This window comes from Pristiophorus japonicus, chromosome 10 (genome assembly GCF_044704955.1).
Source record: "Pristiophorus japonicus isolate sPriJap1 chromosome 10, sPriJap1.hap1, whole genome shotgun sequence".
NCBI classification, from domain to species: domain Eukaryota; kingdom Metazoa; phylum Chordata; class Chondrichthyes; family Pristiophoridae; genus Pristiophorus; species Pristiophorus japonicus.
In genome coordinates, this window is record NC_091986.1 from 93,105,674 (window position 1) to 93,394,031 (window position 288,358).

General features: G+C 46.7%; 1 protein-coding gene across 1 annotated transcript; it reads left to right on the plus strand.

Annotated features, from left to right (window-relative positions):
- Nucleotides 1–86,637: 86,637 nt before the first annotated feature.
- LOC139274608 (uncharacterized) lies at nt 86,638–214,704 on the plus strand. The gene is given in 26 exon segments (XM_070891285.1): nt 86,638–86,652; nt 88,261–88,409; nt 92,577–92,722; nt 93,086–93,211; nt 126,417–126,578; nt 127,388–127,634; nt 128,773–128,888; nt 130,671–130,827; nt 130,942–131,036; nt 136,622–136,672; nt 148,138–148,283; nt 150,030–150,324; nt 158,922–158,984; nt 180,477–180,522; nt 180,614–180,762; nt 180,851–180,976; nt 182,556–182,718; nt 190,638–190,873; nt 191,727–191,857; nt 191,859–191,887; nt 192,123–192,230; nt 192,389–192,546; nt 193,045–193,128; nt 198,031–198,139; nt 198,839–198,987; nt 214,676–214,704. Coding segments are annotated over 26 exon segments (3,285 nt in total).
- Nucleotides 214,705–288,358: the final 73,654 nt, after the last annotated feature.

A 288,358-nucleotide genomic window follows, 5' to 3' on the forward strand; every position in this document is an offset into this window, starting at 1 on the left:
TGCTTAAACAAAGGGGACTACAGTGGGATGAGGGCAGAGTTGGCTAAAGTAGACTGGAAACAAGGACTAAATGGTGACACAATTGAGGAACAGTGGAGGACTTTTAAGGAGCTCTTTCAAAATGCGCAACAAAAATATATTCCAGTGAAAAAGAAGGGCGGTAAGAGAAGAGATAACCAGCCGTGGATAACCAAGGAAATAAAGGAAAGTATCAAATCAAAGACCAATGCGTATAAGGTGGCCAAGGTTAGTGGGAAACTAGAGGATTGGGAAGATTTTAAGCAACAGCAAAGAATGACTAATAAAGCAATAAAGAAAGGGAAGATAGATTACGAAGGTAAACTTGCGCAAAACATAAAAACAGATAGTAAAAGCTTTTACAGATATATAAAACGGAAAAGAGTGACTAAAGTAAATGTTGGTCCCTTAGAAGATGAAAAAGGGGATTTAATAATGGGAAATGTGGAAATGGCTGAGACCTTAAACAATTATTTTGCTTCCGTCTTCACAGTGGAAGACACAAAAACCATGCCAAAAATTGCTGGTCATAGGAATGTGGGAAGGGAGGTCCTTGAGATGATCTCTATCACTAGGGAGGTAGTGCTGGACAGACTAATGGGATTGAAGGTAGACAAGTCCCCTGGTCCTGATGAAATGCATCCCAGGGTATTAAAAGAGATGGCGGAAGTTATAGCAGATGCATTTGTTATAATCTACCAAAATTCTCTGGACTCTGGGGAGGTACCAGCGGATTGGAGAGCAGCTAATGTAACACCTCTGTTTAAAAAAGGGGGCAGGCAAAAGGCAGGTAACTATAGGCCGGTTAGTTTAACATCTGTAGTGGGGAAAATGCTTGAAACTATCATTAAGGAAGAAATAGCAGGACATCTGGATAGGAATAGTGCAATCAAGCAGACGCAGCATGGATTCATGAAAGGGAAATCATGTTTAACTAATTTACTGGAATTCTTTGAGGATATAACGAGCATGGTGGATAGAGATGTACCGATGGATGTGGTGTATTTAGATTTCCAAAAGGCATTCGATAAGGTGCCACACAAAAGGTTACTGCAGAAGATAAAGGTACGCGGAGTCAGAGGAAATGTATTAGCATGGATAGAGAATTAGCTGGCGAACAGAAAGCAGAGAGTCGTGATAAATGGGTCCTTTTCCGGTTGGAAATCAGTGTTTAGTGGTGTGCCACAGGAATCAGTGCTGGGACCACAACTGTTTACAATATACATAGATGACCTAGAGGAGGGGACAGAGTGTAGTGCAACAAAATTTGCAGATGACACTAAGATTAGTGGGAAAGCGGGTTGTGTAGAGGACTCAGAGAGGCTACAAGGAGATTTGGATAGGTTAAGCGAATGGGCTAAGGTTTGGCAGATGGAATATAATGTCGGAAAGTGTGAGGTCATCCACCTTGGGAAAAAAAACAGTAAAAGGGAATATTATTTGAATGGGGAGAAATTACAACATGCTGTGGTGCAGAGGGACCTGGGGGTCCTTGTGCATGAATCCCAAAAGGTTAGTTAGCAGGTGCAGCAGATAATCAGGAAGGCAAATGGAATGTTGGTCTTCATTGCGAAAGGGATGGAGTACAAAAGCAGGGAGGTGTTGCTGCAACTGTATAAGGTATTGGTAAGGCCGCACCTGGAGTACTGCGTGCAGTTTTGGTCACCTTACTTAAGGAAGGATATACTAGCTTTGGAAGGGGTACAGAGACGATTCACTCGGCTGATTCGAGAAATTAGGGGGTTACCTTATGATGATAGATTGAGTAGACTGGGTCTTTACTCCTTGGAGTTCAGAAGGATGAGGGGTGATCTTATAGAAACATTTAAAATTATGAAAGGGATAGACAAGATAGAGGCAGAGAGGTTGTTTCCATTGGTGGGGGAGACTAGAACTAGGGGGCACAGCCTCAAAATATGGAGGAGCCAATTTAAAACCGAGTTGAGAAAGAATTTCTTCCCCCAGAGGGTTGTGAATCTGTGGAATTCTCTGCCCAAGGAAGCAGTTGAGGCTAGCTCATTGAATGTTTTCAAGTCAAAGATAGATAGATTTTTAAGTAATAAGGGAATTAAGGGTTATGGGGAGAGGGCGGGTAAGTGGAGCTGAGTTCACGACCAGATCAGCCATGATCTTATTGAATGGCGGAGCAGGCTCGAGGGGATAGATGGCCTACTCCTGTTCCTAATTCTTATGTTCCTATGTTCCTATATTTTTTGATTCAATTCACACAGAAAGTTTTTCTGAGTGTTCAAGTTTGTTATGATTATTTTGCTTTTGTAGACATGGATTTCACACTCCTTTATACCTGGGTGTTTGCACTGTGGAGTTCACAGAAACATAGAAACATAGAAATCTACAGCACAGAAGGAGGGCATTTCGGCCCATCGTGTCCGCACCGGACGACAAAGAGCCATACGGTCCTCGGTCAGCAGCCCTGACGGTTACATATAAACCTATGAACAATAAACAATGGCGGGAAGGCAAAGAGCACCCAACCCAACCAGTCCATCCCACACAACCTCAACACCCCTTATACTTAAACATTCTACACTCAACCCCAACCGGAGCCATGTGATCTCCTGTGAGAGGCAAAAAACAGATAAAAACCAAGGTCAATTGGGGAAAAAAAATCTGGGAAAATTCCTCTCCGACCCATCCAGGCGCTCAAAACTAGTCCAGGAGATCACCCTGGCCATATTCAATTCCCTGCAGTACTTACCATCATATCTGCGCCAGCCAACAAGAGGTTATCCAGTCTAATCCCAATTACCAACTCGGGGTCCATAACCCTGCAGGTTACGGCACTTTAAGTGCCCATCCAAGCACCTTTTAAATGTGGTGAGGCTTTCTGCATCCACCACCCTTCCAGGCAGTGAGTTCCAGACCCCCACAACCCTCTGCATGAAGAAGCCCCCCCCCCTCAAAACCCCTCTGAACCTTCCATCAACAACCTTAAAACTATGTCCCCTTGTAATAGACCCCTTCACTAATGGAAATATGCCCTTGCTATCCACAATATCCAGGCCCCTCAAAATTTTGTGCACCTCAATGAGGTCTCCTCTCAAACTCCTCTGTTCCAATGAGAACAAACCCAGCCTATCTAATCTGTCCTCATAACTAAGATTCTCCATTCCAGGCAGCATCCTAGTAAATCTGCTCTGCACTCTCTCTTGTGCAATTACATCCTTCCGTTAATACAGTGACCAGACCTGCACGCAGTACTCCAGCTGTGGCCTAACCAGAATATTATACAATTTAAGCATAATCTCCCTGCTCTTGTATTCCATGCCTCGGCCAATAAAGGCAAGCAACCTCCCTGCTCTTGTATTCTATGCCTCGGCCAATAAAGGCAAGCATTCCGTATGCCTTCTTAACACCTGGCCTGCTACTTTCAGGGATCTGTGGGCAAGCACTCCAAGGTCCCTTTGTTCATCTATACTATTCAGTGGCCTACCGCTTAATGTGTATACCCTTTCCTTATTAGCCCTCCCAAAGTGCATTACCTCACACTTCTCCGAATTAAATTCCATTTGCTACTGCTCTGCCCACCTGACCAGTAGATTGATATCCTCCTGTATTCCATGACTTTCCTCTTCATTATCAACCACACAGCCAATTTTAGTTTCATCTGCAAACTTCTTAATCATACTCACTATATTCAAATCTAAATCATTGATATATACCACAAAAAGCAAGGGACCCAGTACTGAGCCCTGCGGAACCTCACTGGAAACATCCTTCCAGTCACAAAAACATCCATCAACCATTACCCTTTGCTTCCTACCTCTAAGATTTCATGTACATATTTCTATCTGTGGTTCGAAAATTCTCAACATTTTTGAAATTCTGTTACTAGGATTTCAGTCAGCTGGGGCTGTGTTCTGCTTAAGGTTTGGGTCTGTCCTTGTTGCCTCGCTTTTGCCAGTATGGGTTATTTATGGATTGGGTGGTGCCAGGCGGCCTGGAAATGTGTGCATGCAACAGAGTCCTTGGAGTGTTTCCATATATGAGGATTGAAAGTTCTGTACTGGTCCTTTATGGCACTGCCTCATGGTGGAGGAAGTTCATAGGGCCCGAGCTCATGGTCTTCAGGGGTAGGGGTGCAGTCAAAGGGTCTTGAAATTTGACAAGTTCATCCAAGAGGGAAAGTTGGTGCTAAGAATGGACTCTGAAGCTCCTTTAAATCCTCCACTGGGTTCAACTTGAAAAAAAGGGAATGGCTGCAGCCACTGGGCCTCGAGCCTTCCCCGACTGCCAATTGCTGAGTCTATCCGCAGGACTTTGATACCTGAGTGCTTTCTGCTTAATACATTCCGTCGGCGATCTGATTTTGAAGCAGAAGGCAGCAATGCATCCAACACTGGGTGCCTCTTCCTCTTCAACTGATAGATCAGCTATGTGGTTTAACACTGAACCTACCAGTTATGATTATAAAGGTTGAACACTTCTTGTTTAAAATGCTGTCCCAAGAGTGGGAGGCAGTGTGGCAGTGTTCCTGTGAAGTTTTTGTCTGGGGGGGGGCAGGGGTGGAGGGATAGTTCTGAGGCAGAGACACATGGGGATGCCTGTAGGTGTGCAATTTAGCCACAGACACAAATCGTGCAAACACTCTTTCCTCTTTCGAGCAGAGCTGAGTAGGGGAGCTCATACAGATATTTCACGAGATCCTGAGTTGTTGCCAAAAGACAATCATTTTTAATTATCTGTAATTCACAATGTGTTATTTTTCTTTTGGAGGAAGGGAAGAACATTCATGGGCAATTTGCAATTTAGCGTTCAGTCTATAATTTAGGAAACAATGTATGACTTATCCACAAACTTATACTTAGTGTTATAACATTAACTCAACCTCCCGTCGTTAGACATATACAGTCAAGTAAGTATTGTTAACCACAAGCAATGTTATGAATTTAATCGCATTCTTTTGCAGTGAGTAAAACCATTGCTGTAATCTGTCCTTGTGTAATGTGAATGAGCTCTATCATGCCTTCAGTTTTGATTCCGGTGTCAGTTCCACTGGGCTCCAATGTGTAGTTTTCTGTCTCCGGCCCGGTTGCATCACTCCCACCGCTGCAGAGAGTGGGCCCAGCGATGTGTCAGGAACACTCGAGGGCCGAGAGTCAGGGGGTGCTCAGGAATCGGTGCGTCTCCAGCATCAGCGGGGCCTCGGGAGTCCCTTGGGTGTCAGGGGCTCCCAGGTATCGGGGAGAAGGGAGACAAGAAATGGGTGCTTGCAGGTACATGAAGACAGGTGAATGGGGACTCAGGGAGAGATGGAAAGTGGTGATTGAGGGCTCAGGGAGAAATGGACTCTGGGGAATAGGGGCTTGGGGGAGAGTGAAGGAGGTGCAAAATTCACAAGAAACCCTCCCTGTGTTTGGGCTCATTCGAAAGGAAATTTAATTTGGGACTATCTACCAAAAAGTTTGGAACTCTAAAGTGCTTATGGAAGAAACTACGAACTTTAATAGAATTTTGGATTTTAAAAGCCAAATTCAAGGCTGTGGGCGGGTCTAAGGAACTAACAGGAGACAACCTGATTAAGTGAGGCTACCTGGGTATGAGGACTAAGTTAACCTGTCTGGAGGAATGAGTATTCAAGAATCCTTCTCCACAAGAGACATTAACATCACAAAATCACCCAGAGATAGCTACCCATCAACATGGGTCTGGAAAACCATTTCAGCATATACATCACAAAGAGGTCCAATCCAGCCTGTATGCAAAAAACTAAGCACAAAAGAACATTGCAATTACCAAACTAATATTTCCATCAGGAAACAGTTTTTGAACATCAACTCACCCAAAACATATTAACTTTTAACGAGCCTGCCAAAATATTCCAAAGAAGAACCAAGCCCGCCAAATTTAAACAAAGAATTTTGAACAGATTTGGCAACAAGATTAGAATACTGAAATCATATAACTGGCCCCTGTTTTCAACAGAGGGTATGACATACTTGGCTATAAAATCGAGACCACACTTGTGTCATCAAGACAAGGAGAGAAACCAACGGGACAGTTGTAAACTAACTTCTCCAGCCTCGAAGTCCTGAAGTCCTGAAGCGTCGAGAGAGGCGGGAGTCGGCGAGAGGCAGCGGCCTATAAAGGCTCAGCAGTCGGGCAGTCCGGGGAGCGTCGAGAGAGGCGGGAGTCAGCGAGAGGCAGCGGCCTATAAAGGCTCAGCAGTCGGGCAGTCCGGGGAGCGTCGAGAGAGGTGGGGCTTGTACAGCTCCAGCTGGGAGAGAAGGCATAAAAGAAGTAGAAAGAAATCAAAAGGTGACGTCACAACCAAGGGGGTAAGTGATTGGCTGGTGATTGGTGAGTAGCTTTTCTTTTTCTTTTTTATATCAGTCAGTAACTTTTAACATTGTTGTTGCCAATTTAAGTGTATCTAAGGATTAAGTCATGGCAGGGGAGCTCGGTCATGTGATATGCTCCTCCTGTACCATGTGGGAACTCAGGGACACTTCCGGTGTCCCTGAAGACTACATCTGCGGGAAGTGTATCCGCCTCCAGCTCCTGACGGACCGCGTTGCAGAGTTGGAGCTGAGGGTGGATTCACGATGCTGAGAATGACGTGAGTAGCACGTGTAGCGAGTTGGTCTTATCGCAGGTGAAGGGTCCACAGCCAGATAGGGAATGGAAGATCAGCCGGAGCAGCAGTGCAAGGAAGGTAGTGCAGGGGTCCCCTGTGGTCATCCCCCTGCAAAACAGATACACCGTTTTGAGTACTGTTGAAGGGGATGACTGTGTACAGCACTGTTCATGGCACTGTGGCTGGCTCTGCTGCACAGGAGGGCAGGAAAAAGAGTGGGAGAGCAATAGTGATAGGGGATTCAATTGTGAGAGGACTAGATAGGCGTTTCTGCGGAAGCAATAGAGACTCCAGGATGGTATGTTGCCTCCCTGGTGCAAGGGTCAAGGATGTCTCGGAGCGGGTGCAGCACATTCTAAAAAGGGAGGGAGAACAGCCAGTTGTCGTGGTGCACATTGGTACCAACGACATAGGTAAAAAAAGGGATGAGGTCCTACAAAACGAATTTAAGGAGCAAGGAGCTAAATTAAAAAGTAGGACCTCAAAAGTAGTAATCTCAGGATTGCTACCAGTGCCACGTGCTAGTCAGAGTAGGAATCGCAGGATAGCGCAGATGAATACATGGCTTGAGCAGTGGTTCAGCAGGGAGGGATTCAAATTCCTGGAGCATTGGAACCGGTTCTGGGGGAGGTGGGACCAGTACAAACCGGACGGTCTGCACCTGGGCAGGACCGGAACCAATGTCCTAGGGGGAGTGTTTGCTAGTGCTGTTGGGGAGGAGTTAAACTAATATGGCAGGGGGATGGGAACCAATGCAGGGAGACACAGGGAAATAAAAAGGAGACAAAAGCAAAAGACAAAAAGGAGATGAGGAAAAGTGGAGGGCAGAGAAACCCAAGGCAAAGAACAAAAAGGGCCACTGTACAGCAAAATTATAAAAGGACAAAGGGTGTTAAAAAAAACAAGCCTGAAGGCTTTGTGTCTTAATGCAAGGGGTATCCGTAAAAAGGTGGATGAATTAACTGTAAATAGATGTTAACAAATATGATGTGATCAGGATTACGGAGACGTGGCTCCTGGATGATCAGGGCTGGGAACTCAACATCCAGGGGTAGTCAACATTCAGGAAGGATAGAATAAAAGGAAAAGGAGGTGGGGTAGCATTGCTGGTTCAAGAGGAGATTAATGCAATAGTTAGGAAGGACATTAGCTTGGATGATGTGGAATCTAAATGGGTAGAGCTGCAGAACACCAAAGGGCAGAAAGCGTCAGTGGGAGTTGTGTACAGACCTCCAAACAGTAGTAGTGATGTTGGGGAGGATATCAAACAGGAAATTAGGGGTGCATGCAATAAAGGTACAGCAGTTATAATGGGTGACTTTAATATGCACATAGATTGGGCTAGCCAAACTGGAAGCAATACGGTAGAGGAGGATTTCCTGGAGTGCATAAGGGATGGTTTTCTAGACCAATATGTAGAGGAACCAACTAGGGGGGAGGCCATCTTAGACTGGGTGTTGTGTAATGAGAGAGGATTAATTAGCAATCTCATTGTGCGAGGCCCCTTGGGGAAGAGTGACCATAATGTGGTGGAATTCTGCATTAGGATGGAGAATGAAACAGTTAATTCAGAGACCATGGTCCAGAACTTAAAGAAGGGTAACTTTGAAGGTATGAGGCGTGAATTGGCTAGGATAGATTGGCAAATGATACTTAAGGGGTTGACTGTGGATGGGCAATGGCAGACATTTAGAGACCGCATGGATGAAATACAACAATTGTACATTCCTGTCTGGCGTAAAAATAAAAAAGGGAAGGTGGCTCAACCGTGGCTATCAAGGGAAATCAGGGATAGTATTAAAGCCAAGGAAGTGGCATACAAATTGGCCAGAAATAGCAGCGAACACAGGGACTGGGAGAAATTTAGAACTCAGCAGAGGAGGACAAAGGATTTGATTAGGGCAGGGAAAATGGAGTACGAGAAGAAGCTTGCAGGGAACATTAAGACGGATTGCAAAAGTTTCTATAGATATGTAAAGAGAAAAAGGTTATTAAGACAAACGTAGGTCCCCTGCAGTCAGAACCAGGGGAAGTCATAATGGGGAACAAAGAAATGGCAGACCAATTGAACAAGTACTTTGGTTCAGTATTCACTAAGGAGGACACAAACAACCTTTAGGATATAAAAGGGGTCTGAGGGTCTAGTAAGGAGGAGGAACTGAGGGAAATCCTTATTAGTCGGGAAATTGTGTTGGGGAAATTGATGGGATTGAAGGCCGATAAATCCCCAGGGCCTGATGGACTGCATCCCAGCGTACTTAAGGAGGTGGCCTTGGAAATAGCAGATGCATTGACAGTCATTTTCCAACATACCATTGACTCTGGATCAGTTCCTATCGAGTGGAGGGTAGCCAATGTAACCCCACTTTTTAAAAAAGGAGGGAGAGAGAAAACAGGGAATTATAGACCAGTCAGCCTGACCTCAGTAGTGGGTAAAATGATGGAATCAATTATTAAGGATTTCATAGCAGTGCATTTGGAAAGAGGTGACATGATAGGTCCAAGTCAGCATGGATTTGTGAAAGGGAAATCATGCTTGACAAATCTTCTGGAATTTTTTGAGGATGTTTCCAGTAGAGTGGACAAGGGAGAACCAGTTGATGTGGTATATTTGGACTTTCAGAAGGCTTTCGACAAGGTCCCACACAAGAGATTAATGTGCAAAGTTAAAGCACATGGGATTGGGGGTAGTGTGCTGACATGGATTGAGAACTGGTTGTCAGACAGGAAGCAAAGAGTAGGAGTAAATGGGGACTTTTCAGAATGGCAGGCAGTGACTAGTGGGGTACCGCAAGGTTCTGTGCTGGGGCCTCAGCTGTTTACACTGTACATTAATGATTTAGACAAGGGGATTAAATGTAGTATCTCCAAATTTGCGGATGACACTAAGTTGGGTGGCAGTGTGAGCTGCGAGGAGGATGCTATGAGGCTGCAGAGTGACTTGGATAGGTTAGGTGAGTGGGCAAATGCATGGCAGATGAAGTATAATGTGGATAAATGTGAGGTTATCCACTTTGGTGGTAAAAACAGAGAGACAGACTATTATCTGAATGGTGACAGATTAGGAAAAGGAGAGGTGCAACGAGACCTGGGTGTCATGGTACATCAGTCATTGAAGGTTGGCAGGCAGGTACAGCAGGCGGTTAAGAAAGCAAATGGCATGTTGGCCTTCATAGCGAGGGGTTTTGAGTACAGGGGCAGGGAGGTGTTGCTACAGTTGTACAGGGCCTTGGTGAGGCCACACCTGGAGTATTGTGTACAGTTTTGGTCTCATAACTTGAGGAAGGACATTCTTGCTATTGAGGGAGTGCAGCGAAGGTTCACCAGACTGATTCCCGGGATGGTGGGACTGACCTATCAAGAAAGACTGGATCAACTGGGCTTGTATTCACTGGAGTTCAGAAGAATGAGAGGGGACCTCATAGAAACGTTTAAAATTCTGATGGGTTTAGACAGGTTAGATGCAGGAAGAATGTTCCCAATGTTGGGGAAGTCCAGAACCAGGGGTCACAGTCTAAGGATAAGGGGTAAGCCATTTAGGACCGAGATGAGGAGAAACTTCTTCACCTGGAGAGTGGTGAACCTGTGGAATTCTCTACCACAGAAAGTAGTTGAGGCCAATTCACTAAATATATTCAAACGTGAGTTAGATGAAGTCCTTACTACTCGGGGGATCAAGGGGTATGGTGAGAAAGCAGGAATGGGGTACTGAATTTGCATGTTCAGCCATGAACTCATTGAATGGCGGTGCAGGTTAGAAGGGCCGAAAGGCCTACTCCTGCACCTATTTTCTATGTTTCTATGAAGGAAGAACATCACCATCATGGCAGCAACCGACCACAACCAACGTGGTATCAACGGAAAACCACCGCGATCGACCAAACTCGAACAAAAACTCCAACAGGAAAAAACCAAAGAATCGAAAAGTTTCCACTCTACAATCTAATCCTAACCTACCAATGGGTAAAATATTATTTCTATCCCCAAAAAATGGGTACTTATCCCACAGATCCAAAACGCAACTTACTGCATCAGCGGATTCAACCCAACTGAAGATTGCACAGCAAGAAGTCTTCTCCGACATTCGGGGTACAGCAAGCAGACCCTACTGCATCCAGCGAACACCAAAACCGCGATCTACCATTAACTGTCAAAAGGATTGGTAAGCATAGTCCCCACCTGCCCTGGAGTCTAACCTAGCTAGAATTAGGTATTGGGAGGTGGTAGGTATAATTTTACTGTAACCCCCTTTGAATGTGTAGTGTATGGTTCTTTATTAAAGTGATTATAAGTTTGACCTTGTACCTTTCCTTGTATTGTCCCTTATTAGAACGATTGTAAGTTTGGCCTTGTATTCTCTTACTCGAGCAATAAGCTTGTATTTCCTTGACTGTAATAAAAACAAAGTTCTTTTGCATCAAATCAGTGTCCTTTGCACTTTGTCACACCCCCAAAAAAGTGGGAGCGATTCGAACCGCTCAAGTTGGTCAGAAGAGAAGCTGACCCCCTCATAGAGACCACCCCCTTACAAAATGGCATCGGCAGCAGGACTCTGGTACAAGGACTGTGATGTGGAGAGTGCTGGTGTAAGGGTCGAAAATCCAGTGCTACACTATAAAAAAAAAAGGTAACAAGGAAACAGAGCATGGGGTTATCCACTAATCGAACTTTGGCCAAGGCAAGCCACAGGAAGAAAAGCAGGCTGGGAAGGATGTCTGTGGCCAGACACTTTGTGAATTCGAGGGCCACAGGCAGGCTGAGAATCCAGCCAATCCCGGGAAAGTGCATCCTGGGCCGGCCAATCAGTGAATCGAGCCAGGCCAGAAGCAGGGAAATCGTCGAGCAATGGGGAATACCCGGCCCATTTTGTAAAGAACAGCTTACCTGGATCTAATCAAGGAGATGGTCCTATTACCAGCCCATTACCCATGTACATAAAGACAATAGGAAAGCCTCACACCTCAGTACATCCCGACCCAGCCAGACGATTAGGCACCGAGGTGCACAAGAAACAATGCTTTACATTTAACACCTTATCCCCACCTCGACTCAAACAATGAGACATTGATTCAGTTTGGGCGCAAAAGGTGCCGGAACCGAACCGGATATAAAGGCAAGAGCAAGAAGAACACACAGGCGGAGAAGGAGACACACACAAGAAGGACACACACTCGGAAGGAGACACACTCAGACAGAGACAGAGACCTGACGACACCTCGAAGGAAAAGAGAGGGACTCAGCCTCGCAGCAGATAAAACCTCCGAGGACGACTGGAGAAGCCCGATTTAAGGTGGGACCCACTATACCTGTCAAAAGGGAAACTGTGAGTATCACCCTGGAGTCTTTTCCCAACTGTCAGCTTCGGCTAGTTAGGTGTAAAGGAGGGGGTGGGTGATAGTGGGTGTAAGGATTTTAAACTTGTGTAAAACTTTCGATGTGTCCGTTCCTCCCATAGACCTTTTCTTAGTTCAAGGTGGTTCAACAAGCCAGTGCGTCGACCTTGTATTTCACTTGGTCCACACTTGGGGGCTCGTACCAAATATACATGTGTGTATTAGCCTTTGTGTTGTTTTAGCAATGTAACCTTGTTTAAACGCTCACCTGGGTTTTAATAAAGTAGGACTTACCTGAATTTTCCAAGAACATTTCTTGTCTTTTGCATCTCTGAGTATTTTATTGTGGGAAGCTCACTATCCACCTAAATTCTGAGGTCAGAACCAGATAGGGGTACAGGACGCCTCAAAAACATCAAGGTTGCGATTAGATATAAGAGGCCGCAGACATATAGGTGGTATCAAACATCAAACATCAAACATATCACTAAGCTGTAATTGGGTATAAGCAGCCTCAGGCATATTGGTGGTATCAAACATATCACTAAGCTGCAATTGGGTATAAGCAGCCTCAGGCATATTTGTGGTATCAAACATATCACTAAGCTGTAATTGGGTATAAGCAGGAAGAAAAAGGTCCACTGGTGATAGAAACTCAAATCACCATAGTCTGAAGGTTGCGCCCAGTCACCAGCAACCATTGAAGGAAAAACCCTTACACTGGTTTGGGTCAAAGAACCAAGATGGAAGAGAGGATTTCCTCCTATGTGTATAAGAAGGTCAATGTAACTAAAGAATGGATGCTTAGTCTATTGCGTGCTGAGCGTCCAGCTGACGCTGCAGTCCAGTGGACAGCAAGCAAAGATCACAAGGAATCAGTAGAGAAGGCAATTTGGTTGGTCTGCCTACAGCGACAGGTCCAACTCCAAGACAGAACGAATGAGACACTACAGGCAGAGTTATGGGAATGCGCAGAGAACTATCAGGAAAGAGTTATGTCAGAAGAAAGATTATCAGGAGAACTCTGTAAGCTAAAACAGGAAAGGACCCAAATAATGGAAAGGTTTATAAACAGTCAGGACTATTTTCAATGTCAGGTTACCGAGGCCAAAAGTAATGAAAAGTCACTGAGGGAGGAAAGCACTCACCTCACCCTACAAGTAAAAGAGCTCCAGGAAAGATTAAAGATGTGCAAGCAGCGTATAAAGTAGCCAGCACTAATGGGTTTGAATCGGGAGACCACGGTCCCTGCCAGCAACAAATTAAAAATTTGAACCTTGCTCTGTCCAAGACAAAAGGCATGGTATGCTTAGTAAGCCCGGGTACGCCCCAGGTAAACCTGGAAGAGAAGGAAGAAACTACCCGGCCACCACCTGTGCCACCGGTGGCTACACCAGTTCAGCAGCAGGAGGGGAAAATCAGTTGTGGGGCGGACAGGGATAGTGAACCTGTGTACAAAAGCCACAGAACAGGGAGTGCTTAGGCAACTGACCCTAGCTTACAGAAACGGCAGAGGGACAGAAGAGCACCCACAAAAGGGAAGGCTCCACGAAATCCGACCGAACCAAGATAAGAGGGAATGGCGCCACGATAGGTGCAACCCCTCCGATACAAAATGTACTTGCTTCGGGTGCGGAAAGAGTGGGTATTGGAGAAAGAATTGTAGAAATCCTTGGAAGTATAGCGAAGGAAAGAATTCTCCAGCCCCGGCCAAAAAGGCCAAGACCGAGAAGCCAGTCTCTCCTCACTCGTTCGATACTTTTTTAACTGCGCTCTGAGCCGTGTTAGATGGCCCTGGGAAAGTCGCCACCGCCACCGGTACCGAGATCCCATCTGCCCCCTCCCAACCAAAACCGTGACTAGGACAGGTGCAGCCTGTCCACCTGTGTTCCCTCGAGTATGATGCGTGGGGGAAACCGACCTTACAGATGGAGGTGGAAAAGGTGAAAGGGACTTACCTGCTGGACACCGGTGCCTCAAGCACCCTTGTCTATGCAGCTAACCCCGCCGCCTCACCTCTGTCCAACGGGGTCCCCTACAGTTTGGTGGGTTTCACAGGCACTGAACAGACTGGCTCATTCTCCGTTTGCTCTCCATTCATTTAGGTACACTCCACACTAAGAGTTCTTGTGTCCTGATGAAGTGGGAGCAGGAAGGGAGAGGGATCCTGGGTGCCTAGGCCACGGGATCCTAGTGGATTTAAGAAACCACTGTCTTTGGGGGTCAGTCTGTATGGGACAGGAGAGTGAGGTTGTTGTTTATCCCATGAAAACAGGGAAAAGGGACGGTGTGCACTATGAAACCAAAGGAGGGTTACGATCTTGAATCACTGGTCAGTAACACTCCGATGGAGTACAAAGAGTATGTGAGGGCAAATCTTGCAGCTTTTGCCACTCACAAACACGACTGTGGAAGGATACACGGGGTTGAGGTTAGCATAGATGGGGATCCCATGACCCGACCGCAGAAACAGTATAACTTCCCAGGATGGCGGAGGCAGACATGGAAACAGCCTTGGGTTCGCTGGTTAAACAGGGGGTATTGAGACCAATAGCTACCCATGTGAACTCTCCATTGTGGCCGGTTAAGAAACCGGACAACTCCTGGAGAGCCACAGTGGACTATCGAGTACTCAACCGTAACATCCCCGCCTGTGCACCCACTGTTGCTGCTGTCACCGACCTCATTGGAAGTATCCCAGCCTCCGCGACCACCTTCACGGTGCTGGATATTTCCAACGGGTTCTGGTCCATACCTTTAAGAAGGGAAGATCAGTACAAATTTGCTTTTACCGTTAAAGGACAGCAATACACTTGGAACTGTCTCCCTCAGGGCTTCCACAACAGCCCCAGTATTTTCCACCAGTGTATAGCCAACTGTTTAAAGAGTTTCAGCAGACCCCAGCAGCTGGTACAGTATGTGGATGACCTGCTCCTGTTCACCGATGAGGGGGAGGAGCATGGCCTACTGCTGGCTGAACTGCTGGAACTGCTGAAAGAAGAGGAATTTAAAGTAAACTCCAAGAAAGCACAGATCAGACTGAAGGAAGTAAAATTCGTGGGACTGACTGTGCGGACTGGGGAAAGGGCCATTGACAAAGCTAGAAGGGAAGCAGTGCAGAAGTTACCCACCCCCAACACAGTAACAGGAGTAAGATCTTTTCTAGGGCTAACCAGGTACTGCAGAGATTTCATTGAGGATTATGCAGCCGCCGCAGCCCCTCTGCTCCGACTCCTACACAAGGGAGTGGAGTGGGATTGGGACGAAGTTTGCGAGGATAGCATTTATCCAACTGAAGAAAGACCTGCAGACCGCGCCAGCTCTAGGGGCCATAGATGGGGGAAAAGAGTTTTTCCTGGAGGTAGCAGCCAGTGGGGACAGCCTGAGCGCAGTAATGTTCCAAGAGTGGCACGGCCGGCTGAGACCAGTGGTCTACTCCTCCGGGACACTCACGGACGTGGAGAAAGGATACTCCAATTGTGAGAGGCATCTCCTAGCTACTCACTGGGCTGTGAAAAGATCACTGATCTTCACAGGGGGGTACCCTATCACACTCCTTACCCATCATACGCCCACCCAAATGCTCCTGGACGAGAGAATCAAGGACCCTGCTGCTTTCCCAAATGGACCTGAGGGTAAAGGGTCTCTGCGAGTCAAGACTGGCATCCAACATGATTTATCCAGGGACAGTCCACCAGTGTTCCGTAGAAGGCGTATGGGAAATTGATATAGGCTTTCAGGCTGGGTTACACCCCACAGGCCGAGAGATCTATGTGGACGGTTCAAGCACGATATCTTTGGGTGAACGACTCACAGGTTGCGGAGTTTATGACCCAGAAGCAGGCCTTGCCCTGGCGATTATACTCCCCAGTACTATGAGCGCCCAGCATGCTGAACTGTCAGCGGTGGTGTACATGATCACACAACCCGAAGAATTCCCTACCCCATACACAGTTTGCTTGGACAGTATGTTCACATGCAATTCAGGTACAGAGTACTTGGCTATCTGGTCCTGCCACGGATAGACATCCGCAGACGGGAGACCCCTGGCAATTAAGCTTCTAATGGAAAAGATCATGAAAGCCGTAGGGGAGGAAGGGAATATTTACATACATAAAGTGAAGGCACATTCCACCACTGAACCCCGTAGCGAGGGAAACCAGCAGGCTAACATGTTGGCCAAGCAGGGGGCTTGCACGGGCAAGCTCTAGGATCCGTACAATCCAGGACCCATAGCAGCAGTCAGGGGCAGGATTGGAACGGCAGGGAAGGCAGGGATAGCTTTGCCCCAGGACCTAAAAACGGTTCAGACCGTCCTAAAACTGTCCTGACTATGCTAGAAAAATAGACGGCCCATACGACACCGCAGCAATTGCAATTAACGAAGGCATGCTGTTCAGGGGGGATCAATGGGTGGTACCGCAACAACACCGGAGAAAATTCCTCCAGCTGACCCACGAGGGTCCAGGAACAGGACACCCCGGACCTGAGACCACTTGGCAACGAGTGGAACAGGCAGGGTGGTGGCCAGGACTCAGGGAAGATGTCCGCGAGTTCTGTGCTAGCTGTCTGGTGTGCGCGGCCAACAACCCCAACCCCCAGAAAAGAAAGGTGTCTATGGGACATATCAGGAGCATAGAGGGACCCTAGCAGTCAATCCAGATCGAGTACATCGGGCCCCTACCCACTGCCCAGGGAAGTTACAAGTACTGCCTAGTATTGGTGGATGTATTCACCAAATGGGTGGAAGCCTTCCCATGCTGAACAGCCACTGCCCTGGGAACAGCTAGGATCCTGGTCAGAGAAGTGTTCTCCCAATGGGGACTACCACAATACGTGGAGTCTGACCAGGGGAGTCACTTCATCGGGCAGGTGATGCAGGAGACCCTTAAGGTGCTCGGCATAAAAGGAAAATGCATGTCACCCACAACCCGCAGTCATCCGGGCCTGTGGAGCCTTTAAACCGTACCATCAAAGAAAGGCTGCGCAAAGAGACAGGGGACTCACCCAAATGGTGGATAGAAGCCCTACCACTGGTCCTCATGGGGATTCTGGCCAGCCAGTCAAAGAGCACGGGGTACATGCCGTACAAGCTCATGACCGGCAGAGCCATGCAAACCCCCACCCATGTGTTAGCCCCGATACTCACGGAAGGGCAGCTCAGGGAAGCGAACCGGGACAGCTTTGTCAGGAATTTGTTTGAACACCTTAAACAGATTCACTGGCAGACTGTTAACAACATGGGAAAACAGCATCGGAGCAACCGGCTGCTGCTAGAACCCCGCAAGCACCATGAATGGGAGATAGGGGACCAGGTTATGGTGAGGAACTACGCTAGAGTAGGGGTCTTTGAGGCACTGTACATGGGACCGTACCACATTGTCGACAAGGCAAGCCCCATGGTCTATGCCATAAAATTGCCCCGCCAAACATAAACCAGTGCAAACTTTTCAACCCAGGGGCAGCAGCTAAACGTAAGGGACAGCCAAAAACTGTAAAACGTGCTAAAGACAGGGACCCCCAGCCAACAGCCCCCGACTGTGGAATTCCCACAGGGGACGTGGCAGACCCACAGACTGTACCTTGAGGGGCTGTGAACTGTGTTACTGGAGGAGCTGTCCCCCCAATCATTTGGGACTCGGACGCACCCCCAGCAGCTGGAGCCTTAAGAAGGACTCCCCGCACACCACGGCCAAAGACATCGTGGTCACCAGTGCCCCAATTTAAATGGTTCAGCCCCGGGAAAGGAATCAGCCGCAAAAGGGCACCTAAGGTTTGAGACCAGCCCATGAGCAGGGACACCCAGCCTTAGCCTCGGGGCAACAAGGGACCTCCAGAAGAGATAGCGGTGGACAAGCCACCAAGTGAGAGTCCCCAGCCCGTAGCCCTCAACCAGGCAGAATCCCCAGGGGAAGAAACAAACCAGGCAGCCACCCCCAAAGGAGCGGTGTGCTGTAACACTGGAGGGGACATTCTCCCGATAGTGTGGGACTCAAACCCACCTCCGGTCAGGACACTCCAGGTCCGCCGGTGCAGGCCGGCCTATTACCGACCTCGCTGGACACCCAGCGGAAGAAGAAGAAAGAAAGAAAGCAGGAATTAACCTGGCCACCCGGAGACAGGTGGCAGATGTACATATATAGTACAATAAGGATTTAAGAATGTTTAATAATTTAGAGTAGTGTAAGATTCACCTGTGTAATGATAAGTATATATGTATTAGTAATTGGGTTAAGGAAAATAATCTACCTATGCAGCTATTAAAAGAGGCACAGGCCGGGTAATACCCGGGAGTAAGAAGAATCTACCGGTATAGCTATTAAGGAAGCACCAGTAAGATAAGAACAAAATGACTGTGAGATAAGTTAAAAGCAGACATCAGTTCACAAGGAACTGAATAAAACAGCCAGTCAATTAAAGACTATGAACCCAAATTGGAACTCGGTCACCTTTGTCAAGCCAGAGAGCTTTCTCAGGGCTAGACAATCTGTTTTCAGTGCCCCTACAGGAAAGAGAACAGTATGGAAATGATCCTGTTCCTGCTCACCCTGATAAGGATGAGCAGCAGCGAACGAGGAGATGTGGAAGAATTCCTCATTTACGGGTGTTCATTAGGAAGAGCACTGATTGTAACCGCCGAGGGTGGCCCCCGAGACGTGGAAGAACTCGCCGTTTACGCCCACGAGGGAAGATGGCCAGGGTGGCTGGGATCTAATTCTACCCGCTACTCCAGCCAGGGAGGTTTTACCTACGGGGAGGCCTCACTTCCATGCCCCCGGATATGGATCATCGCTGCCCAAGACAGTGTTACAGAGAGAAAACGAGTATGTTTGACTTGCAAAGGAAGCATTCCCCTGGGAAGATGGTGGTGGCTCAGAAAACTCAGTAAGGACGCATGGGACCAGGAAACGGACTGGGAAAGACTCGGTAATGACACGGGGACACGGGAGGAGTAAAAGTGTGTTGGGACAAATGGTGGGAATCCGAACAAGGAATTTATGTTTGCATGTGGGGATCAGAGAGTATTTGTCCCGCGGGCATATCAATCGCCTTCGCCAGGCAATGGCAAGATGAAGGGGATGGGATGGGCTGGGACTCTAGCCTACACGGGTGTGCGGTCCCACACTCCCCATTCCCAATTAATGCCACCGAACTAAGAGCACACATTAAGAAACCCCTGCCCACAACCCCGCCAATACGTACAGTAATAGAAAGGTTTCCTGCAAGCACCAAGGGACCTGGGAACGGATTAGTATTGGTACCGACCGAAAAGGTGTTATACCAGGGGGTACATTATGCAGTAGCTTCAGTAATTTTAAATCTTACCGAGGTACACCTACCTGCATGATGTCCGAAGGAAACAGAGCTGCTATACCAGGCCCTACTCAGAGACATGTTTAAGAAATGTTATGAGTTAGACTTTGGAAATGTAGACAAAGCAGACCTATACACCCTAAATGCTAGGGACACCATGAGCTCGGGGAGACCTAGAAGGGGAATCATAAACGACGTTTTCACCACCTACAGTACAGCATCCTCTGTAATAAATAGCCTAGATGACATAGAACTGTAAACACAGATAAACAGTTTAAAGACTCAATTCTCCTGAACAGGAGAATGCAGTAGTAGGATCAGAACTACATGAGGACCAGGCTATGACAGTCCATTTGAAAGAAATTGTGGCTGAGCTGGAAAAACATGCACAGACAGTGAATGCACTCATATGGGAGGATAGAAACGCTTCTGACCAGGCTGCACAGAACGAGGTGTGTGTATTGTATGGGGCATGGTTGTTGGGCGAGGGCCGCAACAACCTGGAGGATTTAAAACAAAGTGTAGTCCCCTCTTGGATCAGTAACAAGCAACTCGCAACCCTCCACCCGTACAGCAATTCACTGAGCCCTTGCCAACTCCGCCTAGCCTCTGAAGCCTACCCTGTCCCAGTAGACTGTGGGAAATCTAATCACACTATTATGGGGATAATATTAAGGATGCCGGACATGGGTGGGACAGCCCGACCCGCACCGGTATAGCGGGTGGAAAACATTGGAGTTATTCAGGGAGGTGCACACATTCGTTTCGCAGCGGTCCCACCCTATATCATAAAGTGGGAGCACGATGTAATGGGTACTGACCTCTCCGGGTGCTGGAGCCGGGGTGTACACATAATACTGTGTCCCCAGTACTTGAGTGCCCATTCTAAGTCACAGTGTGGGTTTAAAGCTGCTGGCGCCCAGCCTATTAACTGTACCATGGTAACATACATAGGGGGTGGGACATATTGTGTCACCATCAGTGCACCCCACTACCAGCATGGACACTTCTGGTGTCCGGGCAGTGACAGCAGTTTTTGCTTCAAACCTGAGGCATCAGTTCAAGTGGCCCAGGAACGGATTGTCCCCATTCCTGAACCCTCCACTGTCCACCTCACTGTGAAAGAAAACAATACAAACCTGCAGGATTATGTTGTACATTTTGGCTATGCAATTCCACCCGAACATCTTACCGCTCTGCTAAAAGCTGTAATTATCTCACAAAAACATTTCTACACTCTCGAACAGAAAACAATTGAGAAAGGGAATAAGATTCTCGAGATCACAATTCCGCCCTGGTGGGACCTTTTCAGAAATATAGAAGTCCCAGTCTGGATCCGAATCGCTTCCCACACTTTAGTTATCTGTCAACTTGCAATTATACTTTACTTATGGTGTCTCGCTTGCCGAGTGAAACGCAGAGGCCGTCAGGTCAGGCATCAAAGGGTGCTGTATACTCCCTGGCTGAACTTGGGAATTGTGCAGGGATACCATATTTAGTTTGTGTTGATTTTACCTGCTGTAAACCGCAGAATATCAAGCGTTGTAAGAGTATTACTTAAACTGTGTTTGACTGTGGACTTTTATGTTACTTGAGAATGTGTTTGACTATGTGCTTTTACTTACTTTACTTAAACTATGTTTGACTGTATATCGTTATTTTACTGTGAAAATTGAGCAAAAGAGGGACATGATACCCCCTCTATACTGCAACCGAATTGTAACGACTGTATTCATCTGTAAATTGCATTGCATTTCAACAGGGGATGCAGGGTAATGTTTAACTGGTGTAAAGCAGGGAAGGTTGACTCTCGGGAGCAGGAATTTTACTTACCTTGATTGACATTCAAGAGTGTGGAGTGTCAACATGGGGGACTGAAGGAGGTGTTTGGGCTCATTCGAAAGGAAATTTAATTTGGGACTATCTACCGAAAAGTTTGGAACTCTAAAGTGCTTATGGAAGAAACTACAAACTTAAATAGATTTTTGGATTTTAAAAGACAAATTCAAGGCCGTGGGCAGGCCTAAGGAACTAGCAGGAGACAACCTGATTAAGTGAGGCTGCCTGGGTGTGAGGACTAAGTTAACCTGTCTGGAGGAATGAGTATTCGAGAATCCTTCTCCACAAGAGACATTAACATCACAAAATCACCCAGAGATAGCTACCCATCAACAAGGGTCTGGAAAACCATTTCAGCATATACATCACAAAGAGGCCCAATCCAGCCTGTATGCGAAAAACTAAGCACAAAAGGACATTGCAATTACCAAACTAATATTTCCATCAGGAAATAGTTTGCGAACATCAACTCATCCAAAACATATCAACTTTTAACGAGCCCGCCAAAATATTACAAAGAAGAACCAAACCCGCCAAATATAAACAAAGCATTTTGAACAGATTTGGTGCCAAGATTAGAACACTGAAATCGTATAACTGGCCCCTGTTTTCAACAGAGGGTATGACATACTTGGCTATAAAACCGAGACCACACTTGTGTCATCAAGACAAGGAGAGAAACCAACGCGACAGTTGTAAACTAACTTCTCCAGCCTCGAAGTCCTGAAGTCCTGAAGGAAGGAAGAACATCACCATCACAACAGCAACCGACCACAGCCAACTTGGTATCAACGGAAAACCACCGCAATCGGCCAAACTCGAACAAAACTCCAACAGGAAAAAAACAAAAAATCGAAAAGTTTCCATTCTACAATCTAATCCTGACCTACCAACGGGTAAAATATTATTTTTATCCAAAGAAAACGGGTACTTACCCCACAGATCCAAAACACAACTTACCGCATCAGCGAACTCAACCCAACTGAAGATTGTGCAGCAAGAAGTCTTCTCCGACATTCTGGGTGCGGCAAGCAGACCCTACCGTAGCCAGCGAACCCCAAAACCGTGATCTATCATTAACTGTCAAAAGGATTGGTAAGCATAGTCCCTGCCTGCCCTGGAGTCCAACCTAGCTAGAATTAGGTATTGGGAGGTGGGAGGAATAATTTTACTGTAACCCCCTTTGAATTTGTAGTGTATGGTTCTTTATTAAAGTGATTATAAGTTTGACCTTGTACCTTTCCTTGTACTGTCCCATATTAGAACGATTGTAAGTTTGGCCTTGTATTCTCTTACTAGAGTAATAAGCTTGAATTACTTTGACTGTAATAAAAACAAAGTTCTTTTGCATCAAACCAGTGTCCTTTGCACTTTTGTCATACCCCCCCCAAATAAATCCAGAGTCTAGAACCTAAGGGAGTGGGAGTGATTCGAACCGCTCAAGTTGGGCCGAAGGGACCACCCCCTTACAGGAGAGGGAAACTGGAGGAATGAGCGCTTGTGATCACATGTCACGTTATCAGGTGTCATGTCATCATACATCGCATGGCTACATGTCATGTGGTCGGTGTTATATATGTAAACTCCCGGGATGGCGGGACTGACCTATCAAGAAAGACTGGATCAACTGGGCTTGTATTCACTGGAGTTCAGAAGAATGAGAGGGGACCTCATAGAAACGTTTAAAATTCTGACGGGGTTAGACAGGTTAGATGCAGGAAGAATGTTCCCAATGTTGGGGAAGTCCAGAACCAGGGGACACAGTCTAAGGATAAGGGGGAAGCCATTTAGGACCGAGATGAGGAGGAATTTCTTCACCCAGAGAGTGGTGAACCTGTGGAATTCTCTACCACAGAAAGTTGTTGAGGCCAATTCACTAAATATATTCAAAAAGGAGTTAGATGAAGTCCTTACTACTAGGGGAATCAAGGGGTATGGTGAGAAAGCAGGAATGGGGTACTGAAGTTGCATGTTCAGCCATGAACTCATTGAATGGCGGTGCAGGCTAGAAGGGCCGAATGGCCTACTCCTGCACCTATTTTCTATGTTTCTATGTTTCTATGTTTACTCTGTACAGCCACCAGCGGGCTTATCCCCTGAAGTCCCAAGGAATACCATAATCCCTTGGGAGCACAGGTATTTAAGGAGGCTTCACAGTTTGGAGAGGCACTCTGGAGACCTGCATTAAAAGACTGAGGTCACCCTTTACTTTGAGCTCACAGTGTTCAGTCTGACTCTTTCTCTATACATAACAACTGGCGACGCGGTACAGAGAGCAAACCCAAAGATGCAGAGAACAGTGGGCATCCTGGAGAAATTCTTGGAGGGAGATGATTGGGAAACATTTGTGGATCAACTCGACCAATACTTCGTGGCCAACGAACTAGATGGGGAAGAGAGCGCTGCCAAATGAAGGGTGATCCTCTTCACCGTCTGTGGGGCACCAACGTATGGGCTCATGAAGAATCTGCTCACTCCAGCGAAACCCACGGAGAAATCATATGATGATTTGTGCACACTGGTCTGAGAGCATTTGAACCCGAAGGAAAGCTTTCTGATGGCGAGGTATCGGTTCTACACCTACAAAAGGTCCGAAGGCCAGGAAGTGGCGAGTTATGTCGCCGAGCTAAGACGCCTTGCAGGACATTGCGAATTTGAAGGACATTTGAAGCACATGCTCAGAGACTTTTTCATACTTGGCTTTGACCATAAAACCATTCTTCGCAAACTTTTGACTGTAGAGTCTCCAACCTTGAGTAAGGCCATAGCGATAGCTCAGGCGTTCATTGCACCAGTGATAATACGAAGCAAATCTCTCAGCACACAAGTGCTGCTACAAGTACTGTGAACAAAGTGATATTGTTTACAAATCATAACATACAGGGCAGGTCACACATACCTGCAGCTACAAGCCCGCAGATGTCTCAGAGTCCACCATCAAGGGTGATGAATGCAAGGCTATTAACACCTTTTGGTGCTGCGGGGGTGATCATTATTTCCATTCATGCCGCTTCAAAGATTAGGTTTGCAAGGGTTTTGGAACAATGGGACACCTCCAACGAGTGTGTAGGCACAAGCTACAAAGCCTGTTAAACTTGTAAACCACCATGTTGCAGAGGAGGACAGATCCACGGAGGATCACGACGAACCAGAGCCTCAGATCGAGGAGGCAGAGATACATGGGGTGCACACATTCACCACGAATTGTCCCCCGATAATAGTGAATGTTGAACTAAATGGACTCCCGATGTCAATGGAACTGGACACGGGTGTGAGCCAGTCTATCATGGGCAAAAAGACTTTCGAAAGTTTGTGGTGCAACAAGGCCTCAAGGCCAGTCTTAACTCCAGTTCGCACGAGACTAAGAACTGACACGACGAACTGATTCCTGTAATCGGCAGTGCTATCATAAAGGTCTCCTATAATGGAGTGATGCACAAGCTACCACTCTGGGTGGTACCAGATGATGGTCCCACGCTGCTCGGCAGGAACTGGCTGGGAAAGATATGCTGGAAGTGGGATGATGTCCGAGCACTATCGCCCGCTGACGACACTTCCTGTGCCCAGGTCTTAAACAAATTTCCTTCGCTGTTCGAACCAGGCAACGGGAAATTCCAAGGAGCAAAAGTGCAGATCCACCTAATTCCAGGGGCGCGACCCATCCATCACAAGGCGAGAGCAGTACCATACATGATGAGAGAAAGGGTAGAGATCGAGCTAGACCGTCTGCAAAGAGAGGGCATCATTTCCCCGATCGGGTTCAGTGAGTGGGCCAGTCCTATCATCCCAGTCCTCAAGGGAGATGGCACCGTCAGAATCTGTGGCGATTACAAAGTAACTATTAATCATTTCTCCCTGCAGGACCAATACCCATTACCAAAGGGCGACAACCTCTTTGCAATTCTGGCAGGAGGAAAGACATTCACGAAACTGGATCTGACTTCAGCCTACATGATGCAGGAACTGGAGGAATCATCAAAGGCCCTCACCTGCATCAACACGCACAAAGGTTTTTTGTTTATAACAGGTGCCCGTTTGGAATCCGATCAGCGGCGGCGATATTCCAGAGAAACATGAAAAGCTTACTGAAGTCAGCCCTATACACCGAGGTCTTCCAGGACGACATCTTGGTCACAGGTCAGAACACAGTCGAGCATCTGCAGAACCTGGAGGAGGTTCTTAGTCGACTCAACCGCGTGAGGCTCAGGTTAAAACGCTCGAAGTGCGTTTTCCTGGCACCTGAAGTGGAGTTCCTGGGAAGGAGGATTGCGGCGGATGGCATCAGGCCCACCAACGCGAAGACGGAGGCAATCGAGAACGCACCGAGGACACAGAACGTGACGGAGCTGCGATCGTTTCTGGCACTCCTGAATTACTTTGGTAACTTCTTACCGGGTCTCAGCACACTGTTAGAACCATTGCATGTCTTACTATGAAAAGGGGATGAATGGGTTTGGGGCAAAAGCCTTTGTAAAAGCGAGAAAATTGTTATGCTCAAACAAATTGCTTGTGTTGTATAATCCATGTAAGCGTTTGGTACTCGCATGTGATGCATCGTCATATGGCGTTGGGTGTGTATTGCAACAAGCTAATGATTTCTGGAAACTGCAACCGGTTGCTTATGCATCCAGGAGTCTGTCTAAGGCTGAGAGAGCCTACAGCATGATTGAGAAAGAAACATTAACGTGTGTCTATGGGGTAAAGAAAATGCATCAATACCTGTTTGGGCTAAAATTTGAATTGAAAATTGACCATAAGCCACTTATATCCCTGTTCTCCGAAAGTAAAGGGATGAATACCAACGCATCGGCCCGCAACCAGAGATGGGTGCTCACGTTATCCGCATACAACTACTCCATCCACCACAGGCCAGGCACAGAAAACTGCGCCGATGCTCTCAGTCGGCTGTCATTGCCCACCACGGGGGTGGAAATGGTGCAGCCGCAGATCTAGCCATGGTTATGGAAGCATTTGAGAGTGAGCAATCACCCGTCACTGCCTGGCAGATCAAAACCTGCACAAGCCAGGACCCCTTATTATCTCTAGTCAAAAGCTGTGTGCTTCACGGGAGCTGGTCCAGTGTCACAGTGGAAATGCAGGAAGAGATAAAGCCGTTCCAGTGGCGCAAAAATTAAATGTTTATACAGGCAGACTCCGTCTGTGGGGCAATCGAGTAGTGGTCCCCAAGAAAGGCAGAGACACCTTCATCAATGACCTCCAAAGTACCCACCCAGGCATCGTAATGATGAAAGCGATAGCCAGATCCCACGTGTGGCGGCCCGGTATCGATGCGGACTTCGAGTCCTGCGTTCACAGATGTAACACATGCTCGCAGTTAAGCAATGTACCCAGGGAGGCGCCGCTAACTTTATGGTCTTGGCCCTCCAAACCGTAGTCGAGGGTACACATCGATGAGATGATATAAGATGATCCCTGGATAAGTCAGTGGATAAGTGGAACTACAGGGCATAAGAGAAGTCCCAACAAACTCAAGTAGCAGGAATGATATTAGAATTATCAAGACAAACTATGGAAAAGGTACCAAGATTGGAGCCCTCGTTGCTCCTCACAAGGACTAGTTTTTAAAGAAAGTGTGTTTATGTTGGTGGAGATTCAAGATAGTAAGTGTGATACACAGTACAAAACAAGAATTTTTGGGACTCTTTGCTATACTTGATAATGTTGGTTAGTTTAGGGGTAGCAGTGATGCCTCTGAGCGATGGGGTTGTAGATTTCAACCCAGCCTAGAAAATGTACTTGCTATCTAATAGATAGGCAGTTGGCGGAGGTGATTCAATCTGAGTCATTCTCATGTTCCACTTGGAACTAGCTCAGAATGATATTAACAATAGGTCACAAACTTATTTTTTTTAAAGGAACTGGTTGGGGACTGGTGTGTGCCACAGAGGCTTCCTATGAAACCAAGAAAAATATATATCAAAGTATGTGCAGATGTATAATGTGTGTACATTTAACTAAGTTATTTTCTTGACATAACGCCTTCAAAATCAAATCTCTCATTAGAAAAAAACTTCTAAAAAATACATTTATGCAGGTTACATTCATAACAAGAACAATTAATATTGATAGCAATTTTCGGAACTGGACACTAAATATATTCAAAAAGGAGTTAGATGTAGTCCTTACTACTCGGGGGATCAAGCGGTATAGCGAGAAAACAGGAATGGGGTACTGAAGTTGCATGTTCAGCCATGAACTCATTGAATGGCGGTGCAGGCTCGAAAGGCCGAATGGCCTACTCCTGCACCTATTTTCTATGTTTCTATGTTTCTATGCAGGCCCGTTCTTGGGTAAAATGTTCCTTGTGGTTGTAGACACGTACTCCAAGTGGATTGAATGTGAAATAATGTCGGCTAGCACGTCCGCTGCCACTACTGAAAGCCTGCAGGCTATGTTTGCCACACACGGCCTATCTGATGTCCTGGTGAGTGACAACGGGCCATGTTTTACCAGTGCTGAGTTCAAAGAATTCATGACCCATAACGGGATCAAACATGTCACATCTGCCCCATTTAAATCAGCGTCCGATGATCAGGCAGAGAGAGCAGTGCAAACCATCAAGCAAGACTTGAAGAGGGTAACTGAAGGTTCACTGTAGACTCGCCTATCCCGAGTCCTGCTTAGCTACCACATGAGACCCCACTCGCTCACTGGGATCCCACCTGCTGAACTGCTCATGAAAAGAGCACTTAAGACAAGGTTCTTGTTAGTTCACCCTGATCTGCATGAACAGGTAGAGAGCAGGCGACTTCAACAAAGTGCATACCATGATAGCGCAAATGTGTTACGCGAGATTGAAATCAATGATTCTGTATTTATATTAAATTATGGACAAAGTCACAAGTGGCTTCCCGGCACTGTCGGGGCCAACGAGGGGAGCAGGGTGTTTCGGGTCAAACTTTCAAATAGTCTCATTCACCGGAAACACTTGGACCAAATCAAACTCAGATTCACGGACTATCCTGAGCAACCCACCTTGGACCCTACCTTTTTTGATCCTCCAACATACACACCAGTGGCAACTATCATCCACAGCAGCCCCGCAGGGCCCAACACACTAGGCAGCCCAGCAAGGCCAGTTGCACAGCAGCCCAGCAAGGGCCCAACAAATGATTCAACAACACCAGTTTTCACACCGAGACGATCAACCAGGGCAAGAAGGGCCCCAGACCGACTCACATTGTAACTAGTTACACTATTGACTTTGGGGGGGGGGAGTATTGTTATATATGTAAATGTATTTACTCTGTACAGCCACCAGAGAGCTCATCCCCTGGAGTCCCAAGGGATCCCATAAACCCTTGGGAGCACAGGTATTTAAGGAGGCTTCACAGGTTGGAGAGGCACTCTGGAGACCTGCAATAAAAGACTAAGGTCACTCTTTACTTTGAGCTCACAGTGTTCAGTCTGATTCTTTCTCCATATACAAGTCAGAACATCATGTGATCAAATTTCCAGGAATGCCGACAACCAAAGTTGGCAACCCTAGCATTACACTTCTGACTCATAATGAGCGTGTGCTTCCTTGCGGCCATAGTGGAGGCTTAGGGGCCCTTTAGATTTTTGGGGATGTAGCTACTAGGATTGATAAAGGGGAATCAGTGGACGTTTTGTATTTGGATTTTCAAAAGGCATTCAATAAATGCAACACAAAAGATTGTTGCACAAGATAAGGACTCGTGGAGTTGGGGGTAATATATTAGCATGGATAGAGGATTATTTAAAGGACTGAAAACAGAGAGTAGGAATAACCAGGTCATTTTCAGGTTGGCAGCCTATAACTAGAAGGGTACCGCAAGAACTATTGCTGGGACCCCAGCTCTGTACAATCTATATTATTGACTTAGATGAGGGAACTGAGTGTAATGTATTCAAGTTCGCTGACGATACAAAGTAAAGTGGGAAAGTAAGCTGTGAGGAGGACACAAAGAGGCTGCAAAGGGATATAGACAGGTTAAGTGAGTAGGCCATAAGGTAGCAAGATGGAGTATAATGTGGGGACATGTGAGGTTATTCACTTTGGTAGGAAGAACAGAAAAACAGAATATTTTTAAATGGTGAGAAACTATTAAATGTTGGTGTTCAGAGGGATTTGGGTGTCCTTGTACATTAAACACAGAAAGTTAGCATGCAAGTTACAGCAAGCAATTAGGAAGGCAAATAGTACGTTGGCCTTTATTGCAAGGAGATTGGAGTACAAGAGTAGGGAAGTCTTGCTGCAATTGTACGGGGTTTTGGTGAGACCACATCTGGACTACTGTTTGCAGTTTTTTTTCTCCGTCCCTAAGGAAGGATATACTTGCCTTAGAGGTGGTGAAAAGAAGGTTCACTAGATTAAATCCTGGGATGAGAAAGTTGTCCTATGAGGGGAGACTGAGTAGAATGGGTCTATATTCTCTGGAGGTAAGAAGAATGAGAGGTGATCTCATTGAAACATATAAGATTCTGAGAGGGCTTGATAGGGTAGATGCTGAGAGGCTGTTTCCCCTGGTTGGAGAGTGTAGACAAAGAGGTCATAGTCTCAAAGTAAGGGGTCGGCTATTTAGGCATGAGATGAGGACACCTTTCTGCACTCAGAGGGTTGTGAATCTTTGGAATTGTCTACTCCAAAGGCCTGTGGATGCTTAGTCACTGAATATATTCAAGGCTGAGATCGATAGATTTTTGGATTCTAAGGGAATCAACAGATATAGGAGCTGAGGTTGAAAATCTGCCATGATCTTATTGTATGGCGGAGCAGGATCAAGAGGCTGTATGGCCTACTTCTGTTCCTATTTCTTATGTTCTTATGTTAGCAGAAGATTTAGGTATCTACTGTATATTATTAGCACTTGATAGCCACAACAACATAGTATCCGAATGGGGTTGAATTCCTGCAGTGGGTAGCAATGGAGTGGGAATACCACCCACCAAAGTTAATCAGCTATTAACACACCGCAATTTCATCCCAGGTTCCTCATTCTCTAAGCTGAGCACCTTTGAATGGTAATGCTACTCCTGATAGATTTACCAATGCTGGAAAAAATGGATTTAAGGTTGTGATGTAGTTTTTAAAAGGTTGCTGCCAGTTAAAGGACAGCATAACTTTCAGAGTAGCAGGAAGTAAAAGAATGCCAGTAATTGAAAAGATTGCAAAGTCTCTGTTTAAAGAATGGACTCAGTCGAGAATATTTTGTGGACTTTATGGGTTTTTTTCTCTGAGGGTACTTTCCCCGTGATAGGGTCACCCTGTGCAAATACGTGAAAAGGCTGGTTTGTTAAAACTGCAGAGACCGCATGGCAGTTGGCTGTGACAAAGAACTGTCAGTCATCCAGAATGTACAGGTTCGCCCGAGCAAAAGGAAAGGGGCTCAGATATCTGAGGATTGGAAAATGACTCTAATATGCAAAGGCATTTCTCACCTCCATCTCAGAAGAGAAGCAGAACAATGGACCCACTACCTGACCAGACCAAGAGGGGCCAGTTCTTCCCTACACAAAAGCCGAGCGATGTCCCAGACACAACACAACACACATGCGTCGGATGGCCCATCACCGACTAAGCACCGGAGTACTTAGAAGCAAAATGATTTCAAAGATTGGCGGACGAGATAAGGGCAACAGGACTCCTTTAAAGATAGACTCTTTTCCACCATACTCCAGCATTCTGGAGCGTTCTCCGCGTTCGAGTGTTCCCCCTCTCTCTCTCACTCCACTAAGATCGATGTGACAAGAAGAAGGACCAGTTGAGTGATCGAGACCAACTGGTGAGCATGGTCGCGAGTGTCCCAAGCCGGTAACCAGCCAGGTGAGCTGTGTGGGGTGAAAAGGGCTCAGAGTTTTCTTGGAAGTGAAGCTATTTCGGGCTATTCTGGGGAGGGAGCTTCATGTGACGGGGTAATTCGCTGGCAGGGGGGAGTTAGACTCCACCATAGCAACAAGGAAATTACTGCATGTCACCGGTCCTCAGTGTTGTACTGTATGTTGTTTTAACCTGGATCTTGTTCTCCACAGAGACAGTGATTTTGTTTAGTAGTGCATGTTTTAGCCAGTGTATGTTAGACCAAATAAATAAGGGCGATTTTTTTACCGAAGCATTCCTGTCCGTGACATATTCCATTTACACTCTGAATAATAATCCCCGGGTATAGAATTCTTGTAAGACGGGGGCAATTCGAACCGTCCATCTAGCCATTGGGCCAGAATCTAAATCGCTTACATCTCATGGCAACCACAAAGGGACCTGGGTTAAAAGAATGTAAATCAGTTATGGACAGCGCTTCTGGCAAAAAATCCCAAATGGAGGAAGGGATTTCTTCAAATGTATTTAAGAAGTTTAACATCGCTAAGAAGTGGGTGCGAGGTTTGTTGCGTGCTGAGCGTCCAGCGGACGCAGCGGCAGAATGGACGGAGGGCAAGGAGCATAGGTGCAGCGTTGAAAAGGCGATATGGTTCATCTGTCTACAAAGACAAGTCCAACTGCTAGATGAGCAGGTTGGTAAGTTAGAGGCAGAGCTCAGGGAGACCGAGGCACAGTCAGACGCAAGGGCTGTAGTAGGGAGCAGGTTATGCATGCAGCTAAGGGATGAGAAGAGGGGAAGAATAAGCCAGGAGGAAACCTTCTGTAACCATAAGGAGTTCCTGCAATGCCAGGTAACTGAGGCAAAGGGGAACGAGAGGGCAGTTAGGGAGGAGAACGCTCGCTTGTCGAGTGAGGTAAAGGCGCTGGAAGAGCAGTTGAAGGATATTCAGATGGCATACAGAGTCACCAGCACTAGAGGGTTTGATACGGGTAATTATGTTCCTTGCCAGGAGCAAATCCGGAATTTAACCGATGCTTCATCCAAGGCCAAAGGGATGGTCTGCTTGGTAGCTCCAGGAATAGCCCGGCTAGATGAGGGAGTTGGCTGGGATTAGGATGAGGACTGCATGGCAGCTTTTAGTTGTCTAGATCTGCAGACCGCACCGGCTTTAGGGGCAATTGATGGGGGAGAGGAATCCTTTTTGGAGGTAGCTGCCACAGGAGACAGTTTAAGCACAGTGCTGCTCCAGGAGCGGCATGGTAAGCCTCTGAGGCCTGTGGTATACTCATCAAGAATCCTCACTGATGTAGAGAGGGCGTACTCTAATTGTGAGAGGCATCTACTTGCCACACATTGGGCCGTGAAGAGATCACAAATCTTTATGGGGGTGTCCCCGATAACTCTCTTAACCCAACATACGCCCACTCAGATGCTTCTAGATGGGAGGATAAAGGATGGCACGGTGAGTAGTGCACACGTTGCTCGCTGGACTTTACTGTTCTCGCAGATGAATTTGAGCGTGAAAGGCCTCTGTGAGCCCAAGCTCGCTGCAAATTTGATCTACCCAGGGGTGGCTCACATATGTTCTGTTGAAGGAGTATGGGATGTAGACATAGGGTTTCGGGCTGGGATCCATCCCACGGGCCGTGAGATCTATGTAGATGGGTCCAGTACAGTGGTGGCAGGAGAGCGACACACTGGATGCGGGATTTTTGACCCAAAGGTAGGCATTGCCAAGGCCATTAAACTCCCGAGCACCATGAGCATCCAGCACATTGAACTGTTAGTAGTGGTGTATGTTGTTACCCACTCTGAAGAGTTCCCGACACCCTACACGATTTGCTCAGACAGCATGTTCACTTGCAATTCATGTACAGAATATTTGGCCATTTGGTCTCATCGCAGATTCACAGCTGCAGACGGGAAACCCCTAGCAACCAAGCCATTGTCGCAACAGATCATAACATCGATAGGAACAGAGGGGGATTTCTATATCCACAAAGTCAAGGCCCATTCTAAGACAGAACTCCATGCGAAAGGCAATCAGGAGGCAGATGTACTGGCCAAGGAAGGTGCCCAAACGGGCAAGTTTTGGGATCCTTATGGGTCAAATCTGGTAACCGCGATCAGAGACAGAGGTGGGACACAAGGGAATGCAGAGGTAGCATTGGCCCCAGACCTAAAGATGGTCCAGATATAGGATCCTGTCCTAAAGACTGTTCTGGAGACGCTGGCAAAGGGAGATAAGGTACAGGATCCATACAGAGTGGCAGGCATTACGGTAAAGGAAGGGATGGTTTTCAAAGGGGAACAGTGGGTAGTCCCACAGCAGCACCAGAGAGAATTCCTTCAGTTGGCCCACGAGGGTCCAGGAGCGGGGCACCCCGGGTCAGAGACCACTTGGCATCGAGTGGAACAGGCAGGGTGGTGGCCACAACTGAGGGAGGACGTCTGCAACTTCTGTGCAGATTGCTTGGTGTGTGCTGCAAACAACCCTGACCCCCAGAAAAGGAAGGTATCCATGGGACAGACTAGGAGAGTGGGGGGACCATGGCAGTCCATACAGGTCGATTATATCGGACCATTGCTCACCCCGCAGGGGGGTTATAATACTGCCTGGTCCTGGTAGATGTGTTCCCTAAATGGGTAGAAACATTCACTTGCCGAACAGCATTGGGGACCACAAGGATTCTAGTGAGACAAGTGTTCTCTCGGTGGGAGCTATCACAGTATGAGGAGTCTGATCAGGGGAGTCACTTTACAGGGGCAGTCATGCAGGCGACTCTGAAGATGCGAGGTGTAGAGGGTAAATGGCACGTCGCCCACAACCCGCAGTCATCGAGAATGTTGTGTATCTGTAAAGCATGCACTCCCATGTTCCGCCACCAGGGAGCGCATCCCCTGAAGTCCCAAGGGATCCCAGCATCCCTTGGGAGCACTGTATATAAGCCGGCCCCTAAAGCCTGTTCCTCACTCTGGAGTGTCTTATTAGAGACTGAGGTCACTGTTACTTTATCCTTCCTGCGTGCAGTCTCATCTGTGTTAGGAACACAATAGGGGATTGTGGAGCGAATGAATAGGACCACCAAGGAAAGATTACGAAAGGAAACGGGAGATTCGCTTAGAAAATGGGTGGAGGTCTTGCCATTAGTTCTGATGGGGGTCCGAGCCAGCCCATCTAGAAGCACAGGGTATTCCCCGCATGAGCTCATGACTGGCAGGGTCATGAGAACGCCCAGCCATGTACTGGCACCGCTTCTCATCCATTGGCAGGCTGCCAGTAACATGGGGAAGCAACATCGTAGAAATCGTTTATTGCTTGAGCCTCAGAGGCATCACAAGTGAATCAGAGATCAAATAATGGTCAGAAACTGTGCCAGGGTAGGGACTTTTGAACCGCTATACATGGGACCATACAGTATCGTGGATAAGGCAAGTCCGATGGTATATGTGGTCAAAATGTCTCGATGCACTAAGTGGTCCCATATCAATCAGTGCAAGCTTTTCAACCCTGGGGAAAGAGCTGATAAGAGGAGGAAACAGCAGGGAGTGGTGAGCTGTGCTACAGGTGTGTGTCTCCAGCCCATAATCTGGGACTGTGAGGAGCCCTCAGAGGGACCAGCCATTCACCTGTGGGGGCAGGAGGAGTGCCAGGATCCCATGGCCAAGGGCGCCATGGATGCCTCCTTACACACCAGTGAACGAAAGATGCCGGGGTCGTAAGAGGCCCAGGGTCAAGAGACCTAGTGTGGCCACCTGGAGACTGCTGGCACTGTACATAACTTTTTTCTTTCCTGCATGTTGCCTTAGCTTGTCTGTATATTCTGGTTACCAAAGGTAATCATGTGTAGCAGCGTCTGGCAAGGTGAGGCATCACTCCAAGGACAACGTTGCATTCTGTGAATTTTCAGGGAACGCCTAAGCACAAGATGAAGTCAGTCATAGTAATCCTGACCGTCATTATTGAAGCCAGCACGAGTCGCAGGGGCGACACCGAGGAATCGATTGTTTTCGGCTGCACCGGCGGAGACGGACCGACCGTGACTACTGGAGGTAACTCGAAGGATGGGGCGAGCGTCTATCTCCACAAGGAGAGATGGCCGGGATTGCTGGGGTCGAATTCCACCCAGTATGCCAGCCATGACAAGTTCACTTATGGTGAAGCGTCCATCCCATGCCCGAGAACAGGGGTCACCACCTCCCGGGTTAGGGTAACGGAGGATAAACGGGTGAGCCTCAGCTGTAGGGACACATTCCACTGGGCAGGTGGTGGTGGCTCAGGAAACTGAGCATGGACACAGGGGACCAGACAGCTGACTGAGAAAGACTAAGTAACGACACGTACCAGACGATCACGGGTTCTCAGGGAGGAGTGAATGTGTGTTGGGATAAGTGGTGGGAATCCGAGGAAGGATTTTATATGTTTGTACGAGGGGGTCGGAAAAGATCTGCCCAACTGGTGTGTCGATTGCGTTTAGCAGGTGATGGCAGGACGCCGGGGGTGGGATTGGTTGGGATTGGAGTGTGGACTCCTGTGTGATCCCAAATCCCCCGAACACCATCAACGCCACAGAGCTCATCTCATACACCAGGAAGCCCCCGCCCAGAGCCCCGACAGTACAGACGACTGTAGATAGGTGTCCCACCACCACCAGGGGTCCAGGGAATGGGTTGGTGTTAATCCCCACTGACAAAATTTTGTTTCAGAACGTGCACTACTCCGTGGCATCCATGATCCTGAACCTGACTGAAGTCCACCTGCCTGTGTGATGCCCGAAGAAGATGGAGAAGCTTTATGAAGCTCTGTTAAAAGTGATGTCTCAGGAATTTTATGAACTGGACTATGGAAATGTAGATAAAGAATGGCTTTATAATCTGAATGTTGGGAATAGTGTAGGGTCGGGGAGGCAGAGAAGAGGGACCTGGAACGATGTAGCCACAGCGTTCAGTACAGGAACAGGTATTGTTAATAGAATGGATGATGTACAACTCCAGATGCAGATCACTGGGTTAAAGAACCAACTGCGTAAGTTTCTAGGGGGCGAGAGCACAGTGATGGGTTCAGAGCTTCATGAGGACCAGGCAATGACCGTTCATTTAAAGGAGGTCATTACGGACCTGTAGAGGCACGCTAAAACTGTAAATGATTTGATACGGGAGGACAGGAACGCCTCGGAGCAGGCTGCACGGAATGAGGTGTGTGTGTTGTATGGAGCATGGTTGCTTGCCTGGAGGACCTGAGGCAAGGTCACGTCCCTTCATGGATAAGCAACAAGCATCTCGCTGCACTGCACACGGATAGAAATTCATTGAACCCGTGCCAACTTTGTTTAGCCTCTGAAGCCTATCCTGTCCTTGTAGATTGCGGGCGGTCCAACCATACAGTAATGGGAAATGTAGTGAGGATGCTGGCCATGGATAGGTCATCCCAACCAGCACCGGTATACAGGGATGAGAATATCAGGGTCATTCGTGGAGGAGTGCATGTTCGTTTTAAAGCTGTCCCACCATATGTTATAAAGTGGGAGCATGCTATGACAGGCACTGACCTCTCCGATTGCCAGAGCCGGGGTGCACACGTAATACTGTGTCACCAGCACTGAATGCTTTTGCTCGATCAGAATGTGGGTTTGCTTCTGCAGGCACGGAACCTATCAATGGCACCATGGAAATGAAGGCACCAGATCACGTACCTCCACAGGTAGCATACATGGGGAGTGGGACATACTGTGTCACCACAAGTGCGCTCCGTTACCGGTACAGCCAGGACATGTGGTGTCCGGCAAGTGATAGCAGTATTTGTTTCAAATCCAAGGCGGAGGTTCAAGTGGCACAAGAGCGAATTACTCCCATCCCTGAACCCTCGACCCTCACTGTAAATAGCACCTTCACGCATCTCCAGGACTATGTGAGACATTTTGCATACCCGATTCCTTTTCTGCTGGAACCCCTCACTGAGTTAATAAAGGCCGTTGAGCTCTCCCAGAAACATTTTTACACTTTAGAGCAAAAGACAGTGGAAGTGGGGGAGGGGTCAAGGGGATTGTCTTGCCACTGTGGTGGGACACCAGTCTGAATGCAGAGATTCCCCCCTGGATCTGCGTCTGTTCCCGTGCATTAGTCATCATACAATTGTTGCTTGTAAGCTATTTGTTGTACACCAGCTGCAGGCGACGGAGACAGATGCTCCGAACACAGTGGCAAGGGATGTTAGATCAATTCGGAGAGGTGTAATTGTTGATGATGGTTTCTCCCTGCCAAAACTTGTAATGTACCAAAGTTCTGTAAGCAAGTGTATTATATTCTGGTTATAGTTTCACACTCTGTATTGCACGATGTGCGCTGTTGTAGTTTTTATAATGTGTCACCACCTGTCAATGCTGCACTGTGTGATGTGCGCAGTGATTATATTTTTTTTGGTCACGTCTTGTGGATCTTATGTGTGAAGAAGCCATTTTCTTATGTTTTAAATTTGTAGAAGGGAACTGTGACACGCCACGAGAGATACAGTTCTGGGATTTTTAAAACATAAAATCAGGGGAACAACTTCACTTGTGGGAGATTTTGGCCTTTGCTCTCTAATCGAGTGGTGTTTTCTGGAAAGCAAAAGCATCAAACGGGGGACTGAAGAGATCGCAAAGTCTCTATTTAAAGAATGGACTCAGTCGAGAATATTTTGTGGATTTTATGGGTTTTTTCTCTGAGGTTACTTTTCCTGTGATGAGGTCACCCTGTGCAGATATATGAAAAGGCTGGTTTGTTAAAACTGCAGAGATCGCATGGCAGTTGGTGTGACGAAGAATTGTCAGTCATCCAGAACGTATGGGTTCGCCCTAGCAAAAGGAAAGGGGCTCAGATATCTGGGGCATGCATAAACTATTGGAAAACCACTCTAATATGCAAAGGCACTTGTCACCTCCATCTCAAAAGAGAAGCAGAACAATGGACCCACTAGCCTGGCCCGACCAAGAGGGGCCAGTTCTTCCCTACACAAAAGCTGAGAAATGTCCCAGACCCAGTGCATTACACATCGGTCTGTTGGCCCATCACTGACTAAGCACTGGAGTACTTAGAAGCAAAATGATTTCAAAGATTGGCGGGAGAGATAAGGGCAGCAGGACTCCTTTAAAGATAGACTCTTTTCCACCATTCTCCAGCATTCTGGAGCGTTCTCCAACGTTCGAACGTTCCCCTCTCTTTCTCGCTCCACCAAGACCAACGTGACAAGAAGGAGGACCAGCTGAGCGATCGAGACCAACTGGTGAGCATGGTCGCGAGTGTCCCAAGCCAGTAACCAGAGCGCCAGGCGAGCTGTGTGGGGTGTAAAGGGCTCAGAGTTTTCGGGCTATTCGGGCTATTTCGGGCTATTCTGGGGAGGGAGCTTCATGTGACTGGGTAATTCGCTGGCAGGGGGGAGTTAGACTCCACCATAGCAACAAGGAAATTACTGCATGTCACCGGTCCTCAGTGTTGCACTGTATGTTGTTTTAACCTGGATCTTATTCTTCATGGAGACAGTGATTTTGTTTAGTAGTGCATGTTTTAGCCAGTGTATGTTCTTTTGGGTTGATGATGTGGTGTACATGAACTTCCAAAAAGCTTTTGATAACGTGCCTCATAATATGCTAGCCACCAAAATTGTTACCCATGGAATAAAAGGGCTCGTGGCAGCGTGGATACGAAATTGTCCAAGTGACAGGAAACAGAGAGTAGTGGTGAACGGTTGTTTTTCAGACTGGAGGAAAGTAAACAGTGGTGTTCCCCAAGGGTCAGTACTAAGACCATTGCTTTTCTTTATATATATTAATGACTTGGACTTGAGTGTACAGGACATCATTTCAAAATTTTCAGATGACACAAAATTTGGATGTATAGTAAACAGTGAGGAGGATAGTGTTAGACTTCAAAAGGAGATAGACAGGCTGGTGGAATGGGCGAACACGTGGCAGATGAAATTTAACACAGGAAAATGAGAAGTGATACATTTTGGTAGGAAGAACGAGGAGAGGCAATATAACCTGAAGGATCTGAAGGAAAAAAATTCACAGGGCTATGGGGTAGGAGTGGGGGAGTGACATTAGCTGAAGTGCTCTTGCAGAGAGCCGGCACGGGTTCGCTGGGCTGAATGGTATTCTTCTGTGCTGTAAACACTCTATGATTCTATGAACTAACACCATGAGGGAGCATCTTCAACACAAGGGTTGCAGTGATTCAAGGAGTAGGTTCAACATCACCTTCTCAAGGCCAACCAGGTATGGTCAATAAATGTAGCTTTTCTAGTGTTTCCCACATCCTGAGAACAAATATTTGAAAAATCTCACAAAGACCAATGTGGTCTTCAGTTATTTCCTGGCTTCTAACACAATTGAAAAAAACCTTGCCATCACGACTACAACTGTCCACTATTCTTTTATTGTAATGTCTTTTTAGTATTCCTGATACTGGCTTTAGCTATTCTTAGATTTTATTTATATTTGTGATTATGCGCCTGGTGATTGCACCTGTTATACAAAGTAAAATATTTCTCTTTAGACTAATTTCCCAACAAAGCTCACCATTTAGCCATTGAAGGTTTACCTTCAACATTTCTTTGATGCCAGGGACAGACAAACAGTCTTTATCCGTCAGCATAGATTTAAGTACATTCCTTTTATCTTTGGTTTCACAGTTCTCCTTACCTAACCGTATACCTCAATGTACTTTCCCCAAATCTTTCTTCATAAATGAAAATGTAGCCCTCCTGAAATCGATATCTAACATTAAATTATTAGCAGCCTTGAGTTGCCTCATCAACTGAAATCTAGCAGTACAATAATCACTGCTCATCATCATCGTAGGCCGTCCCTCAGAGTCGAGGATGACTTGCTTCCCCTCTGAAAGTGAGTTCTCAGGTGACTGAAGAGTCTAATGCGGGAATTATAGTCTCTGTCACAGGTGAGGCAGACAGTGGTTGAAGGAAAGGGCGGGTCGGGAGCCTGGGTTGACATGCTTGGTTTCTGCATGCTTTCGGCGATGGGACTCGAGGTGCTCAGCATTCTCCTGGATGCTCATCCTCCACTTTGGGCGGTCGTGGGCCAGGGATTCCCAGGTGTCAGTGGGAATATTGCACTTTATCAAAGAGGCTTTGAGGGAGCCCTTGAAGCGTTTCCTCTTCCCACCTGGGGCTAACTTGCCGTGTCGAAGCTTCACATAGAGTGCATGTTTTGGGAGTCTCGTATCAGGCATGCGGACGATGTGGCCCTCCCAACGGAGCTGATCGAACGTGGTCAGTGCTTCGATGCTGGGGATGTTGGCCTGAGCGAAAACACTGACATTGGTGCATCTTTCCTGCCAATGAATTTGCAGGATCTTGCGGAGACAGCGCTGGTGGCACGTCTCCAGCGTTTTGAGGTATCTGCTGTATATAGTCCATATCTCTGAACCATATAGGAGCCATATCTATAATCACTACTACTCCTCGTATGCTCCTCATATAGAGATTGGATATTATCTCAGGATCATTACAAGGTACTAAATCTAATAAGTTGTCCTCTCTAATATTTTTGCTGACATTTTGAATCAGGAAGCAATCACTGGCAGCATTGACAAATAATTCAACTTTGGACCAGTTCCATGATCCGGCTGCACTCAAACCAGTTCAACTCCCTTCTTCTCTCTCACAGTGTGCAACTAAAGTTACATTTATCTCTTGTGCAACTAAAGTTACATTTCCTCCTTTGTGAGTCAGTCTATTTTTTCAGAATCCCTTGTACCTTATAAACTGCACTTTACATCCATCACTTTTCTCCAACCAATTTTTAGAGATGCCTATTATATCAATTGTGACTGGAAGCATATGCCTGCAATTCTTACATTTAATTTATTTTTAATCTAGATTTAACATAAAAATATTTCAAGTAATTCTGTGTATACTTTACATGGTTCATCCCATGTAAACTATTTTAGTACTGTAATTCAAAGTTACTGTATTAATATTACTACCATCAGCTACCCCATGGTTCCCCAGCCCTAGTGAAACTACATACAATTTGAGTTGCGGTATCCTCTATCCAAACCAATTTCGGTGTTTCTCATTGGCATTTTATACATTTTTGAGCTCGCCTTCTGGCCCTCAGCCGAATCAGATAAACTCCATATTTCATGAAAAATTTATCCTCCCCAAAAAATGTCCTCCAATTACCAACAAGCAAAATTGCGGTCAGAAGGCCTTTGACCAAAGTTTTTTTTTACAAAAGTGCCTAGTGGTCCTGGAGGAACGAACATTTCCACTCTGAGGCCTAGACGTGCAGCTCAGCGCAAAGGTCTACGCATCCCAGGAGCGTTAGCGCTTCCTGCGATCACGTGGGCCTGGACCACCAATCACAATGTAGTATTCTCATTCTTAGTAATCAGAGCTCTGATAGAGAGCTGCCTCTGATTGGGCAGAGATGCTCGGTGAGGTGGAACTTATTTTGTGCAGAAATATTTAAAGCCTGTTGCTTCAACTGGGAATCTGATCATCTGTGGAGGAGTTTGATGGTTTGTGGTTGCCGTTGGAGGAAGCGGAATAAGAATAACGAGGCTGTGTTCCGACTGCTTAGTAGGAGTTTGTTGAGACATTTGGAGGGAAGGAGCAGAGCGTGCAGCTTGTTGGAAGAAAGTGTCACATGGCTTTAAATGCCACTTCCATGACTCCTTGGTCAGCAATTCAGTACCACAAACAATTATATGAGAGGGAGGCAAGCTATTTCTGGGCACATGATCACAGCATAAACATTTGTGCCAATATGGGAGAGAAATTGGGCTCATTCGTGCCTCCTGTTAACACCCAGGCTTTGCGCTAACACGACTCCCGCCATATTCGACAGGAACTTTGCGGCGGCACTATGGCGATGCATCCCGATCTGCTGCGCCTGGAATCGGGACATCATGGCTGTGCACGGCTCCCTGGTAGTGCCACGGAAGACAAATTTGCTCTCGCCCCCTGCTTGTGTGCCTGCCTTTAACAACAACAAGTTGAGGAGGCGGCTTTCAGTCTGATGTCGGCTGGAGGGGTGCTTTTTAAAGGCATTGAAATCGATTCAGTTTTAGTTGGCCAACAAGGCAGCGTTCGTTCTTTGAGATTGGCACAGAAATATTTTGACCGATTTGAGCGTTTTGCATTTCTATCAGTGTTGTGGCTCAAAAAGATTCTTCAGTTTAATTGAGGGCAGTTTTGAGACTGTGATATCTGAATCGTTTCATGGGGCCTGTGCTGGCACTGGACCTCGTGTCCAGCGTCAATATTGGAGGCAACTGGGGCATAGAGAAAAAGAGCAAAATGTCGCCAGAGGTAGGATGGCCAAGTGCACTTTCAACAGAAAGCCTTACCCATCCAAGGTATTGTTATGTATTTAACCCTTTGTAACCTACATCACACCTGACCACCAGAGGGCCTACCTGTTTGAGTCCCAAGGGATCACAGCATCCCTTGGGAGCACAGTATATAAGCAGGCCACCCATGAGGTACCTGCACTCTGGAACTTTAATAAAGGAGCTAAGGTCACACTTGCTCATTACACATAGTACTCAGTCTGACCATTTATAATAAGTGCAACAAATGGCGACGAGGTAATGAACAATTGTGCGAAAATGCAAAGAACAATCGGTATCCTGGAGAAGTTGTCAGAGGGGGACGATTGGGAGGCCTTCGTAGAGAGACTCGACCAATACTTTGTGGCCAATGAGCTGGAAGGGGACAAAACTGCTGCCAAACGAAGGCCGATCCTCCTAACTGTCTATGGGGCAACAACCTATGGCCTCATGAAGAATCTCTTGGCCCCGGCAAAACCAACAGAGAAATCCTACGAAGAACTGTGTCAGCTGGTCTGGGAGCACCTAAATCTTAAGGAAAGCATTTTGATGGCAAGATATCGGTTCTACACGTGTCAACGATCGGAGGGCCAGGAAGTGGCGAGCTACGTCGCTGAACTAAGGCACCTTGCAGGACATTGTGAGTTTGAGGGATTCCTAGAACAAATGCTCAGAGACTTTTTTGTACTGGGCATCGGACATGAGACAATCCTTCGCAAACTGTTGACTTTAGAAACTCCGAATCTGAGTAAAGCCATAATGATAGCCCAGGCATTAAAGTCTACCAGTGACAACACCAAGCAGATATTGCAGAACAAAGAAGTTTCGGCCAGTACAGTGCATAAAGTAACATCGGTCTTGAGCAGAAATGTACAGGGCAGAACGTACACGCTGGCTGCTGTGGCCCGACCTCAGTTGACCCAGAATCTGCCATCATCAGTTAATGCAAGGTAGTTAACACCCTGTTGGCATTGCGGAGGTGATCATCGGCCCCATCAATGCCACTTCAAGCACTATGCGTGCAATGGTTGCAGAACAATGGGACACCTCCAATGAATGTGCAGACGAGCTGCATACCCTGCAAACCACCACGTTGCAGAGGAAGATCAATCCACAGTGGATCAGACAGAATTGGAAACTCGTACGGAGGAGGCAGAAGTGTACGGTGTATACACGTTCACGACGAAATGCCCACCAATAATGTCGAAAGTTGAACCGAACGGCATTCCAGTGTCTATGGAGCTGGACACGGGGGCAAGTCAGTCCATAATGAGTAAAACTGCCTTCAACAGGCTGTGGGGAAAAAAGGCACACAGCCCAAGATCAGCTCCATTCACACCAAACTAAGGACTTACACGAAGGAACTAATCCCCGTAATTGGCAGTGCTGAAGTCGAAGTCTTCGATGATGGAGCAGTACACGAACTCCCACTGTGGATTGTGCCAGGGGATTGCCCCACATTGTTTGGCAGAAGCTGGCGGGGGAAATCCGCTGGAACTAGGACGACATCCAAGCGCTTTCGTCCGTCGACGACACCGCATGTACCCAGGTTCTAAGCAACTTCCCTTCGTTATTCGAGCCAGGCATTGGAAGCTTTTCGGGAGCGAAAGTGCAGATCCATTTGGTTCCCAGTATGCGACCCATCCACCACAAGGCTCGGGCGGTACCGTACATGATGCATGAAAAAATGGAAATCGAGCTGGACAGCTACAACATGAAGGCATCATCGCGCCAGTGGAATTCAACAACTGGGCCAGTCCGATTGTTCCGGTACTCAAGGAGGATGGTACAGTTAGAATTTACGGGGACTATAAAGTAATGATTAACCGGTTTTCGCTGCAGGACCAGTACCCGCTACCCAAAGCAGACGACCTATTCGTGACACTGGCTGGAGGAAAGACGTTCACCAAGGTGGACCTGACCTCGGCCTACATGACGCAGGAGCTGGAGGAGTCTTCAAAAGACCTCACCTGCATCAACACGTGCAAAGGTCTGTTTATCTACAACCGGTGTCCATTTGGGATTCGGTCGGCCGCAGCGATCTTCCAGCCAAACATGAAGAGCCTGCGAAAGTCGATTCCTTACACAGTGGTCTTCCAGGATGACATATTGGTTACAGGACAGGACACAATGGAGCACTTGAAGAATCTGGAGAAGGTTCTTAGTCAGTTGAAACGCTCGAAGTGTGTTTTCCTGGCACAGGGCGTCGAATTCTTAGGAAGGAGAATCGCAGCAGACAGCATCAGACCCACCGACGCCAAGACGGAAGCGATCAAGAATGCACGTGACCACAGAACGTGACAGAGTTGCAGTTGTTCCTGGGACTCCTTAACTATTTCAGTAATTTCCTACCTGGGTTAAGCATCCTGCTAGAACCCCTACATGTGTTACTGCGCAAGGGAGTATGGGGGAATTCACAAGAGACTGCCTTTAAGAAAGCCAGAAATTTATTATGTTCTAAAAAACTGCTTGGCCTGTATAACCCATGCAAACGATTGGTGTTAGCTTGCGATGCGTAGTCATAGGGGTCGGGTGTGTGTTACAACAGGCTAATGAATCGGGAATTTTTCAACCAGTTGCGTATGCATCCAGGACTTTGTCCAAGGCTGAAAGGGCCTACAACATGTTTGAAAAAGAGACTCTGGCATGCGTTTATGGGGTAAAAAAAAATGCACCAGTACTTATTTGGCCTCAAGTTCGAACTTGAAACTGACCACAAGCCGCTCATATCGCTATTCTCGGAGAGCAAAGGGATTAACACCAATGCCTCTGCCCGCATCCAAAGATGGGCGCTCACGTTGCCGGCATACAACTATGTAATCCGCCACAGACCGGGCACAGAGAACTGCGCAGATACTCTCAGTCGGTTATCATTGCCATCGGTGTGGAAATGGCACAGCCAGTGAACTTGCTCATGGTCATGGAGGCATTTGAGAATGAGAAATCCCCCGTTACGACCTGCCAGATCAGGACCTGGACCAGCCAGGATCCATTACCGTCCTTGGTAAAAAAAACTGTGTCCTCCATGCGAGCTGGTCCCAGTGGAGATGCAGGAAGAGATTAAGCCGTTACACAGATGCAAAGATGAGCTGTCCCTGCAGGCAGACTGTCTGTTGTGGGGCAAAAGACCACAAAAGACTTTTTGTCCTTTTGTGGACATGCCCAAGAAAGGCAGAGACATATTTATTTGCGAACTGCACAACACACACCCAGGCATTGTAATGATAAAAGCCATAGCCAGATCCCGCGTGTGGTGACCTGGCATCGACTCAGATTTAGAGTTATATGTGCGCCAATACAACACTTGCTCTCAGTTGAGCAATGCACCCAGAGAGGCACCGCTAAGTTTGTGGCCCTGGCCATCCAAACCGTGGTCGAGGTTCCACGTAGACTCTGTGAGCCCATTCCTAGGCAAAATGTTTTTGGTTGTCGTGGATTGAATGTGCAATAATGTAATCACATCCACGGCTACCATTGAAAGTCTACGTGCTATGTTTGCCACGCACGGCTTGCCCGATGTCCTCGTCAGCGACAATGGGCCATGTTTCACCAGTGCTGAATTCAAAGAACTCATGACCCGCAATGGGATCAAACATGTCACATCTGCCCCGTTCAAGCCTGCATCCAACGGCCAGGTAGAATGGGCAGTTCAGACCATCAAGCAAAGCTTGAAACGCGTGTCGGAAGGCTCCCTGCAGACCCGGTTGTCCCGAATACTGCTCAGCTACCGCACCAGACCCCACTCACTCATCGGGATTCCCCCAGCTGAGCTGTTCATGAAAAGAGCACCCAAAACAAGGCTCTCTCTGGTCCACCCTGATCTACATGATCACGTGGAGGACAAGCGGCATCAACAAAGTGTGTACTATGACTGTTCAAATTTGTCACGCAATATTGAGGTCAATAATCCTGTGTTTGTGCTCAATTATGGACATGGTGCCAAATGGCTCGCTGGCACGGTCACAGCCAAAGAGGGGAGTAGGGTATTTCAGGTCAAACTGACAATGGACAAACGCACAGAAAACACTTGGACCAAATCAAATTCCGGCTCACCAACAGCTACGAACAACTTGAAGAGGACACCACCATCTTTGACCTTCCAACACACACACAAGTGGCAACTGACATCACAGTTGACCACAAAACCAAACTCATCATCCCCAGCAGCCCAGCAAGGCCGGCTGCCCAATAGCCCAATGAAGAACTGACCAACCCACCTACACCAGCATTTGTACCGAGACGATCGACAAGGGAGCGCAAAGCCCCAGATCATCTCACCTTGTAAATAAGTGTACTGTTGACTTCACGAGGGAGTGATGTTATGTATTTAACCCCTTGTAACCTATATCACACCTGACCACCAGAGGGCCTACCTGTTGGAGTCCCAAGGGATCCCAGCATCCCTTGGGAGTACAGTATATAAGCAGGCCACCCATGAGTTACCTGCACTCTGGAACCTTAATAAAGGAGCTAAGGTCACACTTGCTCTTTACACACAGTACTCAGTCTGACCATTTATAATAAGTGTAACAGGTATTATGGCAGCAGTTCTCATAAATCAATTTAACTGAGCAACAGTGTGTTCGAATATAAGAACATAATAATTAGAAGCAGGAGTAGGCCATTCAACCCTTCGAGCCTGCTCCGCCATTCAATAAGATCATGGCTCTGCTTCAATAAGGACATGGTCACAGAGCCCTGCCACCTCCTACAGCCAGACCTGGAGCTTCAGACTCGGGTTACTACGGTTCTCTCCGTGGCAATCACGGTCACCATCACGCTCAATTTCTATGCCACCGGATCCTTCCAGTGCCCAACAGGTGGCATGCAAAACAAATCCCAGCTTGTCGTCCATCGCTCCATCTGACAGATGACAAATGCTCTTTATTGAAGGAGCAGCGAGAAACAGCACAAGCGTGCATATGACTTTGCCAGGATAGTGGGTTTCCCCATGGTGCAGGGTGCCATTGGCTGCACCCACATCACTTTGCAAGCACCTCATAACAATCCTGAACTATTCCATAACCGCAAAGGCTACCACTCACTTAAAGTGCAGTTGATGTGCGACCACACACAGCGAATCCTCATCGTCAATGCCCGCTATCCTGGCAGCAGCCACAATGCCTTCATCCTGCACCAGACCGGTGCGCCAGCTCTCTTCCAGCCACCATTTGATACTCGCAGCTGCCTGCTGGGAGACAAGGGCTATCTGCTCTCCACCTGGCTCATAACTCCCCTCTGCAACCCCAACACTCCTGCCCAGCACTCATATAATGACAGCCATGCTGCCACCAGGAACATCATTGAACAGACCATCGGAGTGCTGAAGCAATATTCCATTGCCTTGACCGCTTGGGAGGTGCCCTCCAGTACACAGCTGAGCGGGTGCCACTTTTCTTCGTCATCTGATGCATGCTTCACAACTTGGTCCTAGCCATTGCCACCAAGCATAGATGCACCACCTCAGGAGGAGGAGGAGGACAAGGATGAGGAGGAAGAAGAGGAGCAGGAGGAACAGGAGGGTGTTTTGCAGTGACGGTGAAGACAGCAACTCAAGTGGATTTCTGGAAGGTCAGTCAATGACCGCTTCATCAGACTGCATTTCCACTGACTTCCAGTGCTCTTTCCATTTGCTGAGCACCTCGCCATCATTCCATCATAGTCATTCCATGTCAGACCCCAAAACTCAAATGAAATACATCTGCCAATCTTCAACACTCCAGTAATAAAATTATGGAAAACCATTCACCACATATAAACATCATCAATATTGAATAATAACCCTTGTGCAAACCCTTATCTCCCCACTTTACAGTCCCTTTCCCTACTCTACTGCTCTTATGTAATGTCTCCCCAGTGGCTGCTTCAGGACTGGTGGAAGACTGCTGAGTGTTGATGCCAGAGACTACGGATGGCCTTGCACTCAACCAGCTCTGGGCCTAGAAGGACCGGCTGTAGACTGCACAGTGGCAGCAGTGTGGGCTGGCTGGAAGACAGGCAGTAATGCAGAGTGGCAGTGGTGGGATCAGGAATTCCCTCATTCTGAGAGAGGACAGCAGGTTCCTGCTCCACTGACCCACTGCCATTCCCCGGGGCAGTACCTCAGCATCCCTCCCAATCTGCTGGAGCACAGATTGGTGGCCTGCTGTGATACCGTGAGATCCCCGGTGGATTGTGGTGGACCCAGTGATGATGACAGCAGTCAGAGCTTGCAGGATATCCTGCTGAGACTGCATGAGAGCAGTCTGGGATTCGATACCACCAACTATTGTCTGCATTACAGCACTAAGACATTACGTGACTTCCGCCTGTGCTGCAATGGAAGCTGCCACATCACCCATGACATGTGTCATGAGGTCTGGTTCCACACGGTCTCTCTGAGAGTCCACCAGTCTCTGCATATTGGAAATGATGGGCTCCATGGTGTGCGTAGAGCTCTGTGCAATGTTGGAGGCTCTCGGGCACCCTAGCCATTGCACCTATTATCTTGGAGTGCATGGCCATCATCCTTCTTCTGAACGCCTCCCCATCGGGGTCCTCATCTGAATCCTGTGTGGCAGAACTTGCCCTCTGGGGAGTTTGCTCCCGAGGCATCCTTTCCCCTTGGCCTTACTGCTGTCAGCTCATCCCCGGTGCATCACCCAGTACAGACTCCTCTACTAAACTAGCCTTTAAAGATGCATAGTGCTAGTAACTGAGGTGGTGCCTGTGGGTGAGAGATGCACCCACCTCATCCTCTTCTCCTTCCTCACTCTTGTGGGCGAGGGGGGGGGAGGCACTCAGGGATAGGCTGGTCATCTAGTTCTTGATTATCTGAAAGCATAAATGTACAAGACTCTCATTGAGGTGAGGGCAGGGGCAGGAATGGAGCAAGGAATGCAGACGGTGCATCAAGAGGTGCAAAGTGATAAAAGCCTGTGGTGTGGGACAGGCCAGTTAAATTGCCCTGAATACCTGGGGCAATGACTTCCTTCCAGTGTCCAGGAACAGCACTGCCTTTTTTTGCTCCCCTCCAGCCATCAATGCCTCCAATGCCATGTCTGTGAACCGATAAGCTCTCTCCCTGGGTGTGAGATCAGCCATTGCCATCATGGGATTCAGTTGTTCACAGGTCACTTTGAAAGCCAGCAATGCTGAAAGTAAGGATCTGCACAATGATAAAACCTCCTCTTTGAGAGCTGGAAGGAACCAGTATGAAGGATACTTGCTGAAGCCATTGACCTGAAATCCATTCGTGTTCTGGTGGAAGCGCCCCAGTAGCACCTGACTGAGGTCATTAGCGCTTGATTTAGTGCGCCACTTCCTTTCTGGGACAGGGAAACACAATTTAGTAGCAGTTCCAATTCATTGGCGCCTGCCGCTAAATTTTCAAAATTTCAAAAGTTGACGCCCCAAATGGAGCTCTCCTGAATTTCTCCCCCTATGTTTATTGACTTCCCATTATTCAGCCACTGGAGAATACAGACCCAATGAAAATCCTGAATACTTACTTCCCAAGCTTCCCCTCTCTCAGCTTTCTGCACATACCAATATCAACATACGAACAATGACAGACAGGAAAGACGTTCTGGTCCATTGAGCCTGTCCCACACTATTACGATACCGTGCGTATCACAACATATACACTCCACCCCACCTGAAACCATGTGATCTCCTGAGAGGGACAAAAAAAAAAAAAGATTTTAAAAACCACGCCAATTTGGGGAAACAAGATCTGGGAAATTCCTCTCCGACCCATCTAGGCGATCAAAACTAGTCCAGGTGATCAGTCGAGCCTTGAATTCCCTGTAGTATCTACCTGCTGTAAGAGGTGATCTCTGCCGCAGCCAGAAACAAATCCAATGATCTTGCACATGTCCATTAAAAAAAAAAAAACACTGGGGTTCATTTCAAGAGAGAGAGCATTGCAAAGCAAAGAAGTTAAGTTAAACTTGTATAGAACCTTGGTTACACGACACAGAGAACTGTGAACAGTTCTGGTTTCAATATTATAAAAAGGAAATGGAAGCACTGGAGAAGGTGCACCAAAGATTTACCAGAATAATACCAGAACTGAGAGGTTATACCCATCAGGAAATATTGAACAGAATGGGTTTTTTTTCTCTAGAAAACTGAAGACTGAGGGGTGACCTGAAAAAGGCCTTTAAGATTATGAAAGGGATTGATAGGGTAGACATAGAGAAAATATTACCACTTGTAGAGGAGACCAGGTGTAGGGTCAATATATATGAGATAGTCACTAATAAATCCAAAAGGAAATTCAGGAGAAACCTCTTTATCCAGAGAATGGTTGGAATATGGAATTTGCTACCACAAGGAGTAATTGAGGCAAATAGCATAGATACATTTATAGGTGTAATGTATGCGCTTGTGAGTATGCTCGCAGGTTTAGAGAGTTGTTGAGTTGTGAATGGCTTAGCCAGTCACATGATGTTCACAAGACTCAATAAAACCCCAGCCAGTTGGGTTCAGGGGATCCATGATGTGGCAGGTGATTGTGAGCCTGGTGGATGAACTGGTAAAGTATGGCATGACTGTTTAAACTTTGCTAATAAAAAAACTAGTTCGGCTGCTTCCCATGGGCGATTGACGGAAATAGGGAAAAAGGATGTGCGCTTACCTGAACCTGCTGCGCCCACGAGAGGCCTTCACTCACTGTGCGTCAGAGCACATGCATGTCAGGACATCCGTAGAGCTGGAGCTGCAGTCACATGGCTCTGGGCAGCCAATCAAGTGAAAGTATTTTCTCATTCAGAATAATGGGAACTCCGTAAATAGGAGTGCCCATTATTATAATTGAGAAACAGCCCCCAAACACCCAAAACACCAATAAAAAATAGAAAAAATACATCACATATTTACCATTAATTTAAATTAAATGCGATGTATTTTTTCTATTTTTTATTTATGTCATAAAAAAAATTATTTTTCTGATTTTTTTAAAAGTTTATTAATTATGGTTTAAAATAAACTTACCATAGTGAGGTGGGTTTTTAACAATAAAATGTGTTTTTTTTAATTTTATTTTATTATGTTTGTGTATGTTTTAAAACTCTTACGCCTGTAACAGTAGGCTATGTGCCTGCTTTTATCAGACGCAAGAGTTTTCAGGACATTTGCTGAGCAAGATATGGGTAAATCCCACAATCTTGCCCTTGCAAATGTCCTCGCTCCCAAGATATGGAGGATCTGTCAAGCTGGAGCTTGACAGATCGGAAAAGCCGGTTTTCAGCACATGCGCATTGTACGCTGCAAATCGGCTTTTGCGATGCCTTCCCGGGTCCGTACACACTCCATGTGGACCCAGGGAGGCCGGGATTTCCAGGCATATGTGTTGCTATGAATTCTTAAGCAAAGAACCTAGGAAGCAAAAACTTTACAATGGAGAAACTAGAAAAACATGAGGATATGTTGATGGGGCTAGATGAAGGAGGCTCATGTGGAGCATTAGCACCGGCATGGACCTGTGGGGCCGAATGGCCAGTTTCTCTGTGGGGCCGAATGGCCAGACACTATGTAATATGTCTGCATGCCCCTCCTTGAAAGTGTCCAGTCACTGACTATAAGGATCCTTATTCACTCGCCTGAATGTTCATCACACCCTGCACTGCAATACCCAGTCGAGTGAAGCATCATTATGTCTCTCATACTTCTTGTATTATACTTTGAGAAGCAAGATGGCCTCAAATCTCAGAGAGAGTAAAGCAACTGTGAGTGGACAAGCAAATCTCTGGGCTCTAATCCCCCTTGACAAGAAGTCCGTGGAGATTATGGAACGGCCTGTGCCTTAAGAAGTAGGAGATGATGATAATATTTATCAGGTCATTTTTAGCAGGGAATAGCACTGGATAATGCATTGAGCACTAGTTTTTTCCCAAGTAGAGAGAGTGCATGAACAGGACACTACAATTCCTGATGAAAGGTTCTGGTTCAGGAGCCATTGGACCAAATGTACAGGCTCTATATTAGAGAGAGAGAGACTGATGCCCAAAGAATATCAAACCTTTTATGGCCAGTCTCCCACCATATTCAGCATTTACCATAATCAACACGTGTCAGGCAATGAGGGAGGGAATTGGAGCACAGCAGGCATTCGTGGTGAGTGGCTGTTCCCAGGAGGCCTGCAGAGGACAGTCCCATTCAAAGGACTCATGAGACAGAGGCAGGAATATGATGCTGTGCAGTAACATTTACTGCTGCCATACAAACCTTGTGTGATTGTGTGAAAAGAGTGGCTGCCTCAACTGGTCTGTTGGAAGTTGGCCATAGAAAGCCATTAACTGTGGGTTTACTGAACTCTCAAGGACAATTGTGACTACACTTTGTCAGCCTATTTGCATTGCCAAGAGCCAATGGACTGACAAAGGGCTTGTAGGTCGACCATGATATCTCACAGGACAGTATTGATTGAAAGCAAGATATCTGCTCAGTCACCGTAGAGTCACTCACCGGAGACATTGAAGCCAAATGGCCAGGCTGCCCAGGGGAAAGATCTGAAGATACATCCAGTAGATAATCCATCCCAGGACATAGGCAATTTGAGAGCAAGGTTGCAGATCAGGATGAACTTTACAGTGCAATCACTCAGGGTGTGCAAGGTCATTATCGCCTGCTGCGAATTTCAAATCGTTACTCTGCACAGAAGCCTAATGAACAGAATCCAGAAGGCCGACCAAAGCATAATGGAGACACTGTCAATGAGGAAGTAATCTATTGATTTACTCTTTTGTGTCTGTGACATATCTCCAGCTTTGCAAACACATGATAGTCAGAAAATGGAATGTGGCTGCAATTAACTAGATCCACCCAGGTCACTGATAGACAGCTATTAAAATCATTATACAACTCACGTCAGATAATGAGAGCCAGCATTGACAGTACATACAACGTTATGATTTTTGTATATCAGTAAATACCATCACCTGGCAAATTGCTTTCAAAAAATTTCTGAGGCTGATCAGCCTGGGGATTGTATTCCAGAAATACCTGAATGGGAGGTGTAGCCAACCAGAAATATGTGCAGGTACCCATACACCAAGGTGGGGATATATTGGGCCGTGTCCACCAGAAGAGGCCGGCCCAAGGATTACCCAAAATTGGTCCTTGGGCTTCATAATATTTCAGCTGAGCCGGCGGCACCTGTCACACCTCCAGAGTCAGCTGGCCCTTGTGGAGGGATCTAATTTTGGCCCATCTATCCTCAAGTAAGTGTAGAGCAGATATTGGAAAACAGGTGTGGGGTGATCACAGGCCGGCTGCGGCCCTCATCTTGTGGAACTGAGAGCTTGAAGCCTGCTCTGCTCAGGACAGCCCAATTTCCGGGAACCGGGGAGGGGAGGGGGGGGTTCCAAAACAGGTGATACACCCTCGTTAGCGTATATGAGAGAGATTTAAGCAGCCCAAAGTAAAATTTGTTTAGATGTATTTCAGGCGTCCTTGGGGCATTGGATGTTGGTCCCTGAAAGTGAGCATTGCTGTGCCCATTTTGCACCTGTCAAGTTGTTTTGAATGTAAGAGGAATAAGGAACAATCAGAGAAGGAGAGCAACCAGCTGAGTGGTTTCAGTGACCCTGTTGGATATTCCTGGATCTTCGTTGGGAGAAATGTGCCCACAGGCACCTGTTTATTCATCTGCTAAGGGAGGCCCTGAAATCACGGCCTCAATAGTCCAGCAACCGTACTGTGAGTGGCAGCGAAGACCATCACTGCTCTCGCGCTCGATGCCACTGGAGTGTTTCAGGGGGCCATCAGTGACATTGCCTGCATAAAATAATGAGCAGTGCATTGGGACCAGGTCACGAGTGTCTTGTTTACGAGGGAAAATTAATACATCATGTTCTCCATGGATAACAGGAAACAGCCAGCACACACCCTTGGCTTCTACCGATTTATGGAGTTGCCCAGGATGCAGGGCATGATTGACAAGAACCATGAGGATCAGCAGGCTCCTGTAAAAAGGAGTACCCCTAACATAAATTGAAAGTTGTACTACTCCAGTATCCAACAGTGATAAAAACAGAAAATGTTGGAAATCTCAGCAGCTCAGGCAGAGGAAGCAGAGTTAACTTTTCAGGTCGGGTCAGGAACTTGCAGTACTCCGCTCACTCAGATCTAACCCCAACCTTGTCTTCAAACCTGCTGACAAGGGTGGCACTGTTGTTGTTTGGGTGAACTGACCTCTACCTTGCAGAGGCTGATGGCCAACTCTCCGACACCTCCCCCTACCTCCCCCGGACCATGGACTCCACTACTGAACATCAAGCTTTAATTTCCCAGGCCATCACTGACCTCATCTCCTCTGGAGATCTTCCCTCCACAGCCACCAACCTCATAGTTCCCCAACCCCGCACAGCCCGCTTCTACCTCCTTCCCAAGATCCACAAACAGGACTGTCCCAGTACACCCATTGTTTCAGCCTGTTCTTGCCCTACAGAACTTATTTCTTCCTAGCTCGACCCTATTTTTTCTCCCCTTGCCCACTCTCTTCCCACCTACATCCACGACTCCTCCGATGCCCTCCGTCACTTTAACAGTTTCCAGTTTCCCAGCCCCAACTGTCTCCTTTTCACCATGGACGTCCAATCCCTCTACACTTCCATCCCCCACCAGGATGGCCGGAGGGCGCTCTGCTTCTTCCTCGAGCAGAGGCCTAACCAGTCTCCATCCACCACCACCATCCTTTACCTGGCTGAACTTGTTCTCACATTGAACAACTTCTCCTTCAACTCCACTCACTTCCTTCTAGTGTTACTATGGGAACCCGCATGGGTCCTAGCTATGCCTGCCTTTTTGTGGGATATGTGGAACATTCTTTGTTCCAGTCCTACTCGGGTCCCCACACTCACTTCTTTTTCCAATATTTTGATGACTGTATTGGTGCCGTTTCCTGCTTTTGCCCTGAAATTGAAAATTTCATTCACTTTGCATCCAATTTCCACCCTTCCCTCACCTTCACATGGTCCATCTCCGACTCTTCCCTTCCCTTCCTCGACTTCTCCGTCTCCATCTCTGGGGATAGGCTTTCGACAGTATTCATTCTAAGCCCACTGACTCCCACAGCTACCTGAACTACATTTTCTCCCGCCCCGCATCCTGTACGGACTCCATTCCATTCTCCCAGTCTCTCCATCTCCGTCGCATCTGCTCTGATGATGGCACCTTTCACACTAGTGCCTCTGTCATGTCTTCCTTTTTCTTCAACAGAGGATTACCCTCTGCCGTGGTTAACATGGCCCTCAACTGTGTCCGTTCTATTTCCCGCACCTCGACTCTCACCCCCTCCCCTCCCTCTCAGAACCATGATAGAGTTCCCCTTGTCCTCACCTTTCACCCCACCAGCCTCCACGTTCAACTGATCATCCTCCACCATTTTTGCCACCTCTAGTGTGATCCCACCACCAATAGCATGTACCCCTCCCCTCCCCTCTCAGCATTCCGAAGGGACCACTCCCTCTGCAACACCCTGGTCCATTCTGCAGTCACCCCCAACACCCCCTCCCCTTCTCACGGCACCGTTCCGTGAAAGTACAGGAGATGCAACACCTGCCCTTTTACCTCCTCCTTTCCAACTATCCAGGGCCCCAAATATTCCTTCCAGGTGAAACAACGATTTACTTGTACTTCTTTCAATTTAGTATACTGTATTTGCTGCTCACGATGTGGTCTCCTCTACATTGTGGAGACCAAGCGTAGGTTGCGTGACCGTTCAGTCCGCAAGTGTGACCCTGAGCTTCCACTTTAATTCTCCACTGCATTCCTACTCTGACCCCCTGTTTTCGGTCTCCTGCACTGTTCCAACGAAGCTCATCACAAGTTCAAGGAACAGCACCTCATCTTTCGTTTAGGCACTGTACAGCCTTCTGGACTCAACATCGAATTCAAAAATTTCAGAGCATAACCGGCCCCCCTCAGAGCCAGTTTCTTTTTTTCTCCTTGTCTCCAATGGCAGTTGGTCATAATCCCACCATTCACACCCTATCTTGACTAATGTTTTTCTAACTCCTGGCATTAGCATTTTAATTCTAGGGGAAGAGAACACAGTGGTGGGGTCAGAGCTTGATGAGGACCAGGCAATGACCGTTCATTTAAAGGAGGTCATTACGGAACTGGAGAGGCACGCTAAAACTGTTCATGATTTGATACGGGAGGACAGGAATGCCTCGGAGCAGGCTGCACGGAATGAGGTGTGTGTGTTATATGGAGCATGGTTGCTGGGCGAGGGCCGCAACAACCTGGAGGACCTGAGGCAAGGTCACGTCCCTTCATGGATAAGCAACAAGCATCTCACCGCGCTGCACCCGTATAGCAATTCATTGAACCCGTGCCAACTTTGTTTAGCCTCTGAAGCCTACCCTGTCCCTGTAGGTCCAACCATACAGTAATGGGAATTGTAGTGATGATGCTGGTCATGGATGGGTCATCCCAGCCAGCACCGGTATACAGGGTTGAGAATATCGGGGTCATTCGTGGAGGAGTGCATGTTCGTTTTAAAGCTGTCCCACCGTATGTCATAAAGTGAAAGCATGCTATGACAGGCACTGACCTCTCTGGATGCCAGAGCCGGGGTGCACACGTAATACTGTGTCACCAGCACTTGACTGCTTTTGCTCGATCAGAATGCACGGAACCTATCAATGGCACCATGGAAATGAAGGCACCAGATCACGTACCTCCACAGGTAGCATACATGGGTTGTGGGACATACTGTGTCACCACAAGTGCGTCCGTTACCGGTACAGCCAGGACATGTGGTGTCTGGCGAGTGATAACAGTATTTGTTTCAAACCCAAGGCAGAGGTTCAAGTGGCACAAGAGCGAATTACTCCCATCCCTGAACCCTCGACCCTCACTGTAAATAGCACCTTCACGCATCTCCAGGACTATGTGGGACATTTTGCATACCCGATTCCTTTTCTGCTGGAACCCCTCACTGAGTTAATAAAGGCCGTTGAGCTCTCCCAGAAACATTTTTGCACTTTAGAGCAAAAGACAGTGGAAGTGGGGGAGGGGTCAAGGGGATTGTCTTGCCACTGTGGTGGAACACCAGTCTGAATGCAGAGATTCCCCCCTGGATCTGCGTCTGTTCCCGTGCATTAGTCATCATACAATTGTTGCTTGTAAGCTATTTGTTGTACACCAGCTGCAGGCGACGGAGCCAGATGCTCCGAACACAGTGGCAAGGGATGTTAGATCGATTCGGAGAGGTGTAATTGTTGATGATGGTTTCTCCCTGCCAAAACTTGTGATGTACCAAACTTCTGTAAGCAAGTGTATTATATTCTGGTTATAGTTTCACACTCTGTATTGCGCGATGTGCGCTGTTGTAGTTTTTATAATGTGTCACCACCTGTCAATGCTGTACTGTGTGATGTGCGCAGTGATTATATTTTTTTTGTTAACGTCTTGCGGATCTTATGTGTGAAGAAGCCATTTTCTTATGTTTTGAATCTGTAGAAGGGAACTGTGACACGCCGCAAGAGTTACAGTTTTGAGGTTTTTAAAACGTAAAATCATGGGAACAGCTTCACTTGTGGGAGATTTTGGCCTTTGCTCTCTCATCGAGTGATGTTTTCTGGAAAGAAAAAGCTTCAAACAGAGGACTGAAGAGATCGCAAAGTCTCTATTTAAAGAATGGACTCAGTCGAGAATATTTTGTGGATTTTATGTTTTTTTTTTTCTGAGGGTACTTTCGCTGTGATGGGGTCACCCTGTGCAGCTACGTGAAAAGGCTGGTTTGTTAAAACTGCAGAGATCGCATGGCATTTGGCTGTGACAAAGAATTGTCAGTCATCCAGAACGTATGGGTTCGCCCTAGCAAAAGGAAAGGGGCTCAGATATCTGGGACATGCATAAACTATTGGAAAATCACTCTAATATGCAAAGGCACTTGTCACCTCCATCTCAAAAGAGAAGCAGAACAATGGACCCACTAGCCTGGCCCGACCAAGAGGGGCCAGTTCTTCCCTACACAAAAGCTGAGAGATGTCCCAGACCCAGTGCATTACACATGAGTCTGATGGCCCATCACTGACTAAGCACTGGAGTACTTAGAAGCAAAATGATTTCAAAGATTGGCGGGAGAGATAAGGGCAGCAGGACTCCTTTAAAGATAGACTCTTTTCCACCATTCTCCAGCATTCTGGAGCGTTCTCCAACGTTCGAGCGTTCCCCTCTCTTTCTCGCTCCACCAAGACCGATGTGGCAAGAAGGACCAGCTGAGCGATCGAGACCAACTGGTGAGCATGGTCACGAGTGTCCCAAGCCAGTAACCAGAGCGCCAGGCGAGCTGTGTGGGGTGTAAAGGGCTCAGAGTTTTCGGGCTTTTCGGGCTATTTCGGGCTATTCTGGGGAGGGAGCTTCATGTGACGGGGTAATTCGCTGGCAGGGGGGAGTTAGACTCCACCATAGCAACAAGGAAATTACTGCATGTCACCGGTCCTCAGTGTTGTACTGTATGTTGTTTCAACCTGGATCTTGTTCTCCACAGAGACAGTGATTTTGTTTAGTAGTGTATGTTTTAGCCAGTGTATGTTTTTTTGGGTTGATGATGTGGTGTACATGAACTTCCAAAAAGCTTTTGATAATGTGCCTCATAATATGCTAGCCACCAAAATTGTTACCCATGGAATAAAAGGGCTCGTGGCAGCGTGGATACGAAATTGTCCAAGTGACAGGAAACAGAGAGTAGTGGTGAACGGTTGTTTTTCAGACTGGAGGAAAGTAAACAGTGGTGTTCCCCAAGGGTCAGTACTAAGACCATTGCTTTTCTTTATATATATTAATGACTTGGACTTGAGTGTACAGGACATCATTTCAAAATTTTCAGATGACACAAAATTTGGAAGTATAGTAAACAGTGAGGAGGATAGTGTTAGACTTCAAAAGGAGATAGACAGGCTGGTGGAATGGGCGAACACGTGGCAGATGAAACTTAACACAGGAAAGTGAGAAGTGATACATTTTGGTAGGAAGAACGAGGAGAGGCAATATAACCTGAAGGACCTGAAGGAAAAAAATTCACAGGGCTATGGGGTAGGAGTGGGGGAGTGACATTAGCTGAAGTGCTCTTGCAGAGAGCCGGCATGGGTTCACTGGGCTGAATGGTATTCTTCTGTGCTGTAAACACTCTATGATTCTATGAACTAACACCATGAGGGAGCATCTTCAACACAAGGATTGCAGTGATTCAAGGAGCAGGTTCAACATCACCTTCTCAAGGCCAACCAGGTATGGTCAATAAATGTAGCTTTTCTAGTGTTTCCCACATCCTGAGAACAAATATTTGAAAAATCTCACAAAGACCATAGTGGTCTTCAGTTATTTCCTGGCTTCTAACACAATTGAAAAAAACCTTGCCATCACGACTACAACTGTCCACTATTCTTTTATTGTAATGTCTTTTTAGTATTCCTGATACTGGCTTTAGCTATTCTTAGATTTTATTTATATTTGTGATTATGCGCCTGGTGATTGCACCTGTTATACAAAGTAAAATATTTCTCTTTAGACTAATTTCCCAACAAAGCTCACCATTTAGCCATTGAAGGTTTACCTTCAACATTTCTTTGATGCCAGGGACGGACAAACAGTCTTTATCCGTCAGCATAGATTTAAGTACATTCCTTTTATCTTTGGTTTCACAGTTCTCCTTAACTAACCGTATACCTCAATGTACTTTCCCCAAATCGTTCCTCATAAATGAAAATGTAGCCCTCCTGAAATCGATATCTAACATTAAATTATTAGCAGCCTTGAGTTGCCTCATCAACTGAAATCTAGCAGTACAATAATCACTGCTCATCATCATCGTAGGCCGTCCCTCAGAGTCGAGGATGACTTGCTTCCCCTCTGAAAGTGAGTTCTCAGGTGACTGAAGAGTCTAATGCGGGAATTATAGTCTCTGTCACAGGTGAGGCAGACAGTGGTTGAAGGAAAGGGCGGGTCGGGAGCCTGGGTTGACATGCTTGGTTTCTGCATGCTTTCGGCGATGGGACTCGAGGTGCTCAGCATTCTCCTGGATGCTCATCCTCCACTTTGGGTGGTCGTGGGCCAGGGATTCCCAGGTGTCAGTGGGAATATTGCACTTTATCAAAGAGGCTTTGAGGGAGTCCTTGAAGCGTTTCCTCTTCCCACCTGGGGCTAACTTGCCGTGTCGAAGCTTCACATAGAGTGCATGTTTTGGGAGTCTCGTATCAGGCATGCGGATGATGTGGCCCTCCCAACGGAGCTGATCGAACGTGGTCAGTGCTTCGATGCTGGGGATGTTGGCCTGAGCGAAAACACTGACATTGGTGCGTCTTTCCTGCCAATGAATTTGCAGGATCTTGCGGAGACAGCGCTGGTGGCACGTCTCCAGCGTTTTGAGGTATCTGCTGTATATAGTCCATATCTCTGAACCATATAGGAGCCATATCTATAATCACTACTACTCCTCGTATGCTCCTCATATAGAGATTGGATATTATCTCAGGATCATTACAAGGTACTAAATCTAATAAGTTGTCCTCTCTAATATTTTTGCTGACATTTTGAATCAGGAAGCAATCACTGGCAGCATTGACAAATAATTCAACTTTGGACCAGTTCCATGATCCGGCTGCACTCAAACTAGTTCAACTCCCTTCTTCTCTATCACAGTTATATCCTCTTGTGCAACTAAAGCTACTTTTCCTCCTTTGTGAGTCAGTCTATTTTTTCCGAATCCCTTGTACCTTATAAACTGCACTTTAGATCCATCGTTTTTCTCCAACCAATTTTTAGAGATGCCTATTATATCAATTGTGACTGGAAGCATATGCCTGCAATTCTTACATTTAATTTATTTTTAATCTAGATTTAACATAAAAATATTTCAAGTAATTCTGTGTATACTTTACATGGTTCATCCCATGTAAACTATTTTAGTACTGTAATTCAAAGTTACTGTATTAATATTACTACCATCAGCTACCCCATGGTTCCCCAGCCCTAGTGAAACTACATACAATTTGAGTTGCGGTATCCTCTATCCAAACCAATTTCGGTGTTTCTCATTGGCATTTTATCCACTTTGAGCTCGCCTTCTGGCCATCAGCCGAATCAGATAAACTCCATCCTTCATGAAAAATTTATCCTCCCCAAAAAATGTCCTCTAATTACCAACAAGCAAAATTGCGGTCAGAAGGCCTTTGACCAAAGTTTTTTTTTACAAAAGTGCCTATTGGTCCTGGAGGAACGAACATTTCCACTCTGAGGCCTAGACGTGCAGCTCAGCGCAAAGGTCTACGCATCCCAGGAGCGTTAGCGCTTCCTGCGATCATGTGGGCCTGGACCACCAATCACAATGTAGTATTCTCATTCTTAGTAATCAGAGCTCTGATAGAGAGCTGCCTCTGATTGGGCAGAGATGCTCGGTGAGGTGGAACTTATTTTGTGCAGAAATATTTAAAGCCTGTTGCTTCAACTGGGAATCTGATCATCTGTGGAGGAGTTTGATAGTTTGTGGTTGCCGTTGGAGGAAGCGGAATAAGAATAACGAGGCTGTGTTCCGACTGCTTAGTAGGAGTTTGTTGAGACATTTGGAGGGAAGGAGCAGAGGGTGCAGCTTGTAGGAAGGAAGTGTCACATGGCTTTAAATGCCACTTCCATGACTCCTTGGTCAGCAATTCAGTACCACAAACAATTATATGAGAGGGAGGCAAGGTATTTCTGGGCACATGATCACAGTATAAACATTTGTGCCAATATGGGAGAGAAATTGGGCTCATTCATGCCTCCTGTTAACACCCAGGCTTTGCGCCCGGACGTGCCGCTGACACGACTCCCGCCATATTCGACAGGAACTTTGCGGCGGCACTACGGCGATGCACCCCGATCTCCTGCGCCTGGAATCAGGACATCATGGCTGTGCACGGCTCCCTGGTAGTGACACGGAAGAAAAATTTGCTCTCGCCCCCTGCTTGTGTGCCTGCCTTTAACAACAACAAGTTGAGGAGGCGGCTTTCAGTCTGATGTCGGCTGGAGGGGTGCTATTTAAAGGCGTTGAAATTGGTTCAGTTTTAGTTGGCCAACAAGGCAGCGTTCGTTCTTTGAGATGGAAATATTTTGACCGATTTGAGCGTTTTGCATTTCTATCAGTGTTGTGGCTCAAAAAGATTCTTCAGTTTAATTGAGGGCAGTTTTGAGACTGCAATATCGGAATCATTTCATGGGGCCTGTGCTGGCACTGGACTTCGTGTCCAGCATCAATATTGGAGGCAACTGAGGAAGAGAAAAAGAGCAAAATGTCGCCAGAGGTAGGACGGCCAAGTGCACTTTCAACCGAAAGCCTTGCTAAAGTCCATATATACTGCATCATATGCACTACCCTCATCAACCCTCTTAGTTACCTCCTCAAAAAATTCAATCAGGTTATCAAACACGATCTTCCCTTCACAAATCCATGTTGACTGTCCCTAATTTATCGCAATTGATAACATTTTGTGATGCTAGCCTAGAATTTACAGATTCATAACCTTACCATGGTGGATATGAACTCACAACCTCTGAATTACTAGTCACAGGATTTTCTATCTGGAAAAAGCATGGAATCATGAGCATGTATTTCTGATATTTGATTCACCTCCTGACTCCCCAAAGTCTTTCCACCACCTACAAGGCACAAGTCAGGAGTGTGATGCAATATTCTTCACTTGCCTGGATGAGTACAGCTCTAACAACACTCAAGAAGCCTGATTCCATCCAGGGCAAAGCAGCCTACTTGATTGGCACCCCATCCACTACCTTAAACATTCACTCCCTCTACCACTGGCGCACCATGGCTGCAGTGTGTACCATCTACAAGATGAACTGCAGCAACTCAACAAGGCTTCTTCAACAGCACCTCCCAAATCCGTGACCACTTCTTGGTAGTCTGTCGTATCCAACAAAGATGTTGATGTGCTAATCATCAATGGCATGTGTCTTCAAGTGGCTGTATAGGCCAATTCTGGATGCACATAGTCTCTTGCGCGTCGGACAAGGGAAGTTCGATGTGCTTGATGCTGGCAGTACTGCCACCTGATGTCGTCTATCTCTAGTGTCCCACAGGCATTGATATCGGTTTTCTTTGAAGGTCTGGCAGGCAGTCCTCGTGAGGGTTCGCCACTGGATTTTATTAGCTGCTGTATTCTCGAGGTCCTTTGATTGGATGCCACAGTACTGGAGGTTAGCCTTGATGCAATCTTTGTAGCGCTTGCGGGGCCGCCCCTAGTGTCTTTGGCCTTCACAGAGCTCGCCGTGGAGAAGCTGACGAGGGATCGTTGACTCATCCATGCGGATGACATGTCCAGCCCACTGGAACTGGACTCGCATGGTCATCACCTCAATGCTAGTTGATTGTGCTATCTCCAGAACCTCAAAGTTTGATACCCGGTCTTGCCAGTGTATGTGGAGTATAGATCTGAGACTGCGCATATGGAAAGCTTCCAACTTTTTGATGTGACGCCTGTAGGGTGTCCATAAAGGAGAGATGAGAGAACGACTGCTCTATACACCAACAGTTTAGTTGACAGTCGGATGTGGTGGTGACTCAACACCTTAGTGCGCAAGCGACCAAGTGCCTGGCTGGCTTTGCAGATCCTTGCTTCAATCTCCTTGTCCAAGGACCCATCGCTTGATATGGTGCTGCCAAGGTACTTGAAGTTGTCCACTGACTTTAGTTGTATACTGCCGATGAAGACTGTGGGAGCAGGTGCTGCGGTGCCAGTGGCAAGCTGATAGAGAACCTCAGGCTGATGGTTAGGCCAAACAATTCTGTTGCCTCAGCAAATTTGCTGAGTATGAATTGTAGGTCATTCTCCTTGTGTACCATAAGGGCGCAGTCGTCAGCAAAGAGTGCCTCTAGGATGAGTCGTTTCCGTACTTTGGTCTTTGCAGCAAGGCGGCGGAGGTCGAACAGTGAACCATCTAATCGATATTTCAGGTAGACCCCAAACTCCAAGTCTTTTATGGCATAGTTCAAGACGCAGGTACAGAATAGGTTGAACAGAACTGGAGCAAGTACACAACCTTGTTTCACTCCATTTGACCATGGCAAATGGGGCCGTGGTTGTGCCGTCTGAGAGCACTTCACCTGTCATGTTGTCATGAAACAGCTCGATGATGTGGACAAACTTCCTTGGGCACCCAAGTTTCATCAAGATTGACCACAGCGCTGCTCTGTTGACAGTATCAAAGGCATTGGTGAGGTCAATAAATACAGCGTACAGGTCCATGTTCTGCTCAATGCACTTCTCCTGCACTTGTCTGAGTGCAAAGATCATGTCCGCTGTGCTCCGACCAGGTCGAAAGCCACATTGTGTTTCTGTAAGATTTACTTCTGAGACACTAACTATGAGTTGGTTCAATACTATGCGGGCGATGATCTTCCCAGCAATGGACAGAAGCAATATTCCCCTGTAGTTGCCACAGTCTGCTTTGTTGCCCTTGTTCTTGTAGAGGGAAATTATCATAGCGTCACAGAAGTCCTGTGGCATGTCTTCATCTTCCCAGATGCTACTTATTATGTCATGAAAAGCCTCGAGAGTTGCTGAGCCTACTGCCTTATAGATTTCGGCAGGGATTTCATCCTTTCCTGGAGCCTTTCCAGTACTCATCTGGTTGATGGCTTTCTTTACTTCGTCCATGCTGGGAGGAAGATCAAGATCTTCTTTGATAGGTTGCTGGGGTATGGAGTCAAGTGCTTCTTCGCTCACTGTTGAAGGTCGATTAAGAAGATTACTGAAGTGTTCTCTCCACCTCTCATTTATGCCAGTCCTGTCTTTGATCAAAGTGCTGCCATCTGCTGAAAGGAGTGGAGCAGTGCTGGGTTTTGATGGTCCATAGACTGACTTGATGGCACTGAAGAACATCTTTGTATTTTGAGTTTCAGCATAATGTTCCTCTTCCTCTGCTTTCGTCTGCCACCATTTATCTTGCATCTGGCGAAGGTCTCTTTGTGCTTTGGTCCCTCTTGGAAATTGAGGAAAGGTCATTTTGCCATTCTAGGTATGCTTTTTTCTTTTCATCCAGCATCTTGCAGATCTCAACATTGTTTTCATTGAACCAGTCTTGGTGTACCTTCTTTTTAAGTCCAAGAGTTGTCTTTGCTGAGCCTGTCACCGTCTGTTTGAGCTTTGTCCACTTCTGTGTGGTGTTGCGGGTGAGCGGTCCGTGAGACATCAGCCTGTTATCGAGGTCATCCTGGAACTGCTCACGGTAGCACTGATGTTTCAGCCTAGCTGTGTTAAAAGCACTTCTGTTCGGTTTTGGACGCTTGCGCTGAAGTGGACCAATGTACAGCTGGAGAGTAGATCTGACTAGACGGTGATCTGTCCAGCATTCTGCTCCCCGCATGGCTCTTGTGATTTTTATATCCTTGATGTCTCGCCTTCTTACAATGACATGGTCTATCATGTGCCATTGCTTCGACCTGGGGTGCATCCAAGTTGTTTTGTACTTGTCAGCCTGCCTGAATAGAGTATTTGTGATAGTCAAGTCATTCGCCGCGCACATACTCAAGAGGAGGAGGCCATTATTGTTTAATTTTCCTGTGCCGTGCTGTCCAATGACTCCCTTCCAGTGCTTGCTGTCTTTTCTAACTCATGTGTTGAAATCACCCAGGATGATCAACTTATCCCCAGCAGGTGCGGACCTGACCAGTCTGTCTAGATCTTCATAGAACCTCTCTTTCATCTCATCGGGGCTTGGAAGGATGGGTGCATAAGCACTTATAATGGTGATGTGACGCTTGGCATTCAGGGGGAAACGCAGTTTCACAAGTCTTTCATTAATCCCTTCAGGCAGATTCAGAACCTGAAGAGAAGTCTTCACTGCTATGCCAACTCCATGGATCGTATTCTCATTCTCTGCCTTGCATTTCCAATAGAAGGTATAGCCGCTACCTAGTTCACTCAGGCAGCCCTCCTATGCAAATTTTGTCTCACTCAGAGCCGCTATATCGATGTTATAACGCTGCAGCTCTCTTGCAATAAGGGCAGTCCTTCTTTACGGTCTTGTAGTGTCAGCTCTGTCTAAGAGTATGCGAACGTTCCATTGTCCGAGAAGAAGTTTTCTTGTGTTATGAAGTTTTCGACTGTTGCTGTTTTCGACCACAGAATGGGTTGAACTGCCAGCCGCGGTATACTGGCCGTGACCACTACCATGTGGGAATACCACCAGTTCCCCTCCGAGTCACATCCCATCCTGTCTTGGATATCACCATTCCTTCATCATCATTGGTACAAAATCTTGGAATTCCCTCCCTAACAGCACTGTGGGGGGTTCAATAAGACGGCTCACCACTACCTTCTCAAGGGCAATTAGGGATGGGCAATAAATGCTGGTGATGTCATTGACGCCCACGTCCCATGAATGAATAAAAATATGTGCTCCTTGTGGGCAAAATACACAATTAGAGCACAAATTCATACATTTACCCCAATGGTTTTAATATAGGAACACAAAGGGACTGTGCAGCTGTAGCAGACAGTGTCTCATATTTTTATGTCTTTATCATACCAGGTGTTGCAGGTAAGAAAGGGACAATTGCTCACGATTCTTTTCTTTCTCGTACTTTCCAGTTGTTAATGTGTTGATTTTAATACCCTGCATTTCAGAGATGTGTATATGAATAGTATTAATAAGAACTTTTATTTATATAGCGCCTTTAACGTAGTAAAACATCCCAAGGTGCTTCACAACAGTGTTACAGTCAAACGGATAAATTTGACACCGAGCCACAGAAAAAATTAAGACAGATGACCAAAAGCTTGTTTAAAGAGGTAGGTTTTAACAAGCGTTTTAAAGGAGGAAAGAGAGGTAGAGAAGCATAGAAGTTAGGGCCCAGGCAGCTGAAGGCACGTCCACCGATGGTTGAGCAGTTATAATGAGGGATGTTTCAGTATCTAGTGGTCTCACTATGGAACATGGACAGAAAGTGCTCGAAAACAGGGAACTATAGATTGGTTAGCCTGACATCGGTAGTGGGGAAAATGCTGAAATCAATTATTAAAGCTGTAATAGCAGCGCATCTGGAAAGCAGTGACAGGATCGGTCCAAGTCAGCATGGATTTATGAAAGGGAAATCATGCTTGACAAATCTTCTAGAGTTTTTTGAGGATGTAACTAGAAGAGTGGATAAGGGAGAACCAGTGGATGTGGTGTATTTGGACTTTCAAAAGGCTTTTGACAAGGTCCCACACAAGAGATTAGTGTGCAAAATTAAGGCACATGGTATTGGGAGTAATGTATTGACGTGGATAGAGAACTGGTTGGCAGACAGGAAGCAAAGAGTGGGAATAAACGGGTCCTTTTTGGAATGGCAGGCAGTGACTAGTAGGGTGCCGCAGGGTTCAGTGCTGGGACCCCAGCTATTTACAATATACATTAATGATTTAGATGAAGGAATTGTAGGTAATGTCACCAAGTTTGCAGATGACAATAAGCTGGGTGGCAGTGCGAACTGCGAGGAGGATGCTAAGAGGCTGCAGGGGGACTTGGACAGGTTAGGTGAATGGGCAAATGCATGGCAGATGCAGTATAATGTGAATAAATGTGAGGCTATCCACTTTGGTGGCAAAAAGAGGAAGGCAGAATATTATCTGAATGGTGACAGATTGGTAAAAGGGGAGGTGCAAAGAGACCTGGGTGTCATGGTACATCAGTCATTGAAGGTAGGCATGCAGGCACAGCAGGCAGTAAAAAAAGCAAATGGCATGCTGGCCTTCATAGCGAGAGGATTTGAGTATAGGAGCAGGGAGGTCTTACTGCAGTTGTACAGGGCCTTGGTGAGACTACACCTTGAGTATTGTGTGCAGTTTTGTTCTCCTAATCGGAGAAAGGACGTGCTTGCTATTGGCGGAGTGCAGCGAAGGTTCACCAGACTGATTCCCGATTGGCAGGACTGAGATATGAGGAAAGACTGGATTGGCTAGGCTTATACTCACTGAACTTTAGAAGAACGAGAGGGGATCTCATAGAAACGTATAAAATTCTGACGGGACTGGACAGGTTAGATGCAGTTAGAATGTTCCCGATGTTGGGGAAGTCCAGAACCAGGGGTCACAGTCTAAAGATAAGGGGTAAGCCACATAGGACCGAGATGAGGAGAAATGTTTTTAGCCAGAGAGTTGTGAACCTGTGGAATTCCCTGCCACAGAAAGTTGTTAAGTCTAGTTCGTTGGACATATTTAAAAGGGAGTTAGATGTGGCCCTTACGGCTAAAGGGATCAGGGGTGTGGAGAGAAGGCAGGGATGAGGTACTGAGGTTGCATGATCAACCATGATCATATTAAATGACGGTGCAGGCTCGAAGGGCCGAATGGCCTGCTCCTGCGCCTATTTTCTATGTTTCTATGTTTTTAACATTCAGCAGGTCTGGCAGCAGACCAGAGGATTGATATTTTCAGGATGGATATTTTTTCAGAACTCAGTCCCTGGTGGTTTATTGCTGGGTATGTATCTAAGGCATTGGTGACATATTGGTGGTTATGGAGCGTGGGGGCAGTTAAATTGTAAAAAATGTGATTTCCGACTTGATCCTGCCTCCAATTTGTCCACCTCTGGTTTTAGCGGAGGTGGGAAAGGGGGATGGGACAGGGGCGGGTGACAAACCCACTCCCAGGGTGCGGAATGTCAATGTAAATATTATGATGAGGCCTGAAACCTCATTTTTAAACTGCATTTTCTTTTGAACTGTATGTGGACGAGTTTTGCACAATTCATGAAACCCGGCAGTTACAGCAAGCCGTGACTGCTGGATCCAGGAGGTATCTTTATACCTACTTTACGGATTCGGGGTCCAAGCCTAACCCACCCCCCCACAATTGGAGAACCCCTCCCAGGCCCCCGATCACTCCGCGTGGCCTTGCCCCCACCCCTGTGCCACTGCAGCTGCTTCCAGGCCCATGTTAATCCAGGCACCCGCTCTTGCTGTCCCGGCTGATCACAGCCCCCGATCGTCCTCGCACCCCCTGCCCCTCGCCCCCATCCTTTGACGGCCATCACCAGCCTCCACTCTTCCTTGCGGCCGCCACCCGATCCTTCACCGGCTACCACACAATTTTAGCAACCCCCAACCACAACTGTGGCTCCCAGCCCACCCATGCTCTTTCTGCCGAACCCAGCCACCCCCATGATCATTTCCTCCCTCCTCTGTGCAACCTTATACCACAGGCCTACCCGCCCCGAGCCAGCCAGCCCCACAATCTGGCTGGCTGCAGGCAGTAAACCGAGGCCTGACATACAAATTAGGCCCTGCCGCTAAAGTCGGCCTCCCTGATTTCCCAACCACCTCAGAGCCCACCCGCCCCCACACCCACCCTTCTTCTTAAACTCCAGCCCTAATTTATTTAACTCCCGTTATTTGGGTTTTGTACCCGAGTCTCTATCGCTCTCCTTGGCCACTGTCTGGGGTTAAACTAGACTGATCACAACCTTGGCGTCCTACTTGACCCTGAGCGGAGCTGTGACCTTATATTAACTCCATCACCAAGACTGCCTACTTCCAGTTTTGTAACATTGCTCGTCTCTGTCCCTGCCTCAACTCATCTGCTGCTGAAACCTTCATCCACGCCTTTGTTACCTCCAGACTCGACTATTCCAATATTCTCCTGAGCAGCCTCTCACCTTGTACCTTCCAGAAACTGGAGCTCATCCAAAACCCTGCTGCCTGTATCCTAACTTGCAATAAGTCCTGTTCGCCCATCATCACTGTGCTCACTGCCATACATTGGCTCCCAGTCTGACAAGGTCTCGATTTTAAAATTGACATCCTTGTTTTCAAATCCCTGCTTGGCTTCGTCCCTCCCTATCTCTGTAACCTTCTCCAACACAACAATCCTTCAAGGTTCTGGCCTCTTGCTCATCCCGATTTTCAGTGTTTCACCTCTGGCAGGTCATGCCCTCAGCCACCTAGGCCCTAATCTCTGGAATTTCTTCCCTAACCCTCTTCGCCTTTCTACCTCTCTTTCCTCCTTTAAGATGCTCCTCAAAACCTACCTTTGATCAAGTTTTTGATCACTTATGTAGCTCGTTGTCAAATTTTGTTTGATAATGCTCCAATAAAATGCTTTACTATGCTAAAGGCACAATATAAATCCATGTTCTTGTTGTTGCCCTGGTGGTTTACTGGTAAGTGTGTAACTGAGTCCCTGGCTGTCTATTGTTGGGTATAAATCTCTTTGATGTCAGAGATGGTGAACTCTGGCAACCCTCATCCAATTTACCTGAGAATGTGTTTGTACTGAATCAAGTGTAAGAGTACAGGACTGAAAAATGCCATCACCACATGGGTTTATAGAACATTCCAGGTAAAATATCTGTCCATACATAACTATTCTCTAAATCAGCCTATTGTTTCTCTGAAGCTTTGTGATATAAAATATTACTTACTTTCTGCATCTAGACACGATGGTAAGTACTGCAGGGAATCGAATACGGCCAGAGTGATCTCCTGGACTAGTTTCGATCGCCTGGATAAGTCGGAGAGGCATTTTCCCAGATTTTTTCCCCCAATTGGCCTTGGTTTTTATCTGTTTTTTTGCCTCTTCCAGGAGATCGCATGGCTCCGGTTGGGGTGGAGTGTAAAATGTGGCAGTGCATGGTGTATCGTAGTTATGTGGGGCTGACTGGTTGGGCCAGATGCTATTTACCTTTCCGCCATTGTTCATTGCTCATAGGTTTATATGTAAACTTCAGGGCTGCTGACTGAGGGCCATGTGTTTTTTTGTCGGCCGGCACGGACATGATGGGCTGAAATAGCCTCCTTCTGTGCTGTAGATTTCTATGTTTCTATATTTCTATGATTCTATTTTTATACTTTTCTGCTTCCGCGATTTTTGTTTAAACAAGAAACGATTTACTAAAATTATGTTTGTCACCACGCAAGGAAATACTCTTCCAATGTCTCATCAATAATTGCTCTGGGATATGAATTTCAGGTCTGAGTCATTGGGTTAATTAATACTCCAGTTCTATATAAAGTTAGGCATCGGGCATTATCTTTTATCCAAGGCTGTTTACCACACAGTAAACAACCAAAATGAAGACAATGTACTTGTATCTTACCGTTGCACTCAAACTAGGCTTTCTAGCCTTATCTTCAGCTGCACCTCTACCCCAACCAGAAGAGACAGTTACAAGACATGCTGAGGTATGTGAAGAACTCAAACTAAGTAATTTAATATTAAAGAAAGAATCTCTAATAACGTACTTTCTTTTAGATGTGTAAGAGTAACAAAGGATTATGATTAACCTGAAAACATGCATGTTTTGTTCTATTTCTGTTTCCTTTTTATGTTTTTGATTAAACATTGGCAATAATAACATTAAAGAATGTGAAGTACTAAGCCTGATAAAGCTAGAGGTAAGTCAGTCATTAAACCAGACTTTGCTGCTGTGCTACACTATAGGACGAAAGGTCTGCTTCACAAAGGGTACCAACACTCTCTGTGCCTCCTCTTAAAGTCCAGCTTTGCAACTTTGTCTCTCGGTCTTAGCTCTTGCCCATTACACATGCTGCGTCCATATTACAACCCACGGGACACTTACACCTTTAAGTGTTTGTGAGCTGCTTGAAAAGTGTTACATTCTTATTACTGCAGATGCGATATTATTGGCTGATGACTGTTCTCATTCATTGAAACTTTTTGCAGGAATTGCACAGCTAAATATTATAGATTCCCATCTTCCATGAGGTTGATCACCATTAAAGAAGAAAAGCAGCTCTTCTTGTGACTATTTTTGTGAAAAGATAAATTTTGGTCCCTTTGCCTTAATATTGTAAAGCTAGAAATTACTGCTGGTGTCTGCTATTTCAATGGAGGCATTAGCCAGTTTATTTTGTGGGTAAGCTCTTCCATTTAAATTGTGGAGAGGGAAATATCAGCTGAAAGCAATAATTCTTTGTTCATATTGTCACCAAAAGTAATTTTAGTCTTTAGTGATACTGGCAGTGCATTTGAAATTCTTCATTCATTAAAAATATTCAATGGTTTAAATGCAGGTACAAACACAATTTAGTAATTTTAGAAACTATAAATTGTATTGGATTAATATTAATTTAGCTTTTCATCTGCAAAGTAGAGATGCACGGTAAATTGAATAGACTTAGGGGATGAATTGCTCTGATTGGTGTATGTTGCTAATTATAAATACATTCATTTGTAAATCAACCCATTTGTAAACTGCCGGTCTGGGTAACAGCCCGGAGGAATTGGCGAGGGATATGTCCTGATTTCCAGGACTCTGCTAATCAGCATGAGTGAATAGAGCAGGCTTGCGCCAGGGGACTGTCTGGCCTACTGACTTGAACCCAGAAATATAGGTGGATTCAGGTCACATCAGGAGTGACCCTAACACAGTGCCCAATAAAGGGGGTGAAACAGCATTGGCCTTAAGATTTTTGTTGCCGTTTTAAGGGCTTGGAGTAGATGAAGAAGTAGTGATTTAACCACTGCGCCGTGAAAGGACCTGAGGTTGTGAGCTCTGTGGGTTGTGCAATCTAAAGGAAGCTGATGAATATGGAGTGAAATTATCCAAAGAACAGTGCCTCGAGGATGAGTAGAAGTCAATAATGATATGAGAAAACAGAAAGGGAGAGAGCTGTGGCATGCCTTGGAGTTCATTGAAAAAGGGTCAAAGAATAAATCATCAATTGCAGCACCAGTCAGAGCAGTGATATAAAGCAATCCTGTAAGTCTTTTAATGAGTTATTAGTTTCCCTGTATAAAAAGGTTTAAAAATTAATTGCAACTAAGAAGATTCTAAAATGTTTAACTTTTCAGAAATCACATCAAACTAGCAAAAGTATTTATCTAAATAACCCCATGAAAAGTGAGAGAATGCCTGTTTTCCCATAAATAACATTCCACAAACAAAATTACAGTTTAAAAAAATCCCACTTTTTAAAGTTGTGTTTTTGTGATTTTGTCATCGGGTTGCTAATTATGGATAAAAACAGTCATAATTTGTTTTTCATTAAAATGAGATTTCAACCCCTAATGACAAGAGCAGAATGAAATAGTTTCACATGAAAATAAAGCATTTGCAACACCTAAAGCCCTGATTGGGTCCCCTTGATCACAAGACCTGATTGCTGATTGGTCCTCTTGGCGGGTAAGGCACACCCAGCAGTTTCTCTGGAATCTGTAATTAGAACCGCCCTGACTATGTAATCAGTGTCTTTGCAAAACTTCAAGACAGACAGAGCTCATTTAGAACAGACAGGGCACCCTCTCACGGGTTAAGACCTTCTCCCACCACCCAAGCAAGTTCCTTCCCCCATCCGCAAATGCCTGACCTCGCCGCTCCCCCCCCCCCGCCCCCCCTCAAGCCAGCCCAAGCTTCCCACCTTCAGGTTTTTGGCATTCTCCCCTGCCCAAGTGCCTGACCTTTACCCCCGCCCTGCCCCGCCACTCGGCCCAAGTTCTTGACCTTCTCCCTCCCACTCCGGCTGCCTGACCTTCTTCTCCCAACCTCCCATCCCCCCCCAGGTTCCTGACCATATCTTCCTGGCCAGGTTCCTCCCCCACATATTCATGACCTTCTACCCCCCCAACAAGTTCCTGACCTTATCACCGCTGCCACACCCCTCGCCATATATAGGGCATTGTGTGTGGGTCATGGATTGTTAACAGGTTCATTGAAGTGAACAGTGATAGGGTCGTGACTTCCGGATTTCGTCCATTCCAACAGTATCATTTGCCGCACACACACTGGACTTTCCAAGATATTAACCAGGTGTAGGGGGACGAGAGAGAAAACATGGTGATGGTCTAAAGGGGGTGGGGTTGGAAGAAAGTGATCCGTCTTCCCATCTGGATCAGGTTCTTGCTCTCAAACCCTTACCCTTTAGCCTGGATCTCATTATTCCCCCATCCCCACTGTGCTCTCCATGCTCTTTAACACCCCATCACCCACCCCTGCTCCAACCACCACCACCGACTTCCTGACCACTCACTGAGTTCGCTCTCTCTCTCTTCCCCCCTCCCTCTCCCTGTCTCTCCCTCCAGTCCTCTCTCTCCCATTCTCCCCCTCTCTCGCCCCGAGTCTCACTCTCTCTCCCATTCTCACCTTCACTCGCCCCCAGTCTCTCTCTCTTACACCCACTCTCCCCTTCATTCTCTCCAGTCTCTCTCTTTCTCTGTCTCTTCCCCCAGTCTCTCTCTCTCCCCCAGACTCTCGCTCCCGCCCTCAGTCTCTATCTCATTCCCCAGTCTCAATCTCTACCCCGCCGTTCATCTTCTCTTTCCCAAGGCTCTCTCTCCCCAATCATGATCTCTCTCCCCAATCATGATCTTTCTCACCGCCGCACCCCACACCCCCCCCCCCCCGCCCCAGTAAACCCCTCTCCCTCAGTCTTTCGGTCTCTCTCCCTGTCTCTCTCTCTCTCCTTCTCTCTCTCCCTGTCTCTCTCTTTCTCCTTCTCTCTCTCCCTCTCTCCCCACAGTCTCGCTCTCTCCCAGTCTCTCTCTCTCTCTCTCTCTCTCTCTCTCCCTCTCCCTCTCCCTCTCCCAGTATCGCTCTCTCCTTCACTGACACTGTCTCCTCCCAGTCTCTCTCTCTCTCTCCCTCGCCCCCTTGTCTCTCTCACTCTCTCTCTCCCACAGTCTCTCACTTTCTGCCCAGTCCCTCTCTCTCCCGCAGGCTCTCTCTCTGTCCCATTCTCTTTTCCCAAGTCTCCCTCAAAAACCCCTCCACCCTGGTCTCTCTCTCTCCCAGTTTCTATTTCTCCCCCAGTCTTTCTCTTCCCGCAGTCTCTCTCTCTCTCTCAACCCCAATATCTTTCTCTTCCTCAGTCCCTCGCTCTCTCCCTGTCTCTCTTCCCCAATATCTCACTCTCCCCCAGTCCCTCTCCCTCTCTCCCAGTCTCTCACTCTCTCTCTCTCTCCCAGTCTCTCGCTCTCTCCCCCAGTCTCTCTCCTCCAGTTTCTCTCTACCCCAGCTCCTCTCTCTCCCAGTCCCTCTCTGACTCCCCGCAGTCTCTCTCTCTTTCTCCCCCACCCCCCAGCCTCTCACTCCCTATCCCCACACAAGTCTCTCTCTCTGACCCAGTCTCTCTCATCCCCAGTCACTCTATCTCTATCCCCCAGTCTCTCTCACTCTCCACCAGTCTCTCGCTTTCCCTCAGTCTCTCTCTGTCTCTCCCCCAACTTCCCCCCATCCACCCCCCATGGCTCTCTCTCTCTTTCTCTATCTGTCCCTCTCACTCCCCATTACTCTCTTTCCCTCAGACTCTCTATCTCTCACCCCAAGTCAATCACTCTATCTCCCCAATCTCTCTTTCTCTCTCTCCCCTGTCCCTCTCTCTCTCCCAGTCTCTCACTTTCTTACCCCCATTCTCTCTCTCTCTCTCTCTCTCTCTCTCCCAGTCTGTCTTTCTCTCTAACTTCAAGTCACTCTCTCGCACTCTCCCAGTCTCTCTCCCCCACTCCTTCTCTCACCTCAAGCTTCTCACCTTCTTCCCAGTCGCTCCCTCTCTCCCCCAGTCTCTCTCTCTCTCTCTCTCTCTCTCTCTCTCGCCCAGCCTCTGGAGGGTCTCCCTCTCTCATCCAGGCTCTCTCTCTCTCTCTCTCCCAGTCTCTCCCTATTCCCAGTCTCCCTCACTCCCGAGAGCACTCTCTCTCTCCCATTCTCTCTCTCTCTCCCCACGTCTCTCTCAAAAAGTCCACCATCCCAGTTTCTCTTTTCCAGGCTCTCTTTCTCCCCAGTCTCTCTCTTTCCGCACAGTCTCCCTCTCCCCCAGTCACTCTCTCTCACACCTAGTCTTTCTCTCCCCACCCCTCTCCCCCAGCCTCTCACTCCCTATCCCCCCACAAGTCCCTCTCTCTCCCCCAGACTCTCTCTCAATATCCCCCCATCTCTCTCTCTCTCCACCATCTCTCTTTCCCTCAGTCTCTCTCTGTCTCTCTGCCAAACACCCCCCCCCCCGACCCAGTTCTCTCTCTCTCTCTCTCTCTGTCCCTCTCACTCCCCAGTTACTCTCTCTCCCTCAGACTCTCTATCTCTCACCCCAAGTCTCTCTCTCCCCCAATCTCTCTTTCTCTCTCTCCCCTGTCCCTCTCTCTCTCTCTCTCTCAGTCTCTCACTTTCTTACCCCCATTCTCTCTCTCTCTCATTCCCAGTCTGTCTTTCACTCTAACTTCAAGTCACTCTCTCGCACTCTCCCAGTCTCTCTCTCCCACTCCTTCTCTCACCTCAAGCCTCTCTCCTTCTACCCAGTCACTCCCTCTCTACCCCAGTCTCTCTCTCTCTCTCTCTTTCTCTCTCTCTCGCCCAGCCTCTGGAGGGTCTCTCTCTCTCTTCCAGGCTCTCTCGTTCTCTCTCTCCCCCACTCTCTCCCTAATCCTAGTCTCCCTCTCTCCCCCAAAGCTCTCTCTCTCTCTCCCATTCTCTCACTCTCCCCAAGTTTCTCTCTAAAACGTCCACCACCCCAGTCTCTCTCTTGCAGTCAGTCTTTCTCCCCAGTCTCTCTCTTCCTGCACAGTCCCTCTCTCTTCCCCAGTCACTCTCTCTCACACCTAGTCATTCTCTCTCTCTATCTATTTATCTGCCCAGTCTCTCTCTCCCTCAACCCCAACATCTCTCTCTTCCCCAGTCCCTCTCTCTCTCCCCCAGTCTCTCTCCCCCAATATCTCCCCCAGTCCCTCTCTCTCCCAATCTCTCTCTCTCTCTCTCCCAGTCTCTCTCCTCCAGTCTCTCTCTATCTCAGTCCCTCTCTCTCCCAGTACCTCTGACTCCCCCCAGTCTCTCTCTCTTTCTCCCCCCATTACCCCCCAGCCTCTCTCTCCCTATCCCCCCACAAGTCTCTTTCTCTTACCAAGTCTCTCTCTTCCCCAGTCACTCTATCTCTATCCCCCAGTCTCTCTCACTCTCCACCAGTCTTTCGCTTTCGCTCAGTCTCTCTCTGTCTCTCCCCCAACTTCCCCCCATCCACCCCCCACGGCTCTCTCTCTCTCTCTCTCTGTCTGTCCCTCTCACTCCCCACTACTCTCTCTCCCTCAGACTCTATCTCTCACCCCAAGTCTCTCTCTCTCTCTCCCCAATCTCTCTTTCTCTCTCTCCCTTGTCCCTCTCTCTCTCTCTCCCAGTCTCTCACTTTCTTACCCCCATTCTCTCTCTCTCTCTCTCATTCCCAGTCTGTCTTTCACTCTAACTTCAAGTCACTCTCTCGCACTCTCCCAGTCTCTCTCTCCCACTCCTTCTCTCACCTCAAGCCTCTCTCCTTCTACCCAGTCACTCCCTCTCTACCCCAGTCTCTCTCTCTCTCTCTCTCTCTCGCCCAGCCTCTGGAGGGTCTCTCTCTCTCTTCCAGGCTCTCTCGTTCTCTCTCTCCCCCACTCTCTCCCTAATCCTAGTCTCCCTCTCTCCCCCAAAGCTCTCTCTCTCTCTCCCATTCTCTCACTCTCCCCAAGTTTCTCTCTAAAAAGTCCACCACGCTAGTCTCTCTCTTGCAGTCACTCTTTCTCCCCAGTCTCTCTCTTCCTGCACAGTCCCTCTCTCTTCCCCAGTCACTCTCTCTCACACCTAGTCATTCTCTCTCTCTATCTATCTATCTGCCCAGTCTCTCTCTCCCTCAACCCCAACATCTCTCTCTTCCCCAGTCCCTCTCTCTCTCCCCAGTCTCTCTCCCCCAATATCTCCCCCAGTCCCTCTCTCTCCCAGTCTCTCTCTCTCTCTCTCCCAGTCTCTCTCCTCCAGTCTCTCTCTATCTCAGTCCCTCTCTCTCCCAGTACCTCTGACTCCCCCCAGTCTCTCTCTCTTTCTCCCCCCATTACCCCCCAGCCTCTCTCTCCCTATCCCCCCACAAGTCTCTTTCTCTTACCAAGTCTCTCTCTTCCCCAGTCACTCTATCTCTATCCCCCAGTCTCTCTCACTCTCCACCAGTCTTTCGCTTTCGCTCAGTCTCTCTCTGTCTCTCCCCCAACTTCCCCCCATCCACCCCCCACGGCTCTCTCTCTCTCTCTCTCTGTCTGTCCCTCTCACTCCCCACTACTCTCTCTCCCTCAGACTCTATCTCTCACCCCAAGTCTCTCTCTCTCTCTCCCCAATCTCTCTTTCTCTCTCTCCCCTGTCCCTCTCTCTCTCTCTCCCAGTCTCTCACTTTCTTACCCCCATTCTCTCTCTCTCTCTCTCTCTCCCAGTCTGTCTTTCTCTCTAACTTCAAGTCACTCTCTCGCACTCTCCCAGTCTCTCTCTCCCACTCCTTCTCTCACCTCAAGCCTCTCTCCTTCTTCCCAGTCGTTCCCTCTCTCCCCTTCTTCCCAGTCGCTCCCTCTCTCCCCCAGGCTCTCTCTCTCTCCCAGGCTCTCTCTCTCTCCCATTCTCTCTCTCCCCCCAAGTTTCTCTCAAAAAGTCCACCACTCCAGTCTTCTTCCAGTCTCTCTTTCTCCCCACTCTCTCTCCTCCCGCACAGTCTCTCTCCCCCAATCACTCTCTCTCACACCCAGTCTTTTTCTCTCTCTCTCTCTCTCTCTATCTATCTCCGCAGTCTCTCTTTCCCCAAATCTCAATATCTCTCTCTTCGCCAGACCCGCCATCTCTCCCCCAATATCTTACTCTCCCCCAGTCCCCCTCTCTCTCTCCCAGTCTCTCTTTCCCTCTCATCCAGTCTCTCGCTCTCTCCCCCTCTCTCTCCTCCAGTCTCTCTCTACCCCAGTCCCTCTTTTTCCCAGTCCCTCTCTGACTCCCCCCAGTCTCTCTCTCTATCTCCCCCCACCCCCAGCCTCTTACTCCCTATCCCCCCCACAAGCCCCTCTCTTTTCCCCAGTCTCTCTCTCCCCCAGACTCTCTCCCAATATCCCCCTGTCTCTCTCTCTCTCCACCAGTCTCTCTCTTTCCCTCAGTCTCTCTCTCCATCAGTCTCTCTCTTTCTCCCCAGTCTCTCTCTTCCTGCAGTCTCTCTCTCCCCCAGTCACTCTCTCTCTCACCTAGTCCTTCTCTCTCTCTCTATCTATCTCCCCAGTCTCTCTCTCCTTCAACCCCAACATCTCTCTCTTCCCCAGTCCCTCTCTCTCTCCCCCCCCAGTCTCTCTCCCTCAATATCTCCCCCAGTCCCTCTCTCTCTCTCTCCCAGTCTCTCTCTCACTCTCTCCCAGTCTCTCTCTCACTCTCTCTCTCCCAGTATATCTCCTCCAATCTCTCCCTATCCCAGTCCCTCTCTCTCCCAGTACCTCTCTGACTCCCCCCAGTCTCGCTCTCTTTCTACTCCCATTCCCCCCAGCCTCTCTCTCCCTATCCTCTACAAGCCCCTCTCTCTTACCCAGTCTCTCTCTTCCCCAGTCACTCTCTCTCTATCTCCCAGTCTCTCTCACTCTCCACCAGTCTCTCACTTTCCCTCAGTCTCTCTCTGTCTCTCCCCCGAACACCCTCCCCACCGGCTCTCTCTCTCTCAGTCCCTCTCACTCCCCATTACTCTCTCTCCCTCAGGCCATCTATCTCTCACACCAAGTCTCTCTCTCTCTCTCTCCCCAATCTCTCTTTCTCTCTCTCCCCAGTCACTCTCTCTCTCCCCCAATCTCTCACTTTCTTACCCCCATTCTCTCTCTCTCTCCCAGTCTGTCTTTCTCTCTAACTTCAAGTCACTCTCTCGCACTCTCCAAGTCTCTCTCTCTCCCACTCCTTCTCTCACCTCAAGCCTCTCTACTTCTTCCCAGTCATTCCCTCTCTATCCCAGTCTCTCTCTCTCTCTCTCGCCCAGTCTCTGGAGGATCTCCCTCTCTCCACCAGGCTCTCTCTCTCTCTCTCTCTCTCTCTCTCTCTCCCACTCTCTCTTTATTCCCAGTCTCACTTTCTCCCCCAGGCTCTCTCTCTCTCCCATTCTCTCTCTCCCCAAGTCTCTCTCAAAAACTCCACCATCCCAGTCTCTCTCTTCCAGTCTCTCTTTCTCCCCAGTTAACTCTTCCCGCACAGTCTCTCTCTCCCCCAGTCACTCTCTCTCACATCCAGTCTTTCTCTCTCTCTCTCTCTATCTATCTCCCAAGTCTCTCTCTCTCCCTTACCCCGCAATACCTCTCTCTTCCCCAGTCCCTCTCTCTCTCACCTCCAGTCTCTCTCCCCCAATATCTCTCACTTCCCCAGTGTTGTGTATGCAATAACTCAATACTGTACTGTCGTGTGACACAGTAGCATGACTGAATACTGTAAACTCCGAACAGGTGCAAACCTGGCTCTACTTTATTAATGCCCAAAGTGATTATATTACAAGATGGCTGGCCTTTTATACTTGGGCCGCACACACGTGCGCACAGCCCAATGACCTCCGACAGTGGCGCCACCTGGTGGCTAGTAAAACCAAGCTTACATACATGACAATATCCCCCCTCTAAGATATTAGTAACGGTCTTTTTACAAATTGAGACAGTCCAGGGCTTTCCGCTCCCGAGTTGAATGTCTCAGTTCAATTCCAATCTTGTGCGAGCGTTCTGAGTCTGTTTTGACTGGGGGCTGGGTAGCCAATCTGATGGGAGTGGCAATGAACACATCAGGAATTGAAAATCCAGATTCATTGAACATGTCAGTGATTGAAAGTCCAGATTCATTGATGACAGTGGAGTCCTTTGATGAATGAGGGTAGATTGGTTGGTCACTGATTGTGTCTTCCTCAGGCTGTTCCGGTTCATCCATGTGCCGCAGCTTTATCTGATCAATATGTTTCCTGCATGTCTGCCCATTCTTGAGCTTAACGATAAACACTCTGTTATCCTCTTTGGCCGTAACAGTACCACCGATCCATTTGGGACCTTGACCATAATTCAGTACATACACAGGATCATAGATCGAAATGTCGTGTGACACAGTAGCACGATCATGATACTCTTGCTGACTTTGATGTTTGTATTTGACACAATTATTCAAGTCAGAGTGGCAAGAGAGAGCCTGGTCTTGTGACCTCTCTTCATCAATAGTTCAGCAGGGGAGACCCCGGTAAGCGTATAGGGTCTTGTCCTATAACTAAGCAATATGCGTGACAAGCGAGTTTACAGTGAACCTTGAGTTACATGTTTCATACTCTGCAGACCATGTGTAACAAACATGACACGAAGGCTCTCAATGGTAGCTGTGAATGTGCTAGATGACATGATTGTACACTCTATCCACTTGGAATAAGCATCATCACAACTATTAGAACATCTTTCCCAGGAAGGGACCTGCAAAGTCGATGTGGATCCTGACCACGGTTTAGATGGCCATGACCACAGACTCAGCGGTGATTCCGCTGGTGCTTTACTAAGCTGCATGCAAGTGTTGTACTGATGCACACATGGTTTCAGATCAGAGTCAATTCCAGGCCACCATACATGAGACCTGGCTTTCATCATGACAATACCGGGATACGTTCTATGTAAATCATGTACAAATTTCTCTCTGCCTTTCTTGGGCATAACAACACGATTACCCCACAGTATACAATCTGATTGAATGGATAGTTCATCTTTGCGACGGATGTAAGGTTTAGTCTCCTCACACATTTACTTGGGTATGGCAGACCAATCACCACTAAGGATACAACGTTTCATAACCGATAATATCGGGTCCTAGCTGATTCAGGTCTTAAGTTGTTGGGCCGTGACAGGGGTTCCTTCACTTTCAAAAGCATCCATGACTAACAGTAGGTCTGCCGGTTGTGGCAGTTCCACCTCCAGTGTGGGCAATGACGCAATTCTCAGTGCCAGGTCTATGGTGAATGACATAATCATATCAGCGCCCACCTCTGGATGCGGGACGATGCATTAGTATTTGTAATGTCACAATATCACAAATCCACACGAGGCACATTCTGTGGACAAGGTCACTCTTTGACCTGAACCTTTATTCACAGGACCAAGAAGTGATGACCCTGCGTGGGACCTCCCTTTTTATATACCTGGGCGACCAGGTGAGGAGTGTCTCCCACAAGTTCACCCCCTGTGGTCAAGGTGTGCATTTCTTACGTATATACAGTATTGCAGTGTTGTTACATAAAGATTACATACGTGACATCACCTCCCCCTCAACATCTTATTGGGATCATAGGTTAAGTCTCTCGGGTGGTCTGCGCTCTCTCGTGGAGCGCCACAGTTGGGGCTCTGGTTGTTGAGCCTTGATATGCATGTCGGTCACCTGTGGTGATTCCGGGCTGACCGCAGGGACTGTGCATGCTGCTGAATATTCTTGTTGCTCGTTCATTGGCGGTGGTGTGAATACCATCTCATGATCTTCCTCAGCTTCCTCAGTGTCCATGCTGAACCTTTTTTTCACTTGGTCCAGATGCTTGCGGCATATCTGCCCATTGTTAAGTTTAACCACTATGACCCTATTCCCCTCTTTGCCTATTACAGTACCCTCGAGCCATTTGGGCCCCAAGCATGATTGAGAACAAATACGGGGTCATCAATTTCTATACATCTCCCGCTTGAATTTCGGTCATGGTACTCGGTTTGGGACTGGCGCGTGCCCTCAACAATGTCAGACAGGACTGGATGAATGAGGGACAGCCGAGTTCGGAGCGTCCATTTCATGAGTAGTTCCGCGGGCGGGACCCCCGTGAGCGAGTGCGGTCGGGACCTATAGGCCAGCAGGAGGCGTGATAGGCGGCACTGAAGGGAGGGTCCTTGAATCCAGAGCATGCCTTGCTTTATGATTTGGACCGCACGTTCCGCCTGGCCATTGGAGGCCGGCTTGAATGGTGCTGTCCTGACATGGTTAATGCCATTGCCCGACATGAACTCCCGGAATTCATAGCTTGTGAAACATGGGCCATTATCGCTAACAAGGATGTCCGGCAAGCCGCGGGTCGCAAAGACCGCGCGCAGACTCTCCACGGTGGTGGATGTCGTGCACGAATTCAAAATGATGCACTCGATCCATTTCGAGTACGCATCAACCAAAATGAGAAACATTTTTCCCATGAACGGGCCCGCATAGTCTACATGAATACGTGACCATGGCCTGGTGGGCCAGGGCCATAGGCTGAGCGGAGCCTCCCTGGGGGCATTACCTAGCTGGGCACACGTCGTGCTCCTGCGAACACAGTGTTCCAGGTCTGAATCAATTCCCGGCCACCAAACATGTGACCGGGCAATGGCCTTCATCAGCACGATGCCCGGGTGCTCGCTGTGGAGTTCCCTGATGAATGCTTCCCTGCCCCTCTGGGGCATGACTACCCAGCTGCCCCATAATAGGCAGTCAGCTTGGATGGAGAGCTTATCCATCCGTCTGTGAAACGGTCTGACTTCCTCAGGGCATGCTCCGTGTGCGGCCGCCCAATCCCCAGTCAGGACACATTTCTTAATCAGAGGTAGGAGGGGATCTCTGTTCGTTCAGATTTTGATCTGGCGGGCAGTGATGGGGGAGCCTGTGCTGTCAAAGGCATCGACAGCCATGACTATCTCAGCGCTTTGCTCCACTGCCCTCGGCAGTGGTGGCCAGTGGAAGCTTGTTGGGCGCGTCGGCGCAATTTTCAGTGCCAGGCCGGTGCCGGATGGTGTAGTCATACACAGCCAGCGTGAGAGTCCATCGCTGAATGCGAGCTGATGTGTTGGCATTGATGGCCTTGCTGTCTGACAGCAGGGATGTTAGCGGCTTGTGGTCCGTTTCTAATTCGAACCTCCTTCCAAAAAGGTACTGATGCATCTTTTTCACCCCATAGACACATGCAAGTGCTTCCTTCTCAACCATCCCATAATCCTATTCAGCTTGAGAGAGCGACCTGGAGGCATAAGCCACAGGTTGTAGTTGGCCCTCATCATTACTCTGCTGCAACACGCACCCAACCCCATAGGACAATGTATCACATGTCAGAACCAATTTCTTACAGGGGTCGTACAGGGTCAACAACTTACTTGAACAAAGTAGGTTCTGCGCCTGGTTGAAAGCTCGTTCCTGACAGTCCCCCCCAAAACCAATTACAACCCTTACGCAGGAGCACGTGTAACGGCTCCAACAACATGCTTAAGTTTGACAGAAAGTTCCCGAAATAGTTCAAGAGTCCCAGAAATGAACGCAACTCCGATGTGTTGCAGGGCCTGGGCGCTTGTCGAATCGCCTCCGTTTTGGATTCGGTGGGTGGAATCCCACCTGCAGCAACCCTCCTGCCCAGAAACTCGACCTCGGGAGCCAAAAACACACATTTAGACTTCTTGAGTCGCAGGCCTATCCGGTCCAGTTGGCGTAACACCTCCTCCAGGTTGTGGAGGTGTTCCTCAGTGTCACGACCGGTGATGAGCATGTCGTCCTGAAATACAATTGTTCCAGGGATGGATTTGAGCAGGCTTTCCCTGTTCCTTTGAAAAATCGCGGCCGCTGATCGAATGCCAAACGGACACCTGTTGTAAACAAACAGTCCCTTGTGCGTGGTGATGGTGGTCAGTAGTTTAGATTCGTCGGCCAGTTCTTGGGTCATGTGAGGTCCAACTTGGTGAACAGCTTGCCGCCTGCCAGCGTGGCAAAAAGGCCCTCCGCTCTCGGGAGCAGGTATTGGTCTTGTAGGGACACCCGGTTGATAGTGGCCTTGTAGTCGCCACAGATCCTGACCGAGCCATCCACTTTTAGGACGGGAACGTTGGGGCTTGCCCAGTTGCTGAATTCAACGGGCGAGATGTTGCCCTCTCTCAGCAACCGGTCCAACTCGCTCTCAATTTTCTCCTGCATCACATACGGCACAGCTCTGGCTTTGTGGGGCACTGGTCTGGCGTCCGGGGTGATGCATATCACCACTTTGGTACCTTTGAACGTCCCGACGCCAGGCTGAAATAGTGACTCAAATTGCTGTAGGACCTGTGAGCATGAACTTCGCTCCACAGATGACGTGGCGTGCACATCCCCCCATTTCCAGTTCATCTCAGCTAACCAGCTCCTCCCCAACAGTGCGGGACCATTGCCCGGGACAATCCAGAGCAGCAGCCGGTTCACCGATCCATCGTGTGTGACCGCCAACATTGCACTGCCTAGCACTGGAATGATTCTTTGGTGTACTGTAAGGGGTGGTTTTCAGGGGGTCAGCTTTCCCTTCTGACCTCATATGAGCGGTTCTGAATCGCTCCCACACCCTTGGTTCGAGACACTGGAATTATGAAGGGACTGTGACAGACTTGGACAGACAATCGGTTTCAAGGTAGGAAGCAGGTATTTTTATGCCTGTTGAAAAGGTGTTGGAATATGTAGGTATGTGACATTTGAATCTTCTGAGTGGAGTGATACTGTTTCTTCCATGGTCGATTGTTTAAATGCTAATGTTTTCTAGGGGCAAGTTTCGAGGGTGAACATTTCCCAGACAATTTGATTAGCTCCAATGTCCAAACTGAGTGAAGTCTCACTCCCCTGTTCTGGCAGTCTGTACCAAAATGCTCCTTTAGAGACCTTAAACTTGTAAAGCTCTTAGGTATCTTCCTCAGAGTTTTTCCTAGGATATCAAAATGTTCATCGAGTTTCAAATTAAATTCCCTTTCCTATGAGTCCAAACACTGGGGGGGGTCTCCATGAATGCAGCCCCTTTTATCCCCTGCAGACGTCATCTGCCCCTTTAAATTAATTTGTGTCCCGAAGTTTTTTTCCGTCCATTTTAAAAGTCCAGAAAGGGATTGTTCTCCTCTGCATGGGAAAGGTATCAGGAATTTTTGCGAAATATTGGTAAATTCTACACTCCCCCCTGTGATACCATACCACTCATGGTATCATCTGCCAGGTGAGCAAAGTTCCTGACTTCCAAGAGATAACCTTCCCCGTAAATTAACGAAACTAATACCCAAAATATGCATTACACTTATGCAACATCACCATAGATACACAATTTTCCCTTTACAGGTACAAACTTTTCACATTTACATCCTCCCAGCTTGGCGGGGGTTCCATCACTACAATTGCATTTCAGCACTGTTACATTTCATTTCAATTACATTATATTCACCAGCATGTAGGCAACATACAATCACATTGCAGAAGGAAAAACATAAATTAAAATTAAACAACATCAATTGGTCTCCTGAGGTTTGTCTATCACCCGGTAATGTCTGGATCCTGCCCTTGAGAATTGCTCTCAGGCTGACTGACACGCAAGACAAACTCAAAACAATCACCTAAATCTTAATTCTAAACTAAATTTAAAATGTAAAATGGTGCAGTCAGCTGCCTTAAACTAAAAATTAGAGCTTTGTACAACCGCCACCCGTCTCCGGGTGGCCAGGTTAATCTCTGTCAGGTCAATGCCTTGTGCGGCCTGATAGCCGCCTGGATGCTAGGGTTTCCCCGCAGCCAATGAGCTGGAGACCCTTGTCTCTGGGGCAGCTCGTTGCTACTGCTCCTGTGAGACCCTCACCGCTGGAGGCGGCTGGCTAGGGGTCCCTACTCTGAGCGGCCTCTGTACTTCTGACCTTTGGCCTTCCCTGCCGGGCTGCTCTTCTCCTCGGGTAGAATCGCTGAGGCTCAGATGCCGGTGACCACGGTATCTTTGGCCGTGGTGTACGGAGGGTCCTTCTCAAGGCTTGGGTTACTGGGGCGTGTCCGAATCCCAAACGATGGGTGGGATAGCCCCTCCAATACTGCAATTCAACGCCCCTATGGGCACGGATTCTGAGCCTACCACATTCCCCGTGGGTCCTTCACCGTCGGAGGTGGCCAATGGAGGGTCCTCGTCCTGAGGACAGTTCACCCCTCCCGGCTGCCCTCTGTGCTCGGCTGACCCTGGGTTATACAGCTTGCACTGGTTGATGTGGAACCACTTAGTATGGCGAGGCAGCTTTATGGCATAGACCATCTCTCTCTCTCTCCTCCAGTTTCTCCCCCAGCCTCTGACTCCCACCCCCATTCTCTCTCTCTCCTCCCCAGTCATTCTTTCTCTCCCTCAAGTCTTTCTCTCTAACCCCGTCTCTTTATCTATCTCTCTCCTCACTGTCTCTCTCTCTCTCTCTCTCTCTCGCTCCCATTCTCTCTCTCTCTCTATCCTTCCCCCAGTCTCTCTCTCTCTCTCTCTCTCTCTCACTATATCTCTCCCCAGTCTCTCCCTCTGTCTCTCTCCTCCAACCCGCCCCCCCCCCCCCCCCGCCACCACCCAGTCTATCTTCCTCTCTCTCTCTCCACCAGTCTCTTCCGGTCTCGCTAGCTCCCCTAGTCTCCCTCTTTCGCCTGGTCCTTCTCTCTCTCCCCATCTCACTATCCATCTCTCTCCCAACTCTCTCTCTCTCTCTATCTCTCCCTGTCAATCTCTCTCTCTATCCTTCCCCCAGTCTCTCTCTCTCTCTCTCACTCCCTGATCTCTCTCTCTCTCTGCCAGTCTCTCTCTCTCCCCCATCTCTCCCAGTCTCTCTCTCTCTCCCATCTCTCCCAGTCTCTCTCTCTCCCAGTCTCTTTCTCTCTCCCCATCTCTTTCTCTCTCCCCAGTCTATCTCTCTCTCTTTCCCAGTCTCTCTCTCCCCCGCCTCACTCTCTCTCTCCCCAGTCTCTCTCTCTCTCCCCATCTCAATCCCCCAGTCTCTCTCTGCCCCCCGTCTCTCTCTCCCCCAGTCTCCCGCACTCTCTCCACCTGCTGTCTCTCTCTCCTCCCCCTCTCAATTCTCCAGTCCCCATCTCAATCCCCCAGTCTCTCTCTCTCCCCTGTCTCTCTCACTCCCCCATCTCTCTCTTTCCCTCTCCCTCAGTCTCTCTCTGTCCCCCAGTCTCTCTCTCCCCCAGTCTCTTACACTCTCCACCCCCTGTCTCCCTCTCTCTCTCTGCCTCTCAACCCCCCAGTCTCTCTCTCTCCCAGTCTGTCTGTCATTCTCTCGCTCCCACTCTCTCTCTCTCTCCCAGTCTTGCTCTCGCTCTCTCCCCCAGTCTCTCTCTCTCCCACCTCTAATTTTCTCTCTTTCAGAAGGCCGCAAAAATGTTTGTGTAGATAATCACAGCGATATTCTGGGCAAAAGTCCTAGACTTAACCCTAAAGCCCGAGAAGCAGCTCCAGCTCCAGGCTCGGCAACCTGGCTTTCTCATATATCGTACTGTGCCTGCGCAAAAGGACACAAACATGTTCGTGTAGTTAATCACTCTGGAAAATAAACCCTTTTTTTGCATCTAGGAAACACAGAAAGCCTACAATATGAAAATAACTGAAAGCCTGGTCAATAGTACTTTGGGTCTGCGTCCTCGATGTGGAGTAGTTAATCCCAAAGATTTCTCTGTTATTCCAGGAATAGAACTGTGGTCACCTACGGATCTCACCTACAGGTATAGTTCTCGTTATGTGACATGCCGTGTTCATTCAGTAACATTGGACGATTTTGCGAGGATCGGTCTCACTAACAAGTACATCAGGCACAAATGACACAGATTGTCCTTCACTTCGACACTAAGATTACTCTGTGCCCATTCTGCTTTGCGCACTGTTCTGCAGCCGGGTAGAACATGTGGCACTGAGAGACTGCACACTTGGCATGGGCAGGCTCGTAAAGACCCAGAAAATTATGTAAAATCACCAATGGCTTCAATGCAACCAGTGCCTCTGAACTGTGTCCCAGTTGTTCAGCGCCCTTATAAAAGGGCCACTGCTTCATACGTCCATGTAGCCATATGAGTTTTCTAAAAGGCAGTCTGCTTAGTAGATGTTGAAATTAAGTTTCTACACAGTAATATAGCAAATTGTCACCTTCTGTGTTTGGGGAATATTTATTTTTCGAATCTGCAACTGATCTCCAATCCGAGAGTGTTGCACAAAGGTGCTCTGACTGTCCAGAACTACAGTGGTATGCATGTCTATCTCACTAGGCAAACTACTCTTTCTACTGCTTCTGGAGGAGGAAGAGGAGGATCAGAAAAGACATACACATCAAGTTCATTTGTACCATTGTGCTCAAGATGTAGCCATCCTTTCTCTGCCTCCTTTGGCTCAATATACAGTCCAAGATACTTATACGGGGACATGTCCAAGAAGTCTGTATAATCTTTGATTCTTGGTGGATGATATTGAAAAGGTAATATCTATTGCACACCCCAAGCTGCCACAGGTCTATCATATAGTGTGAGTTTTTTTTTTAGTTCCTGGGATGTGGGCATCGCTGGCAAGGCCATTATTTATTACTCATCCCTAATTGTCCTTGAGAAGATGGTGGTGAACTGTCTTCTTGAACCTGCAGTCCTTGTGGTAAAGGGAGGGAGTTCCAGAATTTTGACCCAGTGACGATGAAGGAATGGCGATGTATTTCCAAGTCAGGATGTTGTGACTTGGAGGGGAATGTGGAGGTGGTAGTGTTCCCATGCACCTGCTGCCCTTGTCCTTCTAAGTGGTAGAGGTCGCGAGTTTGGGAGGTGCTGCCGAAGAAGCCTTGGTGAGTTGCTGCAGTGCATCTTGTAGATTAGACACACTGCAGCCATGGTACGCCAGATATGGAAGGAGTGAATGTTTAAGGTGGTGGTTGGGCTGCCAATCAAGCAGACTGCTTTGACCTGGATGGTGATGAGCTTCTTGAGTATTGTTGGAGCTGCACTCATCCAGGCAAGTGGAGAGTATTCCATCACACTCCTGACTTGTGTCTTGTAGATGGTGGAAAGGCTTTTGGAGTCAGGAGGTGAGACACCTGCCAGAGAATACCTACTCTCATTGTCACAGTGTTTATGTGGCTAGTCCAGTTAAGTTTCCGGTCAATGGTAACCCCCAGGGTGTTGATAGTGGGGGATTCAGGGAGGGTAATGCCGTCGAATGTCAAGGGGTGGTGGTTAGACTATCGCTTCTTGGAGATGGTCATTGCCTGGCACTTGTGTAGCACGAATGTTATTTGCCACTTATCAGCCCAAGTCTGATTGTCGTCCAAGTCTTGCTGCATGTGGGCATGGACTACTTTATTTTCTGAATACCGAATCAATCGCATTTACAGTACTTGCCAAGGTTCGGTTCTTCACCGCTATTTGCTTTAGACTCCTGTCCGTCGTTATACATGATTGAGCGATCTGGATGGGCCTTTTTAAATCCAACTCCTCCACCACCAGAAGTTTGTGCAGGATCACCGCATGGTTGATACCGATAACATAGAAGTCCCACAGCATGTCTGCCAACACCGCCCCGAACTTGCACGAACCTGTTAGACGTCTCAGGTCGGCAACAAATTCCGCCACGTTCTGGCCCTCTGATCGAACATGTGTATCTCGAGATGATGATGCCGTCATCTGGCTTGAGGTGCTCCCGTACCAATGTACACAACTCCTCGTACGTTTTCCCTGTTGGATCACTAGGCATGAGTAGATTCTTTATCAGACCGTAGATCTTTGAACCGCACACAGTGAGGAACACGGCCCGGCGCCGATCTGCATCGTCGACCCCCTTCATTTTGTTGGCCACGAAGTACTGGTTCAAACAGCTCACAAAGTCTGCCCAATCTTCTCCCTCCACAAATCATTCTAAAAATCCAATCGTGTTCATTTTGCAAACAAAGGTTCTCTTATTCTCGTCGCCAAACGTTATGTATGCAATAAATGTTCAAACTGAGTACTCTTTAACTAAGCAAGGTACAACCTTGGCTCTGCTTTATTTAGGCCCAAAGTGCCTGACTCTCAAAATGGCTGGCCTTTTATACCTGAACAGCACCATGTGCGTGCTGCTCAGTGGCCTCCAACAATAACGTCATCTGGTGGCTACAAACAGAATGTACATACATGACAAGGACCGTGGCCAAGAGGATCTGCTGTAGAAGACCATGGTTTGCATAGTGGTCTGCAGCTTAGGCAGAGGGTCATGCAGCACTGTATGGCGGCACACTGAGGTTTCCTCCATAGATGCCCCCAAACCTTGGCACACATTCGCAAGGTGCTTGTGCTGAGCTTCCAAACTGAATTAGTAGGCAGACCCTTTGAGATCTAATTCCCTGGGTTCAGCATTTGAGGAAAATGTGGAGCTAGGTGCTGCAAACACAGATACACCCTGCACAGAGGTACAGGGCCAAACTCAGGCTCTCCCATGACTCCCTCGATATGCTTATGCAGGGAGTCACAGCACGCAGTTTAGTCCTCTTCCCTTCCAATGGCCGGAAGATTACTCCCTAGGAGATTAACAGAGCCTGGTTGCACATTGCAGAGGAGGGCACAAGCAGGGATGCCGCATACATTTCAATGATCTCAGTACATCATGAAACATTAGTACAAAGCCAAACTCAACCGCATCCTGCTGTGCCTCTCAGCACATCCCCATCACTGTGCCTTCCCTAACCTACTCCTGCACACCCTTACCCACACCAACTTACGTTGTACCTCCACCCATCCTTCTCTATCTACATTCTCACATCCCCATCTCACTAGCCATCCCTCACACTCACTCTCATCCTAGTGCAATCATACCAACTAACAGAACACTTTGGTGCTTTATGCAATGTTCATGTAAAATTTCGGTTACTGTGGTATCAAACATTCAAACCTTTATTTAGATCGCATTGTGTTCTTGAACAGATTTGTGTGCACCTTTCGAAGTGGCTTAGTGAGTTGCAGTGAATAGTGAGATATAACGGTAGCCTCCGCAATAGCGATGAGTGTGAAAGGAATAGCTTGGGCATTGTAGGGATGCTTCATGGTTTGGTGTGGGGTGGTGCCAGTGTGTACAGTGTCCAGTGAAGCAATGTGGTCGGGTGTTGATGCCCTGTGTCCTGTGCAGCATCAGTTGATTGCAGGGAAGGTGCTGCTGCTGGTGTGCCTGCTGCTGCTGGTGTTAGGGCTGATCGTGGTGGGATTCTGAAGACCAAAGTGAGAGACTTTCAAGGGCACCCATTCTGCTGGAATAGATGGCAGGTGAAGTAGAGATGACAGAAGTGATCTGTCACTGGTGGGAGAGGTAATGAGGTCAAACTGAATGGAGACTTGTGTAAAGACTTGCAGCATCATGAATCAGTAGTGGAAATGCAGTTTGGAGAAGCTAGTGGTTATGGGAACATTTCTCAATCAGCTGGAAGCTTTGACTTGACATTTGATGCTCTCAACTCATCTGCTGAATCAATGGCCACTGACCTCCAGCCTCAGCTTCACAGATGAGGTCTACGCTCAGCGTTTAACCAGTGGGCGACCTGTCAAATCCAAAAACTGGGGGAAAAAATTGATAAGTGGCTGTAAACAAGCCACTAATGATTTTAATTGCCTCTCCCACTGCTGTGTGTCAGATCTGCTCAGCGCAGGCAGACTCGACATTTGGTAAAGTTGAGTGGTGGAGATAAAAAGCACTTTCCCACCCAACCCGCCACCAATCACGCCCGCTGACCCCTGAAAAATCCAGCCTTATGATTCTATAGAAGTGACTGGCGCAGATGCTTTGAGATGTTTTCTGAAGGACAGACATTGGTCTTAGACACAACTGTGTACAATCAGAATAATTTCCCCTCAAGTTTTTAGAACAGTGATGTAATTGACTTTGTCTCTACACAGAGTTAATCAATATACAAATGACTTATCGGAGGACGTTGTGGACGATGTTTTGAAGCAGGCTTTCAAACTTTGGAGTGATGTTACTCCATTGACATTTACAAAATCAGAATCCACGGCAGACATTGAAATTATCTTTGCTCCTGGAGGTATATTGAAACAATACAATTATCAGTAAAAACTGCAAATGCTGGCAATCAGAAATAAAAGAAGAAAATGCTGGAAATACGCAGTAGACCAGTCAGCATCTGTATATTGAAAAGACAGGTTGTGATGCTTCAGGTGCGTACCCGTCATCAGTCTGAAGGCTAAGAGATAAAACAGACCTTCAGTCTGATGAAGGGTACACACCCGAAACATGAACATTGTCTTTTTACAGCTGCTGATTGGTTGATTGTGTGTTTCCAACAACTTTTATTTGATTTCAGATGTTCAAACAAAATATTACGATATTTTTATCCTTAGCTGCCAATTATTTTTTACTGACGTATTTGTTCAATATTTCTTGCTAGAGCATGGCGATGGTGTTCCATTTGATGGACCCAGTAAGACACTGGCCCATGCCTTTGCTCCTGGAGAAGGCCTTGGAGGTGATGCTCATTTTGATGAGGCTGAACCTTGGACAACAAACTCTACAGGTAAATGTTTTCACCATTAGGTGAGAAGGCAAAAAAGAAGTAAAAAGAAACAGAAAGGTGACGTCACAGCCAAACAGGTAAGTGATTGGCTGGTGATTGGTGAGTAGTTTTTTTTTCTTCTCTTTAACAGCGAGTAAACTTTAACATTATTGTTGCCTATCTAAAGGTTAAGTCATGGCAGAAGAGCTCGGTCGCGTATTATGCTCCTCCTGTACCATGTGGGAACTCAGGGACGACTCCAGTGTCCCTGACGACTACATGTGCGGGAAATGTATCCACCTTCAGCTCCTGACGGTCCGCGTTGCGGAGTTGGAACTGAGGGTGGATTCACTCTGGAGCATCGACGATGCTGAGAATGACGTGAGTAGTACGTGTAGCAAGTTGGTCATACCACAGGAGACGGGTTCACAGCCAGATAGGGAATGGAAGACCAGCAGGAAGAGCAGTGCAAGGAAGGTAGTGCAGGGGTCCCCTGCGGTCATCCCCCTGCAAAACAGATACATTGCTTTAAGTACTGTTGAGGGAGATGACTCATCAGGGGAGGGCAGCAGCAGCCAAGTTCATGGCACCGTGGCTGGCTCTGTTGCACAGGAGGGCAGGAAAAAGAGTGGGAGAGCGATAGTGATAAGGGATTCAATTGTTAGGGGAATAAATAGGCGTTTCTGCGGCCGCAACCGAGACTCCAGGATAGTATGTTGCCTCCCTGGTGCAAAGGTCAAGGATGTCTCGGAGCGGGTGCAGGACATTCTAAAAAGGGAGGAAGAACAGCCAGTTGTAGTGGTGCACATTGGTACCAACGACATAGGTAAAAAAAGGATGAGGTCCTACGAAACAAATTTAAGGAACTAGGAGCTAAATTAAAAAGTAGGACCTCAAAAGTAGTAATCTCGGGATTGCTACCAGTACCATGTGCTAGTCAGAGTAGGAATCGCAGGATAGCGCAGATGAATACGTGGCTTGAGCAGTGGTGCAGCAGGGAGGGATTCAAATTCCTGGGGCATTGGAACCGGTTCTGGGGGAGGTGGGACCAGTACAAACCAGACGGTCTGCACCTGGGCAGGACCGGAACCAATGTCCTAGGGGGAGTGTTTGCTAGTGCTGTTGGGGAGGAGTTAAACTAATATAGCAGGGGAATGGGAACCAATGGAGGGAGACAGAGGGAAACAAAAAGGAGACAAAAGCAAAAAGCAGAAAGGAGATGAGAAAAAGTGAAGGGCAGAGAAACGCAAGACAAAGAACAAAAAGGACCACTGTACAACAAAATTCTAAAAGGAAAAAGGGTGTCAAAAAAACAAGCCTGAAGGCTTTGTGTCTTAATGCAAGGAGTATCCGTAATAAGGTGGATGAATTAACTGTGCAAATAGATGTTAACAAATATGATGTGATTGGGATTACGGAGACGTGGCTCCAGGGTGATCAGGGCTGGGAACTCAACATCCAGGAGTATTCAACATTCAGGAAGGATAGAATAAAAGGAAAAGGAGGTGGGGTAGCATTGCTGGTTAAAGAGGAGAGTAATACAATAGTTAGAAATGACATTAGCTTGAATGATGTGGAGTCTATATGGGTAGAGCTGCAGAACACCAAATGGCAAAAAACGTTAGTGGGAGTTGTGTACAGACCTCCAAACAGTAGTAGTGATGTTGGGGAGGGCATCAAACAAGAAATTATGGGTGCATGCAATAAGGGTGCAGCAGTTATAATGGGTGACTTTAATATGCACATAGATTGGGCTAACCAAACTGGAAGCAATACGATGGAGGAGAATTTCCTGGAGTGCATAAGGGATGGTTTTCTAGACCAATATGTCGAGGAACCAACTAGGGGAGAGGCCATCTTAAACTGGGTGTTGTGTAATGAGAGAGGATTAATTAGCAATCTCGTTGTGCAAGGCCCCTTGGGGAAGAGTGACCATAATGTGGTGGAATTCTGCATTAGGATGGAGAATGAAACAGTTAATTTAGAGACCGTGGTCCAGAACTTAAAGAAGGGTAACTTTGAAGGTATGAGGCGGGAATTGGCTAGGATTGATTGGTGAATGATACTTGAGGGTTTACTGTGGATAGGCATTCGCAGACATTTAGAGACCGCATGGATGAACTGCAACAATTGTACATTCCTGTCTGGCATAAAAATAAAAAAGCGAAGGTGGGTCAACCGTGGCTATCAAGGGAAATCAGGGATAGTATTAAAGCCAAGGAACTGGCATACAAATTGGCCAGAAATAGCAGCGAACCCGGAGATTGGGAGAAATTTAGAACTCAGCAGAGAAGGACAAAGGGTTTGATTAGAGCAGGGAAAATGGAGTACGACAAAAAGCTTGCAGGGAACATTAAGACGGATTGCAAAAGTTTCTATAGGCATGTAAAGAGAAAAAGGTTAGTAAAGACAAATGTAGGTCCCCTGCAGTCAGAATCAGGGGAAGTCATAACGGGGAACAAAGAAATGGCGGACCAATTGAACAAGTACTTTGGTTCGGTATTCACTAAGAAGGACACTAACAACATTCCGGATATAAGAAGGGTCAAAGGGTCTAGTAAGGAGGAGGAACTGAGGGAAATCCTTATTAGTCGGGAAATTATGTTGGGGAAATTGATGGGATTGAAGGCCGATAAATCTCCAGGGTCTGATGGACTGCATCCCAGAGTACTTAAGGAGGTGGCCTTGGAAGTAGCGGATGCATTGACAGTCATTTTCCAACATTCCATTGACTCTGGATCAGTTCCTATCGAGCGGAGGGTAGCCAATGTAACCCCACTTTTTAAAAAAGGAGGGAGAGAGAAAACAGGGAATTATAGACCGGTCAGCCTGACATTCGTAGTGGGTAAGATGATGGAATCAATTATTAAGGATGTCATAGCAGCGCATTTGGAAAGAGGTGACATGATAGGTCCAAGTCAGCATGGATTTGTGAAAGGGAAATCATGCTTGACAAATCTTCTGGAATTTTTTGAGGATGTTGCCAGTAGAGTGGACAAGGGAGAACCATTTGATATGGTATATTTGGACTTTCAGAAGGCTTTCGACAAGGTTCCACACAAGAGATTAATGTGCAAAGTTAAAGCACATGGGATTGGGCGTAGTGTGCTGACATGGATTGAGAAATGGTTGTCAGACAGGAAGCAAAGAGTAGGAGTAAATGGGTACTTTTCAGAAGGGCAGGCGGTGAGTAGTGGGGTACCGCAAGGTTCTGTGCTGGGGCCCCAGCTGTTTACACTGTATATTAATGATTTAGACGAGGGGATTAAATGTAGTATCTCCAAATTTGCGGATGACACTAAGTTGGGTGGCAGTGTGAGCTGCGAGGAGGATGCTATGAGGCTGCAGAGCGACCTGGATAGGTTAGGTGAGTGGGAAAATGCATGGCAGATGAAGTATAATGTGGATAAATGGGAGGTTGTCCACTTTGGTGGTAAAAACAAAGAGACAGACTATTATCTGAATGGTGACAGATTAGGAAAAGGGGAGGTGCAACGAGACCTGGGTGTCATGGTACATCAGTCATTGAAGGTTGGCATGCAGGTACAGCAGGCGGTTAAGAAAGCAAATGGCATGTTGGCCTTCATAGCGAGGGGATTTGAGTACAGGGGCAGGGATGTGTTGCTACAGTTGTACAGGGCCTTGGTGAGGCCACACCTGGAGTATTGTGAACAGTTTTGGTCTCCTAACCTGAGGAAGGACATTCTTGTTATTGCGGGAGTGCAGCGAAGGTTCACCAGACTGATTCCCGGGATGGCGGGACTGACCTATCAAGAAAGACTAAATCAACTGGGCTTGTATTCACTGGAGTTCAGAAGAATGAGAGGGGACCTTATAGAAACGTTTAAAATTCTGACGGGTTTAGACAGGTTAGATGCAGGAAGAATGTTCCCAATGTTGGGGAAGTCCAGAACCAGGGGTCACAGTCTAAGGATAAGGGGTAAGCCATTTAGGACCGAGATGAGAAGAAACTTCTTCACCCAGAGAGTGGTGAACCTGTGGAATTCTCTATCACAGAAAGTTGTTGAGACCAATTCACTAAATATATTCAAAAAGGAGTTAGATGTAGTCCTTACTACTAGGGGGATCAAGGGGTATGGCAAGTATGCAGGAATGGGGTACTGAAGTTGCATGTTCAGCCATGAACTCATTGAATGGCGGTGCAGGCTAGAAGGGCCAATGGCCTACTCCTGCACCTATTTTCTATTAATTAAAACCAAATAAGCTAAATTTCTCGAGTACTTGCTGATGGAAAACACCCTCTACTGCCACTATTTTATCTTCGAAAGTCATGGGCAGATTGTTTGCCACCAGCATGGATTGAAAATTTAACAGAACGGCTAAACATATGATAAACAGGTGATGTATTGCTCTCGACCTTGGAATTATTCTTTGGCAACAATCACCCAAGTATGCAAAGAAATCTAAGCTTGTATAACCTGAAAATTACACTGTGTATTATTTTCATATTGGTGCTTAATATATTTGTATTAAATTTCTATGTTTTCTATTTTAACATGGCCATATTTGCGGTGGGTAATAACAGCGAATTGACATTGTTCGCCGTTATTACCTCTTTGAAACTGACTGCAACTTCAGGATGTAGCGCATGCGCATCTAAACACGGAAATCCTGAAGTTGTGGTCAGTCATTCACTACTCTGATACTTTCTACTCTGTGACCGTTGCTCCCCCACCACCCCCAAAGCCATCACTGTAATCAGTGAAATCGGTGAAACTAACAAACACTTGGGCCCCGGTTTTCATGAGCTGCAAGGCCCGCCCATTTGCCGCCCAAAGAACCGCCAATGGCTGCCGAGAGACCGGGGATATTTTGCCTGAAGGATTCCTCTAAAAGTGGTGACAGTACCGCTCGGCGGCAAAATAATGGCTTACACCATCAATCTGGGTGGCAGCAGGCGGGAGCTCTCAATCTCGGTGGCAAATGAGCTTGCCGCCCAAGTGACACCGAGGATGGAGTCGGGCCCAGGGAGGGGGAACTCTGAAAATTAAAAAACATTACCGCCAAAGAAAAAAAAACACCGGAACACCTTCAGGGGACCCCACCCAGGTAAGTCGCTGTAAAGAAAATTATTAAAGATGTTCACTCACCTTTTCTTGCAGGTCTTCATATCTACCGTCAGGGTAAGAACAGATTCCATGCAACAGTCCTTTCCCCTGCTGGCACCAACTCCTGCCGACTCCCACCCACACCAATCTGGCATCTCGGTGGGCGGGAGGCCACTTACGCGACTTGGCCACCAGAGGACGTCAGCGGGTGGTTCCCGGCGGTGCTCCCCTAGCGCCCATTCCAGCCCAAGTGGAAACTGGGAGCAAGAGGAAAACGGCAGGAAAACTCGGCGGTAGTCAGCAGCAGCAGGCGGCAATAGGCAGTAAGGCTACCAATATGGGGGCCTTGGGCTTTTCCACAGTAATATCACTGTTAAATAACCCATTAAATGTTAGACCTTGTTGGACTAGGTGTAACCGTGGTTTGAACAGCATAGGTGACTGCTTAACAAACAATATGGCCCTAAATAGCTCACTTTAATTTTGTCAAATTTCTCCATTATGATAACAACTACAATTTGTTCATGATATTTTAGATTCTTCCTTAACCCCACATGAGAGCCTCAATCATTATTTTGCTCTCTGTAACATTTTTTTAAAAGTCAGGGTAAAATAAGGTTCTCGTTTCCTGCTTCCCTGTCTCTGAGAACTCTGCAATGTGATTGGCTCTTTCGTGAGATTGTTGATGTAACAGCAGATCACATTAGGGCATCCCCACTATGCTGCACTGAAATCACTTATGTATTGAAAAAGGCAAAGCTGTTGCGACAGAGATGTCGAGATTTCTGTAGGCAGGTCTTTTCGGGGCCACCAGCAAATGCAGTTGCTTCACCGCTGACCGCAAATTCCAAGCCATTCAGTATTTGGACAATAAATGGAAAATTTTGTGATAACTGTTCCTGGCACAGAGCCATAACCCAGGAGTGTGTATCAGGAAATCACATGTGTAGCCCTTGATGTTTAACCTGGTCAAATTTCACAATCTGTGCTCCCAATGGCCGGGCTCTGCTGTGGGAGCGCACATTGTGGAGATTTACATCGATTTTGCACAGCACAATTACCAGGCTAGTGCATTCAACAGAAAATGCCTTATTGATGAGCCTGTAGAGTGTTACCTGCCAGGAGCACAGATCAGAGAATTGGGCATGGAGCTTGCTTGATTTGCGCCACTCCTGAATTATGTCCAAAGCGGATAACTCAGCACTGACCGACCTAGGCAAGACTGGCAACTGGCAACAAAATATCTAAATATATTGCACCATATAAAAATAGTTTTACTGTGTCCCCAACATAGAGGCCCTGAAATTCCTGGAGACTTGTACCATTGTAAACTCAGCAACTAAGGTGTTGGGTTTGTTTCCCAACTCAAAAATCCCAGGAAATTATGGTGTAAGTGAAATACGCCAATATTCATGCCTCAACATAATTTCCTGGGACTATTGCAATGCTCTGCAAATACCCTCGACAAAACCGTGAAAAGTTGATTGTCACAGCTCCTCCACCCCATCAAGTCAATAACTTGGATTTACACAAAAATAATGGTGGCTATGATGATATTTAAATTCATGAGATTAAAAGGTAAATAAAATCTCTGCCCTTTCTTGATACATTTAATTCTTAGCTAAAACTCATCTGCATCATCGTGTGTTAGGTTTCAAGTATACTGTGTGCATGGTGTCATCATCATCATCATCATAGGCAGTCCCTCGGAATCGAGGAAAACTTGCTTCCACTCCCAAAGTGAGTTCTTTGGTGGCTGAACAGTCCAATACGAGAGCCACAGACCCTGTTACAGGTGGGACAGACATTCATTGAGGGAAGGGGTGGGTGTGGCTGATTTGCCGAGCGCTCCTTCCGCTGCCTGCACTTGATCTCTTCACACTCTTTGCGTTGACACTCGAAGAGCTCCCAGGTGTAGGACACTGAGGTACCTCCTGCAGTTGTCGTTGTTGATGCCCAGAGATGCTTGCAGGGGGCGGAAGCAAATTTATGATGTCACAATCTCTGGGGCGCAGGAGATCGAGACGGTAAGGTTTACCATTAGTGCTAACCTGCCATGCAAGTTCACGAGAGTCGGTAATTTTGCCGCGTCGGGTAAGCTGTTAGCATCCCGCTATCGCCCCCCCGGAGGCGCGAACGGCAGGCACAAAGGGGGCCAATTTCTCCCCCGCGTCCTTATCTGCAGGAAGTTGCCAATTGAGGCTCAGAACATGAATCAATCTCAATGCCATTTATTGGAAAAGGATCATAACTAAGAGTAGAGAAAACCTCATTCACTACCTTCTTAAGAAGAATGAATCAGCAAATAGCTATTACATCAACACTGTTGAAAACTGCAGCTCCAGCTAAAGGTTACAGCTCTTGTTAAGTGTAATGTAAACTTTATAATCAATGGCTGGAATTTTCTTTACCTGGGCAGGTCCAGTCCGGGCGGTCACTGTGGCGTGTCACGACCCCATTCTTGCTTCCATCTCACTGCAGAAATGGACTTTGCACTAATGGAGCCTAAAAAGCAGGACTTCAAAAGTAGTAATCTCCGGATTACTCCCGGTGCCACGAACTAGTGAGTACAGAAATAGGAGGATAGAGCAGATAAGTACATGGCTGGAGAGATGGTGCAGGTGGGAGGGCTTTAGTTTTCTGAGGCATTGGGACCACTTCTGGGGGAGGTGAGACCTGTACAAGCCGGATGGGTTGCACCTCAACAGAGCCGGGACCAATATCCTCACGGGGGGTTTGCTAGTGCTGTTGGGGAGGGTTTAAACTAGCTTGGCAGGGGGATGGGAACCTGAAAATAGATTCAGTAGGGAGGGGAGTAAAGCTGGAATTAGAATGCAAAAATAAAGAAAGTGAGTTTTAAGGAGAGAGGAAACAAGCAGGAAAAAAGGGTAAAAAAAACAAATTTAAAGGCACTTTGTCGAAATGCATGTAGCAGTCGTTACAAAATAGATAAGTTGACGGCACAAATAAATACAAATGGGTATGATCTGATAACCATCACAGAGATGTGGTTGCAAGGTGATCAGGACTGGGAATTAAATATTCAGGGGTACTTGACAATCCGGAAGGACAGACGGAAAAGAAAAGGAAGTGGGATAGCTCGATTGATAAAGGATAGAATCACTGCAATAGTGAGAAACGATATTGGCTCAAATGATCAGGATGTTGAAACAGTTTGAGTGGAGATAAGGAATAATAAGGGGAAAAAGTCACTGGTAAGAGTCAGCTATAGGCCCCCTAACAGTAGCAACTCTGTTGGTTGGAGTATAAACCAGGAAATAGTGGGGGCTTGTAAAAAAAGGGAACAGCAATAATTATCGGTGATTTCAATCTCTATATTGATTGGACAAATCAAATTGGTCAGGGTAGCCTTGAGGAAGAGTTCATAGAGTACAAAAGGGATGGGTTCCTTAAGCAGTATGTAGCAGAACCAACCAGGGGGCAGGCTATCCTGTGTAATGAAACAGGATTAATAACTGATCGCCATGGGTGACTTTAATCTACATATAGATTGGGCTAACCAAGCTGGTAGCAATGCGGTGGAGGAGGATTTCCTGGAATGTATTAGGGATGACTTTCTAGACCAATATGTCGAGGAACCAAGTAGAGAGCTGGCCATCCTAGATTGGGTGTTGTGCAATGAGAGAGGACTAATTAGCAATCTTGTTGTGCGAGGGCCCATGGGGAAGAGTGACTATAATATGGTAGAGTTCTTTATTAAGATGGAGAGTTACAGTGTTAATTCAGAGACTAGGATCCTGAACTTAAGGAAAGGTAACTTCGATGGTATGAGACATCAATTGGCTAGAATAGACTGGCAAATGATACTTACAGGGTTGACAGTGGGTAGGCAATGGCAGACATTTATAGATTACATGGATGAACTTCAACAATTGTACATCCCTGTCTGGAGTAAAAATAAAATGGGGATGGTAGCTCAACCGTGGCTAACAAGGGAAATTAGGGATAGTGTTAAATCCAAGGAAGAGGCATATATATCGGCCAGAAAAAGCAGCAAACCTGAGGACTGGGAGAAATTTAGAATTCAGCAGAGAAGGAAAAAGGGTGTAATTAGGAGGGGGAAGATAGAGTATGAGAGGAAACTTGCTGGGAACATAACAACTGACTGCAAAAGCTTCTATGGATATATAAAGAGAAAAAAGATTAGTGAGGACAAACATAGGTCCTTTGCAGTCAGAATCAGGTGAATTTATAATGGGGAACAAAGAAATGGCAAACCAATTGAACAAATACATTGGATCTCTCTTCATTAATGAAGACACAAATAACCTTCTGGAAATACTAGGGGTTCGAGGGTCTAGCGAAAAGGAGGAACTGAAGGAAATCCTTATTAGTCAGGAAATTGTGTTGGGGAAATTGAAGGGAATGAAGGCCGATAAATCCCCAGGGCCTGATAGGCTGCATCCCAGAGTACTTAAGGAAGTGGCCCTAGAAATAGTGGATGCATTGGTGATCATTTTCCAACATTCTATTGACTGGGATCAGTTCCTATGGACTGGAGGGTAGATAATGTAACACCACTTTTTAATAAAGGAGGGAGAGAGAAAACAGGGAATTAAAGATCAGTTAGCCTGACATTGGTAGTGGGGAAAATGTTGGAATCAATTATTAAAGTTGAAATAGCAATGCATTTGGAAAGCAGTGACAGGATCGGTCCAAGTCAGCATGGATTTATGAAAGGGAAATCATGCTTGACAAATCTTCTAGAATATTTTGAGGATGTAACTAGTAGAGTGGACAAGGGAGAACCAGTGGATGTGGAGTATTTGGACTTTCAGAAGGCTTTTGACAAGGTCCCACACAATAGATTAGTGTGCAAAATTAAAGCACATGGTATTGGGGGTAATGTATTGACGTGGATAGAGAACTGGTTGGCAGACAGGAAGTAGAGAGTCGGAATAAACCGGTCCTTTTCAGAATGGCAGAGTGGGATGCCACAGGGTTCAGTACTGGGACCCCAGCTGTTTACAATATACATCAATGATTTAGTTGAAGGAATTGAATGTAATATCTCCACGTTTGCAGATGATACTAAGCTGGGTGGCAGTGTGAGCTGTGAGGAGGATGCTAAGAGGCTGCATGGTGACTTGGAAAGGTTAGGTGAGTGGGCAAATTCATGGCAGATGCAGTATAATGTGGATAAATGTGAGGTTATCCACTTTGGTGGCAAAAACAGGAAGACAGAATATTATCTGAATGGTGACAGATTAGGAAAAGGGGAGGTGTAACGGGACCTGGGTATAATGGTACATCAGTCTTTGAAGTTTGGCATGCAGGTACAACAGGCTGTAAAGAAGGCAAATGGCATGTTGGCCTTCATAGATAGAGAATTTGAGTATAGGAGTAGGCAGGTCTTACTGCAGTTGTACAGAGCCTTGCTGAGGCTACACCTGGAATATTGTGTTCAGTTTTGGTCTCCAAATCTGAGGAAGGACATTCTTGCTATTGAGGGAGTACAGTGAAGGTTCACCAGATTGATTCCCAGGATGGCAGGACTGACATATGAGGAGAGACTGGAACAACTGGGCTTGTATCTACTGGAGTTTAAAAGAATGAAAGGGGATCTCATAGAAACTTAGAAAATTCTGATGGGATTGGACAGGTTAGAGGCAGGAAGAATGTTCCCGTTGCTGGGGAGTTCCAGAACCAGGGGTCACAGTCTATGAATAAGGGGTAAACCATTTAGGATCGAGATGAGGAGAACTTCTTCACTCAGAGATTGGTTAACCTGTGGAATTCTCTACCGCAGAACGTTGTTGAGGCCAGTTCATTAGATATATTCAAAAGGGAGTTAGATATGGCCCTTACGGCCAAAGGGGTCAAGGGGTATGGAAAGAAAGCAGGAAAGGGATACTGAGGTTGAATGATCAGCCATGATCTTATTGAATGGTGGTGCAGGCTCGAAGGGCCGGATAGCCTGCTCCTGCACCTAATTTCTATGTTTCTATGTTAGTAAAGGATCCCCTTGGAATGAGTGATCATATCATGGTTGAATATTAAATTCAGATGGAGGGTAAGAAAGTTGGATCTCAAACCAGTGTACTAAGCTTAACTAAAGGAGACTATGAAGGTATGAGGGCAGAGTTGGCTAAAGTGGACTGGGAAAATAGATTAAAGTGTAGGACGGTTGATGAACAGTGGCATACATTTAAGGAGATATTTCACAATTCTCAAGAAAAATATTTTCCTGTGAGGAGAAAAGGGTGAAAAGGAAAGATAGCCATCCGTGGCCAATTAAAGAAATAAAGGACAGTATCCAATTAAAAACAAGGGCATACAAAGTGGCCAAAACTAGTGGGAGGACAGAAGATTGGGAAGCTTTTAAAAGCCAGCAAAGAATGACGAAAAAAATGATTAAGAATGGGACGATAGACTATGAAATTAAACTAGCACGAAATATAAAAACAAATGGCAAGAGTTTCTATGGATATATAAAAAAGAAAAGAGTGGCTAAAGTAAATGTTGGTCCCTTAGAGGATGAGACTGGGGAATTAGTAACAGAGAACATGGAGATGGCAGAAACTCTGAACAAATATTTTGAATCAGTCTTTACAGTAGAGGACACAAACACTATCCCAACAATGGATAATCAAGGGGCTATGGGGGGTGGGGGAGGAACTTAGCACAATCACAATCACTAAGGAGGTGGTACTCAGTAAGATAATGGGACTAAAGGTGAATAAATCTCCTGGACCTGATGGCTTGCATCCTAGGGTCTTAAGAGAGGGAGGGATACTGGATGCATTGGTTGTAATTGACCTAAATTCTCTGGATTCTGGGGAGGTCCCAGCAGATTGGAAAACTGCAAATGTATCGCCCCTCGTTAAAAAAGGAGGCAGACAAAAAGCAGGAAACTATAGACCAGAGAGCCTAACATCTGTGGTTGGGAAAATGTTGGAGTCCATTATTAAAGAAGCAGTAGCAAAACATTTGGATAAACATAATTCGGTCAGGCAGAGTCAGCATGGATTTATGAAGGGGAAATCATGTTTGACAAATTTGCTGGAACTCTTTGAGGATGTAATGAACAGGGTGGATAAAGGGGAACCAGTGGATGTGGTGTATTTGGACTTCCAAAAGGCATTTGACAAGGTGCCACATAAAAAGGTTACTGCACAAGATAAAAGTTCATGGGGTTGGGGGTAATATATTAGCATGGATAGAGGATTGGGTAACTAACAGAAAACAGAGAGTCAAGATAAATGATTCATTCTTGGGTTGGCAATCAGTAACTAGTGGGGTGCCACAGCGATCAGTGCTGGGACCCCAACTATTTACAATCATATTAACGACTTGGAAGAAAGTACCGAGTATAACATAGCCAAGTTTGCTGACGATACAAAGATGGGAGGAAAAGCAATGTGTGAGGAGGACATGAAAGATCTACAAAAGGACATAGACAGGCTAAGTGAGTGGGCAAAAATTTGGCAGATGGCATATAATGTTGGAAAGTGTGATGCCATGCACTTTGGCAGAAAAAAATCAAAGAGCAAGTTGTTATTTAAATGGAGAAAATTTGCAAAGTGCTACAGTACAGCGGGACCTGGGGGTACTTGTGCATGAAACACAAAAGGTTAGTATGCAGGTAAAACAAGTGATCAGGAAGGCCAATGGAATCTTGGCCTTTATTGCAAAGGGGATGGAGTATAAAGGCAGGGAAGTCTTGCTACAGTTATACAGGGTATTGGTGAGGCCACACCTGGAATACTGCATGCAGTTTTGGTTTCCATATTTACAAAAGGATATACTTGCTTTGGAGGCAGTTCAGAGAAGGTTCACTCGGTTGATTCCAGAGATGAGGGGTTGACTTATGAGGATAGGTTGAGGAGGTTGGGCTCATTGGAATTCAGGAGAGGCAATCTTATCAAAACGTATAAGATTATGAGGCAGCTTGACAAGGGGCGTAATCTTAGAATAAAGGGCCGCCCATTTAAAACTGAGATGAAGAATTTCTTCTGTCAGAGGGTTGTAAATCTGTGGAATTTGTTGCCTCAGAGAGTTGTGGAAGCTGGGACATTGAATAAATTTAAGACAGAAATAGACAGTTTCTTAACCGACAAGGGATTAAAGGGTTATGGGGAGAGAGCAGGGAAGTGGACCTGAGTCCATGATCGGATCAGCCATGATCGTATTAAATGGTGGAGCAGGCTCGAGGGGGTGTATAGCCTACTCCTGGTCCCATTTCTTATGTTCTTATGTTCTTATGTTCTTATGTTAACCCACCTGCTCATTACCCGGCCCTATTAAATGGTGCCGGTCTGATGACATGATCCACAATGTGTCTTCGGACACGATATTTAAAATAACCATGACCACATTGCATTTGAAAGTTCATTTTAGAGTGTGTAGTCACTACACTGAGGGTTTGATTGTTCCAAACACTTGGAGACTGTAATGTCTGTAGCTCCACACCATGGACTCCTGTTTTACTGCAGCCAGTGCTGTTTATAATAAAGAAACCACGCCACGTGACAAGTTGACTTCAGGAAGCTTCTGCCATCTTAAAGACTGTGTTTGCTGTGAGCTCTCTGGAAATATCACAATGGTGACGATGATGGGATTAAACAGATAAAACAAAGCTGAAATTTTTGCTGGTGGAGCATTCAGCCAGCCAGCAGAGAGACTTTGAGAGCTTATCGGTTTTGATTAACAGCTACAAATCCGAGGTAATTTACAAGCACACTTGTTTGAACTGCCAGAGTCCAGAAGGCCGCGCCTATGGGAGTAATAGGACATTTGGGGAGTTTCAGCGTGACCGTGAAAGTTTCAGAGCGTATGTGGATCGGCTAGAAATGGTTTTCACTGCAAATAATATCATCAAACACCCCGATGATGAAAACAATAACTGGGTGGTGTTGGAACAAAAAAGGACTATTTCCTTAACTGAAGCAGGGCCCGAGGTGTATGAAATCCTGATAAATTTGCTTGTGCCTGACAAGCCAAAGGACGCAAACCTAAAGCAGATTCTAACTAAGTTAGAACAGTACTACAGCCCCATGCCCTTGGAAATTGCTGAAAGTTATTGTTTTGGAATACGAAATCAGAAGGCCGAAGAAAATATCAGTGAGTACATTGTAGCATTAAAAAAGTTATCTATTCACTTTAATTTCGGAAACTTTCAGGACCGAGCATTGCGTGACCGCTTTGTTTGTGGGATGAAAAATGATGCGATCAGAAGAAAGTTATTGACAACGCCTAACTTGACTTTTGATTTTGCTTGTCAGACAGCTATGTCAATGAGCATGTCCGACCAATATTCCCGAGAATTTCAGACTATTTTCAGTTGACAGACAACCGACATGAATTGCCTGCAGGTTCAAACTAAATGGCGGTTGGGCCCCAAAGTCTCAGAAACTGGCAATGGTAATAGAGCATTGAAGTCCTGCTGTTGATGCCTGGGACAACACATTGCTCAAAGTTGTCCATATGTGAAGGCAGAGTGTTTCTTCTGCAGGAAAACTGGGCATGCCGATTGAAGCGTAAGCCAGCTTTCAAAGCTATGAGTAGAAATCCCCAGAGACTACATAGCATGAAAGAAATACAACAGGATGAGGAGATGTTCGAGCTAAACATCATTAGGAGCACGAGGTTAACGGACAGCGATTTGAAAAGTATAATAATCAACATAGATGCTGCAGGAATCAAGATACCCATGGAAATCACCACTGGTGCATCCATGAGTGTGGTACCAGAGTCGCTATACCTCGATAAATTGCGTGATTTCCCACTGGAGAAATCCAAGATAGAGCTGCGAGGCTACTTGGGAGAGAACATTCCTGTGGTAGGTCTTATCACCATACCGGTGAAATACAAGGACCAATTTCAGAGCTTGCCTCTAATAGTAGTGGCAGGAGACAAGCCTGCCTTACTAGAAAAAAGTTGGTTGGGATGATTGAAGCTGGATTGGAGTGAGATTTCTCGTGTTGAAATGAGATTTGCATCAAAGGAAGATGTCATCAAGAATTATCCGAAGGTGTTCTGCGAAACAGGCAATCCAATCCAAGGCTTCAAGGTGAGTGCCAGGGTATAGAAGAATGCTAGATCGGTTTACTGCAAGCCATATTCATTACCATATGCACTCAAGGAGAAAGTTGAGGAAGAACTCAAAAGACTAGAGACTGAGAACATTATTTCGAAGATAGATCGATGTAATTGGGCTGCACCCATTGTTGTTGTACCTAAGTCCAATGGTAAGGTAAGATTGTGTGGTGATTATAAAGTAACCGTAAACCAGGTTCTAGAGGGTAATATCCCCAATACATTGCTAAATGTAGAAGATTTGTTCACAACACTGACAGATGGTCAGATCTTCACAAAGTTGGATCTTACAAATGCCTATTTATAGCTTGTCCAAGTCATGCTTGACTATAAATACTCATCTAGGCCTATATCAATTTAATGGGCTACCATTTGGAGTGTCTTCCACCCCTGCCATATTCCAAGGGGTGATGAACCAGATTTTGCAAGGTATTGAAGGGATGGTATGTTATTTAGATGACATACTAATTTCAGCACCAAATAGGCAAATTCATAATAACAAATTGAATGAAGTCCTCAAATGACTAGAGAAGCACAGAGTACGAGTGGCTGCTCGTAAGTGTGAGTTATTTCAAAACTCAGTGGAGTACTTAGGGTACAGAGTAGACAAAGATGGTTTACATCCAAACAAGGGAAAGCTGGATGCAATCAGAAATGCACCCACTCCCAAGAATGTCACTGAACTTTGATCATTTTGGGTCTTTTGAACTATTATGGGAAGTTCCTACCAAATTTGGTTACAGTATTACATCCACTGAATTAACTATTGAAAAAACAGGTCCATTGGAAGTGGTCAGAAGAATGCGATACAGCATTCAAGGAGTGTAAAAGCAAATTGGTAGAGAGCACCATGTTAGTTCACTATGACATATCTAAGTAGATCAAGCTAGCATGTGATGCCTCTCCATATGGAGTTGGGGGCAGTAATATCTCATGTACTACATAGTTGGGAGGAGAGACCAATTGCTTTTGCTTCACGCACTCTCAGTGCCAGTGAGCGTAATTATGCGCAAATCGAAAGGGAAGCTTTGGTATTAATTTTTGGGGTCAAGAAGTTCCACAAATACTTGTTTGGTCGTAAGTGTAGTGTATGGAGAAAGAGTCAGACTGAACACTGTGAGCTTAAAGTAAAGTGTGACCTTAGTCTTTTATTGCAGGTCTCCAGAGTAACTCTCCAACCTGTGAAGCACTCTTAAATACCTGTGCTCCCAAGGGATTATGAGATCCCTTGGGACTCCGAGGAATGAGCCCTCTGGTGGCTGTACAGTGTATATACAAGTCCAGATACATAACAACATTCCCCCCTAAAGTCAATAATGTAACTATTTACAACGTGTTTCGATCTGGGGCCCTTCTTGTCCTGGTTGATTGTCTCAGTGTGAAGGCTGGTGTTCTTCAGTTATTTGTTGGGTCCTCGCTGGGCTGCTGTGCAGCTGGCCTTGCTGGGCTACCTGGTGTGTTGGGCTCTGCAGGGCTGCTGTGGATGATTGGTTCTGCTTCCTGGTCAACCGTGCTGTCAGTTGCCACTGGTGTGTGTGTTGGGGGATCCAAAAAAGCTAGGGTCCAAGGTGGGTTGCTCAGGGTAATCTGTGAATCTGAGTTTGATTTGGTCCAAGTGTTTCCGGTGAATGAGTCCATTTGAAAGTTTGATCCGAAACACCCTGCTCCCCTCTTTGGCCACGACAGTGCTGGGAAGCCACTTGGGTACATTGTCCATAATTCAATACAAATACAGGATCATTGACTTCAATCTCACGTGACACATTTGCGCTATCATGGTATGCACTTTGTTGAAGCCACCTGCTCTCTACCTGTTCATGTAGATCAGGATGAACTAACGAGAGCCTTGTCTTACTTGCTCTTTTCATGAGCAGTTCAGTAGGTGGGATCCCAGTGAGCGAGTGTGGTTTTGTGCGGTAGCTAAACAGGACTCGGGATAGGTGAGTCTGCAGTGAGCCTTCAGTTACCCTCTTCAAGCCTTGCTTAATGTTTTGTACTTCTCTTTCTGCCGGACCATTGGACATTGGTTTAAACGGGACAGATGTGACATGTTTGATCCCGTTACGGGTCATAAATTCTTTGAACTCAGCACTGGTAAAACATAGCGCATTGTCGCTCACCAGGACATCGGGTAAGCCATGTGTGACAAACATGGCCCGCAGGTTTTCAGTGGTGGTAGCGGACATGCTAGCTGACATTATCTCACATTCAATCCAATTGGAGTACGCGTCTACAACCACAAGGAACATTTTACCCAAGAACAGACCTGCATAGTCAACATGTACCCTAGACCACGGTGTGGAGGGCCAAGACCATAAACTTAGCGGCGCCTCCCTGGGTACATTGCTTAACTGCGAGCATGTATTACATCTGTGAACGCAGGACTCTAAGTCTGCATCGATGCCGGGCCACCACACACGGGATGTGGCTATCGCTTTCATCATTATGGTGCCTGGTTGGGTACTGTGGAGGTCATTGATGAAGATGTCTCTGCCCTTCTTAGGGACCACTACTCGAGTGCCCCACAGAAGACAGTCTGCCTGTATAGACATTTCATATTTGCGCCGCTGGAACGGCTTTATCTCTTCCTGCATTTCCACTGGGACACTAGACCAGCTCCCGTGAAGCACACAGCTTTTGACTAGAGATAATAAGGGGTCCTGGCTTGTCCAGGTTTTGATCTGCCAGGCAGTGACGGGTGATTACTCACTCTCAAATGCTTCCATAACCATGGCTAGATCTGCGGGCTGCGCCATTTCCACCCCCGTGGTGGGCAATGGCAGCCTTCTGAGAGCATCGGCGCAGTTTTCTGTGCCTGGCCTGTGGCGGATGGCTTGGTTGTATGCGGACAACATGAGCACCCATCTCTGGATGCGGGCCGATGCATTGGTATTTATCCCTTTGCTCTCGGAAAACAGGGATATAAGTGGCTTATGGTCAGTTTCCAATTCGAATTTTAGCCCAAACAGGTATTGATGCATTTTCTTTACCCCATAGACACACGCTAACGCTTCTTTTTCAATCATGCTGTAGGCTCTCTGAGCCTTAGACAGACTCCTGGATGCATAAGCGAACAGTTGCAATTTCCTAAAATCATTAGCTTGTTGCAATACACACCCGACGCCATATGATGACGCATCACATGCTAGTACCAAACGCTTACATGGATCAAACAACACAAGCAATTTGTTTGAGCATAACAATTTTCTCGCTTTTACAAATGCATTGTCTTGGCTTTTGCCCCAAACCCATTCGCCCCCATTTCATAGTAAGACATGCAGTGGTTCTAGCACGATGCTGAGACCTGGTAAGAAGTTACCAAAGTAGTTCAAGAGTCCCAGTAACGCCCGCAGCTCCATCACGTTCTGTGGCCTCGGTGCATTCTCGATTGCCTCCGTCTTCACATTGTTGGGCCTGATGCCATCCGCCGCAATCCTCCTTCCCAAGAACTCCACTTCAGGCACCAGGAAAATGCACTTCGAGTGTTTTAACCTGAGCCCCACGCGTTTAAGCCTACTAACAACCTCCTCCAGGTTCTGCAGATGCTCAACTGTGTTCCGACCTGTGACCAAGATGACGTCCTGGAAGACCATGGTGTGCAGGACCGACTTCAGTAAACTGTCCATGTTTCTCTGGAATATCGCCGCCGCTGATTGGATTCCAAACAGACATCTGTTATAAACAAAAAGACCTTTGTGCGTGTTGATGCAGGTGAGGGCCTTCGATGATTTCTCCAGTTCCTGCGTCATGTAGGCTGAGGTCAGATCCAGCTTTGTGAACGTCGTTCTTCCCGCCAGCATTGCAAAGAAGTCATCGGCTTTTGGAAGTGGGTATTGGTCCTGCAGGGAGAAACAATTGATAGTTACTTTGTAATCACCAAAGATTCTGATGGTGCCATCTCCCTTGAGGACTGGGGCAATAGGACTGGCCCACTCGCTAAACTCAATCAGTGAGCTGATGCCCTCTCTATGTAGCTGGTCGAGCTCAATTTCTACCCTTTCTCTCATCATGTACAGTGCTGCTCTCGCCTTGTGATGGATGGGTCACGCCTCCGGAATTAGGTGGATCTGCACTTTTGCTCCTTGGAATTTCCCGATGTCTGGTTCAAACAGCGAAGGAGATTTGTTTAAGACCTGTGCACACAAAGTGTTGTCAGCAGGCGATAGCGCTCGGATGTCGCCCCAGTTCCAGCGTATCTTTCCCAGCCATCTCCTGCCGAGCAGCGTGGGACCATCGCCCGGTACCACCCGGAGTGGTAGCTTGTGAATTCATCCATCGTAGGAGACCTTTACAGTAGCACTGCCGGTTACAGGAATCAGTTCTTTCGTGTAAGTTCTTAGTTTCGTGCGAATTGGAGTTAAGACTGGCCTTGAGGCCTTGTTGCAGCACAACCTTTTGAAAGTCTTTTTGCCCATGATGGACTGGCTCGTGCCCGTGTTCAGCTCCATTGATACTAGGAGTCCATTTAGTTCAACATTCAGCATTATCGGGGGACAATTCGTGGTGAATGTGTGCACCCCATGTACCTCTGCCTCCTCTATCAGAGGTTCTGTTTCGTCGTGATCCTCCGTGGATCTGTCCTCCTCTTCAACGTGGTGGTTTGCAGGTTTAGCAGACCTAGAAGCTCGCCTGCACACTCGTTGGAGGTGTCCCATTGTTCCACAGTGCTTGAAAATGTATCCTTTGAATCGGCATGAATGGAAAAGATGATCACCCCCGCAGCGCCAACAAGGTGTTAATGGCCTTGCATTCATCACCCTTGATGGTGGACTCTGAGACATCTGTGGACATAGAGCTGCAGGTATGTGTGACCTGCCCTGTCCGTTACGATTCGAAAACAACATCACTTTGTTCACAGTACTTGTAGCAGCGCTTGTGTGCTGAGAGATTTGCTTCATATTGTCACTGCTGGCAATGAACGCCTGGGCTATCGCTATGGTCTTACTCAAGGTTGGGGTCTTTACAGTCAAAAGTTTGAGAAGTATGGTTTCGTGGCCAATGCCAAGTACGAGTCTCTGAGCATGTGCTCTAAATGTCCTTCAAATTCGCAATGTTCTGCAAGGCGTCTTAGCTCGGCGACATAACTTGCCACTTCCTGGCCTTCAGATCTTTTGTAGGTGTGGAACTGGTACCTCACCATCAGAACGCTTTCCTTTGGGTTCAAATGCTCTCGGACCAATGTGCACAAATTGTCATACGATTTCTCCGTGGGTTTCGCTGGAGTGAGCAAATTCGTCATGAGGCCATACGTTGGTGCCCCACAGATGGCGAGGAGGATTGCTGTACATTTGGCAGTGCTCTCTTCCCCATCTAGCTCATTGGCCATGAAGTATTGGTCGAGTCGCTCAACAAAAGATTCCCAATCAGCTACCTCCGAGAATTTCTCCAGGATGCCCACTTTTCTGCATCTTTGGGTTCGCTATCTGTATCTCGTCGCCAGTTGTAGTGTATGGAGAAAGAGTCAGACTGAACACTGTGAGCTCAAAGTAAAGTGTGACCTTAGTCTTTTATTGCAGGTCTCCAGAGTGCCTCTCCAACCTGTGAAGCACTCTTAAATACCTGTGCTCCTAAGGGATTATGAGATCTCTTGGGACTCCGGAGAATGAGCCCTCTGGTGGCTGTACAGAGTATATACAAGTCCAGATACATAACAGTATGTTTACCATCGTTATGCACCATAAGCACCTGACAGCAATCCTCTACCCAAAATCCCTAGTTCCAACATTAGCTGCAGCCCGAATGCAGAGATGGGCTTTGATTTTGTCAGCATATAAATATGATATTGAATACAAACGATCAGCTGGTCACAGTAATGCTGATGCTATGTCTAGATTGCCTTCCCCATCACAAGTTACACCCAACAGGGAAGAAGTGTTCTATTTTTCATACATTAATCAACTGCCAGTCACAGCTGAGGAGGTTGGTAGAGCAACCAAACGTGACCCAGTTATGTCAAAGGTATATGATTATATTGCAAATGGATGGCCAAACTGGGTAACAGACAAAGATCCATTCTTCATTCGTAGGAATGAATTATCAGTCGATAAAGATTGTATCATGTGGGGTGCAAGAGTGGTTATTCCAAATAAATTCAAGTCCAAATTATTCAGAGACCTCCATGACCAGCACCTGGGAATGTGCTTGACCAAGAGTTTTGCACGCAGTTACTTATAGTGGCCAGGTCTTGATAAAGACATCGAGTACATCTTCAGTCAGTGTACGACATGTCAATCGGTAAGCAAGCAATCACCATCAATACCATTACACCATGGAAATGGCCTCCCAGGGTGTGGCAAAGGCTACATATAGATTTTGCTGAGCTAGAAGGACAATAATTGTTAATTGTGATTGATAGCCATTCGAAATGGGTCCAGGTGTTTCCAATGTGGAAAATAACAACAAATAAAATATTAGACATTTTACAAAGTTTATTTTCTTCATTTGGCCTCCCAGAATAAATTGGTTCTGATAATGGACCACAATTTCATTCAGCAGAATTTGCACAGTTCACGAGCAAAAATGGTATGAAACATACCAAGGTTTCACCGTAACACCCTGCTTCGAATGGTGCAGCAGAGTGTCCTGTACAAATTGTAAAATGTGCCCTCATCAAACAGATGTTGGATCCAAATTCAAAGAAACAACAGTTGTCATTGGACCACAAATTGGCTAATTTTCTAATTATGTATCATAATACTCCCCACAATACTGGTAGAACACCAGCAGAGTTGTTTTTCAAATGACCGCCACGAACCAGATTCTCGTTGTTAAAACCAAACTTGGCACATTCCGTAGATGAGACACAATTAAGACAGAAAGAGAATCATGATAGAGGTAGAGTAAAAAAGAGAGAAGTGTGAAATTAAACCAGAAGATGAGAGTGAAGGACCATCACCATAAATGGTTAAAGTGGTTACCAGGAAGAATGGTGAAGATATGTGGTCCTCGCACATATTTGGTCAAAATGTTTGATCATGGACAGGTTAGGTTTGTTCACATTGATCATATTTTACCAACAGATGTGGAAGTAGTTGAAGGTGGGAATGATTCAATTATTTCTGACTCATCAGATAGTTTTGATACACCAGTAGCATATCCTACATCCAATATACTGGAAACAAATCTAAGAGAAAGTCAGAATTTAAGTCTGAGTCCGAGTCAGGCAGACAAACAGTCTGAAGTTAGAGAGAGTTCAAATCGAAATCAAGGAGATCCCGTGGAGGAAACTTTCCTCAGGATCAGCCTCGAATGAGTTTAAATTCGACATCAGGTTTGGAAGGTTCTGTTCGAGAGCGAAGGTATCCTCTTCGAAACAGAAAACAAGTGGTTAAGCTTGTTTTGTAAATATGGCAAAATAAGTCCATATCTTTTGTTATATATAACCATGCAAATTATGCATGATGATTGTTTGTTATAATAACTTCTTCATTAAGGAGGGAAAAGGGTAATGTCTGTTGCTCCACACTGTGGAAACCTGTATTATAAATAGCACTGGCTGCAGTAACAAAGAGACCAGGTCACCTGACAAGGTGACTTCTGGAAGCTTCTGCCATCTTAAAGGCTGTGTGTGCTGTGTGCTCTCTGGAAATATCACAGAGACATGACTGCACAGAGGTAGAGGGCTACACCCAGGTTTTCCAATGACTCCCTCCATATGCTTGTGTAGAGAGTCATAGCATGCAGTGAGGTCCTCTTCCCTTCAAATGGGTTCCGGCAACAAAAAGCACCTGTTTCCAAATAGCAGAGGAGGTGAACAGCAGGGATTTGTTCAGGAGGACCTGGGTGCAGTGGCGGAAACGTTTCAATGATCTTACTAGAGCACGAAATCTGAGTACAAAGCTACACTCAACTTCATCCTGCTGTATCTCTCATCACATTTCCAGCACTCTGCCTTCCCAACCCGACTCCTGCATATCCTTACTCACACCAACATCACTTGCACATCCACCAATCGTGCTCGCTATCTACATTATCACATCTGCATCTTAGTAGCTACTCCTCACACTCACCCTCATCCCTAATGCGATCATTCCAACTAACAACACGCAAGGCGACTATTTGGCAATGCCACCCCACTCTATCATAGTCTGCCTCTAAAGATGTAACCCATCCATTCCTTACACTCATTCCATCACTCTCACTCAACCCCTTATTTCCCTCCTTGCAGGACAAGATAACCCACAATAAGTGGGAGAAGGAGAGAACTGGAGGTGGCCCTCCATCATTTGCCATCCTCACAAATGCAGAGGAGTCTGCTTTGAAAGTACCGCGAGTCGCCAAGCAGCTGGAAGTGGGTGATGGAGAGAAGGGGACATCTCAGCAACCTGTTGACAGAATTACATATCATACAGCTACATGGTATGCATCAATCACTCATATGTGGACTGATGTCATCAGTCACTGAATGGTCATTATGTGCATAATTGTATCTGTACCAATTCTTCATATGAAATATCTAACTCATCTCTTTACTTGCCCACAGGTCCATCAAGTGCCTCGCCCCCACTGTCCAGGAGGCAGGGGAAGACTCCTCAGAGGACCCTCCAGCCCCTGAGGATGCAGCATCACCAGACATAAGCTCACACACCACACACACAGAGACGCACATCTCAGTAAGTCCCACTTGAGATAGAGTAGTGTTGTCACCTGGTGTGTCACAAGTCACGTGAGCAAAAGGAGATGGTGGAGACTTCTCGCCAGTGAGCGCAGGTTGCTTCCAGCTCTGTTCAACTGCATGCAGAAGCTGAGCCTGTGGGGGCCATCCAGAAAGAGGGTGATCCTGGAGGTACAGAAAGAAGTGCAGAGGGCTCAGACAGGTATTGCGATCATGATGTCTGCAAATGTTCAGAGAATGGAGGAGTCCATCGCCAACATGAGAATAGTGGAGTCCATCGCACCACCATGTCGCAGGTGATGAAGACTGAAGGCCCTTCCATGGATAGGTTGGCCACCTGCATGGAGCAGCGAATACGTCACTCAGAGGAAAACATGGTCTCTATGGAGAATAGATGGCTATCTATGGAGCATAGATGGCAGAGGCTCATAGACCTCTTGTTTAGGAAAGATGTCAACGTAGATGTGGGTCATCATGACCCCACTAATGTGCAGCAAGGTGCTCTCCAGCTCCTTGCTCGCAGGGAAGTGCATGTGGCTCATAAGAGGAATGCAGTGAGAGAAGACATGTCAGTGATGACTCTTCTCAAACTGCTCACACCTCTGCCCTGTTGCCACCCCCTCAGTCAGAGCCTCAGGTGCTTCCTCCGACAGCAATGGCCGAGTCTTTCCCTGCACAGTCGCAGGAGGAGCAGTCTTTGGCGGGGCCAACACATGCTTCAAATCCCAGAGGACGTCTGCCAAGAGTGTCTAAGCAGTCGCAGCAGGAAAGTGAGCAGGCTGCCTCTACCTCTGCTGAAGCCAGAGGGGTAGCACTTCATAAAAGCATGTGTAAGAGAAAGATGACACATAAGTAGATTCACAAGGGTAGCCATTTGGGTGTTTTATTCAATGTTAATATCAAATTTCCATTAATGTGAACTCAACCATAAAAATCTTTATTTCCACCACTTTCCAGAAAAATTTGGATGCACCTTTGGAAGTGGCTTAGTGAGTTGTAGTGAATGATGAGACATAACAGTACCACCAGCAATGGTGGTCAATGTGAAAGGAATGGCTTGGTCATTGTAGCGATCCTTTATGGTGTTGCTGTGTGGTAGTGGGAACCTGGCTGTGCATGTGGCAGTCATTTGGGTGTTCAGCGTAAAGTTAATTAAATCTGGCCATGATGAGCCCATCCCTGGCCTCACGGGCAGCAATGTGCTCGGGTGCTGGTGGGATCTGGACCGCAGGTTCCTCCATCATCATCTAGCTGATGCTCCTCATGCTCCTGCTCCTCTGAAGAGGCTGTGCACTCAGTGCCTTGCTCTTCAAGCAGCACTAATGCTTGCTGCTGCGCTGTGTTGTGCAGAGGCTGCAGACCATGATGATTCTGGAGATCCTGACTGGTGCATACTGAAATGCTCCTCCAGATCTGTCAAGGCATCTGAAGTGCATTTCGAGCATGTCTATTGTCTGCTCCATGATTCATCTGGTGGAAATGTGGCTTTCATTTATTCTCTCCTGGGCCTCAGTACTTGGCCTCCTCAAGGATGTTATGAGCCATGTCTTCAGTGGATCGCCCTTGTCTCCAAGCAGCCAGCCAGAAAATCTGTTTGGAGGAGTGAAGAGCTGAAGGAGGGTGGAGTGGTGAAGGCTGGAAGAGTTATTGCAGCTACCAGTGAATGCACAATGATCTTTCTATAGTTTCAGACCAACTACACTTTGAGGGAATAGAAACCCTCGCAGTTGTCAAAGACTCCTGGGTTATGATGAGATGCCCTGATGGTTACATGTGTGCAGTTGATGACCTCCTGCACCTGTGGAATGCCAGCCAGAGTTGCAAAGCCAAACGCCCGCTCAGTAATACTGGCTTCATCAGTGGCAAAGATGCCTGGAAGGAGCCTGAGGCACAGAAGGTGAGGGTGCTGGTGACTTTGACAGCTACTGGTAAGTAGTGTCCACCCGCTCCTCTAGGCTGCAGGTGTTTCTCCAGCAATGTGCAAATGTCTGCAACAACCTGGCATAATAGCATGAGCCTCCTTTGGCACTGCTGCTCAGTCATGTTTAAGAAGCTTATCCTCTGCCTGTAGACCCTGTGTTGGGGAAATCACCTCTGGCACAGTGCAGCACTGCGCTGATGCCCTGTGCAGCATCAAGTGGTTGAGGAGAAGGTTTGTGGTGTTGTTGTTGGTACTGCTGGTGTGCCTGGTGCTGCTGGTTTTGGGGCTTATTGTGATCCAATTCTGAGGACCAAGGTGAAACAGTATAAACAGCACCCATGCTGATGGAATAGATGACAGGTCAAGTAAAGATGAGAGAAGCATTTTGTCAATGGAGTGATTGGTTCTACCAATGAGATGAAACTGGATGGCGACTTTGTTAGAAACACTTGTAGCCTGTAGAAAGCTCAATCTGTGCTGGGAATGCAGTCAGCAACAGCTTCTGCCTGAGGAAAGTGATCAGCTGTCAGGTGTGAGCTTTTATAGTATGTTTCTTGCTGTCAACTAATCAACTGGAGCAATGGCCACTCAACTCCTGCCTCAGGTTGGCAGACGTGATTCCCGAGCTGTGTGAATTCGTGGTCATTCAGGGAAATTTGAAAATTAGGCTAAAAATAAAACACTAAGAGTCTGACAACATGCCGATAATGATTTGAATTGGGTCGCCTGCTTCTGCTGTTCAGGTCGCTGCCGTGCACACCCGAGGGAAAGGCGCGTGGATGCAGTATGACGGAAGGTTCCCAAACCGTTCCAATTTATTTTAAATTTCCCACCTGACCCACCTCCTATTGTGCCTGCACGGACCCCAGAAAATTCTGGCCAATGTGTTTCCAATTTCCCAGTACACATTCAAGTCTGTGACCAGATCAGATGGTTTGGATCCATATCTTATCCTCTGCTGCAACTTGTGAGATTGAGATCCAAAATCTATAGCAGGGTTACAGGGATATTTCTATATGCTACACTACCACTTCACCACCACTACCAAAAAGAAAGAGAAAGCAGGAACAACTTGTACAAAAATAGTGGACCTTCTAAGATCCTGACAGGCAATGAATTACTTTTTTTGAGGTGCAGTTACTGTTGTAATTTAGGGACATTTGCCAACAATGTCCTGCAAATAGCATTGAGTTAAATGACCAGATCATCTGTTCTGGTAGTGTTGGTTGAGCCTTGAATGATGGTCAGGAACTTCTGCTCTTCTTCCAATGAAGCTTATTCGACCGTCTGAGAGGGCAAAAGGTGTAAAGTCTTGACCCTGCAGTACAGACCTACACGAGGCACATGCTGAAGTCAAGGTCACTCTGGACCTGCACCTTTATTTCACAGCTCTCGAGTGCCACACTTGCCTGAGACCTGCCTTTATATACCTGTGTGGAACAGGTATGCAGTGTCTCCTGCAAGTGCACCTCTGGTGATAAAGTATGCTTGTGGTTACAGGTCATATCTAGTTACAGTCATGTATAGCATGGTAAGATACAGTTATATACTGTAGTGTGAGATACATGATATCACCCTCCCCCAAGGTCTTATTGTCTTTATAGATTCAGTCTCTCAGGTGGTCTACGCTCTCGCGTGGAGCGTCTTAGTTGTGGTTCAGTTGTTTGCCTCGGTACCTGTTTTTCTTTCGGTGTGATTGCTGGTATCTCGCCTGGGCTGTCTGTTTCATTCAGTATGATTGCTGGTATCTTGCCTGGGCTGTCTGTTGAGACTGCCCTTTCCTCAGATTGTTCCCTCTGTCTGTTCACCAGGTGTGGTGTGAGTTCCACATTGTAGTCTGCCTCTGGTTCTGCAATGTTGTTGGTGAATCTACTTTTTACTTGGTCTACATGCCTCCGTCAGGTTTGGCCATTGTCCATTTGTACAACCAGTAGCCTGTTTCCTTCCTTGCCTGTTACTGTCCCTGCAAGCCATTTGGGACCCCTGCCATAATTTCGCACAAACACTTTGTCCCCTATCTCATTCCACCTCCCCCTCGAATTTCGGTCATGGTACTCAGTTAGCTTCCGGCGCTTTGCCTCAACAATTTCATGCATGTCTGGGAGGATTAACGAGAGCCTAGTCTTTAAGGTCCATTTCATCAAAAGTTGCGCGGGGGGAACCCCAGTCAACAAATGCGAACGAGATCTGTATGGCAGCAGCAGTCGTGACAGGCGGTTCTGCAGCGTGGGACCTTGGATTTTTAGCATGCCTTGTTTAACGATTTGCACTGCTCACTCTGCCTGGCCATTGGAGGCCAGCTTGAACAGTGCCGCCTTAACGTGATTTATGCCGTGGTCAACTATAAAATCTTGAAATTCTGCGCTGGTGAAGCACGGACCATTATCACTGACCAATATGTCAGGAATTCCGTGCTTTACAAACATGGTTCTAAGGCTCTCCACAGAGGTGGAGGTGGTGCTCGAGTTTAAAATGGTGCACTCGATCCACTTTGAAAATGCATCGACGACTACGAGGAACATTTTGCCCATGAATGGGCCCGCATAGTATACATGCACCCCGCGACCACAGTTTGGTGGGCCAGGGCCAAGGACTTAGGGGGGCCTCCCTGGGGGCATTACTGAGTTGGGCACAAATGGTGCAACGCCGAACACAGAGCTCCAAGTCCGCGTCAATGCCAGGCCACCAGACGTGGGATCTGGCTATGACCTTCATTAGGACGATCCCCGGGTGCTCGCAGTGGAGCTCCCGGACAAACGCCTCTCTGCCTCGCAAGGGCATAACTACTCGGCTACCCCTCATCAGGCAATCTGCCTGTAGTGAGAGTTCATGCGTGCGCCCATGGAAGGGTTTGACCTCCTCGGGGCAGGCATCACGAGCCTCTGCCCAGTCACCAGTTAAAACACATCTTTTGACTAAGGATAATGTGGGGTCACTGGTCGTCCAGACTCTGATTTGGCGTGGAGTCATGGGCGAACCAGTGGATTCAAAGGCATTGATTGCCATGACTATCTCACAGTCCTGTTCGTTGGACCCTTCCGTGGTCGCCACGGGTAGCCTGCTAAGCATATCAGCACAGTTGTCTGTGCCTGGTCTGTGCCTTATTGTGTAGTCGTAAGACACCAGCATGAGTGCCCACCGCACGCGCCGAGGCATTGGCGTTTATTGCCTTGCACTCGGATAACAGGGACGTGAGGGGTTTGTGGTCAGTTTCTAATGCGAACTTGGCCCCGAAAAGGTATTGGTGCATCTTTTTGACATTGTACACGCACGCGAGCACCTCCTTCTCAACCATACCGTACCCGTGCTCCGCCCGCGAAAGTGACCTGGAGGCATAAGCAATGGGTTGTAATTTACCCGCATCATTGACATGCTGTAAAACGCATCCGACCCCATATGCTGACGCATCACATGTAAGAACTAGCTTTTTACCTGGGTTAAAAGAGGCTAAAACAGTGTTGGTACATAGAAGGTTGCGTGCCTTATTGAAGGCGCGTTCTTGGGCGTCCCCCCAAAACCAATCACACCCCTTTCTGAGCAGCACGTGGAGAGGCTCCAGCAGTGTGCTTAAGTTCTGCATAAAGTTACCAAAGTAATTGAGTAGCCTGAGAAAGGCGCGCAGTTCCGAGACATTCCGGGGCCTGGGTGCCAGACGAATTGCTTCGGTTTTGGATTCTGTTGGGCGGATTCCATCAGCGGCAATCCTTCTGCCCAAAAATTCAACCTCGGGCGCGAGAAACAGATATTTGAATTTCTTAAATCTTAGGCCTACCAGATCCAATCGACTTAGTACTTCCTCCAAATTGCGGAGATGGGAGTCAGTGTCCCTGCCCGTGATGAGTATGTCATCTTGAAACACAACCGTCCCCAGGATGGACTTGAGCAGACTCTCCACGTTGCGCTGGAATATAGCAGCTGCCGACCTGATGCCGAATAGGCATACATTGTACATAAAAAGGCCTTGATGTGTATTGATGGTGGTGAAAAGCTTAGACTCTTCGGTCAGTTCTTGCGTCGTATACGCAGATGTGAGATCTAGTTTCGAGAAAAGTTTTCCTCCAGCCAATGTGGCAAATACGTCCTCCACTCTGGGCAGCAGGTATTGGTCCTGTAGGGAGACTCTGTTTATGGTTGACTTGTAATCCCCACAGATTCGCACGGATCCATCAGGCTTCATGACGGGGACGATGGGGCTTGCCCTGTCATTGAATTCCACAGGAGAAATTATGCCTTCCCACAGAAGCCGGTCCAGTTCGTTTTCAATCTTTTCCCTCATCACACAAGGCACAGCTCTAGCCTTGTGATGTACCGGTCTGACATTCTGTGTGATGTAGATTCTAACTTTGAACGTGCCCACACCTGGCTGAAAGAGATGTTCAAAACAGCTTAGAACTGTTGAGCAGAAGGTCCGTTCCTCTGACGACATGGCGTGAACATCATCCCATTTCCAATTAAGTTCTGCTAGCCAGCTTCTCCCCAACAGGGCTGGGAGATCCCCGGGGACAATCCACAGGGAAAGTCGATTCACCATCCCTTTGTGTGTGACTGAGAGCATGGCGCTGCCAAGGACTGAGACGATTTCTTTGGTATAGTTCCTTAGTTTGGTGTCGATCCTTGTGAGTTTTGGTCTGTTGCTTTTGTGCGGTCACAGCTGTTCAAATTGTTGGACGCTCATGAGAGATTGACTAGCTCCCATGTTCAGTTCCATGTTGACGGGTATCCCGTTGGAATAGGACCCTCATCATTATTGGAGGTGTCTTATTGTAAGAACAGTGGACATTGATCGTGTTGACCTGCTGTACCTCGGTGTCCCGGACACTGTCCCCACCGTCTTCTGGTCCGCTTTCCGACCCTTCCGATTCATATACCAGCCGAGCTGCTGTTTTTCTGCACATGCGAGCCAGATGCCCTGTATAGTTGCAGTTTCTGCAAACAGCATGCTGAAATCGACACCCCCTTGTTGAGTGCCTTCCCCCACATCTCCAGCACAGACCGCTTCCATTGTTTCCGAAGGGTGAGCTGCGTCTGGCTGATCTCTCTTGAGCTTCTCTCAGTCTGTAATTGATTGCTCACATTGTGGGTTGATGAGGTGTGAACGGCCGTTCATGTGGCCCTTGATGGCTTCTGGCGCCACTGCCTGCTGTTGAAGGCCTGCTCTCCTGCCTTTTTCTGTGTGTGGGGATAGCAGCTTGTTTCATGCTGTGAACCCCTTGTTCCGATGTTTCGTTAGTTGTTGTATCCGCAGTGTAAATCAGCCTCGTTTCTTCTTCTCCTGCCAAGAATGTCTGTGTGACCAGTGCTGCTGCCTCTAGGTCAAGTTCTTGGTCTCTACAACCTTTCGGAATATGCCTGCGTGGCCTATTCCTTCAATAAAAAAGTCTCTCAGTACTTCTCTCCTTAGTTCATCGGAGAACTCACATAAACTAGCCAGTCTCCGAAGTTCCACCACAAAGTTGGGTATGCTCTGGCCCACACAGCGTCTGTAATTGTAGAACCTGTGTCTGGCCATGTGTAGACTGCTCGCTGGCTTCAGGTGGTCTCTCACCAGTGTGCTCAACTTCTCAAACGACTTTCTTGCTGGTTTCTCGGGTGCCAGCAGGTCCTTCATTAAGGCGTATGTTTTCGAGCCACAGTTGGTCAAGAGATGGGCTCTTCTCTTGTCTGCCTTATCGTCGCTCAACCAGTCTTTGGTTACAAAGCTTTGCTGGAGCCTTTCTATAAAATCCTCCCAATTGTCTCCAGCATTGTATTTCTCATCTGAGCCGTTGGTAGCCATTCTGTGGATTCTGTGATCCCGTACCTCGTCGCCACTGTAAAGTCCTGACCCTGCAGTACAGACTTACACGAGGCACATGCTGAAGTCTGGACCTGCACCATTATTTCCCAGCTCTCGAGTGCTGCACTTGCCTGAGACCTGCCTTTATATACCTGTGTGGAACAGGTATGCAGTGTCTCCTGCAAGTGCACCCCTGGTGGTAAAGTACGCTTGTGGTTACAGGCCATGTATAGCTTGGTAAGATACAGTTATATACAGTATTGTGAGATACATGACAAAAGGGACCTTGATTTAATGTCTCATCCAAAAGACTACACCTCCAACAGTGAGGCACTCCTTCAGAACTGGGGCTTGAACCCTTACATTTCTGAATCAAGGGCCAGAGTGCTACCACTGAACCACGGCTGTTAGCTGGTCAAAATGAAAACTTTCCTGAGCTGTACATATTTGAAAGTGATGGTCAGACATACTGTGATGCCTTGATCTGCTTTTTTCTAGTAGGAGGTGGGCCAAATGGCATTGAGACATCATTGATACATGCTGTCAGATTGTAGACCTGACATGTAGCCCAACTTCCCACTGCATCATTTACATTCATTTCGGTAATCAATGTGACCACTCTGGGGGCATTGTCAACTCCCTCTGCCTGTAGCAACTGGAAAATTCAGAATGCCATCTGTGTCAAAAGTTTAGGATCTGAAAATTTACTATATTGTGTATAGATTGAATTGCCCGCGTAAAGTATATTCAACTGGTAATCGGCTTGTTTTCATTCCTGTAATCACCATTTGAACCTGGACCACGACAAATGTGTGATGTAACTTCCCTGAGACTTATTGATGGGAGGCAGTAGTCTCAGTATCATCACTATAAATGTGTTGGTCTGTAAATTTAGAATCAGTTTCAATAGCAACATAATGGGGCTAAAATTCCAGCCACGCTAGGTCCATACGGAATACACATGGACCCGGCAAGGCCCTGCCAAAGCCGGTTTTTGGCGCGCAATGTGCATGCGCCGGAAACTGCTTTTCTGATCTGTCAAGTTTGGCCTGAGAGACTCTCCTCATCCCCGCAGCCAGGAAATTTCTGCGGGTGAGATTGGGCTATTTATCCAACTCTTGTCCAGCGAGTGTCCTTAAAACTCTTGCGCCTGGTAAAAGCAGACGCATAGCCTACTGTTACCAGCGTAAGAGTTTTAAAGCACATAAAAATAAAAATTGAACACAAATGCTTATGTTAAAAACCCTGTTTAATAAGGTACGTTTATGTTAAATCCTATTAAAACACTAAAATAAATTCCAAAAAATATATTTTTTCTAAAACATTTAATGAAATTTAATTTCAATCAATTTTAATTATGTAAGGTGTGTTTTTTTATTTTTTATGTTGTGTTTAGTGTGTTTGTTTTTTTTTCTCATTAATAGCAATGCGAATTCGTAGATACGGAGCTCTCATTGCTATTAATGAGAATACTGTCGCTGATTGTTTGGGCAGTTGCATGTGACTGCACCTTCTGTGTGCAAACCTCGAGGACAGGAGCGCGCTCTGAAGCGCGGGAAGAGAAGGCCTCCCCACCGCAATCACAGGTGCCTCCGGGACCACTGGGTAATTTCGTTAAAGATTCTCGGGTCGGAGGCGTTCATCCGAAGGAAGCCTCCGACCGGAATTTCAGGCCCATTAATTGACAAAAGAACTAAGATATCATGCATATAAATAATGAAACGTTTTGCTTAATAATGTTTAGTTTAAACAGGTTTGAACAAAATACTTTAACATTGTTTTTCTAGGAATCAACTTGTTCCTTGTTGCTGCCCATGAGTTTGGACATTCTCTGGGTCTCGATCACTCTGACGATGAAAATGCTTTGATGTTTCCCTTCTATACATATGTGGAAACAGATGGGTATACTCTTCCAAATGATGATGTTCAAGGAATCCAGTTTTTATACGGTACACCCAAAACTTGTGCATCCCCACCTCCCTTTGCCCCACCAAAGCCTTTTACCTGCCTTGCTTTATCCTCTGGAATTCCCTCCTTAAGACTCTCCCCCTTTCCACTTTTCTCTTCAGCTTAAAAACTGCCTCAAAACTATTGTCCACGAAGCTTTTGTCACCTCTCCTAATTCTGCCACATGGTTTGTTCCCTTCTCCCTTTTGTGACTTTTGGGATAAAATTTCCGCAGGTGTTCTATCGATCTCTTGCAAAAGTTCAGCAGATAATTGGTGGAAACTTTAGTGTAACAGCGTAAACAGTTCTTTCTGCTATTTTTCTGGGGTTTCTGCCAATTTTCCACCTAAGTTATGCAGGAGTTCTGGAGAACTCCCATGGAAATTTCAGATGTTTATTTAATTTATGTTTAATTTCTCTCTCGTACAAGCACATTTTTTATGTTAAAAGTACAATCTAAATGGAAGTTCTGCTTATCTTTTTGCAGTGCATTTCGGTCCAAGCAAGGCATGTGTACTTTGCACGTTGATTGCCAAAGTATGACAGATTAATGTGAATTATGTATTCGAGTTTCACGATATGAACATAAATTTTAAAATACACCAACTTTGCAATATGTTCAAATCAAGTGAATGAAATAAAGGTAGAATACTCCAACAAAGTTTTAAGTCCAATAGTTAATACCCATAATGATTTAATGAATTCAAAGAGGCAATAGGCCTTTCCTTCTGTGCGCCAATTAACTGTATTTACATTGTAATTATTTATCCTTTAATTCCATGATATTATAATCATATTTCTTTAAATTCAGGACCCGCAGTTGTGACAACACAAGCAACAAGCCAGCCTTCAACACAAGCAACAAGCCAGCCTCCAACACAAGCAACAAGCCAGCCCCCAACACAAGCATCAAGCCAGCCTCCAACACAAGCAACAAGCCAGCCCACAACACAAGCACCAAGCCAGCCTCCAACAAAGGAACCATCAACCTGTGACCCAAACCTCTTCGCAGATGCTGCCTTTAAAATAAGAAGAAGTATTTTTTTTTTTAAGAATGGGTAAATAATGTACTTTTTAAATCTTATGTTAGTTTTCAATTATTTCTGCTTTGCACAACTCAATTAAAATAAAATTCAGATGTTGGCAGAGAACGTTACCCCTACACTTTCTTGCTGAGATGGCCAATAGTCAGACTCTATGGGAGGGGGAGCAGAAGCTCCTGCTGTTCCTGGGTCCACCAAGAGTTAGATATTTCCTGGTCCAGTGTGTGTGTGGTCGCCAGCTGTCCCTTTAAGGGCCACAAGTTAGACCGCTCACTGCCCGATACAAATGGACAGAGTGTGCGCAGTGTATGCTCCACACATTTGTACCTCGAAATTGCAAGTGGCGATCTATCTACATCATAGGACCCCGATTTGCATAATTTTAATTTAATTATTACCAGGCTGATTCAGGTGGTGCTTGGGCTGCCCTTGCGAAGGACCAGGCAGTGGGCAGGATCGGAGATGGAATGGGACATGAAGTGCAGTGGACTGACTTCAGGGCTGCTATCTTCCCCTTTCATCCCTTGATCATAAAATCAGCCATAGAGTGCAAATAACATGCCTGACATTCATTTTACGCCGTGTAAAACTGAAAAGATTACAAGCAACTGGTAACAAGCTAAAAGAAAAAGTGCAATTTATTGATTTTACTTCAGATTGCTCGCAGTTTAAAGTTTTCTTTTTATGTATAATATCTTCACTACGACTGAGCTTTCTTTAAATGAGGCTATTAATAATTTAATCAGTTTTTGTTATGTGCAATAGGGTCATTTATATAGGGGAAAGATTTCTATGTGTAGCAACATCATAAATAACTGGCGCAAAATACCGCAGAAACTTGATTTGCACTGGACGTAATTTGCGTTTGAAATTCTTTGATCCTTCGCGCTAGCTTGGCCAATTTCAGGCAATTTTCTCGAAATAAAACAGCCCAACATAGTGGAAACTCCAGACCACGATGTTTACAACTTTGCTACATATAGCAACCACAGCAACTCCTCCCCCATAAAGACAAATTAAAGAATATTGAGGTTATTTCTGAGTATATACTGATGGTTGATGAGGTTTCCAGCCATAAACACGTGTAGAAAATGATCCCCTCAAGTTCTGCACCAGGATAACCAGTGATGCAATTTTGTTCATTGTTATATAGGTACTATACGAGTACACAGTCTTCAGAGGTAATCCCAGTTGAAGCCACTTGGCCAAGTCTCCAATCAAATATTGATGCTGCCTATGCAAGAGGAAGAAACCTGTATTTTTTTATTGGTTAGATATTGCCTATTTTTTTATTCGTAGTAATAAATCTATTGCTATGTTAGTAATACTGTATTGTCTGTGATACATAAAAGTCATGCACTAACTGTAGTTGATGTGGATATTTCTCTATAATTTATTTCAAATCAAGCATAATGCCTGGACAAATCCTGCTGGAGTATACACCATTATTGAAAGTTTTTCCTTCACCGTTCAGCTTGAATATAATTTGTGCTGTAACTTGTTGGAACTGAGAGCTGATAATGGTACGGCGAGGACAACAGGGCATCTGGGACCTTAGAAATTTTTTAAATTGAAAATTTCACTAAGAAGAATTTACTACATGCAGAAATGAGACTCAACAGTATATATTGTTCTCCTTCTTCAGCTGGAGAGATTGATTGGCATTGTATTAACAACGATCACGTTGTTAAAAGGGTATTTACGCTGTTAATTATGAGCCATAACTTTCTGCGGCGAGTTTAATGGGCAATTAACGTGCAAATCCAGCAACTTCTTAAAAATAATGATGAGGCCATGGGCGAGATGCCTTTTGTGCGAAGCATGAATTGAGCAACAATTTTTGGAGAACTCACAACGTATCTCTTAATCCTCTGAACTTGCTGGCTGATTTGTGTATTAATGACAGCATGCGTCGTGAAATCACCGTTATTTTTCCAGGACGATTTAGGCCATAGTGTTTACTCTTTCCGATTCAAATTTTTTTAGTAAAAGCTATCGGATAATTCACATTTTTAAACACAAACGGGGAGAATTTGGCCTGGTTTGCGCCTCCGATTAGCAACTCCGGGGGAATAAGGGATTACCATTGGGTGCGGCGAATTCACCGACGTCGTGAACTTCCCTGGCGATTTTGTGCTGGTGCTAACACTTACCACCTCGCTCTGTAGCGCTCCGTAGATCGTAACGTCATCTGATGTGCAGCTCCCCATTACCGCTCAGGATGCGATATTCGCTTCCGCCCCCTGCAGCATCGGCGGGTGTCAAGAACAGCAGCCGCAGGAGGCATTATCACCTAGGGTGGCCACTTGGGGAGTGCTACTTAAATGTAGTGGTGGTCAGGTAGGGCAACATTTATTAACCTTGCGATTCGTCAGCCCTCCAATATCTTAGGGGCTGTTATGCAACTAGCGCAAGTCCCGTAGCTCCATAGACACATGATGCAGATTGCCCCTTCCATTAAACGAGGGAAGGAGCCTCCAAAGATGGCAGCGCTGCACTAAACATTGTGCAGCGCTGTGCCCTACCACCCCTCTCACTCCCTTTAGCGCTCCAAGGGAAGTGATAGGGTTTGATTTAGCACTCCACTTCCTCTTGGAGCGCTAAAGCGGAAGTTATCGCCCCAAACAGGTCGCTACACAATTTCTAGCCCTAAATTCCCACTTTGCTGTATTATCTACGTTGCTTAATTCAAATTTTTGGATAATTAATTTTTTAGCATACAAAATGACGTAGACAAAGGAGTAAACTGTTGCAAAAAAAAAAGTCTTCAGACCTTAGTACTTGCAATATTATCATGATTGTTCTTCCAGTAATGATTTTCATATTATTAGAGAATGCTCCTCTTCATTTTTGTTAATAATATGAGTTATTCCAAATATTGTTAGCACAATGGAAGTCTATGTTTGTGTGCCATCACTGGAGGCCAATCCATTTGCAACTGTATTCCAATTATACACAATATTATATAGGTCTGTTTAATGTAAAACTGAGTGTCAGATTGGCCAATCATTTTGCGATTATTTTTAAAATAAAATGCTCTTCACCTTGCAGGATCTCAATACTGGAATTTCCGTGGGACTGTTCTGAAACCAGGGTACCCAAAGCCCATCACTGACCTTGGTTTTCCAAGCAATGTTACTCAAATAGATGCCGCAATGCTTATTAGGCGTGGAAGGATCATTTTCTTCGTGGGAGATCAACTATGGTTGTATGTGGTTTCATAACTTTTTCCACCTTTTTATATCTTCGACCGACTTTCAGATGCTTTTGTTTTGTTTTCCCGGAGATCATAACATACTGTACCATGTACTTTCTTATTTAGTTATAATCAACGTAGAAATCAAATGTTGTCAAGATCAAAAAGCGAGATCTTTCCAGAAATTTCCAATAACGTGGATGCAGCTTTTGCAACTAGAAGTAAGTGTGCACTTGGTAGAGAAAGGTAATGTATAGTTTAATACAGCAGTAAAATTTAAACAATAAAATCAGTGTGGAAATGTGAGCAGTAATCAAAGTGAAAAGACAGACAGGCCAAGATTTTACTTACCGAGGTGGGCTAAGTGTGGCCGAGGTAATTGGTGGGCTGCGAACCTTCTCCTATTGAGCTCTGTTGATCTGCTTTTATGTTGATGAGGCTTGTTAAGCCCGCCCTGATGATGTTATTTGATGCGCATCATCAGACAGTTTCCTTAAAGGGTCCAAAATTTTTTGTCAAACACGATTTCCCTTTCATAAAACCATGTTGACTCTGCTTGACTGTATTATGCTTTTCCAAATGTCCTGCTATTGCTTCCTTAATAATGGACTCCAGCATTTTCCCAATGACAGATATTAGGCTGACTGGTCGATAGTTTCTTGCTTTCTGGCTACCTCCTTTTTTAAATAAGGATGTCACATTTGTGGTTTTGCAATCTGCTGGGACCTCACCAGAATCCAGAGAATTTTGGTAGATTACAACCAATGCATCCTCTATCTCTGCAGCCACTACTTTTAAGACCCAAGGATACAAGCCATCAGGTCCAGGGGACTTGTCCACCTTTAGTCCCATTATTTTACAGAGTACTTTTTCATTAGTGATAGTGATTGTTTAAAGTTCCTCCCTCCGTTATAGCCCCTTGATTATCCATTATTGGGATGTTATTAGTTTCTTCTACCATGAAGACCGATACAAAATATTTGTTCAAAATCTCTGCCATTTCCTATTTTCCATTATTAATTCCCCAAGCTCATCCTCTAAGGGACCAACATTTACTTTAGCTGCTCTCTTCCTTTTTATATACCTGTAGAAACTCTTACTGTCTGTTTTTATATTTCTTGCTTCTTTCCTTCCCATATCTATCTTCCCTCTCTGTTATTTTTTTCGTCATCCTTTGCTGGTTTTTGAAAGTTTCCCAATCTTCTGGCCTCCCACTAATAATGAGAACGGGCAGCGAAGTGGACCTGAGTCCATGATCGGATCAGCCATGATCGTATTAAATAGCAGAGCAGGCGCGAGGGACCGTACGGCCTACTCCTGCTCCTATTTCTTATGTTCTTATGTTCTTATGTAATCTTGGCCTCTTTGTATGCCACTGTTTTCAATTTGATACCATCCTTTGCTTCCTTAATTAATTATGGATGGTTCTCCCTTCTCTTATAATCTTTCCTTCTCACAGGAATATATTTTTGTTGAGAGTTATGAAATATCTCCTTAAATGTCTGCCAATGCTTATCAACCGTCTTCTCCAAGTCCATTTTAGACAACTCTGCCTTCATACCTTTTTAATCTCCTTCATTTAGATCAGGATACTAGTTTGAGATCCAACTTTCTCATCCTCCAACTGAATTTGAAATTCAACCATACTATGATCACTTTTTCCTAGAGGATCCTTTACTCGGAGATCATCTATTAATCCTGTCTCATTACATAGTACCAGATCTAAGATAGCCCACTCCCTGGTTGATTCTGTAACATACTGTTCAAGGAAACCATCCGGATACCCTCTATGAACTCTTCCTCAAGGCTACTTTGGCCAATTTGATTTGTCCAATCAATATGAAGATTAAAATCGCCCATGATTATTGCTGATCCTTTCTTACAAGCCTCCATTATTTCTTGATTTATACTCCACGCAACAGTGTGGCTACTGTTTAGGGGCCTGTAGACTACTCCCACCAGTGACTTTTTTCCATTATTATTCCTTATCTCCAACCAAACTGATTCTGCATCTTGATCTTCTGAGCCAATATCATTCCTCACTCCTGCATTGATCTCATCCTTTAGTAACAAAGCTACCCCACCTCCTTTTCCATCCAAATTGTGAAATAGCCCATAATATTCAGTTTCCAGACTTGATCACCTTGCAACCATGTCTCTGTAATTGCTACTAGATCATACCCATTTATATCTATTTTTGCCATCAACTCATCGATCTTGTTACGAATGCTGTGTGCATTCAGATAAAGAGCTTTTTATTTTGTATTTTTACTGTTTTTCCCAGCTTTGCCGCCACTTTGATATTCTTATTTTTATACATTCTGTCCCTTCCCTGTCACATTTTGGTTATCATTTCCCCACCGCTACCCTGCTCTATTGCCTTCTCCTTGCTCTTTGACTTTAAATTTCCGTTCACCTGAACCCTCCCCCCAACTATTTAGTTTAAAGCCCTCTCTACAGCCCTAGTTATTCAATTTGCCAGGACTTGTCTCAGCATAGTTCAAGTGGAGCCCATCCCAACAGAACAGCTCCCTCTTACCCCAGTACTGGTGTCAGTGTCCCATGAACCAAAACCCATTTCTCCCACACCAGTCTTTGAGCCACGTGTTCATTTCTCTGATCCTATTTACCCTATGCAAATTTGCTTGAGGCTCAGGTAGTAATCCAGAGATTATTACTTTGTGGTTCTGCTTTTTAATTTAGCTCCTAGCTGCTCATACTCCCTCAGCAGAACCTCTTACTTTGTCCTACCTATGTCATCGGTCTGCCACGCATGCGTAATATCCCATAGTTGTGGCTACAGTGTGGCCCATACTTTCCTCAGCTCTGTGGGAGAAGGCCACTCACTGGATCTGTGACGAGAATAGAGGATCAAAAGGGAGATCAGAGAGAGGGGTTGGAGAGAGGGGTTGGTCAGAGATGGGAAAGAGAGAGGGGTTGGAGAGAGAAAGGGTGGTGGGAGAAAGAGAGAGAGAGGAGAGAGAAAGAGGTCAGAGAGAGGGGAGAGAGGTAGGATGGGTCTGGAGCGAGGGGAAAGAGAGACGAGTCAGAGAGAATGAGGGGGAGAGAGAGAGAGAGAGACATCTGCCCACGCCAGCCTCACGGCCCGTGGGGCAATTTCCCCTGCAGGGCATTAAGGGGTCGCCGCAGGGAGGTGTGGGGTTGCCGCTAACCGTGGGGCACGGCGCTGGTGGGACAGCGCCTCCCAAACCTCCAGGGCAATTTCCCGGGAGGTGGTAGTGCCCCCACCCCCGGACAAAAGCGGCTTTGTGGCCAACCTCCCAGAGGTACTGATGTGGCTATAAAAAGGAGCAATTTCACCCCCAACATCTGTAAAATGGCAACTCTGCATGTAAAATTCCCTTAGTGATGCTCTGAAGCTCAAGTCCTGGAGTGGGATTTGGACCCAATCATTGGATTGTGAAGTGTCAGTGCGACCACTGAGCCAAGACTGACACTTGCTTACAAGGATACTTTTTAGGATTTTTTGTGCAATTACTTTAGTTTTCTTTCAACATGGCTATATTGGAAAGGAGTAGTCTGTTTGGAGAGAAAATAATCTTTATCTTTCTAATCCTGAATACACATATTGCTAAGAACTGTAACATAGTTACCCCAGGACCACAACATTGTCTGTCCAACTTTTAAATTCAAGAAAATATGACGCCAAATATCCTCAAGGTTCAATTGGGCAATGAATCTGTAATTGCACTCATTGGTGTTCTCCAGCACTGACCCTGCTAAATTTTGCAGGGTTATTGGAAAAGCTACCGATTTAAAACCGAAAAGTGGGCATCCATGCCACTATAGGCACATCTTAATGTCTACCTGCCCCATCCTGTCGGGACATTTGAAGCCTGGCCACCATTGGGCAGGGAAGAGAGGAGTGGGGTGAATGCCCAGCAACCCCCAGATGCTCAATGGACTCCCTCCCTCAGCCCTCTAGTGTAAGGAAGCCAATCCAGATTTCTCAAAACAACTTACTTTGTCTTCTGGGGCATACCTTGCTTCTCTGGCCTGAGAATACCAGTGGCACCCATGCGCCATTCTATATCATCTCTCTTGGCATACCCGCATTAAGTCTTATATGAAGCCCTTCTGGGCTAGGAATGCAGGAACTCAAACATAAGGGAGGGAATTTTGAAAAGGGTCAGCAGGCATGATTGGTGGGGGTTGGGTGATGAAATGTTTTTGCTGACAGCAGGTCGGGACCCAAATGTCGGGTCTTTCAACCCTCAGCAGACCCAACACGCAATAATGGGGGAGGCAATTCATGTCATTATAATCTTGTTAACAGACATTAAGAACTATTTTGAGCTCACCTTCAGAGTTTACCAGATCATCCACAGGGTCTAAGCTGCTTGGGAATCACATCATGTAAGCAGGTCGAGAATTGTATGACCATGGAATCATCTCATTACTTGACAGCTGAAAATGTACTATAAAAGCTCCCATCTCACAGCTGTTCACTTTCCAAGCTCAGAAGCTGCTAATTACTGCATTTGAAAGACAGATTGAGCTTTATGCAAGTTGCAAATGTTTGGAGTAAACTCTCTATCCAGTGTCACCTCATTGCAACAATCTCTCACCATTGACAGATCACTTCTGTCCTCTCTACTTCACCTGCCATCTATTATATCAGCATCAGTACCCTTGAAACTATCTCATCTTGGTCCTCAGAATCCCACCATGATCAGGCCAAATACCAGGCACACCAGCAGCACCAAAAACAACACCAACCTTCTCCGCAATCAACTGATGCTGCACAGTACAGAGAGCATCAGCACCCGAGCACATGGCTGCCCGGGATGCCAGAGATGGCTTCACAATGGCCAGATTTATTTCACTTGATGCTATACACCCTGGCTGCCACTTGGTGGGTCAGGTTGGCACCACTCCACAACAACATCATAAAGTATCCCTACAATGCCCAAGCCATTCCTTTCACATTCATCACCATTGCTTGGGGTATCGTTATGTCTTACCATTCACTGCAACTCACTAAGACACTTCCAAAACGGCAATAAATTTGTCCAAGAATGCAAAGTGTTGAAAATAAGAGGTTTCAATGTTTGACACCACATTAGCAGAAACTCGATGTGAACATTTGCAAAAACACCTACAATTGTGTGTTGTTAGTTGGTGTGATTGGACAAGGATGAGGGTGGGTGTGAGGGATGGGTGGAAGAGAACATCCCTGCATGCTGTGACTCCCTGCATAAGCATATGGAGGGAGTCGTGGGCAAGCCTCACCGCTGCTATGCACCTTTGTGCAGTGCTTGTCAGTGTTTGCAGTACCTCAATGCTGTAGAACACTGACAGCACAATTGTCCAACTTAATTTGCGCATGGTCCCTTTAAGGAAACAGGATCATGATGTGTCATCAACTGACATCATCAGACCTGCTTCCTTCAATTAGCCAGCAAATGCATTGGGCGGGCTTAACAAGCCCAGTCTGGGGGAAATTATTTTGGACAACGGGTTGGAGCCAGCAGTGAGGCCGCGACCCGCCACCGATGTGGCCCAACACGGACCTGTTGAGGATTGGGGAAATCGTGGCCAGGGAGTCCCTGCCTCCTATACCAGCTTCACCCTCTTGGCATCATCGGTCTTTTAAGAGGCAGACAGAGGTTCTGCCCATTATGCAGCCAACTGGAAACTCCCATTATCAGCGGGAAGCTGGCATATGCCTCTTTTCAAGATGTTGTGCCAGAGTCCTGCCGGAGTTACAACATGAATCAGGCACACAGAAAAATGGGTCCCATGGTTTTAGCAAATAATAACTAACCTTTTTTTTGATTAACAGGGTATTTTTACCTCATAAGTGAATCTGATGTGTACATATACAAAAGGCAACGTAATCCTGTGTTCCAAACACATTTCGAAGCAGCGGGGTGGATAGATTGTGAATAAACAAATGTGCTTTGCTACCACGCCATTGTCTACTCCATTTTGTGGAGAATATTGCTTGAGAAGATGGAAATGTTATCTTAGGTGTAAGGAAAAATTGATTTTACTTAGAGCTTAATTATTAATACTTGCACAATCCAATTTCTGCATTTTTATATGAAATTGATGAATTAAGATGCTTTAATCACTCAATCTGTGGCATAATTTGCAATAAGGTAATGTTACTAGGACATTGAGAGGTCGAAATTGCCCACCGCGGGAAATGAGGCGCACCTATCGGTTTTGATGTGTTCTGGCCGCCCTATCCATGGGGTGGAAGTGGGGGCGGGGTGGATTGGCCATCAATAGCGGGCGGAATTGGGGCCGGGGCGGTGCATCCGAGGATGTCGGTCATCAGCATCATGCTGATGACCACATCGCGCTGGCGCGTCACAACATCTCTTCCCCTTCAGTTACAGGGGAGAGCCGCTGCGAACTCTGCAGCCGCTTTAGTGGCAAACACTGGGCCAGCAAGGAGGGTTTCAGCCGGGCCAGTGACCTGGCACCTAAGAGGGGGTGCCAGGCTGCCTGTTGGCGGCCCGGCCGAACCCTCAGCTATAATTGTTGGTCTGACCTGGCAGTCGGCTGACAAAAAAAATTAACATGGCGGCCGCGGCAGTGCACCCTCCCCTTTAAGGGTGGCCATCCCACCATGGCACAGAGAGTGCACCAACAGAAAAAACTGTCGGCGGCACCGGCGGCCGCTCCTGTGGGGCAATTTTGAAAAGGGGCAATTTTGCGAGGGCAATTTCACGAGGGGGTCCCCACCAGTCGGTAAGGGGTCGGCGTGTGCATGCCGCCATGGGAAAACGGATGGAGCGCTCCTGGACACCACTCCAAACCTGAGGTAGGGCAATTTCCAAAATGGCAGCCCCTCCGCGGGTAGTCGGCGGCCATTCCACAACGCCCCATGGCCACTGCTTTCAGGTGGCCAAAGACCTTTTTGGAAGGGGCAATTTCGACCCCTTAAGCTTTAAAATAACTTTTCATATTTATTGGACTACGTATATACTTAGTTGTGCAATAAATGTTTGCATGTCATTGCTTGCATAATTACATTGAAAGCAGATAAGAATATTAATGGAATTTTCGGCAAAATGTTTCTACTAATCCAATAATTCAATGCATTCATGTCACAAATCATGTTCTAATATATCCTCTTGAAAATAAATACAGAACATTAATAGAAACTGAGGTTCAATAAAAACTGCATTATCACTAAATGAAATATGAATTGTCAGTGATCTTTACCATTATAAACCACAGGAGAGAAGTTAGGAAACACTTTGTCATGCAAAGGATGGTAGAAGTGTAGAACTCTCTCCCACAAAAAGTAGTAGATACTAACTCAATTATTCACTTTAAAATCAATAGATCCTTGTTAGCCAAGGGGATTAAGGGATATGGACCAAGGTGAAATTGATTCCATCAACCTTGCAGCTGCCATCTTATACTGAGACACGAGATGTGATACCCTGCTTCTGATCCCCACATCCATTCATGTGCCAAAATAATTTCCTTCCATTTCCTTAACATAGCCTACCGCTCCATAAATCGCCATTTCTACTTCCGAAACCCTCATTCTTGTCACTTCCTGGTCCTGATAACCTCACAGAGAGGATAACTACAGCACTGGAGAAGGATTTAAATTAATAATGCTGGGAAGCGATAGATCATATTTTTAAAGATCAATTAATTTACTTTTATAAAAATGATCTTTGTAAATCTATTGACTCCACTTGTGCCAGGATCAGGTTCTGGAAAGCTGCTTCATGCAGGGAATATTATGGTGGAGGAGACAATGGGGGCAGAACTAGTGTGAATTCCAATGGATGACATCACCCATCAGTGACATCCACACAGAAGGAACAAATGCAAGAAATGATCTGTCCTCACTTCCTGCAGAATTTTGAAACTACAAAGATGGGTAGAGACCCAGGCTAACTTCTGACTGTCCACGTTATGATTCATGTACCTTCAAGAAGAGAGGAATTTTGAGATCAGATTTTTAGATAGGATAGAGAAAATATGAGGTGGCAGATGGCAATTGTAGGAAATTTCAACCTGCATCTAGTTCAACAAAGCAGCACATCGTCGAGTCAGCTTTCACATATATGCTAATGACTACCAGCTTGAGCTTACTGCCTCCTTTATTGATCCAAAGGCTGTTGCCACACTCTCAAGTTCCCTATCTGATATCAAAACCCAGATGAACCAAAACTTGCTCCAGCTGAATGCTGGCATACTGTGGCTATCATTTTGGCTCCCCTCAGCACTTTGAACCTCTCAACTGAATTCCATCCACCACCCAGCTGCAATCTCAATCTGAGTCATGACATGCTGTACTTCAAATTCAGCTGATGTTCCCACATTACAGCCAATTGTTTTTGTTCCACTTCTGCAAAACTGACTGCCTCTACCATATCTCCCCACTTCCACAGCCAAAACCCTAATCCATGCCTTCAATACCTCGAAGCTTCATTTCTCTAATGCCATTTCAGTTGCCCTACCTGCCACAATTCTTCACAAGCTACAAGTCATCGAAAATGCTACAGTCTATGCCCCAATGGACATTAAGACCCATACTCCCAACACCCTGTCCTCTTCAAGCTGCACGGGTTCTTTGTGCACTAGTGTGTTGATTTCAAAATTCTTGTTCTTGTGTTCAAATCCCGCCATGGCCTCAGCCCACCCTACCTTTGATCTTCTCCTGCCTTACGTCGTCACCAGCATGGACACGATGGGCCAAATGGCCTCCTTCTGTGTCGTAATTTTTCGATGATTCTATGATTCTATGATTCACAAGCAACCTCTGTTCCTCAAAAATCTCCACATGCCATTCTCCACCTGCTCCACTATTGACAGGTATTTGTTCAGCCACAATGTTGTGTAGCTTTCTACCTGGTTCCTTCTGTCTTGACATGTCCTACTTTAAAATGCTGTCTGAAAACTCTCCTCTTTCATCAAGCTTTTGGTTTGCTATCCAAGACTTTGCATTCTTTTTCCACTTCATCATCATCATAGGCAGTCCCTCGGAGTCGAGGATGACTTGCTTCCACTCAAAGTGAGTTCTCGGGTGGCTGAAGAGTCCAATGCGGGACCTACAGTCTCTGTCGCAGGTGGGGCAGACAGTGGTTGAAGGAAAGGGCAGGTGGGAAGCCTGGGTTGACGCACACTCCTTCCGCTGTATGCGCTTGGTTTCTACTTGCTGATGATCCACTTACCTGATGATTGGCACACATCATTTGTTTTTCCTCCTTATTGTAAAGTGCTTTGAAACATCTTATTGCACGTGAGCGGCACCATTTTACTGCAAGTTGTTGTTGTGCTGTTTTCAATCAAGGGGAGCAGGCAACATCAATTTGTTATGAGTAATGAACCAAAAATAGTTAGTGAACAGGTAGGAATGGAGGATCTTGGCAATAGTGATAATATAAGATTCACAATAAGGTTTGAAGGGAAGATCACAAATGATGGTTTTGGATTTAAACAAGGATAACTTTGAAAGAATGATACAGAAATTGACTGGAATAGAGTGGGAGAAATTATTAGCTGGTAAATATAAGTATCAACAGTGAAATATATTCAACATAATAATTAGTGGATTATTAAACCCTGAAAAGCAAAAGGGTACAACTGAGTGAGGACCAATTTTAATCAAACGTCCAGCATATGGCAACAATGAAGACTGGACACTTAAAAGGATCAAACGGAGACCAATACAATAAAGCAAATAATATATGAGTATTAAAAACATGTAGATGGTATGAAGGGTAATAGTAATGTTTTTATAATCTAGCATGTAAGATTTCTAAATCGCTGGCATTAAATTGACAGTGAGACTGATTCTTTTAAAACAATTCAGAACAGTTTATTAAACACACACATGCACGTTTTATCAGAGAAACAGCAGTCGTCACTTAACCTACGGATCGACTTAGTTACAACAGATACAATGTTACAATAATGATTTATAAAAAGGCATACATCACTTCCCTCTGGCAAAGCACATGGCCCGCTCCTTTGTCCGTAGAGAGAGGTCCTGCCTTTTGCCGTGTGCTTAAGAAAAGAGAAAGTGCAATCTGTGCTTGGGTTTTTATATCCCTTAAGTCCATTGTTCCTCAGAGAGCCCAGGATTGGATCTTGGTTCCAGGGCAGTTCCTTATTGGCTCTGCTCACACATGTGTCTGTCTGAAGGACTCAGTGCCATCCCTTGATTAGGTTAATGGTTTTCCAATTAAGACGATATACAAACAGGACATGCTGGAAGTCTGTGAGCTTTCATTTTGTTTCAACACTGCAGCCTTTCCGTATAATCTACACTTTTAACAATTCTACATACACAGAATCAATTTTATCATTAATAAACACTTTTATTCTTACAAGCAGGATGATTGAGGGCCAATATGTCAGCCATAGGCTGACGAGAACCCTGATCCCAGAGGAAGGGTATGTAACCTTTAAGAACCTCTCCCTTAAAGACAATTACACCTGGAGTTGGAGCAGACTTTCCTCAGCCAGTTGGGAATAAAATGGGAGCATCAAGAGAAGTAGGCCCTGAAAGAGGCATGCAAGTTGAAGAGCTAAAAAATGTTATAAAAAGAGTTAAACTGACTACAGCAATGCACACAGTGTCTGTAATAAAATGGGAACTGGAGGCAATAATGTGTTGCGAGGAACCAGATGTAGTAGGTTTTACTAAGACATAGCTACAGAAAAATCAAGACTGAGAATTAAACATTGCAGGGTATAACATAGTTAGAAAAGATGGAGAGGGCAAAAGGGAGGTAAAGCAGCTGTACATATTACAGCTAACATAATGACAGTAGAAAAAGTGATGCAGCCATCAGTAAGAAGGAAGTAGAATCTATGTAGATAGAAATAAAAGAAAATAAAGGATCAATTACACTAATAGGCGTAGTCCACAGACCATCTAATAGACCCAAAGTTGTGGAAGAGCATCCGGGAGGGCGTTGAGTACATCGAGTCTGATCGCCGAGAGCACGCAGAAATCAAGTGCAGACAGCGGAAGGAGTGTGCAGCAAACCAGGCTCCCCACCCACCCCTTCCTTCAACCACAGTCTGTCCCACCTGTGACAGAGACTGTAATTCTCATATTGGACTGTACAGTCACCGGAGAACTCACTTTGAGTGGAAGCAAGTCTTCCTCGATTCTGAGGGACTGCCTATGATGATGATGATAATAGTGGAAGGAAGGTGAAGGAAGAAATATGCAAACAAAATAGGGAAATGAGTAAAAAATAGAATAATCATGGGGGATTTCAACTACCTCGACATTAACTGGACAGAATAGGTAGATAAAGGGAATAAGGGGATATAGTCATTATCATCATTATAGGCAGTCCCTCGAATCAAGGATGACTTGCTTCCACGTCAAAAAGTTCACAGGTGTTTCAATTAAGTACCTAAAATTCCAGGTCGAAACTAAATCTTGAAGGGTGAAAGATACCTGTGCTTGGATTTCTTTTATGGTGTGGTGACCATTGCACACCAGCCACCACACGGGCTTGACAGAGCTAGGTCTTGGTCCAGTAGCAAGGGTTAACCAAGACGACTGGAGACCAGCTCTGCTGCACGGACCTAGTGTGCACACATATCACAATGTGGGTTGGCCCGTGCTGCCCCTGGGCCCTCGCCTCTTCTGGGCCCCAAATTCACGCCTCTCCTGGGCCCCGATCATGTCCCTCTACAATCTCTCGCCGCTCCTTCGCCCTGACCTCGCCGTTCCTTTGTCCTGACCTCGCCGTTCCTGCAGTACCTGCCCACAACCTAGCGTCCCTTTTCACTGCCGTTGCTCTCCTGCTCCAGCACGTGCTGCTCCTTCCATTCCCCAGCCTGTTCCGATGGTGCTCGCAGGCCGGGGGCCATGCAGACTGCTGGGCTACGCCATCATGCTGCTCCTTCTGCCTCCCGGCCTGCTCCGATCATTATAATGTGTACAGGACTCCTTTCCAGTATGTAAGAAGCCCAACAAGGAAGGATTTGTGACTATCTAGTAATGGGGAAAGAACCAGAGCAGATAAGAGAAATAAAGATAAGGAAATAGCTAAACAATAGTGACCATAATATAATGGCCTAGAATTTGCAGTTGTAATGAAAGTGAAACTGTCAGCGTTCACCATCGTTATAACTGTTCAGCCACTTCTGGCAACCTCACATACACACTTAAATCCAAAAGGTGCTGTTTGGCATTCTCTGCTCCTCCGCAGGGTGCGCTGTTGAATTCACGCAGACGGCAATCAATTGAAATCACTGAACTGACAAGAACTTTAGCTTTTACTCTGTAATATCACAGTTAAAAATCTCCCAAAAAGTCAATCCTTGTTCAACGAGGTGTAACTGGGTTTTCAACGGCATACTGAGTCATAACTACAGATGAACAACCGATCTGGCCCTGAAAAACTAATTTTATATTTGTGGAATGTCAAATTTTTCCATTATGGTGAAAAGTCCATGTTTTTTCATATACTATATATTTTTTAAAGTTTGTTTATGATATTTCAGCTTCTATCTTCATCCCATGTTTAAGTCTCAATCTTTATTTCGCTCTATGTAAAATTTATTAAAAGTGAAGGATCATTTTACTTCCTGGTTTGCCATGAGAATTCTTTAATGTGTTTGGCTGCTTAGCCAGCTTAATGACATCACTGTTGCTGGACACTGGAGATCCCCAAGGCTTGGTGGCAGATTACATTAATGTTGGAAGAGATTAAATCCACGCCATAGAGATTGCTTGATCTTTGTGGGCAGCTTTCTTCGAGGTCAGTGGTGAGCACCATTACTTCACCGCTGACCACAAAATCTAGATTATATAATATGATTTCGGATAATAATTCAGAAATACATCAGCATGACAAAAACCAGGGCAATATATTGAAGAGAAGCTGATTTTGAGAAGCTGAGAATATCAGTTGGAAAAATAAAATGGACAACAATATTGGCAAACAATGGCGTAGAAAAGTAATGGGAAACATTTAAGATGGTGTTCAACAGAACCCAGCAAAAATATATTCGATATAAAGCAAGAACAAACTAAACACTAATGAGACACCATGGATGAATAATGATATAAGGAAAAATTGAGGGTAAGGAAAGAGATGTACACCAAGTACATGGACAGCAGGGTGGAGCTAAAGAAGAGAGAATACAAAGAGACTAGGAGAAAAGCCAAAAAGGCAATTAGCAAGATGTAGAGGAACTATGAAATTAAATTATAAAATGATAGACACGTGAAGACCTTCTGGTTCATCCAACTTGACCCACACAATTACAATACATTGTTTATCACAATATATACACTCCCCACTGCACCTGAAATCATGTGATCTCCTGGGAGAGATGAAAGACCAGGTAAAAACACAGGCCAATTAGTGGGAAAAAATCTGGGAAGTTCCTCACCGACCCATCTAGGTGATCAAAACTAGTCCAGGAGATCACTCTGGTCCTGAATTCTCTGAAGTACCTACCTTTTGCAAGAGCTGATGCCCACTCCAACAAGAAATAGGTTCAGTCCTCGCTTGAAGGAATTCAGCGAATCAGCTTCCATCTCAAGATACGGCAGCCTGTTCCAGAGGTTCACTATTCTCTGGGAAAAGAACTTCCTCCTGACATCTAACCTAGATCCAGCCATATACATCTGAAAATTGTGATCCCTGGTCCTCCATAAACTTTTTAATTTGAACAAACTGTAAACTGGTACACAATCTATTCCCTTCATCATCTTATAAACCTCAATCAGGTCATCCCTCAATCTGTGCTTTTCTGAAGTGTAAAGTCCCAACTCTTTTAGCCAACCTTGAAAACAAAAATGCTTTATACTGGGAATTAGTCTTGTGACCCTTCTCTGCATCCTTTCCAAAGCCTCAATATCACCCACCATGTAAGGAGATTGTAATGTATTTGTTTTATGAATTCTTGGCTTAAGAATTCATAGAAATACATTGCTGTTAAGAACTAGTTAGTTTAAGAATCACACTACACATTAGCAGTTCAACTATTTTAGTTGTGCACTTTAAACAAATGCTCACTGCAAGGTGGTGGTGGGGTTTAGCGCACTAAAAACAGAAATTATACAAGGGCCCCTGGCTAAAAGGGGGGTGGGGGTGCACTAAAACCGACAAATTAAACAAATTAAACTTTAAACTTAAATGATCAAATTAAAATTTGGTTGCCGGGCGTGATGATGCACTCCGGCGCCCACCTCACGCGGAAGGCCGCAACCGCTAGACACCGCATGCTCCATCTCCAGGGACATTCTGGCTCGGATGTAACCATGGAAGAGAGGCAGGCAGTCGGGTTGAACGACCCCCTCGACCGCCCGCTGCCTAGACCGGCTGAGGGCCCCCTTGGCCATGCCCAGGAGCAGTCCTACCAGGAGGCCTTCCAACCTGTCCGCTCCCCTCTGCACAGGGTGCCCAAAGATCAGGAGTGTGGCTCTGAAGTGCAACCAGAATCTGAGGAGCAGCCCCTTCAAATAATGGAACAGGGGCTGCAACCTCGCACATTCGATAAAAACATGGAACACGGACTCCTCCAGACCTCAAAAATTGCAGGCGGCCTGGGAGCCCATGAACCAACTTAAAAACTTGTTGCACGGACTGCTCCATGTAACACCCTCCAGGCCAAGTCCCCAACAAATAAGGGGAGGACTCCCGCATAGAGAGCACTCCATTGGGGACCCCCGCCTCCTCCGGACGGCAAGATGGTGCGCCATGGCGTGTCCAGACAGCAGACGAAGATGGCAATGTGGAGAATGTGCAGGAGCAGCCCGTACAGGAATCCCCTCCGCGCAGAACTGAAAGGCACGGAGGGGATTTCCCAGAGGGGGCGCAATTTGTGAGGCGCCAGCTCCTAAGGGAGGTTTTGGGACTTGGTGCCGATGAGGAATTCCATCCGGATGGGGGTCAGTTCGGACGGGATCTCCCCACATGCTTGGGCCTCCTCGACACACCTAACGGAGTCAGGGCACAGTGCTGTTTTTAGCGACTCGACGCCATTGGCCGTGCGCCAGACGTCGGCCCAGGATAGGCGCTGTGCCAGCATGTCTGGTGCCATCCAGCCCACTCCTTCACCATCGAGCTGATCCCTGACCCTGATCACCTTGCCAGACACAGCCCTCTCACCTGCCTGTCAGCTAAAACCATGGTCGTCGTGGTACGGATTCCTGAGCAGCGGCTCCTGAAGGACAGCCGCCACTCCAGATGGGCGATGTCATGTATTTCACCATCTTGCAATGACAATAGTTATGTAACTGTAACTCATGCACACTGTACCTGTACCCTTGAAATGCACACCCTGACCACAGGGGGTGAGCTTGCAGGAGACACTCCTCACCTGGGTTTCCAGGTATAAAAGGGGAGGTCCCACCCAGGGTCAGATTCCTGGTTCTGGGAATAAAGTGAAGGTCACAGAGTGACTGTGTCTGATATATACATGCCTCGTGTGAGTTTGTAACAAGCTGCAGAGACACTACATTTGGCGACGAGAAACGGGAATCACCGAACCACGAGGATGGTCACCGGTGGCACAGACGAACGCTACTGTGTGGGTGAGGACTGGGAAGACTTTGTGGAAAGACTCCAGCAGAGCTTTGTCACAAAGGACTGGCTGGAAGAGACAGCAGCTGACAAGCGGAGAACGCATCTACTGACCAGCTGTGGCCCACAGACGTATGCGCTGATGAAAGACCTGCTCGCACCCCAAAAGCCAGCGGACAAGTCCTTCGAAGAGCTCAGCCAGCTGATCAGTGAGCATCTCAAGCCAACAAGTAGCGTACACATGGCCCGGCACCGGTTCTACTCTCACCGGAGTCGGGAAGGTCAAAACATCTCGGACTTCATGGCGGAACTGCGGCGTTTGGCTAGTCTCTGTAAGTTCTCCAATGCCTGCAGACTGGAGATATTAAGGAACTTTTTCATCGAAAGCATTAATCATGACGGCATTTTCAGGAAGCTCATAAAGTCCAAGGACTTGACTTTAGAAGGGGCGGCGTTGATAGCTCAGACCTTTATGGCAGGGGAAGAGGAGACCAAGCTAATTTACGCATGCAGCCCTGGTTTTAACGTTGCAATGAACCAGGGAGTTAATGTTGTAAAAGTGATACAGAAACTCGCAGGCAGGCAAGGGCAATTCAACACCAATCAGGCAGGCAGGCAAGGGCAATTCGACACCGCCCAGGCATCAACAAGCTCCAGGGTGGGCCCGTAACAGGGACAATGGAAAGGTGATCAGCAATTCACGCCATCATGAGGAACAATGAATCCCATGATGGGACCAATAACACCCTCCATCAGTGTGCTTAGAAACAGCCAAACGGGAGGAATGCCTGGAAATAGTCCTTTTGTTAACAGCAATTTCAGCTCATGCTGGAGGTGTGGGGGTAGACACACTGCCAAAAGCTGCAGGTTCCAGCTTTATAGCTGTAGGATTTGTAATATCAGTGGAAATTTGGCCAGGATGTGCAAAAAGGCAGTAGCGAGGCTAGTCTGCGAGACAGAGGAACCAGACAAAGGGTCTGCAATGCAGGATGAGGCAGGGAACAACCATGGATGCTGAAGTTCAGAGAGTTCATGTGGCTGACGTCCATAGCTCATACACTAAAACGCCACCCATGATGATGAAAGTCTTACTGAATGCCATCCCGGTGCACATGGAGCTGGATGTGGGAGCTAGCCAGTCACTTATGAGCGCCCAACAATTTGAGAGACTATGGCCACACAGAGCTAGCAGGCCCAAACTGGAATGCTTTGAGATGCAGCTACATACGTACATCAAAGAGATCATCCCAGTGCTGGGCAGTGCAAACTTGGTGGTAACACACAATGGATCACAGAACCGGCTGCCACTCTGGATCGTTCCGGGGAATGGCCCCGCATTCTTGGGGAGGAGTTGGCTAGCCGAGATGAATTGGAAATGGGGGGATGTGCACGCCATTTCATCTGTGGAGCGAAGTTCATGCTCACAGGTTTTACAAAAATTCGGGTCACTGTTTCAACCCGGTGTCGGAACGTTCAAGGGCACTAAAGTAGTGATACGCATCACTCCGGACGCCAGACCAGTGCACCACAAAGCCAGAGCGGTGCTGTACGTGATGCATGAGAAAATTGAAAGTGAACTGGACAGGCTGCTCAGAAAGGGCCACCATCAACCGAGTGTCGCTGCAAGACCAATACCCGCTTCCGAGAGCGGAGGACCTCTTTGCCACGCTGGCAGGTGGAAAGCTGTTCACGAAGCTGCACCTCACTTCGGCCTACATGACTTCGGAACTGGCGGAAGATTCCAAGTGTCTGACCACCATCACAACGCACAAAGGATTATTTGTCTACAACAGGTGCCTGTTTGGCATTCGTTCAGCAGCGGCTATCTTTCAGCGAAACATGGAAAGCTTGCTCAAGTCCATCCCTGGAACGGTCGTATTCCAACACGACATCCTGATAACGGGTCGAGGCACCGAGGAACACCTCCGCAACCTGGAGGAGGTGCTACGCCGATTGGATCGGGTAGGCTTGCGGCTGAAAAAGGCCAAGTGCGTGTTTTTGGCCCCAGAGGTCCTTGGTTCTGGGAATAAAGTGAAGGTCACAGAGTGACCGTGTCTGATATATACATGCCTCGTGTGAGTTTGTAACAAGGTGCAGAGGCACTACAGGCAAGAACTGCGTTTGGTGGCGACGCTGTTCCAGACCCTGATGAGTTCCTGGTAAAAGACAGGCAGCCCCCGTATGGCGGTCCTGACGCACCCCCCAGGCTCACAAATGGGAGCTGCGTCTCATAATTGAAGTAGTACTGCTGGAGGAAGAAATACGTCGCCAGCACACACCACCGAGGAGGGGGCTCAACGTAGAAGTATCTCTGCAGGGTCTGAAGACGGAAAATCGCTAGCTGGGCGCTGACGCACATCAACGCCTGACCGTCCTCCCTAAGCAGGAGACTCGAGACCGCGGCAGAGACCCAGTGCTTCCTGTTGTTCCAGAAGAAGTCCACCAGCTTCTTCTGTATCTTGGCGACAAACACAGGGAGAGGGGTCAAAGTGACCAGCCGGTACCACAGCATAGTGGCCACCAGCTGGTTTATGACTAGCGTTCAACCACTGTAGGACAGCACTCAGAGCAGTCCTGTCCAGCGCCCTAGGCGAGCGGCGACCTTGGCCTCCAGCTCCTGCCAGTTTGTCGGCCAGGCTTCCTCATCAGGGCTAAGGTAGACTCCCAGATAGAGGAGATGAGTCGTGCTCCAGGCAAAAGGCCTGAGCTCCTCCAGCAGGGAGTCCACCCGCCACTGACTCACCAGGAGTCCGGAACATTTCTCCCAGTTCATCCTGGCGGAGGATGCGGCCGAGTAAATCTCCTGGCACTCACGCATCCTCCGCAAGTCAACGGGATCCTCGACCATGAGGTGCACGTCATCGGCGTAAGCTGAGTGGATGACCTCCACGCCCGGCCCTTGCAGAGCCAGTCCCGTCATATAAAGTCAGTCAATTCTGGACCATCCTCTTCCAGGCCTCACCCAAGTAAAGGCGCTGGAGTCGGCACGGGGATTTCGCCAGATCTCCACCAAGTCGAAGGACCCGACCAGGTCCCTCAACTTCTCCATCGCCGTCATGTTCTACGGGGCACCAGAGCGGTCTCTCGCCTCGAGGGTGCAGTTAAAATCACGCCCCCCCCCCCGAGGACAATGCAGTCGCCGACGTTAACAGAGCCTAGAAGAGTGGACACTTCTTCGAAGAAGCGCACTTGCTGCGGTCTGGGCTTGGGGACATACACGTTCATGAGATGGAGCAAGCAGCTTGGCACGGGCTCCTCGACCCCCAAGATCTCCGGCTGAAAATGTCGGGCCAGCAAGATAGCCACCTCACAAGAAGTGGCGGTGAGGTGGCTCATGCGGACCTCTCTTTGCCATTCCAAGAGCCACGTGGCCTCGTCTCCTGGAACAGTGCGGGTTTCCTGCAGGAAGCACACCGCATATTACCCTTCCGTAGGAGCAAAAAATTGTTAAATCTACGGCGTACCTCTCTGCCGCTGTTGATGTTGAGGCTGGCTATGGTTATCTTCATGACAAGAGCATAGTGCAACCTCTAACTTAAACTACTGTCGGGGGAGGAGGGGGGGAGCGGAGACATTTGATGACCTCCACTCCCTCAGCAACCCAGTGAGGAACGTTTTGAGCCGGCGCAGCTCAAGGTTTTCTGGTTTTGATGAGGCCCCGCCCGCGCCCATGATTTTGATGGCGGCACGGATGGACCTGATGCGCAGTGCCGGCTCGGACCATTTGTCCACAGCCAGATGGGCTCTATTGCAGCGATCCTGGCATTCCGCCAAAAAGTCCTGGAGTTTTTGGCAGGAATGAGGGGGGACTCAGCGGGGGTCACGAGGAGATCCATCGCCTCGCAGGTGATGGATTCTAAATCCTCTCCCTCGCCTACCACCGACGTACGGACGATGACACGGGGAGGAGTGGTGGCGGCACCAGCGTTGGCTGTTTTAGCGGCCTTGGAGGCAGGGCAGTTCTTGTGGACGTGCCCCACCTCCTTACAGGTGTGGCACAGCGGTAGGCTGTCCTTTCGTGGACCACATTAAATGCTCCTCCGTCCTCCGTTATTGTTAAGACCTGACTCTAATGTACTGACTTACACGAGACACATGCTGAAGTCAAGGTCACTCAGGACCTGCACCTTTAATTCCAGCTCTCCAGTGCTGCACTTGCCTGAGACCTCCCTTTATATAACACAGTGGGACAGGTATGGAGTGTCTCCTGCAAGTGCACCCCTGGTGGTAAGGTATGCTTATTGTTACAGGTCATATCCAGTTACAGTTATGTATAGCATGGTAAGATACAGTTATACACAGTAATGTGAGATACATGACATCACTCTCCCCCAAGGTCTTATTGCCTTTATAGATTCAGTCTCTCAGGTGGTCTGCACTCTCGCGTGGAGAGTCTTAGTTGTGGTTCAGTTGTATGTCTTGATGCCTGTTTTTCGTTCGGTGTGATTGCTGGTATCTCGCCTAGGCTGTCTGTTTCATTCAGTGTGATTGCTGGTATCTCACCTGGGCTGTCTGTTAAGACTGCCCTTTCCTCAGGTTGTTCCACCTGTCTGTCCACCAGGTGTGGTGTGAGTTCCACATTGTAGTCTGCCTCTGGTTCTTCAGTGTTATCAGTGAATCTACTTTTTACTTGGTCTACATGCCTCCGGCAGTTTTGGCCATTGTCCATTTGTACAACAAGTAGCCTGTTTCCCCCTTTGTCTGTTACTGTCCCTGCAAGCCATTTGGGACCCCGGCCATAGTTTAGCACAAACACTTTGTCCCCTATCTCATTCCACCTCCCCCTCGAATTTCGGTCATGGTACTCAGTTAGCTTTTGATACTTAGCCTCAACAATTTCATGCGTGTCTGGGAGGATTAACGAGAGCCTGGTCTTTAAGGTTTGTTTCATCAATAGTTGCGCGGGGGGAACCCCAGTCAACGAATGCGGACGAGATCTGTATGCCAGCAGCAGTCGCGACAGGCAGCTCTGCAGCGTGGGACCTTGGATTCTGAGCATGCCTTGTTTAATGACCTGCACTGCTCGCTCTGCCTGGCCATTGGAGGTCGGCTTGAATGGTGCCGTCTTAACGTGATTTATACCGTGGTCAACTATAAAATCATGAAATTCTGCACTGGTGAAGCACGGACCATTATCATTGACCAATATGTCAGGAATTCCGTGCATTGCAAACATGGTTCTAAGGCTCTCCACAGTGGTGGAGGTGGTGCTTAAGTTTAAAATGGTGCACCCGATCCATTTTGAAAATGCATCAAAGACTACAAGGAACATTTTGCCCATGAATGGGCACGCATAGTCTACATGCACCCGCGACCATGGTTTGGTGGGCCAGGGCCAGGGGCTTAGGGGGGCTTCCCTGGATGCATTACTGAGTTGGCCACAAATGGTGCACTGACGGACGCAGAGCTCCAAGTCCACGTCAATGCCAGGCCACCAGACATGAGATCTGGTAATGGTCTTCATAAGGACGATCCCAGGGTGCTCGCGATGGAGCTCCCGGACAAATGCCTCCCTGCCTCGTACGGGCATAACTACTCGGCGCCCCACATCAGGCAGTCTGCCTGTAGTGAGAGTTCATGCATGCGCCTATGGAAGGGTTTGACCTCCTCGGGGCAGGCATCGCGAGCCTCTGCCCAGTCACCGGTTAAAACAATCTTTTAACTAGAGATAACGTGGAGTCACTGGTCGTCCAGGGTCTGATTTGGCAAGCTGTCATGGGCGAACCTGTGGATTCAAATGCATCTCACAGTCCTGTTCGTCGGACCCTTCTGTGGTCGCCAGGGGTAGCCTGCTAAGCACGTCGGCACAGTTGTCTGTGCCTGGTCTGTGCCTTATCGTGTAGTCGTAAGCCGCCAGCATGAGTGCCCAACGCCGAATGCGTGCCGAGGCGTTGGCTTTGATTGCCTTGCACTCGGATAGTAGGGACGTGAGGGGTTTGTGGTCAGTTTCTAACGCACACTTGACCCCGAAAAGGTATTGGTGCATCTTTTTGACACCGTACACGCACGCGAGCGCCTCTTTCTCAACCATACCGTACCCATACTCCGCCCGTGAAAGTGACCTAGAGGCATAAGCAACGGGCTGCAATTTACCCGCATCATTGACGTGCTGTAAAACGCACCCGACCCCATACGCTGACGCATCACACGTAAGGACTAACTTTTTACCTGGGTCAAAAAAGGCTAAAACATTCTTGGAACATAGAAGGTTGCGTGCCTTATTGAAGGCGTGTTCTTGGGCGTCCCCCCAAAACCAATCGCACCCCTTTCTGAGTAGCACATGGTGAGACTCCAGCAGCGTGCTCAAGTTCTGCATAAAGTTCCCAAAGTAATTGAGTAGCCCGAGAAAGGCGCGCAGTTCCGAGACATTCCGGGGCCTGGGTGCCAGGCGAATTGCTTCAGTTTTGGATTTGGTTGTGCGGATTCCATCAGCGGCAATCCTTCTGCCCAAAAATTCAACCTCAGGCGCGAGAAACAGACACTTGGATTTCTTAACTCTTAGGCCTACCTGATCCAATCGATTTAGTACTTCCTCAAGATTGCGGAGATGAGAGTCGGTGTCCCTGTCCGTGATGAGTATGTCATCTTGAAACACAACCGTCCCCAGGATGGACTTGAGCAGACTTTCCATGTTGCACTGGAATATAGCAGCTGCCGACCTGATGCCGAATGGGCATCGATTGTACACAAAAAGGCCTCAATGTGTGTTGATGGTGGTGAAAAGCTTAGACTCTTTGGTCAGTTCTTGCGTCATATACGCAGATGTGAGGTCAAGCTTCGAGAAAAGTTTTCCTCCAGCCAACGTGGCAAATAGGTCTTCTGCTCTGGGCAACGGGTATTGGTCCTGTAGAGAGACTCTGTTTATGGTAGACTTATAATCCCAACAGATTCGCACAAATCCATCAGGCTTCATGACGGGGACGATGGGGCTTGCCCAGTCGTTGAATTCCACGGGAGAAATTATGCCTTCCCACAGAAGCCGGTCCAGTTCGTTTTCAATCTTTTCCCTCATCACATAAGGCACAGCTCTAGCCTTGTGATGGACCGGTCTGGCATTCTGTGTGATGTAGATTCTAACTTTAGCCTCTTTGAAGGTACCCACACCTGGCTGAAAGAGATGTTCAAAACGGCTTAGAACTGTTGAGCAGGAGGTCCGTTCCTCTGACGACATGGCGTGAACATCATCCCATTTCCAATTAAATTCTGCTAGCCAGCTTCTCCCCAACAGGGCTGGGAGATCCCCGGGGACAATCCACAGGGAATGTCGGTGCACCATCCCTTTGTGTGTGACTGAGAGCATGGCGCTGCCAAGGACTGGGACGATTTCTTTAGTATAGGTCCTTAGTTTGGTGTCGATCTTTGTGAGTTTTGGTCTGTTGCTTTTGTACGGCCACAACTGTTCAAATTGTTGAACGCTCATGAGAGATTGACTGGCCCCCGTGTCCAGTTCCATGTTGACAGGTATCCCGTTGAGTAGAACCCTCATCATAATTGGAGGCGTCTTGGTGTAAGAACAGTGGACATTGATCGTGTTAACCCGCTGTACCTCGGCGCCCGTGCACTGTTCCAACTGTCTTCTGGTCCGCTTTCCAACCCTTCCGATTCGTATACCAGCCGAGCTGCTGTTTTTCTGCACATGCGAGCCAGATGCCCTGTGTAGTTGCAGTTTCTGCAAATGGCATGCTGAAATCGACACACCTTGGTTGAGTGCCTTCCCCCACATCTCCAACACAGACCATTTCCATTGTTTCCGAAGGATGAGCTGTGTCTGGCTGATCTCCCTTGAGCTTCTCTCAATCTGTTGTTGATTGCTCGCATTGTGGGTTGATGAGGTGTGATCGGCCATTCATGTGGCCCTTGATTTTGATGTCTTCTGGCGCCACTGTCTGTTGTTGAAGGCCTGCTCTCCTGCCTTTTTCTGTGTGTGGGGGGAGCGGTTTGTTTCACAATGTGAACCCCTTGTTCTGATGCCTCATTGGTTGTCATACCCGAAGTATAGATCAGCCTCGTTTCTTCTTCACCTGCCAAGAACGTCTGTGCGACCAGTGCTGCTGCCTCTAGAGTCAAGTTCTTGGGCTCTATAAGCTTTTGGAATATGCCTGCGTGGCCTATTCCTTCAATAAAAAAGTCTCTCAGTACTTCTTTCCTTAGTTCATCAGGGAACTCACATGAACTAGCCAGCTTCCGAAGTTCCACCACGAAGTTGGCCCACACAGCGTCTGTAGTTGTCGAACCTGTGTCTGGCCATGTGTAGGCTGCTTGCTGGCTTCAGGTGGTCTCTCACCAGTGTGCTCAACTCCTCAAATGACTTGCTTGCTGGTTTCTCGGGTGCCAGCAGGTCTTTCATTAAAGCGTATGTTTTCGAGCCTCAGCTGGTCAAGAGATGGACTCTTCTCTTGTCTGCCTTATCGTCGCCCAGCCAGTCTTTGGTCACAAAACTTTGCTGGAGCCTTTCTATAAAGTCATCCCAATTGTCTCCAGCATTGTATTTCTCATCTGAGCTGTTGGTAGCCATTCTGTGGATTCTGTGACCCCGTAACTCGTCGCCACTGTTAAGTGCTGACTCTAATGTACTGACTTACACGAGACACATGCTGAAGTCAAGGTCACTCAGGACCTGGACCTTTAATTCCAGTTCTCCAGTGCTGCACTTGCCTGAGACCTCTCTTTATATACCACAGTGGGACAGGTATGGAGGGACTCCTGCAAGTGCACCCCTGGTGGTAAGGTATGCTTATTGTTACAGGTCATATCCAGTTACAGTCATGCATAGCATGGTAAGTTACAATTATATACAGTAATGTGAGATACATGACAGTTACCTCCTCCCACGCCAGCTGGATGAAAAGCTGGCGGTGGAAGAAGAACACATGATGGAAGCTGGCCTCCTTGAAGCCGAGCGGTATGGGGTATATCCCTGACCTTACCACCTCCAGTTGATGTCAGTGGGGGAGGAGGAGCTCACCGGTAACAAAGGGCAGGACATTGGAAATAACAAGTCTCTGCATGGTGGGATCGAGAGGATCCACCAGCAGGAATATCCCGCCCACCGTGAGCCCCTTTTCAAGGGCCAGGGACACCGCCTGCTCCAACCTCAGGAAGAACACAGCTTTCCCAGACATTTTGGAGGCAGCGACAATGGCCAAGGGGCTGACTACCCCAGCCATTGCCCTCACGCACTCCTCTATGCTCATGTTGGGGTGAGTGTAGCTCTTGACACCATTCTTTTTAGTTAAAATTGTAAAAAGTGGCTGGGCAGCAGGAGCAGCAGGAAACAACATGGCCGTGGACACCACATGCGCATAAGTTTGTGCTGGCCCTGCCACCGGCGAAGGTGGACTCGCCATGTCAGGGTCCCTTTAAGGACTACACTCACCCCAATGTCTCAGGCATAAAGGTCTTAATGACCTCCTTTAATTGAGCAGAGGGAGCTCTTAATGAGGCACACCGCTCCCCTGCTTAACAATTGGGGAGCAGCCTTTTTCCCTCTGCTCAGCTGTCTTATTTTTAATTGTATTTTTAAGAAGAGGCCTCTCACTGAGAGAGAGAGAGAAGGGTGGGAAAGAGGGAAACTGTGAGAGCAGGTCACCCCTCACAACATTGGGTGGGTGCTTGAAGGGGTGCACTTTCCGATGGTAAACACAAAGTCTTTATACTCTTCTGGCGGGGGGAGAATATGTCTTCACCCAGATAGCTGGAACAACCCAGGCACAATCCTCCTAACGATGTTAATTTAGTGAGAAACGAGTCTTCACCCAGGCAACTCCAGTTGTCCCGGGCCAGGCAATGGGGGACGGGTGCTTTTAGTGGTGTGAGGGGCCTATTTGGTGGCAAGAACCCCATGATATTCCAGCCTTCTCAAATCTTCTTTCTTCCCCCGACCGATACAATAAAGTCTTTTTGGAGAGTGCACCAATTATACCCACCTGTAGCTTGTTATAGATGGCTCTCCCTCCTTCCACGCAAAATGATGCTGTTTTTCGGGTTGATGTTTTTTGTCCTTTTCTCCTCTCTCCCAACTCCTTGGTAGCAGTGTTGCAGAGGCTTTTGATCTCCTCAGCCCCCTTGCAGTGTTATAGCAGTAGTCCCCTTCTTCCACTCCTGGGTGCACAGGCTGCAGGAGCAATTTCAGGAGCTCCTTCCTTCACACACTCAGCTCCAAGTGAATAAGCAATTCCCACAACAACAACTATATTAGTTGTATCAGTAATCGAGTGCCCCCACCCCACCCGACTAAAGGGGGGTGGGCACACTCCAAGAAATTTTCAAGTGTCCCGTTGTTTTTGTTTGAGGGCACTAAAACACAAATTATACAAGTGCCCCCTTGCTAAAAGGGTGGGGGCAATAAAACCGACAACTTAAACAAATTCTACGTTAGACATTAAGGTCAATTTAAAATTTGGTTGCTGGGTGTGATGCACTCCAGTCCCTCTGGCACCCATCTCTCCTGGAAGGCCGCGAGCATACCGGTGGACACCGTGTGCTCCATCTCCAGGGACACCCTGGCTCGGATGTAACTGCGGAAGAGAGGCAGGCAGTCAGGCTGAATGACCCCCTCGACCATCCACTGCCTGGACCGGCTGATGGCGTCCTTGGCCGTGCCCAGGAGCAGTCCTACGAGGAGGCCTTCTGACCTGCCCGCTCCCCTCCGCACAGAGTGCCCAAAGATCAGGAATGTGGGACTGAAGTGCTACCAGAATTTGAAGAGCAGACCCTTCAAATATTGGAAGAGGGGCTACAACTTCGCACATTCAAAAAAAACATGGAACACGGACTCCTCTAGACCGCAGAAATTACAGGCTGCCTGGGAGCCCATGAACCAACTTAAAAACTTATTGCACGGGATTGCTCCGTGCAACATCCTGCAGGCCAAGTCCCAAATAAATAAGGGGAGGACTCCTACGTAGAGAACAGTCGATTGGGGACCAGCGCCTCCTCCGGACGGCAGACGAGGATGGCAACATGGAGAGTGTGCAAGAGCAGCCTGTACAGTAATCCCCTCCACGCAGAACTGACTAGCATGGAGAAGATTTCCCAGAGGAGGCTCAAGTTATGAGGCGCCGGCTCCCGAGGGAGGTTTCAGGACTTGGCGCCGATGAGGAATTCCGTCCGGATGAGGGTCAGTTCGGATGGGATTTCCTCACATGTTTGGGCATCCTCGACACACCTAACGGAGTCAGGGCCCAGAGCTGTTTTTAGCGACTCGATGGCATTGGCTGCGCGCCAGACGTCGGCCCAGGATAGACGCTGTGCCAGCTCGTCTGGCGCCATCCAGGCCACTCCTCCACCATCGAGCAGGTCCCTGATCCTGGTCACCTTGCCCGCCACAGCCCTCTCGTCCGCCTGCCACCTAAAAGCGCGGTCGTAGAGGTACGGATTCCTGAGCAGTGGCTCCCGAAGGACAGCCTCCACTCCAGTCGGGGGAGAACTGAATTCGGTGGCGACTCTGTTCCAGACCCTGATGAGTTCCTGGTAAAAGATAGGCAGACCCTGCATGGCAGTCCTGACGCCTCCCAGGCTCACAAACAGGAACTACGTGGCATAATTGAAGCAGTATTGCTGGCGGAAGAAATACATCGCCAGCGCACACCATCTAGGAGGAGGCTCAACGTACAGGCATCCCTGCAGGGACTGAAGCCGGAAAGTCGCATGCTGGGTGCTGACGCACACCAATGCCCGACCGCCCTCCCTAAGCAGGAGACCCAGTGCTTCCTGTTGTTCCAGAAGAAGTCCACCAGCTTTTTACCCCTGTAGAACAGCACTCGGAGCAGTCCTGTCCAGTGCCACAGGCGAGCGGTGACTTTGGCCTCCAGCTTCTGCCAGTTCACCAGCCAGGTTTCCTCGTCGGGGCTAAGGTAGACTCCCAGATAGAGGAGATAGGTCGTGCTCCAGGCAAAAGACCTGAGCTCCTCCGGCAGGGAGTCCACCCGCCACTGACCCACTAGGGTCAGAACATTTCTCCCAGTTGATACTGGTGGAGGATGCGGGCAAGTAAATCTCCTGGCACTCACGCATCCTCTGCAGGTCAACGGGATCCTCGACCATGAGGAGCACGTCATCGGCGTAAACTGAGAGGACGACCTCCACGCCTGGCCTTTGCAGAGTTAGTCGAGTCAACCTCTTCCACAAGAAGCGCAGGAAAGGCTCCACGCAGATGGCATATAACTGGCCGGACATGGGGCATCGCTGACGCACCCTTCCCAAAGCAAAGGGGCGCCGTCAAAGACCGTTTACCTTAATCAGACACTGCGCGGTGGCGTAGAAAAGTCGGATCTGGGCGATGAAATGCATCCCGAACCCGAAAGCGCGCAGACTTCCGAACAGATACTCGTGATCCACCGTCGAACGCCTTCTCCTGGTCTAGGGAAACGAAGGCGACTGACAGACCAGCTTCCTGGTATTGGTGGACCAGGTCCCAAACCAGATGGATGTTGTCGTGGATTGTCCGGCCCGGGACTGTGTAGGACTGGTCGGGGTGGATCATGTGGTCCAGTACGGCGCCAAAGCGAGCAGACATCACCCTGGCAAAAATATTGTAGTCCTGCTGAGGAGGGAGACCCGGACGCCAGTTCTTTAGTAGGCGGAGATTGCCCTTCTTAGGCAGCAGGACGATGACTGCCCTGCGCCAAGAGAGGGGCATCTCCCCAGTCGCCAGATTTTCCCCCAAGACATCCCAGAACGCCCTGTGAAATCCATGGTCAGCCAGTCCAACCCCGGGGACTTTCCCCTCAAGAGCTGGTTGAGGGCACCAGTCAGTTCCGCCAGGCTTAGCGGCACGTCCAAATTCTCGATTCCCTCCTGGCCGACATTCGGCAAGTCCTCCCACAAAACTCTACGCGCTTCCTCACTGGATGGATCCGGAGAGAACAGGGCCCCGTAGAAGTCTCGGGCCCTGTTGCTGATGCCCTCCGGATCCAAGACCAGTGATCCGTCATCGGCCAGCAGCGTCAAGAGCTGCTTACGGGCCCCGTGTGTTATGTATGTCAAAACATAGAAACATAGAAAATAGGTGCAGGAGTAGGCCATTCAGCCCTTCGAGCCTGCACCGCAATTTAATGAGTTCATGGCTGAACATGCGACTTCAGTACCCCATTCCTGCTTTCTCGCCATACCCCTTGATCCTCCTAGTGGTAAGGACTACATCGAACTCCTTTTTGAATATATTTAGTGAATTGGCCTCAACAACTTCCTGCGGTAGAGAATTCCACAGGTTCTCCACTCTCTGGGTGAAGAAGTTTCTCCTCATCTCGGTCATAAATGGCTTACCCCTTATCCTTAGACTGTGACCCCTGGTTCTGGACTTCCCCAACATTGGGAACATTCTTCCTGCATCTAACCTGTCTAAATCCGTCAGAATTTTACGTTTCTATGAGGTCCCCTCTCATTCTTCTGAACTCCAATGAATACAAGCCCAGTTGATCCAGTCTTTCTTGATATGTCAGTCCCGCCATCCCGGGAATCAGTCTGGTGAACCTTCGCTGCACTCCCTCAATAGCAAGAATGTCCTTCCTCAAGTTAGGAGACCAAAACTTTACACAATACTCCAGGTGTGGCCTCACCATGGCCCTGTACAACTGTAGTAACACCTCCCTGCCCCTGTACTCAAATCCCCTCGCTATGAAGGGCAACATGCCATTTGCTTTCTTAACCGCCTGCTGTACCTGCATGCCAACCTTCAATGACTGTGTACCATGACACCCAGGTCTCGTTGCACCTCCTCTTTTCCTAATCTGTCACCATTCAGATAATAGTCTGTGTCTCTGTTTTTACCACCAAAGTGGATAACCTCACATTTATCCACATTATACTTCATCTGCCATGCATTTGCCCACTCACCTAACCTATCCAACTCACTCTGCAGCCTCATAGCATCCTCCTCGCAGCTCACACTGCCACCCAACTTAGTGTCATCCGCAAATTTGGAGATACTGCATTTAGTCCCCTCGTTTAAATCATTAATGTACAATGTATACAGCTGGGGCCCCAGCACAGAACCTTGCGGTACCCCACGAGTCACTGCCTGCCATTCTGAAAAGTACCCATTTACTCCTACTCTTTGCTTCCTGTCTGCCAACCAGTTCTCAATCCACGTCAACACACTACCCCCAATCCCATGTGCTTTAACTTTGCACATTAATCTCTTGTGTGGGACCTTATCAAAAGCCTTCTGAAAGTTCAAATACACCACATCAACTGGTTCTCTCTTGTCCACTCTACTGGCAACATCCTCAAAAAATTCCAGAAGATTTGTCAAGCATGATTTCCCTTTCACAAATCCATGCTGACTTGGACCTATCATGTCACCTCTTTCCAAATGCGCTTCTATGACATCCTTAATAATTCATTCCATCATTTTACCCACTACCGATGTCAAGCTAACCGGTCTATAATTACATGTTTTCTCTCTCCCTCCTTTTTTAAAAAGTGGGGTTACATTGTCTACCCTCCACTCCATAGGAACTGATCCAGAGTCTATGCAATGTTGGAAAATGACTGTCAATGCATCCGCTATTTCCAAGACCACCTCCTTAAGTACTCTGGGATGCAGATCATCAGGCCCTGGGGATTTATCGGCCTTCAATCCCATCAATTTCCTCAACACAATTTCCAATAAGGATTTCCCTCAGTTCCTCCTTCTTACTCAACCCTCTGACCCCTTTTATATTCGGAAGGTTGTTTGTGTCCTCCTTAGTGAATACCGAACCAAAGTACTTGTTCAATTTGTCTGCCATTTCTTTGTTCCCAGTTATGACTTCCCCTGATTCTGACTGCAGGGGACCTAGGTTTGTCTTTACTAAACTTTTTCTCTTTACATATCTATCGAAGCTTTTGCAGTCCGTTTTAATTTTCCCTGCAAGCTTCCTCTCGTACTATATTTTCCCTGCCCTAATCAAACCCTTTGTCCTCCTCTGCTGAGCTCTAAATTTCTCCCAGTCCCCGGGTTCATTGCTATTTCTGGCCAATTTGTATGCCGCTTCTTTGGCTTTAATACTATCCCTGAGTTCCCTTGATAGCCATGGTTGAGCCACCTTCCCTTTTTTATTTTTACGCCAGACAGGGATGTAGTTCATCCATGCGGTCTCTAAATGTCTGTCATTGCCCATCCACTGTCAACCCCTTAAGTATCATTCACCAATCTATCCTAGCCAATTCATGCCTCATACCTTCAAAGTTACCCTTCTTAAAGTTCTGGACCATGGTCTCTGAATTAACTGTTTCATTCTCCATCCTAATGTAGAATTCCACCATATTATGGTCACTCTTCCTCAAGGGGCCTCGCACAACGAGATTGCTAATTAATCCTTTCTCATTACACAACACCCAGTCTAAGATGGCCTCCCCCCTAGTTGGTTCCTCGACATATTGGTCTAGAAAACTATCTCTTATGCACTCCAGGAAATCCTCCTCCACTGTATTGCTTCCAGTTTGGATAGCCCAATCTATATGCATATTAAAGCAAGGTATCGATTCTATATGTGACAAAGGTCTGAAGGCCAGGCAGTGGCGAGCTACATCGCCGAACTTAGGAGCCTTGCAAGACATTGCGAATTCGATGGATTCCTTGAGCAAATGCTGAGAGACTTTTTTGTTCTTGGCATTGTCCATGAGGTAATCCTTCGCAAACTTTTGACTGTTGAAACACCGAATCTGAGCAAAGCCATAATGGTAGCCCAGGCATTTATGTCCACCAGCGATAACATCAAACAAATTTTGCAGCATAAAGAGGTTTCGGCCAGTACTATACACAAAGTAACGTCGTTTTCAGGCAGGAATGCATATGGCAGAACGTACACACTGGCAGCTGCACGAACTCAGGTGACCCAGAGTCTGCCATCAATCGTTAAGGCGAGGCAGTTAACACCTTGTTGGTGCTGCCAAAGTGATCATCGAGCCCATCAATGCTGCTTCAAACACTATGCGTGCAAAAACAATGAGACACCTCCAGCGAATATGCAGACGAGCTGCAAACCCTGCAAACCACCACATTGCAGAGGAAGATCGATCCATGATGGGTCAGGCTGAACTAGAGACTCGAACCGAGGAGACTCGAACCGAGGACTCGAAATGAGATGCACATCTTCACCACGAAATATCCACCAATCGTGTTAAAAGTTGAACTGAATGGAATTCCAGTATCCATGGAACTGGACACGGGTGCGAGTCAGTCTATCATGAGCAAAAAGGCCTTCGAGAGGCTGTGGTGCAACAAGGCACACAGGTCCAAGCTGAGCCCTATTCATACCAAGCTAAGGACTTACACCTAAGAGCTGATCCCTGTTATTGGTAGCGCAGAAGTAAAAGTCTCCTATGATGGAGCAGTGCACAAACTCCCACTCTGGATTGTACCAGGAGACGGCCCCACATTGTTCGGCAGAAGTTGGCTGGGAAAAATCCACTGGAACTGGGACGACATCCGAGCGCTCTCGTCCGTCGCCGACGCCTCATGTGCCCAGGTTCTGAGCAAGCTCCCATCGTTGTTTGAGCCAGACATTGGAAGTTTCTCAGTGGTGAGGGTGGAGATCCACTTGGTACCCGGTACACGGCTCATCCACCACAAGGCACGGGCGGTGCCATATATGATGCGAGAGAAAGTGGAAATTGAGCTGGACAGGCTGCAGCGAGAAGGCATCATCGCGCCGGTGGAGTTCAACGAGTGGGCCAGTCTGATTGTTCCAGTTCTCAAAGGCGTCGGCACGGTCAGAATTTGTGGGGACTATAAAGTAACAATTAATCGCTTTTCGCTACAGGACCAGTATCTGCTATCCAAGGCAGACGCCTATTTGCGACCTGGCTGGAGGAAAGATGTTCACCAATTTGGACCTGACCTCGACCTACATGATGCAGGAGCTGGAGGAATCTTCAAAAGGCCTCACCTGCATCAACACGTACAAAGGTCTGTTCATCTACAACAGATGCCCGTTTGGGATTCGATCGGCCGCGGCAATTTTCCAAAGGAACATGGAGAGCCTGCTAAAGTCAGTTCCACGCACCGTGGTTTTCCAGGACAACATACTGGTCACAGGTCGGGACACCATCGAACACTTGCAGAACTTGGAAGAGGTTCTAAGTCGGCTAGATCGCATGGGACTCAGGTTGAAGCGCTCGAAGTGTGTTTTTCTAGCACCAGAGGTCAAGTTCTTAGAGAGAAGAATCGCGGCAGACAGCAAGACGGAGGCCACCAAGAACACGCCGAGACCACAGAACGTGACGGAGCTGCGGTCATTCCTGGGACTCCTCAACTATTTCGGTAATTTCCTACGCAGGTTAAGCACCTTGCTAGATCCTCTATATGTGTTGCTACGCAAGGGAGATGACTGGGTATAGGGGAAATCACAAGAGACTGCTTTTGAGAAAGCCAGAAATCTGTTATGTTCCAACAAACTGCTCGTTCTGTATAACCCATGTAAACAATAGTGCTAGCTTGCGATGCGTTGTCATATGGGGTCGCGTGTGTGTTACAAGCTAACGAATCGGGAACATTGCATCCGGTCGCCTATGCGTCCAGGAGTTTGTCCAAGGCCGAAAGGGCTTACAGCATGATCGAAAAAGAAGCTCTGGCATGCGTTTATGGTGTGAAAAAAATGCACCAGTATCTGTTTGGTCTCAAGTTTGAGCTAGAAACTGACCATAAGCCGCTCATATCGCTATTCTCAGAGAGCAAAGGGATTAAAACCAATGCCTCTGCCCGCATCTAAAAATGGGCACTCACGCTATCTGCATACAACTATGTAATCCGCCACAGACCAGGCACAGAGAACTGCGCTGATGGTCTCAGTCGGATACCATTGCCCTCCATCGGGGTGGTAATGACACAGCCTGCAGACTTGCTCTTGGTGATGGATACATTCGAAAATGAAAAGTCACTCATTACGGCCCGCCAGATCAGGACCTGAACCAGCCAGGATTCTTTACGTCCCTGGTAAAAAGCTGTGTCCTCCATGGGAGCTGGTCCAGTGTTCCAGCAAAGATGCATGAAGAGATCAAGCTGTTCCAGCGGTGCAAAGATGAAATGTCTATAGAGACAGACTGTCTTTTGTGGGATAATCGCGTGGTTTTGCCTAAGAAAGGCAGGGAAATGTTCATACGTGACCTACACAGTACCCACCCAGGCATAGTAATGATGAAAGCTATAGCCAGATCCCATGTGTGGTGGCACGGCATCGACTCAGACTTAGAGTCATGCGTGTGCCAATGCAACACTTGCTCTCAACTAAGCAATGGATCCAGAGAGGCACCGCTAAGTTTGTGGTCATGGCCCTCCAAACCATGGTCTAGGATCCACGTTGACTTTGTGGGCCCATTTCTAGGCAAAATGTTTTTGGTTGTTGTGGATGCTTATTCAAAATGGATTGAATGTGTAATAATGTCTGTAAGCACGTCCACTGCCACTATCGAAAGCCTACGAGCCATGTTTGCCACGCACGGCCTGTCCGATGTCCTTGTCAGTGACAATGGGCCGTGCTTCACCAGTGCTGAATTCAAGGAATTCATGACCCGCAATAGATCAAGCACGTCACACCTGCCCCGTTCAAGCCTGCATCCAATGGCCAGGCAGAATGGGCAGTCCAAACCATAAAGTAAAGCTTGAAACGTGTGTCAGAAGACTCCCTGAAGACTCGCCTGATCCGAGTCCTGCTCAGCTACCGCACCAGACCCCACTTGCTCACTGGGGTTCCCCCAGCCAAGCTGCTCATGAAAAGGGCACTCAAAACAAGGCTCTCTCTTGTTCACCCTGACCTCCATGATCACATCGAGGGCAGATGGCATCAAAGCATGTACCATGGTCGCACGATATTGAGGTCAATGACCCTGTGTTTGTATTCAATTATGGACATGGTCCCAAATGGCTTGCTGGCACGGTCATAGCCAAAGAAGGGAGTAGAATGTTTCAGGTCAAACTGACGTGCAGAAAGCATTTGGACCAAACCAAATTGCGATTCACAAACAGCCACATGCAACCCGAAGAGGACACCACCAACTTCGACCCTCCAACACACACACAAGTGGCAAACGACATCACGGTTGACCACGAAGCTGAACTCACCATCCCCAGCAGCCTGGCAAGACCAGCTGTCCTGCAGCCCAGCAAAGAACCAACCAACTCACCCACACCTACATTTGTACCGAGACGATCGACAAGGGAGCGAAAAGTCCCAGATCGTCTCACTCTTGTAAATAAGTGTACTATTGACTTTGGGAGGGAATGATGTTATATGTTACCCTAGGCAACCTGTATCATAACACCACCAGAGGGCCTACCTGTTGGAGTCCCAAGGGATCCCAGCATCCTTTGGGGGCACTGCATATAAGCAGGCCTCCCATGCTGTACGAACACTCTGGACTTTAAATAAAGGAGCTAAGGCCACATTTACTCATTGTCTACAGTACTCAGTTGCATCACTTTATTATGAGCGTAACAGATGTCTTCACCTGGGATGGCTGGAACCACCCAGGCACAGTCCTCCAAACGATGTGAAGTAGTTAATTGGGGAAGAGACTGCACCCAGGTAGCTCCAGCCAACCTGGGCCAGGCAATGGGGGAAGGGTGCTTCCAGTGGTGCGTGGGGCCTAGTTGTTCACAAAAACCCCACACATGTTCACGCACACACATGCATGCACACACACCCCCACGATGTTTTTAATAGATCTTCTTTCCTCCCCCCACTGATTAAGCAAAGTTTTTTTTGGGGGGGAGTGCACCAAAATACACACACCTGTTGATCTTGACAATGGCTCTCCCTCCTTCCACACAGCTGGTGAGTAATTGAATGGCAACTGTTCCTTCCCCCTCACTCAAACTCTGCAGCTGTAACAGGAGTATTGACAGCTCTCCCTCCTCTCCCCTCTCCAGGCAGCAGGCCTCCTCCTCCTCCCAGGCGCTCACAGTCTCCCTGTAGATGTACCTTGAAGGCAGTGCGAGTGTCTGACTAACTTGACTGTATTTTTCAAGGAGGTAGCCAAGAGGGTCGATGAGGGCAGTGCATATGATGCAGTGTATATCGAATTTAGAAAAGCTGTTGACAAGGTTCCACATGGCAGACTGGTCACGAAAGTAAAAGCCCATGGGATCCAGGGCAAAGTGATAAGTTGGATCCAAAATTGGCTCAGAAGCAGGAAGCAAAGGATAATGGTTGATGGGTGTTTTTGTGACTGGAAAGATGTTTCCAGTGGGGTTCCGCAGGGCTCAGTACTCGCTCCCTTGCTTTTTGTGATATACATCAATGATCTAGACTTGATTATGATTAAAAAGTTTGCAGATGATACTAAAATCGGCTGTGTGCTTAATAAAGAAGAAAAAAGCTGCGGACTGCAGAAAGATATCAATCAACTGGTCAGGTAGGCAGAACAGTGGCAAATGAAATTGAATCTAGAGAAGTGTGAGGTAATGCATTTGGGGAGCGCTATGGAATGCTTGCCTTTATTAGCTGAGGCATAGACTATAAGAGCAGGGGGGTTATGCTTCAATTGTACAAAACACTGATTAGGCCATAGCTGCAGTTCTGGTCACTGCATTACAGGAAGGACGTGATTGCACTGGAGAGTTTACAGAGGAGATTTACAAGGATGTTGCCGGGAGTGGAGAATCTTAGCTATGAGGACAGATTGGATAGGTGGGATTTGTTGTCTTTGGAACAGAGGAAGCTGAGGGGAGACCTCATCGAGATGTATAAAATTATGAAGGGCCTAGATATAGTGGATAGAAAGGGCCTATTTCCCTTAGCAGAGAGGTAAACAACCAGGGGGCATAAATTTAAAGTAATTGGTAGCGGGTTTTGGGTTTAGAGTGAATTTGAGGGGAAATTTCTTCATGTAGAGGGTTGTGGGGGTCTGGAACTCACAGCCTGAAAGGGTGGTAGAGGAAGAAACCCTCACCACATTTAAAAAGTACTTGGATGTACACTTAAAGTGCCGTAAACTGCAGGGTTATGGGCCTAGAGCTGGAAAGTGGAATTATGCTGGATAGCCTCTTGTTGGCCAGCACGGACACAATGGGTCGAAATGGCCTCCTTCCGTGCTGTAAACTTCTATGATTCTATGATTCTATGACCTTACTAGCCACCCCTCACACTCACCCTCATCCTAATGCAATCATGCCATCTAATAACACGCCAGGAGTCCACTTGACATTGCTACCCCAAACCATCATAGTCTCTCTCTGAAGATGTAACCCACCCTAACACTCATTACATCATGCTCACTCAACCTTCTCTTCTTTCCCCCCTTGAAGGAGAACAGAGCACATATAGGAGGGAGAGGGAGAGAACTGGAGGTGTACTTCCATCATTTGTGATCCTCACAACAGCAGAGGAGGCTGTGTTGGAAGTCTCGGGAATGGCCGAGCAGCTGGAAGTGGGAAGAAGGGGAGAGGGGACATCTCAACAACCTGATGATAGAATTACATATCCTACAGCTAGATGGCATACATCAGTTGCTCATATGGAGACTGGTGTCATCAATCACTGAATGGTAATCATGTGCATAATGGTGTGTGCATTTGCAATATGACATATCTAACTTATTTCTTTACTCTCCCATCAAGAGCCCAGCCCCACCGCTACACCTGCCACTATCACTGTCCAGGAGGTAGAGCAAAATGACTCCTCAGAGGAGCCTGCAGGTTCTGAGGGTACAGCATCATCACACATAAGTGCACCCAGTACCAGCACAGAGACACACACCTCAGTGGGTCCAACACAAGATTGTGTTGTCACCGGGTCCGTCACATGTCACAAGTGAGTAAGACCAGATGGTGGAGACAGGGACAGCAGTGGAGACTCCTCGCTGGACATGCATAGGACGTTCCCAACTGTGCTCAGCTGTATGCAGATGCTGAGCCTCCGGGGCCGTCCAGAATGAAGGTGATCCTGGAGGTGCAGGAAGAATTGCAGGGGGCTCTGACAGGTTTTGCGAGTGTAATGTCTGCAAATGTTCAGAGAATGGAAGAGTCCATCTCCAACATGAGCACCACCATGTCATAGACGATGGTGACTGTTGGCTCTTCCATGGATAGGATGTCCACCTGCATGGAGCAGCTAATGCACCATTCACAGGAGCAAATGATATCTTTGGAGAATAGATCGCTATCTTTGGAGTATAGATGTCAGAGGCTCATAGATCTCCTGTCTAGGAGGGATGTCAGCATAGACATAGGTCATCATGGCCCCACTGATATGCGGCAAGGTGCTCTCTAGTTCCTTGCTAGCAGGGAAGTGCAGGTGGCCCATGAGTGGGATGATGGTGAGTGGGGACATGGGAAGTGTGAACTCCTCTCAAAGTGCTTGCACTTCTCCACCATTGCCACCCCTTCAGTCAGAACCCCATATGGCTCCTCCATTCACCATGGCCAAGTCTGCCCCTGCGCAGTCGCAGGAGGAACAGACTTTTTTCAGGGCCATTATAGGCTCCAAACCCAGAGGACATCCACAAAGAGTGTCTAAGCAGTCGCAGCAGGGAAATGTGCAAGCTGCCTCCACCTCTGCTGAAGCCACAGGGGTCGCCACTCATAAAAGCACGCAGAAGAGAAAGAAGACACAAATGTAGATTCTCAAGGGTAGCCACTTCGGTGTTTTAGTCAAAGTTAATGGCAAAATTCCGTAAATCTATAGTCAACTATTTCACCATTGACAGTCTTGGACACATTTATGTGCACCTTTGGAAGTGGCTTAGTAAGTTGCAGTGATCGGTGAGATATAACAGAACCTCCAGCAATGGTGGTCAGTGTGAATGGAATGGCTTGGTTATTATAGGGATCCTTTATGGTTTTGCTGTGGGATAGTACCAGCAAGTGGCAGCCATATAGGTGTACAGCATAAAGTTAAGTATATCTGGACATGATGAGGCCATCCCAGGCCTCCTGGGCAGCAAAGAACTTTGGCACTGATGCCCTCTGTCCTGTGCAGCATCAGGTAGTTGCAGAGAAGGTTGATGTTGTTGTTGTTGGTGCTGCTGGTGTTGGGGCTCTTCATGGTCTGAGTTTGAGGACCAAGGTGAGGCTGCATAAATGGTACCCATGCTGATGTAATAGATGCCAGATCAAGTAGAGTTGACAGAAGCAATATGTCAATGGAGAGAGAGGTTCTTCCAATGAAGTGACACTGGATGGAGACTTTTCTGGAAACACTTGCAGCCTGCAGAAAGTTAAATCTGTGCTGACAATGTAGTCAGCAACAGATTCTGCCTGAGCAAAGTGATCAGCTATGAAGTTGGAGCTTTTATAATATATTTCATGCTTTCAAGTAATCAGCTGGATCAATGGCCACTCAACTCCTGCTTCAGATTGACAGACTTGGTTTCCAAGCTACGTGAATCCCTTGGCCCTGAAGGGAAATTTGAAATGTAAGGGGGAAAACACTCTTATGCGTCTGACAACAAGCTTATAAAGATTTGAATTAGGTCGCCCGCCTCTGCAGGTCAGGTCGCTGCTGTACCAGCAAATGCACCTGTGGGAAAGGCACGTGGGCCCAGGATGATGGTGGGTTCCCAAACTGCTCTGACATTTTTCAAATTTCCCTTTCTACCTGCCTCTGATCGTGCCCCTGAAAATTCCGGCCTTAGATTTTGGAATAAAAAAAATACAATTTTGAAATTTGCGGACAACACCAAATTAGAAGTGATAGTCAACACTGAGGAGGATTCCAACAAATTAAAAGAAGATATTAATTATCTTTCAGAATGGGCAGTGCTGGATATCCTGAAAAGATGTATGTTGGACACCTTAGGGAGTTAGGGGTTAACAGTCAAACTTCTTTGTACCTAGAAGCAACATACTTTTCAGAGTTTGAAGTGTCGTGAGGAAAAAGCATGGCTTATTTTCTCATGTGTAAAGTGTTTGTGTAAAAGAAATAAATAAACACTTGCATTTATATAGCGCCTTCCATGGCCACCGACATCCCAAAGAATTTTTATCGCCAATTAAGTACTTTTTGAAGTGTGTAGTCACTTTTGTAATGTAGGAAATCTGGCAGTCGATTTGCGCCCACAAATTGCAGTGTGATAATGACCAGGTAATCAGTTTTAGTGATGTTGATTGAGGGATAAATATTGGCTAGGACACCAGGGATATCTCCCCAGCACTTCTTCAAAATGTGAATGGGATATTTTATGTCCACCTGAGAGAGCAGAAGGGGCCCTGTTTTAACATTTCATCTGAAAGGCAGCATCGACGAGAGTATAGTGCTCCCTCAATACGGCACTGGAGTGTCTGCCTTGATTTTTGTGCTCAACTGGAGTGAGATTTGAACCCTCAACCTCTGACTCAGAGACAAGGGTGCTACTGTAAGAGAAAATTGGCATTAGAGGTATAAGCGAAATAAGATTTAAAGTGGCAGCTTCTACATTGGCTCAGCAGAAGGGGCAGAAAGTCTGTGACTGACCTCACACATTCTAACATATTCCAGCATCAAGGACCCAGAGGCCTCTGATTCAACATTGATGTACCAAAACACCAGATAACATTAAGGTACGTCCAGTCCGACAAGATAAGACTCTGTGAAAAGACTGTAAACAGACCTTTAGGCACTACGTACAATCAGCAGATTCTAACCCAATGAGGTCATCCCAGTTAAGGTCCAAAGATTGCCTTGAGATCTTGGTCTGTCAATCCAAAATATTACTAATAAGGTAACCCAGAGATCGAGGCAGGTCGTACCGGGGGCGGGAGGCGGGGGGGGCGGGGGGGGCGAAGGGATCTATGAAATGTATAAATGATGTACAATTTTGCTATTCAGGGAACATCTCCACTCACAGGTGGCTGTAATGAGAAGTGTTCTCGGACGTCCGTAATTAAAGATCGTTATACCTTGCCATCCATCTCCGTCTAATAATTCGAGGGCTGCTACGCGGGTTGGGACAAGTGTAGACCCTTTATATCAAATGGCCCACTAGTGAGAAGAAAAGCCTTCCCATTTTTCCTTTCAATTTGGCGCTGCGAGCAGGGTACAAGAACTTCCCGAACGGAACAATGATTCAGCTGTTGGGGTGTATGTTTAATTTACCACCTTCAAGTTAGAGCTGTGGCATTGTAAACCGGGAGGGAAGGACATCTGTACAAAGAACTATCTGTAGCGCGTCCCGGAGGGATGGAGACAGAGAATAGGGATGATCTAGGGGTGGGAGGAGGTTAAAAGGCATACTCTGAGACGCGCACGTGTAGGAAGCGCGGCAGTGCAAGGGTACGATGCAAGGGAAGACATATGGACGAGACCTATTGACCCAAGCGGTACGAGCGCACGGCGCAGGGACGAGACATATTGACCTGGAAGCGTGGCAGTACGGGTGTACGGCGCAAAAGGAAGACATATAGACGACGTCCCCGCAGAGACGAGACATATTGACCCAGAAGCGTGGCAGTATGAGTGTACGGCGCCAAGGGGAGACGTATAGACGACGTCCTGCATCCCAAACACGAATTAAAGGGGGATGTCCAAGACCCCTACACCTTCCCCAAAGTAAGATGGGTAACCCGGCTAGTAAAAAGGCAAATAAAACCAACAAGGGAAAAGAAACCCAGGCCAGCAAAAAAAAGGAGAAAGAATAGAATTGGGGACCAAAAGGGTCTCTACTAAATTTGCTGGGCAAAAAATATGCAACATTAATGGAAGAAATGAAACGGAAAGTGTGGCGGCCCACGGATACCCCCGATAGACAGAAAAAATGGTGGGATAGTCAGACCAAATACAAGGTTGAAATGGCCCAAGTAATTATCCTTACCTGTTACCGGGAACAGGTAAACGAAAGAGATACCCACACTGAATTGATTCATGAATTAAAAACTAAAATAACGGAATTAGGAAAGGCTATAAAGGAGAACGGACAAACCCTACAGTACGCATCAGCAACACCCGACCCAAAAATAACCCCACCAGTACCCCAAATATACCCCTCCCTGAAAGAGGTACAGGCAGAGGAGCCCCAAGATAATAACGGGACCCAGGAAGGGCCCCCGGCATACGACAGGTATGTACTGGCAGCTCCCGTATGTACTACCACCATCCCTGCACACTGGCAGCAACCCGGTCACATCACCATACAGGAAGTTCCCCTCACCCCGCAAGACAGACAGACACTGCTAAAAGATTTACCCACCCCCAAATCAAATAGCAGAAATAAAAAATTCTGGCACAAGGTTGAGGAAATGTTCGATGCACATAATCTAACCCTAGGAGACATACACAGTCTGATAAAGGCCAAAACCAGTAATGTAAACTGGCAAAGGGCTACCCAAGCCGTGCAAAATGGCAACTGGATGACGATGGGAAACCCGATGCAAACTAAGGCACAGCGGATACTAGACCTCAAGCATGGGATGGATGAATGTTGGGGACCAATAAGAACTAATTGCAGCAGGATATTAAAAGTAATCCAAAAACCGAACGACACTATAGGGGGGGAATATGGAGAGCGGAAATGGCTCGAGTATGAGGACCACTCCAGTGCTAACAACCCCGATAAAGAGGACGCGACATTTTTAGAAATGTTTAAGTAATTCCACGAGGTTATCTTACATACGGCACATACCCTCGTGGAATTACTTAACACAGAAAGGTTAAGAACCGTATCCGACGCACAGCGCGCCAATTGGGAAGCGATGCTCTTAACCCAAATGGCACCGTGACTATAATAAAGGACAACGGGAATAATCCCGCAGGATGGATAATCACCGAAGGTAAAGAACACCAGTGTGGTCTCACGGGAAATGAGGGGGAAGGGAGTCACATTAGCGAAACCCCACTTGAAAAGGCAGATATAGACCTCTATGTGGATGGATTCCGTCGATATGTAGATAAAACCCCACGAACAGGATGGGCAGTGGCGGACAACAATGGACAAGTCAGGAAAAGGGGACCCTTAGAGGGAAACCTATCGGCTCAGGTAGCGGAATTGGTAGCCCTCACCGAAGCATTAAAATTAGCAGCAAGGAAAAGGGTCAACTTATACACCGATAGCCATTACACCTTCGGGGTGGTACATGATTATACGACTGCTTGGAAGAGGCGGGGGTACGTGACATCGGGAGGGTGACCCATTAGGCATGAAGAGATAGTTAAGGAATTGGTAGAAGCATCCCTCCTCCCTCAGGAATGTGCAGTGATTAAAGCGCATCTAAAGATCACAGACAGGCACCAGCAGCGAAATGCCTGGGCAGACGAAGCTGCTAAATAGGCAGCCAAATTAGATATGACTAGTAACACCCCGATTGGCTCATGTATTACCCAAATGGAGGAAGTAAACATACTCAAGATACAGGAAGAATCCACCCCGCAGGAAACAGAAAGGCGGGAACAAAAAGGAGCTAAAAGGGAGACGGATGGAGTTTGGAGGAAAAATGACAATGTAGTGGCCCCGGAATGTATCCAATAGAACCTATTGAGTCTCTACCACGGATACACCCATACCGGTAGGACCGGCATGATGAACTCCAGGTCACAATGTTGGTGGTGGAAATGAATGGGTAGAGACATAGAAAACCATTGTAGGAAATGTATAACATGCGCTAAACACAACCCGGGGAAGAAGATAAATATCTGGCTGGGACACCAAACTCGCCCAAAGGAACCTGAGGAAGCCTTACAAATAAACTTTACTGGGCCACTGTCTAGCCAAAGGGGAAAAATGTACTGTCTGGTAATAATAGACAAATTTACAAAATGGGTAGAAGCCTTCGCCACTGGAAACTGCACCGCTGATACAGCAGCTAAGATCCTGGCTGGGGAAATAATACCCAGGTGGGGAATGCCATTACAGTTGGACTCAGACCAGGGAACACACTTTACGGGAAAAATTATGAAGCAAGTTTGCGCCTTGTTAGGGATTAAACAAAAATTCCACACCCCATACCACCCTGAGTCTTCCGGATTGGTAGAGCGAATGAATAGGACCTTAAAAACAGCACTGGCTAAGGCAATCGAGGAGACCGGACAGGGGTGGGTTGAGTTACTACCACGAATCCAAATGAAATTAAGAGCTACCCCTAACCGGACTACTGGACTGACCCCCTTTGAATTAATGACAGAAAGAGCCATGAGGCTGCCAGAAGTGTTGGTTACTGGAAGTGATGACGTAGGGCCCTACAAGGATAAGATACGGAGGTTCGTGATGGAACTCTGTAAACAATCACATGAATTACGAGCACAAGCCAAAGACCAACAAACTATTAGGGATCTAGAAAGGGACATGAAGGAACAAAGGGTTCAGATACCTCAAAAGGGAGTGGGGTCATGGTAAAGATAAATCCCGGATTTTCACCAAAATGGATCGAATCCCAACTGGTGATTATGGCTCGTGACACATGCACTTGCATAGAGATAGGAGGTGTTGGCAAATGGAAACACTGGACCCAGTTGAAACGATTTGGATCCTAACCAACCGATGGCCATCGGAAAACGTTCTGTTTTGCAGGATCCTATCCCTCCTTGGAGCCGGAACATCCACTGATGAAGAAAGTAACAGCCCTCAAGGCCTATATTATAAGATGTCAGAAAACGTTAGCTGTGATCCCGATTCAAAAACCCTAATGGTGGTAGTTGGTACAACGGTAGATTTAAATTGTAGAATTGGACTAACGGGCATAACACAACTTAACAGAAATTCCAACCGACAGTGGGATGGAACAATAACAAGGGCATAACATTAGTAGTGAATGAGGCCGCAGTATGCTTCGTGTTAGAAGAAGAACGAGAAAGTTGCACTCGTAGGGAGGGGATACAGATACGGTGCACGCCCGTCTTCACTCAATTCTCGGGAAGGCCACGACAAGGGATACCAGCTGGAAGATATGTCCGGCCTCCCCATGCGTGGGTACGGACCAGTAGTGTTGGGACATCCTTGTCCAAGATAGACCCCCTACCGCTGCCCCTGGGGAAAACATCTCTTGCCAACACAACCACGCAAGCCCCCACCCATATGCCTGTCCACAAAGACTGGAGCCAAAGGGGTGCCAGTAATAAAGGAATCTAAGAAAAGGATATATTTTGAGGTGCATCAGCGACTACTTACGGTTGACATAAACCTAACGGATATCATCCTTCCTATCTTCTGTGGGAATTAAACTATAAGTCTATACCAGAACCTGACGCAATGAATCCTTGAAGGTCCGAAATCCACTACCCTGAGATTTAATGTCAGAAAGGGAACAGAACAAAATCGAATGAAAAGGGGAATACTGGAAACACTAGGCACGGATTATGCAACAGGGGTTGCGACGATGAATTCCATAGACCTGTATGCAATAGAGGACCGGATTAACACCTTAACACAAATCTTAAGAGGTTTATTTGGAAAGGAAATAGATAGCCAAGCCCTACAAGCGCAGTTGGGAGATGACGCGGAAGGGGAACTGTTACAAGTGGCCCACACATTACAGGAAGATTAGTGAAGACAAACGTAGGTCCCTTGCAGTCGGATTCAGGTGAATTTATAATGGGGAACAAAGAAATGGCAGACCAATTGAACAAATACTTTGGTGCTGTCTTCACGAAGGAAGACACAATAACCTTCTGGATATACTAGGGGACCGAGGGTCTAGTGAGAAGGAGGAACTGAAGGATATCCTTATTAGGCAGAAAATTGTGTTGGGGAAATTAATGGGATTGAAAGCTGATAAATCCCCGGGGCCTGATAGTCTGCATCCCAGAGTACTTAAGGAAGTGGCCCTAGAAATAGTGGATGCATTGGTGATCATTTTCCAACATTCCATGGACTCTGGATCAGTTCCTATGGACTGGAGGGTAGGTAATGTAACACCACTTTTTAAAAAAGGAGAGAGAGAGAAAACGGGTAATTATAGACCGGTTAGCCTGACATCAGTAGTAGGGAAAATGTTGGAATCAATTATTAAGGATGAAATAGCAGCGCATTTGGAAAGCAGTGACAAGATCGGTCCAAGTCAGCATGGATTTATGAAAGGGAAATCATGCTTGACAAATCTTCTGGAATTTTTTGAGGATGTAACTAGTAGAATGGACAAGGGAGAACCAGTGGATGTGGTGTATTTGGACTTTCAAAATGCCTTTGACAAGGTCCCACATAAGAGATTGATGTGCAAAATCAAAGCACATGGTATTGGGGGTAATGTACTGGCGTAGATGGAGAATTGGTCGGCAGACAGGAAGCAGAGAGTTGGGATAAACAGGTCCTTTTCGGAATGGGAGGCAGTGACTAGTGGAGTGCCGCAGGGCTCAATGCTGGGACCCCAGTTCTTTACAATATACATTAATGATTTGGATGAAGGAATTCAGTATAATATCTCCAAGTTTGCAGATGACACTAAACTGGGTGGTGGTGTGAGCTGTGAGGAGGACGCTAAGAGGCTGCAGGGTGATTTGGACAGGTTAGGTGAGTGGGCAAATGCATGGCAGATGCAGTATAATGTGGATAAATGAGAGGTTATCCACTTTGGGGGCAAAAACATGAAGGCAGAATATTATCTGAATGGCGGCAGATTAGGAAAAGGGGATGTGCAATGAGACCTGGTGTCATGGTTCATCAGTCATTGAAAGTTGGCATGCAGGTACAGCAGGCGGTAAAGAAGGCAAATGGCATATTGGCCTTCATAGCTAGGGGATTTGAGTATAGGAACAGGGAGGTCTTACTGCAGTTGTACAGGGCCTTGGTGAGGCCTCACCTGGAATATTGTGTTCAGTTTTGGTCTCCTAATCTGAGGAAGGACGTTCTTGCTATTGAGGGAGTGCAGCGAAGATTCACCAGGCTGATTCCAGGGATGGCTGGATTGACATATGAGGAGAGACTGGATCAACTGGGCCTTTATACACTGGAGTTTAGAAGCATGAGAGGGGATCTCATAGAAACGCATAAGATTCTGACGGGACTGGACAGGTTAGATGCGGGAAGAATGTTCCTGATGTTGAGGAAGTCCAGAACCAGGGGACACAGTCTTAGAATAAGGGGTAGGCCATTTAGGACTGAGATGAGGAGAAACTTCTTCACTCAGAGAGTTGTTAGCCTGTGGAATTCCCTACCGCAGAGAGTTGTTGATGCCAGTCATTGGATATATTCAAGAGGGTGTTAGATATGGCCCTTACAGCTAAAGGGATCAAGGGGTATGGAGAGAAAGCAGGAAAGGGGTACTGAGGAAATGAACAGCCATGATCTTATTGAATCTGCACCTATTTTCTATGTTTCTCTGTTTCTATGCCAAGACCATAAATTTGATCTATAAATGGGGAACAACCTAAGTAAACGATTACAAGCTGAGATAGTTTGCTCTGGGTATGGGGCCTGGATACTGAGTGAGGTACAACATAACCTGGAGCAACTCCAGAATGGGTACATACCAGAGTGGATCCCAAACGGCATATTTAATAATTGGACTCGAGACAAAAACGTGAACAACACGTACGAGGTACGGAAAAATAGTCACGCATGGGTGCCAAAATTTAGATGTGTTACTGGACATGTGAATATGATCGGATTCGTGTTATCAATACCACAGTATAACGTAACAAAGGGAGACTCCTTATACCAAACCGACAATATCGGTGAAGTAAGAACCCAAGCACGGTTGCGTTACCATCAACCCTCCAGACAGATGATAAAAATTAACAATAGTACCAAAAGCCTTGACATAAACGACTGCTCTAAAAATAACCAAGTGGTTTTATGTTGAGGTACGCTAAGAATGACGGATGATGATTGCGGATTCCACCGAACAAGCGGATGCATGCTGAGTATCACTCCTCTCGAACGCGATTCCAAAACAATCGCTGCTCCACAAGGGAATGGAGATTTGGTGCGTGAGCACAGGAGCAGCCAACCTGACGATTAAGACCAGAGGAGGAGTCACCCCCTGTGTCATCACCAACCCTAACTTTTGTTTCAGGCCCATGGGAAAAATAAATGGATACCACATACATCCCAAGACAACGGAAATTATCCACGGAACGGTCACGGACACCCTCCGAGAACGGTACAAGGAGGCGGCATGGGAACTGCAAGAAAAACAGATACCCGAATTAAGTGAGGAACAATTACAATTACAAGCAAAGACGGCAGTATATCCGACTGATGAAGAAATAGACAACCTACAAAGAGACACTAACACAATGCTGGCCGACAAGCCTTGGCACTCAAAATTGTGGAACATTGGACTTAATATTCAGATCCACCCATAGATAAGGATTATCTCACATGTACATGTAGTAATACAGGGCCTGATCCTGATGGTACTGGTAAGGTTAAATTGTGCACGAATTAAACAGGGCAAATGACATGCTAGGGCACGCACTATGATTAAGGCAATAAGGGATGAAAATTTAAACAGTCCTGCAGGAAGGACTTACCTTATATAGCCCTGTGGGAGAAGTCACAGGAGGTCCTGAAGTTTGGGAGATGGCCACCCAGCGAACGGATATATCTGGAACTTGACCACAGAGAAGTAGTTTTGGGGGAATATGCCCTACTTGACTTATAGCCAAGGGCCAAAGGGGGGAATTGTAAGAGAAAATTGGCATTAGGGGTATAAGCAAAATAAGGTTTAAAGTGCCGGCTTCTACATTGGCTCAGCAAAAGGGGCAGAAGGTCTGTGACTGACCTTACATTCTAACATATTCTAGCACCAAGGACCCAGAGGCCTCTGATTCAATGCTGATGTACCAAAACACCAGATAACATTAAGGTATGTCCAGTCCGACAAGATAAGACTCTGTGAAAAGATTCTAAATGGACTTTTAAGCGCTACGTACGATCAGCAAATTCTAACCCAATGAGGTCATCCCAGTTAAGGTCTAAAGATTGCCTTGAGATCTTGGTCTGTCAATCCAAAATATTACTAATAAGGTAACCCAATTAAAGATCGAGGGAGGTCATACAGTAGGCCGGGGGCGGGGGGGGGGGGGGGGGGGGGGAACAAAGGGATCTATGAAATGTATAAATGATGTACAATTTTGCTATTCAAGGAACATCTCCACTCACAGGCGGCTGTGATAAGAAGTGTTCCCGGACGTCCGTAATTAAAGATCGTTATACCTTATACCTTGCCATCCGTCTAATACTTCGAGGGCTGCTACACGGGTTGGGACGACGTAAACTCTTTATATCAAAGGGCCCGCTCATGGGAAGAGAAGCCTTCCCGTTTTTCCCTTCGCTGCCAACTGAGCCATGGTTGTCAAGAAATAAGCATTTGTTATAAAGTTTAACTTGAGGGTACTAAATCATAGGTAGAGAATCCATTAGCCATATTATGAAACTATAACAGTTGGTAAGGATTTTCTTCAATGGCTTTAAGGACAGTTAGATCAGGAAGTCTTGTTTAAGGGAAGTAGTTTTGGAGTAAACAACTACAACTGTTTACATTAATATTCTGTTTTCAAAGGATTTAGAATGAAATACATCATGCAGTCTTATCTATTACATTTTCCTTTGATGTAGTCAAAAATTAGGCCCTTAAATTCCGGTCGAGCTCTTCCTGCGGGCAAACGATGGAAAAAGAGAAAAAAGATGCGCACTTACCTGTTGCTACTGCGCCCGTTCGAATTTCCGAGCCTGAGGTCACTCGCGACTGCGCGTCGCAGTGCGTGCACGGGGCGGACGTGCACAGGCCGGGATCTGGAGACAGCAGCCAATCAGGTGTAGTATAGATTCTCATTCATAGTGATAGGTGTTCAGTAAGTTCGGAATTCCTATTACTATGAATGAGAACCCCCCCCCCCCGCACCCCCGCCCCACCCAAACACCCATAACACAATAAAAAAATAGAAAATAAACTACATATTTAACATTCATTTAAATTAAAGTTGTTATAAAAAAAAAAATTTCCCGAGTTTTTTAAAAGTTTTTTAAATTAAGCCTTAAAATAAACTTACCATAGTGGGGAGGGTTTTTAACAATAAAATGTGTTTTTATAACTTTATTTTAAAATGTTTTTGTGTATTTTTAAACACTTGCGCCTGTAAAAGTAGGCTCCATGCCTGCTTTTTCAGACGCAAGATTTTAAAGGACATTTGTAGGGCAAGATATTCGTAAATATCGGAAATCTTGCCCTGCAAGTGTCCTCACTCCCGAGATACAGATGATCTGTCAAGCCAGAAACTTGACAGATCAGAAAAGCCGGTTTTCAGCGCTGAAAATCGGCTTTTTCGATGCCTTCCCGGGTCCATAGAAACTTCATACAGACCTGGGACATCGGAATTTCCTGGCCATGATTTCCAGGGCAACCTCGGTGGCGCCGTAACAGAATCACTTACAGGTACAGATGCTGGCTGGGTGGGCATTAACCTTCATACAAAGAAGAGTCAAATAAAAAGTAATTATTTATTCACTTCCTTCTTCCCCAACAGAATTGTAAACTACACGCCGGACCTGAAGAAACGAGAATTGGATACTGCTATTCCCTTGGCCTTTAAAGTCTGGAGCGATATCACTCCCCTGAACTTTGTCAGACTCTACTGTGGAGAAGCTGATATCATGATATTGTTTACAAGGTCCAGTAAGTTCAACAATTCTGATTATGTCCTGGTGGAATGATTTGGTGTTCTTTTATTTTCTATGTCCCGTTTACCATTCTGTATTGCTAGGTCACGGCGACTTTAGCCCATTTGATGGACAGGGTGGGGTTTTGACTCACGCTTTTGCTCCCGAACTGAACATCGGCGGCAATACTCGCTTTGATGACGATGAAAGGTGAACGTTGTCAAGAGATGGTAAGGAACTTCCAAATGTTGTAGTCATCAAATGGAACTTTGAAAAGGTTGAACTGGTAGCTGGTTTTCTGTCGCTGTCCTATTGTTTCATTCACCATACTCTGCCTGCTCCACGACAACATGCAAGCCGTGATCCTTACCAATGTACCCATCACTGACCCAATTCATGTCCGGACCGGGGTCAAGCAGGGCAGCGTCATTGCCCCAACCCTCTTCTCAATCTTCCTCACTGCCATGTTCCACCTCACAGTTGATAAGCTCCCCTCTGGAATGTAGCTAAACTACAGAACCAGTGGGAAGCTGTTCAACCTTTGCCGTCTCCAGGCCAGGTCCTAGACCACTCCAACCTCTGTTGTTGAGCTACAATTCGCGGACGATGCCTGCGTCTGTGCACACAGAGGCTGAACTCCAGGACATAGTCGGCGTATTTACCGAGGAGTATGAAAGCATGGGCTTTACGCTAAACATTAGTAAGACAAAGGTCCTACACCAGCCTGTCCTCACTGCACAGCACTGCCCCCCAAACATCAAGATCCATGGCGTGGCCCTGGACAACGTGGACCACTTCCCCGATCTCGGGAGCCTCCTATCAACAAGAGCAGGCATCGATGATGAGATTCAACACCGCCTCCAGTGCGCCAGTGCAGCCTTCGGCCATCTGAGGAAAAGAGTGTTTGAAGATCAGTCCCTCAAAACTGTCACCAAGCTCATGGTCTACAGGGCCATAGTAATACCTGCCCTCCTGTATGGCTCAGAGACGTGGACCATGTAAAGTAGACACCTCAAGTCGCTGGAGAAATACCACCAGCGATGTCTCCGCAAGATCCTGCAAATCCACTGGGAGGACAGACGCACAAACATTAGCGTCCTCGTCCAGGCCAACATCCCCAGCATTAAAGCACTGACCACACTTGATCAGCTCCGCTGGGCAGGCCACGTAGTTCACATGCCAGACACGAGACTCCCAAAGCAGGCGCTCTACTCAGAACTCGTCCACGGCAAACGAGCCAAAGGCGGGCAGAGGAAACGTTACAAGGACACCCTCAAAGCCTCCCTGATAAAGTGCGACAACCCCACTGACACCTGGGAGTCCTTGGCCATAGACCGCCCTAAGTGGGAGGAAGTGATTTCAGGAGGGCGCTGAGCTCCTCGAGTATCGTCACCGAGAGCAGGCAGAAATCAAGCGCAGGCAGCGGAAAGAGCATGCGGCAAACCAGGCTCCCACCCTTTCCCTCAACGACTATCTGTCCCACCTGTGACAGAAAATGTGGTTCCCGTATTGGACTGTACAGCCACCTAAGAACTCTAAGAGTGGAAGCAAGTCTTCCTCGATCCCGAGGGACTGCCTATGATGATGATTGTTTCATTCAATCTCAATCTACAAAATATACATGAAGAAGTCACAAGATGTAAGCGTTTTTACAATTTTAATTCAAGCATGAAATGCAAAATAATTTAAATCAGCACATGTAGAATTTATTAAGATGGATATGCTTGATTATTTTATTTTAACAAGCTGTTTCTTACCTGTGGTTTCTTCAAAGTTTAAACAATTTGTGTTACATGATCATCTTCACAGGAGTCAATTTGTTCCTTGTTGCGGCCCATGAATTTGGATATACTCTAGGACTGAGTCACTCAAAGGAGAGATCTGCTTTGATGTTTCCCTTCTATTCATATGTCAATACCAACGGGTTTCGTCTCCCAGACGACGATGTTAGAGGGATTAAGGCTATATATGGTATGTTAAACATTGTGATCATCAGGCAATATATACATACATTATAATATAGAAACTTAAATATTTGTGTGCAGTTCCTGCCCATCATCCAGACAAAAAGCAGTAAACTATAGACCAGTTAGCCTAACATCTGTCATTGGGAAAATGCGAGGGTCCATTATTAAAGAAGCAGTAGCGGGACATTTGGAAAAGCATGATTCAATCAAGCAGAGTCAGCATGGTTTTATGAAAGGGAAATCATGTTTGACAAATTTGCTGGAGTTCTTTGAGGATGTAATGAGCAGGGTGGATAAAAGGGAACCAGTGGATGTGGTGTATTTGGATTTCCTTCCAGAAGACATTCGATAAGGTGCCATATAAGAGGTTACTGCACACGATAAAAGCTCACAGGGTTTGGGGTAATATATTAGCATGGATAGAGGATTGGCTAACTAACAGAAAACAGAGAGTCGGGATAAATGGGTCATTTTCTGGTTGGCAAACAGTAACTAGTGAGATGCCGCAGGGATTGGTGCTTGGTCCTCAACTATTTACAATCTATATTAATGACTTGGATGAATGGACCGAGTGTAATGTAGCCAAGTTTGCTGATGATACAAAGATGGGTGGAAAGCAAATTGTGAGGACACAAAGTATCTGCAAAGGAATATTAGACAAGCTAAGTGAATGGGCAAAAATTTGGCAGATGGAGTATAATGTGAGAAAATGTGAGGTTATTCACTTTGGCAGAAATAATAGAAAGGCAATTTATGATTTAAGTGGAGAAAAATTACAAAGTGTTGCAGTACAGAGAGACCTGGGGGTCCTTGTGCATGAAACGCAAAAAGTTAGCATGCAGGTACAGCAGTAATCAGGAAAGCAAATGGGATGTTGGCCTTTATTGCAAGGGGGATAGAATATAAAAGCAGAGAAGTCCTGCTACAACTGTACAGAATATTAGTGAGGCCACACCTGGAGTACTGCGTATAGTTTTGGTTTCCGTATTTAAGGAAGGATATACTTGCAGTGGAGGCTGTTTAGAGAAGGTTCACTAGGTTGATTCCGGAGATGAGGGAGTTGACTTATGAGGATAGGTTGATTAGGTTGGGCCTGGACTAATTGGAGTTCAGAATGTTGTGGAAAAATATTTCCGAGACTGTATAATATATAAAGAGAGGTTTATTAAATCGGAGACAAAGCTTTGGGAGAAGTGTTAGAGACCCCTGTCTCTGAACCACGACTCAATTTGGTATCTCCAGTGAGGTTCTTTTATCTTACAAATTACGTCACTTTACATCACATCGGAGACAAAGCTTTTCATCCAAGGCTGAGTTTTTTTTATATAAACCAGCCTGCATTGTGACAGCACATTATAAACAAGGGCAGACTCTTTGGCACCAGTATAGACAAACATCCCACTTAATTATCTCTCCAGTCATTCATTATCTCACTTTCCTATCTCCATAACTCAAGGCCAGCATACCTTGAAGTCTAACTGTGTTTTTTATATAAAACATAATGCATCAGTATTGTCCCTTACAAAATTGATTAAAGGGGAAAATAAAAACAAATGTTTGGTCCCGTATACTAGTCAAGTATATGTCCAAAAATCCGCTCCAACAATATTCTCCCTTTTGGTCCTGGATGATGTTCACGAAATCCAGATGACCACAATGATCGTATCATATTGTCATATATTCATCCTTTGGGGTATGTTACTTCCCTGATGTTCCGTATGTCCACCTTGCCTGTAGCTCTAGGCTACCCTTCAAAGATAGTGGTCGGTGTCAACGTCGTCTGTTTCTTCATCCTTGGTGTCTTCAGGTATTTCCATCAGGTGTGCTTCTTCTTCTTCGGCGATTACACTGGCTACTTGTCTCAGTCGAGCCATCATAACTTTACAGCAGATATTAAAACACCCGATAATCAGACAGCAAGTAATTATTATTACAACCAGAATAATTACTCCATGCATAAGATAGGACCCCCAGGATCCCCCTAACAGCCAGTCAAACCAGCCAGATCCTCCTGATGTTGTGGATAACAGCGAGGTTGGTTATGTTTTCTGAATTATCGGGAATGTAAGTGCAACATTCAGCTCCAATTAAGGTACATTGTGCGTATGGCTACCATTTCAGCCGTTATGCCCTCCATTGCTTCAGCAGTGTCATTAACTATCTGTTCCAGTACCCTCTCTAGGTTACGTAATTCATCCATGGTGCGTCCTATCCCGAATGGGAGCATCATGACCCAAAATAGCCTCTCTACCGGGGTAAGATCTCGTCTTAGTCGACCTGGTGTCTGTACTTCTACTAAAGTACGTACCCGTCGGACAAAAGGGGACCACATATCCCAAATAACAGAACCCCCTTCAGTTCTGAGGCAACCAGGGGTAGGCCTTATGCCCGCACACAAAATAAGTGCCATTGTATGCTGTTAGATTCGATCCCAATCTCTCTCTCAGCCCCCGTCGTCACCTAATCTTAGGGTCCCAGTCCTGGCTACTTGTCTGATTCTTCAAACCCTCTTCCGGTTGGTACCATCCGTCAATGCATCCAAAAGGTAACCCCCCGATCTCCACGTTTCTTTATCCCCACTCTGGTTCCAAGTATCATTTACTTCTCCTGTACCGTTTTGTCGCATTACCCACTCTGCTACTTCCGAAATGTTAAGGGAGATTGACCTCAAAGGGATGCCTCCTTTGCTATGTATGGGGATGTGCGAACATACCCAGCAACTAGAAAAGTTCTCATTTTGCGCATAAACATAAGACATGTACAAAAAGGTATTCACATGTAACTCTCGTTTCGGTCTAGCTATCAGGCCAGACCTAACACGAACTATGATAATCGCACCGATCGCAATATATAGTTTCATCTTATTACTCTATAATTAACAAATAGTCAAAAGCAAAATGGCCGTATGGCTTGCTTGAAGAATCTCTCGCTGTCAATCTGTAAATAGACAAACAACAACAACTAATACGTGTGCTAAACGGCTGGTTCAAAAACCGTAAGCTGGGTCCGATGCTTCCATTGTCCGTTCCCTTTAACATCGATGCAGGCACAAGTGTCCCTGCTGATTATAACCTCATACGGTCCTATCCATTTTTGGGGCAAACCCCGGTTTTTCCGGGCGGACCCTTACCATAACGCGACTTCCTGCCAACGGGACTTCAGGGAGCTTTGTAAGCTCTGCTTCCGCGTCTCTTTCTTCCTGATTGTCCCTAACTAATTTACGCATCCCTTTTAATTGAGTACTTAGTTCCAAAACATACCATTTTATTTTGTCTTTTAATGGGCCTACATCGGCGCCCCCCCCTGTTATGATGTTCTCTGGTAATTGCATCGCCCTTCCTGTCATTAGTTCATAAGGGGTTAATCCGGTTGTCCGGTTTGTCGTGGCTCTTAACTTCATCAATATAATGGGTAATGCTTCTGTCCACGTTTTTCCTGATGTTTTCATGGCCTTTGCCAGGGCGTTCTTAAGAGTATGGTTCATGCGCTCTACCATCCCAGAACTCTGCGGGTGGTAGGGGATGTGGAAATTTTGTTTTATGCCCATCAGCTGGCATATTGTTTTTACAATTTTTCCAGTGAAGTGGGTGCCTTGGTCAGAATATCCTTGCCACTGTTGAGGCAGTGCAATCACGTGTAGGGAAAGCTTCCACCCACCGGGTAAATTGATCTATAATCACTAGGCAATATCTTTTTCCATGGGATGGGGGCAAAGGACCTGTGAAATCAATTTGTACGTGTTCCCATGGCCTCCGTGGACGGGGCTGGTGTCCCATTTTAATTTTAATGGGCCTGCCTGGATTATATTGTGCGCACGTAAAGCATCGATGGCAATATTTGGCAATATCTCTCCCCATCCCTTTCCACCACCAATCTCTCCCAAGACTCCCAGTTATGACCTCTCATCCTGAATGAGACAGGCCATGATGCAACTCCAATAAGGTATTCTATATGCATTCAGGCGCCATTACCTTGTTGTTTCATCTCCAAACGTTATCCTTCCCTTGCGTTGCGCCCTGCTTTGTCCACATACCTATTTCCTCCTCAGAAGTGTCCTGGTGTAGTTTCTCAATACTTATCTGTTCGTCTCAGACCCCAGTGGCACTGACTTAATTTTAATAATTTAAAATCATTATCAATGGAGAGTGTTTTTTACCTCTTCAAATTCTTTTTTTTCCAATTAAACCAATATCTTTTTCACAGCTGATATCAACTGGTATTTAGTAAGTTATGTCTTTATCCATCGCAAACACCCCTTCTCCCGCATGCTGTCATATAATCGTGTACTACCCCAAATGCATATCTACTGTCCGTATAGATATTAACAATCATATTTTCAATAATTCCAGTGCCCAGGTGAGGGCTACCAGTTCTGCCACTTGAGCTGACGACCCCCCCATTAATTCACCCTGATTCAACTGTCTCTAGATCCTGGTTAACTACGGCCCATCCGGTACGAGGTAGTCCCTCTACGTATTTTCGTGAGCCGTCCACAAACAAGATTTGTTCTGCGGTTTGAAGGTGGGGGGCCTCTTTTATTCTATCCTCTTCCATATCCTCACATACCTCTTCGCAAAAGTGGGGTTCCCCCTCACCCATCATATCTTCTGCGGGGTTGTTTCCTACATCCCTAATTATGGTTACCGCTTTGTTGGGTATTAAGAGGACTGCTTCCCACTTTGCCCGTTTCATATTAGATACGGTTCTCAGTTTTCCTGTGTTTAACATTTCTACCAATGTGTGTTTAGTGTGGAGAATGATGTATCCAGTCATCGCCACAGGCTCGCTTAATTTTTACCGCCCAAGCTACGAAATCTAGCACGGCTATACATCTGGATAACCCAGTCACCACCGAGCTTTCGGTGGTAGAGTAATAGGCTATAGGTCTCCTTTTATCCCCGTGATCTTGGGTGACCACGGCCATATAGAACCCACCTTCATTGTTACAATGAATGTGGAAATACCTACCCATGTCAGGCAGTCCCAATCCAGGTGCGGAGACTAGTTCTGACTTGAGTTTACTATACGCCTGTTCTTGTTCAGGGCCCCACTCTATAAGGTAAGGATTGTGGAGGGGCTGGCCACTATCGGGTGTAATTTGGGGATGACCTTGTTAAGGGCAGTGTAGTCGATAGTGAGTCTATAACTCCCATCTGGTTTCCCTACCAGCCATGTTTGGGAGTTAGTGGTGCAGTTTCCCCTTGCCGCAATCAATCAGGGCCTTAAATTCCCTCATTACATCATTCCCCAATATTGTTCCCTCACGATACTTGCATACGTAAAATCTCATGGGTATATATAAGTTATCAATTTCCACCAATTGGGTGGTACTCAGGTAGGCCAGTGTGGGCCGTCCATCGATTCCGTTTATCAGAGCCTTCTTGTTGGTGAGGGGAAGGGACATATTGGTAATGGATACTGAGGCTCCCGTGTCCACTAGCATCTCACACTGTCGGCCCCCTACTAGTGCAGACACATATATCCTTCCCTCCTTTTTACTTTGTACAGGGGCCGCCGGACATCACCGGGTGGCTTTGTATTTCTGCCACTGCTGGTACTCCTGTTCTGACAGGGTCCTTGCCTTATTAGGATAGCCATTTTTACCATAGCATGTCGCTTCCAGGTGCCCTTTCTTACCACAATACGTACATTGCTTTTCACTGCCTTTCCCTTTGCATTCCCTGGCAAAATGGCCCGGTTTTCCACAATTATGGCAAGTCCCCCTTTTCTGCCCTCCTCCTGTTCCCATGGCAGAGACCTTTTCCTGCCTTAGCTTTTTCTTTTCTAAACTGCTAAAGCTTACTGTTTTAGCCTTTTTCAAAAGTCCCTTTTACATCTTCACAAATAGCTCATCACTCGCCCAGGAGTTTGACCTGATCCCTGAAGGTATTTCTAAATTTAAAACTCTTTTTTCTTTACTGAGTTAGAAGCTTTCGTGTCAAGGTTTTACACAAAGGAAAATGGGAGCGTTTTAAAAGGCATTCTTTATCTCATTCCTAGACTAAATTTATGTCTTTCAACCCAATTGCATGTTTTCTTTCGACAAGTAAGTGAGCGTGTCAAATTATTTTTTTTTACTACCGGGACCATGTAATTTTTTATCTTTTACTCAACAAACCTATCCTTTGTGCATTTCCTAGCTCCATAACTTATCATCCGAATATATCCACACCTTCGTTTCTAACTTAAAATGTAATACCATAAGGTTCACAGTTTCTTAAACTTCCCACATACAGGACAACACTACGAAGGGTTAAAACATGTTTTACTCTGTTTGGAAAGAGTGGGTGGAGCTAAAACAGGCAGGCAACTCCACACCTTCCCAAACAGGCTTTCATTCATTCCACAGTCAAAATCACTCGAGTACTCTCTTCATTCAAAATAGACACTCACAAAAGTTTCTCTTCATTCAACAAAGCTTATGTCTGGATCCATATGTCACTTAAGATAGTCACTATCAGCTTTTTTTATGGCATTATGTAATATGCAAGTTACAATTAATGATAGGAATTAATTAATGACCCGGGCAGCCCGTGTTTTACATTCCCTTCCTTAACTTCCATGTTCACCTGTCTCGGACGTTTCCCTTTGTTTCTGTAATACTCACAATCACGACTACTCTATGGAGACCCTTTGTCTTCGCAACAAAGCTATCATGTTTCCTTACCACCGGAGTTTTCGTCTCTAGGTTGGAATGATCAGTTCCCTTCCGGACCGACCTTATTTACTAAAGGGACAACTCAAACTGGTTAGTCAGCCTCTTCCCGCTATCTACTTACTCGTATCTTATACACTATCCCGTTGCGCCCATACACCTCTCTTTTCAGTCTCTAACACCAGATTCCAGATATTGTCTTAAGTGATCACATCTGATCGGACAGTATCCTGTTCGTGACGCCATTTTGTTGTGGAAAAATATTTCCGAGACTGTATAATATATAAAGAGAGGTTTATTAAATCGGAGACAAAGCTTTGGGAGAAGTGTTAGAGACCCCTGTCTCTGAACCACGACTCAATTTGGTATCTCCAGTGAGGTTCTTTTATCTTACAAATTACGTCACTTTACATCACATCGGAGACAAAGCTTTTCATCCAAGGCTGAGTTTTTTTATATAAACCAGCCTGCATTGTGACAGGGCATTATAAACAAGGGCAGATTCTTTGGCACCAGTATAGACAAACATCCCACTTAATTATCTCTCCAGTCATTCATTATCTCACTTTCCTATCTCCATAACTCAAGGCCAGCATACTTTGAAGTCTAACTGTGTTTTTTATATAAAACATAATGCATCAGTATTGTCCCTTACAAAATTGATTAAAGGGGAAAATAAAAACAAATGTTTGGTCCCGTATACTAGTCAAGTATATGTCCAAAAATCAGCTCCAACAAGAAGAATGAGAGGTGTCTGTGAGCACATCTCTCACAAGCTCCTTTTCAATGACCCGTGTTGGTTCTCAACCACCCCCACTGATTCACTGTAAGCAATATATATATTTATATATATGTAGATGTATTGCTAAATAAGCTGTCAAAGAACACTCCACTATCGGAACGATTTCCTGAGATTAATGGGATTTATATTGCATTTATTTGACATTAAAATGCTCCAGTGAACCTTAAATCTTAAAGAGTACTTTGCTTCTTATTTGTAGAACCATAGAATTTTTCGTAACAGAAAAAGTCCATTCAGCCCATTATGCATGTGCTGGCTCTTTTACAGAGCTATCTGTTTCGTTCCATTCCCTGCTCGTTCCCACATCCTTTGAAATTTCCACAAATACTTCTTAGTAATAGACATATGTAGAGTTTGGAATAGTTTGTTGGCTTCTATAGTCAGATGACCGCAATCATTTTAAAACCTATATTTATTTCTGATTTATCTGTCACTTTAAAACTGACAATTTTTGCTCTGTATTTTAAATCTCGTCAAGATTTAAGATCCCAGCCAAGACCAACACAACCACAGCCACAATCACCTCAATCAACAAAAACCCTGGACAAATGTAACCCTCAATTCTCATTTGATGCAATTATAAGTCTGCATGAAGAAATGTTGTTCTTTAAGAATGGGTATGAACTGCATTTTTGGTTCTGTTTTATGCTACTTCTTACACTGCAGATATTTTTCAATCATTCATTTAACTATTATGCTGTTGGTGAGCTCTCAGCAGAGTGGTGCAATAGAACTTTAGAGGAAAACAGAATTGCAAAACTATGCAATCTCTTTCCATTATTGCAAACATTGTGGGTTTGATTTTCAGAGATGGTATCAGTAAAAATCACATAGCAAAACTACATTAATTTGTATGATCCAAAGCCTAAAGTATACGTCAAATTTCTTTTCAAGAATGTGCCACTAAAATGTTACTTATTTTAAGACTGATAATTACATTTGTACTGAAAAATTGCACTGCAGCCTTTTTATTCAAACTTTGGATGACATCCAACCTCAGTGCTGGTATTTCTTTACTTTTTTGATTGACAGAGACTACCTTACATTCTATAATTCTTTATTCTGGATTAAGAATATTGCCCTAAATGATGAAATAAATGTTCTCATTGTTTAGAATCCTCGACACTCAGATGTGACATCAATTCCAATCAAGAATATTTTCCCAAACATCCAGTCAGTTGATGCTGCAGTTGAATTTAAGAACAGATATGTGGTTGCTCTCTTCAAAGGTTCTAGAGCTTTTACTATTTTTTCCCACATAATTTGCACATTGATGTACAGTGCTGCGCAATTAATACTAATTACGGACAAAATATAAGCTTGCACATCCATTAAAATTTGCAAGATAAGCCAATAAGATGAATTTTGTTTCCTCCTTTGTTTTTCTGGTAATGAATATAGGATGGGGAATGAAAAATTGAAAGATCTATTTTTTTTATTTTCCATTCCTGTACTCTATGCAAAGCATGTGTTGATTTAATGAATATTTTTGAAATATTTTTCAGTCATATCCCATCTGTCCACTGTTCACTAAAATCACTGCTAAAATTCCACAGGATCACAGTTCTGGCTAATTATGGGATTCAGGACATTGAAAGGCTATCCTAGGAGCATCATGTCCTTTGGATTTCCAAGATCTGTTACACACATAGATGCTGCCCTATATGTCAAGGAGATAAAAAAAAGCACTATTCTTTGTGGGAGATAAGTACTGGAGGTATGTAGTAGTATTATTATGCATCGTTCCCCTTTCCCCATCAATGAAGCAAAATTCTTTCAGAATCAAATTAATATTACTAAGAACACTTTAAAGCCTTAAATTAAATATATTGGAAAGAAGTAACATTAATAGGTTCCCCGGACTCCTGAAGAGGATACAAATAATGAAAAATATATTTACAATATACTTTATGTCAATATTAAATAAATGCATTTTATTTTCTTTTATTTAGTTACAATGTGATGAGAAAGCAAATGGACAGAGGCTATCCAAGAAAAATAGAAGATGACTTTCCTGGAATTGGGATTAAAGTAGAATCAATATTTCAAAACTCTGATGAGTATTGAAATAGAGTGGAAGCATGAAATATTCAAAGTTTATAAAAAATACTTAGGGGGGGAAATTGGGGTTGTTTGCACCTCCCGTTAGCGCCCCCAGGGGGCAAACGATTTTTCACCCAGCCACTGCGCTGCTAACGACTCCCACTAAATTTCTCAGGAGTTTAGCGGCGGCAGTAACTGGTAGCGCCTCGCTCTGCTGCACTGGCAATAACATCGTCATCACCATGCGCAGTGCCCCATTTTCACCCCAGAACAAAAAGTGGCCTTTGCCCCCTGAAGCTGCGACAGGTTATGACAGCGACAGCTTCAGGGGATGTGAATGGGGTGGCAGGAGGCTTGCGGGGCACGCTAAAGGGGAGGTGGCGGGCGGGTCAATAAAAAATGTGCCGACTTACTTGTTGCAGCCTGTTGCCACTTTGAGCGTGCAGTCCATGCTGTGATCTGGCAGCCCGGCACTCTGGTGGTCCAGGTAGGGCTCTGCAGAGTTGGCAGCTTGGGCCCTTCCCTTTAATAAAGGGGAAAGCACCTCCCAAGTGGCAGTGCTGCGCACCGCTCCCAATCCATCCACCCCATTCGCGCCCCAGAGAGGAAGTGGAGCATGTTTTTTTGCACTCCACTTCCTCCCAGGGGCAGTAACCCCAATTTTTTGAGCGGGCTGGATTCTGCGCCTGGTGCAAAAAGTTCTGCCTCGTGGATCTTACCGCCCCCAAACGGGGTAACAGAATTTCTCAGCCCTATTTTTGATTTATAGTTTATGCTACATTATTTTATTTGTATAATGGTTTGACATTTTGTTTTCATTTTTTTCTCCAGTCTACCTCTACTTATCTAATGGAGCAACACAGTATGAATATGACTACAGGAACAAACGAGTTATAGGTGTTTTGAAACCATATAGTTGGCTAAATTGTTATTAGTTAACAATAAGTAAGTTACCTTAGCAGCTGTTTAATGTATTTCTATCAGATTACTGTACTTTTTTCATAAATTTATCTTAAATAATTGATGAATATTCTTTCACAATGATTCATAACATATTATTCTGCTAAAATTTATCGAGATCTTAATATGTAACTAAAATATACAGGCACAATGAAAGGACAGAAACAAGATTAATGCATAGTTAACATTTTTGTGTCTGTGTCGGCCACATCTGTATCATTTTAGTATTGTTTAAAATAATTAAATAATTTTCTTTAGTATGATAAATGTTTTACATAATGGAAAATAACCTCTCATTAATCTATTTTTGTGATATAAGTGATATATAATTATAATTTCATACCAAAATATAGATTGTACTTTTGTTTAGATTGTATGTTGCTTGAAGTGTTATTAAGTTTGACTTATGTTCTTCAAATCATTTGTTACTGTTATAGAGCATGCTTAATAATGATATTTGGTATTTAATCATTAATTTGCAGAGTAATCATTCATTTTATGTAGTTAACACAACAAAAGTAAGTGAGTGTGGTTTAGCAGAATCTCTGAACTTTTATAAAATTGTGAGATTCAGACTGGTTAAACATATTGTCTGCTGGTATTTTTCATATCTGTAACACTGTTGAATCACTTCAATATATAATCTTAATTTTGCTAAACCATTTGTAATTAAATCATAATTCTTGAAATCATACTAAAAGAGATAGAAAATAAAAGTCTTAATCTGGACTTCATGTACTTCAGTTTTCAATCTTGTACATCACCACACATTAGTCATCAGTTTACATGAAGCCAAGACATTTGTATCTTTTCTAGAAGCAGGTATCCATACAGTGATTTTGACACAGGTTAAATATCTCAGTGATAATAACGAGTGGATCAAAACTGAAAAAAAAATGTTTTCAGTTGGAGTCTATTATACACAGTCTGAACATACCTGAACAACAAACATTTTATATTATCTAGAGTTTCTCCAAAGTTCTTGATTATTACAAAACTTAACATGAACTGCAAAGACATTGGGGTGGAAATTCGGTCGCGCCACTGTTGTGGAATTAATCCAGGTGGAGCGGTATATTTTGCGTCGGGAAATGGTTTGCATCTCCAGTTGAGTCCTGAGTTTGGAGCGCAGCATTATGGAAGACATCCCACACCTCTCTTAGGGTGCTAGGCCGGCTGAGCCACTGAAAATCCCGAGCTAAACAACCGGCCTGGGGACTCCCTAATAGAGGCTTCCGTGGAGAAAAAAAACCACCAAAAAGAATCCCAACATAAATCACAAACATTTTAAAAATAGCAATAATCACACTTACCTGAGGCTCCATGTGGAGAAAGGACGGAAAGGTGTTGACCCCTTCCTGCATTCGGCAAATGATCATGGAGTTACACCATGGCATTAACCATGTCGGGTGTAACGCCATGATATCCAATATCTCACAGGATTGGTGGTGGCCGGGAATTGGGCGCGACATTGCTAAACATTGTCAGCACTGTGTTACGTGCACCAAACATAATCCGGGAAAAGCGATAAAAATAAGGTTGGCGCACCAACCCCGCCCACGGGGACCATGGGAAAACATGCAGATTGATTTTACTGGGGCCCTAATAAACTCCAGAGAAAGGAAGTACTGCTTGGTGATTATTGACCAGTTTACAAGGTGGGTGGAAGCATTCGCCCCCAGCAATTGCACCACAATCACGGTAGCCCGTATATTAGCGGAAGAGGTAATTCCTAGATGGGGGATTCCCATTCAGATAGATTCGGACCAAGGGACTCATTTCACAGGAAAGGTAATGAAGGAAACTTGTAAAATATTGAACATTAAGCAGAAATTCCACATCCCCTACAATCCCCAGAGTTCGGGAGTGGTAGAAAAAATGAATAGAACCCTCAAAACCTCACTGAGTAAAGCAATCCAGGGAACCGGACAGCCATGGCCGGAACTCCTGCCCACCACATTGATGAAACTGTGTGATACACCAAACCACACAACAGGACTCACCCCTTATGAACTAATGACTGCACAAGCAATGAAACTCCCTGAGGGAATAGTTACAGGGGGAGTAGAGTTAGGACCTTTGCATGATAGAATTAGGAAGTATGTGATGGAACTGAGTAGGCAGTTGAAAGGTATGCGACAGGAAGTGCGAGATAAGCAGGAAGAGGAAGACGAGGATAAAGGAACAAAAACCCGGCAGTAGTACCCGAGGTGGGGGCAAGGGTAATGGTTAGGGTATTACCAGAAAAATCTGGATTCACCCCTCGACAGAGTGGACCCTATGAGGTACTGATTAGCGGAGACACATGTGCATGCGTAAATATGAAAGTTGGGGGCCGATGGAAACATTGGTCCCAGCTGAAAGAATATGAGGAGTGGAGGGATGCATTGATAGGTGGACTTTTAGGGGGATTAGGATTAATATTTGCAATATTAGGGGTTCTTGCCATAATAAAATGGACCTGGGAAAGGTCACATGCCCGGAGAAACGTTGCAAACAATCCGGTAGGAGTAGAAATGGTAAGAATCTATCTAAAAGCCTGGAATATCCAGGATGTGTTTTATCGACAGAATGCATATAAACGTGATCACCACCGCCCTTACAATTCTACAAGAACAAGGAAGAAACTAGTAGCCCATCACCCACCCCAGAGGGAAGTACAAGTTGTGACAATCATACAAGAGGGGCAACGATGTTCCTGTGTAAGAGGAGAACTTCCAGGTGCCCTCATTTAGCAAAGGGAGCCAAAGGAGGGTTAGTGATGAAATACACAAAGGAAAAAATACACTTTGGAATACGCCAAAGATAATCACGATATTTCTAAATCTGACACTGCGGGCCTTAGATGGACCCACTTCTAAGACCTGAGGTTTATCACATTAAAAGGGAAGGTTAGATAAAAAACGGAGATATTAGAAATGATGCGCGCGGGATATGCGGCAGGCGTAGCCACGGTAAACGCTATAGATCTCCAGATGGTAGAAGAGCAGGTTGACACACTCACCCAAACTCTAAGAGGGTTGCTGGAGAGGGGAGATGATAATGAGAAAATGCAGGCCCAATTGGGAGATGGGGCCAAACGACAATTGTTACAAGTGGCCCACACACTAAGGGATCATGCCAAGACAATTAACTTAATAAACGCAAACCAAAAGTACAATAGCGAAAGCGGACGAAATGCCGCGGTATGCGCCGGGTATGGAGCATGGATGATAAGTACAGTAGAACATAACTTAGAACAGCTACAAAATGGGGAAGTCCCAGATTGGATAATCAATGATGTATTCAGGGAATGGACCTTGAGAAAAATGGAAACAGATGCCTGTGAAATCAGGCGAAACAGCCATGCATGGGTTCCTAAAACAAAATCTCGACCACGGAGGCCCGAAAGGAACCGGACGTGTAGAAAGACAGTGCCGTGGTGACCTTGAGCTCCACCAACACTGATGTCCTGATGGCAGGCTGCATATGTGGCCTGATGAGCTCACATATTTCATTGATCACCACCTTGTGGAAGTGCAGTCTCCGAAGGCAGGTGTGGTCGGACACGTCAAGGTAAGACCTCTTTTCCCTGTACGTGTGAGGTGTGTATGGTCTGGACCTCCTCTTCATTCTGGCACGTCTTAAATTGGGCACATAATGATGTGCATTAGACGTTGAGCCATTTGCACTCTGCAGCATCTGCGTATTAATCGACGCAGGCTGAGAAATGGCTGGTCCATTCCAATAAAAGTATAATAGCGATTGATCAGAAACAATAATTTCCTCACTAAAATACACCTACAGTAAACCCCCAATAGTCCAGAGTCTGAAAAGATGTCGGTTGAGATGGTCACTTCACCTGAGAAGAACTCCAGAGTCAATCCAAACTCCCCCGAAGTTGAAACAGCCTTTTGAATGAAGCGACCTGCGATTTAAAAAATGGTGCCCACACCGCTGTGATTCGTTCAGAACAGTTCCACTTTTTCTGAGCGGTGTTTTAGGCGAGCGATATTGTGGGCGATACGTGTGCGCAGCGGTGAAAGTGACGTTTCGGCAAATGTGATCTTTACGACATAATAAAGTGTGCGGTCGGTATTATTGAGTCACGATGTTAATTACGTATGGACAGTAACGCTGGGTGATATTACGGGCGTTGGTTTCGCTCATTTTGATGATTCCGTCCAAAAAAAGTTGGCGAGCGGTATTATTTTTTTCCGGCATTACTTACATGGGGAAAGTAACACTCGCCGATAAGTGTCCGAAAAATGGCCGCCAGTTTCCATTTTGTGGCAAAATGGGCGATATCTGGCGTTATACCTCATTTCAGCTGTAAAATGGACATTAAGTGGCCATTATGCATGCAAAAAAGTGTAAAATCTAACCCATCGAGTCCGTAAAAAGACCGGACAACAAAGGACCCCACGGAATGCACATTTTTGGATAATAGCATCAGCATAAGGAAATATCTTTTGCATTGTCGACTCCGTGTGCAAATTAGTAGCCATTCAAACTCATCACCAACCAGTTAAACAAATTACCACACCGATAATCGAATCTCGCCCCAGCGGGAAACTTATTGAAAACCTGGATAAATATGCAAGCTAAAAGCAGCTCAGTAGAAGAAGGACAGGCAACAGAAGAAGGACAGGCAACACAAGAAGAAGCAGCAGAAAAGGAACAGAAGCTGCAGAGAACAGCCGGAAGAAGAAACAGCAGGTTACGGAATCAAGGACCACGAATCTCTTGTGATTGTATGTCTAAAGTCAAGTTTCTCTCAGCAGTCTAATCCTGTTAGCCGTTTTTTGTTGCGTAATAAAACTGACACTGGATTAAGCCTAAATTTTTGTGCCTTGTGTTGTCCTTTCCCACTATAAGTTCCGAGGTCTAAGAATCAGAGTAGAGTGAAAAACAAACACCCTACAGAAATTGGTGACCGACAGCAGAACCTTGACATTGGGAATAGGATCACAGACACAACACCAAGGCAAGAACCCCGAGGGAGGCTTGGTTAAGTCTAAGGTCAGCTAAGGTAGTCGAAAAGTTATCTTCTCAGGGGCAGCTAGGGCAGCCAGCAGAGGAAGGAAACAGTCTTGTGTAGGCTGGAGTAATCTCGGGTTGACTAGGGTAGCCACGGAGAAAAGAAATCACAGGTAGTCTGCGCAAGGGTCTCAGGGAGACCATAGTAATCTCAAGGACAGCTAGGACAGCCAGAGGAAGGAAACAGCCTCAAATAGGCTGGAGTAATCCCGGTTGACTGGGGTAGTCACCAAAAGAAGCCAAAAGGTAGGTCTCAGGTAGTCTGTGAATAGGGGTCTCAGGGAGGCCAAGGGTAATATCAAGGGTGATATCAAGGGTGATCTCAAAGATGACTAGGGGACCAGGAGAGAAACAGTCTCTGACGGACTGAAGTAGTCTCAGTCAAATAGGGTAGCCAAAGAGAGAAGCCTGAGTAACAGGAACCACAGGTCACTGTGAGGTGGTCTCAGGGGAGACCAAGGTAGTCAGGGAGAATTTCTCAGCCAGAGGCACTAGAAATGGACTCACCAAGGAAAACACTGTAGAGCCCATGGCTAAGAGCAGTCGTAGGAAGTCCATGGAGGCTAAGGTCGTTGTATATACATGCAAATAGTTAGACATTTCAGAGCCATGGGCACAGGAAATGCTGCACTCTGCGGATCCGCAGGAAAAAGCGGCAGAATGGAGAGTCAGTAGCAACCACAAAGGTCAAAAGAGAAGGCACAACTGTTAAGAGAAAAGGGAAAAAGTTGGAGGAAGAGAATAAAAGGTTAAAAGACGAGATAGCCAGTTTCGAGAAAGAAAAGCACGACCAGGGTAGGAAGGAAGAAACGGAGAGGAATCACTTAGATTATTTAGAGTGCCAGGTTACCGAGGCTAAGTTCAATGAGTAAGTTCTCCGAGAAGAAAATTCCCGACTAGCAGAGAAAGCTGACAAGGCTGAGGGTCAGTTAAAAGATATAATGATGGCATACAGGGCAGCTCAAAATCGGGTATGTGAAGAGGTCGATCACAGGCCCTGTAATGAAAAAGATCAGTAAGGTGACCTTAGCATTAACCAGGGCCAGGGGTATGGCTTGTCTTATGACACCGGGGGTAGTTGGGTTAAACTGGGATGAGGAGAGAAAGGAGCCCAACGATGGAACCCAGAATAGTGAGGGTTGGCCGGCTCCCGAAGCACCAGGACCACCGGGACCGATCAATAACTGTGATGAGGACAAATTGGCAGCATTGAGGCGAGATATAGGCCCCATTAACTCCATGGATAGTCCGCTGGATGTTAATAGATGCTGGGTGGAATTTTGGAGGGGTAACCCAGAGTTGGGGGATGTGAACTTGAAGCAGATCCTTCTCAGTAGCTGCAAAAACAGTTTAAGAAATTTGAAAGCTGATAGTAAGAGTTTTCAGGAAAAAGTGACACGTGAGCAGAAGCACCCTGCGGCATCCAAAAGGAAGAATGGCAGGGAAGTATTGTGTTTACTGTAGTAAACCGTTTGTTTAAGAGACAGAAAAAATAGAATTGCATTTTCTATGAGTCTAAGAAGGTGAACCCGACACTTAAGCTTCTAACTTTGGTGCCGAGAGAAATACAACATAGAATTTCTGTGTAAAAAGTTCTGATACTTTCAGGGAGTATGTTTAAAGTTAAAAACATGTGGATGTTTATTTGTCTGTGTATCTAGTTTTTTTCAACTGGCACTGGTTAGTTTGAGATTGGTTTGGATTAATTTGGAGTTATTGAGATTAATTAACCTGTGAAAACCAGATTTTCATTATGGATATGGTGGAATTTTGGATTGGTTTAAATTGTGTGAAAAGCCTCTAGTTCCGGATATGAGGCAATCACATATATTTGGTATTTTAAAAATAAAAATTTCCGACCAATTCAAGAATGTGTGACCAGTGGAGAAAAAGGGTGTGGAGGAGAGAACCATTGTAATATGTAAGCTATTGGTATGCATGGTGTTGCTTTACAGATGCGTGGTACCATTGTTATGTGTTTGTTGAACTTTTAAAATGCGAATAAAAAAGGAAGGTAACACTTTGTACAAGACTTCAGAAAGCAACATATTGTGAAGAGTCGAATAAATATTCTGAGCATTTGTAAAATTTTAAAGAAAATTTTAAGTTTGGAATTTGAGTGGATGTTTTCCCTCAGTAATAGAAAGGGGATCAGAATTGATGAATTAACCCATTGGGCGGACAGAAAAGCCACAATGGAAGTTCTTTTTCTTTTCTTTTAAACAGGAGTGCAAATTACCAAAAGAGGTCCTTTAATATGGAAATGACCTCAAGGTGTTACCGAACTTGAACTTTGAGAGGGAAGCAGTGATCGTAAAAAAGTGTTATGTAAATATGTGAATGACTGAAGAAGAACCTGTGAGGGGGAGGCTCCCACAGAGTAAAAAGTATTTCTTTCATTTTTGTCTTCATAGGAGTGAATCGAGCCAGGGATACGAGATGAGGTGGATATTGTGGATGGCCATCATCATTAAAAGATGGGGAGATCGGGGAGATAACGAGACATTCCTTACACACAGATGTATGGGAGGAACCGGCCCCACTGTAACTCAAGGGGGAGCCATATGGAGCAACAAGGACACAAACGCCTGTACTCACACTGTGAGTTGGCCAGGGTGGTTAGGGTCAAATTTGACCAAGTACTCCAGACAAACCGGAAACAAACTTGATGAGGTGTCAGTATCCTGCCCCAGGCTAAACATCACGACCAGGAAGGTACGGGTGAGAGAGGGTAGACGAGTTTGTCTGGATTGTAATGGGATTACCCCAATGGGAGGATGGTGGTGGTTACAGAAAACAGTCGGGAAAAACTAATGCATCCACAGAATGGGAGAAACTGGGTAATAGTTCTAACAGGCGAACCACAGGAAAAAAGAAAGGGCGAAATTGTGTAGGGAAAGTGGTGGAAGGAGGAACAAGGGATTTATGTCTGTGTGTTTGGATCTAGCCAGAAGTGCGGGGGAGGTGTGGGGATTGTCTTTAAAAGGTAATGGCAAAATTCTGGGTCAGGAATGAATTGGACACCAGGTTTCGATTCCTGTGTAACGATGAACCCGACAAAAACATTTAATGCAACCGAACTGATCGCAAGCAACTTAAAACCTCTCCCTAAAACTGAGACGAAAAAGGGGGCTAATGAGTGATGTAGCTACAGCATTTAATACTGGGACATCACTGGTAAATAGTGTGGATAACATGCAGTCACAAGTCCAAGTGAATACCTTAAGGGTTAAAGAAAATACTAGAGGAGGGTTGTGACATAGAGGGTAACGAATTACAGGAGGATCGGGCAATGACAATTCATTTGAAAGAGATGATCGCTGAAGTGGAAAAACATGCTCAGACCATCAATGCTTTAATCAAGGAGGATAGAAACGCGTCAGATCAAGCAGCTCAGAATGACATCTGTGTCATGAGCTTGGTTGTTAAATGAAGGATGCGGTAATTTAGAGGATTTAAAACAAGGCCACCTACCGTCGTGGATCAGTAACATACATTTAAAAGCATTGAGTGTTTATAACAACCTCCAGAATTCATGCTAGCTACGGTCAGCCTCCAAAGCGTATCCAGTCCCTTTCAACTGTGGTCAAAGTAAACAATCCATAATGGGGATAGTGCTTCGAATACCGGTTGGATCAGTCACAATGACCCGTACCGGTATACTGGGTGGAAAACATTGGGGTAATTCAGAACAGGGTACATGTGAAACAGCATAAAACCCCGCAGTATGTGGTACAATTGGGAGACTCAAATAACCGGTGCTTATCTGGAGGGATGCCAGAGAGGGGGTACACAAGTGATATTGTGCCCCTATCATCTGAAACCTTTCGACCGGCCGGTATGTGGGTTCAAGTAGGAGGACGGGCAGCCTATAAGCTGTATCATGGAAGTGACAGCTCACGACCTTGTTCCACCACAGTTGCGTACAAGGGAAATGGGACATACTGTGTCACCACCAGCGAAAGTCGGTATAGAGTACACCAGGACACTTGGTGCCCAGTGAGGGATTCTACCTTTTGTTTCAAACCCCAGGTAGAGACACAAATAGCACAAGAAAGTATAATTCCTATTTCATACCACAAACACATAAGTATCACAATCAAAGGTAGTTTACCTAACCTCCAGGAATACATATCACGTTTTGGATACGATATCCCGCCGTTACCCAAACATCTGACTGAATTATTAAAGAACATCGAGCTGTACCACAAACATTATTACATGTTACACCAGGAGAATGATAAAGTAAGGGGAGAAATCGAGGAAATTATGGTCCCTCCATGATGGGATCTGGGACTCAATATTGAAATCCCTCCCCCCCGGGTTCGAATCGTATCACACTCATTAATAATTGTACAGTTGATAATAATGTTGTATCTTCTTGTCCTGTCCTGTAAATTAAAGAAAAGGATGAGGAACAAGAATCTGGAAAATTTATTAAAGTAAACCCAAGCCAGTGTTTGTAAAAACAGTATAAACCGAAGTCAGAATAAGGTCAAACAAGGGTTTGTTGTAAGAAACATTGTTTGTAAAAACATCGGGGTTTTTTGTATAAAAAGAAATGTAATGGGGAGATTTGACTGAAGGCTGCAATCGTCCAAAATGCTCGTGGAAAAAGAAGATGTCCACCCATAATAATGTCTCTGGGTTTATTATAAGAGACATTAAAAGGAGAGATTGTATAGTTACTAATCTTCAGAAAAACGCAGACCATGAACTAAAAATTGATTGATCCAAGCTTTTTGAATTAAGCTGGACAATTAAGATCATTCTGTGGTCAAGGACATAAAACTGACTTCATGCATAACAACAATGGAGTTGTTATGTGAGGCTTTGAACTTGATTGACCAGGGTGGGGAAAACAGCCATTGGAGACATCGAGTCTGTAAAAAGACCAGACAACAAAGAACCCCACAGAATGCAAATTTTTGGATAACAGCATTCAGCATAAGGAAATATCTTTTGCATTGTCGACTCCGTGTGCAAATTAGTAGCCATTCAAACTCATCACCACAATCCACGTGTCACGTGTTGTCCTTTCCCACTATAAGTTCCGAGGTCTAAGAATCAGAGTAGAGTGAAAAACAAACACCCTACACTCGTCTTAACTACTCCTTGTGTTCGTGAGTTCCACATTCTTAACACTTTTTGGGTAAATAACTTTCTCCTAAATTCCCGATTAGATTTATTAGTAACTATCTTATATTTATGACCTCTTGTTTTGGTCTCCTACCACAAGTGGAAACATTTTCTCCACTTCTACCCTATCAAACTCGTTCAACATCTTAAAGACTTCTATTCGGTCACCTCTCAGCCTTCACTTTTTTAGAGAAACAGCCCCAACCTGTTCAGTCTTTCTGATAGTTATAACCTCTCAGTTCTGGTATCATCCGTGTGAATCTTCTGTGCACCTTCTTACAATGCCTCTATATCCTTTTCATAATTTGGAAACCAGGGGGGCGAAATTGCCCCTCGCCCTGATGGGGGGCGTAACCTTCTGGAACCAGGACTTTTATCACTCGGCCCGGATGTTCCACCCCCACAATGCCCCTGCCCTTCAATTAAAGGGGAGGGCTGCTGCACACTCTGAAAGACCTGTGGTGATCGCCACTGGGCCACTCTGGTTGCGATTAACTGGGCCAGTGGCCTGGCACCCAAAATGGAGTGCCGGGCTGCACAATGGTGGCACGATCGATGACACAAGAGATGGTTGACAAACCTAAATGGCGGCCCAGGACACTAAAGGCCTCCCCTTTAAGGGCGCCGCGGCAGCAGATGTCCATAAGCTCTGTACCTCCGCCCGCGTTGAAATCCGCCCGCGCCAGTTTCGCATCGCGCGGGCCAATTTCCCCTGCGGGGTGCAAATGGGTTGGCAGGGACTGTGAGAGGTCAGTGCGTATGACAATGATGTCATCGCCGGATGTGCATCGGCTTGGGGTTCAAATCGCAGGGCACAGCGTTACCAGCCCAAACTTCCGGGGTAATTTCCCAGAGTCGATACCAACCCCTCCCCCAAGCAAAAACGCCATTGTGCCCCGTTAGCGCCTCTCCCCCCCGGAGGCATTAATGTGTTAACAAAAAGGGACAATTTCAGCCCCCAGAACTGTGCACAGTACTCAAAGTGTTGTCTATCCAACATTGTATAAAAGTTTAACATTATTTCTCTGCTTTTCAATTCTAGCCCTCTGAAAATGAGCCCCAGAGCTTGGTTTTCATTTATGGCCTTATTAACCTGCACCTCTTCTTTTAGTGTTTTGTGTATTAGTACCCCTAGATCCCTTTGCTACTCTACTCCAGTTAGACTCTTATTATCCAAGCAGTATGTGGCTTTCTTATTCTTCCTACCAAAATGTACCACCTCACACTTATCTGTACAGAAATTAATTTGCTAATTACAAACCCATTTTGGAAGTTTATTAATGTCTTCTTGATTTTGTCACTTTCTTCCTTCATATTGGCTTAGAAATCCCGGTTGGCTGCTTCCCGCGGGCGATCAACTGAAATAGGGAAAAAAGATATGCACTTACCTCAACCTGCTGCGCCTAAGAGAGATCCCGGTCCTGAGGCCGTAAGTTGGAATTCCCATTATTATGATTGAGAAACCACCCCAAACATACTAAACACTAATAAAAAATATAATAAATACACCACATATTTAAAATTAATTTAAATTAAAGTTATTTATGTCTAAAAAAAATATATATTTTTCCAATTTTTTAAAAAGTTTTTTTAATTATGGTTTAAAATACACTTACCAAAGTGGGGAGGGTTTTTAACAATAAAATGTGTATTTTTAATTTTATTTTATTATGTTTTTGTGTGTTTTAAAACTCTTACGCCTGTAAAAGTAGGCTATGCGCCTGCCTTTATCAAGCTCAAGAGTTTTCAGGACATTTACTGGGCAAGATATGGGTAAATACTCAATCTTGCCCTTGCAAATGTCCTTGCTCCTGCGATGCGGAGGATCTGTCAAGTTGGACAGATCGGAAAAGCCGGTTTTCAGCGCATACGCATTGTGCGCGGAAAATCGGCTTTTGCGATGCCTTCCCGGGTTCGTACACATTTCGTACGGACCCGGGGAGGCTGGGATTTCTGGGCCATTAACTAAACTCCCCAATCTGGTGTCGTCTGCAAATTTTGAAATTGTACTTCCGATTCCTAAGTCCAAATTATTAATATATATCATGAACAACAGTTGTCTCAATACTAATCCCTGTGGAACACCACTTCCCAACTTTTGCCAGTCTGAGTAACGACCTTTAAACTCCACTCTCTGTTTTCTGTTTTGCAACCACTTTGCTATCCATTCTGTTACCTGTCATCTGACTCCACATTCTCTGACCTTAGTCATAAGTCTACTATGTGGTGCCTTATCAAAGGCCTTTTGAAATATTGGGGTGAGAAATTCAGTAGCTGCCTGTTTGGGGCATTAACATTTTAAATTTAGAAAATGTAATTCCAAGGCACAAATAAATCTTAACTTCTAAATTGGGTTTTAGCGCCCCAGGAAGGAAGGGGCTGTAAATAAAGTGCTAATCACCTCAGTGGGGTGCTGCAGGGACACTAATATCAGAGCGCTACCCAATTTCAGGTGACTTGCATTCAGCAATCATCCTTCAATTCTTTGCACTGGCTCATTCCAGTTCTTAAAGGGGAGGTTATATCTATTGAGTTATTGTGTTCCTAACACAGATGAGACTGCACACAGGGAAGTTAAAGTAACAGTGATTTCAGTCTTTAATAAGACACTCCAGAGTGAGGAACAGGCCTCAGGGGTCAGCTTATATACAATGCTCCCAAGGGATGCTGGGATCCCTTGGGACTTCAGGAGATGAGCTCCCTGGTGGCGGAACATGGGAGTGCATGCTTTACAGATACACAACATCACTCCCCCCCGAAGTCAAAGTGAAAACTATTTACAAGGTGAGACGGTCGGGAGCCTTTCTTTCCCTGGTGGATTGCCTCGGTACAAATGTCTGTTCTGGTGTGTTGGCTGTGCCCTCGCTGGGCTGGTGTTTTGTTGGCCCTGCAGGGCTGCTAGGTGAGCCTGGTTTTGTTGGGCTGTTGGGCGTGATGGATTCAATTTCCTGGTCCGGCGTGGTGTCGTTGATCTTTTGGGTGTGTGTTGTGGGCCCGAAAAAGGTGGTGTCTGCTGTGGGTTGTTCAGGGCAGCCTGTGAACCACAGCCTCATTTAGAAACATAGAAACATAGAAAATAGGTGCAGGAGTAGGCCATTCGGCCCTTCTAGCCTGCACTGCCATTCAATGAGTTCATGGATGAACATGCAACTTCAGTACCCCATTCCTGCTTTCTCACCATACCCCTTGATTCCCCTAGTAGTAAGGACTTCATCTAACTCCTTTTTGAATATATTTAGTGAATTGGCCTCAACAACTTTCTGTGGTAGAGAATTCCACAGGTTCACCACTCTCTGGGTGAAGAAATTCCTCCTCATCTCGGTCCTAAATGGCTTACCCCTTATCCTTAGACTGTGACCCCTGGTTCTGGACTTCCCCAACATTGGGAACATTCTTCCTGCATCTAACCTGTCTAACCCCGTTTGAATTTTAAACGTTTCTATGAGGTTCCCTCTCATTCTTCTGAACTCCAGTGAATACAAGCCCAGTTGATCCAGTCTTTCTTAATAGGTCAGTCCCGCCATCCCAGGAATCAGTCTGGTGAACCTTCGCTGCACTCCCTCAATAGCAACAATGTCCTTCCTCAGGTTAGGAGACCAAAACTGTACACAATACTCCAGGTGTGGCCTCACCAAGGCCGTGTACAACTGTAGCAACACCTCCCTGCCCCTGTACTTAAATCCCCTCGCTATGAAGGCCAACATGCCATTTGCTTTCCTAACCGCCTGCTGTACCTGCATGCCAACCTTCAATGACTGATGTACCATGACACCCAGGTCTCTTTGCATCTCCCCTTTTCCTAATCTGTCACCATTCAGATAATAGTCTGTCTCTCTGTTTTTAACCACCAAAGTGGATAACCTCACATTTATCCACATTATACTTCATCTGCCATGCATTTGCCCACTCACCTAACCTATCCAAGTCGCTCTGCAGCCTCATAGCATCCTCTTCGCAGCTCACACTGCCACCCAACTTAGTGTCATCCGCAAATTTGGAGATACAACATTTAATCCCCTCGTCTAAATCATGAATGTACAGTGTAAACAGCTGGGGCCCCAGCACAGAACCTTGCGGTACCCCATTAGTCACTGCCTGCCATTCTGAAAAGTACCCATTTACTCCGACTCTTTGCTTCCTGCCTGACAACCATTTCTCAATCCATTTCAACACACTACCCCCAATCCCATGTGCTTTAACTTTGCACATTAATCTCTTGTGTGGGACCTTGTCGAAAGCCTTCTGAAAATCCAAATATACCACATCAACTGGTTCTCCCTTGTCCACTCTACTGGAAACATCCTCAAAAAATTCCAGAAGATTTGTCAAGCATGATTTCCCTTTCACAAATCCATGCTGACTTGGACCTATCATATCACCTCTTTCCAAATGCACTGCTATGACATCCTTAATAATTGATTCCATCATTTTACCCACTACCGATGTCAGGCTGACCGGTCTATAATTCCCTGTTATCTCTCTCCCTCCTTTTTTAAAAAGTAGGGTTACATTGGCTACCCTCCACTCCATAGGAACTGATCCAGAGTCAATGGAATGTTGGAAAATGACTGTCAATGCATCCGCTATTTCCAAGGCCACCTCCTTAAGTACTCTGGGATGCAGTCCATCAGGCCCTGGGGATTTATCGGCCTTCAATCCCATCAATTTCCCCAACACAATTTCTCGACTAACAAGGATTTCCCTCAGTTCCTCCTCCTTACTAGACCCTCCGACCCCTTTTATATCCGGAAGGTTGTTTGTGTCTTCCTTTGTGAATACTGAACCAAAATACTTGTTCAATTGGGCCGCCATTTCTTTGTTCCCCGTTATGACTTCCCCTGATTCTGACTGCAGGGGACCTACGTTTGTCTTTACTAACCTTTTTCTCTTTACATATCTATAGAAACTTTTGCAATCCGTCTTAATGTTCCCTACAAGCTTCTTCTCGTACTCCATTTTCCCTGCCCTAATCAAACCCTTTGTCCTCCTCTGCTGAGTTCTAAATTTCTCCCAGTCCCCGGGTTCGCTGCTATTTCTGGCCAATTTGTATGCCACTTCCTTGGCTTTAATACTATTCCTGATTTCCCTTGATAGCCATGGTTGAGCCACCTTCCCTTTTTTATTTTTACGCCAGACAGGAATGTACAATTGTTGTAGTTCATCCATGCGGTCTCTAAATGTCAACCCCTTCAGTATCATTCGCCATATATCCTAGCCAATTCACGCCTCATACCTTCAAAGTTAGCCTTCTTTAAGTTCTGGACCATGGTCTCTGAATTAACTGTTTCATTTTCCATCCTTATGCAGAATTCCACCATATTATGGTCACTCTTCCCCAAGGGGCCTCGCACAACGAGATTGCTAATTAATCCTCTCTCATTACACAACACCCAGTCTAAGATGGCCTCCTCCTTAGTTGGTTCCTCGACATATTGGTCTAAAAAACCATCCCTTATGCACTCCAGGAAATCCTCCTCCACCGTATTGCTTCCAGTTTGGTTAACCCAATCTATGTGCATATTAAAGTCACCCATTATAACTGCTGCACCTTTATTGCACGCACCCCTAATTTCATGTTTGATGCCATCCCCAACATCACTACTACTGTTTGGAGGTCTGTACACAACTCCCACTAACGTTTTTTGCCCTTTGGTATTCTGCAGCTCTACCCATATAGATTCCACATCATCCAAGCTAATGTCCTTCCGAACTATTGCCTTAATTTGCTCCTTAACCAGCAATGCTACCCCACCTCCTTTTCCTTTTATTCTATCTTTCCTGAATGTTGAATACCCCTGGATGTTGAGTTCCCAGCCCTGATTATCCTGGAGCCACGTCTCCGTAATCCCAATCACATCATATTTGTTAACATCTATTTGCACAGTTAATTCATCCACCTTATTGCGGACACTCCTTGCATTAAGACACAAAGCCTTCAGGCTTGTTTTTTTAACACCCTTTGTCCTTTTAGAATTTTGATGTACAATGGCCCTTTTTGTTCTTTGCCTTGGGTTTCTCTGCCCTCCACTTTTCCTCATCTCCTTTCTGTCTTTTGCTTTTGCCTCCTTTTTGTTTCCCTCTGTCTCCCTGCATTGGTTCCCATCCCCCTGCCATATTAGTTTAAATCCTCCCCAACAGCACTAGCAAACACTCCCCCTAGGACATTGGTTCCGGTCCTGCCCAGGTGCAGACCGTCCGGTTTGTACTGGTCCCACCTCCCCCAGAACCGGTTCCAATGCCCCAGGAATTTGAATCCCTCCCTGCTGCACCACTGCTCAAGCCATGTATTCATCTGCGCTATCCTGCGATTCCTACTCTGACTATCACGTGGAACTGGTAGCAATCCCGAGATTACTACTTTTGAGGTCCTACTTTTTAATTTAGCTCCTAGCTCCTTAAATTAGTTTCATAGGACCTCATCCCTTTTTTTACCTATGTCGTTGGTACCAGGTGCTTTCTGAAAATTTGTCCATTGTCTAGCTTGACTACAAATACCCTACTCCCTTCTTTAGCTATCACCGTGCCTGCAATCCACTTGCGACCATGTCCATAGTTTAGTACAAAAACAGGGTCATTCAGATCAATTTCCCGTGACACAGTGGCGCGGCCAGCATTTACATCTTGTTGCTGCCGCCTGCTCTCTACCTGATCATGCAGGGTGGGGTGAACCAGCGAGAGTCTGGTTTTGAGTGTCCTTTTCATGAGTTGCCCAGCCAGGGGCACCCCGTGAGTGAGTGGGGTCTCGTGCGGTAGCTGAGCAGTACTCGGGACAGGCAGGTTTGGAATGAGCCTTCTGTGACTCATTTAAGGCTCTGTTTGATTGTTTGTACTGCCCGCTCTGCCTGCCCATTGGAGGCTGGTTTAAATGGGGCCGAGGTGATATGTTTGATCCCATTGCGGATCATTAATTCTTTAAATTCGGCACTGGTGAAACATGGCCCGTTGTCACTAACCAGTATGTCAGGCAGGCCATGGGTGGCAAACATGGCCCTTAGGCTTTCAAGGTGGCGGTGGCGGTGCTTCCAGACATTATTTCACATTCAATCCATTTTGAAAAAGCATCCACCACTACCAGGAACATTTTACCGAGAAATGGGCCCGCATAGTCGACATGGATCCTCGACCATGGTCTGGAGGGCCAGGACCACAAACTTAGTGGTGCCTCTCTGAGCACACACGCTGCATTGCCGTACACAGGACTCTAAGTCAGAGTCGATACCGAGCCACCACACGTGGGATCTGGCTATCGCTTTCGTCATTACTATACCCGGGTGTGTGCTGTGGAGATCCGAGATGAACGTCTCCCTGCCCTTTTTTGGTAGCACTACATGGTTACCCCACAACAGGCAGTCTGCCTGAATGGACAGCTCATTCTTTCGCCGCTGGAATGGCTTGATTAGCTCTTGCATTTCAACAGGGATGATGGCCCAGCTCCCATGCAGTACACAGTTTTTTACTAGGGACAGCAGAGGATCTTGGCTGGTCCAAGTCCTAATCTGGCGGGCCGTGACAGGTGATTTATCATTTTCAAATGCTTCCATGACCATCAACAAGTCTGCGGGCTGCGCCACCATCAACAAGTTTGCAGACTGTGCAATTTCCACCCCCATGGTGGGCAATGGCAGCCAATTGAGAGCATCCGCACAGTTCTCGATGCCTGGTCTGTGGCAGATGGTATAGTTATAAGCTGATAGCGCAAGTGCCCACCTTTGTACACGGGCTGAGGCATTAGTATTTATCCCCTTGTTTTCAGCGAACAGGGATATGAGGGGCTTGTGATCGGTTTCCAGCTCAAATTTGAGGCCAAAAATGTACTGATGCATTTTCTTTCCCCCGAACACACACGCTGATGCCTCTTTCTCAATCATGCTGTAGGCCCTCTCGGCCTTAGACAAACTCCTGGAAGCATAGGCGACAGGTTGCAACTTCCCCGCAACGTTAGCTTGTTGTAATACACACCCGACTCCGTACGACGATGCGTCACATGCTAGCACAAGTCTTTTACACGGGTTATACAATACAAGCAACTTGTTGGAGCATAAAATGTTTCTGGCTTTCTCAAAAGCAATTACTTGTTTTTTTTCCCATACCCAGTTCTCACCTTTACACAATAACACATGTAGAGGTTCTAAGAGGGTGCTTAACCCCAGTAGGAAGTTACCAAAATAGTTGAGGAGTCCCAAGAACGACCGCAGCTCTGTGATGTTCTGTGGCCTGGGCATGTTCCTGATAGCCTCTGTCTTGGCGTCTGTGGGCCGAATGCCGTCCGCCACGATCTTTCTCCCCAAAAACTCCATTTCTGTTGCCACGAAGATGCATTTCGACCTTTTCAGACGCAGCCCTCCGCGATCCAGTCGCTGGAGGACCTCCTCCAGGTTTTGTAGGTGCTCAGCGATGTCCCGACCTGTGACCAATATGTCGTCCTGAAAAACCACCGTGCGTGGTATCGACTTGAGTAGGCTCTCCATGTTTCTCTGGAAGATTGCTGCAGCCGACCGAATTCAAAGCGGGTTTCTGTTGTAGAGGAACAGTCCCTTGTGCATGTTGATGCAGGTGAGGCCCTTTGAAGACTCCTCCAGCTCTTGCATCATGTAAGCTGAAGTCGGGTCAAGCTTGGTGAACGTCTTGCCTCCTGCCAGCGTCGCAAATAGGTCGTCTGCCTTAGGTAGCGGGTATTGGTCCTGTAGCGAGAAATGATTAATAGTTACTTTATAATCGCCGCAAATCTTGACCGTGCCATCACTTTTGAGTACTGGAACAATCGGGCTGGCCCACTCGCTGAATTCCACTGGATAGATGATGCCCTCGCGTTGCAGCCTGTCCAGCTCGATTTCCACTCTCTCCCTCATCATGTGAGGTACCGCTCGCATCTTGTGGTGAATGGGTCATGCCTCTGAGACCAGATGGATCCGTACCTTTGCCCCGGAAAAGTTTCCAATGCCTGGCTCGAAAAGGGAAGGAAATTTGTTAAGAACCTGGGTACATGAGGCCTCATCGACATGTGATAGCGCTCGGATGTCATCCCAGTTCCAGCGGATTTTGCCCAGCCAGCTCCTTCCAAGAATTATGGGGCCATCGCCTAGGACAATCCAGAGTGGCAGTTCGTGCACCGTGCCCTCGTAGGTGACCTTGACCATGGCGCTGCCCAGGACAGTGATAAGCTCTTTGGTGTATGTTCTCAGTTTTGTGTGGATGGGGCCCAGGGCTGGTCTGAGTGCCTTGTTGCACCACAACCTCTCAAACATCTTTTTACTCATGGTGGATTGGCTTGCGCCAGTGTCCAGGTTCATGGCTACGGGTAAGCCATTCAATTTTACGTTTCGCATTATAGGTGGACATTTCGTCGAAAATGTGTGCATCCTGTGTACTTCAGCATCTGCCTCCTCTCTCTCAGGCTCGAAATTGCTTTGATCCACCATGGACCGATCTTCCTCTGCCACGTGGTGGTTAGCAGGTTTTGCAGAGTTTGCAGCTTGTCTGCAAGCTCGTTGGAGGTGCCCCATTGTTCCACAGCTCTTGCAAACATACCCTTTGAAGCGGCATGAATAGGTTGAATGGAAGCCTCTACAACGCCAACAAGGTGTGAATTGCTTTGCATTCATCCTTTGTTGCGGACTCTGAGTCATCTGGGTCACCTGAGGCATGCTGGCAGTTGCAGACTCATGGTTTCTGCCCTGTTCATTTCTGCTCGCAAACACAGTTCCAGTTAATTTATGAACATTGCTAGCACTTGTGTGCTGAGAGATTTGTTTGGTGTTATCACTGGTGGACATAAACGCCTGTGCTATCGCAATGGCCTTCCTGAGGGTCGGTGTCTCTACAGTCAAAAGTTTTCGTATAATGGTCCCGTGGCCAATGCCCAGTACAAAAATGTCTCTGAGCATTTGCTCTAGGTAGCCATCAAACTCACATTGTCCTGCAAGTCACCTTAGCTCGGCGACGTAGCTCACCATTTCCTGACCTTCAAATCGCTGGCACGTGTTGAACCGATATCTCGCCATCAGCACGCTCTCCCTCGGGTTAAGATGCTCCTGAACCAGTGTACACAGCTCCTCATATGACTTATCTGTGGGTTTCACCGGAACCAGAAGATTCTTCATGAGGCTGTAGGTCGGTGCCCCGCAGACTGTGAGGAGGACCGCTCTCCTTTTTGCAGCGCTTCCTTCTCCGTCCAGCTCATTGGCTACAAAGTACTGGTCTAGCCGTTCGACATTGGCTTCCCAGTCCTCACCCTCTGAAAACTTCTCCAGGATGCCCACAGTTTGCTGCATCTTTGTGTTGGATTCGCATACTCGCCGTCAGTTATTGTGTTCCTAATACAGATAAGACTGCACACAGGGAGTTTAAAGCAACAGTGACCTCAGTCTTTAATAAGACACTCCAGAGTGAGGAACAGGCCTTAGGAGCCGGCTTATATACAGTGCTCCAAAGGGATGCTGGGATCCCGAGGGACTTCAGGGATGAGCTCCCTGGTGACGGAATATAGAAGTGCATGCTTTACAGATGCATAACAATATCAAGCTGCAGCTGCTTATTTTCAGCAGTGCTGCATTTGAGAGGAGACCTGAGAGGAACTGGAAAGACTTTTTGATATGGCTGTTGTTAAGGGAGAGAGCTCATCATTTTAATGACATGGCATTGAAGGCATTGGTGGGGGTAATGGAACAAAGGAGGGAAGTGTTCTCCCCAGCAATTGGAAGGAGGTCATTACCCCAGGTCTTCAGAGCCACGTGGCGGGAAGTGGCAGAGGAGGTATCAGCCGACTCTGCAGTTTAACAAACCCTCACACAGTGTTGGAAGAAATTCAATTACCTCAGTCGGGTGGTCAAGGTGAGTATATGCTTCCATACCTCATGCATACCAGCATCTGAGCCTCTGTCTGTGCACACTGCACAAAGCACCACCCCCCCACCAAACACGTGCAGCTACTTAAACTCACATCCTCATGGTATGCCTTGCCTACATTCAGAACTATTCAACGATGGCAGGCATATCGCCCACACACATGGCTGGACTCTTACAAACACAAATTCCTTTATTTTACAGTCCAAGATGGCACACAATAGGAGGGAGCAGCAAAGGATAGGTGGGGTGAACCTCAGCGTAAGCAGCTGTCTGACCTGGGGGAGCAAGTTTGACTGGGTAGCAGAAGGTGGGCGCCGTGGCCATCGGAAACAACAGTATCTTCATGCCCTCTCCTTTTCTCATCCTTTTCTCATCCCACTTCCCCCTCACACCAGAATGTTTCATCACTTTCCAGATCCTGATACTGTATGCCTTCCTTGCTCCATTCCTGCTCCCTGCTTTCACCTTAATGTGAGTCTTGTGCCTTTTATGCTTTCAGATAATCAGCAAGCAGATGATCCTCCATAATAGTAACAAGGGAGAAGAGGAGGACCCAAGCACCGTGTCATTGCATCTGTCAGCCGCAGTCATCAGCTCAGAGACTGATACTCTGTGGTTGTTAGAGGTTATCTTAGTAGAGTGTTCTGCATTGGGTGATGTACCGGAGCCTAGCGGGCTGCAGCAAGGCCCAGGGAGAAAGGGTAGCTTGGGAGCCAGCTCCCCGGAGGGTGAATTCGCGCATAAGTCCTGCTGCACATGACACAGATCAAGACCTTAATGGGCAAGCGTTCACAAGAAGGGTGATGGCCATGCACTCCGACATGATACGCGCAATGGCAAGGGTGCCTGAGAGTCTCTCGGCAGTGGTAAGGAGCATGGAGTAGTCCACCTCCAAATTTGCACAGAGCTCTGCGCACACCATGGAGCGCATCATTTCCAGTGTGCAGATGATGGTGGGCTCCCAAAGAGACCATGCGGATCCAGACCTCATGACACGTGTCATGGGCAATATGGCAGCTTCCATTGTAGCACAGGAGGAAGCAACACAATGTGTTAATACTGTAATGCAGACAATGGTTGGTGGCGTCGAAGCTCAGATTGCATGCCACGCAACGTCTTGGTGGTGTCATGCCATCAATGGTTGGTGGCATCGAGTCTCAGACTGCTCTCATGCAGTCTCAGCTGGATGCCACGCAAGCTCTGACTGCTGCCGTCGCTGTTGGGTCCACCACAGGCAACCGGGGATCTCACGGTGTTGCAGCAGGCCACCAATCAGTGCTCCAGCAGATTGCGAGGGATGTTCAGGTGCTGCTATGGGGGAGTGGCAGTGGGTCAGTGGAGCAAGAACCTGCTGTCCTTTTTCAGAATGACAGCATTCCTGATCCTACCACTGCCACTCCATCATTGCACTTTTCGCTGCCTGTCATCCAGCCAGTCCAGACTGCCCCCACCCAGCCTGAGACGGTGCAGTCTGCAGCCGGGCCTTCCAGGCCCAGAGCTGGTCAAGGGCATCCTGTAGTCTCTGGCCCTAACACTCAGCAGCCTTCCACCAGCCATGCTGCAGCCACAGGTGACACACTATGAAGGGGCTCTAGAATAGGTAAAGCTAGTGTTAAGTGGGGATATAAGGTATTGCACAAGGGTGATATTTAAATTTAATTGTTGTTTATAATTGTGAATGTTATGAGATAAATTTTAATTGGAATGTTGCATATTTGATGCCCCTCATTTCACTTTTGGGGCCGCGGTATGGAAGGGGAAATTGATGTGTTGATGGGGATGTGCAGAGCAACCGGGAAGTGGGCTGGAATTCATTGGAACCGAAGTATGATGAGGTGGTCGCAGATCTCCCTTGCAGAATGCCGATTCAGTGGCTGCCTCCTCTGTCACTGCTATTGCTGCTCAGACTGCCCCTCGTCCTCCTCCTGGTCCTCCTCCTGCACCTCCTCATCCTCCTCCTTCTCCTCCTGAGGCAATGGATCTATGCCTAGTGATAATGGCTGCACCTTCATGATGGCCAAATTGTGCAGCACACACCAGACGATGATGAAAAGAGACACCCACTCAGCTGAGTGCTGGAGGACTCCTGCCGAGCGGTCAAGGCAACAGAACCGTTTCTTAAATGCTCTGATGGACTACTCAATGATGTTCCCGGTTGCAGCATGGTTCTCATTGTATGAGTGCTGGGCACGAGTGTTGGGGTTACGGAGGGGAATCATGAGGTGGAGAGCGGATAGCCCTTGTCTCCCAGCAGCTAGCCGTGAGCTTGATGTGGTGGCTGGAAGAGAGCTGGTACACCACATTAGTCTGGTGCAGAATGAATGCATCATGGCTGCTGCCAGGATAGTGCGCATTGATGGGGAGGATTCACTGTGTGTGGTCACACACCAACTGTACATTCAGTGAGTGGTAGCCTTTGCATTTACAGTATACCTCAGGATTGTTATGCGGTGTCTGCAAAGCAACATGGGTGCAGTCAATGGTGCCCTGCACCATGGGGAAGCCACATGAATGCTTGGGCTGCTTCTCTCTGGTCATAGGGATGGAAATGTACGCCCTCCTCCTTCTGTAGAGAGCATCTGTGACCTCGCAAATACATCAATGGACAGAACACTGGGAGATGTTAGAGATGTCTCCTGTTGCACACTGGAGGGATCCACTGGTGTAGAAATTGAGCATGATGGTGACCTTGACTGCCACTGAGAGAACTGTTCCCACCCTGGTCTGAGGCTCGAGGTCTGGTTGCAGGTGGTGGCAGAGCTCTGTGACCATGTTCTTGCTGAATTGCAGCCTTCAAACACATTGTTCCTCCGTGAAATTGATGTCAGAGAACTGCCTGGGAGGGTAAGGTTTTCTATTGACAGCCCTGTTGGCCCTCTTCCCTCAGGCCACATTTTCCTGTCTTTCTCTCTGCCTAAGTTGCCTCTGATAGTAATGTCAGAGCACGAGTGCGAACACAGCCCCCATGAAATGATATAAATGTTGGACTTTCAAATCTGCCCTCAATGAAAGTCACAAATTTTTAACAGGAAGAACACTCCTTCAATTGGAAATTGCTGAAATCTGTCAAAATGCCAGTCAGCCTATGTGGAAGTAAGCAGCAACCATTATTGGCCGACTAATACTGTACTTGATACTGGCGCTTTTAAACAGCACTCCACTAGTCGTCTTCTGACTGAAACACGGCAGCTGAAACTGTCATTATCGGCGGTAAAACAGGGGGCGAGGGTGAATTTATCTTCCCGGACGGTATTGGGGCATTTCGCACGGTGATGACATCAGCATCAGCGGACATAGCCGAGCGGGGCACAACACGCTAGCGGCACTGCAAAACCCCTGCCCAATTTAGCGAGAGGTGCTGTTCTCACCGTGCCGGGATGAAAACTAATTTGTGCCCCTTAGCGTCCCCTGGGGCGCTAACAGGAGGCGCAAAACACCCCAATTTTTCCCACTAAATATATTACATCTACTACACTACCCTTGTTTACTCTTTCAGTTTCTAAGTGTGATTCTATAATATCTTTGAGTAAGTAGTCCATTATCTTTCCTACCACCGATGTTAAGCGAACATCTATATTTCTTTGGATTTGTTCGATCTCCCTTTTTAAATAGAGGAATAACAATAGCTGTTCCTGTGTAAGCATCTGCCTCAACATTCAAATGTATTTAACAGCGGGAAGGTCTATAATTACCTCACAGATGCAGACTAAATACACTATTAAAAGTTAGGGGTGGTCCATTCCAGTAAGTAACTTTGTAACAGCATGATAAGTCTTAATTACTGCCAAAAAAAACACTCTGGCACTGAAAGTTAACTTTTACAAGTGTTGATTCTCATTCCTTCAGATCTTAATAATTGTTGGAGATTTTATAAAAATGTATTAACATAACAGTATCTAAGCACTGAACTATGTTGGTTTAAGATGTGTCTTTATAAAATTTTACTGCCATGGAATGGTTCACGTCCATGATCCTTTACATTCTGATTTCTCAATCTGAGGTATGGCCCCATGGTGCTTTCCTAAGTGTACCCTAGATGCTTTTTCACAGAGAGGGTGAGAAAATGTGATGAGCCTGTCTAGGTTGTGGATAATGAGTGGTCCCAGATGCCCTGCAGCAGATGCTGTGCTTTTAGGCTGCTTAGTTGACAGCAATTTGCTGTGCAAAGCTACACGGAAAGTCTATGAGCAAGTGTAAGTGTAACGAACAGTGCCACTCACAGCACAATCCAGCCCAATGATACTGTGAAAAATGTAATTGCACAGCTGCACTATAAAAGGAGTTTGTGGTCAGGAATGCCACCTTGCCTCTGTGAATTGCTTTGTGAGATAAAAAAGAAATAGAGCTCTTAGTTTGATTATTTTGCACTTTGATTTAAAACTTTTGGCAGAAGTTTGTCTTTGCTCACAGACACTTTAAACGTATCTATATATCTAAAAAAGTTAGTTGAGTTTCATTATAATCAATATTTTTTGTTGATGCTACATACAGAATAGACTTGTATTGGACAAAATGGAGTGAACATTGTAGAGTTGCAAAATTCATGGGAAAACCGCCCCAATGTTTGGACTCATTGGAAAGGAAATTTAATTTGGAACTATCAACCAGAAAGTTTGAGATCCTAAAGTGCACATGGAAGAAACTACGAACTTTAATCGAATTTGAGATTTTACAAGGCAGATTGGGTCTGTGTGGGCAGGGCTAAGAACTAAAGGAACTATCCTTCAAAGAAGCCAGTTTGAGTATTGAAGTTGTCTGGGGTATTGAAGCTAAAGCAAATTGTCTGGAGAATTATGGATACTCGAAAACCCTTCTCCCCAGGAGACATAAACATACCAACAATTAACCCAGAGATAACTAACCATCATCCTGACCTGGGAAACCATTCCAGCACATACATAATAACAATGGCACATCCAGCCCACATGGAAAACCCAAGCACAGACAGACATTGCAAATACCAAAGCTAATATTTCCATCAAGAAAACCGATTTAAAAGATCGACACATCTGAGACAGATTAACATTCAATGGGCCCGCCAAAAAATGACAAAAAATATCAAGCTCGCCAAAATTAAACAAAGACTCAGGGCTGATTTGGCGCAAAGATTAGAACAGCTACAAAGGTATAACTGGGCCCTGCTTTAACAAAGGGTGTGCAATGCTATGGTATGCTATGCTATGCATCAGAGAGAGAAAGGAGAGAGACCACCGCAGCAGTTTTAACAAGCCTCTTCAGCCTCGAAGTCCTGCAACTGAAAAGGAAGGAAGAACATCACCATCGCGGCAGCAACCGACCACAGCCAACGTGGTACCATCAAAAACACCGCGATCAACCAACTTCAAAACAAAACTCCACAAGGAAGAAACCGAAGAATCGATAGTTTCCACTCTACAATCTAGGCCTAACTACCAACAGGTGAAAACATTACTTAAAGAGACTTTGAACCTATTTCTAATGAAAGAAAGTGGGTACTTACCCCATAAATCCAAAACGTGCCCTGCTGCATCAGTAGACACCACCCAACTGAAGATTACGCAGTAAGAAGTCTTTTACGACATTCGGGGTACGGCAAGCAGAACCTGAAGAATCCAGCGAACCCCAAAATCGCAAACCACCACCAACTACCAGTAAAGGGTCAGTGAGCATAATCTCTGTTTGCCCTGGAGTTTAACCTAGTCAGTGTTAGGCATTGGGAGGTGGGAGGTGTATTATTCACTGTAACCCCTTTGAATGTGTGATGTACTGTTCTTTCATTGAGTGGTTATAAGTTTGACATTATATTTTCTTGCCTTTAATAAAATGAAAGTTATTTTGCACCAAACTAGTTGTCTCTTGCACTTTATCACATCCCCCAAATAAATCCAGAGTCTAGAACCCAGGGAGTGGGAGTGATTCGAACCGCTCAGAAGGTCAGTGGTGAACCTGACTCCACAACACCACCCCCTACAGAAATGGCAACCGCGGCAAGACTTTGTTATAAGGGATGTGATGCAGAGAATGCTGTGTTGGAAGAAAAAACCAAGATGGAAGAGAGGATTTCCTCCTATGTGTACAAGAAAATGAATGTCACTAAAGAATGGGTGCTTGGTCTATTGCGCACTGAGTGTCCAGGAGATGCTGCGGCCCAGTGGACAGCAAGCAAGGACCACAAAGAATTGGTAGAAAAGGCAATTTGGTTGATCTGTCTACAGCGACAGGTCCAACTCCTAGACAAAACCATCTAGTTACTTTAGGCAGAACTATGGGAATGTGCAGAGACATCACAGGAAAGGGCTATGGCAGAAGAAAGGTTATGGGGAGAAATCAGCAAGCTAAAACATGGAAAGGCACAGCTAATGGAAAGGTTTAAGAACAGCCAGGACTATTTTCAGTGTCAGGTTATCGAGGTTAGGAATAATGAAAAAATACTGCGGGAGGAAAACACTTGCCTCACCCTTCAAGTAAAAGAGCTGGAGGAGAAGTTAAGGGACGTACAGGCAGCTTATAAAGTAGCCAGCACTAATGGGTTTGAGTCGGGAGATCACGGTCCCTACCAGCAACAAATCAAGAGTTTAACCCTTGCTCTGTCCAAGGCAAAAGGCATGGTATGCCTAATAAACTCGGGTACGGCCCGGGTAAACCTGGAAGAGAAGGAGGAAACTGTTCAACCACTACCTGTGGCACCGGTGACTATACCGCTTCGGCAGCAGGCAGGGCGAACGGGTTGCAGACCACCACCTGTGGCGCCAAGGTTCAGCTCGGATTGGCAGCAGGGAGAGGTGGACGAGCCAGAGCAGGAAGAGCCAGAGCCGGGGCCGATGTGCCCGGATCTGGCAGCAGAAGTTCGGCCCGCCCATCAGTGCTGGGGGTCAGGGGCCCCTGGAAAGTCAATTTGTGGTTCCCCACACTACCCAACAGCTTAGGGCTATGATAAGTGACCTCAGAAAGCTCAGTCCAAAGGGAGACCCCCCTCGGTCCACTTTATGGAAGTGGAACAGGCAGGGGATATCAACGGGTGCGATGATGCTGAGATAGCAAAGATGCTCCTCCTCTCACTGGATGGCAAGCTGTACCAGTCCCTCTCTGCCAAGAGCAAAAGGGGGCAGAGGACATGTGCCGCCATCCAGGAAGACATTCTAGAAGCCATGGGCTGTGATGACGGGAGTCCCTTCTCCAGAGTGGAGAAGACAGTACAGCTCACAGGGGAAACCCCACAGGCTTTCGCAGACAGACTGTGGCCTGTGTACCAGAGCGCCTGTGGTGGGGTCCTCAACCGGGGTCACCTAAGCCGGGACGAGAGAGCCCACTGGCTCCAAAGCCTGGTGGCAAACAGTTTGCTATGAATAAGAGCAAAGGCTGAGGCCTGGTTTGACCCAAGAGATCCTCAGGCCACCGAGCAAGGCGTGGTCAGGCAACTGACCCTTGACTACTGGAACGGCAGGGGAACGGAAGAGCACCCACCCAAGGGAAGGGTCCACGAAATCAGACCTAGTCAGGATAAGAGGGAATGGCGCCAGGAGGGGGGCAACCCCTCCGATACAAAACATACCTGTTTTGGGTGCGGAAAGAGTGGGCACTGGAGAAAGGATTGTAGAAACCCATGGAAGAGTAGCGCAGGGAAAAATTCTCCAGCCCCTGCCAAAACGACCGAGACCGAGCAGTCATGCCCTCCCCACACGTTTGATATATTCATGATTGCGCTCTGAACAATGCTAGATGGCCCTGGGAGTGGGGTCTTCCCATTCCCTGATTGGCCCCCCGTGCTGTTACTGGGGTCAGTTTGTCAACTCCGGACTGGCCGCTGGTTATGACCCAGCTGTCCATTGCAGTTGGCAGTCGCCTTGGTCATGATGTGATTAGAACACAAGAACATAAGATTTAGGAACAGGAGTAGGCCATCTAGCCCCTCGAGCCTGCTCCGCCATTCAACAAGATCATGGCTGATCTGGCCGTGGACTCAGCTCCACTTACCCACTCGCTCCCCATAACCCTTAATTCCCTTGTTGGTTAAAAATCTATCTATCTGTGATTTGAATACATTCAATGAGCTAGCCTCAACTGCTTCCTTGGGCAGAGAATTCCACAGATTCACAACCCTCTGGGAGAAGAAATTCCTTCTCAACTTGGTTTTAAATTGGCTCCCCCGTATTTTGAGGCTGTGCCCCCTAGTTCTAGTCTCCCCGACCAGTGGAATCAACCTCTCTGCCTCTATCTTGCCTATCCCTTTCATTATTTTAAATGTTTCTATAAGATCACCCCTCCTCCTCCTGAACTCCAACGAGTAAAGACCCAGTCTATTCAATCTATCATCATAAGGTAACCCCCTCATCTCCGGAATCAGCCGAGTGAATCATCTCTGTACCCGTTCCAAAGCTAGTATATCCTTCCTTAAGTAAGGTGACCAAAACTGTACGCAGTACTCCAGGTGCGGCTTCACCAATACCCTGTACAGTTGCAGCAGGACCTCCCTGCTTTTGTACTCCATCCCTCTCGCAATGAAGGCCAACATTCCATTCGCCTTCCTGATTACCTGCTGCACCTGCAACCACATCATGCCCCTTCCTCCTGCCGTTCACTGTTTCGCAGCATGTTCCTGTTATCTTATAAATTAATCAGATCCCAGTTAATCAGGTCCCACAATCCCCACTTTGATTTGATTCCCTCCTTAGCGGGAATCATAACGTCCCGATTATATATATATCCTCTTCTTAAGGTGCAGAAGTGGGTGGCGAAAGCCCCCTTCCACATTCCTTATTCCGGGGTTAGTTGTCATCATATGCATAGCCAAACATCTAATCAAAGCAAACAAACAGTATAATTCTACTATTACAGCAAATACAAATATAATTCCTTGTATCAATGAGCTGCCCACGGAGCCTAGCCATCCTGTGGCCCAGCCCCACAGTGTGGTAGCTGGGGGTTGTTTCAGCTGTTCTATCTCCTTTTTGATGTGGTCTGCTAGGTTGGTGATATCCTCGGAACTATCCGGGATATACGTGCAACATTCGGTGCCGATCAAGGCACATGTCCCTCCCCCCCTCTCCGCCAGGATAAAGTCTAAGGCCATTCGGTTTTGTAAGGCCACTGTGCGAATGGCCACCATTTCGGCGTTTATTTTAAGTAGAGCTTCCGTGGTGTCATTAGCCACTTTTTCCAGGATGGATGCCATGTTAATGGACTCCCTTGCTAATTTACCAGTTCCATACCAAGGAACCAGAATGGCGAAGAACCTTTCAGTCTCCGTAAGCGCTCGTTTACTCGTTTGTGGAGAAAACAACCCTGGAAGGGAAGTGGAGTGGCAAATGTAGGGTATCACATAACCCAAATAACAAGATCCTGTCCAGTTCTGTGGCAACCAGGAATAAGCCCTGTGGCCGCAAATAGACTAGGTACCATTGTAGGAGGAATATCGGCCACCTCCTATCACTACCCATCCTTGTGTAAAGTTCTGGCCCGGGGTGGTCTTATTCAGGAAATGCAGAAAGCTCTGCATGCTTCCTTTCGTCATATTCACGTTTTGCCTACACGTACTATTCCCCATTTCCTGCCCTCCGGTTTGGTTTCTGATCAGACATACTGACCCTTGTGGCCTTCCTATCCCTGATGTGTTAGTGAGGGCCAAGAACGGGGCTTTAGGGTCTGGTTATAATTGGGCTGATACCACCCCAAAAAGGTGTTTAACCCATAACCCGCCGATCGCCATTTGACCTTTGGTAATCCTACGTCTTCATCCAGACTATTGGTCCTGTTCCCATTTGTACAGTTCTGGTTAAAAAACCATTCCGCCATCTCAGATTCATTGAGGGGGACCGGTCACAAAGGAATTCCTCCCTTTGAATGGGTAAGTACCTGCGCACATACCCAACAACTGGAGATGTTGGCTTCCTTAGCATAGCTATATGACATGTACATAGAAGTATTTACATGTAGCTCCATGTTACACAGGGGTAGGGTCAGACCCACGAGTACAATCAGTCCAAACATTTTGTTGAGTTCAAAAGTTCAGTTCTTTTAGTCTGTTTCCGATGCGGGTGCCCGTTTAACGTGCGAGGCGTGGATCCAAGCCTTCTTCCCTTGGATCAGTTCGTCAGTAATACTTGGTACGGTCCTTCCCACTTGGCTCCCAGCGGTTCTTTGTATATTTTCTTTACGTATACCCAAACTCCTGGGACAATATCGTGTCCTCCCTCCAGGGGTTCCCCCCAAGCCGCTTTCACTTGTTGGGAAGCAGAACTGATAGCATTTGTTAAATTCTGGCAATATTCCAACAATGTGTCACTTATCAGGTGACAGTCTGCTTTTCGCAGATCGATGGTCCCCGGGAGAGACATTGGTCTCCCGGTGATCACCTCAAAAGGGCTTCAGCCCATGGTTCGGTTTGGGATGGCCCTGATGCTACACAAGGCCATTGGGAGTGCTTGAGGCCACGGGATCCCCTCTTGGCGGTACTTGGCCAGTCGTTGTTTCAAAGTTCGATTCATACATTCCACTTGTAGGTGATAAGGGCAATGTAGATTCCATGTGATGTTGAGCAATCTGCAGACCTCTCGGCACAGGGCTCCAGTAAAATGGGTCCCCTGATCAGAGTCAATACTTGCGGGGACTCCCCATCTAGGTATATAGTCTTTACACAGCACCTTAGCCATGTGTGTGGTGGTGCTCCTTCGGGTGGGTACGGCTTCCACCCACCTAGAGAATCGATCCACAATCACTAAGACGTCCGTATACCCCTGACATAGAGGCAATGAGATGTAATCTACTTGTAAATCTCGGAAAGACCCTGCCGGGGCCAGAGGTCGGAGAAGGGGCATTGTAGTGGAGAGCCCGGGGTTATTTTTCTGGCAAGTGACGCACCTGTCCACTGTGGCCTGAGCGTGTTTCCTAAAACCCTGGCCCTATCAGCTCTTCTGGAATCGAGCCGTCATTTGTTGGGGGGCTAAGTGCCCCCAGGAGTCTATTTGTTGGGCCAAAAAGGGCATTAGCGCTTGTGGTGCCACTGGTTTTCCTGTCTCAGGCTGCCTCCATATTTCACCCACCCATAGCTTTATCCCTTCACTTATCCATTCCCATTTTTCCATCCGGAGACATTCCTCCTGCATTTTTGACAGATCCTGTGTCAGCGTTCGGGTCCCCAGTTGACATACAAGGGTGCCCTTCTGTAGTTCCATTAAGGCGGCTTCCTTAGCTGCCTGGTCGGCCCGTGCGTTCCCTTTAGCCTCATCTGTATTCTCCTTCGTATGGGCCTTGCATTTCAGGATAGATACCTCCTCTGGCAGCAGTAATGCTTCAAGTAGGTCGCGGACTTCCGCTCCGTTCAGTATTGGGGTTCCTGCTGCAGTCAAGAATCCTCTCTTCTGCCACAACTGGCTGAAATCATGTGCCACCCCAAAAGCGTACCTGGAATCCGTGTATATATTAGCTGTTTGTCCCTCAGCTACCCTGCAGGCTTCGGAGGTTCCGGCCGGGAGCCCTCCCCTTTCCTTACTACCTCGTGCAGCGTGGTGGCTGCCCAGCCCGCCTTCCGGATTCCATGCTCCACAGATGAGGATCCGTCCGTAAATAGGATCAAGTCCGGATTGGGTAACAGCTCTTCGGCTGCCGCAGCGGCTCCTTCTGCTTCTTCTCACATGCCCGCACAGTCGTGCTGGTCTTCATACCCTTCTTCAGGCAGGGGGAGCATGGTGGCCGGATTAACCGGGCTAGCTCGTACAATATGCAGGTTTGGAGCTTCCAGGACTGTTGTCCATCTGGTCCATCTGGCTGAGGTCACCTGGGTGACCCGGTTCATGGATAGCATAGCATGTACTGTATGGGGACACTTGATGATCAGTTACTGGTCTAAGACTAGTCCAGCCATTACCATTACTGCTCGGCATGTAGCTTCCATGGCCCTCAGGCAATTTCCCCATCTGAGAGCCACTGTGTCCAGTTTGGCCGAGTAGTATCCAATGGGCCTCTGTTGGTCCCCATATTCTTGAGTCAGGATAGCAGTCATGTATCCTTCTTTCTCATGCACGAATAGGGTGAAGGGCTTCCTCGTGTCCAGGATCCCTAGGGCGGGTGCTGTGCACAGGGCCTGTTTCAGTTTTTCAAATGCCTCCTTTTGCTCCTCAGCGAGGGTGTTAGCTTCTTTCGTGGTCCGTTTTCCTTTTAGCAGGTCATTCAATGGTTGTGCCAATTGCGTGTAGAAGTCCACCCAGTTCCTATTAAAATTGCACAGACCCAAGAAGGACCGAAGTTCCTGAATCGTGGCAGGCTGTTTAGCCGCGCAAATAGCCTCGGTCCTATCCTGGGTCAGTCCCCGCTCTCCCATTGAGATCTTTTGTCCTAGGTAAATTATTTCTTCCTGGACTATCTGGGCCTTGGCCATACTGGCCTTGTATCCCTTTTTGACGAGATGGTCCAATAAGGTCAGCACATCTCGTTCATGCTGTTCTTCCATGGTGGACACCAGTAGGATATCATCGACATATTGTATGACCGTAGATCCCATCAGGGGTAGCTCCCTTAAGTGACCCTGGAGGGCCATGTGGAACACTGTTGGGCTGTTGTGGAACCCTTGAGGTAGACGGGTCCAGGTGTATTACTGTCCCTGGATGGTAAAGGCAAACCACGGCTGCACCTCCGGGGCCAACGGAATTGCCCAGAATCCGTTGGCCATGTCAATAACGGAGAAGTACTTGTCTTTCGGCGTCAGAGCCTGAAATATAGTGGAGGGGTCCACTACCAACAGGGCTTTTTGGTCAATGCACTGGTTGGCCTTCCGGTAGTCCACCGTCATGTACCAGGCGTCTTTACCCTTATGCACTGGCTATACGGGGCTGTTGGATGAGCTGTGGGTCTTAACTAGTACCCCTTGTTCTTCTAACTGCCAGATGATGGGTACTATTCCTTGGATTGATGTCGGCTGATCGGGTACTGTTTGGTGCAAGGAGGTGGAGTCCCAGTGAAGGTAACCGGGTCCATTTTAAGCACGCCACAGTCATGTTTGTCGTTGGCCCATATCGGGTGGTCCCTTAGTTCTTCCCTCTGCAGGGATTGGATCGACCATGTGACTTAGCCGTCCTCAAAGTCCAGGGAGGAGTCTATTTTCGTCAAGACGTCCATCCCGAGTAGGGGTTGTCCCACCGGTCCCATCCAGACCGATGCAGTTACTTCATGTGGTCCCAGAACTAAACACATCGGCTGGGTTCGGTGGACTATCAGCTTATGGCCTCCGGCTCCATGTGCCGCACGGGTTGTCCCGTCGAGGGGGAATTTTTCATTTTTGGGCACACACGTCAATTCTGCCTCTGTGTCCAATAAACAATCAATCTCTTGGTCGCCCACTCCCACACTGACATATAGTCCATCTCTGCGCTGATGTATTAATGCTAACAGGTAGGGGGGTGCTCTACGAGTTTTTTGCACACTCCAGCAACTGCAGCTGCTGATCGAAGGAAAGTTCTTTAAACCGCTCCATCACTGACCACCCGTCGGTCTGTTTCGGGTCCATCCCTGAGCTTCCCCCTGGTTGTTTTGTTTCTTCGCTCGGCACGATCGAACCCAATGTCCCTCTTTCCGCAATAGTGACACTTTCCCGGCAGTCTTCCGGACATCTGTCCCTCCCGGTCCTTTGGTTTCCATCCAGTCTGCATTACTCGGCCCTTTGATGATAAATCCCGATCTAACTGGCTACACCGGTCTACCAACTGTGTGAAGGAGGTTCCCTGATCATCCCAATTTGCCAGGTCGCCTTCACTAATTTAGATAGTTCTGGTTTCAACCCCGCCATAAAGGTAGCCTTCAATGGTCCAACTCTTTCGTCATCCATCTGATCCGCATCTTGATGCAGACCGGAATGTTCCAGCCATGTAGATTTGAATCACTCCTCATACTCGAGTACCTCCTCTGTGCCTTTTTGCTGGCACACTGCAATCTTACTCCAATCCATCCTTGCCGGCCTGTACTTTCTTAACCACCCTTTCACTTCTCCCCAGGCTGCGTCAATCTCCTGTCCAGTGTATCCAAGTGCCTCTTTTACTGCCCTCTGGAGTTTACGTGCCGATCGTCCCGGCACCATGACGGTCAGAATCTGGACTCCGTCCAAAGGATGGAGTGTGTAAATACTTCGCAGTCGATCTAATTGTTCCCAAGTTCTCGCCCCCCTCTTTTTCGGGTGTTGGAGTTCTATCGACCATTTATCTTTTTTTTCGGGTTCTGCAGCTATGTGAACTATCATATTCTCGTGTTTTTGTTTACGTTTCTTAGTTCTGCCTTCCGTCTTGGTCGTCGTCTCTACTTTAACTCTCGTTGTTTTTAGTGGGGCTAATTATAGGGCTAATATCGCTGCCGTCCGAGTCCTCGTCAGATGACGAGGAGCCAGAATCCGAATCTGACGTCACTGATCCAGCCTGTTGCCTTTCCAGCTGTCGGTGTTCTTTCCCTACTTGTGCCAGACTTGGATAGACGGTTTTGTACCCCAGATGCGGACCCTGCGTACTGGCTGCGACCGAATCTTTAATCTCACCCTTCAGTTTAGTTATCTCTTTCCCTTTCTTCTCTATTTCCAAATTTTTCTCGATCACTTGTTCCCCAAGTGCCTTGATTTGATCTTTAGCAGCTTTCAGATCCCGATCGAATTGGCACTGGGTCATGATTTCTTTTCTCTGTTGAACTTGGCTCATGACGGCCAGGGACCAGCAGGTCCTTTCTTTATCTGTCATGTGTGTGGATTTCCCCCATACCCTTTTTATATCGTGCAGGGTCCACTGACCTTTAGAGGTTCTGTACTTTTGTTCAATTTCGGCACATGTCTTTCGTAAATCAAACCGCTGTTCGATGTATTCCCTAAGGCTTTCGAACACGTCCTCGTCCATGACCTCCGGTGGAGCCAGCCCTCCTTTTTCAGTCGTGGGACGGTTTTTGTTTCTGCTTTCAGCCATTGTGCCGATTTAGAATCCTTAGTTGCGGCGGGTGTGAGACATGGACCTTAAGTCTGGGACAGGACCTTATGTTCTGTCGAGTGGAGAGCTCTCTGTTACGGAGGTCTCGATCCTAATACTACCCACAGACGGTTCTTTTAAAGATCGCGTGAATGACGCCTGCCACGAAAGACTTCGGATGAGGACTTTATTTAAGAGGTGTCCTTACCCTCGTGTCATAGAAACATAGAAAACATAGAAAATAGGTGCAGGAGTAGGCCATTCGACCCTTCTAGCCTGCACTGTCATTCAATGAGTTCATGGCTGAACATGCAAATTCAGTACCCCATTCCTGCTTTCCCGCCATACCCCCTGATCCCCCAAGTAGTAAGGACAGGAGAATGAGGTGGTGGTTATCCCAGAAAAACGGGGAAAAGGGACGGTGTGCACCATGAAGCCAAAGGAGGGTTACGACCTTGAATCACTGGTCAGTAACACCCCAATGGAGTACCAAGAGTATATAAGGACACACCTTGCAGCTTTAACCGCTCACAAACACGACAGTGGAAGGATACACGGGGTCGAGGTTAGCATAGATGGGGACCCCATGACCCGACCGCAGAAACAGTATAACTTTCCCAGGGAGGCGGAGGCAGACATGGAAACAGCCTTGGGTTCTTTGGTTAAACAGGGGGTATTGAGACCAATAGCTACCCATGTGAACTCTCCATTGTGGCCGGTTAAGAAACCGGACAACTCCTGGAGAGCCACGGTGGACTATCGAGTACTCAACCGTAACATCCCCGCCTGTGCACCCACTGTTGCTGCCGCCGCCAACCTCATTGGAAGTATCCCAGCCTCCGCGACCACTTTCATGGTGCTGGATATTTCCAACGGGTTCTGGTCCATAACTTTATGAAGAGAAGACCAGTACAAGTTTGCTTTTACCTTTAAAGGACAGCAATACACTTGGAACTGTCTCCCTCAGGGCTTCCACAACAGCCCCAGTATTTTCCATCAGTGTATGGACAACTGTTTAAAGAGCTTCAGCAGACCCCAGCAGCTGGTACAGTATGTGGATGACCTGCTCCTGTTCACCAATGAGGGGGAGGAGCATGGCCTACTGCTGGCTGAACTGCTGGAGCTGCTGAAAGAAGAAGGGTTTAAAGTGAACCCCAAGAAGGCACAGATCGGCCAGAAGGAAGTAAAGTTCCTGGGACTGACTGTGCGTGCTGGGGAAAGGGCCATTGACAAAGCTAGAAGGGAAGCAATGCAGAAGTTACCCGCCCCCAACACAGTAACAGGAGTAAGATCTTTTCTAGGGCTAACCGGGTACTGCAGAGATTTCATTGAGGATTATGCAACCTCAGCAGCCCCTCTGCTCCGACTCCTACACAAGGGAGTGGAGTGGGATTGGGACGAAGGTTGCGAGGCAGCATTTATCTAATTCAAGAAAGACCTGCAGACCGCGCCAGCTCTCGGGGCTATTGATGGGGGAAAAGAGTTTTTCCTGGAGGGAGCAGCCAGTGGAGACAGCCTGAGTGCAGTACTGCTCCAGGAGCGGCACGGCCGGCTGAGACCAGTGGCCTACACCTCCAGGACATTCACGGACGTGGAGAAGGGATACTCCAACAGTGTGCGGCACCTCCTAGCCACTCACTGGGCAGTGAAAAGATCACTGATCTTCACAGGGGGGTTCCCTATCACACTCCTTACCCACCATACGCCCACCCAAATACTCTTGGACGGGAGAATCAAGGACGGGACAGTGAGCAGTGCCCGCATTGCTCGCTGGACCCTACTCCTCTCTCAGATGGACCTAAGGGTAAAGGGTCTCTGCAAGCCAAGGCTCGCATCCGACATGATCTATCCAGTGACAGCCCACCAGTGTTCCGTAGAAGGGGTATGGGAAATTAACATAGGCTTTCGGGCTGGGTTACACCCCACAGGCCGAGAGATCTATGTGGACGGTTCAAGCACGGTATCTGCAGGTGAACGACTCACAGGCTGCAGAGTGTATGTCCCAAAGGCAGTTATTGCCCTGGCGATTAAACTCCCCAGTACTATCAGTGCCCAGCATGCTGAACTGTCAGCGGTGGTGTATGTGGACACACATCCGAAAGAATTCCCTACCCCATACACGATTTGCTCGGACAGTATGTTCACATGTAATTCGTGTATGGAGTACCTGGCTATCTGGTCCCATCGCGGATACACATCTGCAGACGGGAGACCCCTGGCAATTAAGCCTTTACTGGAAAAGATCATGACAGCTGTGGGGGAGGAAGGGAAGGTCTATATGCATAAAGTGAAGGCACATTCCACTACTGAACCCCATAGCGAGGGAAACCAGCAGGCTGACATGTTGGCCAAGCAGGATGCCCACACGGGCAAGCTCTGGGATCCGTACAACCCAGGCCCATCGCAGCAGTCAGGGGCAGGATTGGGATGACAGGGAGGGCAGGGGTAGCATTGCCACCAGACCTGAAAACGGTTCAGACCCTAGACCCCGTCCTCAAAACTGTCCTGAACACACTAGCTAAAGTGGAAATGGTAGATGGCCCGCATGGCAACGCAGCGATTGCCATTAAAGAAGGCATGCTGTTCAGGGGGAAGCAATGGGTAGTACCGCAACAACATCAGAGAGAATTCCTCCAGCTGGCCCACGAGGGCCCAGGAGCAGGACACACCGGACCTGAAACCACTCGGCAACGGATGGAACAGGCAGGGTGGTGGCCAGGACTCAGGGAAGACGTCTGCGTGTTCTGTGCCAGTTGTCTGGTGTGTGATGCCAACAACCCCAACCCCCAGAAAAGGAAGGTGTCTGTGGGACATATCAGGAGGGTAGAGGGACCCTGGCAGTCTATCCGGGTCGATTACATCAGGCCCCTACCCACTGCCCAGGGAGGCTACAAGTACTGCCTAGTGTTGGTGGATGTATTCACCAACTGGGTGGAAACCTTCCCATGCCGACCAGCCACTGCTCTGGGAACAGCTAGGATCCTGGTCAGGGAAGTGTTCTCCCGATGGGGACTACCACAGTACGTGGAGTCCGTCCAGGGGAATCACTTCACTGGGCAGGTGATGCAGGAGACCCTTAAGGTGCTCAGCATCAAAAGGAAATGGCATGTCGCCCACAACCCGCAGTCATCTGGGCCTGTGGAGCGTTTAAACCGCACTATAAAGGAAAGGTTACGTAAAGAGACAGGGGACTCACCCAAGAGGTGGGTAGAGGTCCTACCACTGGTCCTCATGGGGATCCAGGCCAGCCAGTCAAAGAGCACGGGGTACTCCCCGTACGAGCTCATGACCGGCAGAGCCATGCGAACCCCCACCCATGTGTTAGCCCCGGTACTCACGGAAGGTCAGCTCAGGGAAGCGAACCGGGACAGCTTTGTCAGGAACCTGTTTGAACACCTTAAATAGATTCACTGGCAGGCTGCTAACAACATGGAAAACAGCATCGGAGCAACCGACTGCTGCTAGAATCCCGCAAACATCACAAATGGGAGGTAGGGCACCAGGTCATGATAAGGAACTATGCTCGAGTAGGGGTTTTTGAAGCATGGGACCGTACCACATTGTCGACAAAGCAAGCCCCATGGTCTATGCCATGAAAATGCCCCACCGTACAACGTGGTTCCACATAAACCAATGCAAACTGACCAACCCCGGGATAGCAGCGAATCGCAAGGGACAGCCAGAAACAGTGAACTGTACCAAAGACAGGGACCCTCAGCCAGCAGCCCCCGACTGTGGAATTCCCACATGGGATGTGGCAGACTCACAGACTGCACCTAGAGGGGTGGTGGACTGTGTTACTGGAGGGGCTATTCCCCCAATCATTTGGGACTCGGGCGCACCCCCAGCAGTCAGAGCCTTGAGAAGGTCTCTCCGCACGCCACGGCCAAAGACACCGTGGTAACCAGCGCCCCAATTTAAGTAGTTCAGCCCCGGGAGAGGGACCAGCCGCAAAGGGGTACCTAAGATCCGGGACCAGCCTGCGAGCAGGGACCCCCAGCCGGTAGCCTCGGGCGACAAGGGACCCCCAGAAGAGATAGTGGTGGACCAGCCACCAATTGGGAGTCCCCAGCCCACAGCCCTCAACCAGGTAGAACCCTCAGGTGACGAAATGAACCATGCAGCCACCCCCAAAGGGGCAGTGTGCTGCAGCACCGGAGGGAACGTTCCCCCGATAGTGTGGGACTCAGATCCACCTCTGGTCAGGACACGCTGGGCCCTGCGGTACAGGCCGACTTGCTACCGGCCCCGCTGGAAACCCAGAGGCCAGAGAAGAAAGGAGAAGAACAGGGGTTAACCTGGCCACCCGGAGACGGGTGGCAGATGTACATAATTAGGATGATAAGAATCGAGCATCGTGTAGGATTATCTGTGTAATGATAGTGAAATATGTGACAGTTCTTGGGAAAAAGAAAAGACCCCATCTTGTGGACAGTAAAAGAGGCACTACAAGAATGGTAAGAGTAAGATGAGACAAAAGTTGGAAACAGACATCAGTTCCTACATTGGTTAAAGACTTAATTGTGTTCTCCGAGAAGAAATGAGCCCAAATATGCAGTAGCTTCAGTTATTTTAAACCTTACCGAAGTGTACTTACCTGCATGGTGCCCGAAGGAAACAGAACAGCTATACCAGGCCCTACTTAGAGAAATGTTCAAGAAATTTTACGAGTTAGACTTTGGGAACATAGACAAAGCAGATCTATACATCCTATACGCTAGGGACACCATGGGCACGGGGAGACCTAGACGGGGAACCTTGAACGATATTTTTACTGCATATGATACAGGATCCTCTGTGATAAATAGCCTAGATGATATAGAACTGTAAACGCAGATAAATGGTCTCAAGAACCAACTGAGAAAGATCCTAAAAGAGGAAAACACAGTAGTAGGCTCAGAGCTATACGAGGACCAGGCTATGACGGTCCATTTAAAGGAGATTGTAGCTGAGCTGGAAAAACATGCACAGACAATGAATGCACTCATATGGGAGGATAGGAACACTTCGGACCAGGCTGCACAGAACGAGGTGTGCGTGCTGCATGGGGCATGGTTGTTGGGCGAGGGCCGCAACAACCTGGAGGATTTAAAACAAGGTTTAGTCCCCTCCTGGATCAGTAACAAGCAACTCGCAGCCCTCCACCCGTACAGTAATTCCCTAAGTCCGTGCCAGCTCCGCCTAGCTTCTGAAGCCTAACCTGTCCCAGTAGATTGCGGGCATTCTAATCATACCATCATGGGGATAGAAACGTAGAAAATAGGTGTAGAGTAGGCCATTCGGCCCTTCGAGCCTGCACCGCCATTCAATAAGATCATGGCTGATCATTCCCTCAGTACCCCTTTCCTGCTTTCACTCCATTCTCCTTGATCACCTTAGCCGAAAGGGCCATATCTAACTCCCTCTTGAATATATCCAATGAACTGGCATCAGCAACTCTCTGTGGCAGGGAATTCCATAGGTTAACAACTCTCTGAGTGAAGAAGTTTCTCCTCATCTCAGTCCTAAATGGCCTACGCCTTATCCTAAGACTATGTCCCCTGGTTCTGAACTTCCCCAACATCGGGAACATTCTTCCCGCATCTAACCTGTCCAGTCCCGTCAGAATCTTATACGTTTCTATGAGATCCCCTCTCATCCTTCTAAACTCCAGTGTATAAAGGCCCAGTTGATCCAGTCTCTCCTCATATGACAGTCCAGCCATCCCTGGAATCAGTCTGGTGAACATTCGCTGCACTCCCTCAATAGCAAGAACGTCCTTCCTCAGATTAGGAGGCCAAAATTCAACACAATATTCCAGGTGAGGCCTCACTAAGGCCCTGTACAACTGTACTAAGGATGCCGGCCATGAGTGGGACAGTCCGACCTGCACCGGAATACAAGGTAGAGAACATGGGAGTCATTCAAGGAGGTGCACACATTCGTTTCACAGCGGTCCCACCGAATGTCATAAAGTGGGAGCACGCTATGACGGGTACTAACCTCTCCGGGTGCCGGAGCCAGGGTGTACACGTAATACTGTGTCCCCAGTACTTGAATGCCTATTCTAAACCACAGTGTTGGTTTAAAGCTGCTGGCGCACAGACTATCAACTGTACCATGGAGGTAATTGCACAAGACCAGGTTCCTCCACAGGTAGCATACATAGGGGGTGGGACATATTGTGTCATCACCAGTGCGCCCCACTACCAGCACAGGCAACACTTCTGGTGTCCGGTCAGTGACAGTAGTTTTTGCTTTAAACCCAAGGCAGAAGTTCAAGTGGCCCAGGAACGGATTGTCCCCATTCCTGAACCCTCCACTGTTCACCTCACTGTGAGAGAAAACATCACAAACCTGCAGGATTATGTTGTACATTTTGGCTATGAAATTCCCCCTCCACCCGAACATCTTACTGCTCTGCTAGCAACTGTAGTAATCTCACAGAAACATTTCTACACTCTGGAACAGAATTGAGATAGGGAGAAAGATTCTAGAGATCACAATTCCACCCTGGTGAGACATTTTCAGAAACATAGAAGTTCCTGCCGGGATCAGAATAGCTATCCATGTTTTGGTTGTCTGGCAACTCGCGATTATTCTTTACTTATGGTGTCTCACTTGTCGAGTGAAAGGCAGAGGCCGTCAGGTCAGGCACCAAAGGGTGCTGTACGCTCCCTGGCCAAACTTGGGGATCACGCAAGGAGGGGTCACACCATACTACAATGTTTGACTTGTTTTAATTTTTACCTGCAGAGATCGAGTGTTGTAAGAATGTTACTTAAAAATGTGTTTGACTATGTACCTTTATCTTTACTGTAAAAACGGAGTAATGGAGGGGTGTCAGACCCCCTCTATGCTGTAACAGAATTTGAATGACTGTATTTGCCTGTAAACTGCATTGCATTTCAAAGGGGGATGCACGTTTAAGTTTTAGTTAGATAAATATAAGGAAGGTTGACTCTCGGGAGATCAGGAATTTTGCTCACCTAGCATTAATAATTTACATGAAGGAATTGAGTATAATATCTCCAAGTTTGCAGATGACACTAAACTAAGTACCGGTGTGAGCTGTGAGGAGGATGCTAAGAGGCTGAAGGGTGATTTGAACAGGTTAGGTGAGTGGGCAAATGAATGGCAGATGCAGTATAATGTGGATAAATGTGAGGTTATCCACTTTGGGGGCAAAAACACGGAGGCAGAATATTATCTGAATGGCGGCAGATTAGGAAAAGGGGAGGTGCAACGAGACCTGGGTGTCATGGTTCACCAGTCATTGAAAGTTGGCATGCAGGTACAGAAGGCGGTGAAGAAGGCAAATGGTATGTTGGCCTTCATAGCTAGGGGATTTGAGTATAGGAGCAGGGAGGTCTTACTGCAGTTATACCGGGCCTTGGTGAGGCCTCACCTGGAATATTGTGTTCAGTTTTGGTCTCCTAATCTGAGGAAGGACGTTCCTGCTATTGAGAGAGTGCAGCAAAGGTTCACCAGACTGGTTCCCAGGATGGCTGGACTGACATATGAGGAGAGACTGGGCCTTTATACACTGGAGTTTAGAAGGATGAGAGGGGATCTGATAGAAACATATAAGATTCTGGCAGGACTGGACAGCTTAGATGCAGGTAGAATGTTCCCAATGTTGGGGAAGTCCAGAACCAGGGGACACAGTCTTAGGATAAGGAGTAGGCCATTTAGGACTGAGATGAGGAGAAACTTCTTCACTCAGAGAGTTGTTAACCTGTGGAATTCCCTACCGCAGAGAGTTGTTGATGCCAGTTCGTTGGATATATTCAAATGGGAGTTAGATATGGCACCTACGGCTAAAGGTATCAAGGGGTATGGAGAGAAAACAGGAAAGGGGTACTGAGGGAATGATCAGCCATGATCTTATGAATGGTGGTGCAGACTCGAAGGGCCAAATGGCCTAATCCTGCACTTATTTTCTATGTTTCTATGACACTCAAGTATGTAGGGTGTCACAAGGGGGACTGTAGAGTTGCAAAATTCATGGGAATACCCCCCCCCCCCCAGTGTTTGGACTCATTGGAAAGGAAATTTAATTTGGAACTGTCTACCAGAGAGTTTGAGATCCTAAAGTGCACATGGACGAAACTACGACCTTTAATCAAATTTGGGATTTTACAAGGCAGATTAGGTCTGTGTGGGCAGGGCTAAGAATTAAAGGAACTATCCTTCAAAGAAGCCAGTTTGAGTATTGAAGCTGTCTGGAGTGTTGAAGCTAAAGCAAATTGTCTGGAGAATTGTGAATACGCGAAAACCCTTCTCCCCAGGAGACATAAACATAGCAACAATTAACCCAGAGATAGCTAACCATCAACCTGACCTGGAAATCCATTCCAGCACATACATAATAACAATGGCACATCCAGCCCACATGGAAAACCCAAGCACAGATAGACATTGCAAATATCAAAGCTAATGTTTTCATCAAGAAAACAGATTTAAAAGATTGACACATCTGAGACAGGTTAACATTTAATGGGTCTGCCAAAATATGACAAAGAAATATCAAGCCCACCCAAATTAAACAAAGACTCAGGGCTGATTTGGCACTAAGATTAGAACAGCTGCAAAGGTATAACTGGGCCCTGCTTTAACAAAGGGTGTGCAATGCTATGGTGTGCTATGCTATGCATCAGAGAGAGAAAGGCGAGAGAACACCGCAGCAGTTTTAACTAGCTTCTTCAGCCTCGATGTCCTGCAACTGAAAAGGAAGGAAGGACATCACCATCGCGGCAGCAACCGACCACAGCCAATGTGGTACCACCAAAAACACCAACTTCGAAACAAAACTCCACAAGGAAGAAATCAAAGAATCGAAAGTTTCCATTCTACAACCTAGGCCTGACTACCAACAGGTGAAAACATTACCTAAAGAGACTTTGAACCTATTTCTAATGAAAGAAAGTGGGTACTTACCCCATAAATCCAAAACACGCCCTACTGCATCAGCGAACACCACCCAACTGAAGATTGCGCAGTAAGAAGTCTTCTACGACGTTGGGGGTACGGCAAGCAGAACCTACAGAATCCAGCGAACCCCGAAATCGCGAACCACCGCCAACTACCAGTAAAGGATTGGTGAGCATAGTCCTTGTTTGCCCTGGAGTTTAACCGAGTCAGTGTTAGACATTGGGAGGTGGGAGGTGTATAATTCACTGTAACCTCTTTGAATGAATGATGTACTGTTCTTTCATTGAGTGATTATAAGTTTGACATTGTATTTTCTTGCCTTTAATAAAATGAAAGTTATTTTGCACCAAACCAGTTGTCTCTTGCACTTTATCACATCCCCCAAATAAATCCAGAGTCTAGAACCCAGGGAGTGGGAGCGATTCGAACCGTTCAGAAGGTCAGAGGTGAAGCTGACTCCACACACCACCCCCTACAACATTTTCAAGTTATATTCTTAAACATAATTTGTTATAATAATAATGGCGAGGCTATCAGCGCTTGTTGCTGTTACACGGTAAATCTGACAGCAACTTCAGGTGTCCACACATGCATAGTTAAATGTGGAAATCCAGAAGTTGCTGTCAGAAATACCCTGCTCCTCCATTGGGTGCGCTGTTGCAGTCCTCACTTATCGACTCGGCACTGAAATCACTGTAATGGCATGAACTTGGGGCACTTGTCCGCTATTCTCGCTTTATATACAGAAGAAAAAGTTGGGGCAAGTGCGCAACAATCTCTGCCCTGAAAAATGAATTTAGCAAATGTGGAGTCTCATTCTCTCACGAAAATTAATGTTGGAGATTTAAAAAATATTAAGATTAAAATAATTTTTTACAATTTTCTGTCTGTCACTTTCATCTCTCTCCCTTAATCCCATTTGTATTTCACAATCTGTATTTTGCTTACTGAATCTGATTTAAATGTAATTTATATTTCCTGTTTTTTTACTTCCTGTTTTCGACTCTACATGGCTCAGTGAGGATTCTTCAATTTGATTGGTTAAAGAGCCTCACTGTTGCTTCATCTGCTCACAGATGCCACAAATCCCCTGTAGAGGGCAGTGCATTGAAACAGATCACGGATTAGGAAAAACCTCCGCTGACAAGCCCCAAAACGTCTGTGTGGCAATTGCACACGAGGTAAATGGCAAAAGCCGTTCATTTACCGCTTAGAGGAAAATTGGCCTGGAATTTGTGGTAAAAATAATGGTGAAGCTATAAACGCTCACCATTATTAAAGAATAAATCAGACAGCAACATTCCGGCGACCGCACATGTGCAGTTAAACGTGGAAATTAGGAAGTTGCTGTCTGAGTTACCCTATAGATGCTGTCCTGTGCTTTATAGGTCTATATATTAAGTATCTTCAAAATGGAAAGGAAACATGTATACATAAATATATACATCTTGCAAAGCTGGACTATGGCGTGGTTCTAAAAAGTAGTTTAGAAGGCCCTTCCGCTGTTTTGAGTGCACAAAGTCGGCACATCTCGAGTTAGTGCGGCGGAAATAGGGGTTGGGGAAATTTGGGCCCATGGTCACCATTACTGACACTAGCTTTTTATTCCAGATTTATTTAATTAACTGAATTTAAATTCCACAGCTGTCAGTGGGATTTAAACTCATGTCTCCAGATTATTAGTCCAGGCCTCTGGATTACTAGTCCTATAACTTAAGTAATATGCTACTGTTCCCGACCGTTTTAAAGTTTGTAAAGTCCTGAGTAATATTATCATTTAGATGGGGTGGGGGGAGGGGGGCAGTGATTACTAATCCATTTGAAATGGTGTTCTTCAGCCAAAAAAAAACTCAACAATCCTCTAAATTACCACGACGGTGGCTGAATTTGTGTCTCTGTACCAATATCTAGTTGCTTCAAGTGAAGGTCACGAACCATGCCTTGTCCCCCCAGAATCCTTCCCAAATCTCCCATCTTTCTTGACTCGAGCTGGTAAGCTTGACTGCCTCAAGACAAAACTCCTGGAAAACAGGACATTCATGTCACTGCTGATGGTCACAAACTATTTGAACATTCAGGTGTGGAATCCATTTCCATTATAAAAATGCAATGGGTTCATAAGGGCCCACACAGAAATGTGGTCCCCATCTATTCCCCTGAACTTTGGAGAATTTAACAACATTGTAGACCTGAATGGCACTTTAATGTTGCTGGATAGTGTGATTCCAAAATGGATAAATTCTCCAGCTTTCCTAAGGGGAACATTCATTATCTGGTGAATGCAGGACCAGACGGCACCCTCGGTTGTACAGGCCACTGTTGTAGTCTGGAAGGAAACAGTGGCATAAGAGTCAAGTTATACTCATTTTGACTGCCAGTGGCAGAGCAGTTTGAGCACTTGATATGAAGACAAAGTCTTGGTTATGGAGATTTTTGAACTGCTCCTTCCAGAACAACAAGGCCTCAGAAGCAGATGGAATCCCCGTCGAAGCACTAAAGCATGGCGGAGAAGCATTATTGGTGCGAATACATGAACTCATTTCTCATATTTGGAAGGAAGAGAGCATTCCAGGGGATCTAAGAGACGCCGTAATCGTGACCATCTTCAAGAAACGTTCTTGCTATTGAGGGAGTGCAGCGAAGGTTCACCAGACTGATTCCAGGGATGGCTGGACTGACATATGAGGAGAGACTGGATCAACTGGGCCTTTATACACTGGAGTTTAGAAGGATGAGAGGGGATCTCATAGAAACGTATAAGATTCTGACGGGACAGGTTAGATGCAGGAAGAATGTTCCCAATGTTGAAGTCCAGAACCAGGGGACACAGTCTTAGGATAAGGGGTAGGCCATTTAGGACTGAGATGAGGAGAAATTTCTTCACTCAGAGAGTTGTGAACCTATGGAATTCCCTACCGCAGAGAGTCGTTGATGCCAGTTCATTGGATATATTCAAGAGTGAGTTAGATGTGGCCCTTACGGCTAAAGGGGTCATGGGGTATGGAGAGAAAGCGGGAAAGGGGTACTGAGGTGAATGATCAGCCATGATCATATTGAATGATGGTGCAGGCTCGAAGGGCCGAATGGCCTACTCCTGCACCTATTTTCTATGTGTCTATGTTGCTATGAAAGGTGACAAGTCTGATGCCGATAATTACAGAGGAGTTTCCCTGCTGTCTGCCACAGGGAAAGTCATCGCAAGAATCCTCCTCAATCGCCATCCCCTGTGGCTGAAGAGCTCTTCTCAGAGTCACAATGGACATGATCTTCACTACGTGCCAAATTCAAGAGAAATGCAGGGAGCAGCACCAATCTCTGTACATGGCCTTCTTTAACCTCACAAAGGCCTTCGAAACTGTCAACCGTGAGGGATTATGGAATGTCCTCCTCAAATTTGGCTGCCCTCAAAAGTTTGTCACCATCCTCCGCCTGCTCCATGGTGACATGCAAGCCGTGATCCTAACCAATGGATCCACCACAGACCTAATTCAAGTACGGACGGGGTCAAGCAAGGCCGTATTATCGCACCAACTCTCTTCTCGATCTTCCTTGCTGCAACGCTCCATTTCACCCTCAATAAGCTCCCCGCTGGAGTGGAGCTAATCTACAGAACAAATTGGAAATTGTTCAACCTCCATAACCTCCAGTCCAGATCCAAGATCATCCCATCTTCTGTCATTGAATTACAGTATGCAGACGATGCTTGCAGTTACGCACACTCGGAGATCGAACTCCAAACCATCGTCAACACCTTCACCAAAGCGTACGAGAGTATGGGCCCTATACTAAACATCCGTAAGACAAAGGTCAACTACTAACCTGCCCCCACCACACAGTTCTGTCCCCCGATTATCAAAATCCATGATGAGGCCTTGAACAACGTGGACCATTTTCCATACCTCGGGAGCCTACTATCAAAAAGGGCAGACGTCGTGCCAGTGTAGCCTTCAGTCGCCTGAGGAAAAGAGTGTTTGAAAACCAGGACCTCGAACCCGGCACCAAACCCGGCACAGAGCTGTAGTGATACCCGTCCTCCTCTATGCTTCAGAGACATGGACTGTGTACAGCAGGCACCTATAAACACTAGACAAGTACCACCAATGCTTCCTCCACAAGATCCTGCAAATCCACTGGCAGGATAGGCACACCAACATCAATGATCTCATTCAGGCCAACATCTCCAGCATCGAAGCATTCACCTCGCTCGATCAGCTCCAATGGACGGACCACAACATCCATATGCCCGATGCTAGTCTCCCAAAACAAGCGCTCTACTCAGAGCTCTGACACGGCAAGGACACTCTCAAAGCCTCTTTGAAAAAGTGCAACATCTCCATACCTGGGAATCCATGACCCAAGACTGCTCAAATTGGAGGAGCATCCGGGAAGGCGCTGAACACCTCAAGTCTCTTCGCCAGTAGCAATCAGAAGCCAAGCGCAAACAGTGGAAGGAGCACACAACAACCCAAGCAGCCCACCCACACGTCCCTTCAATCAACATCTGCCCCACCTGTGACAGAGACTGGAGGTCCTGCATTGGACTCATCAGTCACCTGAGAACTCATATTAGTGTGGAAGCAAGTCATCCAACTTCATTTTAGTCTCAGCAAAGATGTATTCCAGTGAGAAATAAGAACTCTGGGAGAAGGATGGACCATCTGTGGCTAACTAAAGAAGGGAAGAATGGTATCAAATTGAAAACAAAGACATACAACGTTGTGAAGAACAGTTGGAGGCCAGAGGATTGGGAATTTTTTAGAAACCAGCAAAGGATGACTAAAAAAATAATAAAGAGAGAGAAGATAGTTTATGACAGTAAACTATCAAGAAATATAAAAACAGACAGTAAGAAATTCTACTGGTATAGAAAAAGGAAGAGAGTAGCTAAAGTAAACATTGGTCCCTTAGAGGATGAGACTGGGGAATTAACAATGGGAACAGGTAAATGGCAGAGACTCTAAACAAATATTTTGTATTGGTCTTCTCGGTAGAAGACACTAAAAGCATTCCAATAATTGATAATCAAGGGGCTATTGGGAGGGGGGAACTTAAATCAATCCCATAAGCTCTTATCTAGTGCAGTAACCTTTTTTGTAGCACCTTATCGAATGCCCTAGAAGCAGTAAATGTTGTACTTTATCTAGTGTACTTTATCACTAGAGAAAAAGTACAAGGCAATCTAATGGGACTAAAGGTGGACAAGTCCCCTGGACCTGATGACCTGCATCCAAGGGTCTTAAAAGAAGTGGCTGCAGAGATAATTGATGCATTGGTTGTAATCTACCAAAATTTCCTGGATTCTGGAAAGGTCCCAACGGATTGGAAAACGGCAAATGTAACGCCCCTATTTAAGAAAGGAGGGAGACAGCAAGCAACAAACTATAGACCAGTTAGCCTAACATCTGTCATTGGGAAAATGCTGGAGTCCATTATTAAGGAAATAGTAGCAGGACACTTAGAAAATCATAATACAGTCAAGCAGAGTCAGCATGGTTTTATGAAAGAGAAATCATGTTTGACAAATTTGCTGGAGTTCTTTGAGGATGTAACAAGCAGAGTGGATAAAGGGGAACCAGTAAATGTTGTGTATTTGGATTTCCAGAAGGCCTTCGATAAGGTGCCACAAAAAAGGTTACTGCACAAGATAAGAGCTCAGGGGGTTGGGAATCATATATTAGCATGGATAGAGGATTGGCTAATTAACAGAAAACAGAGAGTCAGGATAATTGGGTCATTTTCAGGTTGGCAAACAGTAACTAATGGGGTGCCACAGGGAACAGTGCTGGGGCCTGAACTACTTACAATCTATATTAATGACTTGAATGAAGGGGCCAAGTGTAATATAGACAAATTTGCTGATGATACAAAGATAGGTGGGAAAGCAAGTTGTGAGGAGGACACAAAGAATCAGTAAAGGGATATAGATAACTAAGTGAGTGGGCAGAAATTTGGCAGATGGATTATAAAGTGGGAAAATGTGAGGTTATCCACTTTGGTAGGAAAAATAAAAAAGCAAATTATTATTTAAATGGGGAGAGATTACAAAATGTTGAGGTACAGAGGGATCTGGGGGTCCTTGTACATGAAACACAAAACATTAGCATGCAGGTACAGCAAGTAATTAGGAAGACAAATGGAATGTTGGCCTTTATTGCAAGGGGGATGGAGTATAAAAATAGGGAAGTCCTGCTACAACTGTGCAGGGCATTGGTGAGACCACACCTACAGTACTGTGTACAGTTTTGGTCTCCTTATTTAAGGAGGGGTATACTTGCATTGGAGGCAGTTCAGAGAAGGTGCACAAGGTTGATTCCTGAGATGAAGGGGTTGTCTTATGAAGAAAGGTTGAGCAGGTTGGGCCTATACCCATTGGAGTTTGGAAGAATGAAAGGTGATGTTATTGAAACATATAAGATTCTGAGGGGGCTTGACAGGGTAGATGCAGAGAGGATGTTTCCCCTCATGGGGGATTCTAGAACTAGGGGGCATAGTTTCAGAATAAGGGTTCACTCAATTAAAACGGAAATGAGGAGGAATTTCTTCTCTCACCATATATGTGCAGATAGACAGATTTTTGAATGATTATTGAGTCAATGGTTATGGGGAGCAGGCAATGGTGAAGTTGAGGCCAAGATCAGATCAGCCATGATCTTATTGAATGATGGAACAGGCTCGAGGGGCCAAATGACCAACTCCTGCTCCTATTCCTTCTGTTCTTATGTACCTCTATTTCCATAACCTTCGCATCTGCGCTGGTCACCTACTGCTGTCCCCTAAATGCTTCTTCTGCAATTGATTGAGGGGGCCAACTAGAGGCACTGTTAACTCCCCACCTTATCCATCTCTCCTATCAAATTTCATCTGCTGACATCCTCTTGTGGATCACCACAGATCTGTGTGGGGACAGACTCTTGAAAGTTATTAAAAAATGTGATGGCAGGCTGATTCCCTCGTTTCCATAGACTAGAAGTATAAGAATAGACAGTCTTGGTGAGCAAGATTATATCTGAGTTTGATCCTACTGTCTTTGGAAGCTCTTCAGATGATAACATGGAGTTGCCACTTGCTTCCCAAGCATTCCTGCATGAATTTCGGAGTAACATTGCTGCATGTTCTTCACCATTCCTTGACGAGAGCTCGAAGAGCTTCTGCTGATTGATCAGTGCAGCCCAATATGCAACTCCTCTATGGTATGAATCTATGGGTCACACAGCAACTATTCATTTGGTCCTAACCTCCCTTCCTCCTGTTGTTGTCACCTGGCACCATCTCCACTTGTTCATCCTCACTGATGGACAGTCCTTTATCTTGTGCTCCCTCAGGACTCAACCCATCTGATTTCTTTGAAGTGGATGTTTCTGCTCTGATGGATGTAGTGTCAGAAGTGCTTGATTGATTGTGATGTGATAGGACTGCCTCCTCCTCTTCTTGCGCCTTCTCCCTGGTGCCAATATTTTGGGAGAGCAAAGAAAAAGGAACATGTTAAAAATCAGTTATTTGGGAATGCTGTAACCACAATAACAAAGCTACTACGGTGGCATGCAGAGGATCAGTTATAGCTAACTGTTAGTCTGATCGAGTTTCCACTCCCTCAATGACCTCAGCCGCAATTATTTGGAGGGTCCACTCCTCAGTGGTTCAGGAGTTGCAAGTTGGCTGGTCCTCCAACAGATTTTCTGCTAATGGCTATATGAAACCTACTTCTTTGAAAAGGGAAGAAAGAGTCTCATCTGAAAGAAGGCACCTCCGACAGTGCAGCACTCCCTCAGTGCTGTCCTGGAATTTCACCAATATTTTTGTGCTCAAAACTCTGGAGTGTGACTTATGCCCACAACCTTCTGACTCAGAGTTGAGAGTGCTACCAATTGAGCCACATTTTGTGTGAAATGATGAGAAGATGGCATGAAATTAGTTTTGGGGACATATAATGAGTTGTTAAGAAAACATGCCATGGCGTCCTTTAGTATTTTCTGCCATGTCCATCATAGCACCATCACTAGCTTTTCATGAGCACCAACCCTAACTGCCCAGCCTCTACTCTCATGTACCACCCCACTCAGCTTGCTCCTCTGGAGTCAACCTTTCTAACCTCCCTCTTATCTCTTTTATTAGTTATCAACCAACTGTCCCACTCTATATCATGTTTCAGAATGTGAACACCGTGGGTGAGTCTTCTAACATTCTGTTGTGACAGAAATATGGCCTCCTTCCCCCTCATCAAAACCTCCCTATATGCGTATACTATAAATCACTTGCATTGTCTAAACTACCGGAGTGTAGTTCTTATCATCAAGTCACACCTTCAGTTACTCCTCTGGCACCTTTTACTTGCTCAAGCACTTCACCCTCATCCATCTCTCCCGCTTCACATTTAAAATATTCATCATCTACACGTGGCCAGCCCGGTGGGGACTTCATCACCAGGATTTTGTTTTGGCCTTCCTTAGCCTCTGCACTGAGTGACTCTTCATCTTCAGTGATTGCAATCTACACCTAAACATATCCATCACCAAGAGACGTCCACAGTATTGCCCGCATATGAACCCAAACATTCCCACTGCCACCAGAACTCTCTTCCACACTTTTATCAGCTCCAGACTCATTTTCCAACATCCACTTTGCCAATCCTCCATTCTGCTCCTTCCATAAAGTCTAATTCATTCAAAAACAAGGACATTCAGCTGCCCATGTCCGATCTGCATGACACCCTGCTCAACCATCATTGCCATCCTCACTGATTCCCTGTTGCATTGGCATTGGCCCCCTGTTCCCTATTTAATGTTAAATACTTGTTTGCATCTTCAAATCCTACCATGAATTTGCCTCACTCTAATTTTGCAACATTTTGCAGCCTTATTTCTCCTATTCATCCTCTGACGCTGACCTTCTGTGCATATGTCCTCTATTCATCTTACCATTGATGGCAGAACCTTCATCTGCTTCAGCCCTAATCTGTGGAATTCCATTCCTAAACTCTTCCTCTTCTCTTCTTTTTGCTCAACTTTAACACCATTGTTTTGTTTTTCCCATTGTAAAGCATAATTTTTCACATATAAAAGTGCTTTATAAATCCAGGGACAGAGAAATTCAGCTGCTTTTCAACTGCCATTAGCGCCGTTGGGGGGGGGTGGGTGGGAACGGTAACAGGGCGCTAAGGGGTTATCGACCGGGCGTAGTGAATTCACCGATGCCCGTGAACTTTTCTGCCGGTTTTGCACTGGAGATAACACTTACCGCATCGGTCTCTTGCTCCCATAGATCGTGACATCATCCAGTGCGCAGTGCCCCAATACCACCCAGGATGTGATATTCACTCCCCTTCCCCTGCAGCATCGCCGGACGTCAACAACGGCAGCTGCAGGAGGCATTGTCACTTCGGCTAACCACTTGGGGAGTGATAATTAAAAGCAGTGGTGGTTAGGTAGGTCAAATTTTATTCTCTGCACCAGTCTGGTGCCTGCTGAATGTTTCAGCTGGCTCATTGCTACGCGATGCCTTGGCCCTCCACTCTCTGAGAGTGATTGGGGCTGTAATGGAAGTCGCGTTGGTCTCGTGGCCCCACAGAAGTAAGAAGAAGAATGCTGCAAAACATCATTGGCCCTTCCCTTTAAGTAAAGGAAGGAGCCTCTGATGCCGGCAGCATTGCACTGAACATTCTTCAGCGCTCTGCCGTAACCGCCCCTCTCACTCTATTTAGCGCCCTAAGAGAAGTAGTCACGCTTAATTTAGCACTCCACTTAGCTCTTTGAAGTTCCTGAAATGAAAAAAGGATTATCGCCTGCCGATACCTTTCCTCACTTTTGAAAAGTTATCGCCCCAAATGGGGCGCAACGGAATTTCTAGCCCAAGGTGCTGTTGTTTAAAATTTCATATAGGTCAGGATGAATAATGCACTCCTTGTTGCAGTGCCACCAGGACGGTTACTTCTCAGGCACTGCATGAAGCTGTGTCTCACTGCAGAACATTGTAAGGTGAGATCATTTAAATATTTGGGTGGCGCTCCCTGCACTTAGTGCATGTTGGGTCGAGCACTAGAATGTCCAATACCAGCAGCTAGTGCCTTTAAAGCACCAATTATTTTTTAATGAAAATTGGATTGTGCATGGCATCTTTGCAAGATGTGAGCTCAAAAATATGGAGCATCATTTTGCAGCATATTTAGGAGCCTGCTGTTACCTCTTTTCTAGTGTAATTCTGAACCTGAATCCCATATCTGTGCTGTTTATGCATACTTGTTTCATTCCTCCTCTTCCCTCACCTCCTGCTTCTTTTCCTGCTGCCCCATCACCACGAACAATATCAGTGAGGGCGGCTTATTGTAGCTATTACTCATTTGGTACTGAGAGTGTTGCTAGATTTAATGAAATTTCCCTTACATCATTCAGAATATGTCTTGAGTCATGAGGCATGGCTTGTTCCTTGTTTGAATCCTCAGACAGTTTTTGTATGAACTGAGGTAATGTCACACAAGTTCCAGTGCAGTCAAGTAAATGGCAATGTTATAAATATTGATATAATGGTAATAAAATTGTATGTCAGTGTTGTTTTCAAAATTTAGAGCTGGATTGAACACCATGGAGGTAGAAATTGGTATACATTGCACCTGTTCTTTGTGCATAAAATGGGCACGAAGCATATTAATTTAGCAGTGGGATGACTTATGCCTAATTTGTGCTAAATTTATTGGGCTCATTTTTTGGACTCCTTGAATAAGTTAATGAGGGGACTAACACCTTTTGAAGAACCTCTTTACAAAATAAGTTACCAATGGCCGATGAAGGTCCTGCTCCACTCAGGATTTATAATTGGCCCCGTGGCTGCCAACAAAAGGTAAATGTTAATTTACTTTTTAAAAGAAACAGCTTTCTGTGGAGCCAGGAAGAGCAAGAGTGTCCTCAAACCTCGTACTGGGAATTACCCAAAGTGGGGGTGCGTTAGGGACTGGTCTAACTGAACCATGGTTCCAGTCTATATTGTTTGTAACTCACACATACTTTAAATATTCAAGCCTCGATATTAACGCAATCATGACAGGCTGGAGGGTCGTGGAGGTTAAAAAGTGAAATCTGAGTAACCCATCCCAAATGCCACTCGTGCCTGCTGTTAAATGTTACGGCAGCAGATAGTGGGGCATTTGAGTGTTCCGCTGTGGAGAGGTGGGATGTTTATTAATATATGTAAATCAGGTTTCAACAGTGCAATTGGGAATCCGATTTGAAATTAATTGGTGCTGCACGGGTTTCCCAAGGGATGGAAAACTCAGCAGTGAAACGGAGGCAGGAGCTGACAGCTCCCCAGTGTAAGTGGCTCTTTTGGCACTCCTTGTAGGCCAGGAGGAGCAAGACTGTTCTGCCCAACTCCACTGTCCTGGCGATTGACCCCCCCATTGGTCACTCCCACCCCCCACATCCCAATATTTGAAGCACCCATTTTAATATATATTATAAAATATTAAAAATATTTTAATAAACAAATGAAAATGTATATACAACTATTTGTTTGTTTATAAGAATCTACATTTTATAACTATGCTAATAGATACATTTAATATTGATGCCTAGAGCAATGTCTAAATGACATCACCAGAGATTCTGCTTGAGCATACTAGAGTCAATTTCCATATCTTATGATACTGCAACCTGAAACTAACAGCTGGTGCTATATTTATGTTTTACTTCATGTCAGCGAAATTACCACAACCTCAGGAAGTAAAATGGATAGCTTGGGCTGAACTTTACATTTTTAGTGTTTTTTAAAATCTTCACCAAGTAAGGGTCAATGCTGGCAAGTGGAACATTGTTCCAGTTTAATCAATGCACCTCAGGAGAGGACCCCATATTGGGCCCAAGTTTCGTGCCGCGCCTAGAACGGCGCAGCCCCGACCTGGACGCCCATTTTTCGCGCCTGAACATGCGCCAAAAAAATAACTGCACATTCTCCGGCTCCCTGCAGGTCCTTTGCAGCTCGGCGCAACGCAGCACGAGCTGTGGGGGGCGGATCCAGGTCCCTGCGCTGAAATCAATGCCGGGACCTCTGCACAGGCACGCTACAGTGGACGCGCATGTGCAGTAGCTCCAGGCACCCGAAACTGTGTGGGAGGGGCCCGAAGCACGCAGCCCCTAGCCCTGGCCGAATGGGCTCACTGGGGCTGCGAGGGTCAGGCTGCACCTCGCTCGTCCAGCTCCTGCTCTGGCTCCAGTTGGCTCTCTCAACCCCACACACACCCCACCCGCCCCCGCCAGCTCCCGCTCCGAACCCCCCCAGCTCCTGCTCCGCTCCCCCAGCGGATCCCCCCCCCAGCTCCCGCTCCGATCACCCCCCAGTTTCCGCTCCGCTCCCCCCCCCGGATCCTCCCCCCACCGGACGCCCCCCCTCAGCTCTGACTCCGATCCCCCCAGCTCCCACTCCGCTCCCCCCGGACCCTCCCCCCCAGCTCCCGCTCCGATTCCCCCCCCCAGCTCCCGCTCCGCTCTCCCCCGGATCCTCCCCCCCCGGACCCCCCCACCCAGCTCCCGCTCCCGACGACCCCCCCCCCCCCACCGCTCCCGCACCGACGACCCCCCCGCTCGCTCCTGCTCCCGCTCCCGCTCCGACGAGCCCCCCCCCCCCCCGCTCCCACTCCGACGACACCCCCTAGCTCCAGCGACGCCCCCCTCCCCACCCGCCCCCCCAGCTCTGGCTTCCCCCGGCCACCTACCTTGCTAGGGGCAGGCCCCACCCGAAGTCTTGGGCCCGGCTTCTTCATGTCAGCCAGGCCCGTTCAGCCTCCTCCTTCTCCTCTCCCCCTCCCTCCCTCTCCCCCCCTCCCCCCTCCCTTTCCCTCTCCCTCCTCCTCACCCCCCTCCTCCCTCCCTTCCCCCTCTCTCCCCACCCCCAGTGCTCCCCCCCTCCTCCGAGAGAGAGACACTGACACTGAAAGACAGAGAGTGAGATAGAGACACACAGACAGACAGAGAGAGAGAGAGACACACACACTGGGGGGGCCCCATCCCAGCACGCTGTTGGAGGGCTCCCAGTGCTGCAGTCAGTGAGTAGAAATTTTTTTATTGATTGATTTTTTTATTTTTTCATTTTTTATTAATTTTTTTTGATTAATTTATTGGTTGATTTATTGATGTATTTATCATTTATTATTGATGATGGCTCTTTATTTGTAAAACTGAAGTATTTAATGTTTGTAAACTTCCCTTTCCTCCCCCCTTCCCCGTTCTCTACACCTGATTTGTAACCTACGCCTGATTTTCTAAGTGTAGGCAAGGTTTTTCTGAGCATACAAAAATCTACACTTACTCCATTCTAAGTTAGTTTGGAGTAAGTTTTCACTGCCTAAACTTGCAAAACGGGCCGGACACGCCCCCTTGTGAAAAAAAAACTGTTCCAAACTGAAACTGTTCTAACTGACTAAAACTGGAGCAAACTAATTGCCGAGAATTGCAATTTCTAAGATACTCCATTCTAAACCAGTTGCTCCAAAAAAACAGGAACAACTCAGGCCGAAACTTGGCCCCATTGTACCACATTGTTAGATTTTCCTCCGGCAGTCAGCTTCTTGCTCTTTGTGAGTGAAATGAACAAATTACTGCCAATTTGAACCAAATTATAAACTGTTTTGTTCTTTGGTCCAAAACCCCTTGGAACTAGGTCAGAATATGACAGATGCATTTGTGGCTGCTTTCATTAAAATATAGGCGATTATGGATGATTTGATAGAGGTGTTTAAAATTATGACGGGATGGGACTGAGTGGATAGAAAATAACTGTTTCCAGTGGTTGACAAGTCTAGAAAAGATGGCAAAGATATAAGATCAACTATAAGAGATTTTGGACAAATAACAGGAAGAATATTCTTAAACAGAGTGTTGTGAGGCTGTGGAATGAACTACCAGAGTAACCGTTTGAAACAAAAAACATGTCAAGTTTTAAGAATAGCTTGGATAACTGGTTGAAAAATTGGAGAATAAAGGCCTACGGGAACAGAATAGCACCATGAGATTGAGACACCAACTGACTGGGCCAAATGACCTGTTTCGATGTTGTAATATCTATGCAATTCTACATCATTTACATTCTGATCCCAGAGATGTGTGCTGCTGTTTTGAATATTTCTAACAATGTATTATCTGCCAGCCCACATTCACTTTTATTTCCATCAATTCCTTTTCTGCAATTTCCAATGATGTTTTGTGGTTAGTGTGCGTAATTCCTATTTTAAAAAAAGGCACCGCCTACCATCGAGGGGATCTAACGATCAGTGTGCAGTTGTGCATGGATTCACTCTGGAGCATCTGCGATGCTGAGGATGTCGTGAATAGCACGTTTAGTGAGTTGGTCACACTGCAGGTAAAGGTTACACAGGCAGATAGGGAATGGGTGACCATCAGGCAGAGCAGTGAAAGGAAGGTAGTGCAGGGATCCCCTGCGGGCATTTGCCTCCAAAACAGATACACCACCTTGGGTACTGTTGGGGGAGATGACTCGTCAGGGGAAGGCAGCAGCAGCCAAGTCCATGGCACCAGGGGTGGCTCTGCTGCACAGGAGGGCATGAAAAAGAATGGGAGAGCTACAGTGATAGGGGTATTCTATTGTAAGGGGAATAGATAGGCGTTTCTGCAGCCACAAACGAGGCTCCAGGATGATATGTTGCCTCCCTGGTGCAAGGGTCAAGGATGTCTCTGAGCGGCTGCAGCGCATTCTGGAGGGGGAGGGTGAACAGCCAGCTGTCGTAATACATATAGGTACCAAAGATATAGGTAAAAAACAGGATAAGGTCCTACAAGCTGAATTTAGGGAGCTAGGAGTTAAATTAAAAAGTAGGACCTCAAAAGTTGTAATCTCAGGATTGCTACCAGTGCCACGTGCTAGTCAGAGTAGGAATTGCAGGATAGCTCAGCTAAATACATGGCTTGAGGAATAGTGCAAGGAGGAGGGATTCAAATTCCTGGGACATTGGAACCGATTCTGGGGGAGGTGGGACCAGTACAAACCGGCGATCTACACTTGGGCAGGAACGGAACCGATGTCCTCGGCGGTGTGTTTGTTGGGGAGGATTTAACCTAAAAAGGCAGGGGCTGGGAATCTATGCAGGGAGGCAGAGGGAAGAAAAAGGGGGCAGAAGCAAAAGGTAGGAAGGAGAATAGCAAGAATGGAGGGCAGAGAAATCAAGGGCAAAAATCAAAAAGGGCCACATTACAACATAATTCTAAAAGGACAAAGATTGTTAAAAAACAAGCCTTTAGGCTCTGAGTCTCAATGCGAGTAGCATTCGTAATAAGGTGGATGGATTGACTGTGCAGATAGCTGTTAACGGATATGATGTAATTGGGATTACGGAGACATGGCTCCAAGGTAACAAAGGCTGGGAACTCAATATCCAGGGGTATTCAATATTCAGGAAGGACAGAGAGGAAGCAAAAGGAGGTGGGGTAGCGTTACTGGTTAAAGAAGAGATTAATGCAATAGTAAGGAAGGACATTAGCGTGCATGATGTGGAATCTATATGGGTAGAGCTGCAAAACACCAAAGGGCAGAAAACATTAGTGGGAGTTGTGCACATACCACCAAACAGTAGTAGGGAGTTGGGGATGGCATCAAACAGGAAATTAGGGATGCGTGCAATAAGGGTACAGCAGTTATCATGGGTGACTTTAATCTGCATATTGATTGGGCTAACCAAACTGGAAGCAATGCTATGGAGGAGGATTTTCTGGAGTGTATAAGGGATGGTTTTCTAGACCAATATGTCGACAAACCAACTAGAGAGCAGACCATCCTAAACTGGATCTTGTGTAACGAGAGAGGATTAATTCGCAATCTGGTCGTGCGGGGCCCCTTGGGGAAGAGTGACCACAATATGGTAGAATTCTTCATTAAGATGGAGAGTAACACAGTTAATTCAGAGACTAGGGTCCTGAACTTAAAGAAAGGAAACTTCGATGGTATGAGATGTGAATTGGCTAGGATAGACTGGAGAATTACACTTAAAGGTGGATAGGCAATGGCAGACATTTAAATATCACATGGATGAACTACAACAATTGTACATCCCTGTGTGGCTTAAGAATAAAAAAGGGAAGGTGGCTCAACCGTGGCTAACAAGGGAAATTAGGGAAAGAGGCATATAAATTGGCCAGAAAAAGTAGCAAACCTGAGGACTAGGAGAAATTTAGAACTCAGCAGAGGAGGACAAAGGAATTAATTAGGAAGGGGAAAATAGAGTATGAGAGTAAGCTTGCAGGGAACATAAAAACTGACTGCAAAAGCTTCTATAGATATGTGAAGAGAAAAAGATGAGTGAACACTAATGTAGGTCCCTTGCAGTCAGAATCAGAGGAATTCATAATGAGGAACAAGGAAATGGCAGACCAATTGAACAAATACTTTGGTTCTGTCTTCACTAAGGAAGACACAAATAACCTCCCGAAAATACTAGGGGACCGAGGGTCTGGCAAGAAGGGGGAACTGAGGGAAATCCTTATCAGTCAGGAAATGGTGATAGGTAAAGTGAAGGGACTGAAGGCCGATAAATTCCAAGGGCCTGATAGTCTGCATCCCAGAGTACTTAAGGAAGTGGCCCGAGAAATAGTGGATGCACTGGTACTCATTTTCCAACATTCAATAGACTCTGGTTCAGTTCCTATGGATTGGAGGGTAGCTAATGTAACCCCACTTTTTAAAAAAGGAGGGAGAGAGAAAACAGGGAATTATAGGCCAGTTAGCCTGACATCGGTAGTGGGAAAATGTTGAAATCAATTATTAAAGATGTAATAGCAGCGCATTTGGAAAGCAGTGACAGGATTGGTCCAAGTCAGCATGGATTTATGAAAGGGAAATCATGCTTGGCAAATCTTCTGGAATTGTTGTGAGGATGTAACTAGTAGAGTGGACAAGGGAGAACCAGTGGATGTAGTGTATTTGGACTTTCAAAAGGCTTTTGACAAGGTCCCACACAAGAGATTAGTGTGCAAAATTAAGGCACATGGTATTGGGGGTAATGTATTGACGTGGATAGAGAACTGGTTGGCAGACAGGAAGCAAAGAGTAGGAATAAACGGGTCCTTTTTAGAATGGCAGGCAATGACTAGTGGGGTGCCGCAGGGTTCAATGCTGGGACCCCAGCTATTTACAATATACATTAATGATTTAGACAAAGGAATTGAATGTAATACCTCCAAGTTTGCAGATGACACTAAGCTGGGTGGCAGTGCAAGCTGCGAGGAGGATGCTAGGAGGCTGCAGGGGGTCTTGGACAGGTTAGGTGAATGGGCAAATGCATGGCAGATGCAGTATAATGTGAAATAGTGTGAGGTTATCCACTTTGGTTACAAAAACAGGAAGGCAGATTATTATCTGAATGGTGACAAATTAGTAAAAGGGGAGGTGCAACGAGACCTGCGTGTCATGGTACATCAGTCATTGAAGGTAGGTATGTAAAGAAGGCAAATGGCCAGTTGTCATGGTGCACATTGGTACCAACGACATAGGTAAAAAAAGGGATGAGGTCCTATGAAACGAATTTAAGGAGCTAGGAGCTAAATTAAAAAGTAGGACCTCAAAAGTAGCAATCTCGGGATTGCTACCAGTGCCACGTGATAGTCAGAGTAGGAATCGCAGGATAGCGCAGATGAATACATGGCTTGAGCAGTGGTGCAGCAGGGAGGGATTCAAATTCCTGGGGCATTGGAACCGGTTCTGGGGGAGGTGGGACCAGTACAAACCGGACGGTCTGCACCTGGGCAGGACCGGAACCAATGTCCTAGGGGGAGTGTTTGCTAGTGCTGTTGGGAAGGATTTAAACTAATATGGCAGGGGGATGGGAACCAATGCAGGGAGACAGAGGGAAACAAAAAGGAGGCAAAAGCAAAAGACAAAAAGGAGATGAGGAAAAGTGGAGGGCAGAGAAACCCAAGGCAAAGAACAAAAAGGGCCACTGTACAGCAAAATTCTAAAAGGACAAAGGGTATTAAAAAAACAAGCCTGAAGGCTTTGTGTCTTAATGCAAGGAGTGTCCGCAATAAGGTGGATGAATTAACTGTGCAAATAGATGTTAACAAATATGATGTGATTGGGATTACGGAGACGTGGCTCCAGGATAATCAGGGCTGGGAACTCAACATCCAGGGGTATTCAACATTCAGGAAAGATAGAATAAAAGGAAAAGGAGGTGGGGTAGCATTGCTGGTTAAGGAGCAAATTAAGGCAATAGTTCGGAAGGACATTAGCTTGGATGATGTGGAATCTATATGGGTAGAGCTGCAGAATACCAAAGGGCAAAAAACGTTAGTGGGAGTTGTGTACAGACCTCCAAACAGTAGTAGTGATGTTGGGGAGGGCATCAAACATGAAATTAGGGGTGCGTGCAATAAAGGTGCAGCAGTTATAATGGGTGACTTTAATATGCACATAGATTGGGTTAACCAAACTGGAAGCAATATGGGGAGGAGGATTTCCTGGAGTGCATAAGGGATGGTTTTTTAGACCAATATGTCGAGGAACCAACTAGGGGGGAGGCCATCTTAGACTGGGTATTGTGTAATGAGAGAGGATTAATTAGCAATCTCGTTGTGCGAGGCCCCTTGGGGAAGAGTGACCATAATATGGTGGAATTCTGCATTAGGATGGAGAATGAAACAGTTAATTCAGAGACCATGGTCCAGAACTTAAAGAAGGGTAACTTTGAAGGTATGAGGCGTGAATTGGCTAGGATAGATGGCGAATGATACTTAAGGGGTTGACTGTGGATGGGCAATGGCAGACATTTAGAGACCGCATGGATGAACTACAACAATTGTACATTCCTGTCTGGCGTAAAAATAAAAAAGAGAAGGTGGCTCAACCGTGGCTATCAAGGGAAATCAGGGATAGTATTAAAGCCAAGGAAGTGGCATACAAATCGGCCAGAAATAGCAGCGAACCCGGGGACTGGGAGAAATTTGGAACTCAGCAGAGGAGGACAAAGGGTTTGATTAGGGCAGGGGAAATGGAGTACGAGAAGAAGCTTGCAGGGAACATTAAGACGGATTGCAAAAGTTTCTATAGATATGTAAAGAGAAAAAGATTAGTAAAGACAAATGTAGGTCCCCTGCAGTCAGAATCAGGAGAAGTCATAACGGGGAACAAAGAAATAGCGGACCAATTGAACAAGTACTTTGGTTCGGTATTCACTGAGGAGGACACAAACAACCTTCCGGATATAAAAGGGGTCGGAGGGTCTAGTAAGGAGGAGGAACTGAGGGAAATCCTTATTAGTCGGGAAATTGTGTTGGGGAAATTGATGGGATTGAAGGCCGATAAATCCCCAAGGCCTGATGGACTGCATCCCAGAGTACTTAAGGAGGTGGCCTTGGAAATAGTGGATGCATTGACAGTCATTTTCCAACATTCCATTGACTCTGGATCAGTTCCTATGGAGTGGAGGGTAGCCAATGTAACCCCACTTTTTAAAAAAGGAGGGAGAGTGAAAACAGGGAATTATAGACCGGTCAGCCTGACATCGGTAGTGGGCAAAATGATGGAATCAATTATTAAGGATTTCATAGCAGTGCATTTGGAAAGAGGTGATATGATAGGTCCAAGTCAGCATGGATTTGTGAAAGGGAAATCATGCTTGACAAATCTTCTGGAATTTTTTGAGGATGTTTCCAGTAGAGTGGACAAGGGAGAACCAGTTGATGTGGTATATTTGGACTTTCAGAAGGCTTTCGACAAGGTCCCACACAAGAGATTAATGTGCAAAGTTAAAGCACATGGGATTGGGGGTAGTGTGCTGACATGGATTGAGAAATGGTTGTCAGACAGGAAGCAAAGAGTAGGAGTAAATGGGTACTTTTCAGAATGGCAGGCAGTGACTAGTGGGGTACCGCAAGGTTCTGTGCTGGGGCCCCAGCTGTTTACACTGTACATTAATGATTTAGACGAGGGGATTAAATGTAGTATCTCCAAATTTGCGGATGACACTAAGTTGGATGGCAGTGTGAGCTGTGAGGAGGATGCTATGAGGCTGCAGAGCGACTTGGATAGGTTAGGTGAGTGGGCAAATGCATGGCAGATGAAGTATAATGTGGATAAATGTGAGGTTATCCACTTTGGTGGTAAAAACAGAGAGACAGACTATTATCTGAATGGTGACAGATTAGGAAAAGAGGAGGTGCAAAGAGACCTGGGTGTCATGGTACATCAGTCATTGAAGGCTGGCGTGCAGGTACAGCAGGCGGTTAAGAAAGCAAATGGTATTTTGGCCTTCATAGCGAGGGGATTTGAGTACAGGGGCAGGGAGGTGTTGCTACAGTTGTACAGGGCCTTGGTGAGGCCACACCTGGAGTACTGTGTACAGTTTTGGTCTCCTAACCTGAGGAAGGACATTCTTGTTATTGAGGGCGTGCAGTGAAGGTTCACCAGACTGATTCCCGGGATGGCGGGACTGACCTATCAAGAAAGACTGGATCAACTGGGCTTGTATTCACTGGAGTTCAGAAGAATGAGAGGGGACCTCATAGAAACGTTTAAAATTCTGACGGGGTTAGACAGGTTAGATGCAGGAAGAATGTTCCCAATGTTGGGGAGGTCCAGAACCAGGGGACACAGTCTAAGGATAAGGGGGAAGCCATTTAGGACCGAGATGAGGAGGAATTTCTTCACCCAGAGAGTGGTGAACCTGTGGAATTCTCTACTACAGAAAGTTGTTGAGGCCAATTCACTAAATATATTCAAAAAGGAGTTAGATGAAGTCCTTACTACTAGGGGAATCAAGGGGTATGGTGAGAAAGCAGGAATCGGGTACTGAACTTGCATGTTCAGCCATGAACTCATTGAATGGCGGTGCAGGCTAGAAGGGCCGAATGGCCTACTCCTGCACCTATTTTCTATGTTTCTATGTTTTTATAGCGAGGGGATTTGAGTACATGAGCAGGGAGGCCTTACTGCAATTGTACAGGGCCTTGGTGAAACCACACCTTGAGTATTGTGTGCAGTTTGGTCTCCTAATCTGAGGAAGGACATTCTTGCTATTGAGGGAGTGCAGCGAAGGTTCACCAGACTGATTCCCGGGAATCAGGGCTGGCATATGAAGAAAGATTGGATTGACTAGGCTTATATTCACTGGAATTTAGAAGAATGAGAGGGGATCTCATAGAAACATATAAAATTCTGACGGGATAGGACAGATTAGATGCAGGAAGAATGTTCCCGATGTTGGGGAAGTCCAGAATCAGGGATCACGGTCTAAGGATAAGAGGTCAGCCATTTTGGACCGAGATGAGGAGAAACTTCTTCACTCAGAGAATTGTGAACCTGTGGAATTCTCTACCACAGTTCGTTAGATATATTCAAAAATGAGCTCGATGTGGCACTTATGGCTAAAGGGATCAAGGGGTATGGAGAGAGAGCAAGAATGGGGTACTGAAGTTGCATGGTCAGCCATGTTCATATTGAATGGTGGTGCAGGCTCAAAGGGCCGAATGGCCTACTCCTGCACCTACTTTCTATGTTTCTATGTTGTAGGAGCTCCAATTGTGAAGATTAAAAGCCAAGACCACCATATGGGCTGGATTTTCCGATCCTGGCCGCCTCTGTTTTTGCCCTGGAGGTGAGCAGCGGTAAGCTCTTCTGGGCAGGCAGCCAGCTTCCAGCGCCCCTCCGACATTTTCAGGGCCGGTTTCAGTGGGGTGTGGAGCAATACTGTCCGGAAGAGGCGAGCTGGTGTGCAACGCCCCTGAATGCGAAATTGGCTCAACATTTGACTCCCGCCCGACCCATAGCGCTGCATAGAGTGTCCTGCTGGGACCAAGTTGTAGCGGCCGTCGTGAGGTAAGTAATGTTGACCTCAAGTAAGTGTGATTGTTTTTTCTATTTTTTTTTGCGATTTATGTTGGGGTGGCATGGGCTATTTATTTGGAATGTTTTGGGTGTTTTCCTTTTCAGGTTTTTTTTTTCTCCCCAAGCCTCTCTTAGTGCGCACCTAGGCCGGCTGTTTAGCTCAGAATTTTCGCATGCTCAGCCGGCCTCGCGACCAAAGAGACAAACACCTCCCTTACCGCTCCACCCGCCATTCAGGGCCCAGCTGCCCAATTTTGCTGACTGAGTCGCAAACTTTTTCCAGGCATTATCAAGACTGCCCCATTGTCATTAATGTCCCGAATATCTAAAAGCCGAAAATCCAGCCCACAGGGCAATAGAGAGACAATTGCCTGGAAATCATTTCTAATGAAGTTATCGAGAGACCATAAGAACATAAGATCATAAGAATTAGGAGTAGGAGTAGGCTATTCGGCCCCTCGAGCCTGCTCCGCCATTCAATGAGATCATGGCTGATCTTTTATCTCAACTCCATTTTTCTGCACTGTCCCTATATTCCTTGATTCCCAATAATATCCTCAAAGACTGAGCCTCCATAGTCCTCTGAGGTCCAGAATTCCAAAGATTCACCAACCTCTGAGTGCAAATGTTTCTCCTCATCTCAGTCCTAAATGGTCAACCCCTTATTCTGAGATTGTGATCCCTGGTTCTAGACTCCTCAGCCAAAAGTAACATACTCCCTACATCAACCCTGTCAAGTCCTGTAAGAATTTTGTATGTTTCAATGAGATCACCTCTCATTCTTCTAAACTCTAGAGAATGTGGACCTAATCTACTCAATCTCTCCTCATAGAACAATCCCCCCATCCCAGAAATCAGTCTTGTGAACCTTTGTTGCACTCCCTCACTGGCAAGTATATCCTTCCTTAGGTAAGGAGACCAAAACTGTACACAATACTCCAGGTGCGGTGTCACCAGGACCCTATATAATTGCAGTAAGATGTTTTTACTCTTGTACTCAAATCCTCTTGTAATAAAAGCCAACATACCATTTGCTTTCTTAATTGCTTGCTGTACCTGCACGTTAACTTTCAGTGATTCATGTAGAAGGACACCCAGGTTCCTCGGAACACCAACAATGCCCAATTTCTCACCATTTAAAAATACTCTGCTTTTCTATTTTTCCTATCAAATTGAATAACTTCACATTTATCCACATTATATTCAATTTGCTATGTTCTTGCCCACTCACTTAGCCTGTCTATATTCCCTTCAGGTCTCTTTGCATCCTCCGCACAACTTACATTCCCACCTAAATTTGTATCATCAGCAAACTTAGATATATTACATTTGGTCCCCTTACCAAATCATTGCTATAGATTGTAAATATCTGGGGCCCAAGCACCGATCCTTGCGACACCCTACTAGTTACAGCCTGCCAACCCGAAAATGACCCGTTTATTCCTACTCTCTGTTTTCTGTCCATTAACCAATCCTCAATCTATGCTAGTATATTACCCCTAATCCCATGAGTCCTAATTTTGTTCAATAACCTCTTGTGTGGCACCTTATTGAATGCCTTCTGAAAATTCAACTACACCACTTCCACTAGTCCCCCTTATCTATTCTACTAGTTACAACCTCAAAAAACTCTAACAGATTTTCCAAACATGATTTACCTTTCATAAATCCGTGATGACTCTGCTCAATCCTGTTATTATTTTCTAAGTGCCCTGTTACTACGTCCTTAATAATAGATTCTAACATTTAACATTTTCCCTACTACTGATGTCAGGCTAACTGGTCTGCAGTTCCCCGTTTTCTCTCTCCCTCCTTTCTTAAATAGTGGGGTAACATTAGCTACCTTCCAATCTGTTTGAACCATTCTAGAATCTATGGAATTTTGGAAGATGACAACCAATCCATCCACTATCTATAGCCACCTCTTTCAAAACCCTAGGATGTAGGCCATCAGGATGTAGTCATCTCAAAACATGCATATCAAATGGAGCTCTGAAAAAAAATAATTTTGCTTGTATGAATATTTCAGTTATTATTACTATAGTGCTTTCAGTACCCGAACAGCTTGCCACACTTCAGTCAAGATATCTATAAACTTCTGCTAAAAGTAAATGGTTTGCATAACTCACTTACAACTTTAGCCATTCATTTATAACAAATTATGATCAGTCTTCAAAAATTGACTGCGATTTTTAAGTGGAGTTTATCTTTGGAAGAACCATATTCAGCATTAAAACTCCAATTGATGGGCAATACGTAATGCTTAGACTAGGATTTTTATTGCAATATTTTACTGGGATCAGGAATCTTGAAAAAGAAGATTGAAAGGGAAGATGACTGGGGCATTTGAAATCTGTAGCAATCAGGTATTTATTGATAACTTCTGTTAACAAAAAATGGTAACAATTAAAAATGATGATCCAACAGGAAGACATTAAATATTGCTAAAAAGCCTCAATCCTTTAAGATCACTAGAATGAGAAATGCTTTACTGACAACTGTTGTTTGATTCTGTGCAATGCAGTCTCTTTTATATGACACACAGGCATAATTTAAGTAGTTGACTTGATTTTCACTGTGCAAACATTAGTACCTGGAATGACTAGAGCTCTTTCACTCTAGATTATGGTGGGGTCTGCATCACAATAGTGCACAGGCCTGTGAAATCCATGACAGGCATAAAACATGTTGTTAGTGTAGTGTCCTTACACCTTACTATGGAATCACACGAGGCATGTACTGCAGATAAGGTCACTACGTGACCTTAACCTTTATTCCCAGGACCAAGAAGTGCTGACCCTGCGTGGGACCTCCCTTTATATACCTGGGTGACCAGGTGAGGAGCGTCTCCCACAAGTTCACCCCCTGTGGTCAAGGTGTGCATTACTCAGGTGTATATAGTGTACAGTGTTGTTACATAGAGGTTACAGTTGTGTGAAGGTTACAAACATGACATCACCTCCCCACAACGTCTTTGGGTCAAAGATTGAGTCTTTCAGGCGGTCGCGCTCTCTCGTGGAGCGCCGCAGTTGGGGCTCTGGTGGTTGGGCCTTGGCATGCGTCTCTGTCGCCTGAGATGATTCCGGCCTGTCCGGGCTGGCCGCAGGGACTGTGCATGCTGTTGAATGTCCTTGTTGCTTGTTCACTGGCAGTGGTGTGGGTGACATCTCATGATCTTCCTCGGGTTCCTCAGTGTCATTGCTGAACCTTTTCTTTACTTGGTCCAGATGTTTGCAGCATATCTGCCCACTATGACCCTATTCCCTTCCCTCTTTGCCAATTACAGTACCCTCAAGCCACTTGGATCCCAAAGCATGATTGAGAACGAATACAGGGTCCTCGATTTCTATGCATCTCCCCACTGAGTTGCGATCATTGCACTCGATTTGGGACTGGCGCTTGCCCTCAACAATGTCTGACAGGTCTCGGTGAATGAGGGACAGCTGCGTTTTAAGCGTGCGTTTCATGAGTAGTTCCACGGGCAGGACTCCCGTGAGCAAATGTGGGCGGGACCTGTAGGCCAGTAGGAGGTGCGATAGGTGGTACTGAAGGGAGGGTCCTTGAATCCAGAGCATGCCCTGTTTTATGATTTGAACCGCACGTTCCGTCTGGCCATTGGAAGCCAGCTTGAACGGTGCTGTCCTGACGTGTTTGATACCATTACCCGACATAAACTCCTGGAATTCATAGCTAGTGAAACACGGGCCATTATCGCTAACCAGGATGTCCGGCAAGCCGTGGGTCGCAAAGACCGTCGCGGACTTTCCACGGTGGTGGATGTCGGGAACGAATTCAATATGATGCACTCGATCCATTTCGAGTATGCATCGACAACAATCAGGAACATTTTTCCCATGAAAGGGCCCGCGTAGTCTACATGAATATGTGACCATGGCCTGGTGGGCCAGGACCACAGGCTGAGTCGGGCCTCCCTGGGGGCAGTTTTCAGCGGAGAACATGTCGTTCACCTGCGAACCCAGTGTTCCAGGTCTGAGTCAATTCCCGGCCACCATACATGTGACCGGACAATGGCCTTCATTAGCATGATGCCTGGGTGCTCACTGTGGAGTTCCCTGATGAATGCTTCCCTTCCTTTCTGGGGCATGACTACCCGGCTGTCCTATAGCAGTCGGCTTGGATGGAGAGCTCATCCATCCATCTGTGAAACAGCCTGACCTCCTCGGCACACGCTCCATGTGCGGGCGCCCAATCCCCAGTCAGGACACATTTCTTTATCATGGATAGGAGGGGATCTCTGTTGGTCCAGATTTTGATCTGGCGGGCTGTGATGGGGGAGCCTGCGGTGTCGAAAGCCTCAACGGCCATGACCATCTCCGCGCTTTGCTCCGACGCTCCCTCGGTGGTCGCCAGTGGGAGCCTGCTGAGCGCGGCAGCGCAATTTTCGGTGCCTGGCCGGTGCCGTATGGTGTAGTCATACGCAGCCAGTGTGAGAGCCCATCGCTGTCTGCGAGCTGACGCATTAGCATCGACAGCCTTGCTGTCGGACAACAGGGATGTTAATAGTTTGTTGTCCGTTTCTAACTCGAACCTTCTGCCGAAAAGGTACTGATGCATATTTTTCGCCCCGTAGACACATGCGACTGCTTCCTTTTCAACCATCCCATATCCCCGTTCCGCCTGGGAGAGCGACCTGGAGGCATAAGCCACAGGTTGGAGTTGGCCCTCATCATTACTCTGCTGCAACACGCACCCAACCCCATAGGATGATGCATCACATGTTAAAACCAGATTCTTTCAGGGGTTGTACAAGGTCATCAGCTTGTTAGAACAAAGCAGATTCCACGCCCAATTGAAAGCCCGTTCTTGACGGTCCCCCCAAAACCATGCATGACCCTTATGCAGGAGCACGTGCAGCGGCTCCAACAATGTGCTTAAGTTCGGCAGAAAGTTCCGAAATAGTTCAATAGTCCCAGAAATGACCGCAACTCCGATGTGTTGCCGGGCCTGGACGCGCGACGGATCGCCTCCGTTTTGGATTCGGTAGGCCGGATCCTGTCTGCGGCAACCCTCCTGCCAAAAAACACGACCTCTGGAGCCAAAGAACACACACTTGGACTTCTTTAGTCGCAGGCCTACCTGGTCCAGTCGGCGTAGCACCTCCTCCAGGTTGTGGAGGTGTTCCTCGGTGCCTCGACCTGTGATAAGGATGTCATCTTGGAATACAATTGTTCCAGGGATGGATTTAAGCAAGCTTTCCATGTTCCTCTGGAAGATAGTGGTCGCTGAACGAATGCCAAACGGACACCTGTTGTAAACAAATAGCCCCTTGTGTGTAGTGATGGTGGTCAGAAGCTTGGATTCTTCAGCCAGTTCCTGAGTCATGTAGGCCAAAGTGAGGTCCAACTTGGTGAACAGCTTGCCACCTGCCAGCGTGGCAAAAAGATCCTCCGCTCTCAGAAGCGGGTATTGGTCCTGTAGTGACACTCGGTTGATGGTGGCCTTGTAGTCGCCACAAATCCTGACCGAGCCATCCGCTTTAAGCTCAGGAACGATGGAGCTTGCCCAGTCACTGAATTCAACAGGCGAAATTATGCCCTCTCTTAGCAGCCTATCCAACTCACTCTCAATTCTCTCACGCATCACATACGGCACGGCTCTGACTTTGTGGTGCACTGGTCTGCGTCTGGGGTGATGCATATCACTACTTTGGTGCCCTTAAAGGTCCCGACACCTGGTTGAAAAAGTGGCCCGAATTTCTGTAGGACCTGTGAGCATGAACTTCGCTCCACAGATGAAATGGGCATGCACATCCCCCCATTTCCAGTTCATTTTGGCTAGCCAGCTCCTTCCCAAGAGTGCGGGACCAATCCCGGGGACAACCCAGAGTGGTTTTCCGATCCATTGTGTGTGACCACCAAGTTTGCACTGTCTAGTACTGGGATGATCTCTCTGGTGTACGTCCGTAGCTGCGTGTCAATGCGTTCCAGTTTGGGCCTGTTAGCTTTGAGTGGCCATAGTTTTTCAAATTGTTGGGCACTCATAAGTGACTGGCTAGCTCCTGTGTCCAGCTCCATGCCATTTAATAGAACTTTCATCATCATAGGTGGCGTGTTGGTATACGAGCTGTGGACGTCTGCCACATGAACCCGCTGGACTTCAGGGTCCATGGCTTTGCCCCAAGCATCACAAATGCCTTGCAGACCCCTCATCTGGTTCCTCTGCCTCATAAACTAGCCTCGCTATGGGCTTTCTGCACATTCTGGCCAGATGTCCACTGAAGTTACAGTTTCTACAGATAAATTGTTGAAACCTACAGAGTTTAGCAGCATGTCTGCCACCGCACCTCCAGCATGAGCTGAGATTGTTATGAACAAAGGAACTGTTAGCAGGCATTCCTCTCTGATTGTCTCTTTGATTACTCCTGATCACTCTGTTGCTGAGTGTCAATGGTCCCATCCCGGGACACATTGTCCCTTGTGATGGCATGAATTGCCGATCCCCCTGCCATTGTCTCTGTTGCTGGCCCACCCTAGAGCCTGTTGCTGCCTGGGTGGTGTCGAATTGCCCTTGCCTGCCTGTGGGGTTCTGTGTCTCGTTTACAATGTTAACTCCCTGGTCCATCACCACATTGGAACCAGGGCTGCGCGCGTAAATTATCTTGGTCTTCTCTTCCCCTGCCATGATGGTCTGAGCTATCAGGGTTGCCCTTTCCAAAGTCAAGTCCTTGATCTCAATAAGCTTCCTGAAAATCCCGGCATGACCAATGCCCTCAATGAAGAAATCCCTTCACATCTCCCCCCTGCAGGCGTCTGTGAACTTACAGAGGCTGGCCAAACGCCGAAGGTCCACAACGAAGTCCAATATGTTTTGTCCCTCCCGACGCCGTTGTGTATAGAACCAGTGCCAGGCCATGTGTATACTGCTTGCTGGTTTGAGATGCTCACCGATCAGAGTGCTAAGCTCTTCAAAGGACTTGTCCACCGGATTCTCGGGTGCGAGCAGGTCTTTAATCAGTGCATACGTCTTGAATCCACAGCTGGTCAGTAGATGCGCCCTCCATTTGCCAGCCGCTTCCTCTCCCAGCCAGTCCTTCGTGACAAAGCTCTGTTGGAGCCTCTCAACGAAATTGTCCCGGTCCTCACCAACACAGTACCGTTCCTCTGTGCTACTGGTGGCCATCCTCATGTGTCGTTGATTCCCGTTTCTCGTCGCCAAATGTAGTGTCCTTACACATTACTATGGAATCACACGAGGCATGTACTGCAGACAAGGTCACTACGTGACCTGAACCTTTATTCCCAGGACCAAGAAGTGCTGACCCTGCGTGGGACCTCCCTTTATATACCTGAGTGACCAGGTGAGGAGTGTCTCCCACAAGTTCACCCCCTGTGGTCAAGGTGTGCATTACTCAGGTATATACCGTGTACAGTGTTGTTACATAAAGGTTACAGTTGTGTGAAGGTTACAAACATGACAGTTAGTACATTGTCTTGCATCCTAGGGTCTTAAGAGAAGTAGCGGCAGGGATTGTGGATACATTGGTTGTAATTTACCAAAATTTGCTGGATTCTGGGGAGGTCCCAGCAGATTGGAAAACTACAAATGTAACGCCCCTATTTAAAAAAGGAGGCAGACAAAAAGCAGGAAACTATAGACCAGTTAGCTTAACATCTGTGGTTGGGAAAATGTTGGAGTCCATTATTAAAGAAGCAGTAGCAGGACATTTGGATAAGCAAAATTTCATCATGCAGAGTCAGCATGGATTTATGAAGGGGAAGTCATGTTTGACAAACTTGCTGGAGTTCTTTGAGGATGTAACAAACAGGGTGGATAAAGGGGAACCAGTGGATGTGGTGCATTTGGACTTCCAGAAGGCATTTGACAAGGTGCCACATAAAAGGTTATTGCACGATAAAAGTTCATGGGGTTGGGGGTAATATATTAGCATGGATAGAGGATTGGCTAACTAACAGAGAACAGAGAGGCAGGATAAATGATTCATTCTCTGGTTGGCAACCAGTAACTAGTGGGGTGCTACAGGGATCATTGCTGGGATCCCAACTATTTACAAACTATATTAACGACTTGGAAGAAGGGACTGAGTGTAACATAGCCAAGTTTGCTGATGATACAAAGATGGGAGGAAAAGCAATGTGTGAGGAGGACACAAAAAATCTGCAAAAGTCCATAGACAGGCTAAGTGAGTGGGCAAAAATTTGGCAGATGGAGTATAATGTTGGAAAGTGTGAGGTCATGTACTTTGCAGAAAAAAATCAAAGAGCAAGTTATTATTTAAATGGAGAAAGATTGCAAAGTGCCGCAGTACAGCGGGACTAGGGGGTACTTGTGCATGAAACACAAAAGGATATTATGAAGGTACAGCAAGTGATCAGGAAGGCCAAAGGTATCTTGGTCTTTATTGCAAAAGGGATGGAGTATAAAAGCAGGGAAGTCTTGCTACAGCTATACAAGGTATTGGTGAGGCCACACCATGAATACTGTGTGCAGTTTTGGTTTCCATATTTATGAAAGGATATACTTGCTTTGGAGGCAGGTCAGAGAAGGTTCACTAGGTTGATTCCGCGGATGAGGAAAGGTTGAGTAAGTTGGGCCTCTACTCATTGGAATTCAGAAGAATGAGAGGTGATCTTCTCGAAACATATAAGATTATGAGGGGGCTTGACAAGGTGGATGCAGAGAGGATGTTTCCATTGATGGGGGAGTCTAGAATGAGAGGGCATGATCTCAGAATAAGGGGCCGCCCATTTAAAGCAGAGATGAGGAAGAATTTATTCTCTAAGAGGATTGTAATTCTGTGGAATTTGCTGCCTCAGAGAGCTGTGGAAGCTGGGACATTGAATAAATTTAAGACAGAAATAGACAGTTTCTTGAATGATAAGGGATAAGGGTAAGGGGTTATGGGAAGCGGGCGGAGAAGTGGAGCTGAGTCCATGATCAGATCAGCCATAATCTTATTGAATGGCGGAGTAGGCTCGAGGGGCCGTATGGCCTACTCCTGCTCCTATTTCTTATGTTCTAGTGTCTTCAAGTCAACACCCTGGCATCCTGTGCTGTCTGGAGACACACTGGGGATTCCGGCTCCCTATAATGGTATACCCAGCTCCAGATTCCACATTTCTGACCCTGGTATCACACAAGTAACTAACCTGTAGCCATAAAACAAATTTTTTTATAATGGTCAATATGTGACAGATTGCATTTGCCATGTTTAGTCTGGGCCAGAATTCATAATTGAGTCATTTCAGTACAAAGGGTTGTAACAGCATATTGTTTGGAGACATGTGATAACGTCTGCACTAAAGACATTGCATGAGATCATCAATACACTCATAGACACATCGCACTTACCCACAGACCATTATAGAACAAGTCAAGGGCACCGAACACCAGTTGCAAAATAAACACCACCAAACATACAGAAAATGCCTATTAAGCTTACATCATTTTTAACTTCTGCTAATTTTACTTCCTTTTTCTGCTTTCTAACTTAGATGTTATCCTGCGGTTTCTTTCCCTGAACCATCATTGATGTATCTGTGTATCCCAGGCACCTTGGTAACCATCTATTATATATTAAAATTCTTATACCCATGCATGTCTCCTGTCAATTTTCCTTTATAAATTCCTGTCTATATTTATAATGGAAACTGCCTATGTAAACTTGTCAGGCTGTAATTATGCCATTCCACCAGTGGAGGCACTGCATTGCTACCACTGGGAGAAGGGTGTAATTGAAGTGTGAGGATGTGGCACCAGGTGATTCACGATATACGAAGGAGCTGGAGAAGTAGGTGAGGTTGTGCCAGCTTCCCAGTGGAGGCTGAGGAGAAGGTTGCACATGGCTTCAGCATTGTGTGACCCCAAAATCGTGGATACTGATCTGAAAAGAAGGATGTTTGCTGAACATCGTAACTATAAGCATGTTCTGAGGTTAATGTCTGAGAATGTGCAGTAATTGACAGGTGTGACTCTTGAGTCTACAGCTTTCATTTACAACAACATCAGGGAAGTTTTTCTTTGTTGCAAGCGCCAGTGAAGTGAGTGGAAATCCGTAGGAGACCCCAACTAAGAAGTCAACTTGGGACCGGTCGGTGCCTCCGTCTCCAGCTTTGGTGATAGTACAGGAGAAAATAGTCAGCACCTTGTATACTGGCTTCCAGAACAACTATGCATGACAGGCTGGAACATACTGCAAGCTGGAGCATACTGCACAGCCTCTCCTGACCTGTTTAACACTGAACCATTTCTTTAAGACCTAGATGGGGTCCTCTCAATGACCAATCTGCCTTGCTGTGATGCCAAAGGTAATGAGTTCCTCAGCTCTTCTGTAAAGTGTGTCAGTCATCTGATGAACTCACACCCACACTGCAGCGTGGCTGAGACTAAAGAGATCCCCTGTGAAAATCTGTCTAACTTACCCCGAGGGCAGTGCAAGTGTAAAATCAGGAAACTCAGATACCACTTCATTGCCCCTCATTAGCACATATTTAAATTAGGTCATTCAGGACTCAGCAAGTGGATTGCAGGGAAAGACCAAAAACATGTAGGAATTCGGGGCATTGATTTTGGGGTTTAAAACTAGCGGAATAGGCTTCCACCCCAATTTTCTGCCAATAAAGTTTCCTGCTCTGATTCAGTGATGGAAAATGTGGAAATATGTCGAGATTCTCTCCTTCTTTATCTCCTGCTGCTGCACACATCTTGATTGCAGATAACGATTTTACCATGGAAAAATTGTATCCTGGGGGCCAAAATTGATGGCCTTGCCGCCCAGTGCCACCGACATTCCTCCTCGAGTTGCGCCCAGTGCCAGTTTCGATTTGGTGTGGAGCGGGCGGGAGGGCAGAACCGCCGGGAACTGCCTGCTGACGTCAGTGGACAGCCAAGTGGCGCAACTGATCTCTCGCTCGCCAAGATGCCAGATTGCTGCAGGCGGGAATCGACGCCAGAACGGGGGTGTGCCACTGCGAAGTGGCTGGTCTATCCCCAACGCTGAGTATGAAGAGCTAAAAAAAAAGTTAGTAAACAATTTTTAAAATTTTCTTCACAGTGACTTACCTGGAGTTCTTCTGATAATTTTTTTATGCTGTTTATTTGCAGCTCTTCAACCTTCCTCAAGTTAGGAGACCAAAACTGTACACAATACTCCAGGTGTGGCCTCACCAAGGCCCTGTACAACTGCAGTAACACCTCCCTGTCCCTGTACTCAAATCCCCTCGCTATGAAGGCCAACATGCCATTTGTTTTCTTAACCGCCGCTGTACCTGCATGCCAACCTTCAATGACTGATGTACCATGACACCCAGGTCTCATTGCACCTCCCCTTTTCCTAATCTGTCACCATTCAGATAATAGTCTGTCTCTCTGTTTTTACCACCAAAGTGGATAACCTCACATTTATCCACATTATACTTCATCTGCCATGCATTTGCCCACTCACCTAACCTATCCAAATCGCTCTGCAGCCTCATAGCATCCTCCTCGCAGCTCACATTGCCACCCAACTTAGTGTCATCCGCAAATTTGGAGATACTACATTTAATCCCCTCGTCTAAATCATTAATGTACAATGTAAACAGCTGGGGCCCCAGCACAGAACCTTGCGGTATCCCACTAGTCATTGCCTGCCATTCTGAAAAGTACCCATTTACTCCTACTCTTTGCTTCCTGTCTGCCAACCAGTTCTCAATCCACGTCAGCACACTACCCCCAATACTATGTGCTTTGACTTTGTACATTAATCTCTTGTGTGGGACCTTGTCGAAAGCCTTCTGAAAGTCCAAATACACCACATCAACTGGTTCTCCCTTGTCCACTCTACTGGAAACATCCTCAAAAAATTCCAGAAGATTTGTCAAGCATGATTTCACAAATCCATGTTGACTTGGACCTATCATGTTATCTCTTTCCAAATGCACTGCTACGACATCCTTAATAATTGATTCCATCATTTTACCCACTACTGATGTCAGGCTGACCGGTCTATAATTCCCTATTTGCTCTCTCCCTCCTTTTTTAAAAAGTGGGGTTACATTGGCTACCCTCCACTCGATAGGAACTGATCCAGTCTATGGAATGTTGGAAAATGACTGTCAATGCATCCGCTATTTCCAAGGTCAACTTGTGACTGCTCAGAAGACCAGTTCGAGAAGTTCTGGCAGAACTCGCTCTTGGATGCTGGAAACTTGCTGCAGTTTGCAGAGAACTGGCTCCGGTTTGCAGAGAATCCCGCGAACCCCTGGATAATGTCGCGACCAATCGCGACCGTCTCCCTGCACAGGGAAATCAAGCTCTCTGTCTGGCCCTCCAAGGCAGGCGATTGCTCGCCACGCTTACCGGTCCTCCGTGGGGTCGCCATTTGCAATGTGACGCACCTTTGGTGTCGCCACCTGCACACCGCTTGGTCCCGGTGCTTCTTCCATCTCAACTGAGAGGGCCGCAGGTTGTTCCCCACAAAAATCTCTTCCGCTTCTTCCGTCTCATCAATCTCCTCCTCCTCTTGCTGATATACTGCAGCAAGAGTCCGCAGTGGCTCCCCTTCCTCTTCAGTCTCCTGCGATCTCGGCGAAGTTTCAGTGGTGGTGGTAGTGGATTCCACTGACTCGACGACCACTTGACCTTTAATTTGATAAACAACGTTTAACAATTCAAATCATTATATTACAATTTTTCTCCAACTGAAAACATTGCAATGTTTTCCATTATCCCATATGCAAAAGTGATCACAAGATTTAACATGACCTAACATGACCTCATTCGAAGATCTATAGTACATCACAATTATATATCAGATTATATTATAATTGCATAACATTACATGCGTAACTACGATATTTTCAATATTTGCTAATAATTCACACATTGCACAATGCACATTTCTCATTACTCACATGTCTCAAGGGTGGGTTCGGCCACACCACGGGATGTGACCAAACGGCTTTCTGGCCGCACCAAGGACACCGCAAGCTCCTCGTACTGGTTTAGTGTGTGCATCATGGCAGCACCCCCACCCGTCCTCTGTTGCCCCCGATTATTCATTGAGATTTTCTTCTGTAAATGATACGATAACATTGCACGTCATAAGCAAATGGATCAGGCAATTTAAGACATTGAAGACATTTAAGACTGACAGATTTGAATGCTCTATTACAAATTATCATTATGTTGCATATTTCGCACTACAACATTTAACTTTATGCTGGGTTGCATAACTTTATTCATAATTTAGTTATGTTTAAATGTAACCCAATAACATTGCAGATTCTAGTTACTATTTAGATAATTAAATAATACATATATATAAATTTCAACTTACTCTCGCAGCTGCCAGATGGCTGTTCCACCGTTTGCGGCACTGGTCCGGTGTGCGCGTTTCATTGGAGGCCGACGTGACTACGTCGGCTATTTCAGACCAAATCCTGCGCTTTGCACAGGGTGGAGGTTTCCCCTGCCCACCCCATGTCAGATCCTACCACCTGGAGCTTACAGCATTTACGAGGACCTCATTTGCCTCTTCGCTGAAGGGTTTGGCCCTTCTCTTTCCTGCACCTCCCTCCATTCTTTAAATTTATCTGTAATTTCGATAACACTTTCTGACCTGTTTCCTTTCTCCTCTCTCTCTCTCTCTCTCTCTCTCCCCCAGAGCTTCTGAGCATGTGTGAAGACCCTTGACCTCTCAAAACGCGGGAAGAAGCATCAACCTGGAAAAAAAAATCAACCTGCACGTGTGCAGTATTGCGTTGCCAGAGAAGTTGCTTTTTTTTCATTCACTTCTGTTTTCTTTGGGCGATCGGGAGATCGCCGAGAAATGACATCGCCCATTTGATATCGCTGGGCTAAGGCTGAGTGGAAAATCGCAAAAAAGAAAAATGGGCCTTGAGCCGGTGATCAGCACGGGCGATAGGCCCCGCATCGCTGGAACAAAGCCCATTTTTTTCGGCCTCAGCCAGAAAGTGGAAAGTCTAGCCCTTAGTTTCCAATTTTGAAAATGGGTGTTACTGCGAGCGTTGTAAAATGGGCGGTAGCGTTAAATGTTTTTGACCTTCTGCTGTAAAGTGTGGCCGTCCTTAGCAACGGCATGGCAACGCTCAATTCCCGCGGTTCTGGAGGTCAAGGGTCACCATGACATGCGCAGAAGAGGAGACAGAAAGAGAGGGAACTCAGAGGGACTGAAGGTGTGGCTGGGTGTGGTGTGGCTGCTTTGGGAGGAAGGAGGAAGACTTTAGAGCTTCACAGCAAGTAGGCAAACAAAAATTAGCTGTTACCAGCCACATATTTGACCGAATTTGGCCTATAATGGAGAGAGAGGAAGAGGCATCACAGCACGCTGTGGAGACTAACGCTGGAGAGAGCAGTGAGGTGGGAGAGGAGCACATTGGAGGGCGCAAAAGAGCCAGGAGGGTCTTGGATGAGTCAAAAGCCTCCCTCCTGCAGGAGGTTGAGCTACACTGGGGTGACTGGACACAGGGAGGGCGTGGGAAGCGAACCCCAAAGGCATACCAGAGGATATGGACTGAGATAGCAGAGGTGGTCTTGTCAGCAACCAACAAGGTGCGTGAAGGCAACCAATGCTGCAAACGATGGAACAACCTTGTGGGTTCTGCAAGAGTAAGTATTACACTGATTTACATGTATTTATGTATTTATATAATTTGATTTGTAACTGTCATGAGTGACTATCAGCAGATGTGAGGTCTTTAACTTTTACCGGGAATGTTTTACCCAAAGCCTGCGGTCACGGTGCACGTCTTTAAGTAAAGAATGATAATAATCATAATAATCATGATTACATCTGTCGGTTATGTGTTGTATCAGTCTCTGTGACAGTACCAAGCAATGATATCATGCAATGATCTCACGCCATGTCGTCCTGTCGCCTTTTACAGAAGAAGGTATCGACGATATGGTCTATGCAGAGGCGAACGGGTGGGGGGCCACCAGTCCCTAGCGACATCACTGAGATGGAGGAGCATGTTCTCGCACTTGTGGGGAAGCACTCCCGGACAGTCACGGACGCATCTGCAGACCCTGAAGTGAAGCGACGTGAGTAAAGCTTACACCATTGCGTAATGTAAAGTCAATAGATGCCACACCCACTCATACCCGAACAATCATATATGATAGATGATTTCTAAAATTGTCATAGAAATAATGATGGTCTAATGAAAATCATTGCAATGCACAATGTGTTGATGGTCATGAAATGTGATGTCTGTGATGATTTTGATAACGGTGGTGCTTTTGTCCTGCATATGCTGTGTGTAGCGCTGAACTCACCTTGTGACCCTAGGACCCCCTTCTCCTCTAATAACCTCATTTGTGTTTTGCAGCTCAGCCAGCAGTGCGTTCCAAGGCAAGACCACAGAGGCCAGAAGGTGGGGGCGTGGGGCAGGAGTCGGTGGACGATCCTACTACTATCATCTGGTGCTGAGGAGATCCAATTCTCACCCGCTGTGTCTGTTCTCCACGGATGAGAGCGCAGACTTCGATGAACCTGCATCGCCATGCTCCAGAAGCCATTCCACCGCAAGGCCATCTAATGGTCCCCCGGTCATTCCCGCCTCCATTCTGGAGATAGCGGCCCCAAGCACCTCACCACAGAGCTCCGCATTTGTCCCCAGGACGGCGCCGACCCAGCGGAGGCCTCGTGGAAGTGGCAGGTCTGGTCCACGTGATCGACATGAGAGCGGAGAGATGGTACAGTTGTCCAGGAGGACTGTAGACATTGGTGACCAGCTCATCAAATCATTGGGGGGCATAGCCCGACACCTGGCCACCATGACCAAGTACATTCCACACATGGCGGAGGCCCTGGATGCGATAGCTAGGAACACTGCTGCCACAGGCCTCCCAGTGGTCCCCGAGCGTGACACTCCACTCCTAGGTTCCACACCACCACTGCGAACGACAGATGAGAGCAAGGACCAAGATCCTGCTTCTGCATCAGAGAATGTTGCCCCCTCGGCACCCCCCGCTCCCGTACCCATTCAACCCACCTTCATCCCCCCCAATGAGGCAACGCCTGAGGAGCTCCTTGACCAGGTGCCATGGAGCAAGGAGGAAAGGGATAGAGGTGGGGAGAAGATGGGGAGGGGGGAAGGAAAGTGAGGTGCATGTGCACAGGTGATGGCTGTGTTATATCTCCATCTGGGTGTATGCAATTTGTTGTAATGTATGGGGGCTGGGGACCACGCTCCTGCTTTGCCTTTGTATTAGGTGTTGCTGGACATGTTGAACATGTGATTTATGTCAATGGTGGAAAAAGTGGGGTGTGGGCGGGGGTTGGGTGTTATTGGCTGTGATACTTATGGTTTCAGACCAATGTTGGTATTAAATTTTTGTTATTGAACATAACCTTGTTGTGCATTGTCTCAGATAGCTGGACTGTTAATCACTGGTGATTCCTTACCATGAAAGGGTTAAATACAACTTAACATCAATCAACGTACACTTTAACTGGCACCAAGGTGATGGACACCTTGATGCCAGTTGATGTCAATTGATGTCTGAGCTGCATATACACAGCAGTATTTTAGCGTTGTCACTCACATCAGTGCTCTTTCAGGCAAATCGTTCAGCTATCAGCTCCTCACGTAAGAGTGAGATTTAACAAATGCCAGCCACACTGCTGGCGTTCATTCCGGTTAGTTCCACTTTTTGTGGGCTTTTTTTTGGGCGAGCGATATTGTGGACGATATGTGTGCGAGGTGGTGAAATTGACAATGGGCAATCTCATGGCCGCTAGTTTGGGTAAATATGCTCTTTACGACAAAAAACAGTGGCCGGGCATTAATATTGAATCTCGGCGTTAATTCCGTGCTGGACAATATTATGGCCGTTGATTTTGCCAATCCTGCTGATTCCACCCACAAAAAGTGGGCAGGCAGTAATATTTTTTCCCGGCATTAAGCACATGGGGAAAGTAACGCTCGGTGATAAGTTTCCTAAAAATTCCCGTCAGTTTCCATTTTGTGCCAAAATGGATGATATATTGGCGTTATACGTAATTTCAGTGGTAAAATGGGCATTAAGTGGGCATTAAGCATGCATAAAAAGTGGAGGTTCTAGCCCGAGGTGTTGTTCCTTGAATTTGCATTGAGCTTCACTGGAACAGTGTCAGAGGCCGAGGACAGAGAGGTCAGAGTGGGAGTTGGACAGAGAATTAAAATGACAGGCAACTGGAAGCTCAGGGTCACACTTGCGGACTCAATGGAGTGTTTAGCAAAGCAATTTCTCAATCTGCCTTTGGTCTCCCCAATGTAGAGGAGATCAAATCGTGAACAGCAAATACAGTATATTAACTTGAAAGAAGTACAAGTAAATCGTTTTGCCTGGAAGGAGGGAAACAAGGAGGTGAAAGGGCAAGTGTTGCATTTCTTGCATTTGCATGGGAAGGTGCCGTGGGAAGGGGAACGGGTGTTGAGGTGAAGAAAGAGTGGATCACTGTGTTGCAGGGGGAAAGGTCCCTTTTGGTAGTGGCATCGCGCTGGAGGTGGTGGAAATGGCAGACGATGATCTATTGAATGTGGAGGCCGATGTGATGGAAGGTGAGGACAAGGGAAACGCTCGTGGTTCTGGGAGGGAGGGGAAGGGGTGACGGCAGAAGTGCAGGAAATATGACAGACACAGTCAAGGGCCCTGTCAACAATGGTGGAGGGGAATCCTCATTCGAGGAGAAAGGAAGATATATCGGAAGCACAGGTGTGAAAGGTGGCATCATCAGAACAAATGCGATGGAGATGGGGAAACTGGGAGAATGGAATAGAGACCTTACAGGAAGTGGGCTATGAGGAAGTATAATTAAGGTAGCTGTGGAAGTCAGAGGGCTTATAATAGAGATTAGTTGAGAGCCTATCCCCAGAAATGGAGATAGAGAAGTCGAGGAAGTAAGGGAAGATTCGGAGATGGACCATGTAAAGGCGAGGTGGAAATTTAAAGCAAAGTTGATGAAATTTTCCAAGAAGCAGCAGCGATACATTCATCAATGTATCGAATAAAGAGGAAAGGGAGGGGATCTGAGTAGGACTGAATGTTTCACATATCCCATGAAAAGAAAGGCATAGCAAGGACCAATATTACCTCTAACATTTTTTGGCACCGCACAGCTCCTTAAAGGGAACATTGGCCAGGACTCATACAGGTTTCCATTCAAACATCTTTTATTTGGAGGAAGTGAGAGGAGTCAAAGAAGTTGTTCAATGTAACTAGTTCAGCCAGGCGGAGGAGGGTGGTGGTGGATGAGGACTGGTTGGGCCTCTGTTCAAGGATGAAGCGGAGGGCCCACAGGCCATCCTGGTAGAGGATGGAGCTATAGAGGGGTTGGACATCCACGTTGAAAAGGACATGGTTAGGACCAGAAAACTGGAAACTGTTAAAGTGATGGATGGTGTCGGAAGATTTGCAGATGTAGGTTGGAAAAGACTGGACAAGGGGAGAAAACATAGGGGTAGAAATTCCGACATCCCCGCGCCCATACGAAGTTTCTACGGACCCGGGAAGGCATCGGAAAAGCCGGTTTTCAGCGCGCAATGTGCATGTGCCTTTTCCAATCTGTCAAGCTGGAGCTTGACAGATGATCCACAGATTGGGAGTGATGACATTTGTACGGGCAAGATTGCGGTATTTACCCGTATCTTGCCCGGCAAATGTCCTTAAAACTCTTGTGCCTGATAGAAGCAGGCGCATAGCCTACTTTTACAGGCGTAAGAGTTTAAAAACCACTAAAAAACATGATTAAAATAAAAATTTTAAAAACATATTTATGTTAAAACCCTGCCCACTCAGGTAATGTTATTTTAAACCCTAACCCTAAACTTTTTTTTAAATCGGCAATTTTGTTTTCTTTAAAAAACACATATAACAACTTTAATTTCTATTAGTGTATTGTGTGAGGTGTTTTTTAAATGTTTTATGTAGTGTTTGTGCGTTTTGGGTTTTTTCTCATTCATTGTAATAGGAGCTTTGTAACTTCCAAAACTCCTATTACAATGAATGTGAAAATACTTACCGGTGATTGGGTGCCCAGGCCCACGTGACTCCTGCACACGTCCCTACGAGCATGCACTGCAACGCGCAGGGAGAAGAGGTCTGTGGATTGGAATGTCGAGCGGGTGCAGCAGCTTCAGGTAAGTGCACATTTTATGTCTATTATTTAGTGGTTTTCCCGCGGGAAGTCCTCGAGAGGAATTTCTGCCCATGAGTCGAGATCGGAGGAAATAAGTTCCAAAGGGCAAGAACAGATTGAAATGGTGGGTCTACCAGGGAAGTTTTGCAAGTGGCTTTACTATCTCTGGGTTAGAATCCTCCTCAATCGTATTCTCCCTGTGGCTGAAGAGCTCCTCTCAGAATTGCAATGCGGATTATGTCCACTAACGGGTACAATGGACATGATTTTCACCACGCTACAACTTCAAGAGAAATGCAGGGAACAGCACCAACCCTTGTACATGGCCTTCTTTGACCTCACAAAGGCCATTGACACTGTCAACCGTGAGGGTTTATGAAGCATCCTCCTCTGTTTCGGTTCCCTTAAAAGTTTGTCACCATCCTCTGTCTGCTCCACGATGACATGCAAGCCATGATCCTGACCAATGGATCCACCACAGAACAAATCCACGTCCGGACTGAGGTCAAGCAGGGCTGTATCGTCACTCCAACGCTCTTCTCGATCTTCCTTGCTGCAATGCTACATCTCACCCATAGCAAGCTCCCTGCCCGAGTGGAACTAAATAATAGAACATATAGGAATCTGTTCAACCTCCACCACCTTCAGGCCAGATCCATGGCCGTCCCATACTCTGTCATTGAACTACAATATGCAGACGATGCTTGCATCTGCGCACACTCAGAGGCTGAACTCCAAGCCATTGTCAACACCTTCACCGAGGCATATGAGAGCATGGGCCTTATGCAAAATATCCATAAAACAAAGGTCCTCTACCACCCTGATCTCGCCACACAGCACTGACCCCTGATTATTAAAATCCACGACAAGGCCTTGGACAACGTGGACCATTTTCCATAACTTGGGAGCTACTGTCAACAAGGGCAGACATTGACAACAAGGTCCAACAGTGCCTTCAGTATGCCAGCACAGCCTTTGGTCGCCTAAGGAAGAGAGTGTTTGAAGACCAGGACCTCAAACACGGCACCAAGTTCATGGTCTACCATCATCATAATAGGCAGTCCCTCGAATCGAGGATGACTTGCTTCCATGTCAAAAAGTTCACAGGAGTTTCAATGAAGGATCTAAAATTCCCAGGACTGAACTAAATCTTGAAGGGTGGAAGATGCCTGTGCTTGGATTTTTTTTTAACGTGTGGTGACCGTTGCACACCAGCCACCACACGGGCTTGACAGAGCTAGGTCTTGGCCCAGTAGCAAGACGACTGGAAACTAGCTCTGCTGCATGGACCTAGTGCACACACATATCGCAGTGTGGGCTGGCCCATGCTGCCCCTGGGCCCTCACCTCTTCTGGGCCCCGAACTCACGCCCTCCTGGGCCCCGCTCACGTCCCTCTACAAACTCTCGCCGCTCCTTCGCCCCGACCTTACCGCTCCTGCAGTACCTGCCCAGTATACGTTCCAATCACCGACCTGGACCTTGATGTCGTCCCTTTTCACTGCCGTTGCTCTCCTGCTCCAGCACGTGTTGCTCTCTGGAGTGGTATGCCACCACACTGCTCCTTCCACTCCCCGGCTTGCTCCGATGGTGCTCGCAGGGCATGGTCTACAGGGCAGTAGTGATACTCGCCCCCCAAATGGCTCAGAGACATAGACTATATACAGCAGAGCTGTAAAAGCCCAACGCTCCAGGACACAGAGTGGCCATCCCGACCCGACCAGAGTGCGAACCGAAGGAGGAGCAGGAGCCAGCAACACCGGGGAGTAGTGCGAGCCTTCCCTCGACGCTGACAAAAGCGAAGAGGACTCAACTACTTCGATGTCACCGGAGTCGAGGGTGCGGATTGGTGGAGTGTTGTGGAGTGACGCCGAGTCCAGCGGAGGGGTCGGGGCCCAGAAGAAGTCGGAGGTCGGGCCGAGGAGGAGTCAGAGGTCGGGCCCACAAGGAGTTGGAGGTTGGGGCCAAGAGGTGTCAGAGGTCGGAGGTCGGGGCTAGGAGTCGGAGGTCGGGGTCAGGAGGAGCCCGAGGTCGGGGCCAGGAGGTGTCGGAGGTTGGGGCAAGGAGGAATCGGAGGTTAGGGCCAGAAGGTGTCGGAGGTCGGGCCCAGGAGGAGTCAGAGGTCGGAAATCGGGGACAGGAGGAGTCGGAGATCGGGCCCAGGAGCAGTCGGAGGGTCGGGTCCAAGAGGTGTCGGAGGTTGGGCCCAGGAGGAGTCAGAGAGTCGGGGCCAGGAGGAATCGGAGGTCGGGGCCCAGAGCGGAGGTCAGGAACCAGAGCGGAGATCGGAGGTCGGGGCCCTGAGTGGAGGTCAGAGGACAGGACCCAGAGTGGAGGTTGGAGGTCGGGATCAAGAGCGGAGGTCGGAAGCCCAGAATGGGCAAGGTCGAGGCCAAGGATTGGCCCAGGAAAGAAACAGAATGGGCCAACAGCAAGGTGCCGCGAGGACTACACTGTGTATCCCAAAGAGATAATTCCTGTGAAAAGGAGGAAGGAGGACAGTAGGAGTATGCGTGTGTATATGTACTAGGCCCATACAGCAGAGCCTGGTCTCTGGTCATCTTGGATCCCTTTGCCACTGGACCAAGACCTTGCTCTGACAAGCCCGTGTGGTAGCTGGTGTGCAATGGCCATCCCACTTTAAAATAAATCATGCACAGGCATCTTCCACACTTTAAGGTGAAGTTTGGGACCCTCATGAACAATCATAAAAGCAACAGACCGGAATGCCGCACCGCTATCGTTGCCCGGGAACTCGGGCGCTTCGACGTAGACATCGCCATCCTAAGCGAGACCCGGCAAGCAGGGGAAGGCCAACTCAAAGAACAAGGTGGTGGCTACATCTTCTTCTGGAAAGGCACACCAGAAGTAGAATGCCGTCTCCGTGAGGTAGGCTTTGCCATAAAAAACGAGGCAAATGGGCCGTCTCAGAAACTCGTCTTGCAGGATAAATGAATGCCTCATGACTCTTTGGCTCATCCTAGCCTTGAACCAGTGTGCTACGGTCTTCAGCGCGTATGCCCCAACACTGGAAGCTACAGATGAGACCAAAGAGGAAATCTACTCCAACCTCGAATAATCCCTGTCTCGAGTCCCAATGAGAGACAAGCTGATCCTCCTTGGCGACTTCAATGGCAGAGTTGGAAAGAACACTGACCTCTGGGGAGGTGTGATCATCAGATCGGCAGGGAAAGCCAACTCCAACTGCACTCTCCTCCTTATGAAATGCTTAGAACATGGCTTGGTCGAAACCAATACCCTGTTCCGTCAGAAGGACAAATACAAAGCCTCATGGCAACATCCTCGCTCCAAGCACTAAGTCATCATCTGAGTGAAGGACCGCAAAGATGTGCACATCACCTGTTCCATGTCAGGAGCTGACGACTGCTGGATGGACCACAGCCTAATTCGTTCTGTCATCACCATCAACATTGCTCCAAAACAGTGATGGCAACAGAAACAATGCTGCAGGAAAATCAATGACGGAGCACTCAAAGATCCCGCTAAGAAAGCTCTATTCAGCCAGTTCCTCGCTACCAACTTGATGACTTCCAGTGACCCAGAGACTGTAGGATCCATTCCTCTACCCCAACGTAAAAATTGGACTATTAAATATAAAAACGCAGAACTGCATTACAGCCCGCAAGAAGAGCTGGGTGGGAAAGGGTTAACACATACACTGCAGCCAAACCATCAGACATCATGAGGGACAATGATACAGGATATCTGCCATCAACCTAATTCACCACACTTCAGTGTGCCAGTGTAGCCTTTGGTTGCCTGAGGAAGAGAGTGTTTGAAGACCAGGGCCTCAAACCTGGCACTAAGCTCATAGTCTACAGAACAGTGGTGATACCCGCCCTCCTATATGGCTCAGAGACATGGACTATGTACAGCAGACACCTCAAAACGCTGGAGAAGTACCACCAGCATTGGCTCCGCATGATCTTGCAAATCCATTGGCCGGACAAACGCACCAACGTCAGTGTTCTCGCTCAGGCCAACATCCCCAGCATTGAAGCACAGACCACGCTCGATCAGTTGTAAGTGGTTTCTCTTAGGTGTTTTCGAAACACCTCCACTTTACAATAGTTCTAACGCTGGGAATTATTACTGTACGGAACAGATGAACGAATCACGGACCAATAGCTCAGTCTTAACCGGCAATGTTTTATTATAATTAAAACACACACCTGCACCCAGTAAAACCACACACACCCTGGTGTGTAAACCAAACAGATGCAGTAAAATACAGTGTGGCCTGTCTAAACAGCCCCCTAACGTGAAGTACCCACGTCTAAAACACCTCCCTTGTAAACCCCTAAAGCTTGGCTGGGACACACGACATCCTTTCACACTATGCAGTTGTCTTAAAGATCCATGGGCTGGGATAAATGCTCACCAATTATCCCTCTGGCTTACTCGCTGCTTCTACCGATGAGGCATATCTTCTGTATCCGTACCAATCTGTGGTATTCAAGTCCAGTCTCAAGACCAGCCTCCCAGTGGAAGTAGCAAGGCTCTCTTGGCTCGTAGATGATGGTTTCTTCACTTCGTTCCAGATGGAGTGCTCGGTCCTTGTGCGTTGCAAGCAGGAGTAGAAGAGAGGAGAGAGAGAGATGGCTTCCAACTGCCGTTCTTATACCTGCAAGACTGCTTAAAATCCAACTGTCCTTCCCGCCTGAGGCTGTCCAACTGAAAAGCAAAAATCAAGTCTTTACCTGTCCCTTTGTCAACTGGGCTGTCCCTCGATGGGTGGCTTCGATGAGTCTGTGGTCAAAAAGCTTTCCTTTGTCTTTCGATGGCCTGAAACCTCAGCCACTTTACTTAACGTCTCACTGATGGGTACTGTTATGTATGCAACAACTTGTAACCAGCATTCTACCGCCACCAGTGGGCACATCTGTTGGAGTCCCAAGGGATCCCAGCATCCCTTGGGAGCACTGCATATAAGCAGGCCTCCCATGCTGTGCCAGCACTCTGGAGTCAGAATAAAGAGACTAAGATCACACTTACTCAAGTCCGGAGTACTCAGTCACATTGCTTTATTTGAGACATAACAACTGGCGACGAGTAACAGATAATGAACCATCACATGAAAATGCAGAGAAGTGTTGATATCCTGGAGAAATTCTCATAAGATGATGATTGGGAAGCCTTCGTGGAGCGACTCAACCAATACTTCGTGGCCAACGAGCTGGAAATGAATGAGAACGCTGCCAAACAAAGGGCGATCCTCCTCACCGTCTGCGGGGCAACAACCTTCTTGCTACGGTGAAACCAACAACCAAATCGTATGAAGAACTGTGTACGCTGGTCCAGGAGCATCTAAATCCGAAGGAGAGCATTCTGATGGCAAGGTATCGATTTTATACATGTCAATGGTCTGAAAGCCAGGAAGTTGGCACTGCGGAGGTGATCATCGAGCCTATCAATGCCGCTTCAAGCACTGTGCGTGCAAAGGCTGTAGAACAATGGGACACTTCCAGCGAATGTGCAGACGAGCTGCAAACCCTAAAAACCATCACGTTGCAGAGAAAGACTGACCCATGGCGGATCAAACTGAACTAGAGATTCGAACCGAGGAGGCAGGAGTGTACGGGGTACACACCTTCACTACGAAATGACCACCGATCATATTAAAAGTTGAACTGAACGGAATTCCAATGTCCATGGAATTGGACACGGGTGTGAGTCAGTCTATCATGAGCAAAAAGGCCTTGACAGGCTGTGGTGCAACAAGGCACAAAGGCCTAAGCTGAGTCCTATTCGTACCAAGCTGAGAACTTACACTAAAGAACTGATCCCTGCAATTGGCAGTGCAGCAGTAAAAGTCTCCTATGATGGAGCGGTACACGAACTACCACTATGGATTGTACTAGGAGATGGCCCCACACTGTTCGGCAGAAGCTGGATGGGAAAAATCCACTGGAACCGGGACGATATCCGTGTGCTTTCGTCTGTTTACGATGCCTCATGTGCTCAGGTTTTGAGCAAGTTCCCGTCGTTGTTTGAGCCAAGCATCATAAATTTCTTTGGGGTGAAGGTGCAGATCCACTTGGTTCCCAGTACACGACCCACCCACCACAAGGCACGTGCAGTGCCATACATAATGCGAGAGAAAGTGGAGATCGAGCTAAAACAGGCTGCAACGAGAGGGCATCATCGCGCCAGTTGAGTTCAACGAGTGGGCCAGTCCGATTGTTCCAGTTCTCAAGGGTGATGGCACGGTCAGAATTTGTGGGGACCAAAAAGTAACGATTAACCGTTTTTCACTGCAGGACCAGTACCCGCTACCCAAGGCAGATGATCTATTTGCGACGCTGTCAGGAGGGAAGACATTCACCAAGTTGGACCTGACCTCGGCCTACATGACACAGGAGCTGGCGGAATCTTTGAAAGGCATCACCTGCATCAATACGCACAAAGGTCTGTTCATCTACAATAGATGCCCGTTTGGGATTCGATCAGCCGCGGCTATTTTTCAAAGGAACATGGAAAGTTTGCTAAAGTCGGTTCCGCACACCGTGGTTTTCCAGGACGATACATTGATCACAGGTCGGGACACCATCAAACACTTGCAGAACCTGGAAGAGGTTCTAAGTCATCTAGATCATGTGGGACTCAGGTTGAAACGCTCGAAGTGTGTTTTCCTGGTACCAGAGGTCGCGTTCTTACAGGGAAGAATCGCGGCAGACGGCATCAGACCCACTGACACCAAGACAGAGGCCATCAAGAACGCACTGAGACCACAGAACGTGACAGAGCTGTGGTCATTCCATTATTTTGCTAATTTCCTACCCGGGTTAAGCACCTTGCTAGAATCTCTACACGGGTCGAGTGTGTGTTACAACAAGCAAACTAATCGGAAACATTGCAACCGGTCGTTTATGCGTCCAGGAGTTTGTCCAAGTCCGAAAGAGCCGACATCATGATTGAAAAAGAAGCTCTGGCATGCATTTACGGGGTGAAAAAAAATGCACCAGTATCTGTTTGGGCTCAAGTTTGAGTTAGAAACTGACCATAAGCTGCTCATATCGCTATTCTCAGAGAGCAAAGGTATTAATACCAATGCCTCTGATCGCATCCAAAGATGGGCGCTCACGCTGTCTGCATATAACTATGTAATTCGCCACACGCCAGGCACAGAGAACTATGCTGATGCTCTTAGTCAGCTACTATTTCCCAGCACCGGGGTGGAAATGGCACTTGCTCTTGGTGATGGATGCATTTTAAAACAAAACATCACCCGTTACGGCCCGCCAGATCAGGACCTGGACCAGCCAGGATCCTTTACTGTCCCTTGTAAAAAACTGTGTCCTCCATGGTAGCTGGCCCAGCGTCTCAGTGGAGATGCATGAAGAGATCAAGTCGTTCCAGCGGCACAAAGACGAAATGTCCATACAAGCGGACTGTCTTTTGTGGGTAATCGCGTGGTTTTGCCTAAGAAAGGTAGGGAAAGTTTCATACGCGACCTACACAGTACCCACCCAGGCATAGTAAGGATGAAAGCTCTAGCCAGCTCCCATGTGTGGTGGCCCGGCATCGACTCAGATTTGAAGCCTTGCCTGCGCCAATACAACACTTGCTCTCAACTGAGCAATGCACCCAGGGAGGCACCGCTAAGTTTGTGGTCATGGCCCTCCAAACCGTGGTCTAGGATCCACGTTGACTTCGCTGACCCGTTTCTAAGCAAAATGTTTTTGGTTGTTGTGGATGCTTATTCAAAATGGATTGAGTGTGTAATAATGTCTGTAAGCACGTCCACTGCCACCATCGAAAGCCTATGAGCCATGTTTGCCACGCATAGCCTGCCTGATGTCCTTGTCAGTGACAATGGGCCGTGCTTCACCAGCGCTGAATTCAAGGAATTCATGACCTGCAATGGGATCAAGCATGTCACATATGCCCCGCTGAAGCCCGCATTTAACGGCCAGGCAGAATGTGCAGTCTAAACCATCAAACAAAACTTGAAATACATGTCAGAAGGCTCCCTGCAGACCCGCTTGTCCCAAGACCTGCTCAGCTACCGCACAAGACCCCACTCGTTCCCCCTGCCGAGCTGCTCATAAAAAGGGCACTCAAAACAAGGCTCTATCTAGTCCACCCTGATCTCCATGATCATGTCGAGGGCAGGCAGCATCAACAAAGCATGTATTATGATCACGCAAATTTATCATGCGATATTGAAGTCAATGACCCTGTATTTGCACTCAACTATGGACATGGTCCCAAATGGCTTGCTGGCACTGTCGTAGCCAAAGAAGGGAGTAGGGTGTTTGAGGTCAAACTTGCAAATGGACTAACTTGTAGAAAGCATTTGGACCAAACCAAACTGCGATTCACAGACAGCTATGAGCAACCTGAAGAGGACACCACCAAATTCGACCCTCTGATACACACACAAGTGGCAACCGACATCACGGTTGACCACGAAGCTGAACTCATCACCCCCAGCAGCCCAGCAAGGCCAGCTGTGCAGCAGCCCAGCGAAGGCCCAACCAACTCACCTGCACCTGTGTTTGTACCAAGACGATCGACTAGGGAGCGGAAAACCCCAGATCATCTCACCTTGTAAATAAGTGTACTATTGACTTTGGGGGGAGTGATGTTATGTATGCAACACCTTGTAACCAGCATTCTACCGCCACCAGAGGACGCATCTGTTTGAGTTCCAAGGGATCCTAGCATCCCATGGGAGTACTGCATATAAGCAGGTCTCCCATGCTGTGCCAGCATTCTGGAGTCAGAATAAAGAGACTAAGGTCACACTTACTCAAATCTACAGTATCAGTCATATTGCTTTATTTGAGAAATAACAGGTTCCAATTCCATGACAAAAGGCATTCATCAACCATGATGTTACTGCATTCAGCCATTCTTATTTCCGCCCAGGTGATGTGTATTCAACTTGAACATGTTTGGATCTGCTCCAGCTCAGCTTTTCTGCTGTACAGTGAATATGTCCCAGCAAAGTTCAAAACTTTTAAGTCCAGAAGTTCACGCCGATGTCATTGCTGAATCTTACACAGCTCCATAAGTAGCTAAGTAGGGAAACTCTATGAGCAACACGGATCTAAAGGGATGTCAGGAAAAGGGTGCACATGTGGTGTTGTGTCCACATCACCTGAATGTGTTCGACTGACCGATATGTGGATTTGAATCTGAAAGCGCACAACTGATCAACTATACTATGGAGGTGATGGCTCAGAGCCTCGTCCTGCACCAGGGTTGCTTATGAGGGTAACGGAACCTACTATGTTACTGCCAGTGCGAATCAGTATAGGGTACACAATGATACCTGGTGTACAGTCCATGACATCACCTTTTGTTTTAAACCCCTGATAGAGGTTCAAGTGGCACAGGAAAAGATTATCCCTAATTCAGATCACACCTCAGTAAATCTCACAGTGAGCGGTATTTTACCAAACCTCCAAGATTATATATCAC